This window comes from Vanessa cardui, chromosome 10, assembly GCF_905220365.1.
Source record: "Vanessa cardui chromosome 10, ilVanCard2.1, whole genome shotgun sequence".
NCBI lineage: Eukaryota > Metazoa > Arthropoda > Insecta > Lepidoptera > Nymphalidae > Vanessa > Vanessa cardui.
The window spans coordinates 12,231,228-12,519,585 of record NC_061132.1 but is presented as its reverse complement, the minus strand read 5'-3'; the positions used below and the strand labels follow the sequence as shown (position 1 = coordinate 12,519,585).

The following is a 288,358-nucleotide window of genomic DNA, read 5'->3' as shown; positions in this document are numbered from 1 at the left end:
TTGGAATGTCTGTTTGTAATATTAATAAAGCCCTTTTTTACTCAATGCGTATGTATTTATTACACATACTAAATATATATAACAAAATATTTTTTTTTATAATTCTTGTCTTCTTATATTTACTTGTTCTTGTAATAGGGAGTAACTTAGGCTACATTTTTTTATGTTAAATTCAAACGCGTTCAAGGTCGCGGGCACGGCTAGTTGTAAATAAATATTATATTTAAACTTTGAAGTCTGCACAGACGTATTGTCCGTCCTTGTGTGTCTCTTGGTGATTTCTTGTCTCTATGATAATTAATCTCTATGGTAATTGTCCATTTTGTGTAATCATCTGTCAAATTATGTCTTTTATGAGCTGCTTTAACTGGTCATCGCTAATGACACTTGGAGGGGTCATGTATGCCAGATATTTAAATTGCAGAGATAAAAATATCACATATTTACACGTGTATTTATTCATAAACTTAACACCTGACGGTAACCATCAGGCCTATGAAGCACGACTGTGGTCAGCCAAGTCAATAAAAAAGTTAGAGCATTCGGTTCAATATGTTTGTAAAACATTTCATCGTGTCTCATTTATACATATAATAAAATTGGAGTGTCTGTTTGTAATATTAAAAAAACGGCTTTTTACTAATTGCATTTGCATGCAATCCTCAACAGCGCGATTTCTTAGACATTTTCTGCCTCTGCATAACCAGTTTGTGGAACCAGCTTTCGCCGGCAGTTTTTCCGAACCGATACGACATGGGAACCTTCACGAAAAGGGCGTACTCCTTTCTTAAAGGCCGGCAACGCACCTGCAAGCCCCCTGGTGTTGCAGATGTCCATGGGCGGTGGTAGTCACTTCACATCAGGTGAGCCTCCTGCTCGTTTGCCACCTATGCCATAAAAAAAATGCATGTATACACGGTGTATATACCAAAATTATATTTTTTACAACTTTTTGTATCTATATATCTGTCTGTTTGTTCCGACTAAACTCTGGACTGGCTGGATCGATTTTGACAGGAGTTTCACTGGTAGAAAGTTGATACTATAATGAGGAGGCTACAACAATAACTTTTTTGTTAAATTCAAACGTGCGTGAAGTCGCGGGCACAGCTAGTTATTTAATATGAGCTAAAATCATAAGTTATATAATATGTACTTCTGTAACATATTACGGATTGAATGGTTAATTAGGGTTAGGTACATAACATCATTGGTTGAATGGTTGATGGCCTATTTGAGTTAATTAGTTGCTTATATTCGCTGCGCCAATTTCTATAGAGGACAGTGGCCTGCAATTATGTAGCCCATTCGCCTGACACCGAAACATATTTTTCAGAACTGTTGCATACTCTAAAATATTTCAACAGAGTTAATTTCAGTAACTGCATCGTAAAAACTAATCCCATTTCACGTTCCACCTGGCAAAGTATCAAATGTTGCAACGCGTTGAATACCTGGATGACCAGATAAACTTGACCTCGCTGACGTTCTGAAACATTCAACGATCCCGTTTTACACTCAACGCCAAGAGATCTTGGAATATGGTTACGTTTTCGTATATTCTCTAATAATTACTAAGCTACGTGCGGAGAAATTTGTGTTCGTTTAATATAAGTCTTTAGATTCGGTCGTAAGAGGAAAACTTTGTGAGAAAACCTACATATGGGCCACCTGATGGTTAGTGGTCACCACCGCCCATAGACAATGACGCTGTAAGTCACATTTACCATTCCTTACATCGTCAATGCGCCACCAACCCTGGTCACTAAGATGTTATGTCCCTTGTGCCTGTAGTTACACTGGCTCACTCACTTTTCAAACTGGAACACAACAATACTGAGTACTGTTGTTTGGCGGTAGAATATCTGATGAGTGGGTGGTACTTTCCCAGACGGACTTGTACAAAGCTTTACCACCAAGGGAAGAAGAAAGCCTGAATGTCATCCTTACAGGCTGTTACCAAACTGGTGATTAGTTAGTTATTTCAAAAAACATTAATTTATCTCAATTAATCATCTTAATGACAGTTCATTATAGCACTGTCGCTTGGGAACAGAATTATTATAAAATGATTATAACATATTTTCCTCGATCCTTGGGTTAGATCAAGAATTACATTAAAAGTAGGCTGATTTATTTTATAATAATAATGTAATTATTTAAATCGTTCGTCGGCAATTATTTTTATTTCAGGGTTAGATGAGTAAGGAGGTTTAATATTTAGATTTTATGTGTAATTCTGTTGCAAATGTAGATCAAACTCGTGATCAATCAGGTACACATCGAGTGACCTTATTTATGGTGGTTAGGTGAACAGCCCTGGTCGTAATCTATACATATAATAAAATTGGAGTGTCTGTTTGTAATGTTAAAATAGACCTTTATCATCCAATGCATATGTATGTATACACATTATATATATACCAAAATAACATTTTTTACAATTTGTGTCTGTCTGTCTGTTTGTTTCGGCTGTTCATTGGAAGGGCTGGACCGATTTTGATGGAACTTTCACTGAAAGATAAGTGTTATAATAAGAAGTAACTTAGGCTACAATATTTCTTTTTGTTAAATTCAAACGCGTACAAGGTCGCGGGCACAGCTCGTCTATATTATATAATATTATAAATGTGAAAGTAAGTTTGTCTGTCTATCTGTTTGTCGCTGAAATTTTAAATACAGCAAATTATAACTCCATGTTGCCCATGGGCTATTTTTGCCCAACACATGACAACTAAACCCATAAACGCGAGCGAAGCCGCGGACAACAACTTGTTGGTATATTGGAGCTGGATAACAAAATGAAACATTCCTTAATTAAACGAGTTTAAAATTTTTGAATTTTTGAAAATCGAATGAATACTTAACAATATCCAATTCCAATGAAATTTAAATGGAAATTCGAATACACAAGCTTGGACTACGGGACTTGTGGTATAAAAAAATATTCAAATTAAAAATCAATATTCGAATCAACATTCGAATTTCGAATAAATTTATTTCAGTAGTTCTTTAAAATTTGCATTTATTTAGAAAATTATCAATTTTTATGCTATTTATACAATTAATTAAAATTAGACTTACAACCAAGCCAAACGTGTTTGAAATTTCCTTGTACATATTTCACCTGAATGAAAAACCTCGTTTTTAGATATTTGTCTATAATATTCACACCACGAAGTGATATGGGAAAACCTCTTACGCCCAAGACGATGCAGACATTACTAAATACATTAAATTTGATTTGAATAAATATAATATAAATCTATACTGTCAATAATAAAAAAAAATCGAAATATACTTTATTAAAGGAGGCTTTTTCAAGCCCTTTTAAATCTTCATTTAACAACTATATCAAGTGAAGCTACCACCGGTTTGCAAAGTAGATTCTACCAACAAATGCCGGCAAGAAACTCAGTAGTTACTCAGGTTTACCATTTAAAAATACAGTCATGTCAAATAAATACAGTCATACATAAAATATGTATGTAACATATCTTGCCTAGAAGTCAGCAAGTTTTAATTCCATGCTTTTTTATCGTCTGTAAAATCTTGTATTGAATAATATCCAATTATCCCTCATTACCAATTAATTCTTTACAAATGATTTGAAGACATAAAACGGCAAAGTTAAAAATGTCTGTGGAATTTTATTATAGAAACGCATACTTTGCCCTAAGAAGGAATTATTGACTTTGCGAATTGAAATTAAAGCTTCAAAATAAATAGATGGCCTTTTCAAGCCAAGAACTCGCGCTACCGCACACATGCATACACCATAGTGTAGTAGTATCAGTATCAGTAGCTACGTGCTTCATATCGCCTTAATGCTACTGATGTGTGCGTGATGTTCGAAATTCAAATATGCTAAATATTCGAATTATTCGAATATTTTGTTCACGTTCGGTAATCACTTATGTTATAATTTTACAATAGCTTTTTATCTGCTTTTTTAAGACTAATTGTTAATGATGGTTTTTCTATTCATGCTCAAGGATAATTAATCTTTGTACTTATTGCTATGTACTATACACTAAAACCTTTTTGGAAACATAAAAAGACGTGCTTCTAGTATAAGTTTCAAATAAAAAAAAAAATTATATAGATATATGTCATTGCAATAGTTAACAATATCATTATTACAATTTTTTTATATTACTCTGTAGTTTATAGCCATAAAAAATGCACAAAGAAATTAGTCATTAGACCAACACATGGACTAATGATGCGTCCTTCAGTTAAGTAACGAAATAAGTCAACATTCAAATTAAAAAAAACGAGCATTCGAATGAATTCGATGATATAAAAAAAAAAACAAAAACAAAATATCATTTAATGAAGTAGGCTCACATAAATTATTTTAGAGTATTGGATTTTATGTAAACCTACCGCCGAAAGAAGATTCTTTTGAAAATAATAGGCTTGAAACTCAATAATAACTCTTTTTCAACGTTTTGATACTTTTTTTATTCTTGTGTCATCAACAACAACAACAGCCTGTAAATTCCCACTGCTGGGCTAAAGGCCTCCTCTCCCTTTGAGGAGAAGGTTTGGAACATATTCCACCACGCTGTTCCAATGCGGTTTGGTGGAATACACATGTGGCAGAATTTCTATGAAATTTGTCACATGCAGGTTTCCTCACGATGTTTTCCTTCAACGCTGAGCACGAGGTGAATTATGAAGACAAATTAAGCACATGAACCGGCGGTGCTTGCCTGGGTTTGAACCCGCAATCATCGGTTATGATGCACCTGTTGTTGTCATATTCCTTATTTATTAATGTACACTAAGGATCCCAGTAAACACAAAACACTTCTATAAAAAATTCAAATATCATTATAATCTTAAAAAGCGACATTAACTCGGCATTTTGATACTTATGATTCAAGTAATAAATTCCATAGTTATTAACAGCCGATATCATATAATACATTCTGACATTTCACGTTCGTGATCTGCAATGAGTTTCGACTTACAGAATACCCCTATAGGATCTGCTTTCATTCATGTCCGAAACATATAAACATCTTTACAAACTAACCTCGGTTTAATAATTAAACTACAGTCTGTTTAACGTCTACGCTTTCGAAATAAATATTTCCCGTTTAAACGAACACTAATTATCAAACAACATCAGGCGGCTTATGATGTTGGAAATATCGATAATATTTACAAGATGACTAAGCTCTCGAACTGAATAAGGGGTGTGGAAACGAAAATCAGTTATTGGTTAATTTGTTTTAATTTTTTTTAAAGCTTAGTGCTTAATACGCGTGCATCTAACCCATGATTGCAGATTCAAACCCAGGTAAGCACCACTGAATATTCATGTGTCTAATTTGTGTTGATAGTTCATCTCGTGCTCGGCGGTGAAGGTAAACTGAAAATTCTGCCATAATATGTATTCCACCCACCGCATTGGAACAGCGTTGTGGAACCTGTTCCAATCCTTCTCCTTAATGGGAGAGGGAGGCCTTAGCCCAGCAGCGGGGAATTTACAGGCTGTTACTACTGTACTTACTGTACTGTACCCCCTCCTACGCTTATCACCTGTATTACAAGTGGGTACGCAAATGGTTCATAGGGTCAGAATCGATCCTACGAATTTTACATCGCTAGGCGGCTCGTACACCATTGCGCTATGGACGCGTTACTTGAATTTGGTGAAAATGATATCGTAATTTAAATATTATTAAATGAATTGACTAACATTTGACTGTCGACCAAACAAGTTAAACTAATTTAATTAATATATAAACACAATCGACACACGGAAAACAGGAAGTCTAATACTTAATTTTCCAGTTCGCCGGCGCGGGTAATCTTCTCCGATTGAATTATTTTTTTTGAGTCGCTTTAGACAAATGAAAGGAAGGTTACTTTTTACAGTAACTGTTCCACTTCCCACGCGATTTTTTTAAGGAGTCTTTCATTCAATGCTGCGTGACTAATGGTATATATATTATAATTAGTCTATATATAATAAATTATGTGTTGGATAACCGATTGGAACAAAGTTGCTTTCGATATATACTATATATTGAATAACAGACACACAAAATATAGAATGGTATATATATATATATATATATATATATATATATATATATATATATATATATATATATATTTGTAAGAAAACATAAGTAAGAAAACATAAATAAATGAAGCGAAATTATGTTATTATTAAAAATCCTATGTGAATATATATTTTTCTCATAAGTACGCTACTCTGAGGGCCCGGGTTCGATTACTGGCCGAGTCGATGTAGATTATCATTAGTTTTCTATGTGGTCTTAGGTCTGGGTGTTGTGGTATTTTCCATAACACAAGTGCTTTAGCCACTTACATTGGGATCAGAGTAATGTATGTGATGTTGTCTCATATCTATTATGTTTATTTATAATATTGTTTGATCAGAACAGCAGTTTGAACAGCAGTCTAATTCTGTAAGATTTCACTCACTCCGTATGTCACTTCTAAATTATTGACAACGTACATGTACACTATAAATTTTATACATTGTGTCATTTCACACTCGAGTTCTGAAGTGAGATTCGAGTTTCTTGTTACAGAATAGCCTTATAGGTTCCCTTTCGTTTTTCTTTTTCAAAATGACGTTTGCCCCAATATTTAGTGGTGCAAACTTCATTTTAGTAACGTATCTTTACCAAATTAAGGATTTTGATTAGGATATGTTATTACAACAAATTTCAGATCGATCACCGACCCGAGCGCAACATTAATTCATTATTCTTTTGTTTCATTTCTCTGTTGCACGTATGCACCATTGTTCAATTTTTTGTTTAGTTAACGAAGAAGAAACCGTTTGATCATCACTTCGTCATATCATCTGATGTCATCACGATGACGTCATCATCAATGATTTCAAACATCAAATTCAAAAAAATTATGATTCGGAAATGTAGTCCAATGATTTCAGAGGAACTGGAAAGAACAATGCTTGAATGCAAATGGTATCAGGTCTAGTACCATCCAAGATAGGTGCTCCTTATAGTCGTAGTCTGGGAAATGTCAATAGACAATTGAAAATATTATCATGTCCCGATACTTACATAAGTAAGCAAGAGACTACGATAGGCTAAAGGAAGGGAACTACTACATAGTACTACTACGTAGTAAGAAATAAAATATAATTTGATCGAAGAATAAAATTAAGAAAAATATGTAATCGAAAGTATGTGTGTATAAAATTATAATAAAATTTATATGTGTATTGAAATTTTTCCATTTGACTTTCACCAAAATAAAAGTAAAATATTTAATTTTCATATCCGGCTTAAAATCCGGATATAAAATTTTGCTGAAATTAGACACATTCAGGTTTCCACACAATATTTTCCTTCACAGCCGAACAAGAAATGAAGTGAAGTGATGAAGAATTATAAACACAAATTAAGCACATAAAAATTCAGTGGTGCCTGCCTGGGTTTGAACCCGCATTATGTAAGAGGTTATCTCAGCTCTTATATTAATATTAGAAATAATAGGCTATTTGACAATGCGAAAAATGAATTGTGAATTATTGTAATCAGTGTATATTATGAGTTTAAAAATGGTTATTTACTAACGAAACTCGAAAATAATACTTAATTTATTAAAAAATTAATAAATAAAAAATATTTTTTTCAAACATTTGTCACGTGACACAAAACGCTCGTAATTGGCCGGGCTTATGATGAAGTCACTTTCTTGTAAACCTTGCTTTTCTACTATATGTACCACAGATTAAAATACAGCAAAGTGACGTCATCGACCCCATTGCAGCGCCATATTGTTCAAGTAGCGTTTTCGCGCGTTATTTAAATATGGAATTTTTAATATGATATTTTTCGACAAATATGTACTAGAAATAAAAAAAATCAACTTTTAATGGGTTCCTTAACCTCTACTAAATAATATAAAATTTATTTTAAAAACCAGTCAAATAGCCTATTATATAAATATTATAATAGTTAACCATCAGCATACTGTCTTTATAGGCTGATAATTTTTCATTTTTCCTCATAAGCGCGGTAGTCGAATTATTTGTTACAACAACAAACAACAACAGCCTGTAAATTCCCACTGCTGGGCGAAAGCCTCCTCTCCCTTTGAGGAAAAGGTTTGGAACATATTCCACCACGCTGTTCCAATGCGGGTTGGTTAATACACATGTGGCAGAATTTCTATGAAATTTGTCACATGCAGGTTTCCTCACGATGTTTTCCTTCACCGCTGAGCACGAGATGAATTATAAAGACAAATTAAGCACATGAATCAGCGATGCTCGCCTGGGTTTGAACGCGCAATCATCGGTTAAGATGCACGCGTTCTAACCACTGGGCCATCTTAGCTCATATCTCAGCTCAATTATTTGTTACATTTTAATGATAACGTCAGTAACAGTCTGTAGAACTAATAAGGAAAATCCCTGAACGAGCGGCGTCGGGTGCCGAGTGCATTCAAGGTAGATGTAGCTGCAGCACACCACGCCCCTATTCTGAAACATTCTGAGGAATCATTATCGAAATCACGATATTTTATTCGTAAACTCAATATTAAAACATATTCGTATTGTATGTAAAAGTTTTTTTAAGATTACAATCGAATTTCTATTTACATATATTATTTACTAGATATGCCCGTGACCTTATACGCGGTTGAATTTAACAAAAAAAATATTATTGTAGTCTATATTACTCCTTATTGTATGAGTTTTCTGCCAGTGAAAGTCCCGTCAAAATCGGTCCAGCCGTTCCTGAGATTAGCCGGAACAAAGACAGGATAAAATTGTTAAAAATGTTATTTTGGTATATATACCATGTATTCATACATATGCATTGAGTAAAAAGGACTATCTTAATGTTTCAAACAGACACTCGGGTAAAACACATTGAATACTATTAAATATTACATTTTGTTAACATTATGCGTATATGCAAAATTCCGAGATTAAATTTATAGTTTCTGTCTACGTTATTTATATTTTATATAAGCACAGTACACAAATTATATGTAATGAAAAACTTAACTTCAATTAAATTAACGTTTATTATATACAGATAATAAATCTAAAAAATAAATTATAATTTTCTATAACAGATTTTTTTTTTGTTTCAATAGTGATTTCCAGAATAGTCCTGTGAACAACTTCTGGAGCATCTGGAGCACTCGAGCTCGGACTCGGGGCCGAGATATCATTCGGTAATGGCGCTTTTATCGATCTAGGGATGTCCATCGATATCGATAGATTAGTACAAAATGAAACCAAACATTTAGTTTTAAAACTAAATGAAGACGTAAGTGCGGTAAAAAAATGTCAACATCTTTGCCAAATGTTTTTCACTTTTTTTTTTCTCATGCTAATGAACTATGTCTACTGATTATTCATAATCAATAACTATAGAAATAGAAATAGTTAATAATCAATTAAATTTCCACTAATTAACTAAGTTAGATAAATAAAACTTATATTAAACTAATATTAATTACAATATAAGATTTTAAATTAACATGGTTATTTTTATTATTAAAGTTATTCTCGTGAACAAGACGTTCGTAGATAATGTCGAAATATCGAGCTCCACCGAACAAAAATAAAAAACATGGTAAATATCCCGAAATGAATAACTTTAATAATTAATTACAATGTTAATAATTTATTTTAAACTTTTTATTTTACATAGCTATAAAGTTTAATCCTTTTTTAAACATGCACTGCTTACCATATAAAAAATGTGCAAATATAATTTTTAGCTTCTAGAGTAATTATACTAAATACAGGAAAAGTATTACTTATGGATAATGATAATAAGAAATATTCTATTTATTACTAGTAAAAAGCAAGTCAGTTAACAATTCTTAAAAAAAAACACGATCTTTGAAAATTGAAGAGAAAATATTCATATAATATACATGTCTATTTTCTAAACAGACAGTTAAATTAATATCGATATTAAGGAACATCACTATCGGTAATCCTACAGCACTCAGCCCGAGGTTGGGCGCAAGGCGAACACGAATAGTATTATTTCTTAGTTTCTTTAACATAGTCCTGAGTGTTTACTGAAAACGCACTAATCTTGTTTACAGCGCGCATACCAACTTGTTATATCAGCTGATCGAAACTTATCTGACACTTTAGGATGGAATTCACAGAACAAAGTTATTGAGCATTAAACAAATGTTTTGCCTCTTACAAGTTAAGAGTTAGTTAACCAATGGTGAACTGAGGTTAAAGTACATTTTGTAAATTTACTTGGTAGGTTAGGTCAGGTTAGTTGCTGGTTTTTTTGGTGGGTATTCCGGTGTCCTTGGGCGCTTTTTGCGTCCAAGGCATTGGAGAGTCCCATATACCTCCACGTGGGGGGTATATACTAGAAAAAAAAGGTTAGGTTATTTGGACCCATTTGGAGAGGTACCACCCACTCGTCTACTCACTCACTAGATATCATCATCATTACGTACTATGAAACAAAGTCGCTTACCGCTGTCTGTCCCTATTTATTTACGTTTGTGTGGTAGTCCGGCATTTTTTTAAGATAGAGACATGAAATTTCATTTTTGAAATACTGGTTGAAATAAGTCGATATCTACAGGTACATACATTTTTACTTGCCGATTTGGGCGATATTGTGTGCGTGTGTTGTGTATGTGTGTGTGTAAATAAATATTATTATGTTCGATTTTCATGATGTTTTTATTTTTATTTCAGCGTTTTTGCATATTCTATCCCTAAAGGGGTGAAATAAGAAGAATAAGACTTCTATTCTAACTTTCTACGCTTATTTCAACTCCTTCTCTTTTATTTCCTAGTGTAACGTAAGTCTGCCGATCACTGGCTCTCAGTCTACTCTGTATGCTTAGATCTTTCAAATAACGCGTTATCTTAATAGTTTTTTTTTTTATATACAAAGTGAATCGAACAGATAAATGATTCAAGAGGAAGGTTTCTGTATATGATAAATGGACTATATAGTACAGAAACAAGAAAAATGTGTACTATACTTAGTACCAGGATTAAACCCGTGCGAAGCCGGGGCGTGTCGCGAGTATATACTAAATAAAATATGCCATAATTTTCTTGTCTATGTAATAACGATCTCTGTTACTCGCAGGCTTTGTATTTATCTTATTTTTAATAATTTGCAAATATATTCAACACTCGTATTTCCTGTTCATTCAAACCAATACAATGTTAACAAAAGCGTTAACGATCTTTAATTAAAACGGTAAATCATTCGTCGGGGAATAACAGCCAGTTATTACTTGCAATAAAAAAATAAATAAACAGAATAACATTACATTAACATCCCGTAAATTGCCCACAGCTGGGCTAAAGCTGCCTCTCCCTTTGAGGAGAAGGTTTGATGCATACACATGTGGCAGAATTTTGTTTGAAATTAGACACATGCAAGTTTCCTCGCAATGTTTTCCTTCGCCGCAGAGAACGAGATGAATTATAAACACAAATTAAGCACATGAAAAATTTGTGGTGCTCGCCTGGGTTTGTACCCGCAATCATCGGTTAAGATGCACGCGTTCTAACTACTGGGCCATCTCTGCTCTTACCGAGAAGAACCGACAAGAAACTCAATAGTTTTTCTTCATTAAATATCCATTTGTATAATCATAATAGAAATACAGTTATAATATTACTATTTACAAAAAGGTTGTTGGTAATTTTTCATGTGCTTACATGAAAAATTAGTGGTGCTCGCATGGGTTTGTACCCGCAATCATCGGTTAAGATGCACGCGTTCTAACTACTGGGCCATCTCGACTCTCATAATATATCTATTAAAATTCATAGATTGTAAACTTAAGAGTATTTGAAAAACACACTAATACGCTACCACATGACTATAAACTTGTGAAACTATATTGAAATAATTGAAATTCTTTTTCAATTTAATCAAAGTACAATGACCTCAATTTTCATGATCGACGTAAGTGAAGTTAATATGTATATTTTTAATTCTTCGTTATATATTCATTATTAATACTAAACGAATAATTATGTAGGATGTGACATTAATTAAAAAAATACCAATCAAGTATATTGTATACATTATATATAATCATAGTTCAATGACTTTCTTTAGTGACGTAGGTCGTTAATGAATTTTTTAATTGATAAAATTCTGATAAAGTGTAACAGGCTATTTGACTGGATTTTAAAATCCATTATACATTATTTATTAGAGGTTAAGGAACCCAGTAAAAGTTGTTTTTTTTTTTTATTTCTAGTACATATTTAACGAATATATCAAATTAAAAATTCCATATTTAAATAATGCGAAACCGCTACTTGGACAATATGGCACTGCAATGGACTCGGTGTCGTCACTTGCCTGTATAGTAATATGTGGTACATATAGTAGGTTAACAAGCAAGTAACGTCATCATAAACCCGACCAATCAGGAGCGTTAAAACAATTATCTTTAATTAAAAATAACAATTAATCGACCACAATAGAAAAACATTTAGTGTACAACACAAATAACCATCAATAATCACAATACACCGTAATAATTACATTCGCGATCTCAATGTGTCAGCCACGAATCTCCCGCCTTTTTTTTTAAAGGGAAGTTGTGTGACTTGACGCAGATGTTGCTTGTGTATTCCAACAATACTTATTACAATAATTGACACTTTATTTTTCGCATTGTCAAATGGCCTATTCCGTAGGATACGACCATAATCGAAAATACGAGTCAAATATACTTATATTTTAGTATAGTCGCATTTCATAGCAATATACCTACTATAATTAACTGAGAAATTTAACGATGATTACTTATTTAAATATATATTTATTATAAATATATCGTTATATTTAAAATCCAGTAAAGAATATACCAAGCGACCATTTTTCCCGCCATAACGAGTATCTGTCAACTTTAATGTTGCCAGATTAAAAAATAAATTAATTATAATGTTTAAATTGCAAAAAGATTATTATCAGTAATATAGACTATATTATAGCATTCTAATCGTGTATACATTATAAAACCACAACAACACTCGATTTCGTAAGTATGCATGACTCAAAATGTCTTTAAAAATATACACAATCGTACTAATATTATAAATTCGAAAGTTGGAACGATGTATGTATGTAATAAAATTCCGCAGTAATTTTTAACTTTGCCGTTTCGTAAATACAAATCGTTTGTAAAAAAATACATTGGTAAAAAAAGCATATTATTAGGTACAAGATTTTTATAGATGACAAAAAAGCGTGGAGTTAACCTAGTTAGTTAACCTGTTGACTTTCAAGCAGGATATATTAATTTAAATAATTGTATTAACTAACATGACTTTGTATTTTTTAAATGTTTAAAAAGAGTAACTACTGAGTTACTTGCCCGTTCTTTTCGGTAGAATCTACTTTCCGAACCGGTGGTATATTCACTTAATTGTACAATGACGATTCAAAAGTGCTTGTGAAAGCTTACTTGAATAAAGTTTATTTTAATTTGATTATGTATGCTTGTTAATCTTTCACGAAAAACTACTAAACTAATTCCGATGAAAATTTACAGCAATTTAAATAATCAGAATAACACATAGGCTGCAATTGATAATGATTTTATGTAACTTGGTCATAACATAACAATACATATCAAGTACCCGACCGAAGCCGGGGCGAGTGGCTAGTATTTATATAAAGCTTTGTTTACAGTTGTACGTGACCTTTCCAAATTTAAATATAGCTTTTTTATTGTTGCCATGTACAAGACTTGAACGTTATTGACCCTAAAATTATTCACTAGATATTTGTACAACTATCTTATTTGCATCGATGTATTGCAAAGTCGACCGAAAAATGAATGATTTGAAGGCTGGAACCGATACGGTTTATTTGATAATAATAGAAACAGATCACATCTGAACTGAATGATAAGTTAACACAAAGTATACAGCATTGACATTATTTTACTAATCGCGCAATGTGATTGCCCTCTTCAGTGAGACGAGACTGTTCTGCACGAATGTACTTTATTTTGTTTAATTGGTGGTAGGGCTTTGTGAAAGCCCACCTGGGTAGGTACCACCCACTCATCAGATATTCTACCGCTAAACAACAGTACGCAGTATTTTTGTGTTCCGGTTTGAAGGGTGAGTGAGCCAGTGTGACTACAGGCACAAGGGACATAGCATCTTAGTTCCCAAGGTTGGCGGCACATTGACGATGTAAGGAATAGTTAACATTTCTTACAGCGTCATTGTCTATGGGTGATGGTGACCATTTACCATCAAGTGGCCCATATGCTCATCCGCCAACCTATTCAATAAAAAAAAACTAGCTTTAAAGATCTTTAATAATAAAAAATATTTACAAGAAAATCACATACATGAGAAACATATAAAAAAATGCATAAATTGTTGGGACAAAACAGAAATCACTAAACACTTACTTGATTACATAAAACATTCAGTATTTAAATATTTAAAGGATTCGGAATAATTTAGAAAAAAAAACAATATATATTATAGTTTATAGAATATCTATATTAATATTATAAATGTGTGATTCTGTCTGTATACCGAATTATTCCGGTTTGAGGTGCCAATGTAAAAGCACAATAGACGTAACACTTAGTCCTCAAGATCGGTTGTTGAAGGCCACTCACCACACCGCCTAAACCACCAACAAAAAATTTAAAAAATTCGCCACCAAAAAGTGACATTAAAAAAACGTTACGCTAATTAGATGAAAACACATCACAACTGATTGAGTGATCATTATTTAAGTCATCAACAATGTTCTATTCGTATTCGGATTATGCGTTGTGACTGACTCAAAACTGTCACATAACTTAGTTAGTTAGTCATAAAAACTGTTACACGGTTGTAACACTAGGTGATGCAACCACCGTTACGGTAGCATGCGTAAGCGATCCCGTGGCGTCCGCCGAAAGACGGAGAAGGCACCGCTGGTTTTGTGGGTGTGCTTGGGCGCACTCGGCGTCCAGGGCTCCGGGGAAACCCACACACCCCCCCACTTTCCATCACGTGGGGGAGGCGCGTAATGCGTCTTTCCAGCGAGAAAAAAAAAGGTGATGCAACCACCAAACATCGTCATATGTCATTACAATAGTTTATCTCACAATAAAGTATGACGTTAATTGACATATCACATTACTGACTTCAAAGCGCTAATTGTATTCGAGTTATGAGGAATTTGACTGCCTCGTTAAGTTATTTGTTTCTAATGTTGATCTCAAGATCCAATAAAAACCTATTGACTCTTTGTGTCAACAATTCTTAACAGAAGCACAGACTTAGGAACTCAGTTTCAATAATTTCAATTGGTGCACATGAATTCGTTCCAGCAAACATGAGCCCAACTTTTTTAAATTTTTCATTAATTAGCCGCCTTGGTTTAAGCATTTAAGGCTGTATCAGAAAATTCCTTTCTATCAAATATACATATATACACGAAGGAACTTAATTCAAAATAAACACTTTTTGATAGAATAATAAAAAAGTACACCAAAAATGTTTGTTCATAATGCACTCGATTTAAAGATTGTTGGACTCGACAGTACTTCACCTCTCAGAATATATAAGAGGCCGCGGGTCTCGTGTAAATTCCGAGTGTGAATTACAAAATGACGATCGACACGTGACATAGCATTGTACGGTATAAATTGCTGGTTTAATACGAAGGTCACAGATACGCTACATTTTACAAGCCGTGCATGTACATCGAAATGCGCAATATGTTTGACAATTTTCGGGTAAATTTTCATCGTTCGTGTATTATTTAACAGCAAGCTAAGATTGCTTTCAATTGGTTATTTTCAGTTCAGTTTAAAATGTCATATAAGCTCGTATTCGTTGGTTTTTTTTTTTGTATTTTGATTGGATAATATTTTTTGAAATACATAAAAATTACTTTTCAGCTAAATTTCGTACATAAAATATTCAGTGCTAAATTTTCTTTTCGGCTAAAAATTGTAGGAAAAATAAAATATTTTTATTTTAATACAGTTTTGTAAACATTTTTGTATAACTTTTAATGCTGAGTCACAAATTTATATTTATAAATTTGGATGCTGGCTAGTAATAAATACATGTAGGTACAATAAAAAAATACAGATTAAAGATACACCACAAATACGAATCTATCTATAGAGACATAATCTATGAAGTTAAATGTAATTAAAGTTAATAAAACAAATTCATTTTCTACATCACTACCTACATCTTAATTGTATTATGAAATATTTAAAATCAACGATTGAATGTTATTTTGAAATGTCATAATTATAATAATAAATAATGTCGCATATCACCTTATGACATTGAGTTTCTCCTTTTAGAATATATAAAGTTCGCGTGTTCTATTCATGCCATAAACTTGGTTTAATAAAATAAAAGCTAAGCTGTAGATTCGTAGATAAAATCTCAACGAACTTTTAATGTGAACTCTACGAAACGATAGTAACCTCGTAGTCGTCTCATTCCAAATCCTTAGTAGTTGATATCGATTCAAATTTCATTTTGATTTGTAAACTACACGCTATTCATTTGATGATCTTTGTGGTTGAGTAGTTTGTACACCGGTTTTCATTAGTTCGTCACTCTGAGGTCCCGGGTTAGAGTCCCGACCGAGTCGATGTAGTAAAAGTTCATTAGTTTTCTATGTTGTCTTGGGTCTGTGTGTCTGTGGTATCGTTGTTACCAGTGGCGTAACTATCGTGAGGCGAGGAGGTGCAGTGCACTAGTGCCCCGGAGTTCAGGGGGCCTAGAAAAGAGCAGGGTCGTGCCCTGCCCACAAGATTTCTTATTTGGTATCTATAATTTTAAAGGGTAATTATTATTTACCCTTCAAAATTATAGAGGGATGGGGAAAACGGGACGAGGGCCCGATTCTTTTCTATGCACTGGCGCCCTTCCTCACTTAGCTACGCCACTGGTAGTTACTTCTGATTTTGCACACCAAAAGTGCTTTAGCTACTTACATTGGAATCAGAGTAATGTATGTGGTGTTGTCCTGTATTTATTTATTTAAAATGCACGCAATAAAACTTATTTCACATAATTAACATACAATAAAATAATCAGGACATAAACCAATAAATATAGGGCGTGCGGCTCACACATTGGAACACGTGATTCTCACCTCGTTGATCTTATAGCAAACTTCAACTGATGCAGTCGCGGTCTTGGCTTCAAATTTGTAACCTGTTAATCTCAATACTCGACTAAGTTACACACCTCGAAATGATCGTAAAATCTCGCGTCTAATCTTGTTAAAGTCGAATCGTAAATGCATGACTATGAATAGAAGGAAACTTAAAATACGCCTAAAATAGTTTCATCATGTGCTAGAATTAGTATCATATATACATTGGATTATGACAAATGAAGATATTATTTGTCCAATAAGATAGGTTGGATGGGCAAATGTGCCACTTGATGGTAAGTGGTCACTGCCACCCTTAGATATTGAGATTGCAGCTGTGAGAAATGTGTTAACATTTCTTATTCCTTAGATCTTCAATATACCCTCAACCGTGTAAACTAAGTTGTTATGTTACTTTAGTTTATGTTACACTGGCTCACTCTATAAACCGAAAAATAACAATGCTAAGACTTACTATTTGGCTTGTAAGAATATCTGATGAATATTGTGAAACAAAATGTTGCAAGGCCGCCTGGATGACAAACATTCATCACCACCAAAGGAAATTTACCAACACTACATATATAAAAGAAAAAAGTAAAGTAAAGCAACAGCCCGTAAATTTCCCACTGCTGGGATAAGACCTCCTCCCCCATTGAGGAGAGGGCTTGGAACATATTCCACCACGCTGTTCCATGCGGGTTGGTGGAATGCTCATGTCACACACAGGTTTCCTCACGATGTTTTCCTTCACCGCCGATCCACTTGGCCATCTCAGCTTTACATTTAAATAGCGAACATATCTCGTCGCACTAAACGAAGGATGACTTTAAAGCCTATTTGAAAACACATACAAAGTATGCACACGTACGTACATGTTAAATAAACAAAAGAACTCCGCTTATAACCGAAAACGCATCACCAATTTTCCATACGTGCTCAAAACAATTTCGTGTTCAAGAGAGTCATCTATTTCACTATGTGATATTAATGAGTTATTTCTCATACTAAATATATTTATAGTTTAATGTAAATTGAAAATAAAATTATTCAACATTACATTATCATCTCGGTGCACGTGAGATGGGTAAGGCACGGGCGTCACGCGAATAACTTATCGCAAAGTACCGTATTTGTCTTAATAATGCAGGTTTGACGTATAGCGCGTTCACTTATTCAAACCTCACGTTACATATAAGCGAGCTGGTACAATGCCCTTTTATACATCATTATAAATATTAATTTATATTGTGTTTATTTATAGCTTCGTATTTAATTCAATTCGATGTATAATTTATTCATTTTATCTTAAACCATTGGGAGATTTACATAGAACTTTGTATTGACATTAGTATGAAATTTTTGTAAGTGATTTTTTTTTAAATTAAATGTTACAAGTTATTATTATTATTAAGGTCTTGAGCATGTACTTGGATAGATATAGAGGAAAGGGATGACCAACGAAATAATGCATGGATTGTGTGAAAGATAAGACAAGAATGTTACTTGTAAGACGACAGGCAGAGAAGTATGAAATAAGACATGCTGTGCCAACCGCAAAATAAAATTGGGATAACGGCAGAAGGATGACGAATATTATAATGATGAATATGAAGTTGATGAGTTTGTCGTAAACGTTATCTACTCATGAATAAATACAAAATTAAAAATGCATTTTTATCATATAGACTTTTATAAATCAAAAAGTACTGACAGGCTGTAAAAGTCCCATAATTGGGAATTATAAATACTAATGTTCCATTGAGGGTGAAGTTACATGAAGGATACCTTACGAAATTTTCCTTCAATGCCGAACAAACAAAAACACAAAATACAAATTTGAACCCACGATCTCCGGTCATGATTCATATGTCTCATATGGTTATGATTCTTATCACTGAACCATCTCGTCTCGTCTCAATATGACGTACAAAATAATTATTTATTTTGTAACAAGCAACCCGCCCTTTTATTTTTTTATTTTTCTCACTGGAAAAATGCTTTACGCGCTTCCCTCACGTGATGGAAAGTGGAGGGTGTGTGGGACTCCCCGGTTCCCTGGACGCCGAGGGCGCCCAGGTCCGCCGGGTTTACCCACTAAAAAACCAGCGGTACCCTCTCCGTCTTTCGGCGGACGCCACGGGATCGCTTACGCCTGCTACCGTGACGAAAAACCGTTGTCGTCACATGAATGGGTAAACGATATTAAAAATTACAGACTTCCTCACGATGTTTAAAGCAACCCGCCCTGGATTTTGACGGACGGATTCAATACTCATACTAAATATACTACAGAATTTATTCTTTTACGACATCACATTAGAAACTTCTAAAATTATCAGTAACAGTATACAAAAACTCTCGTAACGACCACAAACCACATCAAAATCCGTTGTTTAATTTTAAAGATCTAAGTATACATATAGCAGTAAGCGACTTTGTTTTATACTATATAGTGATGTCAGTGGACTATTATTATAGTTAACATAGTTAACAATGGACTAGACGAGTCTTAAATTTTCGTCCCCATTTTTGAAATAAACTTTACTTTGATTCAGAGTAAACAGAGTAAACAGGAGCTGTGGTGGATGACTTTAGTGGGGAAGGCCAAATTTATGACAACATAAAAAGTACCAAGTTTTAATAAAATTATAATCAAATCAATGTGTCCGGTCATATTTTACTGGTTTGTTAATTGATTATATATGAGACATCTGATGTTTACTCTGGATATACATGTATATGTTATGCTCGCTATTAACCAAGTTTTTTGTCACCGGAACAAATAGAAGAAATGTAGTTTCAAATTTACGAATATTATAATTCATAAATAATAATAACTTCTTAATCAATTTATTAAATTTTTAGAAGATTAATCAACTTGACGTGACTGATTTTGATGGGTTCATGACCTTATGGCTCGCCCTTTGACCGCGCTTGTAAGGAACTCAGGAACATTATTAATAAAACAAAGCATTAGTTTTGTTTACAATTAAACTGAGTTTCCACGATTGACCTCCTAATAAAACGATGACTCGAGGTAAATGACTCGATTTAATACAATACGTGCTGGGTAGAATTCAAACACAAGTACTTCTTATAATGCTTTCTTACTTTTTTTTTATTAACAAGTTATAACAACAACAAACAACAATAACAGCCTATAAATTCCCACTGCTGGGCCAAAGGCTTCCTCTCCTTAGAGGAGAAGGTTTTGGAACATATTCCAACACGCTGTTCCAATGCGGGTTGGTGAATACACATGTGGCAGAATTTCCATGAAATTTGTCACATGCAGGTTTCCTCACGATGTTTTCCTTCACCACTGAGCACGAGATGAATTATAAAGACAAATTAAGCACATGAATCAGCGGTGCTTGCCTGGGTTTGAAACCCGCAATCATCGATTAAGATGCACGCGTTTTAACCACTGGGCCGTCTCGACTCCATCAACAAGTTATAAATGAGTTGAATAATAAATATTCTGTTCGAATTAACATTATATTATACACAAACTAGTAGCCGCCCACGGCTTCACCCGCGTTTTAAGGTGTTTCAAGGAAAAAAGTAGCCTATGTCTTTTCTTGGAATTCAAGCTTGCTTCACTCCAAATTTATTTAATTGTTTATTTAAAATGCCCCATTGCACAACACATGGAAAAAAAGGGAAAATACAAAACATAAAATAAGTACATGGTGCGCAAAGGCGGTCTTATCGCTTATCGTTATAGGAGCTTAGAACGAAAACAGAGAAGAAAAAGATACAGAAAAATGAAGGAAAAGTATAATACATACATAGAAATATAATATATATCAAAATATTTATACATAAATATAAACTACATATTATTACATACTTGCATGCATTATTTAGATATGGATAGGTAATAGTTTCTCAAACGAGGCTTAAATATTGCCAAGGATTTAGACTGCCGTATATCAGTGGGTAGTGCATTCCAGAGTTTGACGGTTTTCACGGTGAAAGAGTTACTGTAGGTTTGTGTCCGACTGCAGGGTGTGACAAGTTTGTTGTCCTCACTAGAACGCAGGTTGTGCGTCCTATCAAATCCAAGAAATTTGAAGCGTTCTTTAAGGTAAGGTGGTGTATGCTCAACATATAATATAGCATAGAGAAGAGGTAAAGCGTGCAAGTTTCTTCGAAGCCTGATTGGCAGCCACTTTAACTGAGACCGATACTGCGAAATGTCATCATACTTACGCAGCCCTTAAATATGAATTTCAACAAATTCGATTCATTGGTTTGTTCGTGAAAGAACGACAGACAGACAGACAAAATCTTTGATTAGAAATTATGTTGAAGTGAAAATAAATGTTTATTTAAAATCTTGTCTTTTTTTTCAATTTATCTCGTCGAAAGAGAGAAATATTAGGTTCTATATTATGCTAGGTGCTTTATGGCTCTAATCAAATGAGAGATCCTGTTATATAAACTTTGTATAGTTCTTTTTTCTGAAACACAGTAAGAATTAAAACATTTCTCGTTTAAGCAACGCCTTAAAAGGCCCTTATTTGACACAAGAATAGAATCGATGGTCGAGTCGAACTTATTAGTTAAGTATGTTAATAGCTTGCACGTTGCAGTCCCTAGTTGTGTAAAACGGGATTGATTACAAGTAAACTTGCAGCCCAGAGTTTGGGAACACCTTACATAGATTATTGATTTGTCTTTCCAGCAGGATATGATGAAAAGAGAAAGCGTCTGTATTTAGACAAACTTCTACTGTATAATATGTCTTAATTAAATTTACATAATAACCAATCAATCAAAATATACTTTATTCAAGTAGGCTTTTACAAGCACTTTTGAATCGCCATTCAACAAATGAAGTGAAGCTATTAGTGTTGTGAAGCTACCACCGCTTCGGAAAGTAGATTCTACCGAAAAGAACCGAAGATAACTCAGTAGTTACCTTCTTCAACATTTAAAAAAAACAGTCATATGAGTTAATTACAATTACATATGCATTTAATATATCCTGCCTGGAATCCAAAAAGTACTAATTCCACGCTTTTTTTACAACGTGTACATATATACTTTATAAAACGCATAATAATTCAGTTGTTTATAATTTTTCAAATATTATAATATTACCAATATCAGTTCAAACCATTGTAACACTCACAAAGATGGCACTACATATGACAGGCTTAGCTAGTATTAATACATATATTTTAAAGCCTATTAATATTAATGACCGACGTATTTTCATCTCCAAGCGGCCTTCCAAACTGCATGTCTTTGACCCACTTCCCTCATTAGCTTAGATGACATGAACGGGAGCACGTGCTGTAAACACTACAGCGCTGACAACACTAAACATTATTTATTATTACCAAACATACAAGTCTTGAAACTACAATGTAAATCGCTTCAGCGGCTTAGATAAAATAAATAACAGCTCGCATAGATTGTCTTTTGTGTTTTTGTATATGCAATGACATGATATGTCTATACTTATGTGTAAAGCTAAGAAGTTTGTACCGGCAATTATCAGGAACTACAGATAAAAAAAAATCTACACACAAGCACAATAGTTAGTTTTTAAAATTAGTGCCGCATTGATAACATCTAGATTTATATATTTTTGAAATTACTTGATGCTTATTCAAAATCATACAACGAACCGAATTCTAACAACATTATTAAAATAATAGATGAAACCCCTTCGCTTCGCTTCCCCTTCCCTTGGCTTCGCTCGGATAAAATATATAAAACTAAACAAATAGAATTAGTAAAGTAGTAAAGTAAAGCCCGTAACAGCCCGTAAATTTCCCACTGCCGGGATAAGGCCTCCTCTTCCTTTCAGGAGAGAGTGTGGAACATATTCCAATGCGGGTTGGTACAATGCACATGTGGCAGAATTTCAATGAAATTAGACACGTGCAGGTTTCCTCACGATGTTTTCCTTCACCGCGGAGCACGAGATGAATTATAAACACAAATTAAGCACATACACATATATATATATATTGGTGTTTGCCTGGGTTTGAACCCGCAAGCATCGGTTTAGATGCACGCCTTCTAACCACTGGGCCATCTCAGCTCTCAATAAAATAAATAAATAGAGTTAATCGTTTATTAATAATTTATTGTGGATAAGTTTCCATCCACTGAACCGTAACCCTGCACGAAATTATTATTCGAAACAAACTTATTGAACGCACCCGTAAACGCCAAACACGGCGGCCATTTAACTTCATGTCATTGAATTTTATTTATGTCTAATATAAATCATTAGTTTTAACGATCTATAATTGTAGAAAAAGACGACCTCCGTGGTCGAGAGGTGTGTACACCGGTTTTCATACCGCCACTCAGAGATCCCGGGTTCGATTCCCGGCCGAGTCAATGTAGATTATCATTAGTTTTCTATATTGTCTTGGGTCTGGGTGTTTGTGGTACCGTCGTTACTTCTGATTTTCCATAACACAAGTGCTTTAGCTACTTACATTGGGATCAGAGTAATGTATGTGATGTTGTCTCATATTTATTTATTTATTTATTTATTAGATATATTTCGATCAGAATATTAATAATTAACGATTATAATAAAGCTATTAAAGTTATTAATTATATATTTACCATGTTTTTATTTTTGTTCGGTGGAGATCGATATTTTGACATCTACGAATGTCTTGTTCACAAGACTGTTGTTAATAACTTTAATAATAAAAATAACCATGTTAATTTAAAATCTTATAATAAAGATATTCTACATCGTGACTTAGTAAAGATTCATGGTGGATATAGGTATATTCCGAATACATTTCATACCTATAGCGCTACAACTTTTTGTTAAATGCAATGGGGTTATGATCTAGTATTATGATGTGTTTGTGATTATCATTCCTTGAAGCCCATTGACGATTCGCTACGAAATATAAATTAGAGCCTGCACGTTTTTGATCTTCAAATAACTATTATTTAACCTCTTGTAAGTATATTTAAACCCTGTGTATTCTATTATCTGTGAACTATATTTTTCATACTTTTATACTATTTTACTATTTACTTTTTTATACTATTTCTGCATGTTGGTACTAAAAAAACGAATATTAATTACCCTTACTGACTTTTGATCCTCATAATAGTAGCAAAAACGATCATCGTTTAACAAAACACAAGATGGAACCCTGGCTTTGCTTGGCTAAAATAAATTAAACTAAACAAACTTTCTGAACGCACCCGTAAACGTTAAAAATGGACGCCCGTTGCAGTTCAACGGGCGGCCATTTTTAATGTCATTGAATTTAATATCGAAATATCTCGATTATACGAATTTTACGGACATATGTTGGCGTCTATATAATCGTAACTTTTTAACGATATATAATTGTGGATAGATTTCGATCGACTCTGATGTAGACCTCTACAAAACTATTAATATAACACCCATTTCAATCGACATATAAAAACTTTACTCGGCTTTATTGTGCACTACTAAGAGTTTATTACACTACTTATAACAACTTTAATTTCACTTGCATAGTGAATATCACAGATTAATCATGCACAACCAAATCATCGCATCAATTTGCTTTCAAATGTTATTTTATTTGGCTTTTCTCCTGTCACCGTTGGATAAGATTACATACATGTATTTATTACAAAAAACACATATACACATGTACTCTTAAATATATTTAAATGGTATTATTAATGTTGTGTTTATGTCGTTTTGCTTTTGGCACAAATTTATTATTTTTTAATAAAATACCTTAGACTCCAATTATCTAGCTGCAATCCTAGGAATTTTGCAATAATTTGTCTGTATTTGAAGTCTGTTTATTAAGTCTATTGTTCAAATCAGTTCCATAAGACACGTGTCATAATAATTATTAATTTGAATACCGCAAGTCATGCTCGCGTGTTTGAACTTTAATATATAATCGTACTTGACCTTTATAAGGAAAACTTAATTTCCTTATCTTAATTGTGTAATTAATACAATTACATATTAATTTATTTTCGATTATTATGACGTCATACCTAAATCTATATTAATATTATAAATGTGATTGTTACTCTGTCTGTCGTTCTGTCACGATTAAATCGCTGAACCTAATTTCATGAAATTTGGTATTAAGCAAATATGAAGTCCAAGAAAGGACCTAGACTTTTTTTTGCATAATACATAACAACCAACAGCTAAAAACGCGAGTGATGCCGCGGGCGACTACTAGTTAAAATATTCTTGAGGTTTTTGAAACCAATACGGAAATTTGTCAAGTTAGAACTAGCGCGCACTGATAACTTTTGTCACGGTGACTGTTTCGTCACTCTTGTCAAGTCCGTGAATATGTACAGATGCAGACACAAATGTCACGTCGTAACGTGCGCGCACCTCCATACATATTCATGAACGAAACAGTCACCATGATAATAGTTACCAGTACGGGCTAGTTCTTACAGATCACATTCGAATTACATAAACTGCATGTATACCACTCTCAAGGTGCACCAAAGCTTCCGAGTACCGATTCTACTCCCTCCTTTCATTCACCGTCAGACGAAATGAAAACCATAGATAATAAATAAATATTAAAAATAAAAATCATTTCAAAGACTTTTTCACCTAATATAGGTTTTAATGCCGTACATAGTCAGTCTGATAATGTACGTACAATCATATCAGTTTTTGAGTCGAATTAAGATCAGAATATCACACTATGCTCAGTCTCGGCAAACCTCTCCTTGCTGGTTTCTAAAAGAATAAGGTATGAATGCAGTCCATCTGCTTTGGTCAAAAAGAGAATTTATAACATAAGACACCTTTAATCAGACCTAATAATAATTAACTTAATTTAATTCGTTAAGAAAGAGGTTCAAAATTATGTAAACATGATTCGCTAGGATAGGCTATTTGACAATGCAAAAAATAAATTGTGAATTATTGTAATCACTGTATATGAGTTTAAAAATGGTTATTTACTAACAAAACTTGAAAATAATACTTAATTTATTCAAAAATCAATAAATAAAAATGCATTTTTTCAAACGTTTGTCACGTGACACAAAACGCTCCTGATTGGCCGGGCTTATGATGAAGTCACTTTCTTGTAAACATTGCTTTTCTATTTTATGTACCACAGATTAAAATACAGGAAAGTGACGTCACCGAACCCATTGCAGCGCCATATTGTCCAAGTAGCGTTTTTACGCGCTATTTAAATGTAGAATTTTTAATATGATATTTTTCGGCAAATATAAAAAAACAACTTTTACTGGGATCCTTAACCTATACTAAGTAATACAAAATGGATTTTAAAAACCAGTCAAATAGCCAATTGTAGATGACAAGTATATTACCGTGTTTTGTTTTTAAAAATCGGAGGTAAACACATTTTTGCAGTGTCACGTTTAGAATTTGTGACGAGGAAGACTTGTAAGAAGCAAGGTTACCGCGCTTCAGTGACGCCGAGATGAGCCACGACTTAGGAAATATGAAGAACAATTACTGTTCTATTTACCGTCGTTTTTTGTACACAAAAATAATCTACTTAGTCGCTAATAAGGAAATCAATTGGAGCTTAATAAGGTAGTAATCAAACGGAAAAGGGTAAACAAATGTATTAATATATTGTCCCTTATCTTTAAAACTATGAAACGGATTTTGATGCGGTTTTTTTAATAGATGGTGTGATTCAAGAGGAACGTTTTTGTATATAATACATCGACAATATATTAAAGAAACACTAATAATTTTAGAAATTTGTAATGTGATGTCGTAAATAAACAAATTCGGTAGTATATTTAATATCAATAAACCGAGGTGAGTCGCTAGTAACTAATAAGTTTTATTCTTTGGATCAACGAATTCGTTTTAAAAAACGTTAACTAAATTTCCGCTATTGCATCAGTGGCATTTGTCTAAAGTAAAGTAAAGTAACAGCCGTAAATTTCCCACTGCTGGGATAAGGCCTCCTCTTCCATTAAGGAGAGGGTTTGGAACATATCATGGCATTTGTGTTTCTACGTAATTTTGAATAATTTCATTTATGTACATGTAATAAAATAAGTTTGTGTTTTAAGTATTTTAAGTTGTGTTTTATAAATTTGGCGCGGCCAAAGCCACAGGTTCATATATTTCCTCATATGAAAGACAAAACCAAAAAAAGAAATTGCAAAATAACAACGCCACCTTTTCTTATCAAATCTCACAAAATTGACCGTAAAATCAAATGGTTTTGCATTTAGGTTGCATCTTTGAACATCTCTGTAACCTGAATAGCAGTGCAGACGCCATTTGAATAACGATTGCAATAAATATTTTACGATAATAAAAACATTGACCGACATTAATGGATGTTAATTGAAAAAAAATATTAGTAACATATTATTTTAAGAGTGTAGTCAATATTCGTTTCCAACAGTTCATGAATAAATAGTAATGTATTAAATTTACCATAAGTTTTTTTTATGGAATAGGTTGGCGGACGATCATATGGGCCACCTGATGGTAAGTGGTCACCATCACCCATAGACAATGACGTTTGCCACCTACCTTGGGAACTAAGATGCTATGTCCCTTGTGTATGTAGTTTATGTCATTAACATAATAAATATCTCACTGCTGGTCTAAGACCTTTTCACATGGTAAGGTTCTAGCAGATTTCGCCACGCTGTTCCAATGCAGTTTGGATCTTGCATCAGATTTTCGTCCGACTGAATCGCAAAATCAGACGATGTTTTCCTTAAAGTCGAGCAGGATTTCCAAACATTAGTGCTGCTATACCGCAACTGAACTCGCAATCTTCCGTTAAAATAACGACAAAAAGCGGCATTACACCAATACACTTATTGTACCCGGTTAAAAGAGGACGGGTCGGTGTGAAATATACATATGTATACAATCACTTCAGAGAGATTTTAACCTAATTGCAATCATCATAGAGTGCACTTTTGTGCAAGATATGATACTGAATGCGGTAGTAGCATATTGTACTCATCTCTCTGTTACTCATAATATCCTGGTACCTGATGTTATGGTTAAAACGTGACTTCGTTGTTATTGAAGCTGGCGAAATAATACGAAGAGATTTTTTAATTCGTACGTTAATTTAACATAAGAAAGTACTTTTAAACAAATAATACATACAGGGTTATTGGTCAAAAACGCAACTTTAAAAAAATATTTAAAAAGAAGTATCAAAAATTTACTTTTTTTCTTTTGTTAAAAATATATATGTTGCATTTTTAATAAATTTTGAAAAAAAAGCTAAGAGACGTGATAACTCAAAAATGGTTCACTTGCACCATGCATAGGGGGGTTAAGCTGAGATGGCCCAGTGGTTAGAACGCGTGCATCTTAACCGATGATTGCGGGATCAAACGCAGGCAAGCACCACTATATATGTGTGCTTAATTCGTGTTTATAATTCATCTCGTGCTCGACGGTGAAGGAAAACATCGTGAAGAAACCTGCATGTGTCTAATTTCATCGAAATTCTGTCACACATGCATTCCACCAACCTGCATTGGAACAGCGTGGTGGTATATGTTCCAGTTTTTTTGAGATAACTTTAAGTATAAGAAGTCTTATAATTGTTTACGTATGTTATCTAATATCTTCGCCGATTATCATAATCTGTTTTTTAATCGCTGTCATATCCACTAAGAAATAACAGCTAGACCTGAAGGTCTAGGGAAGTCGTGTGGGTTGGTCGTGTTTTTTCAATAAAATGTTTTTATTTCAATACTCTAAATCGTATTATTTCTACAGGAACTTGTGTTAAACTGTCCCTCCTACCATTCAAACTAGAACACAATAAAACTATTGCTATTACTATATGGTAGTAGAATAGATGATTAGTGGTATCAAAATGGGCTTGCACAAAGCCCTACCCAGTGGTGGCGTAAGGCGTGGGCGGTATGGGCCCACGACCACTTTGAAAAAGTACAACATTGGGATCTGTACTGTACACAAAAAAAGGGCCTCGCAAACCATATCTTGCCCACATTCAGATTCGATTACCTTGGAAATTAGCGATAAAAAAAGTAAAGAATACTCTAATTTTCCGCGCTGTTCTAGGGCTTATTTTTAATATACATACAATAAACGTAAATGTATAATCCATACTATATACGTACTTGCCAGCAAAATACATTAATAACGCTCAAGCGAGTAAGAAAGTACGACAGTAGCTGGATATGACAAAAGTATCGGCATATCAAATCGTTTCAGAAGCAGCATCTGAAATATTTATACCCACTTGCGTTTGTCTTTCGGACGGATAGACTACGTCAGTCCCTCCTACGATTATGTCTGCATTGGACGGATTAGGAAATAGTTTTACTCCTATTATGTACATTTATTACTGAATTATGTATATTTACTATTGCTCGAGATGGCTGTGGTTAGTTAGGTTTTGCATCTTAAACGACAATAGGCTATTTGACTGGTTTTTAAAATCCATTTTATATTATTTAGTAGAAGTTAAGGAACCCAGTAAAAGTTGTATTTTTTATTTCTAGTACATTTTTGCCATAAATTATCATATTAAAATTTCCATATTTAAATAGCGCGCAAAAACGCTACTTGGACACTGTAATTTATAGTATTATTAACAAAACAAAATTACTTTTATAACAAATTTATTGCAAGGATATAAAATAATAATCATTAACAACAAAATACTTCAATCAATTTCTGGTTCTCTAATATTATTACAAAAACAGTAAAACAAGGATACGCCTGACCGTATTTCGCGCCACCTCCCGCCAAAAAGAGAAAGAATTTTAAAAGCCATCTGTCAGCTTGACGCGTGGCGTTCGGAAAGTCACACTAATTCTCCTTATAGTATAATAATGTAGTTAAAGAATATTGACCAGATTTAGCAACACTTTTTATTTAGGAGTTTCTATTTTGAAGGGTGAAGGAACCAGTATAACGACACCCAGAAGGGACAGAACATCTTAGCTCCCAGGGTTCGTAACGCATTGGCGATGAAATGGTTAATATTTGTTATCTATTGCCATAGATAGGTAGGCCATTTAACTAACCGTCTTCCTATTTTATACAAAAAAATAGACTAAGTAGTCAAAGTCAGACTTGAATGTTAAAAAAATATATTAAGGAAATAATTAAATCTGATTAGAATCATTATTCTAATTAAAGTATTTAACTTCATTTTCATTAATCATATTTAAATGTTTTCTTTTTTTGTGATATATGTGAGTTTACTCCGCAGCATTAGGTACATACTTTACTTAAATTACCTAAGTAGTATTACCTACTCTGTCTGTCTGTCCCTTTTTCACGAACAAACCGCTGAATCAGAAAAATTGATGAAATTTGGTATGAAGCAAACTTAAACTCCAAAAAAGAAGATAGGCTAGTCCTAGACATAGGCCTTTTGTGCCTAACACGCTCACACTGAGCCATTGAAAGTGTTTACTTACCCGTGGTACTGGTAAAAGAAGACGCGTCGATTGGATGGAATGTATAAAGGATTGCATCAAAGAGGTTTTAACCTCGTTGCGCTTATCTTAGGGTGCATTTTTATTACACGAAAATAGGTGATATATTCAGACTTAATTTAACGTATCTTCGCTGGATTTATGACACCCTAGTACAATGTTTTGGATAAAACGTGACTGCATAACCTGGTAGATTTTTTTCCTTTGGAAGAAGAAACATTGTCCGTTTTAAAAACATTTCCCGCCTACCTGTGAAATAAATGCATTAAATAATTATAGTCGGAGTAAGATTTGTAGTAGACAATTTTAATCGAACATTTTTCTCAAGACAAATTTTACCAAATTTTTCTTCTTTCTGCTTATTTTCTTCTTCTTTTAATTTCTTTATCGTTTTTAACTTTAATATATACTTAATTACTTGGTGGTAGGGCTTTGTGCAAGCCCGTCTGGGTAGGCACCACCCACTCATCAGTTATTCTACCGCCAAATAACAGTACTCAGTATTGTTGTGTTCCGGTTTGAAGGGTGAGTGAGCCAGTGTAACTACAGGCACGAGGGACGTAACATCTTAGTTCCCAAGGTTGGTGGCACATTGACGATGTAAGGAATAGTTAATATTTCTTACAGCGTCATTGTCTATGGGTGATGGTGACCACTTACCATCAGGTGGCCCATATGTTCGTTCGCCAATCTATACCATAAAAAAATAATAATAATTTATTACAGAATATCCGAGTCCAATAGACCGGGAGACAATGACACAAAATATTAGGTCGTTTGTACCAGTATGGCGGTTCTTCAGGAGTATAATTACTTAAAGGCAAAAAGGAAAATGATGGTCATAGCGCTCGCACTGGCAGCCCAATCGCGTGGGCGTTAATCGAACGCGTCGGATAAATAATGAGTGTCGAACACTACTTACAATACTTGTATTTTCAGATAGTCAAAAAAAAAAGATGTAGACGGTAGCGTAATGCCATACTTCTCGGGTGTGACTACAGCCTGCCATACCGACGCGAATACATTAATTTAAATAAAACAATTCGACCATTTGTACCAAGCTAATTTTTTGCATAGCTAATCATCGTCGAGTAGCCATTCACGAAAATCACCTTGACATACCTTTCCGATTGTTCCCAATGTCCGCCATACCACTGCAAAGTAGTAATTTTTTTTTTCGTCAAACGATTTGTACACCTAGAAACTTTTTTTACCAGTTCCCTGTGTGATCATAAATAGAAGTCTGATAATTCCATGCCTGTGGGAGATGGCGAAGGTGAAAAATATTTTTTCCACGTCACTTTTTCCCTCTACAAGTATGGCAAAAATAACAATGGTCACATTGTATGGTATAATTAAAAAATCCGGAATATCCAACCCGGTTGAAAGAGGTCGACTCATGAAAACGTAATTAAGTTTTACCCTCCACAGTGATTTTAACTTCATTGCTTCTAGTATACAGTGCAGTTTACTGCAAAGACAAATACTGCAACTATTCTGTAATCATGATATCCTGGTAACATGTTTTGGTTTAAGTTTGACTGCACAAATTAATTTTGTGAACGATACAAATTAATTATAGTTTTTATTTTCATTTTTGTTTTAAGAAAATAATTCGATCATATTTACAGTATCCACAATCACATCACATCGAGTTCCTTAAACGTTACGGGGTCTTATAAGCCCCGTACCGGTATTATGGTATTAGAAAAATATAAAAATATAATGCCGCAGCTAACGTGTCAAAAAAATTTAGCTAATATGAATGAAAATAAATTTAAATTAATAATCATTTTTAAATATATGCCAAATGTATGTTTCTTGAAAGTTACAGGTATATTCATCAGGAATCAGAAATAAAAACTATTAAGGAATCTAGTTGTAAGACGGTGAGCCGAGTAATATGCATTTTTTTATTAAACAATTATTAATAACAGGTCTATTCACGTAGTAAGGTGTGCACTTCCAAGTTAAATCTTTGTTTAATTTTTTCTACATTGATGTACTATTTTAGCCTTTCTTTAGTTAAAAAAAAAAACGTAACGCGTAAAACGTCTCGCACATAGAGAAGTAAGTACAAAAGCCACTCGTATTAAGCAAGTGGGTAAAATTTAACATAGAGGTGAAGGTTCTTTCAGGAAATAATAACACGCTAGTAATAATGAACGGATTCACAAAAATGCAACAGCGTTTTACTCAACTCTCTCATAGTCCTGGTATCCTGGTACCGATGTTTTGGTTCAAACGTAACTTTGACAAAGGGCATTTTGTACGAAATGAAAAAAAAATGTCTCAGAATTTGAAAAGAATGGATTCAGATGATTCCAACAGTGAAGCTATAATTAATTAATGTAATTATAACACATAAATGATTTCTCGGCAATTAGTAAGTACAATTCATCATGTTTAAAGACAAACATAATTATCTACCTAGTAGTATATGTTCTAAGTAGGTTCTACAGTCGGTAAGGCTGATATCTTAAACCAGCTTGTCTCATTTGCTTATTGAAAAACTTGAGTTGGACTTCCCAAAAAATATTTACCAAAGGAATTTAGAAGAAGTCTGTAAAAGACCAATATTTGTTATTTTATATACAATACGTTTAAAAAGCACATGTTAATTATAACTATGTTTTTTATATAAAAGACAGATAAGTATATCTCATATTTCTATGTTGTCAATTTAATAAGCTATAAACTAAAATAATATAATAATGTCCTTCCTGTAATGTTCACATGGAAGGTCGATTTATATGCTCGCTATGCACAAACATCGTGTTCACCGCGCGCCCATTTTTATATAATTCTTTTCCCGCGCTTTTGCGATGTGTGTCACCTGACAGATGCATAATTACACAGATAATACATATGTACATACAAAATATAATTGTAATATTCACTAATATGTTAGTATTACTTAATATCTGTCTAGAAACACACTTCCAAAATATAATTGTAATATTCATTAATATGTTTAGTATTAATGAATGTGAATAATCTATTTGGAACACGTAAAAATGTTGATAGGTAAAACAGACGTGTTCGTGCAAGCAAATTATCCCCCTACAATTAGTCGACTAAGCGAGACGTGTGCACGAATAATTTCCATCGTAAAATTCAGGGTTGCCAGATTGAGTGAGCTTAAGTTCAATCGTGCAGCAATGTAACTAATACAGTTCAGTCATTTCGTCGTAAAAAGGCAAAGCAATGAAAATGAAATTAACCTTAACCTTAACACCTACAAAAGCTTAACTTGAGGTTTTCGACCAAGAATTCCAGGGCGCTAAAGCCGCCATCTTGAAAAAATCTGTAAAATTTAAACCCGGCAATAACTCAGCTTTCGGCGAGATTCGAAAATTTTAAAACCTTTTAGAACCACTAAGAAATTACTTTCCTCAAAATATTTTTAAGAGCACGAGATGAGTTGTAAACAAAAAGTTTAGTACATAATAATTCCTTGAACCCACCATCTGCTAAGATGTGTGCCGTCCACTGTGTTAACTCGACTGAATACAGAATCACAATACTTTTATTGTATCCGGTTAAAAGAGGTCGCATTGGTGTGTGAAAGGCTATAATAAAAAAGCCATACAGATTTTAACCTAGTTGCACTCATCCTAAAGTGCAGTTTCATGCACAGAAATGGCATACACATTTCAGTAGTACATTTCGCTTATCTCTCTGCTGCTCATGGTATCCTGGTATCTGATGTTTTGGTTTAAACGTGACTTCATTGTAGGCTAGAGTAGGGAAGAGCAATTTCTATGCCTCTCATGTATTTATTAAATAAAATTCGCGAGGGTAAAGCGGCAATTCAGCTAGTTATGTAGGTTTAAGCGGTATGTATATATAATGAAGGTTTTATATAATTCAACACTTCTGAGCTCATTATCAAAAATATCCTCAACATTAAAAATATTTTATCGTCCTCAAAAATAATAATATGTCATCCTCCAAATAGCAGTACGTTTTTGTCTATAAACTTTAAAAAATAAAACAAAGCTCTATTTTTTAGTCATTTGTTTTCTGAAAACGAACGCACATACAGCATTAAAATATAGCTCCCGTCATATGTTTCTCTTTTTTGTAACGTTAACGTACCCTCTGATTTTGAGCTACAATGTGTTTAATCCAAACTCAATATTCAATAAAGAAAGTTTCTATGTAATTTTAGCCCGTTCAATTAGCCTGTTTAGACTTTTAGAAACCCTTTATGCACATCTATGTATAATGGACACGTTGAAATATATCACATATTCATAAATTTGTAAGTTTCTTCTATATTATAACCTAAAGTTATTTTATCAATTAATTATAGAAGGATCATTCTGGATATTAATTAAAAATGTTCTTCTTTATTGAATATAGCAAAAATACAGTAATATTATGACAATGTTCCAGCGTATTCAGCAGAGACTTTAATTTTCCGCCAAAGCTTTCTTTTTTTTCTAATATTGCCCACTTAAAAAATCGTAACGACAATAATAAAATAAGTAGATTTGATAAAACAAAATGCCAAAATCTCAAACACATCTTTTACGTCAGAGCTATCAATAACAGTATCTAATACGTAAGTCTGAAACTTCATAACAATGTTACGAATATGCATTTCCAATTAAGTGACGCCATTGAAACGGATCACGCGAAACTTGCATGTCCCGAATGAATCAATGAATCAATCAATCTCTGTCCACTGACGAAAATATCTCCGAATACTAACTCACAAGAAGTTGCAACGTATGACGCAAATATTCAATATCTGTCAGCCCAAACCGATTGCACATGTGTGAAAACAGCTTGAAATATGTTTTTGAATAGTGTCATAAAAACAATATTGTGCTAGCCAACCTCATCCAGTGTGATTTTATCTTATTTATCTTGTTAACATAGATAGGGACATACTTTATTATATACTTTGTGCAAGCCCGTCTGGGTAGCTGGGTGGTAGCTATGAAGCAAACTTAAACTCCAAAAAAGAAGATAGGCTAGTCCTAGACATAGGCCTTTTGTGCCTAACACGCTCACACTGAGCCATTGAAAGTGTTTACTTACCCGTGGTACTGGTAAAAGAAGACGCGTCGATTGGATGGAATTTATAAAGGATTGCATCAAAGAGGTTTTAACCTCGTTGCGCTTATCTTAGGGTGCATTTTTATTACACGAAAATAGGTGATATATTCAGACTTAATTTAACGTATCTTCGCTGGATTTATGAGACCCTAGTACAATGTTTTGGATAAAACGTGACTGCATAACCTGGTAGATTTTTTTCCTTTGGAAGAAGAAACATTGTCCGTTTTAAAAACATTTCCCGCCTACCTGTGAAATAAATGCATTAAATAATTATAGTCGGAGTAAGATTTGTAGTAGACAATTTTAATCGAACATTTTTCTCAAGACAAATTTTACCAAATTTTTCTTCTTTCTGCTTATTTTCTTCTTCTTTTAATTTCTTTATCGTTTTTAACTTTAATATATACTTAATTACTTGGTGGTAGGGCTTTGTGCAAGCCCGTCTGGGTAGGCACCACCCACTCATCAGTTATTCTACCGCCAAACAACAGTACTCAGTATTGTTGTGTTCCGGTTCGAAGGGTGGATGAGCCAGTGTAAGTACAGGGACATGACATCTTAGTACAAGAGACATAACATCTTAGTTCTCAAGGTTGGTAGCGCATTGACGATGTAAGGAATTGTCTATGGGTGACCACTGGCCTATATGCTCGTCTGTCAACGTATTCCATAAAAAAAAACATTATGTTATATAGAATAATATAACGATTAAAACATGACAAAATAAGATATGAAATGTAGAACCGTGAAGAAACTGCAAAAACCTCAGTACTTTTAGTTATCATTTGATTCCATTTCCAGCTGACTTGACTGTAGGCGAATATTCAAAATTTTAACTATTTATTAAAATTAATTTAATTGCCCATCTCCATCAACGGATCGTGTTCGCGCGAACATCGTTCGGTCGGCCGCCAAAACTATGGCCACAGCTCGGCTTACCGAAAACATTTATTATGCAGTGGCAACATTTGTAAAATTAATTTTTCATTGGAAAGATAAAGCGCACTTCTTATATAAATCGACCAAGCGACAAAGTCACGTTTGAACCAAAACATAAGTACCAGGGTATCAGATATTAAGAGAGTTAAGTAAAAACAGTTGCATATCAGTTTAATGCATTAATAGTTCACTTTATTATGAGTGCAGTAAGGTTAATATTTCATTGAACTTTTCAAAATTAACTTTTAACACCGTTGCGTCCTCTTATAACCGGATTTTTGACCGAGTCGAACATAAACATAACCAGTAAAAAAACGGTTAATAAATCTTGGTTTCATAAAGTTTCTAAAATTTTCTATAAATAAAATAGTAATCTTTATTCGATTAAATTTTTACAAAAACTTATGACCCATAATTTCATAAGATTATATAACTATATTTGGAACCGCATTGGAACAGCGTGGTGGAATATGTTCCAAACCTTCTTCTCGAAAGGAGAGGAGGCCTTAGCCCAGTAGTGGGAAATTTACAGGCTGTTGTTGTTGCACATCACTATATATTGTAAAAAATATACGCAACAGAAAGAGAAAGTGAGAAAGAGAAGGTAGCCAGAAAGACTGGCCCCGTAATTAGTTACGTAACGAAGCGGTTTACCCTCCCATAAGATGTTATCAGTTTAAAAGTCTGCGTATGTCTGTCTCTCAGATAATTGTAAGATATTCATGAGTAACGTTTAGTGTCACACGTGTTAATTCATTAAGATATTGTGTCAATTGACGATTACATGACGATGGATTGCCAATGATATTATCGAAAGCTTTAGGATCAATAAAGTTATTTGCTTTACAATTCATGAACACTTACTTCATTCTTTTTTATAATTTATGTAATATTTTAAATTATAAACCAAGCACGGTTAAAATTATTAAAATAATCTTACGTAAGACTAAGATATAAAGACGAAATAATTTACTTAAAATATGCAATTCAATTCAATTCTTGGTTTAATGGCCTTTAGTTGTGCCGTCAGGGTACAGATTATTTCGCCAATGTCACGTAGGATGAAGAAGACACGAAAGAAATTGATTTTACTTATAATATATTCCAGGTCCCTAGGTGCAGCTGATACGCCCACGTGAAGCCATAGATGGAACTGTCTAATTGTAATAATTGACATTTGTGTTGACATAACTAAAAGCCATGAATAAAATAAAAACAACAGGTCAAAGACATGCCATAAATGAGAAAGAGGTTAATTCATGAAATAACCGATGATACTATTATTAGTGGTTGACCTTATATACAGTCGTGAGGAGCGTAATTCTGAACCTCCATCGCCCTCATCCTCGCCTGGTCGACGACCCAGCGTTCATTATGACAACGGAATTAGCGACTTCAGTGCGACCTTGTTTTTTAAATTGCGCGTAGTTTTTTATATGAGATCACTTTTTATGCCTATTCTATAATATTCTTATACTTCGAATTCAGGGTTTTGTTATATAATACATAACAAAAGTTGGAGAGCTGAGTTGGCCCAGTGATTAGAACACGTACCGTACATCTTAACCGATGATTACGGGTTCAAAATCAAGCACCATTAGATTTTCATTCACTTGGTGGTAGGGATTTGTGCAAGCCCGTCTGGATAGGTACCACCCACTCATCAGTTATTCTACCGCCAAACAAAGTACTCAGTACTGTTCTGTTCCGGTTTGAAGGGTGAGTGAGCGAGTGTAACTACAGGCACAAGGAACACAACATCATAGTCCCGAAGTTTGGTGGCGCATTGACGATGTAAGGAATAGTTAATATTTCTTACAGCGTCATTGTCTATGGGTGATGGTGACCACTTATCATCAGGTGGCCCATATGCTCGTCCGCCAATCAATACCATGAAAATATTCTTAATATGACCAAATCGGTGACGTAGTCTCCTAGTACTAGTAGTTCCTTACGGCCTCAATGTCTACGGGAGATGCTAACCACTTAACATCAAAATGCAATCAAGTGACACATTTTCCCGTCCAACTGCCTGTACCATAAAAAATATTCGACAAGAAAAACACCTGAATCATTTTACATTCTCGAGAATTATGTTTAAGATTTTCAAGTTTGCAATTGTTCATTTAATTCACAGCTGGTATCAGAACACCGTCGAGTAATCTGTCAAACATTCCTCACGGAAAAATAAACGTGACGATATGATTGATAACGGCACAAGCCTCAGGGACAGATCGGAGGTTAATGTATTAAAAGAAAAATAAATATAACGATTAGTCATTAATGGATGAATCTTGCTGACACGTCAGGAGGACCTTTGCTATGGTTATAGGAATGATATATTATTTTGTATAGTATAAATATATTTGAATTAAGAGTTGCTTTTTATATAACAATATAAAGTATTAAACTTTCTCCAGAACGCGTTGCATGTTCAAGTAAAAACTTTGTATATATTGGTTTAGTATTACTTCAGTTAGGCTTTAATAAAAATTAGATAGAAAGATAAGAAACGTTTGTGATTATTTTGAACAAAGCTAAAAAAAGACAATGTCAGACAAGGCACGGAACGTACCAGCTAAATTCTGTCGTCATGAATTCGTGCGTGGTACGATAGATGGATAGATATAGATCTGAGATGGAACTAGATAGATTGGAGCAAATAATAGCTCCATTTTAATAGATTAAAATAATCGAATATAATGTGCTGTTATTGTTATAGTCATGGTGCGGATATTTGGGAAAAGACCTATAAGAACGATGACCAGGGCCGCCCTTAACCTTTTGGAGGCCCTGGGCACATGACTTTTATTTTCATTTCTTTTTATTTGACAGAACACTAATTTGTTAGAATAGATAAATAAAATGTCATTGTTCTTTAATTTGCGAAATAATAATGCTTCATTGAAATATCTAGTTACTGATTTATTACCATCTTGGTAGGTACCAGGTGTTTCGTAAAAGTCAGTATTTTTATTTTTAAAATATGCAGATCTTTTTATAAGATCTGAGGGGGAGAGGTACGATCGTGGGGCCTCGGGAAATTGCCTAATGTATCTACGAAAGAGGGGTCTGATATCATGATCATCATCATCCTCCTGCCCTTATCCCAATTTAATTTGGGGTCGGCACAGAATAGTGGGTCCGACAGAGAAGTATGGAAAGAGAAATTATGTTCTCTTTCCATACTTCTCTGTCGGACGCTATCTCAACGCAAGTAAAATTCTTTCTAACCTGAGAGTTCTGACAATATCTACATTTAAATGTTCTTAACGAAGTAAATTATTTATATTTCTCAGGGAATGTACTAAAGATGCAATATAACATACATCAAAAAGTCTTAGTGTTGCTGAAATAAACGGTGACTCAGGTCGTAAATCCAAAAGGCCGATGTGTTACGAATGTTTCACGCGTGGTCAGTAGAACTAATCTGTAAGGACGAACTCAAAACTGACCGTATAAATCGTAAAATCTCGAAATGTGGAACCTATGTAACATTTAATAATGTTCATGCCGACATTATATAATAAATAATATAATAAATATGAGACAACATCACATACATTACTCTGATCCCAATATAAGTAGCTGAAGCACTTGTGTTATGGAAATCAGAAATAACGACGGTACCACAAACACCCAGACCCAAGACAACATAGAAAACTAATGGTAATCTACATCAACTCGGCCGGGAATCGCACCCGGGACCTCAGAATAGTGTACCCATGAAAACTGGTGTACACACCACTCGACCATGGAGGTCGTCAATATATGGTTACCAATGATTAAAGGGTTTTATTTGTGGTATCAAATCATCTGTTACTCGATGAAGGAAAACATGGTGAAAAAATCAGAATTGAATTAGTGTGGAAGAAACAACTCCAAAACTTCAAAGTTGTATGTTTTTTGGCTTTTTTAACCGACTTCTATAAAGAGGCGGTCATCAATTAGGCATGTGTATGTAACATTGTTAGAATTTAATTATATTTGAGTATGTTATCCATTTATGCATCCAGGCGTGTGCTCAATTTCATAAGTGTATGTTTGTATGAGCTGAGATGGCCCAGTGGTTAGAACGCGTGCAACTTAACCGATGATTGCGGGTTCAAATCCAGGCAAGCACCACTATATATATGTGTTTATAATTCATCTCGTGCTCAGCGGTAAAGGAAAACATCGTGAGAAAACCTGCATGTGTCTAATTTCAACGAAATTCTGCCACATGTGCATTCCACAAACCCGCATTGGAACAGCGTGGTGGAATATGTTCCAAACCCTCTCCTTAATGGAAGAGGAGCCCTTATCCCAGCAGTGGGAAATTTCCATGCTGTTACTTATTTACTTATGTTTGTTTGTTTGTCCACGAATTTCTTTAAAACTAAAAGTCGTATTGAGATGATCGTTTTTAATTTAAGTTAGGTAAAAACTTCAACTTAGGGACTAGTGCCAGTTTCACTAAAATCGATCTTGTAGTTTCATAGATAGATTTTTTTTATTTTCAGTTTACGAGCTGTTTCTATTTTTTAAGTCAGTTTATTTTTTCAGCACAACTGGGTTACTATAACAAGAAACAAAAGCTTCATAACTTCTATAAGTGCTTCTGTGTTGGTACATTTCTGTACAACTGCATTATATCACGAATTTAAAGTGAGTTCTTACAAAGAAGCATTGCTGTGGAGTGAATACTTGTTGATGCTTAAAATGATATATTTACAATTGTGTACATGTGTGATTAATGCATTATATCGATCGATCATAATATTTTGTTATGGCAATAAATTTCATAATGATAAAGATCTTTATAAATATTTCCCTTTAATGTTTATTTTTCAAATAGTAGGAAAATATTATTTATAGGAAAGAGATTTAATCTAAATTCAAACTATTATAATAAGCATTATAGTAGTATTTTATAAACCTTTGTACAAGTTACCAGGGGTCAATAAACCAGTGCATGTATTTTAGGACAAGGACACTGGACATTTTATTTTAGGTAAATGATGTCATAAAGTGGGCCGTTGCAGTTTACAGTAACGAGCGAGCTTTCCGCGACTAGTCCTACTAACGTCTTTTGCATTCGATTTATTGTTCCCAAGACCAGAACAAGCATCTCAGAGAAGATCATTTCACACTGAATCTTTGTTCACATTATATCGTTCATTATTTCCAATAAAGTGATTTTATGATTCTTATTTTCTTAAGCGTATCATTAAAAATCTAATGATGATAACAAGATCACTTTTTGTGACAGAGCAGCTAAATAAACAATAATGACCGACCATGGACAGTCCATAATACTGAAAGGGCACGCCGGTCGTTTAGAAATGTAATTACTTCTTTTGTTTTTTTATGAATAAAGTGCTCTATTGGGAAGAAAATCGTGATGAAATTAAAATATGTGGATATGTTACCAGCAGTGAAATATTTCCGCATTGCTAATTTTCATTTTTTTTTTTATGGAATAGGTGGCAAACGAGCAGGAGGCTCACCTGATGGAAAGTGACTACCACCGCCCATGGACATCTGCAACACCAGGGGGCTTGCAGGTGCGTTGCCGGCCTTTGAGAAAGGAGTAGGCTCTTTTCTTGAAGGTTCCCATGTCGTATCGGTTCGGAAAAACCGCCGGCGAAAGCTGGTTCCACAGAGTGGTTGTGCGAGGCAGAAAATGTCTAAGAAATCGCGCTGTTGTGGATTTTCGGACATCAAGATGGTGCGGGTGAAACTTAGAATTTTGACGAGATGTCCGAAGGTGAAATTCAGCAGCCGGGATTAATCCGAACAATTCCTCGGAACATTCCCCGTGAAAAATTCGGTAGGAGATGCAGAGTGATCCAACATCTCTACGCAAAGCCAAAGGATCAAGGAGATCGGAAAGGGCTTGATCGTCGATAACTCGAGCCGCTCTACGTTGGATGCGGTCAAATGGAAGGAGCTGGTACTGGGGAGCACTCGCCCAGAGGTGAGAGCAGTACTCCATATGAGGCCGAATTTGCGCCTTGTAAAGTTTTAGGCGATGGGCCGACGTGAAATACTGTCTCGCCTTGCTGAGCACACCGAGCTTCTTTGAAGCCAATTTGGCTTTGCCTTCCAATTGACCGCGGAACTGAACGAGGCTCGAAATATCAACGCCAAGTATTCCGATACTACCTGTAGCGGCTATCGGGATGTTCTCAAATCGTGGAGATATGACAAATGGTGTTTTTTTAGCGGTTAACGCGCAAACTTGCGTCTTTTTGGGGTTGAAATGGACTAAATTTAGCCGGCCCCAGTTCGAGACTTCGTTTAACGAAGACTCGATTTCAGACACAAGTTTGTTCCGGTTTTCTTCGACGTTTTCCCGAGAAATATTAGCGCGGCCGGTGTATAAGGTGTCAACGGTACTGTCGTCTGCATAGCAATGAATGTTCCCGATTTGCAACAAATCATTGATACGCAGAAGAAACAGAGTGGGTGATAGAACGCAGCCTTGTGGAACACCAGCATTGACGAATTTTAAGTCAGAGCATGCACCGTCGACAACGACCTTGATGCTCCGATCTGCCAAAAAGCTGGTAATCCAATTGCATAATTTCCCGGGAAGCCCATAGGAAGGAAGCTTCGAAAGAAGCGCTTTGTGCCATACACGATCGAAGGCCTTCGCTATGTCCAAGCTGGCTGCTAATGCCTCCCCCTTGCTCTCAACTGCTTCAGCCCACCTGTGAGTAAGGTAAACTAGAAGATCACCGGCTGAGCGACCCCGACGGAAACCGTACTGGCGGTCACTAATCAGCTGATTCTCCTCTAGGTACCGCAGGAGCTGGCAGTTAATAAGGGACTCCGTTATCTTGGAGAGCAAGGAGGTGATGGCTATAGGCCTATAATTGGACGGATCTGAGCGGTTGCCTTTTTTAGGGATCGGATGCACCAAAGCAGGACAGCAGACTTCCAGGAGTTCGGGACGACGCCTAATGCGTAGGATTGCCGGAAAAGACGCGTTAAGACCGGTGCCAACTCGGGAGCACATGTCCGTAGCACGATTCGAGGGATGCCATCGGGTCCACTCGACTTGTGAATGTCCAAGGAAAGAAGTGCTTTCCGAACTGCACTTTGCCGAAATTTAACCTCCGGCATCGTCGTATCACATCGCGGGATTGATGGTGTTGACTTTCCTTGGTCATCCAGAGTCGAGTTCGACGCGAAGATCGGCCTTCTCCTTCGCGGTATGGGCCAATGACTCACCGTCCCTGTGCAAAGATGGAAAAGAAGGCTGACAGAAATTCCCTAGGACAGCCTTAGCGAGAGACCAGAACGCACGTGTTTCTGATGGGAAGCGCTCCAGTCTCTCGCCAATTCTGCCAATGTACTTCGACTTCGCCTCAGCTATCACGTTTTTGAAGGACCTGGAGGCAGAGTTATATTCCTTTCTGAATGTGCTGGTGTTTGTATCACGAGACGCCGATGCGTTAGCCCAGTCTTGGTAGCGTTCCCATTTTCGGCGTGAAGCCGTCTTACAGAGGCGACCAAACCAGGGCTGGGACTTGCCACCAATGGGCACCGCAGAATATGGAATGAAAAGTTCCATGCCCTGAAGCACCACATCGGCGACAGAGTCAGCAACAACGCTCTGATCATCCATCGAGAAACAAACTCGCCCCCATGGGTAAGATGCAAAGAAGGACCGCATCCCATCCCAATCTGCTGACTTGTAGTGCCACACGCGACGACAGCCCGCGAAACGAGGTCGTGAGTATCGTGTAACTGGCACTGTACTCCGGACGAGACAGTGGTCCGACGAGCCCAGAGGGGGATCGACGACAATCTTATAGCCGTCCGGATGCGAAGTCAGCAGAAGGTCCAACAGGGAAGGTGTATGATCCTCCACGTCCGGTATTCGCGTTGGCGAGGTGACCAGTTGTGTCAAATCATAAGCCAAAGCGAAGTCGAGAACAGATCTACCCGCATGATCAGTGGTGCGTGATCCAAGCCACTCTGTATGATGAGCATTGAAATCGCCCAGAATAATGATCTCTGCGGATGGAGTCTGCTGCAGCACGGAATCCGTAGCCAATTGGACGTGCTCAACCAGTCGGTCGGTTTCGGCATTACCGCTATGGGGCCTATAAAGGCACGCGTAGATTCGCGGATGGTCGTCGCAGTCTACGCGCAGCCAGATAATTGATAGGTCCTGCCCTTCAAGGCTGCCGAGGCGTCGAGAGCAGATATCATCTCTGACGTAAACGCACACCCCAGCTCGTGGCACAAAAGTATGCTCCAATTTGTACCCGGGGTAAGAGAGAAAAGACGTATCGGCAGGAGAAGATATCTGGGTCTCGGTAAGAAAGAGCAAGGCCGGCTTCGCCGTCTCAAGGTGAAAGTGAACGGCATTCAAGTTGGAGTTGAGTCCCCTTATGTTGCAGAAGTCCACAGCGAGTGTGGTAGGGGTTGCCTTATGATGCCTGCTCCGCTTGCCCCGAACAGTGGCGAGCGCAAAATTGCCCCCCCCCCCCCCCCCAGAATTCGGAGGGCAGCCTGGGCATCCCTGCTCAGGCGGTGTACGTCCTGAGCATAGATGCCCAGAGAGGGATTCTCTACCGCAGTCGCTGATGGTACCCTCCTGGGGTAATGTCACCAAATTCTGCACAACCATGTTTTGGGGGAGAGGGATCGGGCCTCCGGAACTCTCACTTACCGGACGAAACGCGGTAGCATAGCTACCACTTCACGCCGATTTTAAGTGAGAGAGTGGTACTTCCCCGGGCGTGCCGGCCCATTCGACTGCAACCGAGAGGTATGCAGTGTGGCACTACCACTTGAAGATATTATACCCACCCTTTCATGAGTTTTAATATATTATAAGTACGTAATCGTATTCGTATACAATAATCATGCTGTCCGCCTCCTTAGAAATTGATGGTGTAAAAAATTATAATTATTCCTTTCAAAGACCTAAGATATTATGTCCTTTGTGTCAGTATTAACACTGGCTCCCTCATCCTCCAAAGAGTAACACAGCAATAGTAACTACTGCTGTTTGGCTTTAGGATATCTGATGAGTGAGTACTTCTAAGATGGGCTTGATGAAGCCCTACCATAAGTATTTCATTTTCGTTTTCATTGTTAAAGTTCTTCAATATTATATTTTTAAACAATAATCACTAATTAGCAGTACTTGTCTGTCGTTTTTTTATTATTTTTTCTAGGTATACAGTCGAAAAAATTGCCTTTAATGGTAAGAGCTCGCCTTCACTCACACTACAATACCACAACACAACGTAATTCACACAATCATATGATTGATATGTGAGAGGGTAGTATTGATTTGGACCCCTACAAGCGACTAACAACCTTTCAGCTTTGGCAATAAAGTACATGTTATGTAACATTGCTATCAACAGGTGGCAGAAGATTTCACACGCTCATCACTTCTGTTTCATGGTTTCCTGGTATCGATGTTTTGGAAAAAACGTGACAGGCTTTTGTGACAGACAACATTCCTCTGTGGCTTTCCATCCTCATCCCAAAAAATTACCCAAAGATTTATTGTAAGTATAGAATTTCTAATAATTGCAATAGATGTAATATAATAATGATGTTGGTTTTTTTTGTGCCCCCTAAAGATACGTAACATAATTTGTTTTTAACGTAAACATTTTTTTACAATATTTAAATCATAAATACAAAGAATTTAAATATACACACCACACACGAAATATATTATTCAAAATAACCAGATCATTGTGAGATGCCTTAACAGATGCGTTATATTTAGGCCAGTGGTTATGGAATTGAAAACCGTAAATCTCGAGGGAGACCTTCTTTTGTTAGCTAAAGACTTGTGCTGTTCATTGAATGATGAACTCATAAATGGTTTACTTTAGCGTTATGCATATGGGGATTAAAATTGTCGCAAATAGTCATCCTTATCACTTCTTAACAGGATTACGTCGAAATACCAAAAAAAGTTGAGTATGGTCCAAAGCTCTTTCAAATAGTATACGGTATCGGCCTCTTTTGTCCGGATAAAAGAGATTCGACAACATCATTTTAACAGCTATACTAACAATACAAGCTCAATTCATTGCAACGATTTTTCCATAACTGTTACGAGCTTATGATATCCTAGTATTGCATGTTTTGACTTAAGCGTATATTGTAATATAAACTCGTTTGGAGCGAGTAAGAAACAAAGTTTGTCCGTCTATCTTCTTTGTGGTAAAACTAACTAAAAGGAAGCTTTCTTTTTACAGGTTTGGGATACAAGTAAACAAACACATAGGAAATAATCAGAAAGATGATAATACCATTTAATTAATCCACATACACCAAAAATTTGGTTCAAAAAAATTTTTTTTCCCTCTTTGCACAAATAAAAAAGAGAAACTAGTAGTTAAAATATGATGCTTACATTTTAATACATCGATACAGTGAAAAAACACTGTAATTTAAATATAACAAAACATAATCACATTCTAATTTCAAATTTAAAATAAACCTTCATTTAACAATTATTACTCGTGGTTTTCGCATATGCCGTTGAGCCGATAACAACAAACTCACCACACCTCTTTCATTAACTCTTTTACCCGGTTGAAAGAGGCCGGAAATAATAATATGGAATATGACCTGCAGAAACAAGTTTTAACCAAACTGCACTAACAATAAAATGCATTTTACAATAAAACGTATGTGCGAACGGCAGCATATTTTAATAAAAGCCTCTATTGCGTTCATAATATCCTGGTACAACGTGTTTTAGTTTAAATGTGATTTTGCTCGTCAAACTTTCTTCGTATGTTGCGTTTAGTATTGAGTTATTTTTTCACTGATTCAGTTTAATCAATATACTGCATCCATTGATGATGATCACATGATCAAGTAGTCCTTGTCAGCCACTTTTACTTGTATCTGCTGACTTAAAAAAACGAATTTTACAGCAGTAAGGACGTTTAACATGACCAACACCTGATCGCGGTAATAATGACCAATTAAATGATATCATCACAGAAAATGGGTTGGAATCTTGCGACAACCAACTGCAGCACCGCGCGCGTTCATTGGTCCAATCAAATAGGGCGCGCTTCCCCAGTTTCCAATTCCAAGCCTTTCCGTAAAAGCACACCACGCTGCACAGATTGCATAAAAGGGTGAGGGAAGAACACATCCTCTCTTATGACCATTTTTGACAGTAACAGTTGTAGTACAAGCTATCTTGAGCTCATTTTTCTGATTGTATAATCATCAAATAAATACCTTAAAATAACACAGTATTTACTATACAATGTACGCTCGTAAGTCATGATCATTAATTATTTACGATTACATCTTAAATGTGTTTATTAATTAAAACGCCATCTATCATGAGCATCGTAAACTATTTGAGGTTTTGGTACCAATTGAAATACATAGTAATTCATCTGTTTCAAACTCTACAATAGCACAAAATAAAGTTCATTTTAAATATACGTTATAAACTGCAAAATACTGCTTTATATTTTCCGCCTTTTATGATGCCCTAATAATGAATGTTATTGAAATAAAAAAACTGTACAACAAACATTCACAATACCCTTAGTACCACCGACCACGCTTTCAGGGGGCGTTCAAGTATTACGTAGCTCAATTTGGGTACGGTGTGTTACAAGGAGAGGAGAGAATATCAGGTAGGTATTTAGGTATAACATATTTTTTTTAAATATTATATACGATTATAAATTAAGTTTTTTTAGTCCTGTCATTCTATAAACATACATATTTATAATAATTCTATACAAAAATTTAGCTCGCGATTTAATTTAAAAAAATCATAAAATGCTTAACGTCTTGTTTTCAAAAAGGAATATTTAAAACTACGAATTTCGAATGGAATAAATGTTTTTTATATTCAACGAGAAATGCTGCTAGCATTATTTGCTACCTCCGTTCCATGCGGTCAGATTCTAGATTTGTACAGTAACTATTTTCAATTAATATTTGTACATTTTTAAAGGTCTTCATTAATTCTTATAGTAATAAACATTCAATATTTTTGTAAATTGTGCATTTTAAGTTACTTTTTTTATGTTACTTACTAAAGTTTGGTGAAAAAACGGAATACCTGTATCTATTTTTTTAAAAGAAACTATTTTTTCAACGTTTAAATGCAATTCACACTAGTCCAGTAGATTACAATGTGATAACGTTGGATAACTTTCTTAGCGGCAAATAGATCAATGGGAACTTTTGGGATTTTGTTAAAAACCACCAAAGGAAGTTTCATCGAAAAATTTCTGTATTTTATTCCATAGTGTCTGCTTTATTCACTGGACTACTGACGTATAGTACGACACAACTTAGATGTCGCATCGGCAAAATTCGTAAAACCGATCACATCCGAATTAAGTACGCTATCCCAAATTATCAATATTTATTTCTCTTCTTTATATTTTATTATTATTTATATTATTTATCTTTGCATTTACGTAATAACTTGTAATATCATATGACCTAATATATTCGTCAATTTGACGCGTCGATTTACATACACTTGTTTTCTCTGACGCGTGAATCTATAGCGACGAATAGCGTCGAATGGCGCGATAGGGAGCTATTTCTATTGGTTGTGTAAATCGGCAATAATCGGTTTTATTTTCATTCCATTGCATTTTTCGATGCTACATCTAATTTGTGTCTTACTATACACAGTCAACAAGTCAGTAAAGCGAATTTAACATAGTACTTACGAGTTCCTGATACCCTGGTAACTTGTGTTATAGTTTCAACGTGACCTTTAGAACTTCAATTGCAATTGAATCAATTATTTATTTATCTTCTGTTGCAATTGGTTGTTAAAGTGACGGAAAGTATTAACCAATATTATTATTATTACACGTCTGAACTACTAAAACGATTATCATGAAATTTCGCATATTGTGTTGTCAGAGGTACATATCCTAAAAAAAATTTTATATTTATTATTTAAACGTATAAAGATTTTTTTAACTGAGCTATTTTAGTTGCTTATCCTTTCTTTTCATCACCCTTCCTTTTATTTCATAATATCGCCTTGTCACATGCACATGAATTTTTTTTTTCGGCGAAACGTCGCGTTAAAATTGTTATGAATAAATAAAAAATACTTAATTTATATAATATTACTTTTTTATTCACATCATTTATATCCGGATGAAATAAAACGTCCGGTTTAAAGAGGTTGGTTGGTATGGGTAGCTCTTAACCAATAATGATATCCTAGTATTATGTTTCGTTTTAAACGTAACTGGCCACCTTGGTAATGCGATAAATAAAACATTCTTATTTTTTAGCCATTAATTAATTATTAATTCAAACTAAAGCAAATTAGCGTTTTGAGTTATATTTATCAGAAAAGTAGATGATTCCTTTTAGTTCTTTTGAAAATAAAACCCATAATTTCGTGTAAATAGGGCATTGAAATAGTTCATTTTGTAATTCAAAATATCCTAGCTCTACAAAACTTCTCAAATGTTTAAGAAATTTAAGTAGGTTTCTTTCTATAAAAACCAAGATATTTCCGACCAAGATGAATGCTATCAAATTCGAGATGAAAACATGCGGATGCTTTATGGCAATCAACACGATTACATCCCATCAGATCCCTCAAAGTCTCCAATCCGTAGCAAAGTCGGCGGTCGCAGTAGTTTTAGTGTGTAAGATATCCCTCATCCCATCCCTTCCGAGTTACCTTTCAGAAGGTGAAAAAAAATCCCGTTACCGCAGAATAAGATCTTTAAAATAAATACTGTTTATTTGTACTTTACAGTTTTAAAGAAGATGATTGAAAATATACTCTGACACGTACATGCTGTCCTAGTACCTCATGTTTTGGATTAAACGTGACTTTCAAAACTATTATTGCGCCCGGCTTTGGACAAAAGTCCAACGTTATTAAACATATCAAACATACAAACAAATTACGTTTATTTCTTTTCTAAACAATATCAATTTTCTCAATTTTATTTATGACACTAAACCATTAAAACCCGGTTGAAAGAGGACGAAACCATGAGATAACAGAATTACTCTAATTCTGACTTACGAAACCTTCAAACAGAAAAAGCTATTTACAATATTAATATTATATTAATTAATTACTATAAAAATACGTAAAGCTATTTGATACGTCAATCTTCTTTATATTTTTTTTTTAACTATTTCCACATAGCCGGATAAAAGAGGCCAAGACAGTATAAAATTTTTTTTGAGAAAAACCTTTATTAGTTCACGGAAATTTCATCTTTAGCACTAATTGTCAGTAAGAATATTTTGCAATATCATAACGATTAGGAAAGCGATCGTTAATATTTCTCTGTCATGTATGAAACCCTAGTAGTTCGTGTTATAGTTTAAACGTGACTAATTTTCGCACGCGTATTCATTAATTGAAGTGACAAACTCCATCTATCGCAGTTTACGTGAACTAACAACAAATCTATTTTAACAGCATATTTTAAATCAAATCAAACCAAATCAATTGTTTAAATAATTATAAGCCTTTAAATTTACTAAAAATTAAAAATCAAGGTTTTTTTGACAATATGTTAGTTTAATTTATAACTTTCGAGCATTACAAGAATTTTGCTTTTACAAATTATTATTAAAAGTTTAGATATATCTAAGTAAATTAAGAAACATTAAAATAAAATAACATTAAATAATAATACGATACCATAGATATACCATATCTTTTTAAGCATTTAGCAGTAATATATTTTTGACCGTGAGTTTGTATTGAGAGAGACTTGAATGAATTTCGGTCATACGCGATACAATCTCAAAACTTTCAGAAATAGTAAAACCAAAGATGTTTGTTGTTATAGTATTCACATACCTGTTGATCGGTCATGGTCTCCTGGTATCTAATGCTATGGTTCAACGTGACTAGTACCTACATATTCACTTTTTAAAAGTGTGTGTGTGTTGTTTTTATTGTATAAAATATAAGTTTCTAAAAATGACCAAATGTGACACATAACGTACTACCTTAATAGGAGTGTGAAAGAGGATGTGATTAGGTTTGTATAAAGAATTATATTTTCAAAGTTCATCATCTGCATCTCCTTAAGGGTCTTAATGGAAGGTGTTTAACTTCATAGGGTAATTCGTTATTTCTAGTGTTAGAAATACTACTAATTAATAGTAGCAGAAATATGTATTTAGGCTAATATGAATTAGTTAGTGACAAATGTTGAAAAAAAAATAAAAAATGTTCGCTAAAAACTATAAAAACGTGTTTGTATAAAAGTTAATCACATTTGAAAATTGGAATTATGTAATCACATAATTCCAAAAATTAGGTGTTTTTTTATTTTTTTACTTATGTGTAAACTAAATTTGTCAATAAAGAAATAAATAAAAACATAATTTAATTGAATAAGAAAATTATTGTTCTTATCTGTTATTTAAATGGTTGAAAAGTGTATCACCAAGGGTAACTGAGTTTCTTGCCGATCCGGTAGTAGGGTTGCAATTATTAATTTCTATGCTTAACACTTAATTCAACACTGCATGACAACCCAAAGGTGATGTTTTGAGCCTACTTAAATGAATAATACCTACATAATAAAATTATTCATGATAAAATAAATACATTTTTTTCTTTTCGTTAAGAATAAACTGCACGCGTATTATAATATATGTAAAAATTATATATTAAATTATTCTTCTAAAGCTATTCATCGTTTATTAGGTGAGTTTTTAATCACAGACCTGAGAAGCCCAAAATAAAACAAATATTTTCATTACCATATATTTGTCCTTGAGTATAAACGTTGTACGTAAACCCTTATCTATGCGTGCAAAACCGGGACAACAACATATTGCGTTTTTGGTAGGATCTATTTACACCGACAATATTTATCCGTATTGACACACCCGGTCGAATGAGGTCGAACCGGTGTAAGCAGCGGTAATATTGATTTTCTTCCGACCGATGAATTTTCAACCATATTTCAGAGAGTATTAAATATATTTTGGTTTACTGACGGATGAGAAAGCAACACCTTCGCATATGTCTTTCAGTTATGATATCCTGGTATTTCATGTTATGGTTTAAACCTTGCTTTGAAGCTTATTTCGAGGGTAAAAAAAGCTTTTTTAATTTTTTTGTGTGCTTTTTTATTTATGAGTAAAAAAATTCAATGATTGAGATATTTTACTTGTTTTGTAAAATACTAACGACCCGCTCAGGCTTTGCACACGTATTACACCATGTACGGTACATTTGTACCTCTATAACTCAGTAATAATGAAATGAATTAAATTTGTTTGTTTGTCCATACAAAATATTAGTGTGGATCATTTGCGTTGTATTGATAGACATCATACTTTTTCTTTACCTTTTTCACATTGATATAATTTAAATATTACCCTTGGCTTTGTATACTTCACAGGTAATCTTCAAAAGTTATAAAGTGTTTAGTTATAAAAATCGTCGAATCCTCAGTAGCATTCCTGTGCTTTAGAAAACAAATAAAAAACCATTTTCAATCGGATTTTAACTTTACAAAGCCAGAAATAAAGTCCAGTTCCTAAAACGAATTCATTCATATATTTAAAAGAGTAAATTTACTTTTATTACTTATATGCAGCCCTGGTACCCTATGTTTTACTTTAAACGTGACGTGGCAATGAAAATTGTCTTGTCTTGTCTTGTGTCTGAGCTTGAACACACAATCATCGGTTAAGATGCGTTCTAACCACTGAGCCATCTCGGTTCTCTTATATATTTATATACTCTTATACCCTTATCAACATTTGGAAATGTTAATAAACTAAGAACCAGATTTTTAAATATATTGTATGAAAAATAAAAACTATAAAAAATTGTCGACCTCCATTTCTTAAAAGTAGGGCTTAAAAGCAGATTTCGTAATAAAGCACGAAAAGACAAAGAAATGAAAAGTTATTAATTTCGGGATATTTACCATGTTTTTTATTTTTGTTCGGTGGAGCTCGATACCGATACTCGATACTATGTCATGTATTGTACAATAGTATTTAGTTGTATTGGACAATAGTAGTGGTGACCGGTGTTTACCTAGCAAACGTACAAGAAAGGAGGTAGTTCGATACCTCTAACATTATCAGCATCTACCCGCACACTTCAGTCTCGTGAACAAGACATTCGTAGACAATGTCGAAATATCGAGCTCCACCGAACAAAAATGAAAAACATGGTAAATATCCCGAAATTATTTAATAATAAAAAATAACCATGTTAATTTAAAATCCGAAAATAAAAGTGTTTCACCGTATAGAGTATGAAACATATTATTTACAAATTATCACGATCATTGTTATGATAATATTATTAAATAATCCAGTGTTTACGTTTTTATCATCTCTTGCTCTTCGCTGAACGAAAACATCGTGAGGACTCCTACCTGTGTCTCAGGAAACCCTGCCACTTTTCTACAAATCACCATTTAAGTGACTGGCGCGCTGGTTATTTAAGCATTTAATATTATTAATTCTTATGTTAATAAAGTTATGTATTTAAGTTAGGTGATGAAATTGATTTTAAAGATTTATTACAGAATGAAAGATATATAACTTACGACGACTTACGCAAGGCGGCAGGCAGGAGCTGGATGCGAGTAGCCCAAGAACGATCTCAGTGGCGTGCAATTGGAGAGGCATACGTCCAGCAGTGGACGGAAATGGGCTGATGGAAGAATTGTAAAATATCTTACATTCTGTCTGTGTATCTTAAAAATAATTTGAGCATTGTAATTTTATGTATATAATTAGGGCTAAAATTACAAATAACCGAAGTCACCATTCCCCTGATTCCGTCTACATACTTTAACTATGATTATCCAGAAATATTTACAAAACAAACTATTATTAATTCAGTAACAATGCTCGAAATGTATTAACGGAAACATTTTGTTAACCAAGAACCAAATGTCAAGGCTACGCCAAACTACTTTTCATGGTTGACTCACGTGGTAAATGCACCATAATCTTATTCTCCAGCTGAAATAGCAAGGAAACGAAATATTCAACAAATTGCGTTTTAAACCACATGCATGCATGGGCTGTACTCCGTGTTGGCGGGACATATTTATACTTCTTGGTAGATCTTTGGGCAATCTCATCTGGGTAGGTTCCACTCATCATATATTCTACATCAATCAGTAATACTTTGTGTATAATGTGTTCCAGCTGTAAGAGTTAATTAGGTAATGTCTACAGGCACATGAGACATAATATCTCAGATCCCAAGGTTGATGGCGCATTGGAAACTGACGACTAAATAGGCGCAAATTAACTTCTCACTTTCATGATGCCTTGGTACTCAAGAAATCTCTCACGGATTTTCGGAAACACAAGATTTTCTGTCAAATATACCTACAATATAACAATATAAATATAACAAGACCTTGGAATTTGGATTGATCTCCACTCACAGTTTGAACCCCTGAATAACTAACATATATGTATTGCGTCGCGTTAGATTTTTTCTGAAGGTCCATATGATTATTTATATATTTGTGTATTTATTTGCAACGCACTATATAAATAGGCTCTGGATATATAACCTAAAAAAACTTAAAAGTTAACAGTATTTTTTCAATTACACTTTTTTCTACTTAAAATTCAACGAAAGCACAAATAAATTTCGCAGAAAGTGTCCCAAAACAACAGGAAAGTTTTTTGTGTTACCGTTTTGATATCAGCGATTTTATATAATGATACAAACATTAGGTACATAAGTTATATACCTAAACCTTCCTTATTTATCCCTCTGTCTATTAGTGAAAACCTCATGAAAATCCGTTCAGTAGTTTTGGATCTTATCGCGAACATAAAGACAGATGCGGCCGGGGAACTTTGTTTTACAATACATATGTAGTGATAAGGAAAATATTCTGATATAATTATTAAAGCGATTGTTTTGTTTCCAGACGTGTATTCAGCTCGTGAGTGAGTCAGGAGCTATAACTAATCGTAAATGTTTACAAATATGGTGCAATTTGTACTTTTAGACTTTTCTCAATTAGATGTTGACTATTCTCAGCGTCGGAGTTTACCATTCTAGCGCACTGGTCTGCTTAACAATATGTGTATGGAAAAATATTAATGATTTTATGAGAAAATCTAATGCTCATAAATTTAATATAAGAAACAAATACAAACTTGTTACTTCTATTACCAAACGTTAAGAGTCAATTTATTTTATACATATACGGTTTCACAACAGAATGCCAGAACGATGCCAAAATGCTTCCTATTGCCAAATTAAAAGAAAAGCTTAGACAATTAGTGATTTTGTGGATAGCACACCTTGGGTTTGAAACGATCGCCTCCTGGATATTTCTTTCCAATGTTGAATACACGTAAACAATCATTCATCAAAAAAAAGCCGCTGAGTTTTTTCAACAGTTTTCTGTAGTGTTTAATTTGACCATCAATAAGTAAGTAAGCTTCTGTATTGACTAAAGCGAAGTCATTAGATTAATATTTTTCTTAATTCTTGAACATACTAGAAGGAGTATACCTAACTTAAAAAGTTGAAATCGTTTATGGGACATTTGGTACCCATTATTTGACAGTTCGCCGAAGGCCAAGAATGAGCATTGAGTAGTGTCTATACCGGTACCGCTTTGGTAATTAATTAGAGCTGAGATAGCCCAGTGGTTAGAACGCGTGCATCTTAACCGATGATTTCGGGTTCAAACCGAGGCGAGCACCACTATATATATGTACTTAATTCTGTTTATAATTCATCTCGTGCTCGGCGGTGAAGGAAAACATCGTGAAGAAACCTGGATGTGTCTAATTTCATAGAAATTCTGCCACATGTGCATTCCACCAACCCGCATTGGAACAGCGCGATGGAATATGTGGTGTGCCCAGCAGTGGGAAATTAACGGGCTATTGCTTACTTTACTTCTAATTTTTATTAGTAATTAATTAACAAGACTGAAATTTAAATAAGTACTCTCAACACTTTTCTCATTTATTTTTATTAAAAGATAAAAGTTAATAAGAGATACATCAACATCTATCTTCGTGTACACGTGGTTTACTTGTATGACGTCATCAATATTTTCTGTAATAAGAGACTGGAATTAATGAAACTAACTTCAATTTAGTTGATATATCTTCTAGAGATAATTTTGCTGTTGAGAAATAATTTATTATAAGACACAATTTTCCAATAATTATATAATACCTTACAAATAAAATTATTTCATTGTATATACTAGTAGTGAAATCAAAACTTTATTCAAGTAGGCTTTTACAAGCAATTTTGAATCGTCATTTTATAATTAAGTGAAGCTACCACCGGTTCGGAAAGTAGATTCTACCGAGAAGAACCGGCAAGAAACTCAGTAGTTACTCTTTTTCAACATTTATAAAACACAAAGTCAAGTTAGTTAAATACAATAATTTAAATTAATATATCCTGCTTGGAAGTCAACAGGTATTAACTGAACGCTTTTTTATCATCTATAAAATCTTGTATCGAATAATATGCCATTTTTACCAATGAATTTTTTTTAAACGCAAAGTTAAAAATTACACACTATTTTACACTATATAAAAAGAGCTTTTACCTTTGCAGGAAAAGGTTTCCCTCCCAACGATATCTCCCCTCCCCCCTTTAAATTTGAAAAATGTTTGTCCGGTTCAATGCCCCTTAATAACTAAAAATCATATAGCAAAGTTGTTATAAGCAGTGGCGGATTTACCAATAGGCTAAATAAGATGGAGCCTAGGGCTGCATATTTAGAGGGGCGGCTAATTTAGCCCAAATTGTCTTTATCTTACAAAGTACTTATAAAAAAATCTTATAATAATATGTATAATCCGAATACTCGTCAATACATATTGGGTTGCAAAAATAATCTAGTCCATCCATCCATCAGCCCATTTCCGTCCACTGCTGGACATAGGCCTCTCCAATTGCACGCCACTGAGATCGTTCTTGGGCTACTCGCATCCAGCTCCTGCCAGCCGTCTTGCGTAAGTCGTCACTCCACCGTGCCCGAGGACGTCCTACACTACGTTTGCCGAGACACGGTCTCCACTTTAGAACACGTTTCCCCCAACGGTTATCGGTTCTGCGGCAAATATGGCCAGCCCACTGCCACTTCAGCTTACTAATCCGGTGGGCTATGTCGATGACTTTGGTTCTCTGGCGGATCGCCTCATTTCTGATGCGATCCCGCAGAGAAACGCCGAGCATATCAAAATAAACGTAGCTAAATACCACAGGCCGATGACGGGCAGCAGCGTCACCGGTGCGAGTAGCTACGTTCTGCGATCGCCAACACGCCTGCCCAGCGTGGCGATTATGGGCAATATCCTCTAAATGCAGCACTCACACAATAATCTAGTAACTGACAGAAATATCACCTAGTTCATAATCATACTAATAACGGAAAAATGTAATGAGGACGATAGAAAACAAATCATAAATTTTCATTTTCAGAACAAATTGTGATTGTGAAATTAACAACAACAACAACAACCTGTAAATTCACCACTGCTGGGCTAAAGGCCTCCTCTCTATTTGAGGAGAAGGTTTGGAACATATTCCAAAACGCTGTTCCAATGCGGGTTAGTGGAATACACATGTGGCAGAATTTCTATGAAATTTGTCACATGCAGGTTTCCTCACGATGTTTTCCTTCACCGCTGAGCACGAGATGAATTATAAAGACAAATTAAGCACATGAATCAGCGGTGTTTGCCTGGGTTTGAACCCGAAATCACCGATTAATATGCACGCGTTCTTATCACTGGGCCATCTCGACTCAAAATGAACTAAACAAACGTATCGAAAAAAGGTTCAAAAAAGGTATCAGTAGGGCTGCAAAAATCAAATAGCCTACTAGCGGCAAATTTGTAAATCCGCCACTGGTTATAAATATTTAGCTATTGATTTAATATGTACTTAATCATTATCATTACATAGTATAAAACAAACTTAGATCTTTAAAATTACGCAACGGATTTTAATGCAGTTTTTAATAGATAGAATGATTCGAGAGGAAGGTTTTTGAGAAGTATCGTAATACATAGACAATATAAAGAAACACTGATCATTTAAAATTTTTAATGTGATCTTGTAAGTAAACAAATTCTGTAGTGTGTTAAGTATTAGTATATTTTATTATAGTCTTATAATAAAATATAAGTGTTAAGTATTAGTATATTTTATTATAAGACGCAACATGTCCACACCTCGCTTTGTCAGCAAAAGGTATGCTAATAAACATATAAAGTACTGAAACTCAATTTAAATATTTTACTTTACATAATTTTTTTATGGAGTACATTGGCGGACATTTAGGCCATCTGATGGTAAGTGGTCACCATCGCCCATAGACAATGACGCTGTAAGAAATATTAATTATTCCTTGCATCGTCAATGCGCCACCAACGTTGGGAACAGAGATACGATATTCCTTGTGCCTGTAGTTACACTAGCTCACTCACCCTCCAAACCGGAACACAACAATACTGCGTACTGTTGTTTAGCGGTAGAATATCTGATAAGATGGTGGTACCTACCCAGGCGGGCTTGCACAAAGCCCTACCACCAATAAATTAGCTATCATCTACCAAAGGCACGTCTTCAGCCTTTGTTAACTTAAGTCTCGTTCAAAATAGTTCTCAAGTTATACAAAATTTAAAAATAGAATATTTAAAAAATTATAAATCCAAGGTGCCCGAATATATAGCACAGCTCTTTTAAATTCCATTTAACGGTTGTACGTAGGCCTAATTATTCAATAGCGGTTCTCCTCTCGGAACGAACGTTCTATTTTTGATATATTTGAATTTCGAATATCCTTCGGTGACCGTTTTTGTGCTAAATATGCAGCGGCCAGCTTCATCCAACTATTGTTTTATGTAAAAGATGATAAATAACATCGGTATAAATATTTTATAAAAGTATGTTAATTATTTTTATTGTACATTTAAATGTTGTATTGATAAATTAGTGAATTTGTATATTTATAAAACATCGCTAACCACTATTTAAATATTTTTTTCGCTAACCGCGATTGTGCTATCTACGCTTGTGAAAGTTTCGACGAAAAAAATTGTTGACAAATAAAACTACTACAAGATATCACAAAATATTTTTGTTAGTTTAATTAGATATATATTATACATTGATATGGTGTATGCTAATATATCAGTTTCCATTTTACATTTGACTTATATTTTAAATCAGATTTTTTGGTACCGTATTAAAGTATATTGATTTAGAAATTTTGAAAATTAGCAATTTTAATGCCGTTTTTTTGTTTTAAACTTTTCAATTTAAATTATCAATACTAAACGACTTATGTTAACAGTAAAAATATGATTTAAATAATAACATAAAATGCTAAGCAAAAATCTTTTTTACTAGAATTCAAAATATACACTCCGTAAAAAAAAATCCATCTACACATGCTTACATACAAAAACTTAAGTTAACCTCCTTTTTTGATCGGTTAATATTTTAATACTGGCATAAAAAATAGAGTCTGTTTTTCAACGTTTAAAAAAAATTAAACATGAACTTCGCACGAAACAACAGAAAGTTTTATGAAAATGTATTCGGGGCAGGACATTTCGAATGCAACTGGAGTTGAAAATATTTCACGGGCCTTTAAAATTAGAATTATGGATCGATGCGCATGACATGTTCTCGTCGAAGTTCGAAATTTGAAATTCTATTGACCGTTACAGATCTATGAGAAAAACATGGTTATTTTATTGCGCAGAGAAAAAAATCTACTAGAACACGGCCCACTGAAGGAAAATCTATATATGTAGGATTCTTACCTGTTATTCTCAGAAAGAAAGGACTAGAGTTTGAGAACCTTAAAAATTTACATAAATATTTCAAACAATCTCTAGAGATTAGAAGCAGCCAGATTTTTAGACGAAGAGACAATTTCCAATCACACAAATCGATAATATTCATAAATGATAAAAAAGGCTCTAAAATTAACTCAATAACGGAAGTTGTTAAATATGCGAATAAAACTTCTAAAAACGCCCAGGACGCTTGCGATTTATTTTCAAATTATTTTAGTTCAGTATTTAGTTCCTCCAATCTAAAAGGCTCACATAATTTTCATGCGATCGATTACAATAATAATACACTAAGTAACTTTTCTATCTCTAAAAATGAAATATGCCAAAAAATCAGGAATCTAGATCAAAATAAGGGTGCAGGCCCTGACGGGATTCCACCTTCTTTCATAAAATTATGTGCTCAAGAACTTAGCACTCCACTGTCTATTCTGTTCAACATGTCCCTGAACAATGGTATCTTTCCTAAATACTGGAAAACTGCCTATATTATACCAATTTATAAATCTGGAGACCGTTCACATTGCGAAAATTACCGTCCTATCAGTATTTTGTCATGTTTCTCCAAAATATTAGAATCTATCGTATACGATAAAATTTATCATCACGTATATCCGGTACTGTGTAACAAACAGCATGGCTTTGTAAAAAATCGTTCCACTACATCAAATTTGTTAGAATATAAGAACTATATTTGCAACACTTTTGCGAAATGTGGACAAACGGACTCGATATATACTGACTTCTCAAAAGCGTTTGACAAGGTAAACCACATTTTGCTCTGTAGCAAACTAAAAGCATACGGAATCCATGGCTCCTTATTAAGATGGGTAGAATCATACTTAGATAGGAGAACACAATTAGTTGCAATCAAAGGGTACACTTCCTCCCCCGCAACAATTACATCTGGGGTACCACAGGGGTCGAACCTTGGACCTTTATTTTTCATAATATTTATTAATGACCTAGCTAAAGAGTTGTCGTGTCAATTTTTACTATACGCCGATGATCTCAAAATGTATTCTTCGATTAATAACGTCAATGATGCTATATCTCTTCAAAAGGACTTAGATACTCTTTCCAGATGGTGCACTAATAATCATATGACGCTAAATATAGAAAAGTGCTTCGTAATAAGCTTTTCACTGAAAAGATCGAAAAAAGTACTTTTTGATTACACTATAAACGAAAACAAACTTTCACGCAAATCCACCGCAAAAGACCTGGGAGTAATATTTGACGAAAAACTCTCTTTTAGGGATCATTACGAGTACATAATTAACAAAAGTAACAGATTGTGTGGATTCATAAGCAGGTGCACTAAAAGTTTTAAAAGGCCTAAAACTACTATACAACTTTACTGTTCCATAGTTCGCAGTATTTTAGAATATAACTCGGTTATATGGTCACCTAACTATGCCACTCACTGTGAAAAGGTAGAAGCCGTACAGAAAAGGTTTTTACGTTTGCTCAGTTCTCGCTATCAGTACGGACGTAAACTCGAATGCTACAATGACAGGCTTAATCATTTTAAATTGCAAACACTAGAAATGCGTCGTAACTGCAATAACTTAGTATATTTGCATAAAATAATACACGGTGTTATTGATTCACCCTTGCTTTTAAGATCCATCAACATAAACACCAACTTTAAATACCGACACCCTAGAATATTTACCCTGGACGTATACAATAACAACATATCATATCATAATCCTATCGGTCGTATGTGTCGCGCATATAACAAAATTTTTCTCGAAAAGGACGCGGATGGGGGTATTGACATTTTCAACAATAACCTAAATCTATTTAGAAAACAATTGGTTTCAATATTTTCAATTAACAAGTAATAATAGTGTTTAAATCTATTTTCTTATTCATTATTTAGTTCCTCATTTCACCATTTCATAATTTCATTTTATTTTTCATTGTCATAACTTGTTCATATTTTTCTGTATAATTTTTTCTTTTCATTTATTGTTTTTTGTAATGTATACAATGTATTCTTAAGTGCTGATGTTATTTGATTTTTATAAGTGAAATATTTCGTCTACAATCTGTGTTCACATAGTTGTTGGGTTATAACTTAGCTTGCTATAATGTTTACTTATATATTAAATGTGTATTTAGTTATAATCTGTTTTGTGGACCATAAATAAATAAATAAATAAATAATTCGATTTTTTTTATATATGAAATGTGTAGGCGGACTGACAGACGGGCCACTTGATGGTAAATGGTCACCACAGTCATAAACATTGGCACCATAATTTTTTTTAATCATTCCTTACATCTCCAAAATGTGTATCTCTAACAATATATTTGTAAATTAACTGTTTGTATTCTAATTTATTTTAATAATATTTAATTATTTAAAAGACATATCAACTCGAGAAAATTATCCCAAAAAATTTTGTTCGAACCACAAAACACAGTTAACTTTTATTTCTCGAATCTAATAAATTACCTGTGAAAAGTTGATAACATAAATAATAATAAATATAATTAACATAAATAGTGATATTTCTTATCTATAGTTTTGAATATATTGTATAAAAAAAATCTTATTCATTTTTAAACTTCGCAAACTCTTTTACTAGAATACACAATAAAGAATCATTCGAGTAATTTCTTTAATCCATCTTACATGAGATTACAATTTGACTGACGTAAAGGCGAAAGTAACATATGCGCAATTCAAGATGGCGATTACCGTTGAATTCCAAATTTAAATTAAACCATTTTTTTTTAATAGTAACTAAATATTCTGTTTACATCTTGTTTTACATTCGTGAACGTTAACTACACACGTGTAAAACTGAAACGTGGAAAAATAATCGTAATACAAACCTCAATTTCAAAAATTGCATCCCCGTGGAGGTAATCTAGCTCGAGCTATGTTTCAATGAAGATAGCTTATATCATGAAGAATCGACCTTGAGACGGTAGAAATTATTCACGTGGAAGCGAGTCATTTAGATTTGTGCCACTCCACACGTGTACGCCTACATACGGCTGAATATACTTATACCTTTACCAATACTGTTTGTCAATATTTATGGAGATCATCAAAAAAAAAACATGCTATATCCGTATATGTGACCTGCTTTTTACGTGTACTGCAAAATTACTTCGATGTATTTGCTGTTTTACTTTAAATGACCACTGGCCTATTATTATTGTAGGCGAACTGCCAGTGTCTGTAAAAATGACCACAACTTTCTCATATGGGTTGTGATATAAATTTAAAATGTCGATAAAAATTGATAATATTGTAAAATGAACTCAATTGTTTAATTGTTCTCATTTTTTAATTGGATACTATGTAGTATCTTTTGACTAAATATGTATTAGCGTCGTTTTTTGTGTAACTGGAAAAACTAATAAACATAAAACTTATACCAGAAAATAAAGTAGATTTCGAAACGTTTGTATTCATATCATATAGTAAACTGCGCTTTGCTGTTTCACTCGCTTTTAACTATTAACTTAGACTATTGTTGTTGTTATGTTCTTGTATATACTATCTTATATAATACGTTTCAGAAATGTACAAATGTCACATACAAATTTTTTCTGTTAAAAATGCCTCAAATGAGTTAAGAAATTTCTAATATTCCTATATACCCCTCCTTTTAAGCTTATCACTTCTGTTCCAGGTCGTGGTCGTAGGGTCGTAAACTCTATGCAAATAATCCATGGGGTCAGGATCGACCTTGCGACCTGTACATGTAAACCATTATTGACACCGTCACTATTCTGTAATTTGTCTTAACTATTTATTCGGTTTATACAATATACGTAATTAGCTAACCTAACCTACATCTTTGGATGGCTGGAAGGGATCGCTATGTAGCGATTTGGTCGCGTATATCTTTTAGTTCGCCTGGATCTAGGTTGTATTTATTTATTTTCTCTGTATGTTGTAAAATAAAGTAAAGTAATTATTATGACAGAGTTTTTTGACAAACACAAGTGTGTGCAAAATCAAAGAACACTCTCTATCCCCTCTTCATCATAATCCGAAGACACAGCAAATCCAATACGACCGGTGACAGCTTAGCCACAGACCAAAGGCTATAAGCGCTAAACGAGGCACAGGAAGACCCCGCTTTCCCATTGGGCACTTTGGGCTACAACCCAGGGCCCCGCGATTGATGGCCTCCTAACAATCCTCAGATCCAATAAATAAGTATAATATATAATGTGATTGTTAATAAAAATAAATATAAAACCTTGTTTATAGACCGCGTCGTGTAAAAAGAACGCTGGAAGAAAGCGGAGGGGGTGTGTTTGCGCATGGGTACTATCGAGCAAGAAAGTACTAGGCATTTTGTTTATTTTTGAAGTAGCCTCGCTCGAGGGTTTGCAAATTAAATATTGATAGGCACACCATAGGCAGGCTTTATTCAGTTCTTTTATTTTTGCCGCTAGTTAGAAAGACAGTAAGAAATTCCGAATCTTTTGAACCTTTTAATATTTAGATTCGGACCATTTTGTGCCAATCTATAAAACGGACCACCATTTTATAGATTGTTATAAATTATTATCAACTGCATTAATATCATCCTCTCTCTTCATAAAACAATTTACGTCATAAATATTATTTCTTTCTTTCCTATATAAAACCATTTCGTAATAATAACTTTTTTGCGTGATGGTATTTTGAGAACAAACGTAACGTGGACACTGCGTGGATAGCAAAGGGCGACTGACGAACCAATAGCGCACCGGCAAGCATGCGGCGCTTGACCCGCCGCACCTCATACCACCAAATAGACCGATAAATAGTCTAGTGCGCAGGTTGACTGCTAGCGTTCTTTTTACATGACGCGAGCTATAACAACTTTTTTATCAATGCTAACAAAGTGTTATGTCAAAGTAATAGAGCATTATCCTAATATGCCCAGAGCCCCCGATAGTTTTAAGACCTCCTTGGGCACAGGACACACTTTCAATTTCCAATCATTGAGCTGTTACTGAAAATTAAAAAAATAGCTGGCCCAATCTGGCGTTTGAATTTCGAACCTCGATCAATGAATATCGTAATTAGTTAATTGAAGCAAAGTCAGCGTTGCGTATAATTAACATCGATACAACGATACTATAGCTTTACTAAAGGAAATCTTTCAAGGTAATTCAAAACAGTTTATTTATTTTGCATGCGTGCAAGACATACAGTACTACCATTTTATTTATATAGATTAAAGTTTTTAGTTTACTTTTTAGTTTAGTAGATACTCGTACCATATGTGTTGTTTATCTGACTCTCTGAAAAATGTTTTAAGTGGCGCTGGTAACCGAGAAGCTATGCTAGAAGCTAACCTAGAACCGGAAACCGGCTGTCTTGGTATGGACATATTATGAGAAAGAACAAAGACCATGTTGTGAGGAAGATCTTGAGCATGGATGTGGATGGATATAGAGGTAGAGGACGACCAAAGAAACGATGGATGGATTGTGTGAAAGAAGATATGGCTAGAAATAATGTTACTTGTATTGTGAGTTGGCGTCTGACGGAGACTTATGGAAGGAGAAGACATGCTGCGCCGACCCCAAATAAAATTGGGATGAGAGCAGAAGGATGATGCTTTAACATATTTAAAAGATCAGTCATACTAGGATATAATAAAAAAAAAAAATCAGCATTAAATAAAAATATTTTTTAGTCTTACTTAACATAAAAATTACAACAAGAATTAACTAATAATGATTACCAAATGGCATTAAATTCCTAATTCCTATAGGTAAAATTAAATTAGATTATATTTACACACATTCAATAATCAATAGGTGATCCGTAGTCTGCATCATCATTATTATTAGTATCTTTGTCATTAATTTCATTATCATCATCATCATCCTCATTATTATGATTCTCTTGGTCATAAGTCGGTTTGCTGTATCCACCCTGCATATATACAGCTGCTTGAGGATAGAATCTTACACCACCAATAATCAGAGGTTTAAAAGCTTCGTATTTACCATAACGATTATCATTTAGACTATATACGTGATTATTACCATTACTGCTCTCATCTTCATCGTAATCATTACTTACATTGTTTTCATTTTCATCGTCACTATTGTCGTCACTATTATCATCACTTTTGGTGTCTTGTACTTCATCTTCTGTATCTTTTATTTCATCATCTGATAAATTTTGAGTGTCATCATCGTCTTCACTAGCTTGTGTGTCAGCTACTACTTTACTGACGTATTCGTATATATTTGAACTAGATTGCATTTTTTGTGCGTTTTTATTTTCACTGTACACAAGTTTCGTTTCACTATCTGATGTATCTTCAGCACTATTATTTGGACTATCGTCGTCTAACTCTTGGTTTGTTCCACTTGAATCCATATTCGATATTTGATCAGAATCATCAATGTTTGGTACAGTTTGTATGGTCACAACCGCATCGTACGTCACTCCCGGGTTACCCATAAATACAAGAACAACGTATTTGTACCCAGGACCGCCTTGGACAATACTCGCTTTGAGATCTGTTCCGAAATCGATACCGCTCACCCTGACGTGTCCAATCGTATCCCCATCACCAGTCGCGGGGTATTTTAAAGCTAATGAACCGCCTGGAATCGTTAATCTTATTTGTTCTGAGTTCGTTTTTTCAATTTCTTCATTGCCAACGTCGAGTAGGAACACGTAGGGATACTTGTGAAACGGATCGGCGAAAGTAGCGACTGCTAGTTCAATAATGAGATATATAAGTAGCATTTCGACTGATCTACTAAACAAGAGTGACGTTTCATGGTACAATAGTCACTTATATAACAAACTGTTTCATGCTTCAAGTGATCCCGTTTTTGTTTGCCCTTGCTTATCACGATCAATGTCGAATAATAATAATAATCTTTGATGTTTTTAATTTGAGATTTATTCAAGATGATTTAAATAAATTTCCTTGTTTTTATTGGAATGCATGAGTTGATTTAACTTCAGTGACGACAACGCGTAACTTTTCTGTTTATAAAACTTCAAATATAATTCGTACCAAAAACCCAATCAAATAAACTTAAAGACTTTTCATCGGGCTACAGAATTAAATTAATTGTAAAGATTTTATTGGAATTATTGCAATAAATGAAAATAACATTTTATTTATTTAATATTTATTCGATTAAACATTTAAATATTCTTTCAAAGATACATATTACAATGCTACGAATAGATCAATCTTCAACATCGAAAAAAATGATTGCTATTATTTATAAAATTTATTATCCGTTCCGAAATGAATGTGGAGGCACAACTCGTTCACGTAACTCGAGATATCTTTTTACAAATTACCTAAGCAAGCAAATATTACTAATTATAATATTTAACATTTTATAACATACGTTACTTACATAATTATATAATAAAATATAATTAATATATTCTTAATAGTAGTAACCAAACAGTTATATACAAGAGCTTTTTTAACGCAAATCAAATATTCCATATATTTTTTTATAACAGCGCATAATGTTACATTAGCAAGACGCGTTCAATAATCATAATATATCATTGCATATAATATTCATGCTGGGGTTGTCATATGCAAAAACATCGTAAATATCAATTATGAATCTATAAATAAATGTTGGTAAAATATCAGTCGCTTGCGTTATAGCATTGCTTAAAGGTTGTAGTCGTCATTAGATAAATAAAAAAAAATGGAATAAGCGATTAAAAAAAATAGTAAAAACTGTATTTAATTTTGCTATAATTTCTCATTCAACTTTGAATATGGAAATACTTTCATTATGGAAAATGATGAACTATTGCGTAATTATTCAAGCAATAATGCATGCGACTAAGAATTGCACTCCATGGCATTTTTAAATGCAATCTATAATCTTAGGATAGAAAAAATAACTTTAACGTAATTCAATAATTTAATTTTAGTATTGCTTTATACTTAAATCAGCAAAAATATAATATAATATATTTTTTTTGTTATAATAAATACATCTGAATGGAAATATCTGTGATTACATAGATTTCTAACAGCTATTAAAAGAGAATTTATTATCTATACATTATGTTTCACCTTATATCGTAAAAAAAGCACCAACGTCACATCACTCAATCCAATTGCAACTATTTGCAATCACTAGCTTTGCTAACAGATACGATCGAATTTAATAAATCGAAATAATGCTATCAAAATTGTTTCTACATAATTTTTTTTGTTGGTCCTATTGTCGTTGTAACAAGTATTTATTATTATGAAATAATAATATATCGTTGACGTAAAACTTCTTTTGGAAAGATGGGACATATATGATTGAGTATAACTTAGTTATTCGTTTTTAATGTGTTATTATTACCGTGTTATTCCAATCGAATTATTAATAACAAAATCCAGATAAACATAAATGGTTATGTATTGATTGCTGCTTCTCAATAAATATCCTACAATAATAATATAACAAATAATTACATCATTATCATCATCATTGATGGACAATATAGTAAAGAAACGCTGACAATTTTAAAAGTTTCTAATGTGATGTCGTAAATAAACAAATTCTGTAGTATATTTAGTATAAAGGACCCATGCAAAGCTGGGGTCGTTATTATATTGTGATTACATGTCTTAAAGAGCACGTATCTATTTTGTAAAAAAATATATAGTTTTAAAAATCGAATAAGACAGACTGTAGCTAAACAAAAACGAATAAGAAAGGTTTGTTTATAGATGACAGCACATCTTGAGAAATTATATCATTGTCTTTGGACGATTTAATAAGTAGTATTAAAAACACATCGATTCTTATGTACACCCCTAGGTCTTGTATTTTATAAATATATTACAATTTATAACTGTTATACAAAGCGTACGCGAAGAATGTTTTAAATATTCGTGTAAAGTAACTGTCGTATGTGTATATGGATTATACATATATATTTCTGTAGTTCGAAAGCACATTTCTTTTTTGTCAGTACATATTTTCGATTTATTACAATTCGCCTATAACATTTAAATTAGCCTAAATAAAATATTCGTCTTAAACTTATTAAGAAAATAATATTATGTATTTAGCAAAATAATGTCAGTAATTTAATTACTTCATTACTTTTCTCTATATATAAACTTTGCCAACGAAATAAATTAATTATTACTGGTAATACCAAGCATATTAAATTGACAATGCACAATTAATTAATTAATATAATTTGGCATACACTGGCGGCATAGACAATAGACCTTGATTTCTTTATCGCAAAAAAGTCCTCATTTGTCGATTCTGACTTTTCAATGAGGATTCTGCCCTCTCAGCCTGTAAAATCAAATTATCCAACTTACTACTCTGTGTAGAAATTTGTTTACTATAGTCAGTCGCTGCCGCTTTACCTAATAAAGAACTATTTTCAACTGCCCCCATAGCTTCCAAATCCGCCAAAGCAGAATTAATGTCGCCTCTATTTTGATCTATTTTTTTCGAATGCGGCGTCATTTCGTTGTCGTCAGGACCAAGGCCTTTATTTATAAAGCCAACATCGGAACCTTTTGGTGGTATATAATCTTTGTCGTAATTAGTCTGCCCAATATAACTCGGTTCGCTTGAATAGGATAAATTGTCTTTTGCAGCTAGTTTAATGCGAAAAAAGTTGGTAACGGTACCGCAAACACCCTGAAATGTAATTTGAACCATTTAATACAAACAGATATTATTCTTCTTATATAAATCCTAACAGATACCTGCGATGTCCTCTGCGTATAACAATGTAGTAACTGTTATATAACATATACGGTAATATTTTTTTACATTTACTTGATTTTTTATTTATAGTATTGTTGTCATGAGATACAGTTGTAAATTTTCACTAAAATTTTAAAAAGCCGGACATAAATCCAGATTTTGCGCAACGCGCAAATAGACACAAAACTATAATTGCAACATTATAAATAATGTTAGTATTTTTTTTACTAAATAAGCCTAAAATGTTTATACCTTTGCCATTGTTTTTAATAAGCCGGGAAAATAAAAATAAAATATATTTTTTATAATATAATTTTAATTAAGCAGAACAAAGAACCATTCAAAATTTTTCCTTACCTTCAGACGATTGAGCTTGGTTTGAGTAGATGTTAGTATCGTGTTCAGTTCCGCGAGACCCCCACTAGCATGATTCAAATCATCATTTAACATAGCCGTATTCTTAAAAATAATATATGTATTTACATATTAATTTATACATTTATAAATAAGATTTTTTTTTTAATCCATTCAATCAAAAGTAGAGAAAACCTTAGCCTATGCCGATGAAGCCACAAGAATAAAGCAATTTAAAAATAGAATATGAATTACTCTACTTAAACAAAACTATATACAATAAGTGCCAAATGGCATAAAATTTATTATACTTTGCAAATAAAAACAATGAGTAGTACAAAATAGCACCCCATTCTTTCATATTGCCCTTGACCTAGTATTACAACTGCAGTATTTTTTTCCGCAGTCATTTCGATATCTAAATAAAATCCCTTGTAAATAGGCTAAATTAATTAGAACAAGCAAAACAGATTTAAAAGATAATTGGATATTGACAAATACATTTACCATTTTTTCTACGTAAATGTTACTTTGATTAGTTTAATGAATTGCATGATGAATTAAAATTTATGGCAGCTTATGCATAAAAAGGAATAGAAGTAAAAATGAAATACCTCTGTAGTCTTTATATCAACTTCTTCAAACTCAACTACATCCAAATGTTTATGTTTTGATAGAAAATCTTCTCGTTCCGGTTTCGGTTGACCGAATAATTCCGCTCTCATACACGCATCTTCGTAAGCTTTTAAAGCCATTTTTAGGGGATTTAAAAATTGAAATTATCAACTAAGTAGTTTACATTTGTAGTAATAATTTTGGGGTGATACCAAGTCTGTTTTGTCTTTATATAAGTCGTCTTAGTCGCCCCTTTAAAGTGTCAGTGTTACCTACTATGCTAGTAAATGTATTGATTTTTATAACTATTTGTGTTACCTCTGCTATTTAGTAACCCATTAAATATTTTATTCATTTACATAATTTGCGAAATATAATTTAATATTGAAATATAGTAAATCAATAACTACGTTGTCGGAAAAATAAATAAAGTCGTAAAAACCAATACGGTAGCAACTCATAATTTGAATTTGCCGCTTTAGAATTAAAATGTTGCCCATAGTATAAATATTATTCGAACATTTGTTTTAAATTTTAATTTCAAATAATATTATTATTAATGTTACGTAAAGTGATTAATGATATAATGCATTATTTGTAGAAAAGTATCAACAATAAATATTTTTACAAACATCTGGACGAGTTCAATGACCGTCAAAGGTCAATGGAAATCGAATGGCTGCTGCTTGTCAGCTGTCTTCTGTCACATAATTTATGAAAAACGTCAGATTCCTTGCAATTTTACTTATCATTCTATATCCGTCTCCCTCGTTCAAACAGTTCGCGTATAAGCTTTACTTCGTTAGTATCTTCAGTCTACAGCAGTATATATAATCGCCGCATTTGCCGGTGAATTATTAATTGTTTATTTTCCTTAAATGATCATCAATTGTATACGATCAACTTTATTAAGAACCCCTCTTTTTATACTTAGAACTTCAACAGTAGCCATGTCTTCAAGTAAGTAAACAATTTAAATTATATACTATTAATAGATGTTATTTTTGTGTATTTTGTCGTATTTTTTTAGTATATTTATCTTTTATTTCTTCTAATAGCATAAAATCTTATTTTTATCATTTAAAATCACTAGATATATGTTATATATGCCTTAGTATGAAATTATGGATATGCCATATTGTCAAGTTTATTATTAATAATTTACTATAACAAAAGGCATTTTAAATTACAGTCGTTATCAATTTTATACATTTTTATTTTAATATTTTTGGAAGACATCATTCAAATTGGGGTGTATAATTTCTGAGTATTTGCTATTCAAACTATTCCTGGTGTATTAAAAAATATGAATAACTATTTAAATCAAACTTCAGAATTAAATAGTGTCAGGAAAGTGCAGTGAACAAAGGCTATATTACTCCATGAATTTTTTTGTTAATTTGTTTTACTGGTTTATGACTGTTGGGCTACCTAATGTAATTCTAACAATAGATATTTATATCAATTTAAGCAAACCATTTCAACTAAAATAATAATGAGTATTAAAAAGTAGTTACAAAATTATATGTAGGTATTTGAAAAATAATTAATTTTCACATCACAACCCATGCAGGGTTTATACTAAAATATACATCATATATATATTAAACAATTAGCAATTAAAAGAGGTAGGACAAAATTTAGTAAAGTGTGCACTTGTTATTAACAAAAAAAAATGTTTAATATCTTGTATGTGACATGACATTTTAACATATTTTCTTGTCATACAGTCAAATATGCTTTATACAAATTTTATAAAAAAAAAAATTTAAAGTAATAGTTCAGACTACCATTAAAAAATAAACTTATTTGAATTCTGCATTCAACGATCTATGTATATTGTATACTGCTCTATTTATATCTTTATTGATTCTAGACTTACTTTACTTGATGTTATTGTATATCTGTTCACAGAACCATTGACCCTTGAAACATTGGATAAATTAAGGAGTAACTACTATGCAAATCCTATAAACGAATTAGCCCAAAATGCCTGCACCCGTTTTGATCCTTTCGAAGTTGCTATTAGCAAACGAAAAACTGACAGATCCCTCCATGTTTACAATATCAAGGTAAGACGGGAATTATTGCTTTAATATAAATATGCCTTCAATAATTTATACAAATTTATTTTATTAACAGGTTGAGTCAGAAGGGAAACCTGTAACCAATCAAGAGAATACAGGCAGATGTTGGCTGTTCGCAGCTCTCAATGTGATGAGGTTACCGTTTATGAAAAAATATGGTATTGAAGAGTTTGAGTTTTCACAAAGGTATATTAATATTTTAACAACAATAACGAGTAAATTTCATTGTGAAATTAAGCCAGAAGTACTATATTATATACATTTATTTTATTTATTTAAATACTTTATTGATCACCACAAAATATATGGTCCAAAAGGCGGTTTTAATGATGAAAGGCATTCTCTGAACAAAGTTTAAGGTTATATTATTTAAATCAAGCACGACAACAATGTCTTCCCAATATTGTACATTGGTTTTGTTAACGACTGCCTCATTCTTAGTGATTAAAAGGTTGCAGAGCTTGAAGTCCTGTATTCAAAATCATAGCTGAGTTAAAAGAAATACTTTAATATTCATAAACATTGTTAAGAAGTATGTTCACTATCTATTAAATAGAGATTTAACTCATTTCACAGTTACCTGTTCTTCTGGGACAAAATTGAACGTTCTCACTTCTGGTTAAACAATATCGTGGAAACTGCCAAACAAGGAGAGAAGCTGGATGGTCGCTTAGTCAGCTTCTTGCTTAAGGTATGTATCATTTTAATAAATTACATATACTAGGATTACTACGTACGCACAAATCTGACTCGTTAAAAGGTTGCTTGGTATTAATACTATAGTATCTTTTTTTTAAACACCATATATAAGTTTACAAGAAGTGCCAATAAGAATGTGTCTAATAAATCTGTATAGATCTGTTCTATCAAAAGAAAGAGTTATCACATTAAATAACATTTACATGATGAGTTAGCCTGTAAGATGTACTGTACATGGTAATATTTTTTAAGATAGGATGTATCTTGTAGACTTAGACACTTTGTATACCACGTTGGCTTCCCAAATAAATAAATAAACTATCGTTCGCTATAGTGAGGGACTTCTGCTTACAATATGTTTGTTTGTGTGAAATGACTTGCATAGTTAGTTTGTTTTATTAAAATTGCTCTTTTTAATCAATACAACTTAACATCATCAAAATATAAATTAGGCTCTTACGAAGCCAAAAGTAAAAGTCTCCACATTCATTGGCCTCAGTTATTTACATCAAAACATATAATAAAATTGGAGTGTCTGTTTGTCATATTAAAATAACAGTTCTTTACTAAATGTATATGTATGTGTAAACGTTACATATACCAAATACGATTTTTTCAACCGACTTCAAAAAGGAGGAACCTCCTCCTTTTTGATCAATTCATCATCAATTCATCTGTATTTTTTTTATGTTTATGCAATTATATAATCGTAAATCGACTTTTAAGTAGTCTAATATTTATCATTCCATTTCACCTAGGAGGACTTTAAAAAATATGTTAGATATGCAATTATTTTTATTATTTTTTTTTGTATTTTTATTTGTTTTAAAATAGTATTTTGTTTTCTTTTTGTTAAAGTTTTATTTATTTAATTTTTGTTTGTCTCTGTAATCTCTAGAACGGCTGGACCGATTTTGACGGGTTTTTTTGTTACTTTCAAACGCGTACGAAATCGCAGATGCAGCTAGTAATAAAATTACATTGTTATATTCATTATTCCTTATCATATATCATATATGTACTTGCATTGATACGACTCAAAGTCACTTTGTATTTAAACCACAAGTTGTAAAACACGCCTGTTAACACATCTGATAACAAATAACAATATGATAGTGATATATCAATATGTATATATGTAAGCAAATAAAATATTTCATAGGTATCTTTGACAACTGTTAAGGCATAAATATGTATATATTATTAAAATTCAAATTTCATTTGTACTTATTGAATGTATTTGTACGTATGAAAAAAACTAGTATTAATTTGTTCTAATGTAATAATATATTGTTTTCGCCCAGCTGAGTAAACTACTAAAACAAACCAGAAGATACAGCACGTTGTGAAAAAGGTTAAAGTCTATAAAACCTTCACGCGCTTTGACTTAATACGAGCGTGAATATGATCTATACATATTATAAAATTGAAGTGTCTGTTTGTAATATTAAAATAGCCCTTTTTTGCTCAATGCATATGTATTTATACACGATACATATACCAAAATAACATTTTTTACAATTTTTGTCGGTGTGTCTGCGTGTCTGTTAATCTCTGGAAAAAGTAATCTCTGGAACGGCTGGACCGATTTTGACGGGACTTTCACTGGTAGATAACTGATATAATAGGGTGTAACTTAGGCTAGAATAATATATTTTTTTGTTCTATTCAAAGGCGTACAAAGTCGCGGGCACCACTAGTGTTCTTATATATGATTTATAATTTTTCAAAATTTCCCAGCTCTGAGCTAAAGCTTCCTCTACCTAGATGATTAAGAACGTTCCACAATGAAATATTCTCATACTTAAGTCATATCATATCAGTCCTAATGAAGTGATCATTTATTACAGACCAGGTCCAATACAACTTAATAAGACCGCTCTAAAAATAACATAGCTCACGACGGAATCTTGACCTCTTATAGCTCACATAGTTTTAGCCTCTATAAAAGAGGCGTACAATTTTGACGACCTTATTATACATAGTGTCTCTTCCATACAACCAACGGTTAGGTTAGGTCATAGAATATGAGGTGGGTGATGCTGTAATCAGTGCCGTAAATAGCCTTTTCTGCGCCCTGTGCGAGCATCTATAACTGCGCCCTATTTAAGCAGATCCTTTGCCTATTTTACTGTCTCACTCATTGAAACTTAACAAATACTTTGCCCATTAACGATAAACACTAAACACAAATACACTCGTGCGCTGCCAAAAAAATTAGTGCGATGTATATTTTTAATGATACTATCATGTAAGTACGTTTGTATTGGAATCGAATACTGGGGGCTCAGCGGAATCTTAACAAGAGCAAAACTAAAAACAAATAATCCTGCCCAGTCTGTTGTCTTAAATTTTCGCGATTATTACACATTTAAATAAAACTAATTATAACGGATGAATCGCGTATATTAATTATTTTTAAACATCCCGACGTTTCGAGCACTTTGCAGTGTTCGTGGTCACGGGTAGACTAAGATGACATTTGTCTATTTGAAGAACAAAGGAAATATTATTAACAACTACCGCCAACGATTTCTCAATTGATATCTTGAGTAACGTTCCGGTTGCACGCAGAAGGCACTAACTGTATCTTTAGGTCTTCATCAAATCCATCAGACTGCAAGACGGAGACGGAGGCACCGCCCTATTTACGCCACTGGCTGTAATAATAAATAAAATAACAGGAATCGATCGATAAATGTAAATATATAATACAAAAATTATATACTAATACACATAGAATTTAAGTATTACTATCGAGTTTTCTGTAATTTTGTTTTTAAAAAAATCCCCTCTGATCTGGTTTCTAAGAGTATATTATTTAAATATACAATAAGTACGAATATATACGATACGGTAAAAAAGCGTAACGAACAGACTCTGTCACTTAAAAAAAACTCCTTGTGAAATATTAATGTTTGAAATAGAAGTCATAAATATTGTTACTGTTCCAGGATCCAATAAACGACGGAGGCCAGTGGGATCTGATAGTGAACTTGATCAACAAGCACGGCTTGATGCCGAAGAAATGCTTCCCGGAGACTTTCAGTTCACGTCGCAGTCTACACATGAACGCACTCATTAAGACTAAGGTAATTACATGAAATGTACTAATTTTTTTATGACATAGGTGGCAAACGAGTAGGGGGCCCACTTGATAGAAAGTGACTATCACCGCCCATGGACATCTGCTACACCAGGGGGGATTGAAGGTGCGCTGCCGTCATTGAACATACATATAGTCCGACACAACTTAAAATGTACCAATGACGACGTCAACACCCAATTTGACGATCTCCATGGTCAAGTAGAGTGTACACCGGATTTCATGGGTACGCCACATCAAAGTCCCGGGTTCGATTCCCGGCCGAGTCTAGAAAAAGTTCATTAGTTTTCTATGTTGTCTCGGGTCTGGGTGTTTGTGGTACCGTCGTTACTTCTGATTATCCATAACACAAGTGCTTTAGCTACTTACATTAGGATCAAAGTTATATATGTTGTCCAATACTTATTTATTTATTTCCAATCAAAGGAAGTGTGAAGCTATATCTTAGATTTATATATGTATATCATTTAGCTATATCGTGCGCTACAAACAGTGCAAGCGACCTCAGGAGACCCAGCTATTATGTCCTTAATGCCTGTAGTTACATTAGCACACTCACCCTTGATATCGAAACTGAACAACACTTAGTATTACTTGGCTATAGTAGTGGTAGTAATATATGGGTGGTGGTACCGGGTTTGCACGAAGCCCTACCAAGATGATGAAGACTTTCCTCAAATTCAGCAAGTAAAATTATGGGTCATTACTTTATTTACATTAATAATTGCAGTTGCGTGAATATGCCAAAGAGCTGAGAGGTTTAGTGGCGGCGCAGGCGTCGGACGAGGAGATACAATCAGCCATAGACAAGCAGATAGCTGTCATCTACAACATTGTTGCTACGTGTCTCGGTGTGTATTTAAATCATATCACTTTGAAAAAAATTACCCACAACCAGTGTTGGGCAAATTTTAATTGCAGGAACAAGTAAAGATTAACAATTAATTAATTGTTAATTGTTACCACTACATTTAACAATTAATCAATTCTAATTGTGGAAAATCACAACTAACAATTATTTAATTGTTAACTGTATTAGTAACAATTAAAAATTAATTAATTTTTAATTATTTTGTTAATTTTAATTAAAAATAACAATTAAAAACACTGCTGTATAATATAAAGACTTGAACTAAGACAACGACTTGAAATGTTTTTGTTTTACACCTATGCTGCAGAAATATTTATCAATGCAACTTTATATTATATAATATAAAAATAAACACTTTCTTTCTGTGGAAAATGAGATTTAGAAATAATAAGCTTAATACTTAGAGCCTTTGACCACATTTGTAATCGTCTGAAGTCTAATACTTATAGCGTTATTTTCCTAAATCTTTACTAATTTCATTTTGATATATAAAGTTAAATGTTTTATAAAACAACTAAAAAAGTTAATTGCAATTATTTTAATTGTAAGCTGCAATTGACATACATTAATCAAATTAATTTAATTGCAGGGTGCAATTAAAAGTGTAATTGCGATTAATTTAATTGTAATTAATTTAATTGTAATTACTTTTTTAGTCAATTAATAAAATAATTGACAATTGCTTGATTAATGCCCAGCACTGCCCACAACTGACATTGTTTCATTTTTGTTCTATGTAAATAATTATCCTTCAATATTTTTCGAATATATCATATTTATTTTTGGTATGTAATTAATCTCCTTCGTCTCCCCGTCTTAAGACCATGAAACGATGGATGGATTGTTTAAAAGATGATATGGCTGTGAAAGGATGTTACTTGTGAGATGACGTCAGATAGGGAAGTATGGAAGGAGAAGACATGCTGCGACGAACTCAAGTAAAAGTTTGACGATCTCCGTGGTCGAGTGGTGTTTATACCTGTTTTCATGCGTATGCCACTCTGAGGTCCCGGGTTCGATTCCAGGCCGGGTTGATGTAGAAGGTTTAGTTTCCTATGTCGTCTTGGGTTTGGGCGTTGGTGGTACCGTCGTTACTTCTGATTTTCCATAACACAAGTGATTTAGCTACTTACATTGGGATCAAAGTAATGTATGTGATGTTGTCAAAATAAAAAAAATGTTAAATAAGAAATATATAGATAAATAAATTGAGATAAGGGCAGGAAGTTGAGGATGGTCAGGATAAGAAGAATTCCAATGAGGAAATCAGCACTTGCAATGAAATATCACTTGTATAATATGCTCTATGAAAACACTCCAAACTTTCTTCGTAAGAGAGAGACTTTAGCACAGCAGTGTATCATATACAGCCCATGTTTCCCTCCTTTTCTAATCACTTATGTTAGCATATTTATTTTAATATGATCATTATTTATTGTTTTAATGTATTAAAGTATTATCAGCATAAATAATTCGATTTAAATAGATGTTACAATTTACGTTGATTGTCAACATCCGGTTTTGACTAAACTTAATTGTTTTTTTAAATAAATCAAAACCGGATTTTGCTACAGTCGGAGGAGGGGTGTGTAAACATTAAATACTAGGAGTAAGTCTAGAAATCGGCATTCTTACTTTAATCGTCGAATTGGAAGGATAGTGAACCACTTCAGGAAAGATAAAGTATTGATTGTGAGGAGAGTTTTTGTATTATTCCAACACTTAATATTTCAATTAAATCAGGTACGCCACCAGACAAGTTTACATACGAGTTCTACAACAAGGAGAAAGCGTACAACACATTCGGGCCCCTGAGTCCGCAGGAGTTCTACAATAAGCACGTGCGGCCCGTGTTCAATGTTGATGATAAGGTAACTGAACAATTACATGCAATTAAGGGTTGAGGCCTAGCACTTGAATGGCAGTAACGATAATAAAAATTATCTTTCTTCCAAAATATAGTAATTTAGTTTTAATTTATTTTTTATGGTATAGATTGGCGGACGAGCATATGGGCCACCTAATGGTAAGTGGTCACCATCACCCATAGACAATGACACTGTAAGAAATATTAACTATTCCTTATATCGTCAATGCGTCAATGCCACCAACCTTGGGAACAAAGATGTTATGTCCCTTGTGCCTGTAGTTACACTGGCTCACTCACCCTTCAAATCGGAACACAACAATACTAAGTATTGTTATTTGGCGGTAGAATAACTGATGAGTGGGTGGTACCTACCCAGATGGGCTTGCACAAAGCCCTACCTACCTAATGTTGAAGTTTTAATTAATTAATGTTTGTAATTCAATTGGTGGAAAATGTTAACTATTATTATTATTGGTTGAAAATAAATTCGAATGTGGATGTACTTTTTAATTTCATTTTGTGAAATGATTTAAAGGGCATGAGATTTCTTGAATAAAATAATTTCTGATTTATTATGGCACTGACATTCTACAATAAAAGCTGTAATTGGTGGTTTTAATTTTTTTTGGAGTACGAGATTTTATTGAAGTTAAAATTCTCAAATTAAGAGGTTCATAGAATGGAACATTTTTAAACAACTTACGTAATGTTATTTTTTTCAATAGACTGCATTGAAAATTAAAATGGAATGACATAAGTTTCACGATTTTTATAAAAAATTAAAAATAAAAGCATTTCATTTTTCGTAGGTTTGATTAAAAATTCTCATTTCCAGGTTTGTTTAGTAAGCGATCCTCGTGAATCGAACCCGTTCGGTCGGCTTTACACCCTCCAGTGTCTGGGCAACGTGGTCGGAGGCAGGCAGACTGCATACAACAACCAACCTATCGAAATTCTTATCAAGTAAATAAAACATTACTATTATTTATTCCTACTAATTCGCGCTGCGTTTTTCATTACTAAACAGTTGTTATTAGCTTTTTATTATTGTAATACCTTTAGTTATATTAAACGTTATTAATAAGGTTATTTTTTAGTAATAACGTTATTTTATAACATGAATAACGCTATATGTTACTTGACTTGATGACGACCTCCGTGGTCGAGTGGTGTGTACACCGGTTTTCAAGGGTACACCACTCCGAGGTCCGGGGTTCGATTCCCGGCCGAGTCAATATATATTACCATTAGTTTTCTATGTTGTCTTGGGTCTGGGTGTTTGTGGTACCTTCGTTACTTCTGATTTTCCATAACACAAGTGCTTTAGCTACTTACATTGGGATCAGAGTAATGTATGTGATGTTGTCTTATATTTATTATTACTTATAACGGGATTTGTATCGTTTCAGAGCGGTGAAAGACTGTATTCAGGGCGGAGAAGCGGTTTGGTTCGGCTGCGAGGTGTCCAAACGATTTGAAAGGAAGAACGGCCTTGAAGATTTAGACGCGTGAGTTAAATATACTGTTGGCATAAACAAGCAACATCAACGTCAAGTCACACAACCTCCGTTTAAAAAAAAAAAGGCGGGAGATTCGTAGTTGACACATTGAGAATTGCAATTATAATTATTACGGTGTAATGTGATTATTGATGGTTATTTGTTTTGTAGACTAAATGTTTTTCTTTTGTGGTAGATTGATTGTTATTATAAATTAAAGATAATTGTTTTAGAGGTTAACTTATTCCTACTTCTGGTTCTAAAAATACATATTAAAGGCGTCAATGTATATAAAATAGTATAAAACAATGTCACTTTTCGTTGTCTGTCCCTATGTATGCTTAGAACTTTCAAACTACACAACGGATTTTGATACAGTTTTGATTAATAGATAGAGAGATTCGAGAGGGAGATTTTGTATATAATACATGGTCAATATAGTAACGAAAGAAGAAAAAAAATGCGGTATATTTAGTATCAACATTGCGCCTGCGCTAGTTTAACATTTACACCTTTAATATTTTTTAACGCCACAGCACCACCAACCCTGGGATCTGAGATGTTATACAGTATCCCCCTTGTTCCACAACCAACCTTGTTACACTGGCTCACTGACATGTTGTCATTAAGGATACTTCTAGATCAAATCAAATCAAAATTAACTTCATTCAAGTAGGCTTTTACAAGCACTTTTGAATCGTCGTTTAACAATTATGTGAAACTACCACCGGTTCAGAAAGTAGATTCAACCGAGATAAACCGGGAAGAAACTCAATAGTTACTCTTTTCAACATTAAAAAAATAGTCATTTGTCATCATTAGGTCCTTTCTAAATAAAATAAATCTTTCTATCAACAGGCAAGATTACCGACTGGTGTTCAACACAGAAGTTCAGATCGGACTCAACAAGGCTGAGAGGCTTCTGTACGGAGATTCCTGCATGACACACGCTATGGCCTTCACGGCTGTTGGCACAGATGTAAGTGCTCATACTAACCAGTTTAATAAAGACACGTTCAATTGAGATGTACAGAGTATAACTACCGACTACCTCTTATACTTCATTTTCTTATGATATTTTTTTTATAAAAAAATTAAAAAAAAATTGTACCTAAGATAACAGTTCCTTGATCATAAAAAAAGCATTTTTTTTCGAAAATTATAATGAATTACAAATGTTTTGTCATATGTAAACATTAAATTTGTAAACATGACGGTAAATAGGTCTCTTCTAATCTTTTTTTATGGTATAGTTTGGCGGACGATCAAATGGGCCACCTGATGGTAAGTGGTCACTATCACCCATAGACAATGACGCTGTAAGAAATATTAACTATTCCTTACACCGTCAATATGCCACCAACCTTGGGAACTAAGATGTTATGTCCCTTGTACCTGTAGTTACGCTGGCTCACTCACCCTTCAAACCGGAATACAACAAAACTGAGTACCGTTGTTTCACAGTAGAATAACTGATGAGTGGGTGGTACATTGCCAGACGGGCTTGCACAAATCTCTACCACCAAGTCAATGTTTTTTGTTTTAAATTCTCAAGGAATAGTTTATCACTTATCGTAATCCCTTTTTTTTTCAATCATAGTTTATTATGGTAAAGCTCTCAATAATATCGCGTCAATTTTATGTGATGTGTGTTTTCTTGTTTTTTGTCTTACTGTGCTTAGAATATATACAGTCCACTACAGAGGTTATTTATTTTGTTGGCAGGAACAAGGTAACCCAACCAAGTTCCGTGTGGAGAACTCGTACGGTGACAAAGAATACGACAAGGGATACTTACTGCTCACAGTGCCGTGGTTTAAAGAGTTTGTATTTGAGGTAAGATGAATTCTATTATACTAACCGCTTTGCAAATCACCCCACATAGAGTACTACTACTCTAACCCCAGGGGCTCTAGTTCTTCATATCGATAGTCCACAATCGATATACTATTGATTGTTAAGGTTGTACCAATAGTATCGATAGTCTTTCGATAGTTTTGTCACGTGTCAATACTATCGATAGCTGCCCGTCAGCAATAATACTATTGATGGTTTTGCAAAAACCATCACTTTTAACCTTAACTATCAATAGTATCGATAGTTTTGTACTATCGATACTATTGATAGTTCTATCGCAGTTATTTTTCGATTATTACTATACTATACTATTTTTATTAGCTAGTTACTTCCTTAAGATAGTTACTTGGTACTACTAAGTAACTATCTTAACTAAGTTGTAGGCGAGGTAACTTACTATATTTAAATATAGTTGATATACTGAATATTATTCAAGGTCAACTATCGATAGTTGAAACACAGGGCTCTAATTCAATTTTCTCTGTCAGTGAGATGTCAAAGAAATATCTCTGTTTTTTCTCTCTAGTTAATACTTATCTAAGCGTGTTTAAGTGAACTCTTCAGCTTATCATATAAATGTACATGATACTTTTAATGATACCGTTTTTTATGTATACTATCACTAAATGTAATTAATTTGACAGCACAGAAATATTGTTATCTCTTTCTCACATATGAGTTTTAATAGGTTAGTTCATGATTCAGTTTTATTTAACTTGGTATTTAATAATTGTTCTTTCAGGTTGTCGTCGATAAAAAATATGTACCAGAGGATGTGCTAGAAGTGTTTAAACAGAAACCAACTGTCCTGCCCGCCTGGGACCCGATGGGGACACTGGCTTGTCCACTTTGCTCAAACGAATAACAGTAACGATGGCTCACGTTATATTATATAACTTAATTTGTTGCATAGATTAGGGTAACAATCAATGAGTTATTTATTGAATAATTTTGTATTTGAGATATAACCATGGATTTATATTTGAATAATTTCATCGCTAGAACTTTAATTTTGTTTGAGAAATGAAGGAAGATACATGTTAGTAATAAAATGTAAGGATTAATTAACAATGATTTGAGTTAGACTAGATACTACAAACCATCCCATCAAGCATATGAAGACTTATGTCAGGGCCACACAATGGCCGTACACTTTTTGTATTATAATGTTGAATCTCGAATAATCAAATAATTTTTGATTGGCATAACATCACCGTACGTCAGTCAATGCTTTGTTTTTTAACTTAGTATAAATAACATTATAACCCGGTTGGTGAAGGCCAGAGTATGTAATATAGTTATTGTTATTTGTTAATGGTGCTAAATATCCAAGTAACATTTTAATAATTATGTTTTGTATTTTATTAGTCACATACTAAGTTGTCTAGTCTAGACTAGGAAAACTGTAGCCACTTTAATGTAAAATGTTAAATCGTGACTTTATTTACCATATATTTTTAATTAGTCGACTCTAAATGTAATAGGTCTAACATAACTGGTCAACATATCCGATGATTTTTTCTCAAATTCAAAATTAGCCAATTTACGTAACAATACTATTCATGTAATTAAAAAAAAAGAAGAATTAAAAAATAAATTAATTGAATAAGGATTTTTAAATTTCTAATGAGTAATCGTTTTGTTGCATTTAAACAGCATGGTGCTACTAGACGTAAAATGTCATTATCAGTTTATACATTTAGTGAGAACCAAAAAACTTTAACGTTTAAGATTAAATGTGTGTAAATTCAATTATAAAAATATATGAGTTCCTTTGTAATAAGCTAGGTTGTAATCAATCGATATTTCATTCAGATTGATTCACAAAAAACTTGCAATATATTTTGTTGATGTTACCATTTTAAAAAAAGTATGCCAGTGCTGCTATTATCACGGCGCCACACAATCGAACACGAACTGTAGTCACAATTACCATTTTAAAATATCTGTTACATTTAAAACTGTTTTAAAAATACTGTTAACACTTTATCGAATAGACATATCGAAGTAATCACGTAACCAGAAAATTGTATGTAAGAGTGTGCCTTATATTTGTAACTGTGTAGCACTGGCTTGAGACTGTCGAGAAGATGTAACTGACTGTGAAATCAGAAGCTGTATTACATTGGATTAATTTTAAACTTACTAATAACAATTAAAATTGTAATGGAAAAAAGATCTTATTTTGGCATTCGTTTTTTATCTATTTTTTTTGTTTAATGATTTGAGAATGATAGTGAGCTTTTTTTCTTAATTGAAAACCTATAACAAATAATTCGGTTTAGCTTAAGATTACTAATTTTAAAATTTTAATAGTTTTTTGTACCTACATTGTAACGGAATGTGTTCATATGCAATAACCAGTTACCGCCATGTTACCTTGTTAAGACAATAAAATATATTAAAACGATTTATTTATTTTTTTTTAAAACGCTCACCGACAAATATGATTTACGTAGAAGTTGACATTCGCTTGTCTTTATGCCATTTTTTTTAAAAATATTTATATTGTTCTTCTTTCGCTGAGTATTGTGTTCATTCGTCGTAATTAATTGAATATAATAGTTTGACGAGTTTCAATTCCTTTACACTAGATTTTTTTAATATTGAGAAACATGCGTGCGAACGGCTTGGCGTTTTATTTACTATGTAGTTTGATGTTATATGTTAATTGTTATGTTACATTATATTATTGTCGGGTCACAACATCCGGCTTTATATTTACTAGCTACTTGTATCAGCTTCACATGTACTTCACAGTAAAGTTACAAGACCGAGGAACGAACATAAAAATATATGTCCTTCCCCTGTTATATGCATGTTTTATAAGTTTCTCTTGATTCGCTCTGTTTATTGATAAAAACCACATTTAAAGGCAACAGCGGAAAGCGACTTCTCTTTTTCATTATGTAGCGATAGAGTAAACACCATAAAGGAAAAGAAAACCCCTTAAGAACCGAAGGAGCTGACTATTCCAATTTGAGGGAACTGCACGAGAGATAAGAGAGTATTAAACACAAATTACCTTTTCTGTTCTGTATCTCCACTAATTGAGCGAATCGATTGATTTAAAATAATTCCATATTTTAAATAAGTGTGCTCATATTGTATGAATCAGTTGCTTATGTCGACATACTGTTTGTATACATTTATTTTACATCAACCAATTACGATGTTATGCGAGCTATAAATTGAACAATGCTGCCTTCTTTCCGATATAAAAACAACCAGTTGTATTGGTGTTGAACATCTGCTAAATTACAGTTAATTTTTACTGTTTTTGCTTTTGATTTTAGCAAGATCAAAAAAAGCGTGGGTAAGTCATTGTTTTGTGTAGCCAGAACAACAGAATTACACAATTGAACAGCATAAAGGGACACACCATCAGTAAATACTAAATTTCAAGTGATCATTTAATCAAAAATCCTTCCAACACACTCAAAACAAAAATTAAGAAATATGAACTTATTTTTAATGTGATTAAAACACTATCAATTGACTTTTTGATATATATCTCTTAAGCAATGTACATCTTATAGTACAAATGTGTATAATCAAAAATAGTTATAAAGCTTATCTTAATTTTATACCAATTTGCCAAAATGACAAACAAAAAGTGATGAAATACAAAACAATTTTCTACTAAATAATATAAGCGAGGGCAGAATAAATTTGAAAAGTGACATATATTGATACATGATATCACAAGTATTATTGTATTAATTGTTGCATGTCAATTGAAATGAGTTTTTAATAGTTTTAATGATCGAAAATTTTCATAATAGCACTTCTGGTTCAAGCTTTATGCAGATATTTGTACAACTACCAATAAGGAAAATATTTATAAATGGTGATCATCAATAAAATCAAAGAAACTAACATTTGAAATTCTATTATTTCCGATTAATATAAATTAAAAAAACCTTTGTACAAAAATTTGTATAATTTTAAATTAATATTCATTTCTAACCTCATTATCATTATGTGGCAACATAGGTGGGAAATAGTGTCACTACTGAGGGCATTTGTAAATTCTTTCTTTATTGGTAATAGTTATATCAATCTAAATACTATCTTCTTATTCAATATATGAAGCGTTTTAGTTTTTGGTCACATGTTGTAAATGGATATATATCATATACTTTAAATGGTATAAGGATATCGCTGCACTAATTACTTTGTATATGCAATTATAAACATTTGTGAGAGATATTTATTTTTACTTAAAACAATTTTACAAACATTTAACAAGAATTATAACATTTTTTTATTTCAAACAACTTTCATAAGATCATTTAAAAACCTCACTCGGAATTAATGTTTTCAGTTTTAACACTATTGCTTTTTTCTATACACTGTCTTTCTCGTAGGTACCTTAGCTTTACCCACACACCTTGACACATTCTATTTAGACGATTATCATGTGTTTCTCTGGCAAATGCTGCTATATTTCTAACTAAATACCTAGCTACTTTTAGTTTACCCTTTTGAGCGAAAGCTATTGCAGAATATAACCTACTCCGAGCAGCTAGAGCCTCATCACCCAGCATTTTAGACAATGCATATTGGCGCATTGAAATTTTACCTGCTTCTTCAGCCTGTCAACAAAATTTCTTACTTAATAATGTATTTTAATTTTCAATGGTAGGTATTATAAAAAAGGTTAGTATATTTAAGGTTATTATCATTTAATGTACTTTATATTTAGAGAATACTAAAATAAACATATTTCTTATATTAATTTAAATATTGAACCTAAGTCAAATAATCATAAAAATTCACTAGGTATATGGTATGCAGAAAAAGCATTAATAAAAACACATGGGGAATTATTGTGTTTTCTTTTAAGTTTGTTACACTACTAATTGGGGAAAGAAAAGCAAATAACTTTTCACAATTTAATTTTACATTCCTCCAATGTTCCTTAATCAAATTATTAATCTGCTGTGTTATGTTGATGTAAAAAAAGAGTATAATTTATTGACACAATACAAAAATATTTGTACTTACACAATGTTCAAAATAGTCTCCTAATGCTGAATAAGCACCACCAAGTGTTGATAACCAAGAAAACGCATTTTCCACTTCAACCCTTGTCCAAATCAGTTGCAACATTCTTTCGTTCCTAAAATCATAGCACTCATTCTTAAATCGATCATTGATAATCAATCACCAAAACATTGTTAAAATAAAGTAAAAAAATTACCATGCGTAATCAATTACTTCTCTATCCGGTGGTTCTAAAATTAATTTTAAAAACAACGTCCCACTATTCGGATGTCCACTTAATTCATTCAAATTCCTTAAAACGTTTATTCTATACACATCTGAGTTTAAACACTCTTTAAGGAAAGGTTGTAAAAATAAAGCAGACGTACTAATTTTTAAATTTTTCTTATTTAAGTCTAGTATGTTTTCGTTTTGATCACCAATGTTCAAGTCATTGTTATCATTTTTAACACCGATAGATTTGTAACTATGTTCGTCGGGCAAAGTTAAGCGGTCTTCGGAAATATAACATATTGTGTAAGGACTACGATAAAGGTGCACTTTAGTAACCAGTTGCATTTTTCAAACATTTACAAACTATTATAGTTTTAGACTTCACACAGATTGACATTTTAGAATCCGCCAAATAATGTCAATGTCAAATTTACAATTATTTTTATTCTGTTCTTAAGAAGTTTTATATACAGCCTAAAAATATTAAATATAAAGATATTATTTAAACAAAAATGAGTGTTTTCCAATTTGCTTTTGAACTTTAATTGATTATAAGATAATCGATTAAAAAATTAAAGCTTTCTTAATCTTGAAACATTTATAATATGTGAGAATTGAAATTAGTCATTGAGAGTTTGTTTAGAAGTTTATTATTTTTTATTTTTCATACTAGGTCTACTTGAAAATTTCACCGAAATCGGTCCTACATTTAAGAAGGAGTTCAGTTAGATAATGTTACAGCAATTAGTTAAATATTTGGTAAGTTAAAACCTCAGAAGACCAATCAAATCAAATTTCTGGAGCTATTTATTTCAAGTTTATAAAATAAAAAGGAATTTAAATGAGTGAATAATTTATTACCATTGAGTATTTTAATAAAGAAAGTTTAGATCATAAATAATGAACTACATTTGTATATTTGTTCATAAAGTGAATGAAAGTTTTTCTTCAATTTGAATAGTATTCTCGGTCATCTTCCTCTGTTAATCTTATAATATGCTGTTGAATCAATCTTTTCAATTCTTTCTTATTTTTCTCATAATGCATTGCTCTTAATTCATTTGCCACATAATTACCAAATATTTGAAATTCATCATCATCAACTTGAAAACTTGGGTCTGACTGGTCGTTGCTGCTATCTGTTGATGAATGAGACCTTTTTCGTTTCTGACTTACAATTAGAATTTGTGGTTCGTTGTCGTCTTCTGAGTCACTATTGGAATCCTTATTGACTTTTGCGCTTGAATCTTCAAATATATCTTGATGATAATCCTATAAAGTAATATTTTTAATTAAAGAACATGTTCTTCAAAAATAATTGAACTTATTAATATATACATCAAAGATAGAATTTAAGTTTTTTTATATATATTTTAAACACAAAAACTTTGCACACCAGAAGACTTACCATGAGATCAGAACCTTCCACCATATCTTCCCTCGATACAAGAATGAATTGTAAAGGTTCATAGTACTTCCACTTAGTTACGTATGCACTCTGTGATGAAGATCCGTACTCATCATCATCGTTATACATTTTTTTGTATTCATAAAAAAATTGACTTCGTAAAATGCGGATCTTCCTACCTATTTCAGCAATTGTGGTTTTAAATTCAGCAGCTAATTTACTATGTGCATTTCTCCTTTTAAGAGTATTCCTATACTCTATAGATTTAGTATCCCATAGTTCTCTATAATGTTTGTATCGGGCGATAAATTTAAATACTTCATTTTTCGACCAAACTTTTTTGCCTTCCATTGTATTCATGAAATAACAAGGATCCAAATAAATTTTTATTTCGCCTTTTGATTCCTTAACATTTTAACATGTTTTGATTGAAAAAAACCGATGGAAATTACTCTTATTGTGCTCAATATATTATTTCAAATAGTAGTATCAATTGATTAATAAAAAAAACACTGAAGTGTATTCAACAAATAAATAAATCAATCCCCTTCAATCTCGTTTAAAAAAAATTGCAAATACGCTAAGTAGTAAGCAGTGTTTGACTGTGTAAAGCAGTCTGCTCAGTGCTCACTGTTGTCGTTGTTGACGTACGTTGTCACTTATCAATTATCACTGCCAGTTACTGCCAGCTCCGCAGTGTCAGTGTGCCAATTGGTACCACTATTTTATTTGATTTATATAAATTTGTGTATTATATGATATATTGTTATTATTATTTTAAACTGTCAATTTAACAAGAGATAAATAATACAAAAAGTGTATAATTTAATATACGAATTGGTGTCTCAATTTTATAGAATGCTCTATACGATTTTTACTACATAACATTCATTTTTGGCAGCAGTTTTACTATATAACATTCATAACTCATTACAATAACACCGGCTAACCAGAGTAACTTCAGTAACTGATATTTAGTACTAGTTTGGTGATAGAGTATGTATTCTGTAATGACTCGATGGTACCAACTCAAATAGGCTTGTACAAATACTTAAAAGTATATTTCGTCTTGGTTTAAAATTAGTATTACGAAACCTGTAACTTATAAAGATTTTAAATGTTATTATTTTATAGACTTATTTTTATAATAACGAGATTTTTTTTGTAGGTAACATTAATTCCATAATGTTGCATTTAGATTTATATATTATATATAATCTGCTGCAAAAGCAAGGTGGCGCCGGTAGAAGAGGCCATTTTGATTTACTGTCGATTGACAGTATAGTGGTGAAAGAAGAATAATTAATTTTATTCTTCTAAGATTTGAGACCGACCGGAAAATAAAGTTTTCATGAATGAATAGGTCATCGTATAATATGGCCCGGTACGGCCAGCGTCCGGAAAATGCCCTTAAGCGGGCAAACGGTATGTTAATATCCGTCCTTATCATCATACCACGTTGCACAAATTTAGACCTTTCGTAATCACTATGCTATATCCTCGTTTCTACTTGAGACAATAAAGTGTTCACGGAGTCTTTAATATAACTTAATGTTACATTATAAACGTTTTTTATGAGTTTTTATGATCTTATATTTAGAAACACATCATCAAATATAACCTATCTATAAAATTAATAATATGGGTGTTTCTCAGAGTTCATGGATTTGGACAAGCCTGCAAGGGCACTGGACACCTTGCAAGAGGTGTTCCGGAACAAGAAATGGGCATACAACTGGTCGGAGTCCGTTTTGGAGCCGATTATGTTTAAATACCTTGAATTGTGTGTGGATTTGCGTAAGTCCCATATTGCGAAGGAAGGATTGTTTCAATATAGGAACATGTTTCAATCGGTGAATGTTGGATCTTTGGAACAAGTAATAAGGTAAGTAATATCAAAATAGAGGCGCAATATAAAAAACAATAAACATACATTAAGATCTTATAATCACTAATGTTCTTTAACTTTAAATAAATACTTTTTACAATATTTTATTTACATTTTACAATTTTTTTTTCTTTATTTCTTACTTATTTATTTATCAAAGTATTGTATAATGCAAAGAAATGATAACCAATACAAACAAAAAACAAAATAATAATTTTGACAGTAAATACTTTTACAATTTTCCAATTCAATCATCCTGATGGGAAGATGAGAATAATAGTAATCTAGTTGAATTTTAGCAAAAAACATTTGGATTAAGTCAATCTTCTGAACTCAATATGCCAGTAAGGTGTAAAGTATACTGGTAGTAATAAATGAAACTTTCTTCAGAGGGTATCTACGCATGGCAGAAGAGCGTACAGAAGCTGCACGAGAACAATCCACTCAAGCTGTCATTGAAACAGATGACCTTGACAATCTTGCTACACCAGAAAGCATTTTGCTCAGTGCAGTGTCAGGAGAAGATGCACAGGATCGATCTGATAGGACCATTCTTACACCATGGGTATATAATCATTTGCTCAATTATTTAAATTTATTCTCAATTATTATAATTAATAACTATTTATGTGATTTTTCTACCTCAAGGTTAAATTCCTGTGGGAGTCCTACTGCCAGTGCCTGGAGCTGCTTCGTACGAACACCCATGTAGAGACTTTGTACCATGACATTGCACGCATGGCATTCCAATTCTGCCTCAAATACTCTCGTAAGACAGAGTTTAGGAAGCTCTGTGATAAGCTGAGAAAACATCTGGAAGATATTTGGAAATCTAATGTAAGTTAGAAAAGGATCTTTGCTTGAATTCAATACAAAAATTTATAAACGAAAATTATAAATGCTTTTTTTCATCAGGCTCAGCCAGGTAGTGTCAGTATGACAAAACCGGAAACCCAACAGTTGAACTTGGAAACCAGGCTGTTTCAACTGGATAGTGCGATCCAAATGGAATTATGGCAGGTAGGAATACTCTTTATACGAAAATAAGTTAACATATGTTTGAATTTTGTTTCAAAAATTTTATCAACACAACTCTAACTCATATTTATTCAACTGATTAAACAACTCAGTTGAATAAATATGAGTTAGACTGGTGTTATAAATATTATTGTAGTTTTGTATGGTAATGTAGTTTGTAGTATTGATCAATGAAAAAGTAGTTTTAATATCAATGCCTCCAAATTAAATCCCATTTCTGACTTTACAATAGACATGAAGTGGTAGGCCTTGGAGGGAAATCATGTTGTTGGTATGATGTGACAGTCAAATAAAATGTTGCCTGTTTTCATTATGATCTGCACAAAATATTATATTAGGCCATATATGAAACTATTCTAGAAAACAATTGATTTTTTTTTTATTATAAGCAAAAATTGTCCTGTTATTGTCTTAAAAGCATAATTGTTTAATTGAATTGTAAGACTTTATATGTTTTATGACGATAATTGATAAATTTATCCCTTGTCATTAATATATAACAACAATTTAAATTGGGATAGTTATCAGGCTATAGATAAAGATGTTGTTTAGCCAATGTTTAGGTACACTGACTTGTCTCTTTCATCATTGATTTGATAACTTATATTAACCCTATTTACCATTTCCTAGGAAGCCTACAAAGCCATAGAGGACATACACAACCTAATGAACATGTCCAAAAAGACTCCAGTGGCTAAAACAATGGCTAATTATTACGGCAAGTTGGCACTTGTCTTTTGGAAGGCCGGTCATTGCCTCTTCCACGCTGCTGCTTTGCTAAAACTCTTCCAGCTGTCTAGAGAGATGAAAAAGAATATCACTCAAGAGGAATTACAAAAGTAAGCATATACTTAGTTTTTTTTTAAATAGTATTAATCATTGAACTTATTTATTATTAGTAAAACTAGTTTTTTTGAGATTTTTTGTATTGAACTCTATTTTTTATTTTCACAAACTCTATAAATCTTAAAAATATTGACGATATTGCTATATTCTTAATAATAAATAAATTTAATAATTTGTTTCATTCAATTTTGTTATGAATAAGTATAACTCTTAATTCTTAATCTTCACTTAGGACACACCCAATAACTAATAACAATTCAATGCAAATTCAAAACAATTCCTCTGAAATAAATCCCATTTCAAATTGTTATATAATTTGAACGTGGTAGGCCTCAGAGGTACATAATACAGGGAGCTTGACGCGACATTCAGCGTACCACAAGCGCTGTCTGTGTTAATTGAAGTGCCCACACTGTTAAAATGTAAATAAACCTATTGTAAATAGAAATATAATATATTATATGATAATTTTTACCAGTTCAATAAGGTAGTAATTTGTTGGAATAGAGAATCTATTATAAAAAAATATATTGAATTAATTAATCCATTTATTTATTTTTTTATAAATACAAATTGAATTTATGAGTGTTTCAAAGTTCATTTTGCTTTATTAATTATATTTTTGTATCAATAAGGGCTGGGAGACTAAAAATAACCAAACCTTAGAATTATACATGTTTCAAATTTTAAAACTAACTTACCATACTTTGTTTTATCTAGAATGGCATGCCGAGTATTGGTGGCTGTTCTCTCCGTGCCTCTACCATCGCTGCATCCAGAGTTTGACCGCTTTGTCGAGACAGACAAGAGCCCTGTCGAGAAAGCTCAGAGATTGGCTGTTCTACTTGGCCTTGCTCAACCACCAACCAGAGCCAATTTGTTGAAAGGTAATTAAAGTTACTATTATTCATTCATATTAAAAAATTAAATATTATTTTGGCAAGTTCCTTTTAGGCTTTTGTGATCAAAATTTTACAAAAAATTAAATTAATTTGGTAAATCTGATCAAACTAATGGACATACTATGACACATATTACTGTGTATGTCAATTAATTGTTTAGTAACTTGTTTAAGGATGATGATGACAATTTTTCATATTATTGATATTCTAATACATTCTAGGTAATTTTTGTTTTTTTGGATACATTATTAGATGCCTTGTCACAAACATGGTGTGTCTACTAAAAAACTACTATTTATCAGATATTTTACCATCAAACATCAATACTTAGTATGTATTCTGGTTTAAAGAGTGAGCGAGCTAATGTTACTACAGGCACAAGAAACATAACATCTAAGATCTACATATAACTTACCTGTCAAGGAGTGAAATTAGTCACATATATATACATCAACATCTCAGTACTTGTAATAAGTCAAGAGTGCTTATTATAAATCTGTTTATTTAATTTTTTCAGATGTGGTACGTCTGAATGTGGTGGCGCTGGCGTCGCCTCAGCTGCAGCAGCTTTACAACTGGCTTGAGGTTGAATTTGATCCGTTAACAATCTGCCACAATGTGCACACTGTCATCAAGTCTCTACAGGAAGACCCTAGTACGTAATGTTTAACTAATTTGTCTAAACTCATCTACAAATTTATTATATTCTTTTTCATTTAATCACAGCACTTAAGCTTTCAATATTTATTTATTGTTTGAAATGTTTACAGATTCATCCCTCGCTCAATACACGACGGCGCTAACGGACGTGGCGCTCGTTCGTCTGATTCGTCAAGTGGCGCAGTGCTATGCTTGCATTCAGTTCTCTCGCCTGCTGGAGCTGGCCGGCACTGATGACTTATTCCACATCGAACGTCTCCTGGTCGACTGCGTGAGGCACAACGACATGCAAATACGTGTTGACCACGCCAACAAGTAAGTAATAAAGATATGTTATATCAAAAATAACTCTCTTTTTCAATTATCTAAAAAAAAATGTTGTAATTAAATAGGGTTTATTTTAATGGTGAATTATTATTGTCGCATAGGAGTGTCCACTTCGGTGTAGAGGCCGGTGGCGGCGAGTGGTGTTCCGCGGCCGACGAAGCTTGCGGTGGGGCCATACTACAGGCGACTCCCGCCGAACAGGTAACGACGTTATCCATATACAACTATAGTACGACACAACTTAGATGTCGCATCGGCAAAATTCGTAAAACCGATCACATCCGAATTCAATACGTTATCCCAAATTGTCAAAATTTATTTCTCATGCGAATATGATCTTTACACAAAAGTAATAACTTGTAATATCATATGACCTAATGTATTCGTCAATTTGACGCGTCGATTTACATGAACTTGCTTTCTCTGAATTTCTTCGTGAATCTATAGCGACGGATAGCGTCGAATGGCGCGATAGGGAGCTATTTCTATTGGTTGTGTAAATCGTCGATGCTACATCTAATTTGTGTCGTACTATACGTATAGTATGATATATAGATGTAGCATCGGAATATGCAATGGAAATAGCTCCCTATCGCGCCATTCGACGCTATTCGTCGGTATAGATTCACGCGTCAGAGAAAACAGGTGCGTGTAAATCGACGCGTCAAATTGACGAATACATTAGGTCATATGATATTACAAGTTATTACGTTTGTACAAAGATCATATTCGCATGAGAAATAAATATTGATAATTTGGGATAGCCTACTCAATTCGGATGTGATCGGTTTTACGAATTTTGCCGATGCTACATCTAAGTCGTGTCGTACTATACCCATGTTACGCATGGAACAATTGACGAGAGGAGCGCGTCCGGTGCAGGTGCGCGAGCAGCTGGTGCGCGCGGCGGAGGTGCTGTCGCGCGCGGCGCAGGAGCTGGTGCCGGCGCGGCGGCGCGCCGAGCGGGAGCGCGCGCGCCTCACGATGGTGCAGCACTACCACGAGAACAAGCACGCGGAGCACCACCGCGTGCTGCAGCGACACAAGATCATCGAGGAGCGCAAGGAGTACATCGAGCGCCTCAACACCGTGCGCGAGGAGGAGGAGCTCCGGTACGTAACCACTATAATCATTATCAAATATAGAATCTTTGGGAATTTAGATGTAAAACTAGCTATAACGGATTTGAATCGCGTATATTGATTATTTTTAACATTAACGTTCGTGGTCACGGGTAGACTAAAGTGACATTTGTCTATATGAAGAAACGCCTGTTCTGTGTAAACGCTGTAAAGTGCTCGAAACGTCGGGATGTTAAAAATAATCTATATACGCGATTCAAATCCGTTATAGCTAGTTTTATTTCAATGTGTAATCGCGAAAATTTAAGACAACATTAATTGAGATGTAGTTAGTTTTCTCTTGAGTAGGGATAAACAGTATTATGACTGATAATATATAATTGATATATATTATCAGTCATATCCATTATATGGCATGCCATATATGGCATTTCTCATACGCTCATTGAGTGCAATACAGTTGTTATACTTGAAGAAGAATGAGTAAGGCTTCGTCAAATTTTATAAACAACTTTAAAAAGTGATTTTCCGCATTGTAGATACATTTAACACGTACAGCTTTTTTACAATAATATTGTTGCACTGTAGTCGTCAAGAGGAGCAACTCAGGGCGGCGGCGGCGGCCGAGGCGCGCCGGCTGGAGCAGGAGCGCGAGGAGCGCGAGAAGAAGCGCCACGCGTCCGAGATGGCCGCCATGCGCGAGCGGAACCTGCGCGAGCGCCTCGCGCACATCTCGCAGACCATGCACGGGAAGAAGGTGCTGCAGAAGTTGGACGAGGAGGTGAGTGGGGACTGGTACAACAACAACAACAAACAACAATAACAGCCTGTGAATTCCCACTGCTGGAATAAAGGCCTCCTCTCCCTTTGAGGAGAAGGTTTGGAACATATTTCACCGCACTGTTCCAATGCGGGTTGGTGGAATACACATGTGGCAGAATTTCTATAAAATTTGTCACATGTAGGTTTCCTCACGATGTTTTCCTTCACCGCTAAACACGAGATTAATTATAAAGACAAATTAAGCACATGAATCAGCGGTGCTTGCCTGGGTTCGAACCTGCAATCATCGGTTAAGATGCACGCGTTCTAACCACTGGGCCATCTCAGCTTTCACTTGTACAACGGAATCGAAATACTCGACTGTTGAAAAATACCTTAAGTTACATTGAAATTTATTGGGTAATTAATATTAGGCACTAAAATAAAATTTATTTTATGCAACAGGATTTGAAAAAAATGGACGCAGAAGCAATTGCCCAACGCGAAGCTGAAGAATTGATGAAGGAACGACGCGAATTACAAGCTCGCCTCAAGTCTCAGGAGAAAAAGGTAAATGACTGTAATAATTTAAGTGAAATCAGTAATTTGCTAAAAGTTGTAATAATAAGCTATCATTTATTTAATGAGGCAAATCGATTTTATGTGTAAAAAATATCGAAAATCCGAGTATAATGTTAGCTTCCTAAATATTTTACTATTACTATATATAATATAACTTTGTTTTATTAGGTGGACTATTTCGAGCGCGCTAAGCGAATTGAGGAGATTCCACTTCTCCAGAAGAGCTTGGAGGAGAAGCAAGTACAAGACAAAGCATTCTGGGAGCAGCAGGAGAAAGAACGCATTGAACAGCTCATTGGTTAGATATTATTAATTAAAGCTCCATATTAAATATTATTACTATTAAATCTAGAAACGCGGTAGCGTGTCAGCCAAGTTCAGGTAACATTGAATACACTGTAACACAATATATTACGCAACCAAACCGTATTTCTACTCGCGTTAGTGTAGCGCAAATACGCTCATAATGAACACGTAAAAGAATTTCAGTTTCAATCTTCGTTGAGCACTTGACAGTTTTCAATAATACTCCCCCCCCCCCCCCCGCAGAGACGCGCGCGCGCGACGTGGCGACGGCCGGGCGGCTGGCGCGCATGGCGGTGCACCGCGACCAGTTCATGGCTCGCCTGCGCTCCGAGCGTGGAGCCCTGCACACGCAGCGCCTGGCCGCCTTCCAGGCCAAGCTGGCCGCCGAGCGGGAGGCGCGCCTCGCGCAGCGCCAGCAGCAGCGCGTCGAGACCCGACGCCAGGAGGTGAAACATATTTATATATGTCGGATAGACAGCGACATCAGTACGATCGTCAGACATCATAGGGGCGTATTACTAGGGTGATCGAGCAAAGAGGAAACCGCGAATACAGGAACACGTTTATTCTACGTTTAAAGTACTTAAGACACTTATTCAGTAAAACACTTTATCACACTTGGCAACGAAGCGAATGACAGTTCCTAGGATGGAGGTACTGATCTTCACGAGAGCGGAATCGTAAGTGAGTCGTATCTGAGCGCCTCCACCGGGTAGGCGCCGTCGTAGCACGAAGTTAGTCGCGTCGTGACGTCACGACAGTGCTGCCGCCTCGCGGGATTCGTGCCGCGCTTCGTTACGCTAAGGAATTCATGACCGTCTCCGACATATATATTCATTGATTACTGTAGAGTCGAGATGGCCCAGTGGTTAGAACGCGTGCATCTTAACCGATGATTGCGGGTTCAAACCCAGGCAAGCACCACTGTTTCATGTGCTTAATTTGTATTTATAATTCATCTCGTGCTCGGCGGTGAAGGAAAACATCGTGAGGAAACCTGCATGTGTCTAATTTCATCGAAATTCTGCCACGTGTGTATTCCACCAACCCGCATTGGAACAGCGTGGTGGAATATGTTCCAAACCCTCTCCTTAATGGCAGAGGAGGCCTTATCCCAGCAGTGGGAAATTTACAGGCTGTTACTTTACTTTACTTTACATTGATTACTGTTATTAAAGTTTTTTTTATATTAGGTAATCTACTTTTTGACTTAATGAAGCAGTGATATAAATAGAAAGGATACCAGTTCCTCTTGGACATTGTTCTATTTTTTATTTTGACAAGTTTGCTAACACGTTAAAAATAAAACCCGCTGAGTTTCTTTCGCCGGTTCTTCTCAGGTCAGGGTATTTTCTTTCCGAACCGGTGGTAGTGTTTCAATTGACCATCAATAAGAAAGTGTAATGCTTCTATATTGAATAAAGATATTTGAGTTTGAGTTTGAATATTTTTTATTCCAGTGGCTAGCTGAAAAGCGTCGCATGGAGGAACGTGCGGCCGAGGAGGCGCGACGCATCGCGGAGGAACAAGAGAAGAAGGAGAAAGAGGAGCGGGAGCGCAAACACCAAGAGGAGCTCGCTGCGCTTAAAGAGAGGAAGGAGAGGTGAGCGGACACAGGATATTACTCGCTGATAAGTTCTGCCCGTGTGAACCTCAACATTCATACATGATACAATAATTTTGACGACCTCCATGGTCGAGTGGTGCGTACACCGGTTTTCATGGGTACACCACTTTGAGGTCCCGGGTTCGATTCCCGGCCGAGTCGATGTAGATTACCATTAGTTTTCTATGTTGTCTTGGGTCTGGGTGTTTGTGGTACCGTCGTTACTGATTTCCATAACACAAGTGCTCCAGCTACTTACATTGAGATCAGAGTAATGTATGTAATGTATGTGATGTTGTCTCATATTTATTATATTTATATTTATTAATAATTGTATGACGCAGTGCCTGTTAGAATAATTGTAGTATGAGTAGGATACAATAGGTTTTTGGTAACGCCTTTTATTACAGTGATGAGTGAAACGAGAGAGGGTGCAACATGGCAGATACTTGTGTTAGCGACGTAAGGAATGGCTAATTCTTCTTACAACATTTATGTAAGAGGAGTTAGCCATTCCTTACATTGACGACACAAATTAACAGCACATCAGAAGGCAACAACGATTTCTTGTTTTGAATATTATTTTCTTTGTTATATTTGCCTTAAACTGTATGCTGTAGACTAGACTGTAGATTGCTGCTTTACAACTTACTTCACTAAAGGCTTTTAAAATAGCATAACTTTACGTTTAGACTTATTTAAAGAGAAAAATCGAAACAATAGTAATGTCTTAAAAATCAGACATTGATAGTATACTTTTTCTATATTTTAAACTTATTGTTTCAAATAATATTGTATTAATATCATATAACAATTTGTCTTGGATGTTGCTAATATTTTATACAAAAAAATAAATTAAACTTTTCCAACTAAAAATCTTCGTAATAAGGGATCTCTTTTAGCCAACACTTGAGGTACCGAACGGACAATTGATCAAGTAAGGTTGTTTAGAACTTCTTACTTTCTTCTACAAATTATTAAAACACGTGAAATTATAAAGAAAAGGCTCATGATATATAACATAGCATCATACATTTTTTAAATAAATTAAGTGACCTGTAATTCTACGATAAATAAGTATAGTCTAATAGAACTGCTTTAAAGTTTAATTAAAGTATAGTATGACACAAATTAGATGTAGCATCGGAAAATGCAATGAAATGAAAATAAAACCGATTACTGCCGATTTACACAACCAATAGAAATAGCTCCCGCCATTCGACGCTATTCGTCGCTATAGATTCACGCGTCCGAGAAAGCAAGTGCATGTAAATCGACGCGTCAAATTGACGAATATATTAGGTCATGTGACATTACAAGTTATTACGTTTGTGCAATGATCATATTCGCATGAGAAATAAATATTGATAATTTACTATAGCGTACTCAATTCGGGTGTGATCGGTTTTACGAATTTTGCCGATGCGACATCTAAATTGTGTCGTACTATATATGATGTTTATAATTAGAGGCTTATGGATTTATGTATTGAAAGATATATTAAAATTGAAATATTAACAAATCAATTATTACCCAGGGAACACCAAGAGATGCTCGCCCGCGTCGAAGCGAAGGCGCGCGCTGCGGACGCCGAGATCGCTCGTAAGTTGGACTCGCAGAAGCCCGCCTCCACCGGCAGCTGGAGGCAGGGGAAGGACGTCGACAGGAAGGAGCCCGACAAGAAGGAGCCCTGGAGATCAAGTAAGCAATGTCATAACCATAAACATACATATATGTGCTATTTGCGTGCAGCTTGCAACAACAACAGCCTGTAAATTTCCCACTGCTGAGTTAAGGCCTCCTCTCCCTTTTGGAAGAAGGCTTAGAACATATTCCGCAACGCTAATACACATGTGGCTGATTTTCTATGAAATTAGATACATGCAAGTTTCCTCACGATTTTTTCCTTCACCGCCGAGCACGAGATGAATTATAAACACAAATTAAGCACATGAATATTCTTAAACCCATAATCATCGGTTAAAATGCACGCGTTCTAACCACTGGGTCATCTCGGCTCGCAGTTTGCACATAATTTTTTTTTCATCCATTTGTTTGTTTTCGTTTACTTACTTCTTTCTTGTTCTTTTTTCATGTCGATCTGCTTCTTGCCTTATTGACATTAATTCATACTTAATACCTCAAACTCAAATAACTTTATTCAATATAGAAGCATTACATTTTATTATTGATGGTCAATTGAAACACTACCACCAGTTCGGAAAAGAAAATACCCTGATCTGGGAAGAACCGGCGAAACTCAGCGTATTTTTTTTTGTTTGTTTCATATATTCTTAATATACCGTTCTTAATATGTGCAATACATCTCTCGACATTGCAATGTCCATACAATGATAATTAGATAATTTTCCACCATGTTGTTGTATGTTCTATATGTTAAAACTCGTTCCGCAGGCCGCATCCGCGAGCCGGTGCGCGACGACCGGCCGCGGTCTCCGGGACGCGCTCCGCTGCGGGATGACAGGTAATGACTGCTTGAGGTTGTACGACATCATGGATATTTTTCCATGTGACAACACTGCACTTTTATACTGATCACACTATTCAATGGATGAATTAAACTACCATGTTCTTGAAAACTCACTTTACTGACTCAAGTATAATATTAATTTGTAAATCATTCGTATGAAACATCACAATTGTATGAGAAATAAAATTAATTGACATTAATGACATAAAATATTTTAGACACCATGAATTTTCAAAATGAAAATAAACTTCATTCAAGTGGGCTTTTACAAGCACTTTTGAATCGTCATTTAACAATTAAGTGAAGCAACCACCGGTTCGGAAAGTAGATTCTACCGAGAAGAACCGGCAAGAAATTCAGTAGTTACTCTTTTTCAACATTTAAAAAATACATTCATGTTAGTTATATAATTATTTAAATGAATATGTCCTGCCTGGAATTTTTTTTTATTATAATCTTCATTCTTGTTTATAGGCCATCTCGTGATGAACGCGGTCCACGAGACGATCGTGGCCTCAGAGAGGACAGGCCCCGAGAAGACAGGTCCCGAGAGGATAGACGAGATGACAGGCCGAGAGATGACAGACCCAGGGATGAAGGCGGATGGAGATCTGCTAACCGCGAGCCCGATAGAGATCGGGACAGAGAGAGGTACCTAAGAAAGCAAACACATCTGAACCTATACTAAGTGTGATCGCAGCTATATAGATATATTGATTGAAATTTTTATATTTTACTTTATAAGAAGACATCATATTCCGTACTAAATTGTTAAATTAGTTAGTCTTGTGTTACTATACTAAACCATCTACTTTTTATTGACCATACTCTTGATACAATTACTCCTACAGCGGAGATAACATAAATAGATTATATGTCATATAGCCGAGAGTACTTTCATACAAATATTATTGCCTAAAGTTAGATAATGATTGATATTTGATATTTATTTAATCCAGTTTCCCCTATTGTGTGACTCAAAGATCACATCTTGGTCGATAAAGTCTCCATGTCTTGTTATAATGGTGCGTAACTAATGTGCTCGTGTTGTACAGGCCGCGCTACGTGGGCCGCACCAGCGGGCCGGACACCAGTACCAGTTGGAGGCGAGGCCCGGCAGACCCGCCACCGGCGCCCACTGTACGTATACCTTATAATTCTTCGACTTTCGCTACATAATATTTATACAAATATAATTCTTGGTGGTAGGGCTTTGTGCAAGCCCGTCTGTGTAGGTACCACCCACTCATCAGTTATTCTACCGCCAAATAACAGTAGTCAGTATTTTTGTGTTCCGGTTTGAAGGGTGAGTGAGCCAGTGTAACTACAGGCACAAGGGACATAACATCTTAGTTCCCAAGGTTGGTGGCACATTGACGATGTAAGGTAATATATCTTACAGTGTCATTGTCTACGGGTGATGGTGACCACTTTCCATCAGGTGGCCCATATGCTCGTCCGTCAACCTATAACATAAAAAAAAATACATGGATCCAAAAAATCAGCTGACAACTCATTCCATATCATTTAAATCGATGACCTCCGTGGCCGAGTAGTATGTATGAATGAGTGATTCCCGGCCGAGTCGATATAGAAAAAGTTAATTAGTTTTCTTTGTTGTCTTGGGTCTGGGTGTTTGTGATACCGTCGTTACTTCTGATTTTCTACAACACAAGTGCTTTAGCTACTTACATTGGGATCAGAGTAACGTATGTTGTTCAAAATCCGCTCAGTTGTTAAAGTCTGATAAGGTTACACATAAATTTTTTCATAATAATCTATTCACAACTCATTGGTCTACAAAATGAAATCTACATCTCCATTTTAATTTAATTGAGGTTGTAAATTTAATTTCGAATATACCTAATAATGAAAGCTACTATGTATATTATGTATTAATTGTCATATCTTTTAACGTGTTTAGGAGCGCTCGTCGGCATGGCGTTCCAAGGACGGGCCCCCTCGTGACGATCGGCGCGGCGAAATACGTCGGGATGATCGCCGGGACGATCGCTTCCGCGACCCGCCTCGCGACCGCGAGCGCGGCGACCGGGACGGATTCCGGGACCGGGATCGCTTCCCGCCAAGAAGGGATGACCGGTGAGAATCAGGAAATTAATAACTATAAAATTGTTATACGTATTATACAGATACTAGTATAGAAAAAATAAGAAGTAAACAGTGACGATATTAAGCAGGAGCCATAACGATACTAGTATAGTACGACACAACTTAGATGTAGCATCGGCAAAATTTGTAAAACCGATCACATCCCAATTGAGTACGCTATCCCAAGTTATCAATATTAATTTCTCATGCGAATATGATATTTGCACAAACGTAATAACTTGTAATGTCACATGACCTAATATATTCGTTAATTTGACGCGTGGATGCACTTGCTTTCTCTGACGCGTGAATCTATAGCGACGAATGGCGTCGAATGGCGCGATAGGGAGCTATTTCTATTGGTTGTGTAAATCGGTCGTAATCGGTTTTAATTTCATTCCATTGCATTTTCCTATGCTACATCTAATTTGTGTCGTACTATACTACCTTAAAGTCCATTCCATGAAACGAGTTCACAAATGATATATAATGCTTTTGTACGTTTATTGGTTTGTCATCATCTACAATGGGCAAATCATTGCATTGCAATCGCATTAAACACGTAATTATTTTAATGACGACAGTGACGGCCCACGTCGCGACGACCGTGATGGTCCACGTCGTGACGACCGTGATGGCCCGCGGCGTGATGATCGTGATGACCGTGATGGCCCCCGTCGTGATGATCGCGACCGCCGCCCGCCGCCTCGCCGGGAAGACAAGCGTGAGTGATGATATTTAAAATAATCTTTCTAGAAGTTGTTTGCCAGCACTTTAGAAGGAAGAATATTTTTCCTGTTAGTATACAGCGTCTAAATAGGCGATTTAATTGGTTTTTAAAATCCACTGTATATTATTTAGTAGAACTTAAGGAACCTAGTAGAAGTTATTTTTCTTTTTATTTCACGTACATATTTGCCGAAAAATATCATATTAAAAATTCCATATTTAAATAACGCGCGAAAACGATACTTGGACAATATGGCGCTGTAATGGGGTCGGTGACGTCACTGTGCTGTATTTTAATCTGTGGCACATATAGTAGAAAAGCAAAGTTTACAAGAAAGTGACTTCATCATAAGCCCGGTCAATCAGGAGCGTTTTGTGTCACGTGACAAACGTTTGAAAAAGTGCATTTTTATTTATTCATTTTTGAATAAATTAAGTATTATTTTCAAATTTAATTAGTAAATAACCATTTTTAAACTCATAATATACACTGATTACAATAATTCACGATTTATTTTTCGCATTGTCAAATAGCCTATTATCTTTCTAGAAGTTGTTTGCCAGCATTTTAGAAGGAAGAATAATTTTCCTGTTAGTATACAGCATCTAAATAGGCGATTTGACTGGTTTTTAAAATCCACTTTATATTATTTAGTAGAACTTAAGGAACCTAGTAAAAGTTGTTTTTCTTTTAATTTCTCGTACATATTTGCCGAAAAATATATTAAAAATTCCGTATTTAAATAACGCGCGAAAACGCTACTCGGACAATATGGCGCTGCAATTTCGGTGACGTCACTTGCCTTTTTTTAAATCTTTGGTACATATAATAGGCAAGCAAGTGATTTCATCATAACCCCGGCCAATCAAGAGCGTTTTGTGTCACGTGACAAAGATTTAAAAAAATACATTTATATTTATGGATTTTTGAATAGATTAATTAATATTTTCAACTTTCGTTAATAAATAAGAATTTTTAAACTCATAATATATAATTGACACTATTTTTCGCATTGTCAAATAGCCTTTTCCATTCTGAACGAATAATAATCGTTGTAAAAGATTAAGTTAATTATTACCTTTCATGTTTCAGCCCGTGACCCAGATGAGTGGCAGCAGGCTACTAAACGCTGAGAGATCGACTAGCATACTTGTAAAGGGTTCAGCGGATATTCAACAATTTACAATTTCTCGTACTTTAAAATTAGTTAGAAATTTAAATGTTTGAAACAACTTTTTTATGTAGCTAGGCTTTTTAAGCTATGTTTTCTTTATACATTTTGTAAAGCTTTATAACCTCTTAATACTAACATTCAGATAATTCAGTCGTAAAAGCAGTTATTTAGTTTCCGCACATATATTATGAGATAATAAATTCTTATTTAAAATATGGCTTTTATTATAATCTAGCTGTTCTAAAAACTAAATGGTTATAGTCATTATTGTTCTTAGTTAAAAAATTGTTTTAAGTGAAACGGCACAATTGTCACATAAAGGATTATGTTATTTGCAATTATTAATCACGTTGCTTCCCGCTGGGCCCTATTTTTCTCATTTGTACGCCATTATTATTTAGTCATGTGCATTATTCTACACTTCGAAGGTCTACATGTAATCTTACGATACAAAAGTATTTACAATATAAATGGTTCATTTTAAATGTATTCTCTTTTATTTCTCTTTGGTTGGGGACAATTAAATTTTAAATCACAATTTCAGTTTTATTTCATTTGTGATATGATTATCACCACCATTAAAAGTATTTTCAAGAATGCTTTTTAAAAATAAAATAATTTACATTTGTTTTTAAAAAATTCCTTTGTGCCTCTAATTTTTGACCAGCTGACTTACATGACCTATGCCGTCATTGGCACCAATTAGACGTGCTGACCGAAAGTCGATCTTTGACTGACGTCGAAGGTTTAATAAATAACCTTACTGGATTCGGTTCAAGATTGACAAAATGACAATTGAACGATTTAATGAAATCAACTAGCAAGATGACAAATTTTACGACACTGGAATAATAATATTTATTTTCTTAATATTTTTTTAACAATCATAATAATTACATTTCTATAAAACAAAAGTAATTAGAATTCTACCAAAGACAAGTTTTATCGATAACGATCCAGCCAAAACTTCATTTCATATTGACCAAAGACGCATGTTCCGTCGGCATCTAAATATATCGGATATTATATGAGAGAGTACTTATTGTTAGTTCATGTTGTTTATTAAGTTGACTGAAGCTTGCAAAAGGAATGTGTAAAAAAATCCAATTAAATCAAATACGATGAAATGTAGCCTAATTGATAGAGTTGAAATCTCGCACACACTTGATTTGATGAAGTTTATAATAGTATAGCAATATAATAGTCTTAGTACATAAAAAACTATTAGTATGATAGCTTCTCAATAATTTATTTTTTGAGATTATTCGCCATTTTAACATTTGATACAGGTAATGCCAATTTTGAACCTTGATGACAAGATGACAAGATATTATAGTGTGATTGACGCGTAGCCTAAATTTAACATATTACATTTAATAACCTACCGACAAATATCGATAAAAAAGGCCCTGCCCAAGATATAAATATAGTAGACTCCAACATATTATGTATCTTTTGATACATAATAAAAATATAAAAGTGCAATTAATTTATGAGCATAGTAACTACGTTGACTTTTGAGTGAACGTTTTGACAACAAGGCGTTTGATTTGCCTTCGGCGATTACAACTTTGACGATACAGACGTGCCATCAATCGGGCCTGTGTCGATAATGAAGGATTTCACTTTTCCGTTTTAGGCAAAATGCACCTGTAACGTCCGAAGTAATGTAACACTTGGTACAACACTAGACATGTACTTTTTATATAACGTTGGATGGCGAAGTACATATCATCGTTCTATTTGATTACCACATTTTTTTTCTACTGGTAAAACATGTGTTCAAAAGCCCAGCGCATTGCAACTCAAATACGGGAAAAGCACCGTAAAAAAATGTAAACAGTACAAAAATTTAAAAAATATGTTTATTTGATATCATAGTCCTTTTGGAAATAAAATATAGTAATGACTACTCATTTAAAACTATTATGGCGTTTAATGTCCCTTTTCAGTAATATATATAATTTCCTTATACCAGATATATTGCAAGTTGAAAAAAAACTTAATTTCTTAATTTTGGAACTCAATTATCTGTCTTAATATAAAAATAAAAAGATTGTTTCAATTTTTTTTGGAATAAAATAAGAATGCCTTGGACTTGAATATAATCATAATATAAAAAGTAAAATATCCAGATAGACTTAAATGAGTCACAAACTTCTATGAACGCTATCTAGTCTACGTGTGTAATTCATTAATATCGTACTAGGTTACAAAGTTGACAAAGACGCTCATTTGCGGGTCACTCACTGGTAAATTCAAGGACAGCGAGTTAGGACCCTTTGTATTTGTGGGGGCCTTGAAAGTTTTATTAAATACTGGTTCTCATAGTTTATAATGTTGTTGGAATATAAAATCTATTTTTGTTATATTATAACTAAACATTAAAATGTTATTTACATTGTAGGATATATGAGTTACACTAAAAAATTAATTTATACTCATTATTATAAAAGCGAAAGTATAAGCTGATTTATATGGCTGTTACGACTTTAGTTTCACAACCCTGGGGAAGGACAGACTTTCTTTAACTAACCCTTCTAGATAATTAATTTGGGAATTCTTTGTCGTAGTAATAGTTGTGTGCAAGTTCTTCGTTTTCAAAGTTGAAACTGTACAAATGAAAAAATATAATACTAAGTTACCTAATAGCCAAAACTTTTCAAAAGCTATGTCAATGAACTAATAATTCCAAGGTGGTAAAATTGCGGTTTCCAGCTATATAGTAATATTTAAATTCAAATATGAATACCTAATATTGTCGATTACGTAGCTCTAATAGGACATAATATATTTCCTTGTTGCATCCTTAATGTCGCTTGCATTACAATTCGTAATGGTCGTTAATTAAATAAGCAATGGATAGGTATTGGAGTTCAGTTACCATGGATACATTGGTAAATACCAACATGGTCAGTAGAGCAAATAAATATATATTTCTTATGCCTACGTGCTTACCACACTGTTTTTGTAACTTTCTATTAAAATTAAAAAACTAACTTCATTCATAATTTAAGCTGAAAAGTGTAGTATAGTTTTTTTACTATTTCATAGATTTATTTTTCTTTTGATTGGTACGTAGTCTAAAACAAAAATTTCGAGCCGAAATATTAAATTTGCACTTTACTTTTATAGAGCTTTTTAAATTTAATGATTAATACATAAACCAACATAACATTATTCATTCATGTTAAATTCCGATATCATTAAGCTTATTTATCTATTTCGAATAAAGATTTTTGAATTTGTCTTTGATTCGTAGATAAAGTAAGAACAAAGCATAATCACTTTGTTGTAGAGCTCGGTGTAAGCCCGTCTGGATAGACACCCGCTCATATGATATTGTTTTGTTCCGGTTTGAAGGCTCAGTGAGTACAGGCATAAGGGACAGCATTTTATTACATTTTGCATTATATTTTGCCAAGGTTGGTTGCGCATTGGCGATCTAAGGAATTTAATTTTCGGCGGCTAATTGGTTCATATTATTTTACAAACGTATTAAAACTCACAATTCATACATCCTGTAAAATCAATTATTATTGTATCGTCCATGTTATCAGAAGTCATTACCCCGATACAATTTGCAAAGGCCCTATTGTCGCAAAGTGTTGATTGCGGCCGCAGGCTGACGAGAAAGTTTGCATTTTTTAACCGATCCATTAGTCGACCGCTAGGCACCGCGGCAAAAGAACGTGTACTAAATCATAAGTAACCGGTTCCGTGCTTTATATTTGTGTTCGAAATTCTTAAGGAGAAACTTTGTGTATTTGTGACGTTTATTGTTTATCTATCAACGAGCGCCATACAGACATCAAAATATGAACGTAAGTTGATTATTTAGTGTAATATTTTACTTCAGGGTCCTTTACAGTTGAAAGAAAAAGTTGACTTTACTTGTACAGTTTACTTGGTTTGTATCGTTGCTCTTATAAAAATAAAAGCTTGTAAGTGCTGGTAAGAAAATTTAATGCTTCATATTTTCGACAATTGTGTAAATTAATTTTCAAAATAAACGTACTTACGTGGTTATAAAATTGTTTTTAATTTAAATTGGCATGCAATCAAACACTGGTAGAGCGAATCAATTTAACGTGTTGTTTATTATTTATTTTTGATGTGATACGCATAAAATCCTACTTATGTATAACGTTAACCCGCATTAGCGATAAGAAAAAAACTTACCATAAATTTGATTTTTTTTTTCAAAGACAAATGAAATGCAGTAATTTTACAACAGTAACTTAATTGTTAAACTAAACAAAGAATTTAACATTTCATCCAATGCAGAGCTAAAAGTCATACTTAAATACAACAGAAACGAAATCGTGAGTAATCTTTTTTATGAGAATTTTCAACTAAACAACTTACTCAGTGTTGCCATAACGCATTTTATTCAAAAATAATATTTGAAAGATTCATTAGCGGAAAATAAAAGTGTTATTAAATATTATTAAATGTTATTTACGTTCATGATATAACAAATTAACAATAATTAAAATGTTCAGCCCATCTTACGTAAAAATAATTAAATTTGAGGAAATGATTACATTGATATGATTGATTTATCATTCACTGAAATAGCTATTTTTATGTAAAAGAAGTTGTTTAATTATGTAATTAAACATTAAAATTATATATAATACCAATTACACTTAACGGAAGTTTAAAAGGAACTAATCAAACTTTGATGTGATTCATTGATTTTGATACAATTTATGTAAAGATCCTTTAATTCATCTTAAACTATATGAACAGCACTATCATTATCATTTTCTGGCTATAATAATTTCAATTCAACGCAGTTTTGTTTTTACCTTTCATCTATTACGTATTCTTAAAAATAAGGCAATTAACTTCTAGACAATTATTTCTCACACAAAAGCTAAGACTGACGTATATTAATACATATTTTTGGGGCTGAAAACATAATCGAAAAAGTAAATATCATAACCAAGCTTTTTATATAAGACTTTTGCCTATTAACTTTTTAAATTGTATATATTTTTTTTTTATAATAAAGTTTTTATGAGGGTTTTACGTTTGCCGTTAGGTATATTATAACGAAGTGCCCAAATTCGATGTTCATCAAATCTCGGAAAAAATTTGTCAATAGATAGATCTATGGACAAACATTACGTTTTTTGAGTCAATATTACTACCAAAAAATTTTACTGATATATACTGCAGTCTGTCAAATTGATACTGATAAAAACATGATTTATTAAAGTTTATTTATTGACAATAATAATTAAAGAGGAAGATCTTGTCAAGATTTTTTTTTTTATTCTTTATTGAGGAACAAGTTGTGAAATATTCATTTATTAGTGTCGATTCAGCTCAATATTTATGGGGAAGACACGATTAAGATCGACATCTCAATTTTGTAATATATACTGACAGATGACGGTTCTCAGTATATTATACTAAAACAAAACAATATCCTTATGTTGTAAGCGAGTATAAAATGTTATGAATACTACGGAACGATTATAATCTTAAACTTTAATGTGTGAACTGTCTTAACAAAAGGTAGTTTTTGCTCGTTTACGAAAACAGTGATACCCGTAACTACGAGCATTTCAATAAAGTTTTATAATACTATTTCAAAATCATTAAAACATATAAATTCATATTTAGAACAATTTTAACGCCTTCAGTTTATCTATAAACATATATTTGGTATTAATTATTTTAAGTAAACTTAACTAACCTTTAAACTACAGATCAGTGACATTAACTTAATATTCTCATTAAAAAAAAATACAAAGATTAGTCAGTGGAGATGAAGTCATAAATGTTTTAAAAACAAAAATGAATCTAAGCCTTTCATTGAAGCAACTCTAATACTACCTTGTTTGTATTATGTTGATGAAAATTCACATACATTTACATACAATCGGCAGGATCGTTAAAAGGAGTAATTATTTAATTTAAACGTTATCAATGCAAGATTTGACCCGTCGCCGTTGATTTAAACTTTCCTTTTCTTTCAAATTAAATAACCTGTTTCCTTTCACTAAAGAGAGTTCGTATTTTACATTTCGTAATTTTTAACTGTCGTATATTCGAAAAGTCTTTACAAAATAAAATAGTTATGCAGATTCAACAAAAAGCAATTTTTTTTTAAAGTTTTAGTTTAAAATATTTGTGTATATGGCTTGTGGTGAGAATTTTTCAGCCAACAATAATTTTCGTCAAAAATGAACTCTTTTATTAATTTTTAACGTTTGTATATTTTTAATTATATTAATTAATATGTTAAATTATGTGTACGATACAACATATTATTACTTTAAAAAATGTTATGCTTTATAGTGCGTATTTTTTTCCAATAAGGAAGTTCCGGTGCTGGACTTACTATTGGTTCCGGAGCAGTCAAAGGCACGCACTAGTTGGTTAGATCATAATATAAACTCACAAGATCATTTTATGAATCATAGACTGAGTCAAGTTTCTTGGTTGAATGGTTGAGTGTGTTGAACTTTGATTCAAAAATTCTAAATATTTAAAGCCTTGTAATATTAAGTTAAATAGAGATTTCAATTTTTCCAACGTACCATCAATGTAGGTTATATTTTGTTTGTCTTTGCTGTTTCCGATTACACTCAAAAGCTAATTTTTAATTCTCGGTCTATCGCCTTTCAATTGCAGCCAAAATCCTAAGATATAATTAATAAATTTATTATTTTTAAGATTAAAAAGGAAAAAAAACTTTAATTAAGTTTAATTTATTATGTTATTTTTGTGACACAATTCAAAATTCCTCAATTTTAATAATTGGTGGTATCACTGATTTTAAAAGTCTTGAATTATCGTAGATGACATTGCGATAGGCGGCCGATTACAAATGTATGACGGTATATCGTCCATATTTTATGGGGTGGCAATGAATCGGTTAAGCAAGAGTTTTTAAAGTAAGCAAGTAAGCTAGGGTTGACAATGTTCCATTATATGATAACCATATTCTTTAGCTAATCGGATTGAGTGTATATATTCAAAATGTTTTAAAATCATACATTCACAAATACATTAATTTTTCATGAACTATATTTTATTTTTCATTCAATGTTACCAGTAAGATAATTAGCTAATTGTATAAGAAATAAAAGTAAACATTAAATCAGATTACGTAATAGTTTGCGAATTATAAATGAACCGAAGCGTATTTAATTTTAACGTTACATAATGTTTACTGTCATTGTAATCAGATAACGTATAACAACCATTAAATAAATCAATTTTAACGCCACCCCGATTTCCGTTTTTCCAAATAGGGTATTACTATGCTTGTTTTCTCAACAAAAGCAACGAAAAATATATTAACCTCTATTCTTGTTATAATACTAAATTAAATTTTAAACCTTTTATTCCCGCAAAAACGCTGTCAGTCACATTGATGACGTCATATTGATAAAAACAACAGCATATGTACGACTGGCACTCATTTAACGTTAAAAACTCTAAATACTTGTTGTTTTTTGGGAAATAATGAATTACAATCACTATTATTGTAGTGTATTAATACTAGCATTAAAACTCCAGAAAAATTGTTTATCAAAGTGACAGATGATATTGAAGTGACAGACTAAAAATTACAACTTTTAATTTAATAAAAGATAGAGCCCTTTTATGAATTAAAATCAAAATATTTCTGCATATATTCTAATTGTCATATTAAATTATTTATTTTTATCTACCGAAAGAACCATATCTGTTTTAAATAATATTTAAGTCATGGCCGATTCATTGTGTTCGAAAACTTGATATTTATTCGTGGTTACGATAACGCGTTGTGCATTACAAATTCTATATATGAATCATAAAACGAAATTGAAAATATGTCAATGATCTATGACACACATGACATGGGTATTTCGCTTTCACTGTATGTGATTCTCTTTTTTTTGGTAAGTGGTCACCATCACCCATAGACAATGACGCTGTAAGAAATATTAACTATTCCTTACATCGTCAATGTGCCACCAACCTTGGGAACCAAGATGTTACATACCTCGTGCCTGTAGTTACACTGGCTCACTCACCCTTCAAACCGGAACACAACAATACTGAGTACTGTTATTTGGCGGTAGAATAACTGATGAGTGGGTGGTATAACCTACCCAGACAGGCTTGCACAAATCCCTACCACCAAGTAAAATATTTCGACGACCTCCGTGGTCGAGTGGCGTGTATACCGGTTTTCATGGGTACCCCGCTCCGAGGTCCCGGGTTCGATTCCCGGCCGAGTCGATGTAGATTATCATTAATTTTCTATGTTATCTTGGGTCTGGGTGTTTGTGGTACCGTCGTTACTTCTGATTTCCCATAACACAAGTGCTTTGGCTACTAACATTGGGATCAGAGTAATGTATGTGATTTTGTCTCATATATATTTTATTATTTATTTATAATATATATATATTATAATACCCATGTACCAATTTATAAATAAGAAAATATTAAACGAGTATTAGGTTATAATTTACACTTTCATTGTTACATATAGTGTCCCTTGGGCCCCAGTTTCATTGTTACATTAGGTCTAGCCTAACGAAGTCTTCTGGCACAGTCCAATCTATATTAATATTATAAATGTGAAAGTAATTTTGTCTGTTCGTTTGTTTATCAGTCTTTCCAAACCGCCGAACCGAATTTAATGAAATTTAGTACGAAGGAAACTTGAGCTATTTGCCTGACACATCACAACCAAATCCCCTAAGAGGCGAGCGAAGCCGCGGGCGTCTACTAGTATGATATAAACTCTTCTATCCAAATTTAAAAATTACAAAATTATATCGAGTTAAAGAGTTTAAAAAAAAAAGATTTGTATTAGATACCAGGTGCGGGCTTGCTGGGCGTTTGGGTACCCTTTGTACTTTTCTGTTTCTCAGACGTTCATATAAATAGTCGTTATAATCTGTTGCTTATTTACGTCGTAAACAAAAAAGTAATTTTGTCAAATTGACAATTAAAATATTGAGACCCACAAGTGCATTCGGAAATACCATAAAGGAAAATATATTCTTCGTAATTATAATTTTAGTAAATTTTTATAGTTATTTAAAATGTTCGTAATAATATGTTACAAACATATTTCCCTGTTACATATGTTCATAATGAAAAACTGTGAACTACATTTGAAACTGCATGAAACTATAGGATCATTGATTCTTGATCGGCATAACATTGCATGTCTTGTTTAACTAATTATTACGCATTGAATGCCTACCGAGAATACCACTGTTTTCACGAAGGTGATATCAGATTCGTTTTTTTTTATTCACAACGCAATAAACACACGGGCAATGATAGTTAGTGGTACTGCCGAGTGACGTAAGCAATTTAAAAAAATAAATCATGAAATTAATGTGAAATCATTTTTTTCAGAATATTTTATAATAATAATTTTCACTCTACATAAACGCAAATAATGAATACCAAATATTAATGACTAATAAATTAATACAATATACTAATTATTTTCACTTTTTTATTGAATTAATTTTGTTTTGGGTTATAAACGTGATGAATTATATTACTATACTTCGTAATTATAATAATTATTACTTTATATTTGAAATGAAATGTAGTTAATCTCTATTATTTTAATATTATAAATTTCATTTTAGTAATAAAATATACTTAAGTATTGTACCTAAGAATGCATATTGTGACCGTCTTAAAGAGTCGCACACTTTATTAGTTAATATTAATATGTTTTTATGTATAACACGTGTAAGTGTAGTGACTGTTGATGGTCCTTAATAAATAAATAAATAAAATATAACATCGCCTTATCTCCTCCACTCCTCCTCCACAGGAGGGCTGGTTCGTTTTTTGCCCAGAGGATCGGAAATGCGATTCAACGGGAAATGCTGCTAGCATTCTTGCCACCATTCCACGCGGTCAAGATTTGTACAGTAACTAATTTTAATTCATATATGTATATATTTAAGAACTTAATGTTAAACATTTTTATGTAAATACATTTTAATGTGTCTAAAGACGCTTGCATTCTACCATTATAATAGCATCAATAAAAATAATTAATTTCGTTATAATTGATAATTTTCAAATAAATATATGTAAAATAATCGACCCGAACTATAACTAACTAATTTACTGTAATTTTTATATAATATTTCAAAATCATTATACATGTGTACAATTTCAGCAATCATATTCTTAAATATTTTCTATCATTGAATTTAATTCGTCCGGATTTAAGCACCTGTATCACGTTGAGGGACATTTGCAGTGTGAGGTTATTTCCGTTTAAATTATTTCGTGATGTGAATTTTATTTACGAGATAAGTGATTAAAAATAACGTTATGATTGATTGGTGTTGTTTTACAATTATAATAGTACCTTGGCGAATGACTGATAAAAAACAATAACACGTATTAAAAGAGAATATTTAAAACGTTCAATATGGTTAGTAGAGAAATATTTTAAAACCGGTATCTGTTTTGACATTACTAGATCCAGTTTTATTATCTGTGTGAGGGCGTTTGGTGAACGGCAAATCCTAGTATAAAGTCCTTTTAGGTGGGTTAACCTGGCCTTATCGATATGAATAAATTATGTTTACATAAGTAATTAATAGATTATAAGGCCAATTGTACATTTCATAGAGAGAGAGAATGAAAGCTTGAAGTACTCTTGTTAATTTAATGATATATATGGTATCGCTCATCACTAAAACAAATGAACTAACTGTATTGTCTTGGTGTGTGTGTCGCCAATAATAACACTACTTTGTTTGTGTAAGTGTACTTTGTGGCCAATTGTTAGCAACTTTTTATTTCGACTCATTTTCAATTCTGTTAGTCTATCTAGACATATTAATAATCAAAGGTTCTATGTACTGAAGCTGTTATATGGATTAGGTCCTTCCAATTTTACAATTCATTATATGTTATTATCATTTGCGCGGTCTCATCCCATTAACGACAATCGGCACCGTTTAGTTTAGTTTGTTTTAAAACACTCCAACAAAACAAAGATGACTTACTTTTCCTTTGGTATATTTTAGCGTTAGGCTTAGTTTCCTGTCATCTATACTGGTGATTGAAGCTTCAAAAAGTGATGTTATTGGTGGATACGATTATAATATTATAGTTTTTTTGCTAATGAACTCGTCAACGCGAATAAAATATTACAGTCAATATGTTGAATCAAAATATAAAACAATTAATACAAGTTAACTATCAATCCGCATTTTCATCAAATAACAGTTACTGTTATGATATCTTAGACAACATGAGTAAAAAACTTAATAATTAATTTCCCGTCGAAGCGTATAAGCAATAATTAATGATGTGTGTTATTTTGCACGTATTACAATAAAGTGTAGCAAACAATTCGTATTCTAGACACAATTTCTAATTTGACAGAATTGAAAATATCCATATTTTTTTAAAATATGTAGTGTTACCAGGTGTGATATTGAAATATGAACACGGAAGTGACACTAACAGGAATGGTAGAAGAAAGTCGAAAATATCTAAAGAAAATGGCTGTCAGAAATAATGAACAATCAAAACATTCATTAAGCATAAATATTGACTATCTTTCAAGTTACTGGGGAGAATTTACTAAAACATAAAAGTTAATCACTCTCCAAGTTAAGCAATTAATAGACGAGGCTGCTTAATTTGTTTCAACACTCGGGAACGCTGTGTGATAAAAAAGGGTAGCTATAGTTTTAGGAGTCCAGGCTTAGGTACTTATCAATTATTATTTATGGCCTTTATTGTTGTAACAACTGAACACATTTTATTTTGATAATTTCACGAGCAAGCGTTTCAATTATAAGGCTTATTAAACTTATAATACTTTATATAACAATAGAATGGACACCACATTGTCACGACATAAGTATTACCGCAACAAATTAAACCTCAACCTAAAGATACGACGTTACAACGTAAGCCTTTCCAAAGCCTGTTAGTCTGATATGCATTAATTATTATTATATCAATAGCAATAGAGTGCATATTAGTAAATCAATTACAAATACCGCAAATGTTATAACAAGTGAGAGTATATCAGGAAATGAACAACACTGCATTCCAAATGCTTGCTGTCACTTCAGTCTTTATTGCTATGAATATAAGATCGATAATACTCTGTACGAATTTGTTAGTAGTTAGGTTATTCTTTCGACCATGCATTTCGCGTTACAGTAGGTATCTTTCTTTTTTTTTTAATTCGCCAAGTAAGTCAAGAGCGTGTCAATGGCAATGATTCAACTAAGTATATTTATTTGTTGATGTAAACATTATTGGAATTAGATTGTTGCGCTTGACAATATAATGACGTTTATTTTCTTGTACAATTTAAGAGTCACGTAATTAATTGAAATATGTCAAATTGGTTACTGATTGTATAATCGTCTATGTGAAAATATTATTGTCTATGATTAGCTATCTGATGGTAAGTGGACATCACCGGTCATAGATAGTGACGCGGGAAGGGTTAATACAATTCCTGGTATTACCAATGCAATGCAAACCTTGGGAACTATGATTGTCACAACTCACACTGAATCATAAACCCTTCAACCCGAAATACAACAATACTAAGTACCTATTGGTGTTGGTCAGTAGAGTATGTGAAGTTTGGGTAATACCCACCTAGATACACAAAGCCCTACCAATTAAAACAATCTTATCACAGTAAGTCTAGTCTCTTTGACGCAATATAAATGCAGAAAAACTAAGACTTAACTAACTAAGAATCGTATCCGGTAAAGACCCAAAAGGGTCTTTATCTAGACTTTCTGTCATACTGTCAAATTACATCTGTCAAAGTTTAAACGATACCATAGACAATTAATACTTTTTAACTCGTTTCTAGGAGTAAATATTACCTCAATATTAAGTTTACATTGTGACGTAACGTTTCTTAGGTAATAAAAAGAGGAGACTTTAAACGACAATTGATGCAATTACTGTAACTTTTTTATTTAAACTACGTCACTACAGAGTATAAAACAAAGTCTCTTACCGCTGTTTGTCCCTAACTTTAAAATTACGCAACGGATTTTGATGCCGATAATTTTAATAGATGAGTGATTCGAGAGGAAAGTTTTTGTGTATTAATACATGGACAGTATAGTAAAGAAACACTGACAATTTTAGAAGTTTCTAATGTGATGTCGTAAATAAACAAATTCTTTCTCATTTAGTACCAGTATTGCACCCGTGTGAAGCCGGCGCCGGTCGCTAGTAATATAAAAATATCATGCAACTGTGGCTTGCAACAAAGAGTATATTTTTAGATTTAAATAACTTATTTCCTTATCAACTAAAATCCATTCTAAGTGCCTATTAATTTAAGAATTAAATAAGAACCTCTGCACATCAATTTAGTTAAAGGCCTTTTTTTAATTTAAATCTTAACCATTTTAATTTAAAGTAGTTGTTATATAAAATGTTCTCAAGCGATTATTAATGAAAATTCCGATTACATAAATAAACAAAGTTCCCAGGAAAAGAGATGTTATGAACTCAATTATTTTTAGATTACTATGAAAACGGAACTTGCGACGTCTTTCTCACGCGCTTTTAAGTATTAAAAAATTGTTTTAGCTTTCTAAAAATAATAAACTTAAAATGGTATTATAATTTTAAAAATAGAAGTAGAACTTATTACATAGTACTACTTTAACTTTCAAAAATAAAAGTACCTACCATATTAATGGAATGAGCTCGTATTTTAAAGATAGAAGGTCTTTGCCCAACTGGTGGTCATTTACCTACCATTATGGCTGAAGTACCTATGAGCTGTTTATGTTATATATTGACGCTATATTGAAAAGAAGGTTAAGAGAATATTGTTTTGTAATGTTTCTTACGAAGTCAGTATTTACCAAAGACAATGAAAAAAGTTTCAGTGTTGAAATAATGTATATACTGGTTCATATGTACATATACTGGTTCATATGTACATATAATGGTTCTGTAGTTATATAATGCTATCTTCTTCTTCTTTTAAATGTCATATTACTAATGACAGATAGAAAACAGCTTTTATCTATATGCTTCTTCACTCTATATGCTTTCAAAAAAAAAGGAACCAGTATGCTATGGAAAATAAGAAATTTGTTTTAGATTTAAATAATTAAGCTTTAATATATACATTGCATTGCAAAATAGTAGAAATGAAATAAAGATATTTGTTAGAAATTTTAGTTTTTTATAATTAACATTTTACTTTAAAACAAAATATAAATCTTACATTACATATATAAAAATAATATATTGGGCACATTAAGTGATCGCTGTTATACAACCTAATCACACTTTTGGCCAAAACGTTTTTTTTTTTTAATTTCAGCAACGTCGCACTCAGATGCTACGTTGTTTAACCGTTACGATGATACCGGTTTCACTTCGTTATAAAATATTTATAAATTTAAGTGCTTTATAAATTGCAATATTAATAAATATTTATACGTGGCAAATAAAAATCACAATATTCATAATTATTGAGAGAGAGAGAGCTACAACTATTGTTTTCGACCGAATTTGGTGCGAATAATTTTATTACACGGTTGTTTTCGCAAGTAGAACAGTCAAATTTCCGACGCAGATTTGTTTAACCTTAACCTATATTTAATTTAAAAAAATTAGCCTAATCTTTTAAATTCTAAAATTACGTTAGATTCTCTAACTATTTTATATAACTAGTATTTTTTGTTTATTCAATGATCATCTTTACTTTAATTATTATAATGTTGTTATTTAACTTATTATGTTTAATAAAATAGCTAGTTAGTTTTCCATTTATGCAGAGCTAATTATTAAGAATTAATTTAACCTTTGCAACATTTGTAAATAAAAAATAAACAAATGCAACTAAATCTAAGTGACAGTTCAAACAAATGACATTTAAAGTCACTTACAATCGCCGTTGAATATTAAGAATAAAAAATGCTTTTTTATTGACATGCCAGTAAAAACGGAAAAGTTTTTCCCCAAACAAAACACTGTCGATAAAATTTCGCGACTAGAAACACTTGAACAAGTATACTTTATAATTTAATTCCAATGTTTAAAGTGAAACTTACAGTGTGTATAAATAACATAAATCTACATTCAATGGCGAATGATTTTCTCTGTAATTGCTATTATTCCTTCACCATTCGCAGTTCTTTGACTATCATTCTCATGGTGAAATTCTATATACCTCGTTGTCTCTGTTTTTTTTTTAATTATAACTTTTTTAACGCAAGGAGGTAAATAGAAATCATTATAAAAATCTTTCATCTGTTTAAAAGTCGAATTTTATGATTAACGTTTGTATAATTACCTAATGTTTTTTTAAGATTGTGTTCCAATCGCAAGTTGCATTAATTTAACTTTTTGTTTTTTAATTTCGTTCGGATACTTTCTACAAAACCTTATTTATGATGTTTAACAAAACATAATAAAAATGTAGAAATCTTAGATATCTGACCAATTAACCGTTTAACCACTTTCACCCAAAACTTTCCACGTTTCGAGACTTGTTTAGATGTTTAAAAAAAATTCGATCACGACAGTCTCGTAACAAAAATATTTTTTACTGTTATCTGTGAAATGTAACATAAATTTTATTCACATTAATAACAAAAAATGTCGATAGGATTATATACGTATAGTCCAAACTTTAGATTAACGTATGCAATTCGCTAATAACTAAGCTATATTTTGCGTTATTCATGAATATATCTTGATATATAATACAACACCATTCCACTTTACCACTTATATCGACTCTAATTTAATTTCCAAAGTTTGGATACCATTTTTGACGATTTTATATTATTGAAAATCATTAAGGTACTCATAAACAATCGATCTAAATGAACTTAATAACAATAAATTTTGTACATGTTTCAGACGGTTTTGAATAATTTCAAAGACACGACTATAAGGCACATTTGTGTACAATAAGCAATCTTTGAAATTGTTGTAGTAGTTTTATCGATATTGCAAAATTCAAACAGCATTTGGGCAGCGGACACTAAGTGAAAGGTACCAGGGTTTTATTTGAATGTTTTCAGTTTCGTAACTTGAATAACAATACAATTTGAGATAACACTATTTTGCATAGATACGCAACATATGTAATGGTATGCATTCAACGCTTCATTTGTTATGTCATACAGATTAACCTCGAGAGGATTAAACAAACGAACAAACAAAAGCTGTTTGTTTTTTTTGTTTGTATCATCAAGAGATTACATTCTTAAGAAACGATCCATTGCGATTTTAGTAAATACTCCTTTCTTTTCCACTTTTTTTTTTAATTTATCAACAGCGTCACATCTACTTCTTACGATTCGTATTTCCATACTTATCACGATATCATCATATAGGTATATGTATGTTTTTTTTACGAATATGTGGTCGTTTTTTACGTGTTTTGAGAAAATCTGTAGAATATGAATATTTATTAATAGGAAATAACGTCTAGTAAAGTTTAATAAACAATCTGGTAGCTGTGCCATATTGAACCTTATCACCGCCACTGAACACTGTAGAAAATGCCGACCCTGTATCGAATATTTTTATAAAGTTTTTATAAACAATATTATAATTTTTATAACTAAATAAGATAACTGTAACTATTTTTTTCCTCCCTTGACACTAGCCCTAAATAAACCCCCCTAAATTTACCCCCTCTAGTGTAAATTCAGCGCTGAACCTACCAGGAACTCATAACATCAAACAAATATCAGACTAATGTGTAAAACCGTATATTATTACCTATTATTCTACTAATATATAAATACATCTTTATGTGTAACATTCTTATTTTTAAATATCAATTCCGTATTATTTTTTTTAAATGTTAAAACGAAATATAGATCGAAGACGTCAACATCCTGTTCAGCCAGTATTGATTCATCTAAATGTTACGTTTAATATTCGGACAAATAAAGTAATTCATTAACTTACCAACCCAACCAGTTATGATGTTCCAATTAACATGTTCCAAATGTTAATGACATGCAAAATTCCAGAATCAGTAGTATTTGCGTTTTGTATAATTATATTATGCTCATATAAAAACTTTGTAGGCGTTCGAGACTTTTATAGAAGCTCGAGCCCAAATGTTTTTAATTAATATTATTATTCACATAATTACCTACTACCCGTCCCAGATTAACACGGGTTGGTGGCAGGGCCTTGTGCAAGCCCGTCTGGGTAGGTACCACCCACGCATCAGTTATTCTACCGTCAAACAACAGTACTCAGTATTGTTGTGTTCCGGTTTGAAGGGTGAGTGAACCAGAGTAACTACAGGCACAAGGAACATAACATCTTAGTTCCCAAGGTTGGTGGCACATTAACGATGAAAGGAATAGTTAATATTTCTTACAGCGTCATTGTCGATGGGTCATGGTGACTACTTACCATCAGGTGGCCCATATGCTCGTCCGCCAACCTATTCTATAAAAAAAAAAACATATTAACTTACGCGGTTTACGAGACGTACGCCAGTAAAACTCTTCCTAGAAGGAATATTTTTTTATCGATATCTTGAATATCATCTTCAAATTTTAACCAATTACAAAAAAAATAATATATTTTACGAATGAAATTTATTCAATATAGAAACATTATCCTTACTTATTGATTATCAAATTAAACTCTCCCGCCGATGTGGAAAAGAAAATAGCTGAGAAATTGGTGAGAGAAGCTCAAAGAGTTTTGTCATTTTCACTATTTACGCATATTCAATGAGAGAGAGCCGAGATGGCCGCCCAGTGGTTAGAACGCGTGCATCTTAACCGATGATTGCGGGTTCAAACCCAGGCAAGCACCGCTGATTCATGTGCTTAATTTGTCTTTTTAATTCATCTCGTTCTCAGCGGTGAAGGAAAACATCGTGAAGAAACCTGCATGTGTCAAATTTCATAGAAATTCTGCCACATGTGTATTCCACCAACCCGCATTGGAACAGCGTGGTGGAATATGTTCCAAACCTTCTTCTCAAAGGGAGAGGAGGCCTTAAGCCCAGCAGTGGGAATTTACAGGCTGTTGATGATGTTGACACATATTCAATATCTAAAGAAAAAGCCAGGAATCTTTTAATTTCCAAGACGTTTCAACCACGTTTCTCTTTGTTAAACAACGACTGTTTAATGTTATTGTTGATCAAAGTCATTCCTCGGGAATCACTCAATTGACATAAGTAGGAGATGCGACGGAGCGTTCTCTTACATTTATGATGTTGTGATAATAGTATATATTATTAGTATAATCCTAGTCTGGCAATATTCATTTTTTATTCATTTGAACGGAAAAAGTTGCAACACTTACCCATGTAAATGTGACTTTTTCCTATAATACATATTGTAGTTTTCAAATACAAAAGCCACATAACAACAATAATTGTTGTCAAAAATCATATCGGTATATTGATGTCGGAATGATACGTTTTTTTATTTATTACAGAAGAGCTTAAATATTCTATGATATTTATTATGATTACGTAAAAATGGCGTTTTGAATTTTGATAAAGTTATCGGGACTTTAGAAGAAAAATTTAAGTGTGTATAAAGTGTTGTATTATAAATAAAGATACATTAATCAAAAATGATTAGAAGTGCACAATATAGCTGCGCTATAAACAAATTTCATGGAATATGTAAATACAATATATTTTTCTATTTATTCTACATGCTATTGGAACAGGCTATATATAGTCGTAACTAGCTTAGCTTGGCTATCAATTTATCAGCCAAGATTATAAAAACTACCCATATTGTGCGCATAATAAGTCTAACGTAGAATATATAGTTAGTCTTATAAAAGCTGTTTTATATTTCGGTGACCATAAAAATTACCTACTTAATATTTTGTTTGTATCGTTTGAAATCCTTACCATAGTATAGAACAACGTTATTTTGGCGTCTGTACATACCTACACTTTGATATTCTCAAACTATCCAACGAGTTTTAATTCGGTTTTCATCAATAAACAGAGTGATTTAGGAAGGTTACATGCATATTATAGAAAAGAAATGCCGAGAATTTCAACTTTATAACAAAAAAAACCTTATGTTCTTCAATCTAAAGTTTAGTTTTAGTTTTAAAGTTGTATAAAATAATATATACTATATTCTAACTCAAAGATTAGTAATTTGAGTAAATTTCTTATAGCAAACATTTTCTTTATAGAACAGATAGGCAACGTTGGTTTGCATCGTACACAAACATTTGTATTTATATATGTTGATAGATGTAGCCTCCAACCACCCTTGTGAAGCAGATACTAGCTAATTAAAGTACAATAATTAGAAAGGATACTTTGACGCGGATTGAGAACCACTGACTTAGAGTTGCTTATAAGAATGACTTTGGTGTTTAATATAATTTTACAGTAAGTACTAAGTAGCGTATAGAATTATAAAATTTCTTTCCCTTAGGTTCCGAAAAAAAAAAAAACTTTGATTTTACTCGTACAAACATATGGCTCAAGTCAAACTCGTTTTCATAACCTCATTACAGATTAGTTAGTCAATTTTTTGACGTTAATTATACATTGCAGTTCGAAAGATTTGTGTCAAGAATTAGACTCAATTATGTGCACGTATTATGTGTACTCATTTCGTTAAAATTGTATCGTTCAATCAACTGTTAAACTTTTATTAAACAGATTAAATTATTGAGAAAATCTTGACGTATTAAACATTCAACCTTGTATTGTATGTATTTAAAAATATTCTTAGTAAAGAATGTTGTAGTTACTGTTTTTGAAGTGGGCAACATTATTAAAAAAGAAAACATTGGCGGGAAATTGAACTCTCTTGGGTTATACGCTGGAACCGGGAATATTGTTATGACTTTCATCTTCATTACTTTTTCATTTTCTATATCCATTGCTTAACTTTAATAAAGAAGAACGTTATTAATGACTATCGAGAGTGATCCTACAATTATAACAAAATTATTTTAGCTTACAAGAATATATACGTAATCAATAAAACGAATAGTAGACGATATAACTGACAGTATCGTAAGTAAATTGTCTGAGGTGAAGTTTCACTTTCTTTATGATTCCCACCACGAAGCGGTACCTTAACACGCGCATACTAATTGTTACAAACCGACGATTTGTTCGTCATAGATATAAAATAAAGTAACTTTTTCCTTTTTAATTTTACATAGTAAACGCTAAAAAGGTTTTAATAGCAGATAACGAATTAATGTTACCAACTAATTACCAGATAAATTAATTATTTTTTATTCAATTGCTAGTATGTCACATATAATTGACTTCATAAGTACGTTGTGATTCAACGATTTCATAATTAAAGTATAATTAATCATTGTTATGTGCTCATTAAAATATTTTTTTTTGCCATTATAGTTTTATACCTTCGTCATAGTACGGTTACAAACATTTTTTTTAACTGTCAATAAAAATTAAAGAATATATTTTTATTCTGCTACATTATACACGTGTAACGCAAGCATTTTAATAACTATTTGTAAACAGATCACCCTGAAAGTATTGCCAAATATTTTTTCTCCAATATCAAGTCATAAACAAGCTTCACACGTATTACACTGACCCTCAGTTGCACAACTAGCAATTGTTCCAAAGTGTAGCAACATCGTGGTAACTGAAAACGAAATTACGACTACTTTCAACTAACTCACAAATACTATGTGTAAAGATAAAAAGAGGTTATATTCTTTAAATAAAACTATTTATAACGGATGAATCGCGTATATTAATTATTTTTAAACATCCCGACGTTTCGAGCACTTTGCAGTGTTCGTGGTCACGTCTGCCCGTGACCACGAACACTGCAAAGTGCTCGAAACGTCGGGATGTTTAAAAATAATTAATATACGCGATTCATCCGTTATAAATAGTTTTATTTAAATGTGTAATCATCGCGAAAATTTAAGACAACATTAGGTTATATTCTCTCTTTATTTTCAACTAGCAACCCTCACCGGCTGATGAGGCATGCTGATTACTAAATGTACTTCAGAATTTATTTATATACGACATCACATTAGAAACTCCAAAATTATCAGTGTTTCTTTACTATATTGTCCATGTATAGAAAAACGTTCCTCTCGAATCACTCTATCTATTAAAAAATCTGCATCAAAATCCGTTGTGTAGTTTTAAAGATTTAAGCATACAAAGGGGTAAAGGGACAGAGAAAGCGACTTTGTTTTATACAATGTAGTGATAGTGAAGTGACTATTTACCTGTGTGTCAATCTGTTGCGACATATATTTGCGTCTTAAAATAATAATCACAGATTCTGGAACGGCCTTGTAAATCTATGTGTCACAGGCTGGATATGCGTTCGATGCCCTTATATTCGAGCATGGTCAGTAGAAAGGTAAAATGTCACCTAGATGGATGATCTTTTATTTATAAGTTGAGAACGTAAGTGCAGTATGATCGAGGGCTTCCTAACGATATGTGTAGGGTATTTACAGTATGCAAGGCAGAAGGCTGTAAGACTCCAGACCCGGACGCATTACTAACTCCGGCGCTACATGGATTTTAAAAACCAATACCAAAACGATACGATACAAGGTGTATCTTTACATATTATAACAAAGTCGCTTACTGCTGTCTGTCTCTATGTACGCTTAGATCTTTAAAATTTTTAATTTTTTAATAGATAGAGTGATTCGAGAGGAAGGTTTTTGTATAATACTTGGACTATAGAATATAGTAAAGAAACGCTGTCAATTTTAGAAGTTTCTAATGTGATGTCTTAAATAAACAAATTTAGTAGTATATTTAGTATATTTAGTTTTAGTATCAGTAATACAACCGTGCGACGCCGGGGCACTGGTTGTTACATAAACGCACTACTGGTCTATGACTAAATAAATGTATATTTCTGTGTGACAGGAATTGTTTATTACAACGCCTTTGTCTATGGGCAGATAATAATGCTGACCAGTAAATTTAAATAGTGTAATTCTGTTATAAAACTAAGGTTAGTATTTATGTGTATTGAAACCGATTCGACGTAACACTTCACTATTTAATATGTAGAGCGTGCGGTTCCGACGCACCTTGAACAGAGATTTCCTACTTCCCTTGTATTGATTACAGAAATTTTATATTCTGCTGTGAAAAAAATATTGCAATTTGCAAATGACTTAAGTACAAACTTTATATCAAACATTTTTAACCTTTGTATTCTACGTAGCGAAATACAGCATAATGCGCATCTGTATTGTCAGAATGAATTTGACAATTAAAATAAATTTTTTTTTTCTTAAATTATGTACTCGACGATGCTCAATTGTTTTTTTTTTTGTTTTTTTTTTTTGTAAATCTTAACCAAAGAGTTCGCGTTCTAATCCATGAAAGCACCATTGAGATATATTCATCTCTTGCTGAAAATCTGCCACATTTGTATCCAGCAGCATTTGAACACAAACATTATAGTAGCGTGGTTGAGCAGATTATCAAATCAGTGAGAATTCGAAATTTAAAAAATGAATTTTTCAAAAACAATTATGTTTACAAAAGCACAGACTAAAATGCAACGATAGAGTCTTCATCAAATCAAAATTACTACTCCTTACCAACGGAACAATGTGATAAGAAAATTATCATTACACGTTATTAAATTCAGAAATGATTGTGGCCTAAAAAGTACGCCATACGCCATACAATATTGTCTGATCGTATAAATTCTCACGCTGAGATTAAACTTAGTTATCTGTGCTAAATTTAAAATATGCAAATCTATTCACGTGCAATCCATCGAACTTAACTTATGCAATCTGCAAAGTTTATTTAAAAAAAAAAACATTAGATTTCTATCCTGTTTTTAATTATACAGCTTGAATATTATATTTAGTCAATATTTTTTAAGTAATTTAATTGCTCAATTAATGTTTCTTTCATTTTAAATAAGAATTGGTATAAAGCGGTGATTATGAAGTTTGACTATTCCGACAATCGATTACGTTTTTTTCTTCGATCGCTTATAACTGTCCATTACTGTACTGTATAAATTTAGATGATGATGAGATGATGATCACACGATGATGAGGAGCTGAGATGGCCCAGTGATTGATTGATGACTGCGGATTGAAACCCAGGCAAGCACTTCTGAATATTCTTGTGCGTAATCTGGGTTGGAATTCATCTCGAGATAGGCGGTGAAGGAATAAATCGTCAGGAAACCTTGTGCATGTGTTAAATTGTACCATATGTGAATCCATCAGCTCGCATTGGAACAGCGTAGTGGAATATGTTCCAAAACCCTTTCCTTGTTGTTGTTGTTGAGGAGAGACAATAATAAAACTACCCATAAAACCAATGTTCTTCGGTTCTTATATTTACTGGTTGGGTTGGAATTCACGATAGCTTGAGAATGCGATCCCGTGATCCCGAAAAGACAGAGAGGATACTGCTAATTTTTCAGCGGACATTCCGATGTAAGTAGGGCTCACTAGACACATTATTCATTTAAGGGAAACACTCCAGGCGTTTTTCCAATAGGTCAATAAATTGTGCATAAAACACTCAAAAAGTAACTTTATGAATATTTGAAAATTCCCTGTGATACGCAAATGGATCACCGTTGGTAAGTTCATCGGTCATAGACATTAAGTTGGAAACATTAATCATTAATCAAATCAACAATGTTTTGCCGATGCTGGGAACTAAGATTGTGTCTGTACATTGGAATACAACAATACTTTGTGGCAGGGCTTTGTGCAAGCCCGTCTGGGTAGGTACCACCCACTCACCAGTTATTCTGCCGCCAAATAACAGTACTCAATATTGTTGTATTCTGGTTTGAAGGGTGAGTGAGCCAGTGTTACTACAGGCACAAGGGACGTAACATCTTGGTTTCCAAGATTGGTGGCACATTGACGATGTAAGGAATAGTTAATATTTCTTACAGCTCCCTTGTCTATGGGTGATGGTGACCACTTACAGTCAGGTGGCCCATATGCCAACCTATACCATAAAAAAATCAGTATTTAATTTTTGGCACATATGACAGTAGATGATGACTGGGTACGTACTCAGCGGGCTTTTGCAAATCCTAACCAAGGTTTGGTGGAGCCGTACTGAATATAAATAGGCTAATTATCACAGACAATAAATAATAGTAACATTCAATTCGACAATTAGTTAAATTTAAGTGTTCTATATTCAAATAGCTCTATCAAATCGTAATGTGAAGTATATAAAGTAACTACACTGGGTCACTGAGAAATAAAATTTACTAAATAATAAACAAACATTTAATATTCAATGTTTCAATAATAGTATCCTGTTGTGTTTAAAAAAACACTTGAATTTGACTGACCCAAATATTTACAATGTAACGATATAGATATAAGTATAATATATTTTTTGCTGAATGAGTCTAAGGTAATTGTGATGATGATCTGCGCGATTGGGACCTTGACGGCCAATCTAAAGGTAGACTAGACCACGCAGCACATATAGTGCACAAATATGTGCAAACATAAGTGTTCTTTGTGTCGAGATGGCCCAGTGGTTAGAACGCGTGCATCTTAACCGATGATTGCGGGTTCAAACCCAGGCAAGCACCGCTGATTCATGTGCTTAATTTGTCTTTATAATTCATCTCGTGGTCGACGGTGAAGGAAAACATCGTGAGGAAACCTGCATGTGACAAATTTCATAGAAGTTCTGCCACATGTGTATTCCACCAACCCGCATTGGAACAGCGTGGTGGAATATGTTCCAAACCTTCTCCTCAAAGGAAGAGGAGGTCTTTATCCCAGCAGTGGGAATTTACAGGCTGTTGTTGTTGTTGTAAGTGTTCTCTATTCTCTAACTCTAATCCAATTGTATTACAAATCACAAACAGTTTCATTTGCTTTAAATCATTATCATCCTCCTGCCCTTATCCCAATTTCACTTGGGGTCGTCGCAGCGTGTCTTCTTCCATACTTCTTGTCTGACGTTATCTCACAATTAACATTATTTCCAGCCATATCGTCTTCCACAAGTTATGTTAGTTAATTACATATGTATATAATCCTGGAAGTCCGCAAGTATGAGCTGTTTTTTTATCACTGTACTAATATAATGAAATAAATCACATTACTTGATTCCATCTAAAGGATCCAATGATCTGCCCAGCTTTGGAAAATGTGCCAAAGCTGGGCGCTTTGGGACATTCTCAAAGCGAAAGAGATTATTGGAAAGAAGTTTGTTACTCAGCTTTATATTAATGTGATATAAAAAAATTGTGCTCATTCCACCACACTGCTCAAATGAGTGATGGTAAATATAAATGTAATAGGATTTCATCTAATATTTGCAGTTGCAAGTTATGACGATGCTTATGAAAGACAATAAAAAACAAACAAAGCACATAAAAACTCATCTGTTCGTACTGGAATCTGACCCTCTTTTCGTTAAAGGTCAATATGTACTGCCTACAGACATATATCTACCTAAGATATCTTTGCAGGTAAAGGACGAGGATCTCAGACGGACGATCTTTCATTTTTTTAGTTACATTCAATCAAGCGTCCACGAAAACGCTTAAATATGAGATAAAAATAAAAAAACCATAGCCACACTCTACTTTCTATGAACAGTGAACTACATTTTATACTAACATCCGCATACTGGCCTAAAATAAAAACAAGAGACCAAATAAAATATATAATTACATTAAGCTAATCTAAAGAGATTTTTATGGAAAAAAAAAACGAAAAATTCAAAACGTCGATTACGAATATAAAATATATTAGAAAAATCTTCTATAATAGTAACAAGAAAAACGTGCTTGTCCATAAACGTTAACCGCCAACGAGAACACGGAAAAGTGTCATTGAACTAACACACGCATATTAACTATTCCACGACTTCACACGTGTCAATGTCTTATTAACATCATAATTGCACAAACATTTCAAACGAAAGCTTCGAAATTTGAAAGATAATACGCGCTAAAATCCTGCTTGACGTATGTAAGGCATTTGAAAATAGAAAACGAACTAATGACCCGCTAGCGCCGCTTGAGAAAAGGAAGTTACTGTAGGTCGCGTGTACATATTATGTTTTATTTATTATGAATAACACGTGTTAGTTTCTTATAAAACAGATCAGTCTGTTATATTTTGCATATACATTTATTGTCTACTTTTATTGCAACTTTATCCTAAGTCTGACGTTTCTTTTGAAATAAAAAAGTCTTCAGTAATATTAGATATTATAAAATTAAATTTACCTAATCTATATGCCTACATAATATTAACAATCAATAACATAAAGATATTTTTTAATGAAAGTTAATTTCACTATTATTACTTAAAAAAAATTGTAATAAATTGTCAGGTATAATTTACAGCGTAAACTATTAAAGTTTTCTTGATTGTTTTTTTAAACTTTTGAATGTACATTCAGAACGTGATTGCTTGAAATAAGTCTTTGATATAACACCAGTATAAAAGACGGTGAAAGTGTTTACTTTTAAATTAAGATCTGTGGCGTAATTTTGCGTAATAAATAAATACCGTAATATTATTATGCTTTAAGTTTATGAAGTGGAACGAACTAGATGACTTGTTCTACTTTTGTCATTTAATATTTCACAGATAATATCAGATTAAGATACGAAAGATTTTTTTTTCTTTATCTATTAGGATGCTAAAGGTATTGCAAAATAAATCTTTACTGCTGGTAATTCTTGAAAAAATATATTATTACCTAAATAATACGCTAAGCGCTAACAAATCAGAAAATGTTACACGTTGCCAAGGTTAACTGAATTCGCTCGTAAATATTTACGCTTACGAAAGTCTCTCGCTGTGAATGTTCTAAGTAAAAAATCTTATTTAGCAAACTGCGGTTCTCGTTAATAAATAACTTTTAAATTTATACTAATAGAGAATTTTTCCCTTCTTTCAGATAATATGGTACGGCGTAGCGATCCTGGTTTTACTGGAAAAAGGCGTAAATGGACATGGAAGGCTAATTGAACCTCCGTCGCGGGCATCGGCCTGGCGTTATGGATTCGACACACCACACAACTATAATGACCACGAGTTGTATTGTGGAGGATTTACCAGACAGTGGAATAAAAATGGAGGCAAATGTGGTGTCTGCGGGGACGCCTGGGACGCGCCTAAGCCTCGCCCCCACGAGCTAGGAGGCAGATTTGGAAAGGGTGTTATCGTCCGACGTTATGCTCCAAAAGACACGATAGTTATAAAAGTAGAATTAACGGCCAATCACAATGGATTCTTTGAATTTAGAGTGTGTGATGATCCGAAAGCTACAGATCAGGATTGCATGGATAAATCAATTCTTCATTTGGAAGGAAGGACTGAAACAAAATACTATCCTCGCGAGGGTAACAGAATTTACGAGATGAAATATCAACTGCCTGATAACTTGGAATGCACTCATTGTGTCATGCAATGGAGATACATCGCTGGTAACAATTGGGGAACGTGCGACAATGGGACGGGTGCGGTTGGTTGCGGGCCTCAAGAGGAATTTAGGGCTTGTGCGGACATAGCTATAGGAGACCGCTTCACAACTACGACGAGAAGACCAAGACCAACATACGTTCCAACCAGCAAGAGGCCTCCAGTGCCAATTCCAGAAGAATCTACCGGAAGTGCATGGTACGGCATCCTCATTGCCCTGCTCACTCTGTGCGTCGCCATTGCCGCGATGGCAGGCATATACCTGTACTACTACAGAGGTGGTATAAATATAAAGAACCTCTTGAAATCCAAAGTGCCCAAGCCTGCTCCAGTTCCTCCTCCAAGACACAAAAGAGCGTCTCTCTCCAGAGAAACTCCCCCAGAAATATCCGCACCAAAAATTATATCAGACTCCGGCTTCGAAACAGTAGATCTAAGATCGAAATAATTTAAGTGAGGCTGATTTGAAACTGCCACTGCCGATTTTAGTCATAGATAGATTTACGATAGATGTAGAATAAAAAAAAATCTCAATGCGTGATTGACTGTGCTGTGTATTGGATCAGATATTTTTGAACCACAAAAAAAATATTTATTGATATTACGAAATTTAAGTTATAACAATTTATTACAATCTATTCATATTTAAGAGTAAAATGGATAGATTGAAACTAATAAAACCAGGAGTTCACAGTAAGTAGTGGTTTGAAAATGTATCAAAAACGATGTAAGAAAATGCAGAATGGAGCTGGATGTATTTATGTTAAATTAAATTTAATAAAAATAATGATTCTTTTATTTTAAATCCCAGAACATAACGAAAATAATAAAGTGTGTAAGGTGTTAAAACATAGTATTTTATTTGTATTGAGAATTTAACTGACGCGGGATGCTATAGAATAATCTTACATTTTGTCCTTAATCTATTTAAATAAATTTATAATGTAGAGCTTATCCCATCACAAGAGGAGGTCAAACAACACTTGAAATCGACTTGACGCGATTTTGACCGAAGCTTTAATCTATGAATCATTATAGATTAATGAAAATAGCATATCGGATTTCGACGAAGTTGTGATTTGAGAATGAAGTATTTATGTAAAATTAAAGTATGTAAATAATAATTAGTATGCCCGAGGTATGAGTAAATCACATGAAGGACGTAAATCTAAGAATTGCTATGTTGCAAGGGCTGCTCACCTTACATTATATTTATTCTGCTTTTTTCTCATATTTCTCATAACTTTTATCGTATAATATATTAATAATAATATAATGCAGACTTTCACAGATCGTTACAGTTATAGAATAAATTATTATTTACATAATAAAATACATTCGTTTAAGTACCATTGAAAAGGTTAATATGTTATTGTGATAAGTTTTCGGAGTAGTCTACGCTGTTCATATAGTAACTACTAGTTGGTTGTATAACAATTAATTGCTTATAGATAGAACCACTAAAATATTTTGGCGGACGATTGCGATCGGTAGAAAATTTTATTCAAGGATATTTATATGTTTTTATTAAAGTTAAGCACAACATATTCATACCGATATTTTATTTAAAAATAATAATTAATAAATAATCACAAGAGCGACTAGAATAAAAGATACTAATAATTTATGGCAACATATTGACATAAATGTCACCGTCAATCAGCGATCATAGACAATCTCAAAACAAACGTGCTGCTAAAACTATAAAAAGACTCGAACGAGCTTTTATTTCGTGAAAAAGTCTTTTATAAATGAAAAATGGCAGTACGGCCGCAGCACATGCATGATGGTGGCATTGTGGAACGTAGATTACGTCCAATTTATGGTAAAAGTTACTTGTAACCTGCGTGAATATTTTGTTTTCTAACTAGAAAAATCATATAACTGAATTGGTTTTCAGACTGGTTAGATAATGGAAACAATAAAAAGGCCTTGCAGGAGGCGGAGAAAGTGTTAAAGAAAAGTCCTTCCTTACAAGCCGCCAAGGCTCTCAAAGCGCTTGCTTTATATAGGTTAGGAAAGGGACCGGAGGCCCACGCTTTGCTGGATGCCCTTGCTGAAGAGAAACCTAGCGATGATTCTACGCTACAGGCAATGACAATATCCTATAGGGAATCTCAGCAGTGTAAGTAAATACCAAGAACAATCTAAAAATTAACCCAGTATCCGTCTAAACTCTGTCTAGACTAAGTAACTTGTACGATTAAAAGACGAAATAGACTAGACTAGACTTAAGAAACATCTCCCGCAACTAGTCAAAAATTAGATATTAGCATTGTATTAAGAGTTTTTGACATATTAATATTGTAAACTAACAGCCAGTCATTGTTTCACGAATATATCTCTTTTGTCGAAAATTTGGATATAATCACACCAAGTTGCTCAGATGCAGTTTCGTGGTAATACAATTAGAATTTTAGTGAAATTAGATACACCATTTACCCTGGAGAAGGAAAACTTATGAGGAAACTTTTCTTTAATTATGAACTAAAATAAAAGAGGTTCACTGGTTCTAGTCCAGTTTAAACCGGTTCTCTTAAAATGAGTCACATTCAAGCCACTGAGCTATTTTGACACATTATTTATATACATATAATTTAAAATATATTTTTAAATTAAATAATTTCTAAATTAAATCTATTATAATATAATTTGACAGTTCACAAGGTATGTGCATTGTATGAAGCAGCCGTGAAATCAGAGCCAACAAATGAGGAACTATATTCACATCTATTCATGTCATATGTGAGGGTTGGAGATTACCGATCACAACAGCGGTCTGCGATGGCGTTGTACAAGTTTGCACCTAAAAATCCTTACTACTTTTGGGCCGTGATGAGCATTGTCTTACAAGTATGTTATAACTTACTTTTAACATATATAATGATATGGATTTCATTCAATCTTTATTAGAAAATTTTGTTAAAATAAAGAATGTATTACAAAATGTTTGTTCCTAGATTCTAAACCTAATATCTTGATTCTATTATCTGAAACACATCCATTGTTCTTTGATAAGATGGTAATAACTAACAAACACTATAATGATAATAATAACATTGTATAATCTTGATTATAAATTAGTAAAGAGATAAGTGAAAATGTTAAAAGAATATTTTCAGGCTAAAAGTACCGATGATGTTACAAAGAAAGGCATTCTTTTGTCGTTAGCTCAGAGAATGGTGGACAATTTTATAGCAGAAAACAAAATGGAGGCTGAACAAGAAGCCCGGTTGTACATCATGATATTGGAGCTGCAAGAGAAATGGAACGACATACTTAACTTTATCGAAGGACCTCTGTACTCTCAACTGGTTCCACGGTCCACAGCCCAAGCTAGTATACCGTACATGAAGAAGCTTGGACATTGGAGGCGACTAAATTTACTCTGTAAAGATTTGTTATGGGACAATCAGGATCGTTGGGATTATTACCTACCATATTTTGATTCTGTCTTCCAACTGATGAACAATACAGAAGCTGATTCGGAAAGCGGTGCTGATGATACAGCTGAGAAATGTCACGAATTTATCTGTCAACTTGTCGAAAGCATGTCTTCTGGTCGGACTTTGAGAGGCCCGTATTTAGCTAGATTAGAATTATGGAAGAGGTTGTCTGTTGATGGTGATCCCACAGCTTTACTCGGTAGTGGTGTAGCTTTATGTATTCAGTATTTAAGAGTGTTCGCAAGTAAACCTTGTGCAGTGCCCGACTTGAAACCATATTTAGCGATGATACCTCAGAAGGAGAGGGAGGATCGTTGCAGGGACTTCTTAACATGTTTAGGCTATGATGAGAACAGTGAACCTGAATCGGTAAGTTTGATTAAAAAATTTATTCAATAATAATATTTCAACAAGACTATAATGAATATTATATTCAATGAGGTTTTACAAATACTTGTAGACTAATATTCAATTTCAAATTTTATTCAAGATCATAAATACATACTTAGCTTACTATAAAAGTGTCAATTTATTTTATGAAATACAATGTATTTTCACATTTGTAATTGTTTGGAATATGTCAAAACAATAAAAATTAGAAAATTGTCTATGGTAAAAAACTTAAAATAGTAATACATTGATATATCACTTTTTACGTCAATTTATTAATTGTCATAATTTCTCTTCCAGCAAGACGATATCCAGCGCCACATATCCTGTCTGTCCGCGTGGCGGCTCACGTCGCCCATGTGTACTGCGGACGAGTACCTGGATGTGGCTGCGACGCTACGTCGACAGTATCTGCGCTGCGTCAGTCGGAGACTAGTGACGGCCACGACTACGGAGTTCTGTGCAGCCGATGGTTACGGGATTCTAGCTGCACATCACTATTTCTATGCTGGTAAACTAATTTATACTTATATTGGGTTGAGGTATATTTTGATCATACTGTTGAAAAATAATATAGTTGGTTCCTCAATGACGATTTACTCGTTATAAAAGTTTTGATACTGGCGCAAAAATAATATTCTAAATTTATAGAATATTTATTCGTAATATAAAAACGTCAGATTACAAACATTTGATGACAAATATAATTAAAACATTGATTCACTTGCAAGATCATCTAATAGAACAGGTAAATAAATGTTTAAGAACAGTCTATAGTTATTCTTAAAAAAATATAAAAAAAAGATATATTACCTATATAACAAAAACCTGTATTCAAAGCTTGCATTTCCACCTTTGGAAGTCATGGATTTAAATCCCAATTCCCATATACATTCAAATATGAATACAATAAAAAATAGATATATGTCAAGATCATGACAGTATTGCAATTTACCTTTTCCATAGTTAGTAAGTTCTAAGAATAGACTAGCCTAAATAAGTACAGAAAAAATCGAAAAATAAATAATGGATGTTATATTTTATTTACAGCTGTGCAACAGCAGAATGCCTCGCCTATAGTAGAAGCATTATGTTTACTAGAGCTAGTCTTGCATAAATCACCTGCTAATTTCCACGCTAAGGTGCTACTTATCGCTCTTTACCATTTACTGGGTGAGTATTTATACAAAGAATTTTGTAAAATATCGATTTCATGGAAATTATTTATTTCTAATGAATAACAACAACAGCCTGTAAATTCCCACTGCTGAGCTAAAGACCTCCTCTCCCTTTGAACTTGTTTTTGAAAGGTTTGGAACATATTCCACCACGCTGTTCCAATGCGGGTTGGTAGAATACACATGTGGCAGAATTTCTATGAAATTTGTCACATGCAGGTTTCCTCACGATGTTTTCCTCCACCGCTGAGCACGAGATGAATTATAAAGACAAGCACATGAATCAGCGGTGCTTGTGGGTTTGAACCCGCAATCATCGGTTAAGATGCACGCGTTCTAACCACTGGGCCACACTCTTATTTCTAATGAATTAAAATGAAATAGTAATGAAGCATGATCTTCAATGTGTGCGTTTCTGAATTAAAATGAAATAGTAATGAAGCATGATCTTCTATGTGTGCGTTTCTGAATTAAAATGAAATAGTAATGAAGCATGATCTTCTATGTGTGCGTTTCTGAATTAAAATGAAATAGTAATGAAGCATGATCTTCTATGTGTGCGTTTCTGAATTAAAATGAAATAGTAATGAAGCATGATCTTCTATGTGTGCGTTTCTGAATTAAAATGAAATAGTAATGAAGCATGATCTTCTATGTGTGCGTTTCTGAATTAAAATGAAATAGTAATGAAGCATGATCTTCTATGTGTGCGTTTCTGAATTAAAATGAAATAGTAATGAAGAATGATCTTCTATGTGTGCGTTTCTGAATTAAAATGAAATAGTAATGAAGCATGATCTATGTGTGCGTGTCCAGGCAACGCCGTGGCGGCGGAGTCGGTGTACCGGCGTCTGGAGGCCAAGCATGTGCAACTGGTGTCGCTGGGCTGGCTGCACGCGGCGCGCCTGGCGGCCGCGCTGGCGCCCGCGCGCGCGCTGCCGCTGCTGGCCGACACGCACGCCTTCCACCGCCACCACGCCAAGGACGTGAGTACCGCGACACACCAACCAACTTACGTTGCAAGTGTGTTTTTTTTCAACCGACTTCCAAAAGGAGGAGGTTATCAATTCGTCTGTATTTTTTTTTTTTTTTTTTTTTTTTTTTTTTTATGTTTGTTACCTCATAACTTTTCACTGGGTGGACCGATTTTGATAATTTTTTTTTTGTTTGAAAGGTAGTGCTTCCCGTGGGGTCCCATTTTTTTATTTTTTTTTCCGATGATGGTATCCATGTGAAAAAGACATAAGTCTTAAATTTGCATTATGTATATGCGCGACAAATAGGTGAATAACTGAAAATCACGTTAACCAATTTTGATAATTCTTTTTTTATTATAAAATATATACTTCAAGGGTAATTTTGTGAAAGTTTGGTAAGGTTCTGAGCACAGGATCCATGACAAAGTGACGGAACGGAAGGGAACGGAACAATTCTGAGGAGCACGTTAGCGATACTCGGTCGAATCTTTTATTTATAGGTTATTTGGATATTTGAGTCACCTTCCGTAATGTGGTTATGTTTATTTAATTATCATAGTCGAATATTATAATCAACTAGCTACCCATCCCGGCTTCGCACGGGTGCAATACTGATACTAAATATACTACAGAATTTGTTTATATACGACATCACATCGCAAACTTCTAAAATTATCAGTGTTTCTTTACTATATTGTTCATGTATTATATACACAAACCTTCCCCTTGAATCACACTATCTTTTAAAAAAAACCGCATCAAAATCCGTTGCGTAGATTTAAAGATATAGGGACAGAGAAAGCGACTTTGTTTTATACTATGTAGTGATGGAACTCCTATACGGCTCGCAGTTAGGGTGCGATATGGGGCAGAATTTCTTACTATCTTTAATCAAATTTTGTGTATGTGATGTGATGTCATATGATGTACGAAATATAGTTGGCTTTTCAAAGTTTTTTTGCTGAGTTCGATTACAGCTCTTTCGAGGGATCCTTGTAGTTCACGCCGCGTGACGTATTAAATCCGCATTTTCGAAAGTCTATTTTTGCTTTATTCGCAAGTTTCCTTTGAAATTGTCCTCGAAGTAGTTTCTGACTCATATAAACGGAACGCTTAATCTATCCATATTAAAAAAAATTAGTTAGTCAACATCAGCTTCACTTAAAATCAAAAAATAAATAAAATTTTAACAAAAAGAAAAACCGACTTCAAACAAAACACTATTTTAAAACAAATGAATATGCACGAAAAAGTAATAAAAATAATTGCGTATTCAACATATTTTTTAGAGTCTTCCTAAGTTAAATGAAATGAAAAATATTAGACTACTTAAAAGTCGATTAACGATTATATCATGTAATTATAATTATTGTTATATTTGGAGTCGGTGTCAGCCAATAAACCCTGCAGTATATCTATCAAAAAACAATACGAGAATACTTTAACAAATATGTTTTTTACAAATTACCTTTTACACAATAATATACTGGATCAATCAAGGGGCTCGTATCGCTTCTTTCTTTTGATTGTTGGGGCAAGGGCACCGTGGCTGACACCGGCTCCAAATATACCAATAACTATAACTACATGATATAATCGTTAATCGACTTTTCAGTGGTCTAATATTTTTCAATTCATTTAACTTAGGAAGACTCTAAAAAATATGTTGAATACGCAATTATTTTTATTACTTTTTCGTGCATATTCATTTGTTTTAAAATAGTGTTTTGTTTGAAGTCGGTTTTTCTTTTTGTTAAAATTTTATTTATTTTTTTTAGTATTCCATATTAATGTTTAACTACTACATTTTTTTTCTTGCTCTGCTCGCGACCTTATACGCGTTTCAATTTAACAAAAAAAAATATTGTAGCCTAAGCTTAAAAAATAAATATAATATTCCTTATTATATATTGCGGAAGTCCCATCAAAATCGGTCCAGCCGTTCTAGAGATTAGTCGGAACAAACAGACAGACAGACAAAAATTGTAAAAAAAATTAATTTGTTATATGTACCGTGTATACAGTGAATACGTAGGCATTGAGTAAAAATGCCTAGTTTAATGTTACAAATAGATATTCCAACTTTATTATACGTATAGATGATATATGTATAGTGTACAATACATTGTACATATATCATCTAGATAACATTTAGATTTTAATATTAGTTGTTTTATTATGTTCTACTCGCTTTTGTTAATGTATATCTTGTTGGTGTTAATAAATAAATAAAAAAAAAAAAAAAAATACGTCTTGGTATAAAACAGTACTAAGTGTTCGATGTACCCGTGGCAGAGCATGGAGCACCTGACGTACGCGTACAAGTACGGCACGTTCGAGAAGCTGGTGGAGCTGGGCGCGTGGGGCGCGCGGCTGGAGGCGTGCGCGTGGTGCGCGCTGGCCGCCCGCGAGCGCGCGCTGCTGGCGCTGCTGGCCGGCCCGCGCGCGCCGCTGCACGCGCCGCCGCGCCTGCCCGCCGCGCCCGCGTGAGTGTTGCCAACTTTGGAGATTTTCACATTTTTTAGGGGAAACAATTAAAAATATTGTATGAATTGTTTAAGCAAAAAAGTATGCAAATAATAATAATAATACCTTAAACTTAACAAATGCTAAATTTGAGGTATGAAAGATTGAGAAATAAATTACAAGTTTAATTTAAAAAAATTTACACTATTATTTTAAATTTTCTCTGAAACAGAGACACACTAGAGTGTACACTGAAAAGTTACTGGTTATTAAATCGAAAATATATATGAATAAAATTGGTAAACATTATTTCTATATTTAAAATACAATTTAATGTTACTAAAATTTTAACCATTTACTACATAATTTTTTCATTGTTTTTATTTATCTTCTTTGGGTCAATGTCGATATGTACTGCCGCGGATTATACCACAAAAAACAAACTTTGTATATAAGATATGTGTATTGCTCATTGTAAAGTGAACTGTAAGGTTCTTTATGGGTAAAAAAGTTCTTTAACCTGAAATCGATAATTAGCTCTATTTTAGCATTGCTCTTAGGGAGCATCCTAGGGAGCAACCTGTTCGACTTGACAACACTGCTGTGCCTACTAGTTACTTTGGTTAAGTTTATTTAATATATATATTCAGTGACAATCGCGATCTTAACGCCATCGTGAGCTGGGAACCGCCGCAATGCATCGATCCTGAACTTAAATCGCGCACTTTCGAGCAAGACGTAGCGTATTTGCGCCTCAAGGACGCCCTGGTTTCCGCTATCGGTGAGATAGTAATTACAGATAATGTTTGAAAATATTTATTATAGAATCGACGACGTAAATTTAAATAAAAAATATAAATATTTCCATGATTTTAGCACTGTGTATAGAATGCTCAGACAACCGTAGCGCAGAGGAAAAGGGTCCACAGTTGGAGGAGCTGCAGGCCTGCATCGACGCGTTCGGAGGCGCTATGGACAAGTGTCGCGAGAAGTACGGCGGCAAGCAGCGCCTCAGTGTGTCCGCGCCGCTGCCCTCCAGGATCATTGGTGATTATCCCCAGAAGCGTCTTATAATTTAGTACTCGATTTAGTAGCAGTCTTGAATATATAACCCATGATATGTATCTCTATGGCCTGTTTCTATGACACGAGTAGTAAAAATAAATAAACAACTTAGACCTTGTTTTAACACAAAATCTTATTTATTATGAAAAAACGATGCTTCGAATGTCGACGTTTTACGACGCATTTTGAATTGATAGTGTTGTATTAAAAATTTAGACATATTTATCTAGAATGGTTTGCCATCATATAGCAATGCTACTATGAACTGATAATCATAGCCCATTGACTGGAGCGCCACTAAAGTGTCATCTTTCAGCTTTCGTGAGCTCGTCGGTGCCGTACCGGGAGCTGTACGCGTGCGCGCTGCGCATGACGGGCGCGCTGTGCGGCGCGCGGGCGGCGCGCGGGCGCGAGCACGGCGCCGAGCTGCGCGCGCAGCTGGCCGCGTCCGCGCGCGCGCTGCCCCCGCCGCCCGCGCCCCCCGCGCCCTGGCCCCTGCGCGACACGCTGGAGGCCTACGCCAACTATCTGGAGGTGACTAGACTAGACTAGACTAATCTTTGGGCCAACATAAATTCAGAGCAAGTGAAACTAAGGGGTTGTCCATTAATCACGTGAGGCTTGAAAGGGGGGGGAGGGGTTTGATAAAAATCACGAAAATAACACAAGGGGGAGGGGGGGTGTAGTAAGATATCTCGTGTATTTATTTTTTCGTCTAATTCGCGATTTTTAAACAAATATGGTCCTTAATTTCAGAATAAAATAAGATTATAGTTTATACCTGTATGTAAATTAAGATAATATTCAGAAAATTTTAAGATTCATTGTACGTACTAAAAATACACGTGATGTTGAGAAGGGGGAGGGGGGGTGGTCTTAAACCTCACTACGTACCACCAATGGGGGAGGGGGGTTAAAAATGCTAAAAAAAGATCACGTGATTAATGGACAACCCCTAATTATAACGGTTACAACTTTGAAAGTGCTCGAAACGTCGGGATGTTTAAAAATAATTAATATACGCGATTCATCCCTTATAATTAGTTTTATTTAAATGTGTAATAATCGCGAAAATTTAAGACAACATTTCAGAGCAAGTGACTGATTTATTACATGTATGCTACGAATAGAAATTAATTTGATTTGCTCAGTGCCCAAACTAAAAATCTAAACTAAATTAAAAATGTGTTTAGTAATAGCTTGTGTCTTATATTTTGTTCAAATAAATGGTTGTGTTTTCAGTTTATCGGTGTCGTGACCTTCCTGCTGGGCGTGTGTAACGAGTTGACAGCTCCGGCGAATACGAAGAAGACGAAAAAGAAGGCGAACCAGTCCCCGGACCAGATCCTCACGTCGGAGCTGCTGAGCCAACTGAACGACGACGTGCAGGATGTCATAGCCTACCTTGAAGATGTCTTTGAGAAGTGGCCGACGTACGACTACAGCGTCTCGAAACTAGAAGATGAACTGGCGAAACTAGACATTAACGACAAATATCAGTGCCCGGTGGAACAAAAACTTAAAAACGGACTCGAAGAAGTTCTTACGGATGTTAAGAATATTTTAAAAAAGAAATCGAAGTATTTAAAATCTTTACAATAAAGTGGCCTTGCGTAGCATGTATATGCATAATGAGTTATAGTTTTTTTCTACATACATATCTTGTAAATAAGCCTCGAGTGACTTCGCGTCTGGTTCCGACCCCGTAGGCGCTAGAAAGACATACAATTACATACGCTTTATAAACAACTAGGCTATGTTGATATTTATATCATCATCGAAATATTAATAAGCCATAAGTTTGCATTTGGTTTGAATAAACTTATTTATGTACATTTATAAATAGTTTGATAAATATAGGTACTTATACAAAGGAAATAAATGCGAAAAGTTTACATTTAAATGTACTATTATTTGCTTCATGAATACCTCAGTATTTACTCAAAGCTATATTCCAATCGCAAAAAGAGTTAAACAAATAAACCAGCATTGATTCACATATTCCATGCGATTTGCTAAGGCCTTCGAACATGTCTATGCAGGCCTTTTCTTCCAGCTGTAGACCCTTATCCTCTGATATATTATTCACAACAATCAATTTTTGATTAATATGATACCTTTATTTATAATATTATAATACTAATCTGTGTAACTTCTTATATTCACTTCAATTTTATTTCCTAATTTACGATAAATACTTTATAAATACCAATATTAATGATCATGACCAATGATGTCACGTCGATTAAATATTAAAGTTCATTGTTATTTACTCCCGTGATGGGAAGAATCTATATCATACTATCTAATAATACATACAAGGTAAAGAATGATAGTCACTTAGAACTTGAATCATTTATTTATTTACATCACGAATATTGCGTTATAATTAAACCAGCATAGTACAAAAATACGGTCAAGAATAACTTCGTCAACCAGATTTAAATTACATAAAAAAACAGTCTGAAAATACGGAATGTGGGTAGAATCTGGAATATAGTGCACTTGTTTTTGGTCATTCATACATACTACCGTAAAACACTAAGAACAAAAATTACATCGATACACAGACCCTACAAGCTAGATCAGCAAACAACTATTAAGACTTTTTTTTTTAATATTAACAAAAAGTTTCATGGCATTATTAAAATCGGATAGTCTGTTGCAAAGTGTTATACGGCATATTATAAACAGGCGGGAAAAACAGATTATAGAAAAATCTTCGACTGTATAAAATCTTTCAAACAACTTATTTTTTACATCAGTGACACATAGTGGGTTCTATAGATTCATATTGGAAAATAACAATCTTCTTGGGGATATATGGCGCAAATTGTTTCATTAAAACATCATAAAGCCATTTATCACCAATACGTAATAAACACTACAGCAAGTACACAACATTAAATAAAAATCCCTTCAGAACAAAACACACAACACTCAAAATACAATAAAATCTCTTATTATTTTATTCTAAATGAAACCTCAATGTGTTTTGTAACAATAAAATTATTAAGATACTATTTAAAAAAAGTATCGTATTTTATTCGTTGTCAATTTTATGATCCAGTTTTCGCGCCAAAACATTTCAAATGTCAAAAAATTAAAGAAAACGACATTTAGTTTTTCGTGATACAGTTACAAAACACTTTAATGTTTCGTAAAATAAACAAAACATTAAATAATATAATAATGAGGAAAAACATTATGCACCAAGATAGAACGCTAATGCGTGAACTTAAAATTATATCATAGCCTAAATTCGAAATGTGCACAAAATTATTCGTTTAATAAAAAGGGCTGACTATTATTCACAAACCCACCTGAAATGATTAGCCTCAGATCTATAGAATATTTAAATTGGAAATGTGAGTTATAATAAAAAGGTATTGTAATTGTTTATATAAGACAATTTTTTTTTTTAAACAATATATTAAAATTGCAGGATATAGTTTTTTGTGAGCGTATTATGCCTTTACGCAGCTGTCATTATAAATACACACAAAAAGTACTAGTGTTTTTCAGGCGTTAGCAAATATTCAGGACATATAAACTTCATTTCAAATATATACAAATGATAACTGATAAGCTACTGATACTTTTTACATTTTTTACTTTTTAACAAATTTTTCATCATGAATGAAAATCAAAATGAAGTAATGACACTTCATTTTGAAATCTATTTAATAATAATAATAATCAACCCATTGCATAATTATATTCAAGCTAGGCATCTAATAAAACTTCATAACACTTTAAAAATAAGTTACGCAGACATCAAACATTAAAGAAAAATAGTAAATGTTTATGCAACTTAAAATCCAAGTCGATAAACATTTATATATTGTTGTTGTTCAGATAAATAAAATATATAAAACTACTGATAATAATACTCTGTGGTTATTTTAGTCGCTAAAGTCTTAACAGACTCGACCTTACACATAGACTTATATAACAGTGTTAAATTAAATTGAATAAATATTTTATGATTTCCTTCGAAAGATAAATTTGAATAAATATTTTTTTTCTTCAAACTGGATTTAGTCTCCTTGTATTATGGCCAGCATCAATCATTGTACATTGCCACCTCACCCTTGTCAAATAATATTTCATTGCTATGAAAATAATCATAATGTGTTTAACTTTATTTGATTACTAGTTATAGGCAACAGAAGAGTTTTCACACTAAGTTGATGTAATAATGAATAATTCATATAAACTTCAAATTATATAATGCAGTGTTCTTTTTTACTATTTTATGTATTTGGTGTCAAGTGGCGACCGGTACAAAATTTAATGATTCGATATTTCTGGGCAAATAAGTTACAGAGTACCTTCTCAAATTCCTCAGCCATAAAAGTGTACATAATGTCTGCGTTCATATTTTCAATAATTATGTGGGAATGTTCTACTAATAGTATTTTCCTTCCACAATAAGAGATATTTAACAACTAAGTCATTACTTAGAATAGATTCTATTTATAAAATCCATACTAAATTTAACAATCCTTATTGTTAAATGTCTCTGAGTGTGGCAACAGAATTAATTAAATTTAATCTGTATTTAATTTGACATTTATAAACAGTTGATTATTTCAAAGCATTTATGATAAAAGAAATATATGCAGTGCTCACTCAAGATATTTCTTTCAATGTAGGAAAATAAATTATTTATCTACAACTAATATTTGCTTCACTTTCAAATTTAAAATCCATACTACTATTGTTTTTATATCTTTACTCACGTTGTTAAAACCTTACCTATGAATGAAGATTTTAATTTAACTGATAGATTTAGAATTAAATAGTTAGCGAAAAACTATATAGTTTTGGTGTCAAGAATCCTACATAAATAAACTCCGAAAGAGTCAAAAATACTGAAAATATTACACATATTAACATTCCTATACTAATTGTACTTTCCACATACAAAAGGATCTATACATATTTTTTTGTATTCATTTATATATTACATTTTCCCGAGATATGTTATCACTAAACTTACTATCGCTTATCACAATGCATTATTGAAATTTAATTTTTTACATATATCAATAAATTATGAGGCTAGATTTCGAAAAGATTATAAAACAAAAAATAAAACCTAAGTCTAATTACCTTTGCTTCTTACACAAGCTATTAAAAAAAGAAACTATAAAAAATACTGTAAAATACTTCCCAATCACTTTATTTTAATCTGTTATTAAAGTGTTACCTGTATTTTTTATTTTTATTATGATATATATTGCACAGAACAATAAAAAAAAATATACATATAAAATTTTCTTTCAATGTAAGAAACAAAATAATAAAATAAATAAAATGATTAGGAATTACATTCGAGAAATTAAGTAGCATTAAAAACCAATATGCATGTTTTACATGACATGCATATTAATTACATTATTGATCATATTTATAAATACTCCAGTTTTAAATGTTAACAAACCCTTTTATTTGGTCAGGAGCATATGTATGATAGCAGTTAAATCCAGAGTAATGTATAAATATTACAGAAACACCACAAAGTATGTGCAACATTGTAGTTTATATTATGATTTAAGTCATTTCACAGATTGTGTTTCAATATGCTTTAATTCACTTTTGAACTAGTATCATTTACAATATAAGCCTATATAAATAATATAAAGATAATTAATATTCTAACAGTATTGCTATTAATACAAAACAAAAAATATATTACATCTCAATGTAAATATAATAACAAAAGGAATTACCGTTGATTAAAAAATAAATATCGCATAGATTATTATGCACATAAGAACAGTTTTATTTTTAAACTGTCTATCAATTTTATACAGTTTTTAATGTTCTGATTACTTTATTTCGTTTGTTAGCCAAACTTGATAAAACAATCTTTAATAATATAATCCCACCTTGCGAATAATAAAAAAGGGTGTAATTCTCTAATTGTATCTATTGTAATGTAAATATTTTATTCCTTATCTCTATAAGGAGACCTGACACCCAGAAACAATTTTTTTTAAGAGAGCTCTCCCTTAAGACCATTACTCCAAGACAGGACTAGCCCCAGTGCAGTGATACCCCACCCTCTTTGCATGCAATGCCTCTTGCATTAAATCAGGCCTGAATAATATTTATATGTATATATTTACTTAGTTTTAGTTCATGAATTGATTCCTGATGAAAAGTAATCTTTTGGGTACAATATTGCTGCAAGGTGGTCCCAACTATCTTTCATAGATATTGGATATTATTAAGTTTGATTGGAAGCAAACACTTTTTGGTAAAAAAAAAATATTTTTTTCATAATGTTATGATAATATTTTTTTCATCATAGCCCAATGATGTTCTAGTAAACAGATATGTAATTAACGCGTAAAAAGTGAAGACTAGAAAACGTCCTAATTGGGACGTTTGCCTTTAGTCATTTTCATAATAATTGTGCCAGTAATACATTATAATACATCATAATTACGTAGTAATACGTTTTGCATAATTAAAACATCTAGTTATCCGTTTTACTTATTGTTTTTTTTATCAAGCTATCTTTTTTACTTGTAACGAAATGTAAAATAAACGGTCCCCGGCGCGGCACACTTTTTTCTGTTGTTTAGTATGGGTATAACATATCTGATTATTAGAATGTCATTGTCATAGCCGGTGAGATTAAATGTGCATATGATAGTCACAAGTCTATTTAAACTTCAGAGCACCTGTTTATAGACTAGATGCAAACCTAAACATCAAAATGATAATGTCATTTAGAGGATATTTTATCAAGAGTTGCAAAGATATACCTATTTTGTATCAATCATTTGTTTTGCCTTCGACCGAATACTTATAATATGAAATTAAATTTCTATAATTGATTAATTTTTTTCTAACAGTCAAACAAGACAAAAAAAGTATTGTTATAAGATAAACATTCTAAGAATTAACCAAACGCAGGAGGTATTTCCAATTTTGACTATTTATGCCAAATGTTACAGCTAATTGCCTTGTGGCATTTGATGTTTAGTATTCACTAGCGACCCGCCCCGGATTCGAACATATGCAATGCCGATATTAAATATTCTACAAATGTGTTTTTTACATCACTTTAAAAACCTCTAAAATCATGAGTATTCCTCTATCATATTGTACATGTATTACACATACAAACCTTCCTCTTGAATCAATTTATCTAATCAAAAAAACCGCATCAAATTCCATTGCATAATTTTAAAGATCTAAGCATACATAGGAAGGCACTTAACACATAACGGAAGGCGACTTTGTTTTATACTATGTAATGATTCAATTATAATTAAAAATATATTGATTGCAACTCTGACAATACCTTTCATAAATAACATTACATTATGACATTGATATTATATTATAAGACATACATACATACATATATATTTAATTGTAAGATAAATTTTATTTTATAGTTCCCAATGCAACTGACTTATACCAGACTATCTGCTTATTAAGACTAAAAAATGATTACCCAATGGTAGTTTCTCTCCCACGCTATATATTTCCGCTAGCTGACAATCTATTACAGCTTATATTTGTAAAATACACGGTAATATAAACTCTCAGGAATTGTAATAAGAGTCAAATTGCTTCAAAATACAAGGATACACAAAAAAACATTTTTACAACTCGATTGCAATTAATTTAAACATTTCATTTCTAATAAATCATAATATTGCAATCATACAAATCACATGACTTACCAATATATTGTGCATCGTTTCATTGGCAGTTTTCACTTCACTTCACTTCACTTCATTATAAAACAAGTCGTTTTCGTAGTTCGTTATACACGCAATGTATTATCGTCAATATCACACACGTTTTAAGGTTTATTTTAACTTGGCAGTTTATATGACACTCGTTTACAGAGTGTGGAAGATGTCCCGCGCGTTATTCTTTGAATAACGCTTAAAGGAACACTCGCTGAATCAGCTACCACTGGAAACATTCAATATTTAATTAAGATTTTATGATAGAATCCAATCTCTTTTAATATATAGTACGACACAACTTAGATGTCGCATCGGCAAAATTCGTAAAACCGATCACATCCGAATTGAGTACGCTATCCCAAATTATCAATATTTATTTCTCATGCGAATATGATCTTTGCACATACGTAATAACTTGTCATATCATATGACCTAATGTATTCGTCAATTTGACGCGTCGATTTAGATGCACTTGCTTTCTCTGACGCGTCAATCTATAGCGACGAATAGCGTCGAATGGCGCGATAGGGAGCTATTTCTATTGGTTGTGTAAATCGGCAGTAATCGTTTTTAATTTCATTCCATTGCATTTTCCGATGCTACATCTAATTTGTGTCCTACTATAGATATATCTTAATAAATTCAAAATGTCATTTAAAAATATAGGTATGTTATATATAAAAAACTGTTAACCGAGAAGTTATGTTGAAGGCAATATCATAGTATGAGCACGTTATGAGGAGGAATGAGGAACATATTGTGAGGAAGGCCTTGAGAATGGACGTGGATGGATATAGAGGTAGAGGACGACCAAGGAAACGATGGATGGATTGTGTGAAAGACGATATGGTTAGAAAGAATGTTACTTGTGAGATGACGTCTGACAGAGAAGTATGGAAGGAGAAGACATGCTGCGCCGACCACAAGTGGAATTGAGAAAAGGGCAGGAAAATGATCACTTAGGTAATTTGTCCACACCCCACACATAAATAAAAAAATTCCAAAAGCAATTTTTTGGTGTTCTTTAATTATTTTATTAATTGCTGATATTAAAGTAACGCGGTTGTGTGCACACAATTACCAATTGTGGCACCAACTATCAGTTCCACTGACAAAATCGCAATATTACGTTCAATATATTAGCTAACGGCATGCAAAGCCATTATTTAATAATTCGATACACCTCCGCTATTTTAAGTGGATGTATTCCAACAACATTAACTTAAATATCACCAACATCTGTCAATGTGTTGCCAACACAGAATTACATTTGTACAAGTATATATTCTACTTGGTTTCCTAGTACCTTCTATTGGCCATGGCGCGTCGTTTGGCGGTCTGCCGCTGGTGCTCAAACTCGAAGTCTTCCTCGGTGAGGTTGAGGCGCTGCATGTGGTACATGAGGTAGTCCTCCCCGAGGATTCCCTCGGGCGGGTGGCGGAGCACCTCCAGCGTCTCGCAGAGCCCGGCCGCCCGCTTGCGAACCTTGGCCGGGCCGAGCGCCCCCGCCAGGATCACCAGAGCCGCTTTGAATAACACCTGGAATATTATAAATTTACTTACCAACGACTTTTTTATTTACTTATTTACAAGATACGTAAGAGTTATGTTTTTTTTAACGTCAATAAATTCTTCTTGCGCTCCGGTGGAAAGATTGATGACCTCCGTGGTCGAGTAGTGTATACACCAATTTTCATGGCTACGCCACTCCGAGGTATCGGGTTCGATTCCCGGCCGAGTCAATGTTGAAAAACTCATTAGTTTTCTATGTTGTCTCGGGTCTGGGTGTTTGTGATACGTACGTTATTATAACACAAGCGATTCACTTTGGAATCAGAGTAATACGTGTGATGTCGTCCAATAATTAAATTATTTATATTTAAACGTATTCGTCCCGCTTCTGTACTCTTTCAGGTCGAATCGCCGTTCCAAATCCAAGAAATAACGCTACGTACACTTTGTACGTAACATTGCCTCTGCTGATTGGCTGGTAATGGCTACTGCCACTGCTGATTGGCTGATTATGCTGGTTATGGCTACTGGTTACCTTGACGCCCTCGCAGAGGAAGCAGTCCCAGACGCGCAGCAGGCTGTCCCAGGGCAGCGTGCGGGTGAGCGCGCACAGGAACCACTCGGTCGCGTACAGCACGGGCTCCACGCGGTGCTTGCCGAGGTGGCGGTGCACGGCGGGCGCGGTGCGGCGCAGCAGCGCGTGCAGGATGTCGCCGTCGCGCTGCAGCACCTGTCACGTCACCACAAATACACATCGCATTAAGACTTTGTGACGTCACCACCATTACACATCGCATTAAGACCTTAAACATTCGAAACCAGACTTCTGGAATCAAAGTCAAAATCTTTATTCAATACTAGCTGTGAACGCGACCGCATTAAGACTTCGAAACCAGACTTCTGGAATCAAAGTCAAAACCTTTATTCAATACTAACTGTGCCCTTGTACATTTGAATTGAACAAAAAGAAATGTTATTGTAGCCAAGTTACTCCTTATCATATCAGTTAGCTGCCAGTGAAAGTGCCGTCAAAATCGGTCCAGCCGTTCCAGAGATTAGCCGGAACAAACAGACAGACAGACATAAATTGTAAAAAATGTTATTTTGGTATATGTACCTTGTATATATACATATGCATTGAGTAAAATAGGACTATCTTAATATTACAAACAGACACTCCAATTTTATTATATGTATAGATAGAAGTGTTTATTTTATTATATGTATTGATAGTCAAAAATCTACCACCGGTACAGAATTTAGCATCTCGGACCTGAGAATCAGCGAAAGATTCAGCGGGATTTTTTTTTTCTTCATTTCATGTCATGAACATTTATGTATATTATTTGAAAATAGAACTTCATTTCATGTCATGAACAATAATAAACATATTTATATAATTTGAAAATAGAATTAAATGAATGTTAAGAAATAACCTCCAATCCGGGATTGTAGTATCCGCTGAGGTATTTGTCGCTGATGCTGACGAGGCACCAGAAGGCCTGCACAGCCGGCATGTGCATCAGCAGGAACGCAGCGACCGGCGCTTGCGCTTGGAAGTAACCCACCTTCGGATTCAGCACTGAGTATGCTTTTAAAACGCAGAATAATTCTTGTTGCCTGAAAATAATATGACGTTTATTTAAAAAACAAAAAGATTCAAATAAATTTCAATTTCATCTAATCTTATTTAGGATCTGTTGACAGGGATGTAATGATCGAATGTTTAGTAGATTACGATTCGACGATCGTCGATTTTCTAGCGAATCTATTGTATAAAATATCGATTACATCATAATAATATTTATGAACAATATTATATATTATTGCCATGTTTACCGTATTCGAATAAATAATATTTTGATTTTGATTGCGGAAAGAAACAGATAGACAATACTATTCATTTGTTTACACAAATATTTTGAAAAATATTAAAATGCTTGTGTATGATAATTTTACACCACTAAGAAATTATTGTAACTGATGGAAAATTAGGTAAAGGATTAATCACTAAAACAATTAATGTAATAAATTAATGTTTTTCTGCAGATAATTTTTTACTCCGAGGATAATTTATTAAATGGATGGGTCTGGTGCCATGTATCATATGTAATACAAGTTATCACCAGCGAATTTGCTCGCGTTTTAAGGTTTTGAAAAATAGTCTGTCTTTTCTTGGAATTTAAGGCTACTTCATACCAAACAAGAGTCGAGGTGGCCCAGTCGTTAGAACGCGTGTATCTTAACCGATGATTACGAGTTCAAACCCAGGTGAGCACCGCTGATTCATGTGCTTAATTTGTCTTTATAATTCATCTCGTGCTCAGCGGTGAAGGAAAACATCGTGAGGAAACCTGCATGTGACAAATTTCATAGAAATTTTCCCACATGTGTATTCCACCAACACGCATTGGAACAGCGCGGTGGAATATGTTCCAAACATTCTCCTCAAAGGGAGAGGAGGCCTTAGCCCAGCAATGGGAATTTACAGGCTGTTGTTGTTGTTGATGTCATACCAAATTTCATCAAATTCGATTCAGTTATTTATATTCCTACAATAACAGTAACAAAGCCAAATAAACAAAATTTGACAACAAACTGACACGATATCATTGTCCGAGAGCTTGCTTTATCTATGGATTTGGGAAAAAAGTTCGGCAAATCTGTTATCGGAATTTTGGACTGAAATCAAAATTAAAGTAGAAATAATAACTTAGATGTTAGTGTTGTATTACAAATAAAGATACCTATAAAAAGTAAAAAAGTAAAGTAACAGCCAGTAAATTTCCCACTGCTGAGAGAGAGGAGTTTGGAACATATTCCACCACGTTCGAATGCGGGTTGGTGGAATGCACATGTGGCAAAATTTCGATGGAATTAGACACATGCAGGTTTCACGGTGTTTTCCTTCACCGCCGAGTACGAGATGAATTATAAACACAAATCAAGCACATATATAGCGGTGTTTGCCTGGGTTTGAACCCGCAATCATCGGTTAAGATGCACGCGTTCTAACCACTGGGCCATCTCATCATAAACTCTTAGCTATAAGCAATTCGCATGGAATACAAAAATGTAAGGCTGTAATTTATAAAAAATATTGTAAACTCCAAAAAGCGAGCGGAGTCGAGTGCGAAAACTAGTAACAGTTACATTTGCATTGCAGTGTTACGGGTTACGAAACGAACAATGAACGCTACACTGACTCGATTAACGAAATCGTTTAAAAATTAATCTCACTCGAGAAAATGTCGTAAGCCGAATGTATAATAATAACTTGATGTGCTATTTTGATGCGTGTATCCTTTACATGTCATAGTTATTATATTCAATATCGCTTATCACCTTGTGTCATTTCAAGATCGTTTTCTGCGGTGAGTTTCAAGTATATACTTACGATAGCTTTACTAAATGCGTGTTTTTTTTTATTTACAGATTATCTATTACATAACGCCATTCAATGAAAGAAACGAGTTCTTCAGATTTAATCAGCTGATGCGACTTTTGTTTTGATTTACTATCGAGTGTTTAATTTTCTGTCTGTATGTTTTGATTTGTATTGTACGTGTACGAGAATAGAGTGATTATGATAGTAATTACGTGTAATTTCTTTTATTTGATGAATATACGTGTATTCGATGAGATCTACCATCAGTATCAATTCAATGATTATTAATTACGCGTTAAGGACTTTTCTCCACTAAGACACGAATTTTCAAAAACCTTGACAATTCTGTATTTTATTAATTTACAAACAAAACAATTCTAGCTTCTCAATTGACTTCGAAATTCAACTTGACAACCTACTTAATATTCTAAATAGAAAGATTTGTAAAATACATTCCTTTGTATTCTATGTTATGAGAAAATCATCATTTATGTCAGGTACCATCTGGGTAGGTACCACCCACTCATCAGTTATTCTACCGCCAAATAACAGTACTCAGTATTGTTGTGTTCCGGTTTGAAGGGTGAGTGAGCCAGTGTAACTACAGGCACAAGGGACATAACATCTTAGTTCCCAAGGTTGGTGACGATGTAAGGAATAGTTAATATTTCTTACAGCGTCATTGTCTATGGGTGATGGTGACCACTTACCATCAGGTGGCCCATATGCTCGTCCACCACCTTATACCATAAAAAAAAAACTTATCTACGCTAAATTGAACTTGAAGGTTTCATTTCAATTAAAACTTCACGCCACTAGATAGATTGGATTAAGCTACGACCATACTAGTCGATTTTTTGTTATATTAAGACGAATATGTTAACAACAATATTATGTATTAGTATATATTAAAAATAGTAAGGTTGAAACTAATAACACCTTGTTTCCGACTTCGCAAAGTTTACACATCCTTCCTGGGACACGGTTTTCCTTTCTACTTGCAGTGTTTATGCTTTTTTTTTTGTATATAGGTAGGTATTCGCTTTAAATTCAATTCAACAGTGTAAAATTACATTTATTGGTACCAGTGGCGTAAATAGGGCAGTGCCATCGGTGCCCAGGCACAGGGCGTAGACTCTCGGGGGCGCAAGAATAGACAGACTAGGTAGGACTATTGTCTTTTCGTTTTGCTCTTGTTAAGATTCCGTTGAGCCCCTAGTACTCGATTCCAATACAAACTTACTTACATGCTAGTATCTTTAAAAACATACATCGCGCTCATTTTTTCAGGCAGCACATGAGCGTATTTGTGTTTAGTGTTTATCGTTAATGGACAACGCATTGGCAATAATGAACCTGCGGTTAAGTTTTGGTGAGTGAGACAGTAAAATAGGCAAAGGGTCTTAAATAGAGCGCAGTTATAGAAGCTCGCACAGGGCGCAGAAAAGGCTATTTACGGCACTGATTTGTACTCGAATAAAGAATATTTTAATTTGTTTCGATTTGGAGATTTTAAACCTTTAACGGCTCAGTTCTAAATTTAAATTTAAGAAACGAATTCCAAAACATATACTAACAACGAACAACAAAAGCCTGCCAGTAGTCGAATAAAAGGAGATCGCAAGTGTAACCGCTCGACCGCATTCGATTAAAATTCCTGACGCGGCGTTAATTTCACGCTTCGTACTTGTTTAAAGTTTACGTCAGCGGTTCCTAAACTCTGAAATTAATCTCTTTCTAGCACGAAACCTTACGGCGAATGTTGGTAAATAAAATTCTCTGCATTTCTAAACGAACGTAAGAAACTTTGATTGTAGGTTTGAAACAGTGATCGTCGTGAAATTCGCAGAACCATACTGTGCTTCCGATGGAACCCACATTAAGAATCATTGCTTTATATTATTTTAGGAATGTACTAATCTGTATAATTACATTTTTTTCAAACTGACAAGCTTTTCAGTAGAGATTTTTTACAAACATAAAAACAAAAAAACATCTTTTTAACAAAATACAGTACGAATCAATTTGATTCTCTACAAAAGTGTATATACATATATTTTATCTACATCAATTTAATGATTTAAGCGAAACAGACGTAGTTACATTCACATTCAAAATTGTAGTATGTATGTATCATGTATTAAAAATAATAATCCCTAATTTTTTTTGTAAATAACTGTTACTTCTCATAGCATATATAACCTCGGTCTGGAATTATTCGGTTAATGGGGAAAACCTCGATGCATGTACTCACCCAGACTGACTAGGACTATCAGGGGAGCCCCCCTAATATTAACGTCTTATGCATAAAATTACATTATTCAGACTATTTTACATTTTCGATAAAATCAGGCAACGCTTGTTTTCATTTCTTCATTACCACGAAAAGCATAACAATCGCAAACAAATGTAAAAAACTGCTATTACTTATCTATATTTAAGTTATAAATTAAAAGTGATAGTCACTCTGTCTGTCTGTCTGTCTGCTCTTTCAAGACCAAAAAGCTGAACTGAAATTTAATGAAATTTGGTATGGAGCAAATTTGAACTCCACAAAAGTACATAGGCTATTTTTTTTAATTAAGCGAAGTGAAGCTGCGTGCACTACTTGTTATAAATAATTTTCATTAATAAAATGTATGTAATCTCTTTAAATTAACAACAACAGTAGTCAGTATCTCTCCGTACTATTCAACATTTCATTAAACCTTTTGAAATGACGAGCCTACTAGAAACTGTTGTTGTAAAATGGGAACGCATAAATTTTAATTGGACGAACAGAGTTCATTATTAAATAAGAAAAGAATTGCGATTTGTATGAATCATTCATTACGTGTCGGACATCGGGCCATACGGTACGAAAAAGAATATTGAAAGTCATGAGTCATACAACAACTTTAACTAACACTTACCACTGACCTTTATAAACCATACAACAACAGACCCATGCTCTATTCCAATCATAAGAGAAAAGAAGAAATTTGACAGCAAATTGACGCGATGTCATTGGTCGAGAGCTTGTTCTCTATGTCTATGATATTCTCTATGGATGTTTCAGAGCACGAGATGAATTATCAAAACAAATTAAAACATAAAAATGTTTTGGTGCTCACAACGGTTATGACGTATGTGTTCTAACCACTGAGCCATCTTGGTCCAAAATGTGAGCACATATATGCAATAAGCAACGACCGTGATGCAGAACTACACAGAAGAGAACTGTTATTATTTAGTTATCTTAACGTATTTTGTGTATGTGGAAGCTTTTGACTGTTTTTTTTTTAAATATAGCCTCCATTTGATTTTTATATGTGAGAGGGGAGTCCCCCCCCTTTCCCTAAGTTAAAACTTTTTGCAACTAAATTTCACATACCCGATGTACTTATAACTATTAATTACTCATTAATTTAGTAATAAAATTTACTCAAACCCGTTTATATATTATACATATCGATTAAATTAATAAATTGTCTAAACTCTTCAAATTTAATACGATAATTCAATTAAAAAATACATAAAGTCTATTGAATATTTTTCCCATTTAACTTATAAAAATAAAGACGCAAGGTTCGTTAAGTTTTGCATCAAAGCATCAATCAATCTCTGAAGCTATCCATCGGATTTGATAGTTTAATTGTCGACGAAGGTTGTAAGCTACTTTACATCACGCTATGGCCTATGGGGGCGGAGCACGAATGTTTAATGCGGATGAAATCACGCAAAACATCTGCTAGTTTCATATATTAGTAACTCACCCAAGTCCTTCTTCTCTTATAAACATTTCGTGGTATGGAAACTGCCTATGGAGATCCTTTCTGATATCTTCCATGCATTTCGGATCACCTGGTGCTTGTAAAAGTTCCTCGTATTCTTCAGGATGTTTCTCTAGTAACAGCTGTCCCCCGCAAAGATAAAGCCAGGCTTTCGGTCTTACTGAGGCAGGAATGCCTAAAATTAAATGATAAATTGTAATATTTGTTTCAAACAAAAGACCTTCTTAACGATACTTATAGTTGTTTTTTTTTTAAATGATCATAAAACTAACCTTTTCGGCATCTCTCGCGTACTTTTTTATAATTTTTGCTCATAAACGCTTCCCAGTTATTCAACATGCGCAGCCATTTTTGTTCTCGCTTAAGTATAGTGCTCGGGGATACAGTCCTTTTTCTGTAAAAAAGGAGAGAAAAATTGATCACATAAACATTATTTTTAAAACAGAGTTTCAATCTTTTATTTTCGTTAATGGCAAACTCTCGCCATAGGTCACAATACACCTTTTTTTGTAACCAATAATTTGATAAAACTAGCGCACCATATTTTGTGGATGATACAATACAAAATACCTTTACGCAAGAAACAACAACAATTATAGTCCTAGACGAACGTACGCATAAACTATGAATAAAAATAAGCATATCTGTATTTATTACATAAGAAGCTAGTTATAGATCCAAAGTTTTAAAATAAATGAAAAGTTTTTAGTTTATCTATTATTGTGAAAGTGGAGCACCAAAGCTAAGAATTAGCGCCAAAGCAAATAACCTTCAAATCAACAGTCCCATGTCGGGCGCCAATATTAATAATCCTCTGGGTTAGAGCCAAGGCAAATTATACCGATGAATTATACCGATGAAATATTACTTAATACCTTTTAGAAAATATAATGGCACTATAATACGAAAGTAATGGTAGCTTCTTAATAAATATAATAAAAAGAGAATATTGTAACTATGAATTTACATCACATACATCGTTTTCTTTCTTTTTATCTGCTGGGTTACGTATCTTTAAGTGTATATTTGAACCTTTTATCTTACGTCACAATAGCATTGATTTCATAAAATCTTACATCACTCAAGAAGTAATAGACATTATTGTTTAATAAGATTTTTTTGTCTTTTGTCAACAATTGTTCCCACCGTAAATTAAGTTCTATTATATAATACCTAACTCGTTAGAACCTTTCTGTTACACACTTTATCTTGACAACGCAAGACTATATACGATCACATTGTAAGACATAATAAAAAAAAATGATCACAGAGGACAAAAATGATCGCATCTTAACCTTTCTGATGATTTTTATTTACAAACGTAAACATTTTAATTTGTGTGGAAGATATAGTTCTCTTCGGAGTAATATCGTATATATCATATACCACACTTTTTTAATCGGTAGATGGGCCAGATGATAGCAAGTGGGTCATTAGCCCGTAGGCATTAGCGATGTGAGAAAGAACAAAGTAGATCTTTTATCAGTATATTTTTGAAGCACCGTTGCACAAATAAGAGAGTAAGTTTAACGTGTCTGAGTATGATATCGAAGCTTTCAAACGTCTGAACCGTTGTTGATTTAAATTTTCTTTCTTTTGGAAGGTTACTTGATCGAAAATTTCGAATGGAAAATTTTTGTTCAGCTGTTTGGAGAACAGGAATTGTTTCAAATTTTATTTCTCATTTATTTCTGTTTATTTTAATAAAAAATAAAGTACATATTGTAAGATGCAAAATCAAAATATACTTTATTCAAATAAGCTTTTACAAGCACTTTAGAATCGTCACTTAATACTTATATCAAGTGAAGTTACCACCGATTCGGAAAGTAGATTCTATCGAGAAGAACCGACAAGAAAGTTAGATATTACTCTTTTTCAACATTTAAAAATACAGTTATATTAATTAAATACAATTATATATCCTGCCTGGATCAATTATATTTATCAAGAGATACCCAAATCAGACCATAAATAATAAAAAAATCGTCATAAACAACGGCAGTAAATTTAATCAATACATTGTATAAACAAAGTCGTTTTCTCTGTACCTATGTCCTTTTTTTATGCTTAAATCTTTAAAACCAACGGATTTTAATGCGGTTTTTTAATAGATAGAGTGATACGAGAGAAAGGTTTTTGTATATAAAACATGGACAATTTAGTAAAGAAACACTGATAATTTTAGAAGTTTCTAATGTTATGTCGTAAATAAACAAATTCTGTAGTATATTTAGTATCAATATTGTACCCATGCAAAGTCGCTAGTAAATAGTATTACAATTTCATGATGACATTTTCATTCTTATTCAAAACTAATAAACACATTTGCCCTACATTTAGGACTTAACATACATACGATTATCTTTAACAGTAAAGAACAGATAACGGTATGGTTTGATTTATATATATAATTAGGTTACTGAGTCACCTTATACATTGCACCCTAATAACCGTTACCAAAAACATGCAATATGCATGATATTTTCGTGTAAACGTACACAGGTATAGTCTATTCCAACCGAAGACGGAATAAAGTTAAATAAACCTTAGATTTACGTATTTCATGCGATTTGCTGTACATTCAACTATTGTTGCATATGTACATATATTAACATATATATATATGTACTTTCTTGGAGTTCATGTTTGCTTCATACTTTAATCAAATTCAGTCCAGCGGTTTGGTCGTCATAGAGCTACATTATACCCTCTTTAATTTTAATTCCAGATGGTCCGATATCGAAGTTTTTGAACTTAAAAAAAGAACGAAAACGATTTCTGACGACATTCTTTTTTAAAAAAAAAACAAAAGAGAAACCATAGATTATTAAAGTTCTCGACCAATCATATCGCGTCAATTTGATGACTTTTACAATTGTTATTCTGTGTTTGGAATAGATTATAGAAACATGTATTAGGGGGGGGGGGGCGTCCTTGGAGATCAAATTTGCTGCACATCAAATTTTATGAAATTCGGTTCAACGGTTTAGCCGTGAAAAAGCGACAGAAAGACAGACAGAGACAAAAAAAATAACTTCTTATTGGATAGACACGAGTTCGAAACCAAGACATCAGGATCTGCGGTCTTAGCGAGCGGCGTATTTTAAAAGCCTCGTATATAAAACGAAATGTGTGTCAAGTTTGTTGTGTTACAAACATTACAGTGTCACATCACGTCACGTCAGGTCCGAGAGAGCGAACATAAACTCAACATTTATGGCTTGTACTTAGATAGTTGACACTAAATGCCTATATAGAGTAAATGTGGCATTCGATACATATAACGATAACGACATTGGTTCCATAAAATCATTTACAATTACTGACCTTTTTAATCGTCGGATTCCGGAAAAATCTTGCCATTCTACACAGTGCTAAAAGGACCAATATAAAAAATCCATAATTTGGTAATCAGAATAGAAACAATGAAAATGTATTGTTAAATTAATATATATCTCGTAATACTTATGGCATAAGGAACTTTTTTCATTGGAGTTGGATGTACTTTACTAGCGACTCATCCCGGCTTCGTATGTATTTTTTAATGTTTTTACCTTTTATTTTTATTATATCTCAAACGGATTAGACGGTGTTTTCGATGTAAAATCCCTAGTGGCTTGATTTTTCCGACATGTTTAACAATTGCCTTTATATTTCAGTCATTTACACAAAACTTTAATAAATTATGACCTAAGCCTTCCTAATGAATCCCTTGTCTATTGGTGAAAACCGCATGAAAATCCCTTCCGTAGTTTTGGAGTTTATAGCGAACATACAGACAGACAGACGCAGCCCGGAGGGTATGTATATATAATATGTAGTGATAGTGATAAACGATTTGGTTAAAATTATTATAAGTAAATGTTAAAAATTTCTAAATTGTTTTAATAAAAACGAAAAAGTCCAAATTGAAAGTTGAATAATGCATGTTTTGGTCAGATTTATGCGAGAAAGTTTAATAAGAATTAAAAAGTAAAGCGATATTAGCCAATTAAAATTTAAAGCATTATTAAAAAATACACTTAACTAAAATTTCAAAGACAAACTGCAGTAAATAGAAGACTTTGTTTTATACGAAGTAACGATTCCTTATATCGCGGAACTAACCGTAGGAAATAATAAAGTAGTTACACTGGCTCACTCACCTATCAATTTCATAATATATGAGCTTGTAACTATCACCAAATAAGATATACCATGACCGAGGTAAAACATGTTTACCAAAATCTAATATTACAAAAAAAAATCTTGGATTTCTCAATGAATTTTTCCGATGGAATACCCTATCGGGTATTCAGCTAGTACATAAATAAAATCATTTATAACATCCATGGAAGTCGAGATATCCGCTGAAGTATAAACTGGCAAAATTTGGGAAACAGGCTAACTCAAAAAAAAAATTAAAATTTGTTTTGTTAGCCTATTTTACTTAGCATATTTAGTTTCTAGCTATTGAATTATATTAAATCATATATAAATACTCCTTGGTTTGACGTTTTTAGAAAAAAGATATCTTTGAATTTAAAATTGGATTGAATGTCTTGAAATTCCTGTTGAAAGAAGTAAAAAATATAAACATTGTAAACTGGTCTTGTTGATAATTATTTATGCTTCCGTGTACTTGAAATTGTGTTTTCATTTACTAAAAACTGATATTAGTGTAGTGTACACAGATCTGTAATAATATTATAATTATTATTGGACTTATATTGTATATGGGTATATATATTATCTGTGTATTTATGTATCTGTCCCCTCGAGTGACACACATCGCGGAAAGCGCGGCAATATAAAATATATGATTTGGGCGCGGGTGAAGACGGTGTCTGTGCACGGCGAGTGGATATTTAAATATTATATATATTTATATGTAACTTGTAAATCGATCTTTCAATCATGTGGACTACAATTAGTGTAGAGATTACTAGGGTTGATATTTTTCAACTTATACTATAAGTAGTAAAACTAATAAGAGTACATAAATTTGTATAATTTCGTTCAGAAATACAACAAACGGTATATGATGGCACTCGTTTCTGCTTAAATGTAATATGGATGATATATCGCTGTTATCGCGGTCTCGAGTTCTAATCGATAATAATTGACGCGCTTATGATTCATAATTCGAATATTTATACGCCGTACGTTATTCGAGGAATTTCGACCAGTCAGAATAAAAAAAAAACACTAACATTCTAAAAGTAACGACGCGCATTCGGGTATTTCCGATTCTTGGCTGTTTGTAGACTTGCGTTTAAAATACTCGATTTTTTTTTAAACATTGTTCGTTTCAAATTCGAAATTTGAATAGGACGTTAATAAATAATGTCGCCAAAATTCTTCGATTTGTAATCGAGTGTACGAGACAGTCAATCGTAGTAAAAACACAAAATAAAAACGTTTACGATTATTTATGTCTGCATTGAACATAATTTAGATAGCAAGGACACCCAAAAAAAATTTTTTTTTTTTATTGAAAACCGACTATTTGCTAAATGATATATTTTTTTTTAACCGAACACCGACTATAATTCAAGTGGTAATAAATATGTTTTTCCGGCCAAATTTTTACAGCAGACACATTCCCTTCAATCGTAATAATTAAGTTATTGTGCAGGATGTACATATGTGTACCAACACAGTTACAACCTACCTCGTCACTCTGTTATTCTAATGCTAAGTCTATTCTACTCGAATAAAGAAAGATCAGGGTTTAGGAAGCTTTATTCCCTTATTATATATTCCAAACTAGTCAATAGCACCGCTGTAAGAGCTGGTATCCACCACATAAGAATTCTAGGCAGAAAACCCGTATCCACTTTAGACCCGACCAACAGCTTTAAGAGTGACACGACAATTTTATAAGCGCTTCTTTTTACTCCAGGGTAACTAAGGATTGAAAGGACAAGACATCCTTGCATCGTCTAAATATTACTCAAAAACCACATCAATTAATAAACTTTCCACATCGTGATCAGACGCTGTACTATCACACCATAGTATGAAACAAAGACAGTCCGCATCTGTCTGTATGTTTTCGATATATTCCAAAACTACTGAACGAATTTTCATGAGATTTTCACTAACAGACAAAAGGGTTTATAAGGAAGGTTTAGGTATATAATTTAATAAGTTGAAATATAACGACAATTGTTAAACATGTCAGAAAAAAAGCAACAAAATTACCTAAATAAAAGGTAAAAATATATTTAAAAAACCTTCCAACTCACTAGAGCAAAGCCAGGACCGCTAGTATAGTCTCAAAACATCCAGACTCAATACTGCACCTAATTCTATATACATACATCTACAATTTCACTTTATCAAACTCTTGATGTTTTTATATTTTTTTGCAGCGCTCCACAAAACCGTTGAGATAATTAATCTTATCTTATATTGTATTTATATAGTACATAAATTAGCAATCTGAAAGCAAACTATCACGATAACGTGGAAAGTTCAGTCAATGGAATCAGAAATTTTTCGTGTGAACGATCCAATCTAACTAATTTATATGATACTCGCTGCACGCCCCGATTTCGATTACGACTAAAATTCGTTATATTTCACTGATGAAATTAAAAATTACAAAAACCATTTTTCAGCAGATGCTTCATTATCATAACCTAGTATAAAACAAAGTCGCTTACTGCTGTCTGTTCCTATGTATGCTTAGATCTCTAAAATTACGCAACGGATTTTGATGCGATTTTTTTTAGAAGATATAGTGATTCGAGAGGAAGGTTTTTGTATATAATACATGGACAATTAGTAAAGAAACACTGATAATTTTCGAAGCTTCTTATGTGAAGTCCTAAATATACAAATTCTGTATTATATTTAGTATAATTATTGCATCCGTGCGAAGCCGGGACGGGTCACAACCAAGATTTCATTAGTAGTTTCGGCTGTGAGTTATAAACTTAAGTCAGTACAAACACTTTAATATTTATCTAGTAAAAGACCAAAGACAATTTATTTTAAAAATGGAACTATATATTTAAACTGAACAATTCGAGAACATTTCGTTTTGCAATCTTGCAACATTCCACAAAATTCCTTAGCATTCGTTATAATTGCATTTTGACATGACATAATTTGATATGCTATCAACGATCAGTATGTAGTTTGTGTATCAAAGTTATATATTCATAACGAACAACGCTATTTATTATACTTTATTACTAGCTAATTATAATCACTACTTTTTAAATTTGACAATAATTATGACAAAATCCTATCCTATTCTTTCGAGTGGTAAGCACATTTGAAGCGTCATTTAATACGACTCTAGATTAGTTCCGAATATAGAATCCACTGAAAGAACTTGCAAAATCTCTGTACTCTATACTATTCTCAAATACAAAATCGTCTATACGAGTATATGCACAGTTAAATACATATATTATGTCCTGTATGTGTACAGGGTGACATTAGATTTGTTGTATTAATAATCAAAATCAAAATGTTCTTTATTCAAATATGCTAATAAAAGCATTTGATACAATATTGAGTTAAATGTAAAGCGTCGTAAACTGCCTTAAAGAAAACTCAGTAGTTACTCTTTTCTTTGTATAAACAATAAACTAGTGCATTGCCAACTACCGTGCACAGGTGGGAATCTCTCCCTTTTGATTTGGCGCTAAATTTAACTCGCAATACATTTGGTCTACATTGACATAAGAGTCTAGTGACATAAGGATTTTTTCTTATTCGATTTTTAAAAATGTTTTTTTTTTTTTTAAATTGGCTGTACCGATTTTTCTCTCTTAATACAATACATATGTTAGGTCCGTGTAAAATCCAAGCAACCATTAACTAAGACAATGTAACAAGGTTAATGAAATCATTAATTAATTTTATGTTCCGGTAAAAATGTTGAAAGTTTGAATGTTATGAATGGGAAGTTGTGAAATAGACGCGTTTTAGGGTTCCGCGTAATATTAATATATAACTTTGGACTGGCGTAAAATTAAGTCTTACCGAGTAAAGTTCTGTTACTTGTGTCAATTTTTATAAATTTTCATTAATCTGTAATACAATAGTTGCGTTAAGGGATTTATACGTCTTGATAAAAAAATGAATTACACTTTGCATTAAACAGCAGATAGAACTGGAAGGCTTGGGAGAAGAATTTTATGGAAAAATATTTTGCTTCAGAATGGCCATCAATATTTCATGATGAGAAAATAATGACGAAGCGAATTTTCCCATCCTGATTATAGAGACAAAATGACTTGAGAACCTCAAGGCTGTCTAATCTGTTAGGCTAATATAATGCCAATATCTAAAGGTATGAATAGTCTTTTCGATCTTCTACAAAGGTTTATAACCTACCTATCAATTAATACTCCGTGTTACTTATGACCCTTTGACTCGCGTTTTTCGGAGGTCGTTTGTCATGTGTTAGATAAAAAACAAAGCTATTCCTCCTTGGACTTCAAATTTCCGTCATAGCAAATTTCATCAAATTCGTTTCGAGGTTTAAAAGCGACAGACAGACCGAGTTACTTTCACATTTATAAGATTAGTATCATTTGCAATGTTTATTACAGTTGACAGAATCGCGTCGTAGCATCGTTCGTTGTGCCTAGAGGGTATATATTATTTCGCCAATGTCACGTACGATGGATGCATAAGCCAAAATTAAATAATACAGTTGACACACCTGAACAGCTGATCGGTTCTAAGGGATATTCGCTTAGTTCAGGCTACAGTCTAAAACAGCATAGCTTAATTTTATCCATAACACCTGCACCATCCCTCAGTTTCGAACGCGGAATAAAATATTAGTAGCGGAGTTACCAGTGGATAAATGATAAATCAAATGTCAACAAGTGCTTTGATATATAATAAGCTAAATAAAAATTAATAACAATGCTATATGTTTATCTAATTATTTATATATTATTGTATTGTGTTAGGTTGTGGGTTAACAGAGAGTCTACTACTGTTGTGCCCTTAAAATTAATTTAAGCCTGCAATCTCGACTGCACCGTTCAATCTCCATCGTGTTTTCTTCATCGCACGTAACATTGGCGAAATAATTTGTGCCCTCTTGGCACAAACAAAAGCCATTAAAAAAATAAACATTATATTCGATTGGTTCACAAACAAAATACATATATCAATTTAGCTTTCTAATCGAACATAATAAACAGGTGGTCGTTATGCAAATAATCATCCGTTTCAATTGTATGTACATATTTATAAATCCACCTGTGTACATATATCACTCATAATATATCCGACTATGAAGCAGCAATACAATTGTTATGTTTTTGAGTTTGAAGGTGAGTGAGCCAGTGTAACTACAAGTAACATTGGTGATATGAGAAATTATATATATGTCGTACCAATGTCTGTCGATGTGGCAACCATTTAGCATAAAGTGCCTATTTGACTACCAATAAGGCATAAGAAAATACATCTTATTTTGCTTTCGACATTTCTTTTTACTGCATGAGCTGAATAAAAACATTTAAGGAAGAGAAAACACTGTAATGCTTATATTGATACCTGTACCTAAGTTAGTACACATTCTATCTACTGGGTCATATATATTTCTTGTAATACATATGTTTACCATAAAATAAATATACAGAACCTTAAAGCATGTATTATAACATGTACATTGCCTATTGAATTAATGGGTGAATAAAACAATAATGGCATTTTCACTACATATATGTAATCACAACTACGTATACAATTGCATTTCAGAAAGTTGTTTATATAAGCAGGATGATGGGTGGATACTCGGTACACATTACATGTTTTATTAACACAGTTAATTCCCCTACAGGAACTCACACATGAATGGATTTGTGTATGATTTTAGTATCAGTGTTAATATTATTACTTGCTATTTATCAATTTTATCAGTACTCTTGATGACCTATAACAATGATATTATATATCTACTAAGATTTCAATAAAGTTAACATTTGTTTGTACTTATTTAGGGGTTATCATTACCTCATTGGTAAAATTAAAAAAAAGAGAGCTAAATTTTTTCTGAGTGCTATACAGTATAAAATATATTTATATAATTTCTTTAAAGTCGCTATTAATAGACATACATATTTGAGACTTTTAAATAACTCCTCTATCTGTTCTTGAATGTGTTTATAGATACTGCTGTTACTAAATGCTTTAGCATTTAATTGTAAATATCTATATATAAACATGATTGAAAAACTTTATATGTCATTAAGACATATTTAAGTATGAAATATATAATGTATAATTAGGTTACAGTAAATTGATCATTGTTGTTCATTTGATGTTGCAATAACTTTGTTTACAAATTGTAGTCATCAAAGAATAAATCAATATGAATTAGATTGAATCATTGATAACATTGTGAAGAGGGAAATAATTTGTAGGAGTGTACAGAACATTCATTCATAAGATAACATAACTTTCATGATTCTTTCAGTATTCTTGAAACACTTACATTTTTTGTTTATTAAGCATTGACTGTACATATATTCAACGAAATCTGACTGGCATACCAACAAAATTACAAAGTGTTACGATTAACTTTTATTAGTTAATCGTAATAGTTTAATAACTAATATTACTTTATCTCTATTTTACTTTTAAATTATGTATTTTTTATATATGACATATCATTTACTAAAAAAAAAAGAAAAATTAATCCTTTTTTACTGGTATTAATTAAAACTTAGCAAATAAAGTTTTTGATATAAATATAAGAACAATAATATTATATACAGGTTGTTTAATTATATACCTTCAAAATTGATTGAATAAGCCCACAGTAAATTAAAGTAGGTATGTCTGAGACTGAGTAAAATAACCTTCAAATTACACACACATAATTAGTGTACGAAAGGCTATAATTGTTCACTTCTTGCATTCTAATTGAGCTTGCAGTGGCCATATTTCTCACCATTAGATTTTTATTCAACACATTAACATTTTTTTGAATGTGTATGTGAATATAACAGTAATTGACTTGCGTGAAAGTTCTGTTGTTAAATTAATGCTAGATTTTTTATGAATTACTATTACATTTCAAATAATAACAAATATATATATTAGATTTTAAATGAATATGGTTATTTTTATTACTACTATTTTTTGTTGGAGCTTGATATTGCCACATTATCTATGAATGTCTTTTGAACAAGACACTGAATTAAAATAAAAAAACATGGTATATATCCCATTTTGAACACATTTAGTAATATTTTCTATGTTCATAATAAATCAAAGTTGTGTATAGTAAGTAATTAAAGAATATTATTTATAATACAAGTTTTGTTTTGAACAAGATAATTATGTATTTGCTAATTTAAATTTAAGCAACAAGTATAATGAGTGTTTGTTGATAAAAAACATATAAGAACTTGCAACATATCAGGTTTTGGTAACAACCTAATAAGCATAGCACTTTGTAATCTCGAAATATCTATCAACCAAACGCCAAACCAGGGCTGATGATCAAAGTAATACATTTATTATTACACCAACTATTTATTATATGTTGTTTTAATAAAATGATAAAATTTAATCAAACTTACGGTTCTGGACTATACTGAGCTCCACCAAAAAATCCATGTCTATCAGGCTGCGTAGTTACTGATGAACATATAGATGTATTATCCTGGTCAGTTCTCTCCCCTCCTGCGCTTTTAACACTTTTTTGGAGTGACATTTTGATTACAGCCGAGCTGAGTTATCACTTACACTATGCAATACACCATTGCAATAAACAACACACCAGATGGAATGAGTGGGCGTACGAAATAATTACAAAACAAGCAACTCTTCCGGATGTTGACGCCCGTCGAAACACATCAAAAGTCACAAAAAAGTTCGCGGACTAAATCCAATTTCGGTTGATTAAACCAAAAGTCGAAAAATATCAGTGTACATACTTAAACGTAATAAACACGGCAACAAAACGTGCTACGAACGAATACTATTTATCAATCGTAGGCAGCAGAACTAAAACATTGCGTGTGGTTCGGAGCACAGAGTGCTAAACTCAGATTTTTAGCGATTATTGAAACGAATATGCACAGCATACGTCACTTTGTATCAGAATACAGATAGATTATGATAAGTGATAACCATTCGTGATTCGTTAGATATTTTTTAAGGACAAAATATCCTTACAATATCCTTAAATATCTGGAACCAGAGAAAAAAACCTATTCCATATTTTTACTGTAAGCACTACATAAAATGTAATAATACTTAATAATTTTTAAATTAATTCGAAATATATAGACTTAAGCTGAAGTTAATTTAATTCTACTTATAATTAAAAAGAAATAACTTGGTCCTTGTTTGTAATAAATAAATAAAACTACAATAACTTAATAATATAGATGATTTTACATTTACGACTAGTTTGTTAGTGATTTATTTTTGTAAGTAGATTCGATACAAATTATTTGCGAAAATAAAATACCGTTTTACATTAAAAAAACAACTGATCTTATATAAGAAATTGTAGATTTGTAGATTAATATAAGAAAATAATACAATTAAAAACAATTTTCAACAAAAAATATAATATCTGTTCTTTTGTTGTCAAAATTTTCTTATCATTTCATAGTCTGTGCTCAACTTTTTTATCGGAATATAAAAATAATATTAACCTACAAATTAATCGAAAATATAAAAAATATGCTGATCTAATTTATAAAAACATTGTAATTTATTTGATGCCAATCTAAACGATTTAAACAATTTTGATCAAAATATTTTCCTGTATATTTTTCTTAGTCTTTAAATAGAAGATATGTTTTCAACCAAAAATGTTTTTCCCATTGCAAATTTGGCAAGATATAACTCAACAGCAACTACATTTGTAAATAGAAATCCTAGAAACTTGGAGCGAATGAGAATAGCTCGTAAACCTGATGGCTATCATTTGGAAAGACCTGGAAGAGTGTTTTGGCACAAGTGAGGACTTTATAAGTAATAATACATATTAAATTAGATAAAACTTTTTAATTCGTTAATTAGTTAAACGACTACAATATGATAGACACGAATTATAAATAAGATAATATTTGGTCAATATATATTAAATTATTTTATCAACAATGCATGTGACAAATGTATGTTACAGATACCATTTCAACAACTTGAAAAATTAAACTTAATATTTTAAATTATTATGTAATTAATTTAAAATATTAAGGTTTTAATAGTAAATTGAATGTTGCCTTTAAAGTTTCAATCCAGTAGTAATGATTAGGAAAATAATTTCAATATTAAGTATTTCAATTATTGTCATAAAATTATAAATTCTCTAAACATCATAATTTGCACAGGTTTATCATTTTATAATTGGTTGTGGTTGCCAATTCGGCAACCTTTTGATTTGGTTTGATTCCTAGCCTGAAAAAGAATCTTTTTTTTTCTCTTCTATTTAATCGTGGATTTGTCACACACTCTCTCTTTGATAAATTAATCATGTATGTCACTTACATTGCACAACAGAATTGAATAATAAGTGTGTGACAAATTCTTCATCGGTTTTAAGATAATATATAAAAAATATTTGTATTCAATTAATACTTATGGACATTTATTTCAGACTGATAATAACACCAACAAACAGAACAGTAAAGGCTGAAGTCATACATTTTGTTAATGGTTCCGTCATTGAGGCAAAAACGTCGGAATTGGCCCTCCGCAATCAATTATATAGCATGACGGATACATGTGCTTATATTAACCTTGGTAGAGTATTCGCTCAAAGATGTCTGGAGTGTGGGATAACGGAAATGGCTTGTGATATAGAATCAAAGAAAGGCAGCAAAATTGACAAATTTTTGAATGAGGTTCAAAAAGGAGGTATTAAATTGGTTGAGGAGCCTGTATACAAAAAACCAGAGCCATGGGATTGGATAAGAACTGAAAAACCATGGGAAGTTACAGAAGAATGAAATCTTTGTAATAAATAATAAAGTTCAGTTGTTAATAATAAAATATATAATAGTTATTAGTTTTTTTTATGTACCTTTTATTTCATATTTTAGCATAATTAATATTTTGTTTTTCCTTGTATAAAAGTTACTGCAAACTTAAAATGTTATTACTCATTAAATTTTTTAAGTTTCAGACACACTTAATCTGTTTAATTTATATATAGAATTGTTCATATAATTTACTTATTTATTATAAGTTTAAATTGTATGTCTCTTTCTTGTTTCATCCTCCAAGGACCAAGGATAAATAATGTTTTAAAATCAAGATTCAATATAAATGGCACCATTTAAATTTTTTTCCAATTAACAAGTTGGCACCGCTGAATAAGTTACATTTTAGTGTTTTACATTAAAATAAAACTTGATCCCCCCCGTCCACTATTGTCACTATCAAATTATGCAAAAATATATCTTGAACGCTACATTTGAGTGACCGTATTAATTAAGTTTAATAAATGCGATATTTTTTTGTATTAATCATTTAAACCATAATAATATAAATTTAAAAAAACCTTTTATATTTTCATTTAATTGTACAAATTAAATGTTTAGATAAAGATTGAGTTTTAATAAAGAGTATTTTTTTGATAGCCAAGCAAAAATGGCGGAAAGCATGATGGCGTCGTTTTCTTTTCTAATTAGTATGAGGCTAACGATGATACATTTTTCTCTTTCTCGCACGTAGCTTTATCCATAACAAAGTAGGCACGCGTAAAGAATCAATATGTCCACGTGACCTGTCGTCACCGTCAGTCGAGCTTCATTCGCAGGTCGCGTAATTGCAAATGCAAAATGTGGAAACGTTTGTGTAGTTTTAAAGTAGTATTATTTAGTAGTTAAATTTATATTATGGTGTTAAAATGCCTGCATCAATTGGTGTTAATTTACGTGTTACTGGCCATTGTAGCCAAGGTGGTAGAAAGTATATGGAAGATTTGTTTTCCGTTGCGTATCAACAAACGGAAGATGAGAGGGATTTGGAGTATGCTTATTTCGGAATATACGACGGTCATGGTGGTGGCGAAGCAGCAGCTTTTGCCAAGGAGCATTTGATGGATTCGATAGTGAAACAGCGACAATTTTGGTCTGATAATGATGAGGATGTGCTCAAAGCAATTCGAAATGGTTACATGTTGACCCACTTGAACATGTGGAAAGAAGTAGGTAAATGTCAAATTCCAGGATCAGTACTTTATTTTTTATTATAACATCATTGTATAGGAGGCCTGGGGTGGTAAGAAGTCGGAGCGAGTGATTGTACGAAATGTTTCGTTTGACCTTGTTGTCGTTCATTATTTTTTCTAGAGTGCTTTGACATTGAGTCAACAAAAGAATTTCTAATGGTCGATGTTTTGTTTTTGTAACTTCGTTAGATAACATCTGTGGTTACATTCACATAATTTAACATTACACAAGTTTTGGAAACCTCCCACAAAGCTAAAGTTTGCTAAAGTGAAAGCTGTTTTACCAGTTTCAATTTTTTATATAGATTCAAGTTGCCTCTTACCAAAAACTGTTCAATATAAAGGTCAAGCACTATAACATATACTTTAGAACTTTTGCAACTAAAATATATGATGCATAGTTTATGCTACCCATAAAGTTACCTTTAAAAGTCATATATTTTTTTTCTATTTACAGAGAAATGGCCCAAAACAGTAACTGGGCTTCCAAGCACAGCAGGAACTACTGCCAGTGTAGCATTTATTCGTCGTGGAAAAATATACATTGGTCATGTTGGTGACTCTGCTATTGTGCTTGGCTACCAAAAGGATGGTATGTGTAATTACAAACATAAGAACTAACATGTCGACTAACATGCCGACTAACATATGTCGTATGTTATATAATTCTACATTTGTTTTATCTCGATATGTAGAATATTAGCAATACTTTAATTATTTTGCCTATGAGGAGAACTGAGTGTATATAAGTAGAATTAATTTAATATTTACTTTTTATAAGGGGGGGTAGTTTTTTAGATAATGTCCATAATATACATCCCTTTATTTTGAAATAAATTTACAAGTCCCATATATAAATTTTTATTGTATTAATTGTGTGATGCCATATTAAATATTTCATGATAAAATTGTCATGTACATTGTTGACACTAGAATTTGTTAAGGAAAATAATATGAGCTTAATTCCCATAACTCCACTGTAGCTAATTATGATAAATTAATAATGTGTTGAACTCATTGCTAATAAAGCATCAGGGGGATTTTTGTATTTTATGTATGTGGTGTAGTATGAAATATATATAAATAAATATTTATTTACAAAATTGATCCCCATTGATCATAATAACTAACAAAATAGAAGAACATATTTTGTAAAACAACAGTTTTCAGTTTGATTTAACATATATGAAAATGTTAATATTCTGAACAAGTCTGTTCACTTTAGTTAATATGCACAAATTATGTGTTTTCCATTATAATTTAAAAGTATGAAAAATTAGGCAAGTGGAAGAAACATCCATCTTTTTATTTTTGTTTATTACATCACTTGGTAAAAATGATAAAAGTAGAAACCAAAGCAGTTTTAAACATTAGAGAATATTATAAAACTATTGTATTGATTTTAGGTTGTGAAGAATGGGCTGCCAAGCCATTGACATCAGACCACAAACCAGAGTCTACAGCAGAAATAGAACGCATTCAGAGATGTGGTGGAAAAGTTATATCAAAAGCAGGTGTCCCAAGAGTGGTGTGGAATCGACCTCGTCTAGGACACAAGGGACCAATCAAAAAGAATACCCCAATGGATGAAATACCTTTTCTTGCTGTTGCACGTTCACTTGGTGATCTTTGGAGTTATAATACACAAAATGATGAATTTATTGTGAGCCCCGATCCAGATGTTGGAGTGCTAACCATAGATCCCACGAAATTTAGGTGAAGTAATGTTTTATTTATATTAATTAATAACTCAGCGGACACGAGCCTGGCTGGCATACTGTGTTACTATTAAACATTTTTAATAAAAATAAAAAATAAATTACTGATTATAATTTATTTAAGACAAAAAAAATAACTATATAATGGACGTACATACATCATATATAAATGACACAAGTTATGTGATATTTGTGATCAACAGACTTAAAATATAATCATTTCATTAGATTATATATGGCCTCACTTATAAACAACATATCAATTTGACACTAATTTTTCATCACCTCATAAACAATATTTATAGTTGAAGTAGATGAAGTTTAGGTACTGGAGGAGAGATAATAATTTGGTATATTTGTTTACATATTAAATCAATAATTATAGATAAATTTATTTTTACATGCCTGTGTAAAATTATTAAAATGTAATATATTTTCAGATGCCTTATTTTTGGTACTGATGGATTATGGAATATGATATCGCCAGAAGGTGCTGTAAGATTAGTTCAGGCTACAGAAAAACATAATGAGGCTGCTCTGGTGGGAGGTGGCAGCAATCAACCAAGGGACTGGCTAAATCCATCTAAAAGCTTAGTGGATCATGCTCTAGAAAGGTATGATATGTCAGTATAGTTAAGCTTTGTATACAGTGTAATCATTTGATGAAATTTTAATTATTTGTAATATTTTGCAGGTGGTCCAATACACGAATGAGAGCTGATAATACATCAGTAGTGACATTAATGTTAGATCCTCCAGGACCACCAAGAGCTACAGTGTTACTTTCGAGGACTTCAGCTCAAAAGCCACAATCGTCATTGCCATCAACAGTGCCTGTGCCAAATGTTGGCGTTCCTCCTCTACCTTCTAAAGCTGAAGAGCATAAATCAGATGTGGCAGTAGAAAATGACACACGGCAAGTGCCTCAGAATGGACTAACTATAATGACAAGATACTCAGATGTGGATAAAACAGTTCCTCCAACAGAGGATTCTGAGCGGACTCCTTTACCTCCATGTGCGACACTCGATGGTCGGTTCTCTGTAGGACATAGGGAGGAGACTTCACGTGAGAATGATGATAGAGAAGACACAGAAGCCATCACTAATTATGGAAATCCAACAGAGTCTTACTTCATGGCTCGTTTACTTAGTCGAACCCGTGTAATTAACACACTTTCTGAAGTTTACGATGAAATTGTTCATGGTCATTTGTCTAGAGACGAGTCCGAGATACGGGAACCTTCACCGCCCTCTGCAACCGAATTGCCTGAACTTGGTGGTGGCGACACCGGCAATTCTCGTGTTACGCCAGCGGCTACCAACGAAACACCACCTGAAACCGAAGAAGAAGGGGATGAAACCAATGGCGATGTCGATGACGTCAGCATCCAGATTAATGAGGTATCATCTAGTTCGCCTACCGAAGGTCCACCAAGATCTCGAGGTCGTCGATTCAGAGGTGAAGCAAGGAGAGAAGCTCCTCCAGCTGCGCCAAATGACAGAGTTTTGCGTTCCCACCACGAAATCGAACCGCCGCACCGTCCTCGAACTCGTCTTACGACAACGCGCTCGCGGCTTCCACCCGAGCCAGCGCCTCTCGATCGCGTCGTCATTCTCACACGACGTGGACCTCCAACGACACCATCCGTGGCTCGTGCGGAGCGAACGCAACCAGCTGAAACCCGTCCACCACCGCGTCGCCCCGCACCGGACCCTCTGCCCGGAGAAGGCGGCGGTGGTGGAGATGAGGTTCGTCGAGCTACCCGCTCGCAGAATGCGACCGCAGCAGTCGCGGCGAGAGTTCCGCGCGAGACGAGAGGCGCGGGAAACTCGCTGCGCGCCCCGGGGCCGGTGCGGCGGGCCCCGGTGGCGCGGCGGGAGGCGGCGGCACGAGGCCGCTCCAAGGAGAACCTCGGCGTCGCTCGCCGCCGCGTGCGCGCTTGCGCCGCGCCCGCCTCGCCCTCGCCGCCTTCGCGCCCGCCGCCGCGCACTCGTCGCGCAGATAGCGCGTCCGGGGAGCCCGAGGTGCATTCCACCACCGGCGAGGCATGCGGAGTGGCCGCGGGGCCCGAGCGAGCTCTCCGTTCGCGTAACGAGGCGGTGGCGCCCCCACGTGCTGCCTGCAAGCGTGCCCGCGCCGAGGAGCTGCCGAGTGGCGGCAAGGCGGCGCGCCTGTCGGCGGAGCGGTGCGCGCGGGCGATCGGCAAACGCGCTTCGGGTCCGTGGGCGCCGGCGCTTGCGCTTCGGAATCGTTTGAGAAGGAGACTCGTTAAGTAGCATCCTATTTAGTATGTTCGGTGTTCGGTTATGGTTACCTGTGAGAGTGCGGGATTGCAACGGTGCCTTCAGTACTGCCAAAGTACTTTGACTTTTATAATATAAAATGTCGGGGCCGGCGGTCTCGATCGCCGGTTTCGAGATTCAGAGAGATCCAAAGATGACTGCGTCGTATACGGTTAGATTTCTGTTGTTATTTTTTTATTTTATTGCTAGACCCATTTCAGATTTAGTGCTACAGAGACATGAATTCGTCATTCTTTCGCTTTTACTGTTCATGGTTAATATACTTTTTTATTGTTTGTAGAGAGGGGTGAGATAAAACACGAATGTAAGTCAAGTGTGACTGTAATCAATAGTACAAAAAGTAAATTGCTTAGTTAACTAGTAAAATGAAAGTGTGGACCAGATGGACGAAATAAGCCCAAATAAATATTTATTATGTCTATATTTATAGCACCTGTGTTGCATTTAATTGTAAGCAATATGAAAATTTGATTTTCATAACGATCATGTCAAATCAGAGGCTACATAGAAACATTCAGCTTAATATTGTTATTGACAAGTGCATAAATTATCACAGAAATTATTATTATTGAATAAATTTATTAAGTAAAGTATAATTAATACTATTTAAAAATCATTGATATACCAAGAGTGCTTTCTCAAAAATATTATAAGTAAAATTAGTAATATAGAAAATATATATTGATATATGCAGAATATTTTTTGTACAGTTGACACCAAATCCAAATTGTAAATTATTCATAAAGATATTTTTTCTATGCAATTGTAATATTAAGAAACAGAAGTTATTCTTTTAAGAAAGGAATTATTTATGTACTTCCTAATAGAAGCTTTATTAAGTTTGGTAGTTCCGTACTGACTTTTACATGAATTGAAAATTACATTGAATTTAAGTTTCACTTTTAATTTTGTTTTCTTCACATATATTGACATCTGTCTTGTGTTTTGCTACAGTAATAGTAAGTCTTGGTGCTTTATATAACTCTTATAAATTTTTGAACATCTTTCTCTGTTATTTTATCTGTGACATTACCATCTTTATTCTAGATTTTATCAAATAATATATTGTGATCACGGAACCATTGATTTTATAATGAAGACCAAAAACGGTTTTGTGTACTGCAATCTTGTTGAGTAATTAATTTTAATATAAAGAAGAGCTGTTATTGAACATTGTATCATTATGTAGTAGCGAGAATGAATATATCTCGCTAAAACGATAGCATGAAGTCCAAGCCTGTACATACGAAATGTACCTATATAGGGAAGTAAATAATATGTAATATAATGTGCCTCATTTGTTACCGATTAAACGAGAAAAAACATAGGTAAAAGTGTTCTTTGATAAAATGAGATATTATGTATTTTTTATTGAGAATAAATTTTATGAAGTGTAATTAGCTGTAAAAGATGATATAATATAATTTGTTAAGATATGCATTAAGGTTTTTAGTAAATTACATATTTAACACTCAAAGAAGTATGGGAGTCAATTGTTCAAGACGAGTGTTGCACGAGGCAACCTATATTGGGGTATTGATTTTTTACTTTTATTAACAATTTATAAAATATGTTATATTGGGAAAGTTTTTTATTATAGCAAAATTAATATATATATTTTACTTAACATATCATACCCTTTGTGTAAATTTTAACACTGTGTTCAGTAACTAAAGTCTAATTGAAAAAAATTGTATTTGATATATCTAAGATTCCCATACATATAGTTAATGATTGATTGTGTTTGTTTCTTCAGCTAAAGATTTACACTTAATTGGATGTTAAGTTTATAGTTTTCAACAGAACGCTAGCATTTGTACTTGTTGAGGGTAAGTTGGCCTTGTTATGAGAAATTGTAAGTAGCCGGCTAACTAAGGAGATGGGTAAAGCTGAAACAAATTTATTATTATACATATTAATACCTATTGAAGTAAAGAATTATTGTAGACTTTATTTTTTGATTTAAATAAAGTTTGTATGAAATAATTGTTCTATTTTTTTGCTCTTCAATTCACTATGGTATTCGAACGCGGAAGCTGAGTTACGATACGCTCCCCTAGTACGGACATGAATGGGTTCTACCCCGCCCCGCTTTTATTTACATCTGTCTCTCGCGTTCGGCTCCCTATCGCCCTGCTATTTCAACTCGCTAGGTTATAGTTTGGGCGAGCGCTCTAGCGTCCTGTCGTTTCCCACCCGGCCGGCCGGTAGTCAGTTACGCCACGAACGTACCAACTGTCGCGTCTGTTTTACACTATGTGACTTAATTAACGCGTATTTGTAGCGTAAAGTGAATGTTATAGTTTGTGAAGTAAAATAAAGGTAACTTCGAGTTTTGTGACAAATGCACAAGTAAAATGGTTAATAGTGGTTATTTTGACATCAAAAAACGCGGGAAACTAGTTTTTTTTTTCATACGTGCGTTTAGTTATCGATCGACTCGCGCTACTGCATTGCACCGGTGCAAGATGATAATTTGTGGTGTTTTGTTTACGTCTTTTCAATGATTTTGTAACTATCGATATCGCGTTTTATAAATAATTAGAGGACAATCATTAATAAAAAATGGTTTTGGAAATAATAGTCAAAAACGTGTTATCAAAATTTAAATAATAGAACGACAGTCTTCCACTAGAACCCGGATCAAGAGACTATTTTAATTTTTATTATTACAATAAATGACGAGCACGCATTCTCTACTCCAACTGGATTTACCAGTTTTTTTCAGAATACAGCATATTCGGCAAATTATTACCCGTTCACTGTTTATGCCTATACCGATTATACTTTTTGATGTCGACATAGGGCAAACATATAATACTTTAATCAAATCAAAGTATTTAGAATATACTTTATTGCACAAAATAAGAATTGTTTTAAATATAATTTGCTATAGCTCCATACATATATTTAAACAATATCGTAAGACGAATATTTGTGGTACTTAATACGTAATTAGTCTTTGTGTGTTTTATTGTATAATTATCTAATAAAAATGTTTCTTTACAATGTTTTATGTCTGCATTAAGGAAGCCGGGACGTATTTAATAAGATTTAGGACGTGGAGACTAACTATAATAGATACAGAGTTACCTATACATGATGTGTGTTATGTAACACATGCTTCGTACTCTAATAAAAAAAAAATCTAGATTCTAGTCTTTATAATCTATTTTCTTAAAATTCTATAAAATATGCAAAGGTATTAGAATAATGATTACATTTGCATAATTAACTATTTTTCCGAATAGATCGATTAATATTTGATTTTTTAAGCTTAGTTGAAATGATAACTTTGGATGTAAGTAGGTATACATTTTTACTCCTCAAAATAACTTTGCTGTTTTATGTAGGTATAACCGAAATATTTTTATTTAAGACTTTTTTAATTTGTCGTATTATAGATGTAAATTTACATGTGTATAAATCATCATCATCATCAATTGGAATAATCAATACTGGTGCTATCTATATAGTAGCTATATAACATGTTCACGACTTAAATAAAACTAGAATGACGCAAAGGAAACCTTACACGGGATGTATTATTGTGGACAAAAGATTTACCTTATAATAGACGCAATTATTTAAAGAGCGAGCATGACATTTAGTTCATTTCAATAGTTTATATATTACATAATAAGAGCTGTGGATTCTATGCGCGGAATATAACTTTGTAAGACATTTGGGGTACCCTTTAACCAAATGTACCGATGATTCAGATCTTATCACGGTACCAACCGTTTAATTACCGTTACGATTAATTAACATGTTATGGTGTTTTTTCAATAATTTGTTTTTAATCTGTATCGGTCTATAATATTTTTAGACTTGTCTAAAAACGTTATTAATTCACGGGATTTAATAATTATAAGTAGGTTAATGTGATGAATTTGTCATTCGGATAACTTACATCTTTATTGAAGTAAGGAGATTTTTAAAGTAACTTTGTAATTCATTTTTATAAATATAGTTGTTTTTAGTCTTTTTTTTCCTGGAACACTAAGCAAAATAATATTGCACACTTATTTAGAACATAAAGATATTCTTATAGCTTGGCTTTGTTTTTATTAATATCAATTGCATACTCTTAATGTTCATAATAAATATAATTATTGTTCAACCTATGTTAGAAATGTCGTTTGACAAATCGAAAACAAATGTAGATTACTGTTCAAATTCTGATATGGATTATCCGTGAAATTTTCTTGTTATGAAATACGTAACCTTCGTGCCTTTGAAAATATCTGCAACAGATAATAATCGACGATAACAGCTCTCTTCGAAGTAAGGTTTTTTTAGGTTTCTCTAGATATTGTCGGTATACTAAAATCATATATATCAAAAATAAATAAAATTGTAAAAGGAGTAGGGTGGGTACTGGGTATATATATACAGCCGTAATTAGTAAATCTTATTGCAAGCCCCCACCTCCATGCTTTATATAAATTTAAATAAAGATATACTTTAACAATCGGGTACTTTAAGAAAGTGTTTCTTCACAGTCGCTTGACATTGTCAATTATAACAATTGCAAACCGCGACATTCCGTGAAAGTTTTATTATGTAATAGCTTTTGTTTTTTCGATACGATTTTAGTCTGTTTATTTCTATTGTTTTTGTGATCACAGATCACGGTTTTTACGAAATATATTATTTAACTTAAAATTCTTGTAAAGTTATTGTAGTCTTTGATATTTAAAATTTAGGTACGAAGTAAGTATTGTAACAAAGATAAAAGCAGTTTCAATTTATAATTAACAGTATATGGTTAAATTGACCCGTTTGTTTTGGAATTAATGTGTATTTTATTCATATCAGATGTATGTAGATAAAAAATTACGTTCAACTTAAAATCAGTTTTTAGCGGCAGAGGCTTACTTTTATTCTTCCAAATATATTACTTGTATTTAGTCTATTATTCCGTTACTTTTACCCGACTTCGAAAAGAAGAGAACGGTTTAAAATGTTTGTGGCATATAATTTGGTGCAAAAACCTAAAGTACGATGTTTAATATAAAATCTATAAAGAAAATATTTTTTTCTAATTTTAACATTTTCGATAGGCAGTTTCAATTTACAAAGTACTATGTTCCTGCTGTGCTTGTCCTCTAGAACCTCTAAGAATTCTCATCGATTTTGACTGGTGAATAAGCTTTTCGTTATAAGTATGACGTCATCATCTGATAGACAATCTAGGTAGGTTTTTAAAGCCATTTTGTCTATGTAACTAATGAAAAGTTACTTCTTATATTACGATATATACAGATAGAAAATATCCTTCTATCTACCACCCACATATCAGTATATGCATAAAGAAATAAATGACAGCCCATTGGCAATTAAATATGTATAGTGCTTCTCAATACATCAATCTGAGAATACGTAGCTGTGAGACAGGGTGGCTCTTACGTCTTTTTGCTTTAATGATAAAAATTAAATTAATATTTTGCGATATTTAATCTGTTTTAGAAAAAAATAGTTTAAGTGAAGTGATAATCATCCAAAGGTTTTAACTGTTTACTGTGATATTTTAAGTGATTAAAACTATTTGTGAACTGACTTTAATTTGATATATTCAAGACAAGCGGATGGAATATTTTAAAAATGGGTAAGTTTAATTTAATTTTTCCTGACATCATGATTTCTAAAAAAATACGGATTTTCTTACGAATTATCTTGTAATTAATTTGTACCACAAAATCTGATATTTAAACTAGGATAAGTTTTTCCTGTTGTGTTTTTTCATACGATATTTGTTTTGGTTAAAGATTCCAAAGCTATTATCAACTAGGCCTATTAAAAGGTACATGTCAAACTACATTGATGTATAAGGCATATTACTCCGTACAATATTAATATATTTGTTTGGTTTGATGATAACACTATTATAATAATTAGCATGAAAGTAACATTGCCTGTCTTTTTGTTACTTCATCCCGATTATACTACAGAACAGAAAGGATTTAAATTTGAAATAGTGCCCTTGGACCCAATTAATGTTAAGGACATATAATTCACATAAAAGCTTAGTTAAGCTAGCTAAGTTACACTTAGGTTACAGCTAGTTAATTATTATTTATAAGTTGACGATATAGGCGTATAGCGAGTTATTTCATATAAAAATACAGTCGGTTTTGAATCTCTTGTACAATGATGTTGTAATAAACAAATATGTTATTAATGCGCAAAAAGTGAAGACTAGAAAACGTCCCAATTGGGACGTTTGCCTTTAAGTCGTTTTACGTAGTAATACATAATAATACATCATAATTACGTAGTAATACGTGTTGCGTAATTAAAACATCTAGTTATCCCTTTTACTTATTGTTTTTATCAAGCTATCCTTTTTACTTTTAACGAAATGTTAAAATAAATTAAAATAAACGGTCCCCGGCGCGGCACACTTTTTTCTGTTGTTTAATACGGATATGACATATCTGTTTATTAGAATATCATTGCTCTTGTACAATATTGTTTTAAGCACGTTTAGTTTCCGCGCCAAAGCTCTCCTGATAAGTCGGATTTCCCTCTTGTCATATGAGAGATGGAGCCACGGATGCACGTGTGAGTGTACTGTACTATCTGTGAGGCAGGGCTGGGTTTATAAAAGGGTAGCTTAGTGCACAGCGACAAAACAGGATAAGAAAAAAATAATATCGTATTATCGTATTATAGAATAAAAATTATGTAAAATCTTTCAATTTAAAATCGAATCCGGCTCTGGCTATAATCATATGATCCTAATTTATATTATAAATTCTAAAGTAATGAGTTTGTTCATTATGATAATTTGCATATACGCTATCAGATACACATAAAGGAAAAGTTCCTTGTACTTACCGAACCCGTCACATGCGGACGAGGCCACGGGCTACTAGAATAGAATATAATGTAAAATTGTTAAAAAAATAAATTTTATAACTATTAGTAGAATTGTCTAAAACCCATTGTATCTGATTTTAGTAGAGACTATGGTGGAGTAGACTCTATAATAATTTATTTATTTATTTTAAAAGTTACACGATGTTGTTACTAAACACTTCAAATTAATATTTGATGTAGGTAACATTCGAAGTGATACATCTTTAAAGATGTAAACAACATTGATAATCCGTTTATAATGTACATTAATAGAAATAGGTTAAGAACTCAATAGTCATAATTATATAAAATAACATCCTAGATGCCATATGACGTGTTTGGCAAGCGTATCAGCGGGATATATAAAATTTCTTTCAATTTCAGCATCTATGGCTTAAGATTTATTATCACACTAGAAGTCGCTCGTTTAAGGGTGTTAGTTGACATGTGCAAGGCAAAAAAAGTAGCCAATCACCTTTCTTGGAATTCAAGTTTGCTTCATACCATATTTCATCAAATTTGGTTCAGCGGTTTGGTCGTGAAAGAGCGCTGACAGACATAGTTACTTTCACATATATAATATTAATATATAGGTACATGAATAATTTGTTCAATACAGAGGGCTCAGACTAGTTCTCATGGTCGGCGTAAGGAATCGTTCATATTCATATACCAACAGTGTTTATGCCATGGTGATCACTTAAAATCACGTGGCCCATTAAACCGTCTGGCTTTCAGCTATGAATAAAAACAAAACTGCGTTCAATATTAGGGGAAGATGAGTGAATAATTTATTTGTTTTATAATTTAGTCTAATAGCTTTTGAACTATGTCGTTTGAGAATATTTTGTTTAATATATTGTAGAACATTTATGGAGGAATGAAGAAAATATTGTGAGGGTCTTGAGTGATGATGGATATAGAGGAAGGGGACGACCGATGAAACGATGGATGGATTGTGTGGATATGATATGGCTGGAAAGAATGATTCTTGTAAGATGACGTCAGATAGGGAAGTATGGAAGAAGACATGCTGTTCCGACTCCAAGTCAATTGGGATAAGGGCAGGAGGATGATGATCTTGTAAAGAATTTGTTTTTCTCTTTTGAATATGAACTAAGATAGATAGGTATTTAGATATTCAGATTACGCATTATGAATTGTCAGCTTCGGCATAAGTACATATTATGTTTGCATATAAAATTTGAGTACGCACGTATAGTACGACACAACTTAGATGTCGCATCGGCAAAATTCGTAAAACCGATCACATCCGAATTGAATACGTTATCCCAAATTATCAATGTTTATTTCTCACGCGAATATGATCTTTGCAAAAACATAATAACTTGTAATATCATATGACCTAATATATTCGTCAATTTGACGCGTCGATTTACAAGCACTTGTTTTCTCTGACGCGTGATTCTATAGCGACGAATAGCGTCGAATGGCGCGATAGGGAGCTATTTCTATTGGTTGTGTAAATCGGCAGTAATCGGTTTTAATTTCATTCCATTGCATTTTCCGATGCTACATCTAATTTGTGTCCTACTATACTCAAATCACTAAAATACATAATTATGTTAATCCTAAGTTCTGTCACAGAAAAAATTCTACGTTTCCTTTGTATGTAGGTTTCGCCACGTACAATTTTATATTTAACAGATAAATAATTTATTAACGAATATTTTGTTTCTAATAAACTACTCAATTTGACTCTTTAGTCCACTGGGCTGTAACGAGCTTAATTATAGGATAATTTATGAATGGTTTATTTATTATTATGATTGAATTACATTGCTAACCGGTGTAGCCCACGTGAGTGACCCGAATGCGCCGACGCACGCGCGTGCGCATAGCACCTTGTCAGGGATCCGGTACATGCAATTATCAACAAGATCGATTGATATTTTATTGATGAGTCGATTTAGCAATTACTGTACATTATGTCACTAAAATTGATGAATGTTAAAATGGACTGCAATTACTGTCTGCGTTTTAAGGTATTTATACGCGCGATACGACTTAGAAATCTTAAATAAAACAGCCTCATCTCTTAAAGGCCGGCAACGCACTTGCAAGCTCTCCGGTGTTGCAGATATCCATGGGCAGTGGTACTGACTTTCCGTGTGGTGCTCGTTTACTGTCTACTTCATAAAAAAGCGGCCAGTTGCGAGTCAGATTCGCCTACGAAGGGTTCCGTAGCAGCGAGTAACATAATAAAAAAGTTCTTGTGTTTAAAAATAGTCTATTTTAGGAATTAAAGGTAAATTATAATTAACTACTTACTAGATTTCGTTCTAACCAATTTTCGGTAAAGGTTTGCGTGGTAACATACATCTTTTTTTTTTGTCGGACCGAAAGACAGCCATGTCGAATTCATAAGGGTTCCGTATTTTGCCATTTCACTAAGGATCTCTAAAAAGAATGTCATCCATTATAATGTCTGTGTATAATTTTCTGCACACCTGTGACGAAAACAACTTTGTATATTATAATAAATCACAGCTTACATACCTTATATACTTTTAATTATGGTTGATTGATCTATTAACTGACTCGTTGGTCTCGTGGCTAGCTTATAAGGCTGTGTAACACGAGGTCGTGTATTAAATATAATTGAGGATGAAGTTACTGGGATTTGCTGCAAAGAAACGCTCAGTTTTATGCAGCGGTAGGACTCTGTGAAAGCTTGTCGTAGGTGTGACCCATTCATCACAACAACCGTCAAATAAGCAATCCTTCCTATTGTTGTGTTCCGGTTTGAAGGGCGAGTGAGCAAGTGTTAATACAGGCACAAGGAATATAACATATCAGAAGTCTAGGTTGGTGGCACTTTGACCTTGTAAGGGTTGGTTAGTATACATGATAGATCAGGATAGTAATGATAGCTGATGATTGAGTTGAAACAGAGTATTATATATTACCGTTAAGTAATAACAGAGTATTATTGTCACTAATTTTCAGTCATATTCATACGGTCAATATACACCCACGTTTGAAAACGTATCTCTCCGTGCTCAAGTAGTGTGCACAACGGTTTTCAATCACGGTTTCAATTCAATTTCAATTCAACGGGTCCGCCAATCCGGAATGGATTCGAGTCCCGGTCGTGTTGATGTAGAAAAAATTGTTTAGTTTTCTGTTGTCTTGGGTCTGGGTGTTTGTGGTACCGTCGTTACTTCTGATTTTCCACTAACACAAGTGCTTTAGCCACTTACATTGGGATCAGAGTAATGTGTGTGACGTTGTCTAATATTTAAAAAAAAAGTTTATCATCATAAAAGTATGAACAACTACAAGATTTAAACTTATTTGTAGATTTTACTATGATTACATTACATTTCTCAGTTATTGCTATTTTTTACCAATAAAACACATATTATGTATTTAGACGCAATTGCCCAAGGTTAACCAGGTACCGTATGGCATAATATTGTAATCAGGACACATTTTGCATTCGTGCAAGATGTTTTCCGTCGCCCACGTCCGTTCAAAGCTTAAATGTATGGAAACAACACAATATCGTAAGAATTTAACCTTATAAATTAATTCCATTTTAATTTGATTAAGCTGATTGTAGAAATCTTTTAATAATCCATTCTTAAATGCTATAGTTTTGCAGATTTTCATGGACATTGGTAGTGCCTTTCCGTAAAAAATGACAAAATTGGGTCCTTCTATATATTTTTTTTTCATGGTATAGGTTGGCGGACGAACACATGGGCCACCTGATGGTAAATGGTCACCATCACCCATAGACAATGACGCTGTAAGAAATATTAACTATTCCTTACATCGTCAATGTGCTACCAATCTTGGGAACTAAGATGTTATGTCCCTTGTGCCTGTAGTTACTCCGGTTCACTCACCCTTCAAACCGGAACACAACAGTACTGAGTACTGTTATTTGGCGGTAGAATATACTGATGAGTGGATGGTACCTACCCAGACGGGCTTGCACAAAGCCCTACCACCAAGTAAAGTCCTTCTACATGAATATACAAATATAATATACACCAATATTAATTATTAATGTGGCAGTAACTCCATCTGTCACATTGAGGGCTAAATCAATGTTATGACGCAAGTTTACTTCAAGAAAAGACTTTTTTAATGCCAATCCTTAAAACGCGAAGGAAGTAGCGCAGGACAACTGATCAAACAGATTTCGATTTGAGAGATTCTGTAAAAAGTGTTGTCATCAAAGCCCATAATCTTTTATGTGTTTATAATATAGTAACACAGAATTAAATAAACAGAGGATGTTGATTAAAAGCAATTAAATGACACGAGAATTTTGTATGTACCTACACAACTTAACTGTAGCATCGGCCAAAATCGTAAAACCGATCCTATCTGAATAGTGTATATGCTCTTTACATTAACGTAATAGCTTGTAATATCATATGACCTAATATATTCGTCGATTTACATGCAGTTGCTTTCTTAGGTTGAACTGAAGCGAGAATCTATAGCGACGAACAGCGTCGAATGGCGCCATATCGAGCTATTTCTATTCTGTTGTGTAAATCGGCAGTAATCGGTTTTATTGAATTTACCGATGCTACATCTAAGTTGTGTCGTACTGTAAGTATATTACGTGGTAGCCGTAATTACATTTTGTACTTAATTATATTATTGTGCTGGTTTAAATATATAACAAGTCAACAAAGAAAGGCTTCCGGCGAAACTACGCTTTTAGTAAAAAAAATTAAGGAATTTTGATTGAAAAAGATTCACATTTGCCGCCAAGTGTTGAAACCCTTTTTAAATGATTTTTTTGTGATTATGAAATGTCGATAAGTTCATTTAGAATTGTAGTTTGTCGACTACAATTTACTTTCAATTTGTTTACGTTTTTTTTGTTACACAGCCTTAGTACTGCTCTCTAACCGGCCAGTAGCTTTTTTCGCTAGGTAATAGGTAACGTTAATTCTTTGTAATTTAATAAATTGCTATCAAGAACCCCTTTTTTTCTGCACATCTACGGATCTTAAAAAGGATTATGTAACCGATTTTTTATGTGTAGCTATCATCCCATAATCAGTGTCGAAAAAATTTATATCTAAAAAATTGGAATAGCAAGATGGTTTAAGCTTCAGATGTAAGATATGACCATATATCATAAATACTAATATATAATAGATAAATTATATGTGAAGTTTTAAAGATCGTCATTTAGTCATAGATTGTAACCTATAAAATGAAGACAGTTTTCATATCTCAACCAGTGACGTAGCTATCGTAGGGCCAGGAGCTGCAGTGCACCAGGTCCCCGGAGTTCAGGGGTAGTGTTGCCCAAATGCAAGACCAAGACGAGACTTAGCCAGTCTTGGTCTTGGTCTCGCGCCAATACACCTGGTCTTGGTCTTGGTATTGGTCTTGCGCTCCCAGTCTTGGTCTTGGTCTTGGTCTTGCAGCAAGAGTCTTGCAAGTCTTGCAATTACCTATTAGTCTATTACTATTTATTAAAGTTTATTTTAAATCTTAGAAAAACGTATTAGAATTGGAACATTGTGAGCTTGATATGTTAATTCATATAATATAGTAAAGATCAAGCAGATTAATAAATTACTGAAGATTTGATAAGAAATTTGAAAAATCAACTGACCTATATGTCGTTTTTCATGGAAGTAACTGTTTCTTTATAATAATATTTTATAATTAAGATACAGTTACTTCCACATTCCAATTTGTTTTTTACATGTCTTAGCAAATAAGCTTACATTTGCTAAAATTTGTAATAAACAAATTAACTTGACTGTATTTTAAAGAACAATATCTGTCTAGAAAGATTGAGCCCTCAACTTATATGAAATTTAATCAAAGAATTTTACGATCTATCATTTATTTCAATAAAAAATAAAATACAACACAAATCAAACATAACAGTACACAACAGATTTATCATTAGGTTATGTTACTTTATTTCAATTTTCTTGTTCAGAGTCGAGACGTGAATAAAATATATGAAAAGAATTAGTGCCAATCACTATTCTTCACATATAAGTGAATGTTTTGGCGTACATCTATACTAATATTATAAAGCTGAAGAGTTTGTTTGTATGTTTGATGACAGAAGTTTTAAAATAAATAAATCCTGAACGTAACTATACCTCCAAAGTTACTATTCCTCGTGGACGAAGTCGCGGGCACTGCTAGTAAATACTTACTCTCATCATCTCTCTCAGAGATATTCGGGCTGGTAAGCAATACAAAACTCTTATTGCAGGCTTTTTGTTTTATTAGTAGGTAAGTATCTACGCTTTTTATATTATTTTATTAGTATTGTAGGATTGTTTTACACGTTTCAGGTATATTTAAAAGTGGCTACAATATTTATCAAACGGGTGATATTTGAACACTTTTTTGCTATTTTGTCTTGTAAAAACTTAAGAAATATAATGACTGAATGTACAAAAATAGTAAACCTTAGTAATTAGTTTAAAACCATATAATCAATATTATAATATATACTTACTAGAATAAATTATTATGACATGTACTACCTATTCTTACCATTTTATCGTAATCATAATACTACTTGCGTGATCATTATAATGTATTCATTTTCATTCTAAGCTCTCTGAAACTTATTTATTCTTTGGAACACCTGTAGGTACTCTTAAAATTCGAAATTATTTTGCATGTATATATACCTACGCCCTGTGGCGGGCATAAAATAGTTGTTATGTTGTGATTTCGGCGCGGCGGCAACGATTGTTGTATATGATTTCAAAAGAAGCGCCGGCGCGTGTATCATAGCCATGTACTTCCGAAAAACGGCAAATTTCTTTGAGAAGTAAGTACAAAACCTTTGATGCCGCATTATCAAAATTCTGATGATTAAAACATAACTATGCATGCACTCAGTTCGATTTTAATGGATATTTTTTTATTCGCTATGTAGGTATGTTTATGGTATTAGTCGTAATGCGCATAGGTCCAGTTTTTCATATTCTTTAATACAGTTTTTTGCGTCTCATAGAATTACTAAGCGTACCTATACACCGAAATGTTACAACTAACTACTCCGTGAAATAGCGCTAAGTCCTAGCTGCAAGACGCAAGAGTCTTGCAGGCTATGTCTTGTTCTTGCTCAAGTCTTGCACGGTCAGTCTTGGTCTTGGTCTTGCTAAAAAATACGCGGTCTTGTTCTTGGTCTTGGTCTTGCAAAAACGCAAGAACAAGACCAAGACTGCAAGACCAAGACTGTATTTGGGCAACACTATTCAGGGGGCCCTCTCAACTAAACCTTAAGCGTCTGTAGCTAGAAAATCATGACTCTGTGCACAAGATTTCTTATTTAGTACCTATCTATAATTTTAAAGAGTAATTATTAGTTAAAGAGGGATTGGGAAAGAGGGAGTGAGGGCCCGATTCTTTTTCTATACATCGGGGCCCTTCCTCACTTAGGCCACTGATGTCAACCCAACTCTCAAGTGGAATTTAGCATATTTTGCATGTTAAAATTGTTCGAGGTTTAGAAAAGGTAGCATACATCAATCATCATTTGACTATTCCCCCCCACAAGCGGGCGAATTCACAGGTGGAATTAGTAGGTATCAATAAAATTATCAATCTTTGCACTGACACATTAAATTAGCGTCGTTTGTCCTTGAACTTTTTTATATTAAATCGATATCACACACCGCCCACGCTGCTTTTGGTGACAAATGAATGAAATAAGTTGCTATAATTAGATGTTCATATTTCTTATTAAAAACAGTAGCGGTAAACAAAAAATCACTCGTGTTCTACTGATATTGTTCGCTATTTTGTGTTTGCAATTATTCTTCTTATTTCAAACTTTATCAAAAAAAAACATTTTTCACGAAATAAAAAAAAATTTACTTTCATTTTTATGTTAATAAATAATTTATTCTTAATAAAAAATAAAACTTATTAACAGAATTATCCTAACTTAGATAATAATAACATACAGACCTAAATAATTGTAAATAAATGACCTAAGTAAATGTTGAGCACGGCAGCTTCGAACTATCGAATTTACAGTCCCGATTTTTTCACCAAAGAGTACCTTGTAATCCGACGAATTACATACCCAATGATAAGATTATTTATGTAATACTCTGAACTAACAATATAACTCCGCCATCACATATAGTCAAATTTAATCTAAGTAATCAGAATAAAAAAAACGCGTCATGCACGGTGGATATTCGGATATGATTCGGGAAAATTCAAGAGCGTACCCATTCTTGAAAGGCTGGTAACCCACTTGCAAACCCCTCGGTGTTGCCGATGGTAATCACTTTCCATTGGGTGAGAATATGTATGTATAGTATACAGATTAGATGTAGCATCGAAAAATGCAATGGAATGAAAATTAAATCGATTACTGCCGATTTACACAACCAATAGCTCGCTATCGCGTCACTCGACGCTATTCACGCGTCAGAGAAAGCAAGTGCATGTAAATCGACGCGTCAAATTTACGAATATATTAGGTCATATGATATTACAAGTTATTACGTTTGTGCAAAGATCATATGAGAGCATGAGAAATAAATATTGATAATTTGGGATAGCGTACTCAATTCGGATGCGACATCTAAGTTGTGTCGTACTTATATGTAGGTATGTTGGCGTCAGTGAATCTCTTCATTTTGATAGGGCTTGCAGAGTAGATGGTACGGTAGACCTCACTAATGGCGTATGCGACATCCAGGGGGTTTCGGTGCACACAGGATAACTCACGGGTGATGTTTGTCAGGCTTGGTCGGCAGTACCTCATTTCGAACAGACTTTTTCTGACGATATAAGGCAACTGGTTGATATCTTCGATAAGGACCACCTCACTAGCTCCAGACAGCTGTACCGCTATTACTATGGCTCCTGCTCGTTTGCCATTTATAACATTGAAAAAATGCACAATAGTCGTGGCGCGTACAAGTTGTAACCTGCCGACATCGCTCGGGTGCAATCTATTAGTACTGAATATAATATGATATCAATATAATCTGTGTCCCATAAGAGTCAGGAATAACAAAGCCTTCGAGGAGTGTTTTTATAAATTCGATAATTACTTATTGTAATACCTAGAATCACTACATAGTATAAAACAAAGTCGCTTTCTCTGTCCCTATGTCCCTTTGTATGCTTAAAACTTTAAAACTACGAAATAGATTTTGATGCGGTTTTTTTTCAACAGATAGAGTGATTCGAGAGGAAGGTTTTTGTATATAATACATGAGCAATATACTAAAGAAACACTGATAATTTTAGGAGTATCTAATGTGATATCGTAATTAAACAAATTCTGTAGGATATTTAGTATCAGTATTGTACACGTGCGAAGCCGCGGCGGGTCGCTAGTTATATAATGAATGCAAACTTTTACCTGTATTATTTTATAGATTTCACCTTAAAGTGTAAATAAAAATGGCAATTATTAGCTATAATAAAAAATTACAACCGATAAAACTGTCCAAATAGATACGTAACGCACCACGATCAGTACCTCCGAACATAAAGTCTAGACTTACGTTATGTAATGTTATTTAACGGTAAAGAAGAAAGTCCTAACAGTTATTACGTAATCATTGACTTTTTAAACGTATGATGTTGCATTTTGTAGTTCATTAAAATTGTCTATTACGCCCTTGTCTATTATTATTTTAATTCGATTGAAAGTCATGGTTACTCTCAATTTTGTCTTACAAATGAAATGTTGTTTAATTTTTATGTTTCTGGGGGAGTAGTCCCCAAAGTGACAACAATAGATTATTCAAGATCTTCTAATTAGTATTTCTTCATTCAAATTTTAATTTGTTTATTAATCTTTGGTTGGAATTGTGTTCTTTTTATGGCACTTTTGTGAGTTGCCATATTGAAAAAAACTATGTTAAAAGTATATTTAAATTATAGAGTAAAGTAGACAAAAATACACCTAACCACTATCTCCCAGAGGTAGATATTTTGTTTCTGTTTTATTAATGCAAACTGTTAAAAGAGTATTTATATAAATGAATAAATGCATGTTATCAACTTGTCAACGAATAAAACCTTCCCACGCTTATTATTAATTCAATAACACGTGAGATAAGTTATATAGTAATGAGTTCAATGATTTTAACAAGTATTTTTCTTATCTGTGCTTAATAAGGCGATTAAAAAAAAGTAATTTTACTTTGGAACTTCATTCGAAATTCGAAATACCAAATTTTTTCCTCGAAAATTTAATAAAACTGCTCTTACGAATATTAAATAATATTTTTATTATTATGCATGTCGTGCAATTTACTGATAGCCTTCGTGCTTTTATTAAAACAATTTAAAAAGTAACAATTAATTTAGTTAGATATAATATAAGGTAAATTGAGACGCTACTTTTAAAATTATAAATGTTTGTTTCTTGAAATGAACTAATTATGGTATTCAAATTAAAAAGTTTTAAGCGCCGAAAAAAAAAACAAATGAAATTTTTCAAAGGCGAGTTTGATTTGATGAAACATATTTGTGATATTTTTTATTATTTTTTTTTTATACGTAGCACAGATAATAAAGATTGAAAAGAATACGGGATCTGTATTCGTGTTAGGGTCGCCAGCCAGTACTGCCAGTTTCTCAAGGCAATTTGCAGTAATGAATGGAGTAGCACAGAGGTGCCAAGGTGGCTGTGGGCGGATGTTGTAACTCATATTGTTATCCTTTCAGCTTGCAGATTGCGCAAAATTGTACATTAATACCGACACAGATAAAGACAATATTTTCAAATAATTGTAATAACCTACAACTTGTCGTAGGTACTTTATTTCTATTGCTTTAGGTAAACATTAGTTGCAAATAGTTCTATCTCAATCTTTCGTTATTCCTGGAGTTAATCCGTATCTTACTACATATAGTAGTAAAAAACAATATAGTTTTATTAGCGACCCGAAACCAGCTTCGCACGCAGAGTCGGATTTAAAGGTCTGGAGGCCCCCGGGCCACAAAGCAGTGGGGCCCCTAGACAAACAGAAGCGTGAACAACCTAATAATTATATTATCATGAATTAATTACTTTTTTATTTCAATCAGTAAGCTATGATTTATAACTTGTATAGTTAAATTTAAAATATTAAATAATAACATTATTATAATTCGACTATATCTCGGTATTTGTTAAGTCGCTGACAACTGTGGCCCCCACTAAATACGGCCCTGATCGACGGACACTAAACGTACTACAGAATTTGTTTATTTACGACATCACAATACATGTAATCATGTTCATGTATTATATACAAAAACCTTCCTCTCGAATCACTCTATCTATCAAAAAAAAACCGCATCAAAATCCGTTGCGTAGTTTTAAAGATTTAAGCATACAAAGGTACATAGGGCCAGAGAAAGTGACTTTGTTTTATACTATGTAGTGATTATGTAGTATTTTATTAAAATACAGATAACAGATAAACTTTGATTTATTTAATATCTGTATAATATTTGATTTCAAGTAATTTCGACCGTTACTACAATAATCCGCTGTGTAATAAAAAGTGATCGCGTTACATTATCACGCAGAGTAAAAATATATCTATGTAAGATAAAACAAAGTCACTTCCCGCTGTCTGTTCGCTTACATATTTTAGACTACGGGACGGATTTTAATGTGGTTTTCACCAATACATACACTATAATTCATCTCATGCTCGGCGGTGAAGGACCACATCGTGAGGAAACCTGCATGTGTCTAATTTCATCGAAATTCTGCCAGAAGTGCATTCCACCAACCCGCATTGGAACAGCGTGGTGGAATATGTTCCAAACCATAATGGGGGAAGAGGCCTTAGCCCAGCAGTGGGAAATTTACAGGCCTTTACTTTACTTTACTTGCTTTTTTTTCACCAATAGAGTAAATCAAGAAGAAGAGTTATATGTATAATATGTGTATGTTATATTAGAGAAAAATCGAGTTTTTTATATTTGTTTTTCAATGTTTAGTAAAAGTTGTATATAGGCATTAGTTGATATCCGGGCACTGGGAGTTAGTAATCATTTATATTACAATACTAGCTATGCCCGCGCTTTGTGCGCGTTTGAATTAAAAAAATAAAATATATAATTCCAAAATAAAAGTAGCCTTATCATATCCGCTATCTATAATATAGGCCTTGAAAATCCCGTCGAAATCAGTCCAGCCGTTCCAGACATGTACCGTGTAAACATACATATGCATTTAGTATATAAAAAGCGGAAATTTAATATTACAAACAGACAATCCAATTTTATTATATGTATAGAAGTATATACATTAGTCATTTGAAATTCTCAAACATAGGTAAATTAATATTTCTTATATTCTGTTTTTCATTACATTGTACCCAAAAATAACATCAGTATAAATACATACCCTTTTATGTAATGAAATATAGTATACGAATGGATTTGTGCGTGGGTTACTTTATATTATGGATACAGATTATAAATAAAATGTCATTTGCAGGATATGAGGTCAATATGATTATAAATTAAACGTTTTACACAACAGAATGTGTTTACGTCACTAAAAGGAAATTAGTCTTTAATGCCAAACTAAAAAACGACAATGATTAGTGAACGAAACCTCGAAACGCAAGGTGAGGAAAAAGGGAAATAATACTTCCTGTAAAAGTCAATAATCCATTTATTTGTTTGTCCTTGATCGTTAAATATACGATGGTAAATAAAATCGGTTGAGTTAAAAAAATATATGCAACTTTCTTTACTAAATTATTATCGTTTACGTCAATAATGTTTTAGTAAACAGATATGTTATTAACGCGCAAAAAGTGAAGACTAGAAAACGTCCCAATTGGGACGTTTGCCTTTAGTCGTTTTACGTAGTAATACGTTATAGTACATCATAATTACGTAGTAATAAATTTTGCGTAATTAAAACATCTAGATATCCCTTTTACTTATTGTTTTTATCAAGCTATCCTCTTTACTTGTAACGAAATGTGAAATAAACGGTCCCCGGCACGGCACATTTTTTTCTGTTGTTTAGTATGGATTTAACATATCTGTTTATTAGAATATCATTGGTTTACGTACCTACAGTTTTGTGTTAAGATTATTAAATGTAAAGTAATAACAAAATGAATTAATTACTAAGATTTTACGATTTTACGTTTCAAATCATTATGGAAGTTGGTATACACGTTAGGGTTACAGAATCGGACATAGGAACCTAACACCTACCCACACGGATGAGCGGAAACTAGTCAAATATTATGTAAAATATTATCAATACTAGTGTTATCAATGAGTAAGTAAATTTGTCTAAGTGTGTAATATGTACCTACACTTAATAACGCATCTTAACCGATGATTGCGGATTCAAACCCAGGCAAACACAACTATATATATATGTGCTTAATTTGTGTTTCTAATTAATCTCGTGCTCGGCGGTGAAGGAAAACATTGTGAGGAAAACTGCATGTGTTTTAATTTCATCGCAATTCTGCTACATGTGCATTCCACCAACTCGCTTTGGAACAGCATGGTGGAATATGTTCCAAACCCTCTCCTGCAAGAGGAGGCATTATTCCAGCAGTGAGAAATTTACAGGCTGTTACTTTTACTACTTTTACACTTTATAATATATTATTAATATAATTGTTTTTGTTTGTATTACAAATGCTAAAGTAACATGACAATATCATAGTAATATGGCGAAAACACTTAACCGAATTTGATAAAATCTATACATATTATATATATTAATATTACAAATGTCATAGTAACTTTGTCTGTCTGTCGCTTTTTCACTACCAAACCACTGAACCGAATTGGTACCGATTGGTACCAATGAAATTTGGTGTTAAGCAACACCAAGGAAGGACATAGGCTACATTTGTGCTTAACACATGACAACTAAATCTCTAAAACTCGAGTGAAGCCGCGAGCGACAACTGGTTTACCATAAAATGGTTTACCATAAAATGGTTTACCATAAAATGGTTTACCATAAAATGGTTTACCATAAAATGGTTTACCATAAAATAATAAATAGTTAATAAAAGTAAGAAATTGTAAGCTAACATGATGACGATTAAGTATTAACTCATGTATTAGGTATATTAAATAGGAAGTACGATGGGATAACATTTGTTATTTTCATAGCAATTATATAACAAGTCTGGCTCAAATGTTATTAGTTTGTAAATTCAAACACGGTTACAAAATACTTAGTACGAAATTTATTCGCGAAATTATATGCTTATCACACCCACTTCACCGGCTACGTTGACGCAAGATTCGTTTCCCGCCAGTGAGCAGTGACAGCATGAGCGCGCGAAACGCATGCGACAGACTAAAAAATATTATATTACGGGATTAAAAAAAAAAAAAAACAAATTGCGTTCGCATTACGTAGACATTTTTATCATCAAATCTCAAGTGTCTCTGCGATAAGAACAGGCGCAGTGTACATTTTACTAGTGTTTAGTACATCGAATTCCAGTGCGGTGCGTGTGATTTAATGAGCCATTAGTGTAACAGTTCTAATATTCGTTTATGTGATATATGATTAGTGGAATACAATTGAACGATTTACTGCTTTAATTTAAAAAAGGTTGGTGTTCTTATTGTTTTTCTTAACATACTTTCATTAGTTCAGAATATGTTAAATAATCTAAATATGGAGGTGTTTATTTGGAGGAATTCTAAGTTTAAATCCTCTTTAATTTATCGTATTAATTACCTATTTAAGGAAAACGACGCTTCTTTGCGAATATTTAATTTAATACGTTAGTGCTATATTGAAAGTTTAGATGTACGGTGACTTTCAAGCCTAGTTAGCTATATTCTATCTCCAAAGAGGTCGTGATAGCTGACTTAATCGCCAACAGAATGTATAATTTTTAGATTACTAGGCATCATGTAAGAACTCACTGTTTTCGTTCCAAGTTGAGTAGAACAATATATAGGTGAAAACGTTTACTCTTTAAAAATATCACCACTAAAATCGCTTGTACATACATTTTCTTAAATTTTTTTTTTTTATAGTTATCTTTGAACACAGACGTTGATTTTTTATAATAGGTGATGTGTGTACGGAATACGAGAGGAATATATAATACTAGTTATTTTGCTCGTTTTTTCGGGGCTTTTGTCATGTGTTAAAAGTGTTTGGTCGTAAAAGAGCGTCAGACAGATAGACAGATAACTTACTTTCACATTTATAATATTTTTTAAAGTATAGATTAATAAAAAACTTTATCCAATTGCAATGAAATTTATATATTTTAATCCTTATTATGATTAAACTAATTCGTTATGGATTTGCGGAAGGAGAAAATATATATGTATACTTAATTTGTCATTGCGTTTCGTTTATATATATGAAAGTATTTATATCTTTTGGTGCATTCAAAATCAAAATAAACTTTATTCAAGTGGGCTTTTACAAGCACTTTTGAATCGTCATTTTACAATTAAGTGAAGCTACTACCGGTTCGGAAAGGAGATTCTACCGAGAAGAACCGGCAAGAAACTCAGTAGTTACTATTTTTCAACATTTAAAAAATACAATCATATTACATACAATTATATATGTATGTAATGTATCCTGTATGGAAGTCAACAGGTATTAATTAAAAAACATAAGAAAGAAAGAAACAAAGATTTGATTAAATGATGGAGAGTGACTACAACGTGCTATTTATCAAAATTGGCAAATTTCTTAGCGCTTCCATTTTCTAAGAGAAAGGTCACACATAAATTTAACGTCAGTGTTTTATAGCTTAGTCAACAAAACTTACCTTTCATATATTTGTATAGATTAACATAATATGGAAAGCAAATTTGTATATAAACCCCTGTAAACCTATTCCAATTAAAGTAGGAAAGACAAACTTTTTAGCTTATTGGAATGGCGGTAGGAAAAAAGTTAAAGAAACCTTATATTTATGTATTTTATGTGATTTGCTAATAACTCGGCTATTATTGTGCGCTACTAAGAGTTTATGATTAATACAGATCCGTTTATAGTACAACACAATTGCATCTAAACTTATTTCCTCTTTAATTTTACTTCCAAAATTCCGATAACAGTTTCGACGGCATTCAAAACGCCATTTTTGCAAAGTCCATAATGAATATCATAGATGAACAATCAATCTATCGACCAATGATATCGCGTCACATTGCTTTCATATGTTATGTATATTTGGCTTTTTCCTGTCATGGTTGGAATAGAGTACAGATTCATATATTTCATGCGATTTGCTAATAACTTAGCTATGTTGTGCACTCAGAGATTAATATATATGTATTTATAATACCATACAGTGGATGACTATTCATATCATCATCACATAAATTTTACTTCCAAAATTTCATATAGTTATGCATCTAATATGTATATACAGTACAACCTGGTTTAAAATGAAATATCGATAAAATGTTTGTTAGTAATTAGCATATTGTTTCGTTACTTTAACTTAACACTCTTGGGCCAGGAAGTTGTCTTTAAAGCATGGTTAGGATATATTTGTTGGACACACTTGCAGGATGTCTTGAGATTTTCGTACACTAGTGCATTTCTTCTTGTATTTATATACAATGTAGCTTTCTTGCAATATTTAACGCTGCGTTCGACGTAATGCTCGCTTACAGTGACTGGTACCCTTTCTTTCTATTTCGTTTTACGTTCTTTTGTTTCTAAAATCTATATATATATAGTCTATTACGTGAAGCGATGATTCATTATAGATATATTATTTACATTAAAAATATTATTTAATTAATACTTCATATATCGTATGTTATATACTCGTAGTTTTATACTCAAATAGCGACAAATAGCTCTTTGCTTTTCTGATTTGTTGATGCCATGATCAAGCGATTTTATATGTCATTGTGTTTTTAAAAAATCTAGAAGGTTTAAATTACTATTACTTCAGTTCCTAGAAGTGTAACATATAATATTGAAGTATTTATAAATACTATCCAGTTAAAATAAATATCAGTATTTTTTTCACTAAATTGTCAATAAATAATTTATGATGTACGATTATAGTACAGTATATCGGAAAATGTTATTTAATTATCGTAATTCTCAAAAAGAGATATTTTTTTAATGAAATAACGTCGCAAAGTACCTAAATTTAATATAAAAATACTTTTCGTTTAAAAAATGTTTTATTTGGCAAAATAAGAAAGGATAATTGTCTTTAATAGACTAGTTCTTGCCCGCGGTGTTGCTCGCGTGTAAGGAGTTGTACATCAGGTGTTAGCTATAATAAAGTAACCTATATCCCTTGGAGTCTAGCTTGCTTTATACCAAGATTCATCAAATTCGATTTATTTGTTTATGAAAGAATAACAGATATACAAACATACTTACTTTTGCATTTATACTATTAGCATAGATATTACTTAATTTTCAGTGCATCTACAACATTCATCATATGAAAAAAAAAACCGAATTCAAACAGTCTAAGCACCGTTCAAATCTTTTAACTCGACAACAAAGTACAAGTTACTATTCAACTATGAGCTAATGATTTATGGACAAAAGAAAGTTACATAGAATATAAATGGTTTAATATAACTAATACAGTTTTCGCCACATTAGAGGTTGATCAAGTTACTCTTATGCAAGTGGGCGGCTGTTGCAAGGCGTTCCAGATAATCTCAGGGTTGCCAGACTACAAATAATACTATAATGTATTAATTAACTTTTTGTTTTTGTTTTCATCTCGAAGTCTTCTAAATTTGAACAAATGCTATTGATATATTTTGATTATTATTACAGTATTGTTGTTAGGAGGAAAAACGTAGTCTAATTTGGCGGCAATTTTGAATAAAGAACAATTTTGAATGACTGATTGTTTTGACATCGGCAAAGGTGTGCAAAATGTCTTCTCAATCGTTTGAGTAAAATTGAATGAAAATTAAGCCGTACGGTTTAAACCAAATAACAGGTGACAAGACAATAAACATTTCTAATAATCTATAAAGAAATAAAATGTTATTTAACCTTACTTTCAAATAAGGCTAAGTTAAGTAGAAGAGTTTTTATTTTGTATTAAACTTTACTGACAGACTAAGGACTAAATAGCAGTCCGCTTAACTATTCAATAAAAAAAAAATTTAATATAAAATATATTATTCTATCATACTTGAGCCTTCTATGAAAAAAATGATAACCTTTTTTCCCGCAACGCTATTAATAAGTAAAGTATTTTTAATATTTCACTGTATAAGTAAGGCATCATGTACATTAAAAAGGTTTCACGTAAACCTTTTTATCCGCTAGATTATATTGTACTTATTGTAAACGCATCGACATTGTTCTTCATATAAAAATAATTGCCAGAAGGAAATATATATTTAATTCGCTGTGTTGTTTTCAACAAAATGGCGAGTGAAGCTTTACTTTAAGATAGAATGTTTTTGTAACTTTAGCGTGACTCACGTGTGTGAGCAGATACAAAAATATAGTATCCAGCAAGAAGTTACTTACAGTTTCAATGGCGCATACTAGAACTACTTGCAAACTGCCTTTTTCAAGACGATAATTTTGATTTAAATTTATGGATCCTTAGGCATTTAAATTAAAAAAAATTGAGATTTTTTTTTGTTGAATGACATTACTATTTGTTACCTTAATATTAAATATTTTAGTAGCTTTAACGTGACTGAAGTGTTTCACAGTTACTTTTTTTAAGGTATAGGTTGGAGGACGAGCATATAGGCCACCTGATGGTAAGTGGTCACCATCACCCATCGACAATGACGCTGTAAGAAATAATAACTATTCCTTACATCGACAATGTGCCACCAACCATGGGAACTAAGATGTTTTGTCCCTTGTGCCTGTAGTTACACTGGCTCATTCACCCTTCAAACCGGAACAACAATACTGAGTACTGTTATTTGACGGTAGAATAACTGATGAGTGGGTGGTACATACCCAGACGAGCTAGCACAAAGCCCTACCACCAAGAGCCCTACCACCATACAAAAACATAATGTCCAGCAAGAAGTTACTTATTGTTTCAATTGAAAGGTGACTAGCAATATTTGCAGAAACGCCTCTTCAAGACGATAATATCGATTTAAATTTATGGAGTATCATCTTAGGCACTTTAATTTAAAAAAAAAAATGTTGAATGACATTGCTAGGTATAATACGTGATATTTTTCTTGGATGACATGTCAGGCGAAGGACAAATGCGTAAATGTTTATGTGTGCATAACATACACATTGATCTTTTATCCATCAACACACCTTCCATATGGGAGAAATATAATCCAATGACTTCCAACGTCTCACTGTCCCAGTGTAGCTCCTCACTGTGTCTCTTTTTCGCAAGCTACACATACAAAACTATACAGTTTTTATAAGTTTATTCAAAACACTCCATAAAGATACCATTAACATCTCGTTTTTCCAGCCCGACAGCCCTAAATGGTCATCGATTGTCTTTCGCCTCGGAGATAAAATCGTAACTTGTTCATCTGATAAAGTTTATAGAAACTGTTTTTTCGTGATGTAATTACGTTTCCAACTTTTTAAATAGAATGGAGACTATTTGTTCTGTTACCAGCGCGTAACCTTGGAAACACGAAACAATCCTCAGAAAAATAAGGTAATTAATTATGCTTGGAACTCGCTAAATAGATTTATTTCAAAAAAAAAAATTGATCACACTAACCTAACCAAACCGTTGAAGAATGAATATGTGTTATACTATTAACAAAACAAAATTGCATATAATAAATTTATTACAAGAAAATAAAATATTTTTAATTTTAATTAAATTTCTGATTTTCTAATATAATTACAAAAACAGTTTAACAATTATGATACATCTGGCCGTATTTCGCGCTGCTTCCCGCCAAAAAGTCAATTCATTTAAAAGCCACCTGACAGCTTGATGTATGGCGTTCGGAAAGTCACACTAATTCTCCTTATAAATTCTATATTTATGTAAAAATAACTCAAAAAGAAATTACTAGCAATACTAGTATTTTTTTTTTTATTTTTACTGTAGTAGTTAGGTATAGAACTACTTATGCTTTAAAAATTTCTTACAATTGGTTAATTTTCGTGAGTCATAACTAAAGATTCTAACTCTTAGGAGTAAAATGATAAAGGCTGAAAATTCAATTTTAAAAATAACCAAAACACGATCTATACCAAAATTATATTAATTTTAACTAATTCCAAAGTGAATTCTACATTTAAAAAAAGACAACAACAAACTGAAATTTGGTATTAGGGATCTATTATACAGATAAATTAAAAGAATATGAAGATTAATATGAATGGTTGATTAGGCATAATATAATGCTTAAGAGTTATTGAAGGCATATTATCTCCGCATTGTCTCCAAACGAAGACGCAAGTATATTAACATGCAACAATGTAATGAACTCATTACTAATGCACATAACTATTGACATATAATTTTATCAGAACGTAATGTTTGGAAACGGAAACGAGGCCAGCGGGTTTCATTCATTCGTTTGCGAAAATAACTACTTGAGTATGAAACGAATTCATTCATAGATAAAGTCAATGTGAAATATATTAATTATTAAACGAAACATTACTAAATAATCAAGTATGTAATTAAGTCATACTAGCTGTTGATCGCGGTTCTGCTTGCATTTTATGGCCGTCAAAGAGAAACATAACTATCGTAATCGAAACTATCCGAAACGATATAATAGTATCCGTGTCCGTATCCGAACATATATTTATCTATCCGAATCCAAATCTAGATGCGAAATAACTTATCTATAACATTCCTAGAATTTACTACGTTATTGTAGCCGCTAAGTGCCGAAATAAGCAGGTTAAGATTTTTGCAATTGATTAATAAGTGTTATATTGATTGATTTTTAATGCAGTTGATTATTATTCATATCCAATAATTCTTTATCATTTTTTTTTTATTTGACATGACAATTGACTTTACTAGAAAAATAGTCTAAATATACTCTTAAATAACATACGTCTGAATAAAATTCGTGGTGGTTTATAGGAATTAGAAAATACTATGTCTAAGGCGGACTTGATAACATACGAAAACACGCCTTATCTCGTCACAATGTTACAGATTAGATAACAGATCAAGGACACTTGTTACTTTCGGTTATTTGATGGTAAATATATTTAAATCATATTTTTTACTCATTAAATTATATAATATTTGAAAATAATATTATTGAATTATATATCATTAGTTCTTCTTCTAATTGTGTCTTCGGAAAATGAGTTATTTAATAAAGGTTTATTCTTTTTAATTTGCGAAATTTAATTAATTTTGAAAGTGACATGTATCTAGTACTGTGAGGTTATAAAGTATGTCAAATAATTTACGTGAATACATTTTACGTTAAAAAAATACAGGGCAGAAATTGGGCACAAGGTGATAAGGTCAATCGGTCGAGATTTATGCCGAACTGAGAATTAGAACATTGATATCTAAAGTCCAGATAATTAATGAACGACAGGTATTGAGATGCAAATAAATAAATTTGTAAATAAAATATCAGCTATTAATTATCGTGGAAATCATTACAACCCTCGCCGACGCAATTAATTAAGGTACTTAATTAATATAGCATTGTTCTTATTTTGAAAAATATTTTATATTCGTTAATGTAATGTAATGTTGTATATGCATCCTTATAAAAAACAGGATTGATAAGTATTTCATACGTGAATAAGAACTGCTTTTTTACTGAATGTACCTTTTCTAATTTTATGTTTGTCGAACTTATTTAAGTCAAAATTATTTGCAATAATTTATGGTTATTTTCCTGAAGAAAATATGGTTAAGTGTTTAAGCATATAAATGATTTATAGAAAATTAAGCCGACTTAAAAATATGAAACACCTAGACCGATTTTAATGAAACTTACACTGTTCCCTTAGTTGAAGTGTACCGAACTTAGATTGGAACTGATAATCTCAATACGAATTTTATTTTTCGACAAATCGTGAACAAACATACAAACATACACTTACAAAATTAAGCACACGTACTTGGAAGCCTAAATGGATGATAATACTCAAATATAATTAAATTCTAATAATGTTACATAATATGTTACATATTAATATATGCAATTAAATTAATGAAATTATATAATGAAATGGATAATTAATAAAATGGAAATAATTTAATATAAGTGAAATATTGTGAGCATGTTTTCTGGTAGAATAAAGGCTATTTTTATTTTTTATTTTTATTTTATTTTATTTTATAATGTTACATACACACATGTCGAACTGATAACTACCTTTTTTAGAAGTCGGTTAAAAAAAGCATCGGCAATACCAATATTGTTGGCAATGTCACATTCCCGTGCCCTTGAGAGTCCTGCACCTATCTCATCTTGTGTGGGATCTCCATCACTCATTAACTGAATGAGAATCGAATGCAAGTGTGTTGCGCGCTCATTTATGCGACATGACATGCAAAATGTAGTCTGAGGAACAGTCAACAAAGTCGTGTAATCTGTATAACACCGTCGACCTCTTATCAAAATTTCCTTCAAGGGAAGTTGGTTCTATCAGTATACATCAGTACATATATATATATCAGTGCATACCAGTAAACACTGATCAAAAGCGTCTTGTATAACAATGTTTTTATATTAATTATGTACACGGATCGTTGTAAGGTTCGTTTGTAATAAATCTTGATTTTAAACAGTGAAAACATAATGAATGCTACATCTTGTTTTAAATATAACGAAACAATGAAAGTTAAATAATTACACCCTATATATAATCAACAAAACTTTACATTTGTGAAAATATCCGTTGAGTATATTTTTTTTCACCTGTTAATGTCTGGGATAAGTTCCTGCGGGCTTACGCGTAACAACTAGCCGAATATTTATCACAATCGGTTGAATCGTTTATAAATACATAAGGGAAACAATCAAATATTCATTTTTATTTAAACTAACGGCCCTTACAAACGGTGTTATATACAGGTTACATTACGGATTCCGGCCAAGATATACCAATAGCTGGAAACTCTAGAAAGTGACATTCGATTTGAATACGGATCACACTCCGCATTATGAATAAAACAAAATCATTTTGAATACTATTAAGATTAGCCTCTTTCGTGAAATAAAAAAAAAAAACATATTTTCTTCCAAATATTCAATGTGTTCTGATAGTCGTACTAGCATTTTTACCACCATTCTCCAAGGTCATGATTGAACGTCATAAATTAATAAACTATAAATGACTTATTGCTTTCTCAGTTTGAGAGAAGGTTTAAAAGCTTTTTTCCTCTATGCTCCAATTGTAGTTGATATTCATCAAACAGGTCTCAGGATGACTCTTCTGGTTCTTACACCGTCGAACAAGTAATTAAAAATACAAATTAAAGTACTGCTTGATATTATTCTGCCATAAAATAACTTTTGCCTTTTTGAATTAACGTCTATTTATGGTTTAATTTCGAATATAAACTTCAACCCTTCGATTTTTTTGACAATAAATCGTGTAAGTATCGTGTATAAGATACTAGTTATCGCCCGCGGCTTCACTGTCGTTTGAGAGGTTGGTTGTGTCATGTATTATTCAAAAAAAGTAACCTATATCCTTTCTTGGAGCTCAACTTTGCTTCATACCAAATTTCTTCAAATTCGTTTTAGTGGTTTGGTTGTGAAAGAGAGATGGATAGACAGACAGACAGGCAGGCAGAGTTACTTTCACATTTTTAATATTAATATAGATTAAGACCAGACAGTGAGTCAAACAAGCACAGTGGTTAAAATTCACGTGTCTAATTATTATACCAACTGCTTCTATAATAATATATCTTAATTAAATAATATTAATACGTCGAATTAAAAAAAATTAAGATCCCTTTAAAAGATTCGCATGAACATATTGTTAATTTTTATACCACGAATACATTAATATGGAAATTGAATGATATCATGGGGTGGGTTCAATGGCTCTACGTTTGTTCGAATTAAGGGTGTGGGTGGAGTGTGTGAGGCATAAGAGATAGCGTTTAGCGATTTAGGTGATTAAAAATTATAATTAAAGTAAAAGTAAAGTAACAGCCTGTAAATTTCGCACTGCTGGGCTAAGGCATTACAAAGTATAAAACCAAGTCGCTTACCGCTGTCTGTTTCTATGTATGCATAAATCATTAAAATTACGCAACAGATTTTGATGCGGTTTTTTTAAATAGATAGAGTGATTTGCGAGAAGGTTTTTGTATATAATAATATGGACAATATGGTAGAGAAACTGATGAAGAAATTTCTAATGCGGTGTCGTATATAAACAAATTCTGTAGTATATTTAGTATAAGTATTGTACGAAACCGGGTCGGTCCTTAGTAAGCTACAATCTTATTTGTATATAGATTAGCTGTTTTATTAATTTAAATAAATAAATATCACAAAATATCAATAACAATAATATCGAGATTAATTAAAATAATGCTCACATTTTATTTATTTACAAAAAAAAAATATTAATTATTTGTGTCTCATCTATAAAAGTAGAAAATATAATGTCGTGTTCTTTTTATTTTTAGTTTAAGTATATTTAAAGTATTTGCATTACGCCCTAATACTGCTTAAACCATATGTTTTTAGCATATGAAAGATTCACATATATAAATCGCAAAGACCTTGGATTAATCTGGTTAAACACTCAACCTTCCCTTTATATTATTGAATGCCGCCCGCGTGTTAGGTAGTCATAAAAAGTGAAAAATTGTATGAATTCGTTTTCGAGTTTGGCTGTGACAACGGACAGACAGAGTTAAAGTCGCACTTATAATATTAGTTTAGATTAATATAATTTCCATTTTTTTATTTATAATTTTCTGTTCTTGAGATAAATTGTAATTATTGGATTTTTTTAAACTTTGCGCCAAACGAACCTTATCAGAGAAACAAAACGGCGATTTTAATTACTTCATTGACCTTTTGGTGCTTTACTAACAATTTTGGTGTTTTAGCAACTTCGAACGCAAGATATAAATTCTAAAAGGTGATATTTAGTCTTTGATCGTATCAAGAGTTAGGTAGACAACAAAATAAATTTTGACTATAAATGTGTCTTAGAAGTGTATAGAGAATGGGAATTTATTTATATCAGGTATGTTTTTATTATTTACCGCCTATGTCTAAATCCTATTAACTTGGACTTAATTATGGGGCTGGTCAAAATCTATGACAAAATTTCGTCACGATAAGTTTAGTCACACAATTTTAATTTTGATTTTTTTGAATATTAGTCTCTATCAATATCGATCTTCGTCAAAACAAATATCAAACATAAATAAAAAAAGAAAGCGTACAGATAAATACAAAGAGTCCGATGGACATATGTTTTTTTATCATTAAAACTTTTTACATCTTTTATTACTAAGTCATTAAAACCATGTCGTATTAAAAAAATTGGTGCTTATTTAAGTATATGTCACTTTCAGTATTTTTTTATAATCGGTATCAATTATAATAGTTAATGTTTACATTTTGTATCCTTAGCATAAATATATAAAAAAAAAATTATAAAGTCAAAGTGTTAGAATTGTTGAACACGAATAATTTCGGTAAAATATAAGTGTAACGATCCTATCGTACTTAAGATAATCATGTGGACCAGAGTCAGAAGGACAAGAGAATATAATTTTATCGTGGTAAATATAAACAATTAAGTAATCAATAACGATAATAATTTGCGATAACCAACAGTGGGTAAAATAGAATTATTGTGCAATTTTACAGTGCATCGTTTCTATGAAAAAAATCGTGTAAAAATTTTATGTCATGAGCTCTGAAAATGTGTGTGGTTTATGTATGCTGCAGATTATCCCTGCAGATAAATAAAGTACACCAATTGGATTAGTAGTTAATAGCATTTCTTTTTTTTTTTATAGATCGAGGAGGTTATGCAGCAGAAGGTGCCAAAGGTGCCTAGTAACATCAAAGTCCAGTAAGTAATGATTATTAATAAACAATTATTATCTACTTTGTACTAATAACATTTATATATCAGACGATAATTTCTGATCTAATTACAAATATTGTTACAATGTTTTATTACATTTGTTAATTGGTAGCGCCATCTATTTCAAAATGAAGTAAACTCCGTTTGACTCCTTCATTATAGGTGGCGCTGTTCATGAATTTTATAACTCCGCCATTCCATAGAAAAATGTTTGTTGAAATTACCATCACTGGTTCGAAACTTCTGCAGTTATACTTTTTTTTTTGTAGGCAACCGCAAAGTTCTTCATTCATCCGTAAAGGCATAGCGGCAAATTTTTTTAAGACAACCTTCAGCTCTCGAAGCAAGGCGGTTCCAACCGCCACTTCCTTCTCGGTTCAAGAAACAAACAAAATAGGTAGTGCGGAGACTAAGCCTGTTACAAGAAATAGACCAAGAACCGGTAAATATGTCATACTTTTTAGTATTACAATTTATTTTTATATAATTATTGATAGACTCAGAGTCGGATTTAAAGGTGTGGAGGCCCCGAGGCCACAAAGCAGTGAGGGCCCTAGACAAACAGAAGCGTGAACACCCTAATAATTATATTATTATGAATTAATTGGTTTTTTTTTTATTTCAATCAGTAAAGTATGAATTTTTTCGTATTTGTATCGGTAACTTTTAAAATATTAAATGGTAACATTATTATAATTTGACTATATCTCAGTATTTGTTAACTTGCTGAAAACTGTGGCCCCCTCTCATGTGGAGGCCCCAGGGCAGTTGCCCCGGTTGCCCTCCCCTAAATACGGCCCTGGATAGACTATATGATATATGGAATATGTTATGTATCGAACAAGGAGTCCAAGGTTACCATATACGTAATGTAGGCAAATAATCATGAGACCGGTGGAGTTGGAGGAATCAGTGGCCCGATTAAAAAAAAAACTTGTCCTGTCTAGTCCCAGTTTTTAATTAGAAATATTCTTATCTGTGTTTTTTTAGCTTGATGTTGAGCCATAAAATTTGTCTCCACGAAGAATTTACTCGTGTGCCTAAACCCAGTAATAAGTAGCATACAATATCTTAGTAAAAATAGTTTCTTTGTAAATTTTAATTAACATTTATTGATATTAGGTATACCATATTTATAGTAGGTACATACCTAGTCACTTTAGGATATTATAAATTTATGAATAGGTATATATTTATTAGTACAGAAAAAAAAATATTTTTAATGTACTTTATTTTATTTTTTATAAGTACCTCAAACTGAACCGAAGATCAGAAGACGAAATAGCGAAAGAAATCTAAACCTTCGAATTGATAAAAACTTGGAATCTCCCAGACCTTTGAGCAACACGCCCACCACTCCAGACTATGGGGGTAGTAGAACGGTTAAAAACGACCTAGGCTCCAATGTTTTGAAGATATTAAAAAAAGCACCGGCTCCGCCAAAACCGGCGCCGAAAACACCAGATTCCTTACTGCCGCCATCTTTGAAGCCGAAAGTTCCAGAGAAAGTTAAATTAAAACGTGAAAAATATGTAAACAACAATACTGTTTGGACAAACGCTAATGTGAAGAGTGAGAAAAAAGTACCATTCATTAATATTCGGTAAGTATTATCATTTTTCCATTCTAGTTTTGTTTGAAATCTCTTGAATTAATTTGTTTTGAAGTACCTATAAGGATATCTAATAAATAATAATCTCAAAGTCAAATTTGCTTAACTAATATAATCAGGCGATTGTATTTCGTTTTATCAACTTAAGTTTTCCCGCCATTGTCACAAACAAAAGATAAGTCATGTTAAATTATTGCTAGCCATTGTAATTTGACCTTTAAACTATAGTAATAGAGTAACAGATATACTTGGCACAATAACCGTAACTATACGAAGTCACACGTGACGAAAAATGTTTGTCTGTGCCTTGTATACCTGCCACTTAACTATACGGCTATCTCTTTCGCACTCACATCACCATGTAGACACTACGTGTGTTGTCTCTCTTTGCGGCGGGGAATGTTTTACTCGTACTATAATACGACTTTTACGATGCGCTATCGTAACGTAAGTTAAATCGAATCACTTGAGTCTATTTAAATTTGTCGTATTATATAAGAAATGCGAGACCAGACTTTTGAGTTTTGAGCGACCGTACAGCAAGTTTGTTTGCCACGGTTGGCCGCGGACGTGTCCTGTTGGCCGGCGCTTTATTATTTCGAACTTTAAAAAAAAACCGAAACGAACTTTTAATAATGGTGCGTTTATAACTAGTGTCTACTGGTGTTGTGCGATCGAATTTAATAAGTGTAGTGTGTTCGAAGTGTTATTGTCACTAGTGTTTAGCGTCTATACACAGATGTAACAAAATTTTTACTTAGTGTTTCGTTACTTGCTTTCTCGTGTTAACATACCACTACAGCGTGTTAGTCGAAAGTAGATTTATTGTGTTTCATTCATCCTTTATATTTAGATTGAATAAAAAAATTCAAACGTCGATTTTAACTGAAATCGTCATTTTTATACAGCAATTATTGCTAATGTTTTCTTACGAAATCATAATAGTCGATAACTTCATTTAACATTACGGTATTGAAAATGTCGTGTTAACTAGACGATTAAAATATTTGTATGAAATTTTAGCAAAATAAAGATAAGCAAGGGCTTGTAATGAATAGTGACATTTCAAGGACACTCTCATACGAGTTGCTTCTGAATACGGAATCAAAGCGATTAATCTACATTAATAGATAAAATATTATACTTGGATGTTATCCGTATATTTGGCATAGATAATAAATAATTAAAAACTTTCAATCATGACATAAAAAAAGAAAAAAAAAGCAAAAATTAAAGTCTTGTCAAGTATGTTGCTACAAGTAATGTATTGAATAACAGAAAACATAGTTTTAAAATGTTTTTATTTTTTTTTTATTTGTGACAGTTATTATTTTTAAAATTATAGTATAATGTAAATTTAATAGAGAGTAAAACGTAAGGTTTTTTGCGTCAATGTTCATCCAATGTGCAGATTTAAAACGATTACAATTAAACAATGAGAATGAATCAACTCGTTATTTGCTTGTGACGTAACTGTCGTTACTATTAAGGCCACACATGGGGATCAAAATGTCACCAATTGAAATAGCAATTAATCATTTTAATTTGGTTACAAGTACGAATATTACAGATTACTCTAAAATAATACATCGTAAAAACCCATTAAAAAAACAAGCTATAATAGGATAATAAATTTCATATATATCTTGTTGTATATTGAGTTCCTTCGACTGGAATTAATCCAGCTGTAGAACCAAGTCAAACATTATAAAAAGTCAGCGTCATTGGACCAAAGTGCTTAATTCGATTGGAAGATTTAACCTAAACAAACCAACAAATAAATAAAAAAGAGTAACAGCCTGTAAATTTCCCACTGCTGGGCTAATGGCCTCCTCTCTCATTAAGGAGAGGGCTTGGAACATATTCCACCACGCTATTCCAACGCAGAGTGGTCTGCACATGTGGCAGAATTTCATCGAAATCAGACACATGCAGGTTTCTTCACGATGTTTCCTTCACCGACGAGCACGAGATGAATTATAAACACAATTAAGCACTTATATATAGCGGTTCTCGCCTGGGTTTGAGCTCGAAATCATCGGTTAAGATGCACGTGTTCTAACCACTGTGCCATCTCGGCTCAAATAAATATTGCAATTAAAATAAAAGCTTATAATTATAAAAGTAATTACGCTATTCAAAGATGAACAAACTATATTTATCATTAATTGAACATGCTTCTTTATCCGAGATTAAAACTACCATTTTATCTTAATAAAGCATTCCTCGAGACTTAACTATCTCCATACCAAAATTGTATCTAAAACAGTTCAGTAGTTTAGCTCGTAGATACCTGCAAACACACACAGATGCTCTCTTGTTTCCAAGATAAAGCATTGGTTAGATTCAGTAAAACTGCTGCATAATAAACACTCTCTCCCCCTCCCCCCCCTCTCTCTCTCTCTCGCTAAAAACCTGTCGAATATGAATTGTCCCTCCAATTTAAATCGCAATTTCCGACATTCTTCTATCACTGACTCAGTGCCAAACAAGTGATTATAAGTCGACCAAAATATTCCTTATAGGTAATATACTAAATCCACTTTATAAATATACAAACTATACGTATTTACGTGAAAATAAATATGCCAGAAACCGTATTTATTAAGAAGTATCGAGTTAATAATTTTGTACAATTTTTTCCTTCGGCTTAGAACGAGTGACTAGTTCTAAAATTTTATTTCGTCGTTAAAGCGATGTTAGTCAATTTCAATTAACACATTTCACACTATCTAAGCTTTAATAGATTTAATGCTTACGAAATCTTTTGGTATAAATGTTGCATCTTTGAACTATTGAATTTATTTCCAAGTAATAGATAGATTAAACTAGATTACTGATTGGTCAAACGTCAAAACGAAGATCTGCATCCTTTTAGCTTAATTAGTGAACTTTCTTTTGTTTTTTTCTTTGTACTTTGTAATCTGAGTTTAGCTGAAATCATTTGTAAACAGTGTATATACTATTTGTATCTATAATGATATAAATTGTATGTGTAATTGTATCATTAATAACACTAAAGGTTTTGTAAAAATTATAGCCAAGATTCTTTCTTTATAAGTACCCCCCGATTTAGATGATAAAAGAATATTTAAAATATTTGGTAATTTTGATGCTGGGTTCAGAGAATTAATTGCAAATAACTATTATCACATAATTTTAATTACTATAAAGTGTAAAACTAAGTAAATTGGAAATTTCTTGCCGTATTTTCTCGGTAGAATTCAATATCCGGAGTAACGTGTGAATTGAAGCTTTTCACTCGTAAACAGTCTTGTAAAAGTCGACTTAAAACAGGACGCTTAACTGATATTTATGTTGTGTGTGTTTATTTGTAATGGCAACTAAAGCGAGTTGGAAAATAATTATCACTAGCAATCGATAAATTGTTCGAGATAGGCATCGAAGTTGCGATTTTTTTTATAAAGCAAATGTTCTTCCATTTGATATTAATACTTGTAGTGCACTAACATAGCCCAAAAAGGCTCTAAAGTTATTTGCAAAGTTTTCTCAATTAAAAATGCTTATTGAAAAAACATTAGTTGAGTACTTAATTATTTGCCCAATCAGTAAATAAAATACTAGATTCAGACAATGTTGTGTAATTTTTTTCTTTCAAATAGTCAGTGAATCTATTTCTGTAAGATAAAAAAGAAATCGCCTTATTCATATCAATGTATACAAGAGTTAAACAGACTGAACATGTTCTGAGCATTGCCCCATTAAGGAGCGTGCGAACAGAGAGTACCAAACCTTATTGATCCAAAAGATGCATCTGATACTATTTTCGTACATAGCAAGTTTTATTTTCACGTACCAGATTATTGGCCGCGTATGAATAAAACGGATCCATAAATCTTGTAATATGTTTGAATATTCAAAGAATAACATTTTATTTATACATTTCTGTAATGATTGTTATTACCATACATAATCGATTTATTATTTTTAATTTTAAGGTTGATGCTTATTTATTTTAAGTTTTTAGAATCGTGTTAATATCTAGAATCTCCTATAACGGCTTTATTGATTTAAAGCTTCCGTATAAGGCTGCAGTTCCTAAGGTTCTAGATTAGATACGTCAGATCTTGCCAAGTGTCGATGTTTTTAACCCCATGCTTTACAAAAACAAGTTTAGCGTTGATCTGTGTCTGAATTTTCTCAGAATTTATCCGATTCACTGTCGTGGCCAATCGATCAGGCGAATGATTATCAATATCAGGAGCTATTAATTCGCCTTCTATCTGTTTGATATAAAGCTCCACTATTCCCGACAAATAGCTCTAGCAATTGAATTTGAGGAATTGTTAATCTTCAGAAACACGTGCTACCTCAATCTCATACGGTCTTGTTTACGTCACATTAAGTAGCAGATGCTTTTGATTTTCCTCTCAGATATGAGATCTGAGTACACTATGTGTGATAATTAGTTACTCTGACGTTGAATGAATATAAAACACGTTGGCATCGTAGACACACAGAATCATTAATATTCTTTACCACAAAGAATCCTTTAATGATGCCATTGCGACGTCCGACGGACGCTCCAAACGTTAAAATAAAATGAATCGTTTGTGTCTTTGTAAAGAAATTTTATGCCAAGGTTCCCAAGTTAAGGACCTCACAAAAAAGTATCTGGTTCTGAATTTATCAGTACCAGAAAAAATGATTAAAACTTTATTTTATCATACAACTCCATTGTAGTTTGTTTTTTAAGCATTATCAAAATTATCACTTGATTGATTTACATGGAATGCTACCACACCGAGGTATAGTCAATCTATTTGTAATGCCAAGCAAATTAGGCATATGCGAACATCAATTTGAGCAGGTCGTAAAGACCTTAGGTTAGGGTTCATTGATGATCCATCTACTAAGCTATTTTGCTGTGAAACTACCATTGATAATTAAATTAATTGGCAAAAAATGTAATGAAAGATACAACATATAACCGAGCAAAGTCATATGTGCAGAAGAATTAGCATTTCACGCTAGCAACTCTTTAAAATGCAAATTATTATTTCTAAAAATATATCTAGTTAAGTGCAAAAACTTCTCATCGAAATAATGCAGTCTCGCAACGCAGATCCAGTTAAACAACTAGTCAAATGTTTGAAAAGTATTCTTGAACTTGAAGAAACGAGAAAAAGGAAACCGTCGTTTCACAACCAGTTGAGAACGTCGTGAATCGTGACACTGTTTTTTTGAGATGAGTTTTATTTATAAAATAAAGAATGATTATAAACGTATTTTACGATGTTTCGTTACTAATATAATGCGTATGATATGATATTGATATATTAATGGACTATGAGCTTAAACATTCAATCAACTATGCTATGTACAGACCATTTTCTGTTTACTTTTTTATTTATTTTTTAAATATTTGATATCATACATATATTGCTCTCATCCCAATGTAAGTAGCTAAAGCATTTGTGTTATGGAAAATAAGAAGTAACGATGGCACCACAAACAAACAGACTCAAGACAACATAGAAAAGTGATGAACTTTTGTCTAAATCGGCCGGAAATCGAACCTGGGACCTCGGAGTGGCGTACCCATGAAAACCGGTGTACACGACTTGACCATGAAGGTTGTTCATTAGTGTCTACGTTTGTCGAAATAAATTTTTATGGAAATAAATGCATGAAACCTATAGGAGAATATATTTATGTCGTTTTATAAACCTGAAGAGTATTTGACTGATAAACATTGTAATATCGAGAAATATATCAAATGACCATTGGCAGATTTATAAATTTGTCACAAGTAGGCTATTCAATTTTTTCCGCCCCTACTGATTTTTTTTAAAATTCAATACGTTCGTTCCAATCATATTAATTACATTTATTCTGAAATTGCAACTTTATGATCTGTGTTCTATCGTCCTCATTACATTGGCCTTTTCCCGTTATTATAGTTACTAGATATTTTTTGCAACCCGTTATATAGTGACGAGTATATGGATTACGGACGTTATGTGTATTGCATATAATTATTTCTGTAAGATGAAAAAAAATTAGGGCTAAATTTGCCGCCCTTCTAAATCTACCGACCTAGGCTCCAGCCTACTTAGCATATTGGTAAGTCCGCTACTGTCTAGGACATATAACATTGCACTACAACCCAATGCTCAGTAATATTTAATCCGACTGAGCATACCAATCTTTATAAATAATCCTGAAATAATTCTAAGGATGCGTGTCGTTGTAGTCTCTGACAGTGACTAATAAGACACGTAAACAGATTTAGTAATACCAAGTCTTCATATAACGAAGTAGCTAAACGAGTGACTTTTAAGTGTAACCGTATAATAATGTTATTGTAAACCGAACAAAACCTATCCTTGAATCACACTTGGACAAATAACTGTTATCAAATATCGCGTATTGGTTAACGGTGACGCATTTAAATATATAATAAGTATTTAAACTAAAGATGTGTTAAATAATTAGAGATATAACTTATCCTGTTTAATAATTTGATGCCTGGTTGAATTGATGTTAGGTATTGTTACATTAGCATTAAGGAATAGAATACTATTTCTTTATGTACATAATTCCTTTTTTTTAAATTTATGTTCCATTAGGGTTTTGTTGACAAATGTCAAATAAAACCTCATTTATAATATTAAATAATTTTTAAATATTTCGAACTGTGTAGGTACATATGTGATACTCAAATATTTCTCTATATAAACATTTCTCTAGTATCGATAATGTTCTCACATGACGTAAATTATGAATTATTAAGTTGTTTTAAAAGAAAATGTTGTTGCAACTTGCAATTGTTAACGCGTATGAGCATCTCGATAAAGTAATGACCTTCGACAACGTGTGAAAAATTTAAGTTGGTTTACACTAAGTGCTGACGATTAATTACTGTCGTGGCAGTAATAATATATTACTGATTATGTTGTGGTCTTATACATTTAGGAAAAAGGAAATCGACCATTCTCTCGCATGATGTTCAAATTAAACGTGGTTTGCTAGGAAAGAGATCTATATCTAGCTATGATGTATAAAAATGGATGATGGTGATAAGTTTTAATGCTGTATTGCTGAAAATCGTTTTGAAAATAAGCCATTATTTCTCTAATTCTCAAAATTGTTTATTTACGACATCACTTCAGAAAACTCTTAAATTATCACTGTTTCTCCACTATATTGTGCATATATTATACATATGTATAAACGTTCCTCTTGAATCAATCATTCTATTTTAATAAAACGCATAAAATCCGTTGCGTAAATTTAAAGATCTATGCATACATAGTGATAGACACTGGTAAGCCTAATTATTATTATTAATGAATAAATATTGTCTAGGTAATATTCAGGCAACACTTATGTATAACCTTACGATAAAATGTCTTCACGATCTCATGTGAACTATCTCGTGTATGCAAGATCCTGTAGTCGGTATCTGAATAAAATACACGAAGTTAATTAGAAAACAATGGTGGATTCTCTCCCACGACGTGTTAAACTAATGAATGCCTCGTTGAGGAACAAGAAATTGTGTAGCATTGTCAAACATAGCGTCAATGTTTATAGTACCTATTTATAGTTGTGTTCTGTTAATGAAATGTATTATTTGATAATGCCTAGAGAAATTTAAAAAAGTAAAAATTGAGTTATAGCATATCGTAAAGTCGTTTTGGTATTGTTTCTTTTAACAAACCTTTTCTCTAAAAAGTAGTGTTATGTATAATTTTTAATTTGATTTTTTTATATGTAGCCTAAAACTAAATCGGGTACCAGTATGTTTAAATAAGTTTACAAAATTATGTATCGTTAGGTAATTTTCATATCTACTATGTTTTTTACAAGTGTATATGTGCACTATCATCATCATTAGCTAGAAAAAGTCATTGTAATCATATACAAATGTTTTTTAAATAATTTACTGATAGACTCAATTTAAAGTCGAAATTATATCGAAAGAAAAAGGCTAATTTTAAATTAGGAAAACAAAGTCCCTTTCTCTGTCCCTATATGCCTATGTATGCTTAAATCTTTAATATTACGCAACGGGATTTGATACGATTTTCTTTAATAGATGGAGTGATTCGAGAAGCTTGTAATGTGATGTCGTAAATAAACAAATTGTGTATTATATTTTGTATCATTATTGCATCCGTGCGAAGCCGGAGCGGGTCGCTAGTTGTATATATATATTTATATACTGAAGCTCTTCTAAAAAACCGATAATATTTAACGATAGTTATGTATATAGTATAAACGATATATTCTAACGATAGTTTTGATACCGTGAATAAAAATAATCTGTACTCAAATTACTATTGATTATAAATCGTCACAATAAAATGCTCAGTTATCCAGAAAATGATTAAACTTGGTAATTGTCTCTTATAATGAGCGCTTGCTTCTTTCTTTCTGTTCGTAATTATAATTAAATAGAATATTATATAACATATAATACATTATACAATGTTAATTATACAAGAGTTTCTATACCAATTATATACCCTCAGTGGAGTCGATCATACAAATAATCTACTTTCACTCAACATGCGGGCGTTTGAACAAGACAATATGTATGTACGTGATTGACTGATGAGGTTTCATTATATAAACGTGCTTTTAGTAGACGTTACTATTTATTTTTGTTGTTATCATATGATAACGTTTTTTCGCTTCTGTGACATATACAATACTAGTAGGTCGCGTTTTAGCGGTTGGTTATCATGTGCTAGGCAAAAAAGTAGCCTATGAACTCCAAGAAAGGATTCTTGGAGTTCAACTTTGCTTCATACCAAATTTCCGTTTCGAAGTCCGTTGATGTATGCACTTGATCCGGATACATTTATAATCCGTGCGATTTTTTATGAACCATCCAATAAAGCGTTTTAACCGTTTCGTATCGGGATACCATGCGGTTAAAGCATCCGCAAAAATGGACGGCGAAATCAATTTGCTTGCACAAAATCCACTCGTGTCGACCTAAAATAAATTGGATTAGGTCAAGCGTCTGATCATAGTATAACGGAATTAGAATTGGATTTTTGTTTAAAAGTCTGCAAGTTAGACATAGGTATTGTTTGAGTTGACACTGTACGTTAAGGGCGCACAACAACAACAATAGACTGTAAATTTCCCACTGCTAAGACCTCTCAATTTCGAGGAGAAGATTTGGAACATATTCCACCAAGCTGTTCCAATGGGGATTGGTCGTTATACACATGTGGCAGAATTTATATGATATAAGAGACATTCAGGTTTCCTTATTTTGTTTTCCCTTACTGCTCAGCACGAGATGAATTATAAACACAAATTAAGAGATGCTTACCTGGGTTTGAACGCAATCATTGGTTAAGATGCACGCGTTCTAACCAATGGGTTATCTAGGCTTAGAGTTACCAATATTACGTAAAATTATAATTAATTTGAATTCTTTGAACGAATTGAACGAAGGACCGAGAATCCGTAACCACATCTAATTTTATTAAAACGTATTTACCTTTAGTAATTTTTGCGTTGGTACTACCCAATAAAACATAACTTAACTGTGTATTTCTTAATTTCTAATGTAACTGAACGTGTTTATAAGTGTTTTTTCTGTATCGGTCGTGCATATTGCGTCGGTCTAGATGGACTATAAAATAAATTATACGTTGCAATTGTAAATGTCATTTATACTAATAATATAAATGTGAAGGTAACCCTGTCTGTCTGTCTTGCTTTAACGCCAAAACTACAGGATTGATTTAAATGACAGTTGGTACACAAATAATCTAGACCTTGAGAAAGGACATAGGATAATAAAAGAGTACCGTTTTGTATACCAATCATCAACGTAATATTAATTTGTAAATACATTCATACCTAAGCGAGCAAATTCGCAAATAATAGCTAGTTCATAATATATTGTACACGGCGGAGCTAACCACAAAGTTGTGGTAAAATAACAACTGTTTCTCCAAGTAAGGATAATGTCAATCGTTACAACTAAATGCTAGAAATGCCACCATCTACCATCGAACGTAATTCTAACAACTCTTCTGGGTAACAATCACTCACTAACCGGTTATTTTGGATTAGCAGACTATTTAAGCATTTGATATAACCTGATTTAGAGGTTGCGGAAATTTGCTTAAAGTACGAATTTGGTGCTATTTATGAAACCCAGTTCCACACTGTTTGGTCTTTCTATAAATTTTTGTGTTTATTTTAATTAAAAATGCATTGAAGATATTGCATGTCAATAAATCGTTTTTCCTTTTGCTTTCTCTGTGATTTTCTGTATAGCTTTGCACTGTTACTGTTTTTATTTTTTCACAATGAGTACATTAACCAGCAAATAGTCCACCTGATGGCAATCACAGGCTATAGACATTGGCACTTGTATATTAACCAACCCTTATTTATTTATTTTATTTGCAGTTTCATGCTCACACATACAATTAAACTTTAGTTTACATGAAATAAACCCTGCTAGGGCGTAGCAAATGTTAAAGAGACGGACGTTATATCACAATTTTATCTGTCAGATATTCCTCGAGTGTGTAATAGCATTTTTTTTAAAGAATTTCTTTTAACTTATTTGGGTAGCTTGGTTCATTTATATTTTGCTTAAATACGTCCGGCAATTTATTGAAAACTTTTATGCACATAGCATGCTTACAACGTCATAGTAAGACTAACCCTGGAAACTAAGATGTCCCTTGTTTCTATAGTTACCCTGATTCAGTAAATCTTGAAACTGGAATACTGCAAGTAAGCATTGTTGTTTGACAGTAAAATAATTTCAGTTTTAACTTTTAAACTGCAATACATCTAATAAGGAGATGCATTAGCTTCTTTGTCATTAAGTTAGTAATGTAGGTTATTTTCCATAGATATCCCATAACAATACAGTCATGCTAATTATTATGCAATATTTCATCAATTGTCATCGTGACGTATTAACACATTAACATTCATGATGCACACACAAGAAGCGTTTTGCCGATAGCCATATAAAGATTGATATATCCGAAGATCCGTCGTGAACTAGATAAATGTTCATTATGAATATATCTCAATAATATGTACGGTATTTAATTGCTGAAATCTTTTCTAAAGGTGGTCATCTAAAACTATCGTAATGGCGCGATAAGACAGCTTTCGGAGACCGTATATCGTGTGAAGATCCATTAGAACGTCTGCCTTTATAAAAAATCTCTTAATTGATTTTATAACTCAAACATAATTGGATTAGCAAACGTAGTATAAAATCTGATTGACGCTTCATCGTGCTATGTGTATATATCGCCCGCGGCTTTATTTGCTTTTTAGGAGTTCGTCGTCAGATGTTAGGTATAAAAAGTATTTCCTATCTTCTATTTTTGTAATATTTTGTTATGAAATTACTACTATTATATTCACCGTGTTTCATAGGTTTTTCGTTAATCATCATCATATATTATCAATCAAGTATAACGTAGCTATGTTTAGTCAATTAGCTGGACTTCTAGTTAACCATATATTAAAAGTTACAACCCTTGGGCTTGGAAGAGAGTTTATCAATGTGGTTGAAACTAAATGCAGCAGATTTGTTTAATTTAATTCACTTCAAATAATTATTGTAAAATTCCCTGTAAATTAGGTCATGTTATAATATATACTGTGTAATACAAACAATATAATATATCTGGTTAATATTATACCAATAATGACTATGGCGCCGATAAGTCGTATAATCTGCAGTGCCCTGGCCCTTCCCGTCTCGGGTTACTCTGCATCGGTCTAGAATATATCGTATCGTGTCATTCGTGGTTCAATTGCCTTGTAAAATTTAATTATATTACAACTCATGTACTAGATAGACCATATGAATAAAGCATATTGTTATAGCTTTACTTTGAACTAATCTTAGAATTAATTTGTTCAAGACTCTAATATCCTAAAATGGTCATACTAAATATTCGATAACGATGCTGCCTTTTGATAAAAACATGCAGAAAATTTATTTGCCGTTAGCTCTAAAATAACGATTGTTGTCTTATAAAAAAAACGAAACATGTGTCTTCAATATGGTGGTGGAATTATTTGATTCAAATTAGGTTTTGTATACTCAGCGATAGACATAAATTATCGTGTTGGGCTTGAAATTTCAATCATATGCCTAATTTTGTACTATGTGTCCTACGAAATAAGGTCCAGGATTTTTTTTAATTTGTAATTTCCAGTTGCTTACCCGATATTTCTTTTGACATGTCAGATACTAAGGAGTGGGGGTTTTGGAAGATGATACGTTAAAAATTCGAATTGCAAAATTCTTGGGTACTGGATATCTGATTATTAAAATTTGTTATCAGCTAAGACATAAGTCATTTATTCTTTAGAGTGAAATCTAAACATATTGTAAATGTGAAAAGTGAGTCTGTTTGTTTGATACGCTTTCGAAAATTCTTTCTTTCTCAAATTCTCATTATTATGACATTTTTTATTTACCTTTTCACTCACATATGTCGAAAAAGACAAGGACGTAACACCTGCGATACAAAGAGAACAGCATTGAATAAGTATATTAGTTATTTCTAGACGAAACTCGAGCGCAATAATGGGTCATTACTTATTAAAAAATATTTAATTTAATACATATTATTATAGCCTTTATTTTCAGCGCATTAAGAACTATATTAGACACTTATATAACGGTTGTACGCTTAGAAATCGAGGTCCCAATTCATAGGTTAGATTTGAAGGTCAGTAATGGCGCCAATCAAAGTAAGTGTACGGGTTTTAAATGATGTTTTTGTGTCAAATATTTTTTTAACGGCTGGTAGAGAGGTTTTTTATCGAATAGTGATTAAATGCGAATAATTTATACAAATCGATTTTTGATTTGTATCGAGATACGTTTAAGTCTCACGGTTGCTAATGTAAGTTGCCAGGTTGCCGGGTAATCAAAATAGTTGAAGTGAATCATTTTATAATGATTAGGATGGGAGGCCTTTGTGCAAGAGCATAGGTTAGGGACCTCACTACCGCCAAATAGTACTACTTTTTATTTATTTGAGTCTGATTAAGGCTGTACAAATTTTGGCACAAAAGACGTCTTGATTTCCAAGGTTTGTGGTTCCAAACTTTATCATAAAAAATATATATTGGCATAGTTAATAGATGGGAGACTATACGTAAAAATAACCATAGGTTAGCAACACGGTTTTATCACTAAAAAGTAACCAAAGTTAAAATATTCTTTACTCAAGTAAAGCTCAAATGTTAGATTGTACTATCAACACCAAAATTTGGTGCAAATTTTGGCTCCGGTTGTTTGCAACTGGTTTAAAATTTGCAAGATTTGGTGGAAACATTCCAAACGACACATTAGCTTGTGTTATTACACTTTAAAATACTAACTGATTAAATATCATTAGTAGTTTTTAACTATACTAAACATACTACGGAATTTATTTATTTACGACATCACATTACAAGCCTCTATAATTATCAGTATTTTATTACTATATTGTCCATGTGTTATATACAAAAACCTTTCTCTCGAATCACTCTATCTATTAAAACAAAACCGCATCAATATTCGTGGCATATTTTTAAAGATTTAATCATACAAAGGGACATAGGGACAGAGAAAGCGACTTTGTTTTATACTATGTAGTGATAATTATGGCGACCCATTGATCTAGTCTTAAAAGCGATATACCCATCGCCGTGAGCGATAAAAATAATACAAGAGTGCAATACGAACTTCCATATTGGATGTGGCGCGGAGCTACGCGGCCAGGGCTGGTCATTCACCCATTCCTAGCTGAGGGGTGACCACGTGATGGAAACTAGACAGACCTCGATACATGATCACATGTCCATTGGAGTGGATTGTGGTTGAATTCATGATGAGTTTGTCACATTTAATATTGTTTTGATTGTGTCTTCGTAAAATGTTTTATAGAATCAATTGTAAAATTTCCTTTTTGACATCTGTTCTGATATTAAAGTTGAGTAACGTGGGATAAGATCGGCAAATTATGAGGATATCAATGTTACTTTATTTTTTACTAGCGACCCGCCCCGACTTCGCACGGGTGTACTGGTAATACTATATAGTATACTACAGAATATGTTTAAATGACATCTGAAATTTTATCAGTGTTTCTTGACTATATTTTCCATGTATACAAAAATACCTTCCCCTCGAATCACTGTCTGTTCAAAGTAACCGCATCAAAATCTTAATCTCTAATCAAACTTAAATTTAATATTAAAAAAAAAGTTAAAATATAATTAAAATTTTGAAGATTAACGGTATTATTATTAATGGTCACCCTACACGATACCACAAATCGAGGTATGCCATTCAATAGTAACGTAAACTTATTAATTCTTTGCGAGATTTATAGTTATATGGCACGATTGGATTATACATACATCAATACATATTAATATTTACAATGACAACACTGATCATAATTCATATCGTGCTCATGAATGGAATTCTGACACATGCATATCTATTATCCACTAACACGCATTGGATGCCTTGCTATGATCCACCAAAACGATGACCTCAATAGAAGTTTGAAGAAATTCCAGCAGTATTAAAGTTATTGATTTCGGGATATTTACCATGTTTTTTATTTTTGTTCTAACTCATTATCTACGAATGTCTTGTTCACGAGACTGAAGTTTGCGGGTAGATGTTGATAATGTTAGAAGTGTCCGTATCGGACTACCTCCTTTCTCGTACGTTTGCTGCGTAAACACGGGTTACCACTACTCTTGGCACTTTCACCCCTACCATTGTCACTAGTTATATTTATTTTATGTACACTCGGCACTCGATCCCGTGTTTTGCAGACAAAACTCAACGTATCGATTCGCGAATTTTTTATTTTATTTTTATTTAAATATATTTTATAAAATTATGCAAACCCTCGTAAAATAAAAAAAAAAACATGGTAAATATCCCGTAATTAATAACTTTAATAAAAATAACCACGTTAATTTAAAATATTATATTTCCAGTAGTCATTTACGACTCGATAAAGCTGTGAACCCTAAAAAGTGATTATTCGATGTAAATTGTCACGATTTATTTTATGTACCGATCGTTGGTATCGTATCGTGAGTTTCGAGATTTGCGCGTTAAAATTTTGCGCTTTATGAAATTTAGTCATAATAGAACGACACAAATCAAGTACCCATGCGAAGCCGGGATAGGTCGCTAGTTTAGACTATTATTATAAATGCGAAAGTTTCTTGACGCTTAAATAGCTTAACTGATGAAGTTTGCGAATGGAGTTCCGTGGAAGGACATGTTATTTTTTTTAATTCACCCTTCGAGGGGTTTATTAATCGCACGGGTAAAGCCACAGCTTCACCTATTTCTTCACAATACTATTCTTCTCCTATACGTCCATCATAGCCGTCCATTTTTGTTATTAATCAAAACCTATCGCTATACAATAACAACTATAGTTGTACTTGAATTAATAGTACTCGAAAGTACTATTGATTCAAGTCATCTCGTTTATGCACTTATGAATCAATAAGTAACAAGATAATGTTATTACTTATCATTAGTTATCAATATATATAAAACTGTTCCGTTACTGAGTGACTGAGTGACTGACAGACAACGCACAGCCTAAACCACTGGACCTAGAGACTTGAAATTTGGCACACGTATGCCTTGAGTCTCCTAGAGGTGCACTAAGAAGGGATTTTTCAAAATTTCCACGGGATAGGGAATAAATTGTATTTATATTTTCGAACCAAAGTAGCTCTATTTCCGTAACTATAATTATAAATATAAGGTTATTATAATATAAATAACTATTTATTATAAATCTATAATCTAACCGATAGCTAAATTGAACGTTTATCATTTATAATGTTTTGTACGAAATTTAGTTGAGTATGGTCTCAATAAAAACCGTTGGTGGCAGAGGTCAAAATGGTATCGATACGCTGTTATCGTAACGGTAACTCTAATGACTGTTATATATTTACTGGAGGAAAAAAACACTATTAATGCAATGTATATAGATAAAAGTAATGATATTGATAAAATAAATTAACTTATAGGAAAAAACTCGGATTAAAAAACTGTCTGCGCCGTGCAGTTTTACCCGCTGGTAAACTGGCCTTTGAAAATAAACTATATTTTTTTCTAAGGGACAATGTATATGAATTAAATTACTAATTCTATATCTAAAACACAAATTTATTATGGTTATAATTAAAAATACCTGTATGTTATTTTTAATTTTACATTATTTTTTCCTTTTTTGTATTATTTTTTTTATTTTAAACGTCAAAGCTCCACCGTGTAGCGTGCTGTTTAATGTTTAATTTTTTTACCTTTATTATTTTAACCTCTTCAATAAACGAGATTTTTATCGCTAACATATTTTGCAAATCGGTCTGGTAGATCTTGCGATAGCGCTGTCAAACATACAAAATCTTTAGCCTTATGATATTTGTTATTCATTTTATTATAACTTTCTTGGTAGGGTTTCTTTTATGAAATATATATGAGGCATCAAAAAACCTGTTTAAAAGCAAGTGTTATACAAGAGATGTCTCAAATATAATCAACGGTTTCAATATTCATATGACACCGATTTGTTTTATAATATTATTCATGCAATTCATTCAATTTTGTTCGGCTTTACTTCTTTACTTTACTTTATTCAATTTTGTTCTGCAATAAATTTTAATTAATAAAAATGGCCTCTCCAAACATTTTGGTAGCGAACAGTCTTGCTATGTTATGACAGGTTAGTGTTGCTATCCCTCTTTTAATTTGTCTCCATTATTAACTCCTTTTGCGATATAATATAAATAAATGTCTGAGCCCAAATGTATATCAATTATCATAACGATCTGAAAATGTTATCCACACGAAAATACACAAAGGTGAAATGTCGAAGTATCAAAATCTATTGTTACCAAACAAATATACCCACATCAATCGTAACATTATATATTAACAAAATTGATTAATTCATAAATCATACTTCTTACTAATATTATGAATAATATGACTATGAATGGGTGTGTTTGTTACCCAATCAGTACAAAAGAACTGAATGGATTTGAATGAAAATTGGCATTGGCAGTGATAGATAGTTTTACTTTTGCACTTTTAACGCTTGCAAAGCCTCAAGCGCCATGAAATTAGTAGATAAAAGTCCTCTTTGTATGTCATAAATTGCCCGATAAATATAAATAACGGTAAAATCCGAGGGAAGCAGGGTGTGGTGGCAGGTCATTCCCCTATATGCTAATTGCATACGAGTCGAGGGACAGTGCATGTACTTTATGAGGGGTCTTAGATTTGCTTCGATTTGATAAATTGTATTGGTAATTGTAGCTGGATACGTTACTGGTTATACTTCATTTATGATGCTAATAAATTAATTGTTTTGATGCTAATGATTATTGTCTTTTTGACTAAAAGAGAGAATTTTACATAAGTTAAAATAATAAACAGATTTTTGCTCTGCCACAGACGTTATAAGCCAAACCATTGTCGGGGCACGAGCCCACACTAGACTACCCTGTATTAAGTATCCTAAGGGGCGGGTCATTCTAGGATATTAGTTAGAAAATGTTTTATTTTTAAATTAGTAAAAAAAATCCTGAGCGAAATGCAATGTATACTATCTGCTAATAAAAGAGCACTACGACACAAAACCGCTCCGCGTGGGATGAGTTGTGACCGAATTAAATGATAATTTTTCTTGAATGAATTACACATATTACACATGCATTACAGCATACAGAAAATATTCCTCTATGTTATCGTGAATCAATAGCACGTGTGACGCGACGGTACCGACGATCGTATTGTCGAGCTGTTATCTGTTATCTGATACGGTGCGATAGGAAGCTATTTTCGTTAAGTAAATAAACGACTGACGTCCTTTCAAAGACGTCTGGGTTACTCGGTATATTGATTTTGTTAGTTCGAACGTCTCGTAGGTAAACTTACCCATTCAACTCTGTATGCAATTACCGATAGCGAATTTATGTAACGATACTAAAGTCAGTATGGAAGACGTGTAATCTCCCGCGGTTTTGCTCGCGTTTAAGAGTGTTATGTTATGTCAGGCAAAAAGTAGCCTATGTCCTTTCTTGGAGTTTAAGTTTGCTTCATACCAAATTTTATTAAATTCGGTTCAGCGGTTTGATCTTGAAAGAGGGACAGACAGACAGAGTTACTTCCACATTTATATTATTAATATAGATAATATAGATTAGTTGTAATCGCGGATTATTTTAGGCTCTTGGACTCTCAGAATTTGGGGTTCTCTTAAACAGCCGAAAATTAAGCAGTCACTAGTGGTCTGTGTAGATAAATTGTTTCTTGGAATGTCTTGGAATCCTGAGTCGTTAGTAATAAATGATTCAGTAGCTCGAAATTTCAACCATGCCATGTTTAGACACGGCCTCTTTAAACCTTTTATATGTTAATGCAAAAAGGTCCGATGTTTCCGATAGACGCTAAACAATAGTGATAATAATTCCGATCACACAACAGCCGACGCAGTGACCGTTACGTTATGCAAATAGAAACGAAAAGTGAAACGATAACGAATATGATATAAAATAATCAAGATGATGAAGTTCAAATCCTTGTTCCGTAGAGGACCAAGTCAGGGAAAGCAGGAGGCGACCTTGAAAGGCGCCCCGTCGGTGTCCAGCCTCGACTCGAAGCACCACAAAGTAGCCCCGGCTAGAGAGAAAACACATAAAATATTCGGTTCCAAAGAGAAATTACACAAAGCCCATAAAAAGAAGGATCTAGGTAATAACAATGCCGTACTAGAGGATCCTGAATTGAGGGAGGGCTTAGAGTTCGAAGATGGGCAGGATAGGGATCATGATTACGGCAGCGCGGAGGAGCTGGGGGTGGGTTCCGTAGATGAACGCGGTTCCCAGGAGTGTATCAGCCTGCCGGTGACGCTGAACGCCGACCACATGCCGGGCTTCCAAGAGGTCGAGCTCAGGCCGAGAGTACCATCTGAGGTAAGTCAACAACATTTACTATTGTCTAAATATTATTTGACGAGTTCATTGTTGCGATGTTAACAATAGTTACTTTATCACACGTACTTTTACCTAAAACGGTCGGAGAAAGTTGAATTTTGTAATAAGTATGGAAAAAAATAATGTGAGCATTGTTATTATAATGTTGTTTTCAGGTATCGCTCACATCAGGAGTTCGTGAATTAGAATCGCTAAGGAGGGAGCTGGAAGCGAGTGCGATGGAGCGGGCTCAACTACAAGCTCGCGTGGACGAGCTGCTGGAGCGAGCCAATGAGGCCGATAGATTGCGGGCTGAACTTGAACGACTCAAGGTAATTGGCTCATAACCGATGCAATAGACATCAAACATTGATTAATTATCATATAATAATAGATGTCTTGAAGTCATATTATAATATAATTTAAGCGTACTTCCATTTTTGAAAACGCTGATCGAAGTCAACTTAACTAATCTCATGTCAATCTGAATTCATTGGTCGATGGTAGACGTTGGCGTTATAGCTAATATTCATTGGACGATGGTTGCTGATGACGTATTAGCTGACCAATAAACGTTCAAAGTAAAGTTAATCTGATTTTGATCAACGTTTCCAACGTTTGAGAGTCGAGATGGCCCAGTGGTAAGAACGCGTGCATCTTAACCGATGATTGCGGGTTCAAACCCAGGCAAGCACCGCTGATTCATGTGCTTAATTTGTCTTTATAATTCATCTCGTGCTCAGCGGTGAAGGAAAACATCGTGATGAAACCTGCATGTGACAAATTTTATAGAAATTCTGCCACATGTGTATTCCACCAACCCGCATTGGAACAGCGTGGTGGAATATGTTCCAAACCTTCGCCTCAAAAGAGAGAGGAGGCCTTTAGCCCAGCAGTGGGAATTTACAGGCTGTTGTTGTTGTTGTTGTGTTGTTGTTCCAACGTTTGTAATATAACTTTTTTGTCATGTACAATTTTGCAATTGAAGTTATTTTACGATAGTCCGATAGTTTCATGTTCCGAATAATGTAAATTTGTATTATCGAGAGCAATTAACGTTTTATTTAAATCATGTGGTGTTATCGTCTGCATAGAATCACGAGTCAGAACGCGAAGCGGCGCTCGAGCGGCTCGCCGACGAGAACGGCGCGCTGCGGGCGCGTCTGCGCGGTGTGGCGCACTCGCCGCTGTCGGACAGCGAGAAGCGCCAGCTGCTGCTCGCGCCGGCGCCGCGCCGCATGCACTCCTCCGCGCCCGCCTCCATCGCGCTGGCGCACAACGTACGTACACCACTCACTACTGTTATCATGCGCACTCCTCCGCGCCCGCCTCCATCGCGCTGGCGCACAACGTACGTACACCACTCACTACTGTTATCATGCGCACTCCTCCGCGCCCGCCTCCATCGCGCTGGCGCACAACGTACGTACACCACTCACTACTGTTATCATGCGTACGTACACCACTCACTACTGTTATCATGCGTACGTACACCACTCACTACTGTTATCATGCCTCGCTAGTTCCATGAAGTGTCCTCTTTTGTCTTGCTGGAAATCGCGCGTTTATTTCGTAAGACTATTTTGGTCTGCTTGTGACCCATTTTTTTGATCTTACGTAAGAACTATCGAAACTCCTTCCCACCTCCTTGTAAGAAAATATAAAATATGGTCGATGTCCCCTCTAAATCTTTTTACGTAATACATGGATAACCCCGTTCCCTCATGTTAAGTCAGGGTATGTGTCTCGCTGATGACCTAAACGGTGATTACTTTTACCCTAGTACGCCGGAATATCCAGTAAAATACCAATGGTACCTTCGCCGTCTCTTCGTCTAACATGGCTTTACATGCTATTGTGCTGTGTGAGTTAGCTACTCATAGGGCCAGCCAATGAAAATTTCCGGTTAAAAAATCTTGGTACCGTGGAAAACTCAAACTCAAACTCAAATTGCTTTATTCAATATAGAAGTATTACACTTTCTTATTGATGGTCAATTGAAACAGTACCACACACGTGAAGCAGTGTTGGATTTGTGCTCCTATCTCATAAGACATGTTGACTGGGGGACATCATCAATGATCTCTTGATATTCACGATGAATTCCACAATATGACTGAAGGCTGAAGAAATCAGAATACTAAACAACATTAGAAACATTCCAAAGCTTATTATCGTAGGTATGTAGTTGATTGCAGTCGCCAAAAAAAACGTAATTACCTTGCACAGATAAGCGAAACACGTTTGACAGTATTTATGTAAAAAGGCGAACAGGTTTTTTTATGCGCTACCTCGCGTTACTGATTTTGAATGATTACTTTGTGACAAATAATTTCAATAAATTGAGTTTATATCAATGATTCTAATAAACAGATATGTTATATCCATACTAAACAACAGAAAAAAGTGTGCCGCGCCGGGGACCGTTTATTTCACATTTCGTTACAAGTAAGGAGGATAGCTTGATAAAAACAATAAGTAAAAGGGATAACTAGATGTTTTAATTACGCAAAACGTATTACTACGTAATTATGATGTGTTATAACGTATTACTACGTAAAACGACTAAAGTCAAACGTCCCAATTAGGGCGTTTTCTAGTCTTCACTTTTTGCGCGTTAATGACATATCTGTTTACTACAACATCATTAATTTAATGATATCCGTTTAATATTAAAGGGCGAGGGAGACAGCGGCGAAGCAAGCACCCCAGAATGGGACAAGCACTCGTCGTCTTCCCTCAGCGAAGTATCCGTCGCTTGTCTGCAGGATCGCATCCTGCAAATGGAAGAACACCATTACAGGTACGATATTTTTTTTTAAGATGGCATATGTCAAACGCAGTCAGACAATGAGTCGAGATGGCCCAGTGGTTAGAACGCGTGCATCAAACCCAGGCAAGCACCGCTGATTCATGTGCTTAATTTGTCTTTATAATTCATCTCGTGCTCAGCGGTGAAGGAAAACATCGTGAGGAAACCTTCATGTGACAAATTTCATAGAAACTCTGCCACATGTGTATTCCACCAACCCGCATTGGAACAGCGCGGTGGAATATGTTCCAGACCTTCTCCTCAAAGGGAGAGGAGGCCTTTAGCCCAGCAGTGGGAAATTACAGGCGTTTGTTGTTGTATATGTCAAACGAATTGCATATCAGTTTATAGACTGTCAAGTATAAGTTGGCGTTCCTATGGCAGCACCTGCTACACCTTTGTTTTGCCACTTTTTTGTTTATTTTACCAATATCTCTCTAGAAAATAATTCTCTACGTCTCATTTTTAAAAGATTTTGGGTAAGTTTTCTTAATAAGGGTAAATAAAACAAATAAGATATTAAATGAACAAAAAAAAATTAGTACATGTTTTTGCCACACGCCAACTTACACTGTTACTGTAAAAACTTTTTACATAGTCATTATGCAGCCAAAAATATCTCAAAGATGATAAATCTTTTGTGCTTATAATTGTATTATAGAGTATCCTTCTTTGTTTGAAAATGTATTCCAAACGTTGGCTTACCTAATATTAAGGCACAAAATAATATATTTCTGCAAAATACACACGTTGTCTTGCCATAAAATAAAATAAAAATTTAAACCTTTTTATTCCCGCAAAAACGCGGTCTGTCATTTTGGTGACGTCATATTGATAAAAACAACAGTTGTGTATGTGTGAATGGCGCTTATACAACGTTAAATATTAGCTTTAAATATTGAATATTTTTTGGGAAAATAATGAATTACAATCGCTAGATTAAAAGTGCAATTACTAGCATTAAATCCTTAGAAAAGTAGTTTATCAAAGTGCCAGATGACATTTAAATGACAGTTTATGCCTGACGTCACACCATGGCGGCTCGTTGTTTAGGTCACGTGATATACAGACTATAAATTGCAACTTTTAATTTTAATATAATAACATAATTGTGTTCTTGTATAACTTAAAAGCAAAATATAAAAAAAAATCATAATTTATCATACACTACCGAAAGTATTATCATCGTTTCTTTGAAAGGAGATTTAGTATTGACTAACTCTTCCTCTAAACTGCAAATGCCTTGCTATAGACCAAAAAGAAGCATAATTATCGCTAAAAAAGTGTTTAAGGTAAAATATAAAAAAATGTCTATGCCTTTTATAGTACGAGTGAAGAACTTCAAGCAACACTGGCCGAACTTGCCGATTTGCAATCTCAGCTGGCCGACGCACACGCCGACAACGAAAGGTTAGCCGACGAGAAGCAAGTATTATTGGAATCTCTGTGTCGGCAAACTGAGAAATTAGAAGATAGTCGAACGAAGGTTACTATATAAATTATTTTTTTATATTATAACTAGCATAACCCGTGACTTTGCTCGCGTGATATATGAATATATTTACAGATTAACTTGAAATATTACGTTAATTTTAGATATCTATTTATACCATATTGGTGTGTATATCATATCATGTTTTTTTCTTAAAAAAGTTACGGACTTCAATACAAACTTTCAAATCTTATTTCACCCTCTTAGAAGTAGTACTTCCCAGGAACGCTTAACGTATTTAAGCGTGTATATCTATTTCATTTTTAATCAGTATCCCAAAAATAAAGATTAATTTAAAAATTGATTTCATACAAACTGTTAACCCCAATTTAAACCCTTAGGGGTAGAATTTTCAAAATTCCTTCCATACTAAGTGTTCACTCAATAAAACGATCCTCACTACATTTCATGTCCCCAACTTTATATAGATTGTTATTTATCGTTTTTTTTTTAATCTATAATTGTTTATGGTAGGTTAAAACTGATTTTGTCTATTGTCAGGTCGATACGCTCCAAGAACTGTTGATGAGGGAAGGCGTCGAGCCAGAAACAGTTGTGTCAGGCGATGTCGACCAACAACTGTTCGCTGTTTTGAAGGTGAGATCTTTAAACATATATACGTAAAGTAGAACTGTAACAGCCAGTAATTACCCACTGCTGGGCTAAAGCCCCCTCTTCCATTTAGGAGAGGGTTTGGAACATATCCCACCACGCTGTTCCAATGCGGGTTGGTGGAATGCACATGTGGTGGAATGCACAACTAAAAAAGTTTTGACATTGTAAAAATAATTTGTGACCCTTGATTCATATCAAATGTGAATGTGTTTGTTATTTTGTTTCTCGATCTTTCATTCACGCAGGAATAGAAAAACGGATTAGCGTAATTTTTGCTACATGTTGCTTTTGGCATAGGAATTTTAATATGTGTATTAAACTATTGGTCACCCGTGAGTTGGCTTGCTTTATATCAGAGTTCAGCAGTTTAGTCGTAAAATATCAAAAGACACACAGATTTTCTCATTCGTAATGATAAACTTGAAGTCCAAAAAAGGTCATAGGCTACTTTTTTGCCTGCCTCTAAAACACGAGCCAAGTCTCGAGCGACTATTAATATTAGTATATATTCTTGAAAATAATCTAGTAAAGAAATACTTTTCTATATTTCAAAGGTGTCTCAAGAGGAGCGAAGACTCCTACTGAGCAAACAGGAACAGCTCGAAGCTGATCTGAAGCAAACGAAAACCGCGTTAGAGGAGAAAACCAAAGAAAATGAATCACTGACTGAAAGAATTAGGTGAGTGCAGAATCATTGAGATACCGTCCTATAGAAATGCTACTGTGCTGTGAAAGCTTTGCGTATATACATGTCTGTTCCTGTCTCTTTCTGTCATCTTTGATTTGCCATTCAAAAGAAGAAGACAGCCTTTTTTCGTTAAACGATTTATTAAGATAATAAGTCTTTAAAGAACTTTTCTTTGTAAATGTAAGTCGGACGGGAAAGTGGTTTGCGAAAAATATTTTTTTACATCATCATCCTTGGCAGCTAAGATTTGCCTTGTTACTGTAGTTTAGCTGGGTCACTCACCCATCAACTTAGGGCGATAATATTAAGTATTGCTTTTTGGGTATACAAAATTTGATGAGTTGTTGGTACCTACCCAGATGTCAGAAATCGATAGGTAGAAATAATATTATGTTAATTTTGAAATTTAAAGTACATTTCGACGACTAATTCAAAAGTGCCAAAGCGATAGATTTTATCTTCCATTAGTATTATGATCGAATCGTGTCCGTTTTCCTCACTGTTCTTGTTTGTTCTGTTATTCGTGCGCAGGTCCCTGGAGCTGAGCGTGGAGCGCGCGGAGGCGGAGCGCTGCCAGTGGGAGCAGGAGGCGGGCGCGGCGCGCGAGGCGGGCGCGGCGCGGCAGCAGCAGATCACGACGCTGGGCGAGCTGCTGGCGGCCGCGCAGGCGCAGCTGGCGGGCGCGGCCGAGGGCGCGGCGGCGGCGGAGGCGGCGGCCACGGCGGCGGCGCGGCGCGAGGCCGACGCGCGCGCGCACGCGCTCGCCGAGCGCCTCGCGCACGCGCAGCGCCAGCTCGACCGCGCGCACTCCGACGCGCGCAAGCTGCACGACGACGCGCTCGTGAGTGCTCCGCCCTCTCTCACTGTGTCGGAAACTATTCAGTTTCGGTTCGATTGTGATATGCTGCCAATTTATTATTAGAATACTACCGGATCTGCACTAAGTGTGAGTTTGAAATTTTGATTGTATTGTCACAGGTATCGAGGAATACCGCGAAATCCACAATATCGGAGTTGGAGTTTCAGCTCGAACAGTTGCGTCAAGAGAAGTCGGCTCTTCAGGGGGAGCTGCAGACCTTGCAGGAGAATTCATCGGAGTTGCAGATACAAGTAAGTTCTTCAAAACTATATTCTTAGCTTACAAATGTCGTAGCTTAAGGATTTATCCTCTAAAAAAAAAAGTAAAGTAACAGCCTGTAAATTCCCACTGCTGGGCTAAAGGCCTCCTCTCCCTTTGAGGAGAAGGTTTGAAACATATACCACCACGCTGTTCCAATGCGGGTTGGTGGAATACACATGTGGCAGAATTTCAATGAAATTTGTCACATGCAGGTTTCCTCACGATGTTTTCCTTCACCGCTGAGCACGAGATGAATTATAAAGACAAATTAAGCACATGAATCAGCTGTGCTTGCCTGGGTTTGAACCCGCAATCATCGGTTAAGATGCACGTGTTCTAACCACTGGGCCATCTCGACTCTTTATCCTCTAAAACGTAAATATGATTAGGTGCAAGTAGCGACGGACGAAAAGCTAGCACTGATGAGCCGCGCGGGGGAGGCGCTCGCGCGGGCGGCCGACCTCGAGCGGCAGCTGCAGGACGCGCGCGCGCGCCTCGCGCAGGTCACGCGCGACCGCGAGAGAGACGTGAGTAACGCGAGAGGGACGGCGATACAGATACAACACGTGTGAGAGCGAGACGGATATATGTTGCAAAAAGATTTGTAGCTGAGTAGCGAGCTGCAGTGCGATTTGCGATCTAAATTCACTTGGTCGCGCCTCGCGCAGGTCACGCGCGACCGCGAGAGAGACGTGAGTACCGCGAGAGGGACGGCGATACAGATACAACACGTGTGAGAGCGAGACGGATATATGTTGCAAAAAGATTTGTAGCTGAGTAGCGAGCTGCAGTGCGATTTGCGATCTAAATTCACTTGGTCGCGCCTCGCGCAGGTCACGCGCGACCGCGAGAGAGACGTGAGTAACGCGAGAGGGACGGCGATACAGATACAACACGTGTGAGAGCGAGACGGATATATGTTGCAAAAAGATTTGTAGCTGAGTAGCGAGCTGCAGTGCGATTTGCGATCTAAATTCACTTGGTCGCGCCTCGCGCAGGTCACGCGCGACCGCGAGAGAGACGTGAGTACCGCGAGAGGGACGGCGATACAGATACAACACGTGTGAGAGCGAGACGGATATATGTTGCAAAAAGATTTGTAGCTGAGTAGCGAGCTGCAGTGCGATTTGCGATCTAAATTCACTTGGTCGCGCCTCGCGCAGGTCACGCGCGACCGCGAGAGAGACGTGAGTAACGCGAGAGGGACGGCGATACAGATACAACACGTGTGAGAGCGAGACGGATATATGTTGCAAAAAGATTTGTAGCTGAGTAGCGAGCTGCAGTGCGATTTGCGATCTAAATTCACTTGGTCGCGCCTCGCGCAGGTCACGCGCGACCGCGAGAGAGACGTGAGTACCGCGAGACGGCGATACAGTTACAGCACGCGTGAGAGCGAGACGGATATATGTTGCAAAAAGATTTGTAGCTGAGTAGCGTGCTGCAGTGCGATTCTGAATTCACCTAATATCTCACTCGTAGAATATTTAACCGACATAAAAATATGACTTTTTGATTGGTATATCCTATGAATTCCATTCTGACATTTCATTATTGTGTTCGAGGATGAGTGTCAAGTTTCTCCTCTTATACTCCAGCCACATTTGATCTGGAATTTTAGTAAACAAACCATGTGTCATCATAATTAGGGTTGATACACTCTTAATAAAAAATAATTATTATTATAATTACAACTATATTCATTATAACACAATTTCCTGTTTAAACACAAAAATTTTAATTTAATACAGAATCCAAAAATTTTATTTAGCCGGTCAATACATAATTTATATAAAAATTAGCTTAAAATAAAAGTTTAAATTTTTTTAATTACCACTATAATATTACTACAAAACTAACAACCCTATATTTTAATACTGACGTAAAGAAATCGCAGGTTTGTAACATTTGGAGTGTTTTTTAAGCAATTGGCAGATTTAGGAAGGTATATAATAGCGATACAGGCTCTTCGTAATTGGTGGTGTATGTTTTTAGTCGTATTATAATGGTAGTATAACCACAATAGGTTAAGAATGTTAACATTACACACAACGTTTCATTACACATAGATTAAAAAAAAGACATCTTGTTTTAGCTAGCATAAATATAGCACTAAAATCACTGTTTCAAATTAATCTTAATGAGTCCTGTCGTTTGGGAGGCGATAGATAAAGTTAATAAAGCGAATTATATAACTACGATGTAATTTCTGATATCATTTTAAAATTTGAGGTATTATTTTTGAGATCTACATTATTTCAGATGATCATAAGTATTATAATTATAAACAAGAATGCGCTTAGTCCTTTGTCTTAAATATTTTATTATTAATCATCAAATTTAATTTTTGTTAACATCAAAAATAATTGTTGTACATATTTCTAAAAATGTTTTGAGCATCTGCCTGACGTTGGTTGCTAAGCAACGCTTTGTTATTAAACATTCCACATCGAATTTGGCTGGAGTATAGAGTAGCTGCGTATAGTTTAACTCAACAAATATAAAATTAAATATAAGAGTGAGTGAGATGACAACTATTCGTATAAAATAAAGAGTGAGTGAGATGGATGTAATTGTTGTGAAAATTAGTGAGAAATAGAATGAGAGAGAATTTATTGCGTTAGTAATTACAATTATTAATAGTAGTGGTTAGTGTCTGTTGAATGTTTGCTTTATATAATGGTTTGGTCACATCGATTCCCCTACTTTACGTCTAGGAGGCGGAATGGAAACAATTCCAGAGCGACTTGTTGATGACGGTTCGCGTCGCAAACGACTTCAAGACTGAAGCCCAAAGGGAACTGGAGAGACTCGTCTCAGAGAACAAGGTGGCGAGAGATCGCATCCGACTGCTCGAAGACCAAATGCACTCTCTCAAAGGTAAGTGAGCGAGAGGGACTGTGTTAGAGGGAGACAGCATGACCATTACATTTTGGTGGTAAATGTAATCATGATTAGAATATTTAAATTCTGCATGTGGTTTTTAAAGGTAGACGTAGAAAATGAATTCGATATTATGAAGAACGATTAGTAAGCTGTTGTATGTAGATCGGTTACAGAATATAGAGTTTGTATTCTAAATGTGTTCTTTTCATACTTTCTATTGGTTATATTTTTATAAAAAAAAATAAAGTCTCAGATGTGTGTGGGTTTCGTACTTAGGCGGGTTGGTTCGATTCGTCAGTATTCGTTGAACAACAAAGTCGACTCCAGATAATTACAAAACATGGTTCGCCTGGAATGGCGCTCCCAACGGCATGCTTTCCTTAAATTGACATGTTCGCATCTACTTGACAATTTGGCTTTTGTTTTTAAGCAATGTTGGTCAATCGACATTAAATTGTACCGCCCGGCTTGGCTCAACCAAATAACTCCTCGTAATAATGCTGACCCGCCAATGTGAGCAGCACGCTTGAGAGAAACTTATAAAAATAACTTCCTCTGATATAACTACTCGAATTCAAAATGTATTCAAACATTTACTTAATTCTAAAACCCTTGAAAAGAACCCATTTGAATTACAACCTATAGTCATTTGACAATATTTAAAAAATTTTGATTAGTAGTAGTAAGATTGCATGTGTAATGAATAGAATTGAAATGAAACAAATACGATAGCAAAATTAACAACATTATCACGCACTAATTGATTCTATGTAAGGCTTACAAATGTAGTCGCAGCCATAGAACTAACAGAATATTGTCGTCTAAAATATTTAAAATGTACATACGACATAATTTTAATATAATTAATCTGTTTAATTAAAATTTCATGTATCGAAACAGGTGTTGACAGTCAAGAATCTATGGATAGTACACAAAATAGTTCCGATGGAAAGAGCTTGTCGAAAGATTCCGAAAGCTTTGATTCTAACAGTGAATATTCTTCGGTAGACGTTTTTAAAAATATTAGATCGCGATATTTATCAAGAGTTCACAGCGTCAATGAACTGCCTAAGGTCGAACGTTTGGTAGATCAGGCTTTCTTTAAATCACATAGTAATTTATCTCAAAGTGATTCAGAGGAGTGTTCTTCTAAAGAACTTAAACTTGAAATTGATAACGTGACGACGGATGAAACTAATGACGATGACAGTTCCAAATCGAGTTTCGACAATAGAGATGAATACCAGAGTCAGGTTATAGCAGAGGCTGTTTTACCTCCCATTGCGCCAAAAGGACTGAAGCGACAAAATGCACTCGACCATTTTGCAAAGAAAATAAATCGTCAGGATGCTTTAGATGATCTCTTCGATCCAATCGATGACAACGATAACTATAATACTAGGTCTGAATCAAATGGTATTGAAAACATGGGACAAAATACTATTTTCAAAAAGAATCTCTCAAATTTATTTAATGGTAAACTAAAGTCTTACAGTACAGATAATCTTAGTAAAAATACAGAGTTTAAAAATGCACTTACAGAGGCAACTAGCATAGAATTTTTCGACAACACTTACAGTCTTAGTAAATCGTCTTTGTTAAGCGATGGATCGGACAGCGTTTTCTTTTCGCCGTTAGAGAAAAACAATAATGTTATTAATATAAATAATAATAATTATATTAAAGATATTAACAAAACAGAAAGTGCGAATGATGTTTCTTCTGTAACTATCGAAGCAGGAGCATTGAATTTACCCGTAGTAAAGGCCGAATCGATTCTTCCATTTCCATATCCAGAAGACATAAGTTGTAAAAGGAAATCTGACGCCGCTTGTGATATATATCATCAGACATCAGAAAGTGATACAGACTTAAATAAAACAATTGAAAACGATTTTAAAAAAGTAAATGAGGAACTGAAAGTTAACTTTAAGGCAGCCTTGGATAGAATAAGCGGTAATGATAATCTAAATACAACGTCAAATAAATTACTAAGTATGTCTGATACAACTGTAGATTCAACTATACTTGAAATAGATAATAACTCAGATATTGTAAATAATTTTGTGCCAGTAAAACGTCTATCTACTTTTAAAGGAGAAGAAAATATTGTTCAACAAAACGATTCAAATGACAGGGGAAAGGAAAAATATATCATTGATTTCTTTGAAGATAATGTTACTCAAGAATTTCAGAGTAATGAACCTTCGCAAACAACAAATAATGATAATAATCAACAGTCTGTCTCTGGTTTTAATAATGAGAAGCTTAGTGAGGAAAATGTAACACCAGAAAAAGAAGGAACAAATCTTGAAAATATGAACAGTGTAAATTCTAAAGAGCTAAATAACTCGAACGATCCGAAAACGACACAAGCACCACTCGACGATAACGTCAGTTATCATTTGAAAATAAATACTGTCAATGATTTCGATCCTCCAAACGTATCTTATGCTGCCGAGATACGCGATAATAAACCTAATGATGTCGACAATAATGTCAAAACTCTTTTAACGCCAATAAATCTAGTAAATTCCAATGGAGATCGTTCACCGACTTCGATAATACTTAGTCCTGTTTTAATTCAGCCAATATTTTTCCAACCTAACAATGCGCTTTTAGAGTTTAATTTAACGAATGATACCAAAAAAGGAACTGTTTATTATGACGATATCGATCAAGTGATTACCAAGGACAGTTCTGCGAAGGATTCTGATAGTAAGCGGAAAGGTATTTATCAGAAAAATACAAAAACAAAACAACTTCCGTTCCTTTCTTTGAAGAAATTTGGTTCGAATGAAAATGTGATGGAATCAAAATCGTCTTCACCGAACAAAAGCCCAACGAAAACAGTGGTCAGATTATCCAAAACACCAGGATGGCTAATGGACAATCAGTACTATCAACCCATGCAAAACGTACCTTTTGTTATAAACACAGCTCAGACATTTGTCAAAGACCCCTTACCAAAACCGGAGCTCCCGACAAAACCAATAAATTCGAACCCATTTACACACATTGATCGATCAAAGCAAGTGCAGGAACAAGAAAATTATTACGAAGAAATCGGAGAGCCGATAGCGTTAACTCAAACGATTAACGTCGCAGACGACGAGAAGATATCAAACAAAACGTCGACAGCTGAAGATTTTAAAAACGTAACTCGGGAGGAACTCCTTAAAGTACCGAGGAAACCAAAGAGGACAAAAAAACATGAAACCACAGTACCTAGCAAATCTAAAGGTGACAAAAGTGAAGAGAAGGGATTGAATCCCATGACCAAATCCGTTATATCCTTATCGCGAACTCCAAGCGCGACCGATAATGTTAAAAAATCGGGATCTATTTCGGATATCGTTCAAACTTTGGTCAAAAATCAGGTCGATTCCACACCTGAAGTACCGTTGAGAAAGCTTTCCCTCCAGACTCCGAAACCGAATACAGAAGTGGATACGGGTTCGCTTCCCCGCTTACGAAAGACTTACCACTGGAAGACGTTGGAACACAAACGACTCTCACACCCTATAAGGTCATTAAACGACACCTCGACTTCAAGACCTCTACGTAAGTTAGGCTTTGTGCCCCGAAACGTACCGTGTGATATCTGTGAATGTAAATAACAGTGTAAGATTTGTTTCCATGTGTAATTGTGTGTCGTTTTAGTGTATCATTCGGTGGAGGTGTTGGTCGTTGGTCACTGTAAGCAAGCTTATATATAGTTTACATGATATATGTGTGTGAAAATATCACAATTCGACATGTTTATATCCGGTTAATATATTTAAGAAATGATTTAATCGCTTACTTATAGTAAAATTGTTTTAGAACTTGTCTAGTCTTAAAGCTCACTAGGTAAATTTATGAAGATGACTGCAGTGATTCTGTAAGAAGTCACTTCGTATCTCACTTGTAAAACGCTTGGAATATGCGGTGAGTTTCAGAGTTACTTTCTTACAGATTATTCCTACCGATATAAGTGTTTTGGGAATTATACTAGTCGCATCAAAAAAATCTAAACGAATCGTTTCTTGAATATAGTAATCAAGACTTAAAAGATATTTCAAATCATAAAACATTATTACCAAGCTAGATATACATACTCTGTATAAATTTGGAACTTCTCGTCAACAAATAAGCTTAACCTATATTGCACACTATTTAAACAAATTTCAATAAAGGAATACGTTACTGTATGGTAAGAGGTTTTATATATATTTAAAATATTAGTATTGATCAAATTAATTAATTAAATATATTAATAGTGAACAATTATTTCTATTTTATAATCTGCGACGCTTTACAAATATATTGGTGTTGGTTTAATTATAATTGGTCGGTTTTGGGTTAAATATTTCAGTCATGAGATCAAAAGTTAGATATTAGGCGACCACTATGCCTTAGAAAGCTATACTATATGTTAGAAATAAGATCATAGAATTCATCTAATTTTCCGAAAGTATCTCTTATTATATAGTCATTAAATCTATCTAAATGTAACTATATGTAGTTTAGTATCTCGAGATACTTCAAATTATTAAAAGTTAACATATCAGCCTAAGTTCATTTTGGATTGTTTCTGTTAGCTCATATCCTCTCCAAAAAAAGAAAACATTTGGTAAATTTGAATTCTGAATACGTGCAGTAATATTAAGCTTGAAAATCTTCTTAAAATCTCAGCGTAATTTCATTTTGGATGGTTTCTGTTGGCTCATATCCTCTCCAAAAAAAGAAAACATTTGGTAAATTTGAATTCTGAATACGTGCATTAATATTAAGCTTGAAAATCTTCTTCTTAACGGTTTTTAAACAAATTATCGTAAATAGTCCAAATAGTTTCGTGACAAGACGTATACATACAGTCAGACCATAGAGTACTAAATCTGGTCGTACTTCTCATACCAGCTATACCCCCACGAACAGAAGAGACGCCGCCGCCTCCTCCGTTGCTGTCCAGCGCTTCCCTCCAGGACATCATGGCAACCGCTGCATCGCATAGACGGACCAAAGGTAACAACTGACGCTCTTTAATATAGAATTTTCTTCTTAATAAGTATTCTATACCAATTACCAAAAAAACGATGGATGGATTGATGATAGTGAAATAATGGCTGGAAAGAATGTAAGTTGTGAGATGACGTCAGACAGATTAGTATGCAAAAAGAAATGCTGCGCCCCCAAATAAAATTCGGAGAAGGACAGGAGAATGATGATGATTAAATAATCTATATTTATAATTAGAACAGTGGTTAGAACGTATGCATCTTAACCGATGATTGTAAGTTCAAACCCAGGCAAGCACCACTGAATATTGATGTGCTTAATTTGTGTTTATAATTCATGTCGTGCTCGGTGGTGAAGGAGAACATCGTGAGGAAACCTGCATGTGTCTGCCACAGGTGTATTCCACCAAACCGCATTGGAACAGCATGGTGAAATATGTTCCAAACCTTTTCCTTAAAGGGAGAAGGCCTTAACCCAGCGGTGGGAAATTTAGAGGCTGTTGTTATACATGACTTTACGATTTTTGTGTGTTTGTAACGACGTTATATAATTAATTACAGGTGTCAGTAGACAAGATTCGCGTCTATCGGTGAAGTCCCTCATAGAGAGCATAGAGAATGCAGCGAAGGCGGCCAAACAGTCGCCAGCCACAACTCCGGTTACTGAGTGGCCACAGGTACTGCCTAATCATTGTTTAATTACTTTTTGTTTTATATATTTTTTGATAAATATATCTTATATATTAGTAGCGTAAGTCAATCGCTGCACGTAAAAAAATCTTTGATGGTCTCATTTTGAAGAGCTCCACTGGTAGATGAGCAGAAAATTAAAGACGATTTAACAAATAATTAATTTTACATAGATAAAAAGTTACATAGTAGACAGCAGAGCTATGTATATAAATATAAAAATAACATTCGAACAAGCATCGTAAGTTTACAACTAAATTAAATCAAAATAAAGCCTTTCATAGGTTGCCAATTACTAAAAATTTGTCAAATAAACGCGAAGCTTCGCGTGCGACATTAGTAAGAGGGAACAAAAAGAGATATAATGTATATGTTTCAACTCTTTAGTGATAGGTTTAATCTCATCTCTTTGAGATATCCAATACCTTATATAATATCCAATGCTTGAAGGGTTATATATCTTCTATTTCATCATTCTCCTGCCCTTATCCCAATTTTATTTGGGGTCGGCGCAGCATGTCTTCTCCTTCCATACTTCTCTGTCAGACGTCATCTCACAAGTAACATTATTTCTAGCCATATCGTCTTTCACACAATCCATCCATCGTTTCCTTGGTCGTCCTTTACCTCTCTATCCATCCACATCCATGCTCAAGGCCTTCCTCACAATGTGTTCCTCATCGGTTATATATCTTCTATGTATGCATAATATATAGTTTCGACAACATATCTAATGATTTGTTATGTGTATAAATATTATCCAACAGGTCCAAACAACAGTAACGAACACATCGACCAACATAAAGAACGGTATGTCGGAACCAACGCCCGCCACCAACGGCACCGCCAACTACTCCGCCAAGCCGCCCGCGCCCCGGAACAACCGACCCTCACCCATCACCACAGGTGCGTTATATTTGACATTTATTATTGTCTGAATATACTTATGTATGTCATATTTTAACTATGTCAATGAAATCACGACACACCCTCAAGCAGACGTATACATAGTAAGTTGTTGGATGGCCAAATGGGCCAACTCATGATATGATCACCATCGCCCATGCACATAAGCGCTGTAAGAAATATTAACCAATCTGCACATGGCCAATGCGTTACCAACTTTGGGAGCTAAGATGTTATGTTTTTTGCATCCGTTGCTAAACTAGCTCATTAAATACTAGGCATTGATGCGTGGCGTTAGAATAAATGTGTAAGATCTTCCCTCTCGCTCTCCATCAATATGTGGAAAGGGACGGAAGTGTGTAACAAGGATTCGGTAACGCGCGCTATTTAAATTGACCAATTAGCGCACGGTGCTGGAGCTGTATTGATTGGACTAATTAGCGCGCTGCATGTTAAAGTTGGCCGTGAGTTGGATCCAACCTTTCCGAGAGGATATAATGTCCCTGTTGCTTATGATGTGTCAGATGATACACTCTATTTCCGATTAATGTGAAGCTTATCCGTTGATTTTCTATAATTTTGAAGCAGATATCAATAAAATCAGGGAAGCGAGTCAGCATGTATATAATACACAATATAATATCCTTAACAAAATGTAGATAATATGAAGTTGATATTTCTCAGTTTTAATGCACGTTATACATAAAATTGATGTAATTAGTACAGTTTTTCACACAGAAGTAACTTTGAAGCGCTCATTCATTTAATATATATTTATATATGACCGTAAAATTAATACATCACGTTAATACCGTTAGATTATAATCTATCTCGTGATATTATGAAAGGTTCGAAGATTTTGAACGTTTATTCAATTTACAATAACACATAAACAATTTCGATAGTCCATAATGTTTTGTTTAGGCTTCGATAGATTATAATCTAACGGTATTTACGTTTACATATGTATATACACAGTAATTCTTATTTATGTTTATATTATATTTACATCGTACATACATTAATGATAATTTTATTTGATATATTTTTAGAATGAATTTATTAATAATAGTAAGTTCATTATCATAAAAAAATAGATTTTATTTTTTAAATTGTTTTCGTATAAAGTGTCACAGCAAGATGTAACTAATTCATCATTTAAATAATAAACGAACGCATGTATGTGTTTGCTTATTTTCTTACAGCATGGCGGCATGAGAGAGGAGCATAGCTCTCGCCTTATCTATCTCCTAACTAATCTGTTTGTCTGTCCATCTGTCGAACCTGCCATAACTAATATAAATTATTTCTCATCATTCTTCTTACATTATCTAATGTAGTGTTTGATTTGTAACTAACAAATTGTTTTGTATCTTGTGTTGTTATGTTTTATTTGAAAAATGCTTGCCATTAAATATTTATTTAACATGTTAAATATTTTCATCGTATTATTGAAAACTCTTTTAAATACAAACCATTATAATTTGCATTTAAAATTGTTTTAAGAAGTGTTTCGGGCATTCAGTGTTGCTACAAAACGCTTTATTTTTTTTTCTAATACCAACATCATAAATTGCATCATTAGTGATGTTCCCTGGTGTATTAAAACATTTTGGTGGATTGCATCTAAGCTCCATAACACCTAGCGATCACTCTCGCCCCCTTTCACGGCTTTGTTTCAGTTATATTATAAATACAATACATTATATTATGCATAGTATTCTTTTAATAATGCATTAGTTGTTTTATATTTGACTTAAATAATAAAACTGAGACAAAGCGTGGTGTATACGGCTTGTTGATGTGTCTAACGCGCGGGGCAGAGTCTGCGGCCAGCGGCGCCAACATGGCCAACATGGCCAATATGAGCAGCATGGCCAACATGCCGGACGAGCAGCGCGCACTGGCCTCGCTGCAACAGAAAGCCATGGAGTCGTTCGTAAGGAGAAACAGCTACGGAGATATATGTGAGTGACTAATGATTATTTGAATTTTGTTATGCTTGTGTCTATGTTTTTCGCTTCTACTAATCATAGTATATGCCTGGGCCAAGTGTAACGATACACTAAATGTGTTTAGGCGTACATATGAAAAATGACCTCATTTATTTATCGTATTGAAGTTGATTTAAGAGTACAAATTTCCAACTTTCGAGCTAAAAACATTGTGAATACACATGTGACAGATCAACACATACAGGTTTCCCTACGATGTTTTTCATTCAACGCTGACTACGAAATTAATTACAAACAGAATAAAATCAGTCAGATTAATGTGTTATGGGATTCGGCTATCTTTAGAGTATGGCAATGTTATTTACTTGCTGCAATACTACACTGAAATTATTTTCAATTTTTATTTTTAGAATCCGAATTATTTATTAATTCAATGCGATCGGCTGATACAATTGTGTCTGAATGTCATTGAAATTAAACACATGCAGGTTACCTTACAATGTTTATCTTTACCGCCAAGCACGAGATGCATCAAAAACACAAGCTGAGCGCTCGAAAATTCATTCTTTGAAACCACGGGGCTATTTGATTTATATATATATATTTATTATTTTATCAATAACATGTCCTAAATTATGAGCAGGTGAGAGAAAGGATCCATTGAACGCGCTGCAAATAAAGAACGGCGGCTCCAAGCGCAACGCGCTGCTCAAGTGGTGTCAGCAGAAGACGGCGGGCTACAGCAACATCGACATCACGAATTTTAGGTGAATACAATTACTTTAAACTTTCACAGACCTGGCGCTGGTAAATTGAAACCTTATTTGTTAAACTTTGTCTCAAAGATTATTAGGATTAAATTCGTTTATAATAGTTTTATTAGCTATTCATTTTAGATGTCAGCCGTCAGCTGCTAGGTATAAAAAAGCTTTAGCTCTTCTTTAGAGTTCAAGCTTGCTTCAAATCAAATTTCATCAAATTGGATACAGGGGAAGGTTGTTAAACAATGAAAGCTAGAGTTACTTTAATTTATAATATTTGTATTGATTTGATAACTGCCTCGTTGGCATAGTGAATAGATTCTGAGGACTTGGGTTCAAATCCCAGGTTGGGCCGTTGAAAAGATTCATTTAAGTATCAGTCTGGAGTCTCGGTGCTCCAGCGCCTGTATTCCTGAGGGAATAGAGAGTGGTCTCGTGCGCTCGCGTGTAGTGTAGAGTAGTTATTTAAGTGTCAGCCTGGAGTCTCGGTGCTCCAGCGCCTGTGTTCCTGAGGGAATAGAGAGTGGTCTCGTGCGCTCGCGTGTAGTGTAGAGTAGTTATTTAAGTGTCAGCCTGGAGTCTCGGTGCTCCAGCGCCTGTGTTCCTGAGGGAATAGAGAGTGGTCTCGTGCGCTCGCGTGTAGTGTAGAGTAGTTATTTAAGTGTCAGCCTGGAGTCTCGGTGCTCCAGCGCCTGTGTTCCTGAGGGAATAGAGAGTGGTCTCGTGCGCTCGCGTGTAGTGTAGAGTAGTTATTTAAGTGTCAGCCTGGAGTCTCGGTGCTCCAGCGCCTGTGTTCCTGAGGGAATAGAGAGTGCTCTCGTGCACTAGCGTGTAGTGTAGAGTAGTTATTTAAGTATCAGCCTGGAGTCTCGGTGCTCCAGCGCCTGTGTTCCTGAGGGAATAGAGAGTGGTCTCGTGCGCTCGCGTGTAGTGTAGAGTAGTTATTTAAGTGTCAGCCTGGAGTCTCGGTGCTCCAGCGCCTGTGTTCCTGAGGGAATAGAGAGTGGTCTCGTGCGCTCGCGTGTAGTGTAGAGTAGTTATTTAAGTGTCAGCCTGGAGTCTCGGTGCTCCAGCGCCTGTGTTCCTGAGGGAATAGAGAGTGCTCTCGTGCACTAGCGTGTAGTGTAGAGTAGTTATTTAAGTGTCAGCCTGGAGTCTCGGTGCTCCAGCGCCTGTGTTCCTGAGGGAATAGAGAGTGGTCTCGTGCGCTCGCGTGTAGTGTAGAGTAGTTATTTAAGTGTCAGCCTGGAGTCTCGGTGCTCCAGCGCCTGTGTTCCTGAGGGAATAGAGAGTGGTCTCGTGCGCTCGCGTGTAGTGTAGAGTAGTTATTTAAGTGTCAGCCTGGAGTCTCGGTGCTCCAGCGCCTGTGTTCCTGAGGGAATAGAGAGTGGTCTCGTGCGCTCGCGTGTAGTGTAGAGTAGTTATTTAAGTGTCAGCCTGGAGTCTCGGTGCTCCAGCGCCTGTGTTCCTGAGGGAATAGAGAGTGCTCTCGTGCACTAGCGTGTAGTGTAGAGTAGTTATTTAAGTATCAGCCTGGAGTCTCGGTGCTCCAGCGCCTGTGTTCCTGAGGGAATAGAGAGTGGTCTCGTGCGCTCGCGTGTAGTGTAGAGTAGTTATTTAAGTGTCAGCCTGGAGTCTCGGTGCTCCAGCGCCTGTGTTCCTGAGGGAATAGAGAGTGGTCTCGTGCGCTCGCGTGTAGTGTAGAGTAGTTATTTAAGTGTCAGCCTGGAGTCTCGGTGCTCCAGCGCCTGTGTTCCTGAGGGAATAGAGAGTGGTCTCGTGCGCTCGCGTGTAGTGTAGAGTAGTTATTTAAGTGTCAGCCTGGAGTCTCGGTGCTCCAGCGCCTGTGTTCCTGAGGGAATAGAGAGTGGTCTCGTGCGCTCGCGTGTAGTGTAGAGTAGTTATTTAAGTGTCAGCCTGGAGTCTCGGTGCTCCAGCGCCTGTGTTCCTGAGGGAATAGAGAGTGGTCTCGTGCGCTCGCGTGTAGTGTAGAGTAGTTATTTAAGTGTCAGCCTGGAGTCTCGGTGCTCCAGCGCCTGTGTTCCTGAGGGAATAGAGAGTGGTCTCGTGCGCTCGCGTGTAGTGTAGAGTAGTTATTTAAGTGTCAGCCTGGAGTCTCGGTGCTCCAGCGCCTGTGTTCCTGAGGGAATAGAGAGTGGTCTCGTGCGCTCGCGTGTAGTGTAGAGTAGTTATTTAAGTGTCAGCCTGGAGTCTCGGTGCTCCAGCGCCTGTGTTCCTGAGGGAATAGAGAGTGGTCTCGTGCGCTCGCGTGTAGTGTAGAGTAGTTATTTAAGTGTCAGCCTGGAGTCTCGGTGCTCCAGCGCCTGTGTTCCTGAGGGAATAGAGAGTGGTCTCGTGCGCTCGCGTGTAGTGTAGAGTAGTTATTTAAGTGTCAGCCTGGAGTCTCGGTGCTCCAGCGCCTGTGTTCCTGAGGGAATAGAGAGTGGTCTCGTGCGCTCGCGTGTAGTGTAGAGTAGTTATTTAAGTGTCAGCCTGGAGTCTCGGTGCTCCAGCGCCTGTGTTCCTGAGGGAATAGAGAGTGGTCTCGTGCGCTCGCGTGTAGTGTAGAGTAGTTATTTAAGTGTCAGCCTGGAGTCTCGGTGCTCCAGCGCCTGTGTTCCTGAGGGAATAGAGAGTGCTCTCGTGCACTAGCGTGTAGTGTAGAGTAGTTATTTAAGTGTCAGCCTGGAGTCTCGGTGCTCCAGCGCCTGTATTCCTGAGGGAATAGAGAGTGGTCTCGTGCGCTCGCGTGTAGTGTAGAGTAGTTATTTAAGTGTCAGCCTGGAGTCTCGGTGCTCCAGCGCCTGTGTTCCTGAGGGAATAGAGAGTGCTCTCGTGCACTAGCGTGTAGTGTAGAGTAGTTATTTAAGTATCAGCCTGGAGTCTCGGTGCTCCAGCGCCTGTGTTCCTGAGGGAATAGAGAGTGGTCTCGTGCGCTCGCGTGTAGTGTAGAGTAGTTATTTAAGTGTCAGCCTGGAGTCTCGGTGCTCCAGCGCCTGTGTTCCTGAGGGAATAGAGAGTGGTCTCGTGCGCTCGCGTGTAGTGTAGAGTAGTTATTTAAGTGTCAGCCTGGAGTCTCGGTGCTCCAGCGCCTGTGTTCCTGAGGGAATAGAGAGTGGTCTCGTGCGCTCGCGTGTAGTGTAGAGTAGTTATTTAAGTGTCAGCCTGGAGTCTCGGTGCTCCAGCGCCTGTGTTCCTGAGGGAATAGAGAGTGGTCTCGTGCGCTCGCGTGTAGTGTAGAGTAGTTATTTAAGTGTCAGCCTGGAGTCTCGGTGCTCCAGCGCCTGTGTTCCTGAGGGAATAGAGAGTGGTCTCGTGCGCTCGCGTGTAGTGTAGAGTAGTTATTTAAGTGTCAGCCTGGAGTCTCGGTGCTCCAGCGCCTGTGTTCCTGAGGGAATAGAGAGTGGTCTCGTGCGCTCGCGTGTAGTGTAGAGTAGTTATTTAAGTGTCAGCCTGGAGTCTCGGTGCTCCAGCGGCTGTGTTCCTGAGGGAATAGAGAGTGGTCTCGTGCGCTCGCGTGTAGTGTAGAGTAGTTATTTAAGTGTCAGCCTGGAGTCTCGGTGCTCCAGCGCCTGTGTTCCTGAGGGAATAGAGAGTGGTCTCGTGCGCTCGCGTGTAGTGTAGAGTAGTTATTTAAGTGTCAGCCTGGAGTCTCGGTGCTCCAGCGCCTGTGTTCCTGAGGGAATAGAGAGTGCTCTCGTGCACTAGCGTGTAGTGTAGAGTAGTTATTTAAGTGTCAGCCTGGAGTCTCGGTGCTCCAGCGCCTGTATTCCTGAGGGAATAGAGAGTGGTCTCGTGCGCTCGCGTGTAGTGTAGAGTAGTTATTTAAGTGTCAGCCTGGAGTCTCGGTGCTCCAGCGCCTGTGTTCCTGAGGGAATAGAGAGTGCTCTCGTGCACTAGCGTGTAGTGTAGAGTAGTTATTTAAGTATCAGCCTGGAGTCTCGGTGCTCCAGCGCCTGTGTTCCTGAGGGAATAGAGAGTGGTCTCGTGCGCTCGCGTGTAGTGTAGAGTAGTTATTTAAGTGTCAGCCTGGAGTCTCGGTGCTCCAGCGCCTGTGTTCCTGAGGGAATAGAGAGTGCTCTCGTGCACTAGCGTGTAGTGTAGAGTAGTTATTTAAGTATCAGCCTGGAGTCTCGGTGCTCCAGCGCCTATATTCCTGAGGGAATAGAGAGTGCGTGTAGTGTAGAGTAGCGTGAGTAACACGCGTGGGGCGTCTCACAGCTCGTCGTGGAACGACGGCCTGGCGGTGTGCGCGCTGCTGCACTCGTACCTGGGCGAGGCGCGCGTGGCGTACGCGGCGCTGTCGCCGCACGACAAGCGCACCAACTTCGCCGTCGCCTTCGCCGCCGCGGAGTCCGTCGGCATCCCCACCACGCTCGTGAGTCGCGCTCGTCGCTTGCTTATTTTCACGTTTTAATACATTATTACTTACTTACTACTGATTACTTTGCATAAAAAGAACTTTACTGTTTTTGTTTGGTCTAAAAATGTTGATATTCACTTTGAATAATTTAATAAAAATATTGTTCTTTAAAACGAATCCCCTTTTTTATATTTATGTCACCGAAGATTACAAAATTCGTTAGATTGACTTGAGGTTAGATTACAATATAGCGAGAAATAATGCGTTAACAACAACAACAAAAGCCTGTAAATTCCCACTGCTGGGCTAAAGACCTCCTCTCCCTTTGAGGAGAAGATTTTTGGAACATATTCCACCACGCTGTTCCAATGCGGGGTGGTGGAATACAAACGTGGTAGAATTTCTATTAAATTTGTCACATGCAGGTTTCTTCACGATGTTTTCCTTCACCGCTGAGCATGAGGTTAATTATAAAGACAAACTAAGCACATGAATCAGCGGTGCTTGCCTGGGTTTGAACCGGCAATCATCGGTTAAGATGCTAATTCTAACCTTTGGGCCATCTCGACTATTACAATGCGTTAAATTGCAATAATATTTAATTGTTCATAATATTTAGACAGTTTACAATCTGACGAGACAGATTGTAATCTAACGAATTTTGTAATCTTACGGTGACACATATAACTCATTGTTATAATCGATTTTTATTCACAGAATATTCAAGACATGATACAACAGGAGAGGCCGGACTGGCAGCAAGTGATGGCGTACGTTACAAGCATTTACAAACACTTCGAAACGTAGACCGTATTTATACCTCCATAAAGACTAAATTCGATTGATCATATGAATCATTAGATTAGTGGCACAAACCGCTCTTCATATAGCGTATACTATATTTCTATGGCAGAAATAGTAAAGATTTTAAGCCTTAGATGATAATACAAGCCTTAGATATCCCATGAAATTTCTTATAGTTCAGCTTTACTATGCACTATTCCATTTAAATACTTTAATGCTTTGATATTACTTCAAAACTTTCAATAGCAACTTTATCAATGATCAAAACTACTTATTAAAGCTACTTTTTTCGAATCCGTAACAAATATCAAAGACTATATAGACATATAATATTTCAAGGTCAAAATTGTTTACTAATAATACTGCCGTTTGAATGGACTATAGTATAATTTGTTCTTCCAAAACGTTCTTAAAGCAAACTCTTTGGTATTGAATTTAAAAAAAAATCTTAAGATAAGGATAAATGTTTAGTAAACATAATATTTATGAAACGGGACGTAAAGGATCTAGAAACTTCGATATTGAAAGCCAAAAAGGCAATTTGATAGGTTGTAAAGTAACATTCCTGTAAGGATAGTTTAGGATTATGAACCAATCGCAATAGTTGAAACAGTGAATATTATTATTAATAAACACAAATTAAAATAGTTTCTTCATAATTGAAACAAATTTGGTTGAGAGGTTTGGACGTTATATAGTAACAAACAGATAGAGTTAAAACTGAAACAAAATTAAAAAAAAAAATTCCCATTTCAGCGGGTGCATACTGATACTAAATATACTACAGAATTTGTTTATTTACGACATCACATTAAAAACTTCTAAAATTATCAATGTTTCTTTACTATGTTGTCCATGTATTATATACAAAAACATTCCTCTGGAATCACTCTATCTACTAAAAAAACCGCATCAAAATCCGTTGAGTAATTTTAAACATCTAAGCATAGTTACGGACAGACAGCGGTGAACGACTTTGTTTTATATTATGTAAGGATTGTATGTGTCACCGTTAGATTACAAAATCCGTTAGATTACAATCTGTCCAGATAGATTGTAATCTAACGAAATATTGTGAATGGTGAAATATGTTTGCAGTTTAACGCATTAATTTTTGCTATATGTAATTTATTTAAGTATTGCGATTGGTTCACTGCGTGTGATAGTTTAAACCATGTCCGCCATTTTGTGAGATTTCGCCTTGGAGCTGTGTGAGGAATTGATAGCCGTCTTTCCATATAAAGACTGATATGATATGATAGGTTAGTTGGGTCACGATCTTTTTGCGTTACTCTATAGTTTGACAAACGCCAGGGGTTGATAACATTTTATTCCAAACGTGATACTAGTAACTGTATTTCGAAGTTTTTATTCATTTCTATATTTATAAAATTCGAGGTTGTTAACCTCTGGCGTTTGTAAGGGTGTGTACACATATCTATAAACGAAGTTGGCATTAAAGAACAATATGTAACACACATGTGTATACACCTTAAAAATAAAAGAAAATTAGAGTAAGATAATATAATGAAACGCCTTAGCATAGAACGGCCTTGGTATTGTATGTGAGAGTATATTTTGTGGTACTGAGAATAAGGTCTATAATTGTATGAGACGTCTGATCGTTTGTCCCCTTCTTACTATAAAGGGGTGACGATATGTAACACGTTAACAGTTTGTATGCCACTATAAATTATTATAAAATAGCCTCGTATTATTGAATATTAATCAGCCTTCGGTGTCTGTATCCAGTTTTACGCCTTGTTACTATAACTATATAAACTTTATATACAATCAACTCGAAAGTGAGAAGCTGCACTAATTATAATGAGACTTTATCGACATAGAATTGCTTGCAATAATTGTACTTTCAAATTTTGCATCATTATATTGTTTATCGAGAACATATGCATATTAATAACTTATAAAACAGTTTTACTTATAAATGTTGTCTATGGTTTGATAAGTTAAACGTTTCTATCTCCCTCTTTCTAATATCAAATCAGTGATGAAAGAAAGAGATAAAACTATGTTTAACTACACATCCCCCATTTTGGTCGTTTAGAATAATTTATAATTCAAAATCATTTATGTAAGTGTTCTAAGATTCTACAAGTTGCCTAAGTAAGACATAAAAATTAATAAAATAAAAATTGTCTCTGGTCTACACTATTTTAACAGATTATCCATCTAACTATATCGATCTATTAAACAAATAATACTGTACCCATAGTTTAACTTTAGAACAATTTTACATAATTAAAATTAATAATATTTCATATGGTAACACCTTCTGATTAAAATAGTGAAACTATACTTGGTAGTTGTCTATGGCCTTATTTACATTATTGTATGTGTTTTTTTCGATATGTTATGATTGGTGACAGTTTTTGTGATACTGTTGAAGATATAGTACGACACAACTTAGTTGTAGCATCGGCAAAATTCGTAAAGCCGATCACATCCGAATTGAGTACGCTATCCCAAATTATCAATATTTATTTCTCATGCGAATATAATCTTTGCACAAACGCAATAACTTGTAATATCATATGGACTAATACATTCGTCAATTTGACAAGACGATTCACATTCACACTGACGCGAGAATCTATAGCGACGAATAGCGTCGAATGGCGCGATAGGGAGCTATTTCTTTTGGTTGTGTAAATCGGCAGTAATCGGTTTTATTGAATTTGCCGACTCTACATCTAAGTTATGTCGTACTTATACGATGATAATGATACACGGAATTTTTAAATTATTATATTGTGAATAAATATCTTCCCGTAACTATATACATGTAGTATTTATGTTCGAAATTACCGACAAGATCTCTATATGGGGGAAAAAGACAACATGCTTTTAATTATATACGCATCTTTATCCCCAATAGTGCTATCTCTGTCTCGAGACTGATTCCGTACAGTCTACATTGCTTGACATTTATAGATGAAGTATTTTTCAAATGATGCTTTATGCGTAACGAAATAGAGATCATTTTTGCATTTGATTAATGTATTAGCTATAAATGTTCGTCGTGTATTACGAATAAGCCTTGTTTCGCATTGTGACTGCTGTTTGTTGAAGCTATATAAATTAATTATCTATTTTCAGATACATGTATTATTGTAAATATAGCTAAAATAAAGTTCCTGGTTTATTTTATTATGTGTTTTATTTATTTTAAATTACATATAAATTATTCTTAACTTATTTGTATATCTTATACATAGTACTAAGTACAGCGCTTATATAAAAATATAATCTTATGTATTTTCGCTTATGACTTACTGTTGACTTTATATACTTGTATTATGTATTATATATAATATATTTAGAGTACTTATTTTATAAACAGTGTTTAAATATAAATATTTAGTTTTTAGTTTTAATCAAATTCCGAAGTCACTTGTAGTATTCACTTATTATACAATTCACCACTGGAGTGTTCCTGGGATGTATTTTTCAATGAGATTCTCGTAGTACGGCCACAGAGCTTCGATATCCGGTATGGCTGCGCTCTTCGTGTATAAATCGTATTGGCTATAAAAAAAAACACATAATATGGATACATACATATTAACGATTTAAGTAGTGTTAAGGGAGTCGAGATGGCTAGTGGAATGCGTGAGTCTTACGATGATTGCGGATTCAAACCCAGGCAAGCACCACTGAATATTCATGTGCTTAATTTATGTTTATAATTCATCGGTCTGTATTGTATTAACTGACACTACTGTATTTTTTTAAATGTTGAAAAAGAGTAACTACTGAGTTTGTTGCCGGTTCTTCTCGGTAGAATCTACTTTCCGAACCGGTGGTAGCTTCACTTAATTATTAAATGACGATGCAAAAATGCTTGTGAAAGCCCACTTGAATAAAGTATATTTTGATTTTGATTTCTCGTGCTCGGCGGTAAAGGGAAACATCGTGAGGAAACCTACTTCTGTCTAATTTCATTGAAATCTTGCCACATGTGTATTTCACTAACACTGGAACAGCATGGTGGAATATGTTCCAAACCTTCTCCTCAAAGAGAGGAAATTTATTGGTTGTTAATGTAATGTAAGTAATCATGTTTTTAAGCTAACATTACGACTGGCATGTTGTTTTAAGTTAGCTAAGTTTCGTAAGCAGTTCTAAGTCAGTACGCAAATTTAATTGGTCCTTAAAACTTTCATTTGAAACTTATATAATGTAACGTAATAATGGGATTATGTTGCTAAAAATGTTTGATGTCGAATTAATTTTACGTCAATGAACACGTGGTATAGACATCCTATCCATAATGTTAGGGTCTCTCTTGCTCGCGTATCCTGTGTTGGTATGTGTGTATTTCAAGATGATACTCACTTAAACTTGAGAACTGCCGCTTTTATTTTTTCGTCCCTTTCTGTTGCGAATTGTTCGTAGTCTCCGCCGGCGTGCCACGGGTAGAACGAATGATATCTGAAATATAAATGATTATTATATAAAGACCTTTATTTATACCAAAACTAAAACCTTGTATTATAATTATTTATTAAATTATATTCAATAAATGTTTACATTAAACACAAAAACAAATCGGGAGTGTCTGTTGTAATATTAAAATAAACGCTTTTTACTTAATATGAATACGCGGTACGTATTGTAAAATAACATTTCTTTTTTCAATTTTTGTATGTTTGTTTGTTCCGGCTAATCTCCGGAACGGCTGAACTAATTTAGATAGGACTTTCATTGGCAGATAGCTGGTGTAATAAGAAATAACTTAGGCTACAGCACTAATTTTATTTTAAACTCAAACGCTCACGAAATCGCTGTCAAAGGAAGTAATTAAAGTAGCAGTTGGAAATGTTAATTGTAATTAACGAGTTAAAAATATAAATCACTGAAAATGTAGCAAAATTGTCTGTCTGACGAGCTCCATTTCATTTAACAGTATGCCGGGTGACTATGTAAGTGTCCCATACCAAATAAATAATGAAATAGTATATAATTTTAAATTGTGAAATAACCAATGATGTTGTAGTTAACAGATATGTTATTAACGCGCAAAAAGTTAAGACTAGAAAACGTCCTAATTGGGACGTTTGCCTTTAGTTGTTTTACGTAGTAATACGTTATAATACATCATAATTACGTAGTAATACGTTTTTCGTAATTAAAACATCTATTAATCCCTTTTACTTATTGTTTTTATCAAGCTATCCTTTTTACTTATAACGAAATTTAAAAATAAACTAAAATAAACGGTCCCCGGCGCGGCACACTTTTTCTGTTGTTTAGTATGGATGTAACATATCTGTTTATGTATTCTGGAAATAACATAGTTTAACATTTTAAATAGTTAATAAGTGTCCAATTAAATATATATTATGAGAAAATTCGCACGTGCCAGATACATTTACGACACGTGAGTGTTAGTGGAAGAAACTCCATAACAACTGATCAAGGAGAGGAACTGTTGTTAGCGGTAGAAATGTCTTCAAAGCTATTTATCCCCAAAATGTTCAAATCATCTCCGAGATAAATATACCATTTTCTAACGCAGCTATCGAGCCTGTCAGGAACATACCTGATCATCCATAAGCCTTCTTCCGGGAACTTCGCGTTGTTGTGTTTCAGAACTCGGTACAGATATTCGTCGTGGCCCCAGGACATCATCAAGTTTTCAATACCGCATTTTGGCTTGTACATCCCATACGGGGTACTGGAAACATTACCATTGATGAAAAAATGGTCTTTTAAAGAGAAATAATGGTGATCCTATGTCGCTGGTTGTATCTTAAGTGTCTATGAAAAATCTGGCCTTTTAATATATTATTGTCAGAACTGACGAGCAATTTACATCTCTGGTGGAAGTAGATTAAGATGTATACACATAATATACCCCTAATTACACTGGAAATTATTTACCTTAAATTAAGAAAAGGGTTATTTAATGGTAATAAAATGACTTGTAGTAATGCTATGAGTTAGCATAAGTAGACGCCTCTATACGTTTTGAATATTAAATGTTTATTATACTTTTAAAAAGGAGATAATTACTTAATTGCTTGAAGTATAAAATTAATCAGGGCATTTATTAAAATACCTAAATAATATGAGTAATGAAAGTTAAATTCTTCCAAATGATAATTCAAAATACAATCTTAAAATATGCATTAGTACTAGTTGCATATTTTTATTAAATGTATATAAATAAAATAATAATTACTTGTAATCTTCATTGTATGTGTCTGGATTGGCCTTGAAGCTGTCATCTCCGTAAACAATGCTCTTTCCCCATTTACATCCCACAGGGAAGGTGTCACCCACAACGCACCACTGAGGCTCGCCATAGAACGCCATTACCTGTGTACATTAAACAATATTTATATTATATGTGAGGTAACTTTAGTTTTAATTTAATCTTGTAAAACGATATGTTTGTCAAATAAATTTTGATTTTTAATTACTTGAGAGTAAAACAAATGCATCGATGCTATTTGTTTTTTAATTGGATAATGGATTAATTTGCAGTTTTCAATGGGTAATTTAAATTAAATGCCCTGTATTTGTATAATCTGCCCTGACTAAGTAGTTAATCTTTCCAAAATGGCCGATATGGCTAAAGTGATCAGGAGAATTTTATATTCGGACTGGGCGGTCTTTGACATTAGAAATCTTGGACGACCTTTCCGAATTTTTACAATATGAGTAGGTCTGTATTGAAGGTATGTACGGGAGGCAGGAAACTAAGACCTTAGCGAACTTTGGCGTAAGGAACGGCCCAGGGCTTTATTGTATAAGATAGATTGTATTATTCTTACTATAATAGATAGTGTGATTTACCTTTCCAAGATCATGTATCAGTCCGATGAGTTGGAACCAGTCGTCGTCAGGGTAGTCCTGTCTGATGCGCTCAGCTGTCTGGAAGGCGTGCACGATGTTGGGGAGGTCGGTGTCGGGGTCTGATTCATCCACTAGCTCGTTCAGCTTGATGAGGGCATCCTTTACCGTCGATTTGAAATGGTTGAATTTCAACCACTTTTCCATTTTGCCTGAATAAAGTAATGTACATTTAGATAAATTTCGTTTCCATAAGCTGAATTAGTGCTAATTATTAATAGCTGCGAACTTTGCGACAGACTTAAACTTAAGAGAGCGTCATATACGGGTAAATATCATTAAGCTTTTTCGATCTCTTTCTTGATTAAATTAAATTCTGCCATATGAATATGCGTCAACTCACAATGTAATCAATGGAATAATCTTAAGTAGGTAGTATCTTTAAGAAAAGGAGGTATATTCAATTCGTCATGGCTATTCTCTAAGAAAACAGAAAAGAATAGCAAATAAGCAAATAATTTCTGCCACATTCGTCTATCCGCACTAGAACTGTGTGTTGGACTTAGCTCAAATATTAAATTTAATATAAAACCAAAGGAGGTCGTGGCCTAACACGTGGGATGTTCACAAGGTGTTACTTTATTTTTTGAGAACAGGACAGTACTTATAGAAAAAAATAATTAATCAACACACTAATCAGGCCATAAAATGTTACAATATCGTCTATTTACCTATATTATTAATATCAACTATGATTTAAACATTATGTAAGGAACATATAAAATTAGTAAAATAAAAAAATTGAACGTTTAAATGTCTTGAATAATTTAGTACTTCTTTTATATTTGTCAGTACGCCAGGGGGTAAGTATGCCGTATACCTCCGTCATAATAATAACGTATATAAATAATACGAAAACAAATTAAAAAAGTAACCGATACAATCGGATAATGTTTTAGTTGTAAACCCTTTTTCACCTGATTTCGGAATTAAATTTATTTTCCCTTTTTTTATTGTAGAAAAAAATTGTAATAATTGATATTACTACAAATATATATTGATTATTTTTTACACTTTATTTCCATACTATAAAATGCCTCCCACTGTTTGTCCTTATGTATGCTTTGATCTTAAAAATTACGAAACGGATTTTTATGCGGCTTTTTAATAGATAGAGTGATTCGAGAGGAAGGTTTTTGTATACAATACATGGGCAATATAGTTAAGAAACACTGATAATTAGAAGTTTCTAATGTGATGTCGTAAATAAACAAATCTTGTAGAATATTCAATACCGGGTCGCTAGTTTTGAAATATACCTTTTACGAAGTCGACTGTCATGTTAGTGTGCATGTCGTAGTAGGTTTTGCAGACGCGCTCCTTGATTGGATCCTTGTCATCAACGGAGTAGTCGCGGAAGGCTTCCAAGGGCTTTCCATCGTAGACCTTCTCCGGCCGAAGCAGCAGAGAGGGGTCCAGCATAGAGATCGTATTGTCCTGTTAAAATAAAATTGTATTTAGAATGCCATAGTATTTTATAAAAAATCAACAATACAAAGGCCTAAATGGTCTAAAACTGGCTGGTAAGAAGTGGTGGCTTAAGGCGTGGGCGGTACAAAGGGCCTCGCGCCAGAAATTCGAAAAAGTACAACATAGCATTGAGATAAGAGTACTGTAAAAAAAAAGAAAAACAAGGGCCTCGCAAACAGTATCTTGCCCACATTAAGATTCGATCTTGCACCGCCACTGCTGATAAGGCTGATATTACGGCACTTTAAACTTGGATTGAGTTATTAGGAAAAGTCGTCAGGTTTTCTGTTACTAAGTAAATTACCAGTGTAACGCGTGGCTTCGGAAAATATTTAAGTATTTTACTTGATCCGGTCGTGTCTAACAGCCGTCCCTAAGAGTTATAACATCGCCATATACTATAGAGGTGATGTCCACCTGACCAATTTTGGTAACAAGTGTGTTAAAATGCAGAAGCATTGTTTATTCTCTTACCCAAAATCTCATAGGACGGGAAATACAATAGCAAGGGTCAGTCAAAGGAAAAACGGCTTTACTTGCTTTCTAAGGCTTGGGATTGTACTTATATGTAATTTCTCAAAAGTCGACAGAAATTCCAATAACATTTTGTATGATTGAACTGGGGATCTCAAGATCTGCGGATCTGTTTGCAAACTTAGGTACATACTATAATATTTAGTGCACAAAAGTGAAGTTACCTATGTTAATAATTCATTGACATTGTATCGTAAATAATAATAAATCTGATTATTTCTGAATTATAAAAATATTATTAATAATTCAGAAAGAATCAGATAAATCTGAAGCTTTGGTGGACAAACTATATGTTTTCTTAAAAAAAAAATTATTGAATATTTATTATTAATACAGATTTCAATTTCATAACAAAATTTTGGCACATCGCGCGCAAAAATTTAAAAAGCCGAAGCTCTAGGCTTTAAAACCTATCGGTATTTTAAAAGCGTATAGTGTCAGCGTTTACAAAACACCAATTACAGGCAGAGTCGGATTTAAAATTTAAATATCTGGAGGCCCTGGGGCCACAAAGCAGTGGAGGCCCCAGACCAACAGGAGCGTAGATATCCAAATAATTATATCATGGATTAATGGATTAGCTTAAGCTTTTATTAATTTGAATCAGTAAGTATTTCTTGACTGGTATCGGTAACTTTTAAAATATTAAGTAGTAAGATATATTATAATTTGACTATATCTCGGTATTTGTTAACTCACTGAAAACTTTTGTGGCCCCCGCTTATGTGGAGGGCCTAGGGCAGTTGCCCCGGCTGCCCTTCCCTAAATCCGGCCCTGATTATAGGGCTATGCTATTTATTAATATCACAATAATTGACTTTAGCAGAACAATATTCAGCCAAAATTAAAAAAATAGGAGCGTAAATTTTCAATAACACAACAAAAAAAAATTGGTAATTTTTCGAAAACAAAAAAACAGCATTGACGTTTTACAATTTTTTAAAGTGAAACTTACAGGATTTTTAATCTTCATTTTGCACTTGTTCTGTTTCTGATGACGGAACCAAAAAGACTAACCGTGTTGGACAAGGTTCGGATCTTAAATGACAGCTGAGCGATTTGATTTATCAGGGGTCAAGTGTGTGTTATCAGGCCCCTATCTCAATATACGAGCAAATTTCAATATCGCATTTAGCTAATTGTTCGTTAATTTATTAGGATCTAATTAATTTCCTCTAATTAATCGATTTAATTAATTATGTGCTATCAATTAGTATATGAATCTTACGATAATTATATTTCGGATAGACTTTAAAATATATATTAAAGATATTTATAGACCATAAATTAGTAAATGCCCTTTAAATTTTAGTAAATACTTTAGCTATACAATATATAGATATCGTGAAAAAAATAATTTGAATCAGGTGTTAAAATATTATTTTACTATTATTATATACTTATCTTTAATTACATAAGTAATTGGTATGTGTGTTTGTAACAGAATTCCTAAAAAATTAGGCAGATTTCTGTGATTTTTTGTGTGTTTTTTTGTCTCTCAGTAGGTTTCTTTGCTATAGGGCAATAAAAAAAATATTTCAGTAGGAGTAGATCTCGTCTTTATGTATTATTGTAGATACCTATTAAATGATCTTAACACACATATTATTACTATTATTATAATATATTGAGTAGGTCATAGGACTTCGCCATTACATAGCGTAATAATAATTGTTGACTACAATCGTTACTATTTTCTATAATGAAAAGTAAGTAGTGGCCATATGTAATATAGTGTATTTTCATGTACTTTATTTTGTTGAAAACACCGGGAGAAAAGGTATATGAGACCAGCTCACTACACAGGACATATTACAATGCATGTACTTCCATGCAGTGACGGATTTACAAATTTGCCGTTAGTAGGCTAGTAGGCTATTCAATTTTTGCCTCCCCTACTTTTTTTTGCAACATTTATGATTTGTGTTCTATCGTCCTCATTACATCGGGTTTTTTCAAGTTTTTAGTATGATTATATACTAGGTGATATTTCAGTCAGTTACTAGATTAATTTTCCAACCCGCTATGCAGTGATGAGTATAAGGATTACGGACGTAATGTGTATACTATAATTATAAGTTTTTTTTTTAATTTCTGTAAGTTAATAACGAATTTGCGCTAAATTTGCCGCCCTTCTAAATCTGCCGCCCTAGGCTCCAGTCTACTTAGCCTATTGGTAAATCCGCCACTGCCTCCATGCAAGTCTGAAACGACCTGAAAGAATGAGACAGCAATAGTATGTCAACAAATTGTCTAAGTTTTGACAGAGATAGCAATATTGACGTGCTACAATTTAATTATGAAAGTATTTATTTTTTAAATTACCATATAAAATAAACATATTTTATTCCCGTGTGTAACACACGTGTCATATATTCGTACACATTGTTAAAGTGCTCGTATTTTATTAACGCTTATAAAGGATAGTGCACACTGCAACTTTGTTATTAGCAATGTCGAAATAATATACTCTGATTCAATGAAAAACGTTTTCATTTAAAAAAGGTAGAATGAGAGACTTATGAGTGAAAGATAGAAAGAAAAATTTTAATAAAATAATAAGTTAAGGTTGTTGCTTTGTGTTTAAATACTTTTTATTATGATGGTCTCCGTTGGAGGATGGGCGAATGGACGGAACGTAGTCACCACTTGTATTGACCATTCCTTGCAACGATAAATGTTTTGTAACCTTAGGAATCACAGTATTTAAATTGGAACAAAATAATACTTAGCATTGGTTGCTAAGAGATAAAATATATGGTGAGTAGGTACCTAAGATGAGTGAGTACCTAATTGCAAAATCAAAATAAACTTTATTCAGGTAGGCTTTTACAAGCACTTTTGAATTGCAATTAAGTGAAGCTACCATCGGTTCGGAAAGTAGATTCTACCGAGAAGAACCGGCAAGAAACTCAGTAGTTATTCTTTTTTAACATTTAAAACCTTATAAGAAAAGTAAATATTATTTATCTATAATTTATGTATGCGAGATATTTATATCACGAGATTTCTAACAGATATGTCAAATTGACTTGAAAATTAGCATACTTGTTACTTTTGAGATGTAACCACTTATTAAAAAAGAATTTTAGATATTTCAACGTTAAGTTCGAGGTAATTTTTAAGTGAATTTCACTTGTACGATTTCAGTAAGGACAAACAGTACGTAATATTTGTTTATAATACTTAATCAATTCTGGTTATAACTTGTTAGATAGGTACGTATAAGCAAAAATAAAATTATAATTACTAAAAAAAAACAAGTCGATAAAATTAAAAATTATATTTAGGTAATTAAATAACACCGTCTGAATGTAAAGTTAATCAATTATTTATAACTTAATATGTAAGTACATCTTAGTTTAAAGTAGGACTTTTTACATGCCCGGTAGATATGACAAAGTTTATATGTTCTAATTTATACCGCAAATACTTATTATTTTTGTATTCTGGTTCAAATGTCGCTGTGTAACTATTGGGTACAAGGGACATAACATCTTAGTTCTCAATGCTGGTAGAGAATTATCGATGTAAGAAATGCTTTATGTTTATTATTATTATGGTCGGTGGTGACCACTTATTATTAAGTGACCAAATACAAACCTTTATATATGTGTTTATATGCATATAAATCGTTTGAGTAACTTCCATTAATAGTTTGTTAACAGCAATTTATTTTCATTCACGTTCGTTCAATTTAAATCTATTTTTAACACGCGAGACAATTTATACATCGCAGTACGAATGAAACAGACCGAACCGCGTGATGGAAGCTATATTAAAATGTCACGGCCAAGTGTACTGCGCATATAAATTAGCAAAACAGATGATAAAAATTTATTACATTTTTATTATAAACACAATGACAGTAAACTTTTTTGTTTGTTTTTGTTTTATTCCTTAGATATTTTATTAAAATAAGTCTACAGCGGCTAACGAATGTGACGTCAGTAGATAAGAGTTAATTAACTTTGTACAGATACAAATAAAAACAAAATTCCGTTCAATTAGGATCGTAAAAATGTGAAAACTAACAGAAGCTAAAGCTTTCATAGCATTATATCGATTAGCCATTTTGATTAACGTGTGGTTTTACGCGCGAGAAAATGCTTGAACTTTACATGCAGCACACAAACCTTCAGGTCGCATTTTACCCCTTCGAGGGACATAAAAATTAAAAAATAGCCATATCCTTCCTCTATACCTCGTTCATACGAAGACGTAATAGAGTTAAATAAGCATTAATAGCTAATATTAAATATATAAAAAACCATTATCAATACAGCCCAAAGCAAAGGAATATTATAATAACTATTTACTAATGAGTTATTATACCTATAATTAAATACTAATTCAGGCTATAAAGCTCTGGAACAACCATCCTTTAAATATTCGGGAGGCCAAATCCATTGATATTGTTAAAAGATTCGTAAGAAATCACTTTTTGTCTCAAAAGCCAATGATTTCTTTTACTTTTCTTCTCGTGTTTTTTCCTTTTTTGAATTTTGTAAGTATGATTTTGTATTGTTGAAAAAATAAATATTACTTTTTATTTCTCATTATGTTTGAAGACATCGTTATGTATTCTTACTAATTGTATATAGATTTATTTGTATATTTAGATTATATACTTTTATTTATTTTATATAGATTGGGTATTTTATATATACATTTATTACATAGTTTAAATAATAAACTCATGTTATTTTATTTATTATTACAGCACCACCCACCTCGTATTCTATGAGCTATTCTACACCGTTGGTTGCCTAGAAGAGATCGCTATGTAGCGATAAGATCGAACAAAATTGTACGCCTGTTCTATTAAGCCCAAATCTACGTAACATTTATTTTTACTTTACTGTGTGGTGTACAACAAAAAATAGAAATAAACAAACAATTCCACTATATACTGACTGTTACCACAGAGTATTCCCAACCCTTTTTACGGACTGACATTTTTTTTATTTTTATTGCGAAATCGGCCATCTTGGATCTTATATGAGAATATATAAAAAATAAATGATACACAAATTATTTAATGCGAATTATATTTATTTTGTACTATAAAAAACAACCTTTAAACATTCTATAGTTGGTGTGATAAAAATAATACGTTCAAAATAAATAATCATAACTAATATAATACTCGGAAATAATACATGGTTTATACATTTAGCAGGATTAAATTCGGTCGTAATCACCACTCGCAAACGCCTGGAATATATTTCTCGATGAGGCTTTCGTAGTAAGGCCACAGAGCTTCGATGTCGGGCATCTTTTCACTTTTAGTGTAGAGGTCATATTTACTGAAAAAAATGTCAACTATTTAGGAATATCAAGCCTATTTTCCGATAATTTTTCAAGTGGAACTCTCTTATTATACAATTCGACAGGAAATTTATGATCAAAATGGCAAAGAATTCGTATAATTAATACATATTTACGGACAGACAATAATATTTGTACCATATTGTGTTAAGTCGCTCAAAAAAGTGATTAAAGCTAAATTCTTGGAATATATAAACCAAATCAATTATTGACAGCAAGTATCTGTTAAGTAAAAGTTTTGGATTAATGTCGCTGTTCTAATACGGGAATAATACTCGTAAATAAGTCAGAATGTCTTCACCACTGGATGCTCGTTGCAAACACAAAATAACTTGAACATATACACAATAAAACATCCAAACTTTGGTGATGGGATTTGTTTATGTATTTTTGGGTATTATAACTAGTGACCCGACCCGGCTTAGGACACAATACTGATGCTAAATATGCTACATAATTTTTTATCACTTCACATTAAAAACTTCTAAATTTATCTGTGTTGCTTTACAATATTTTCCTTGTATTATATACAAAAACTTGTCTTTGGAATTACTTTATCTATTAAAAAACACCGCATCAAAATCCGTTGCGTAATTTTAAAGATCTATGCATACATAGGAAAGAGAGCGGTAAGCGACTTTGTTTTATACTATGTTATGATGCTGATGATGATGGTGATGATGTAACACCTACTTGAACTCTAGAACCCATTGTAATATCTGCTCATCTTTCTCGTTGGTGAGGTGGCGGTAATCGCCACCAGCGTGCCACGGGTACAACGAGTGGTACCTAAAGAATTTAGATTACTTCATTAGAATTTTGAACCAACATGCCAAACTGCTTCGGATATCCTGCTAGTGGATCATGATGATAAAAATGTTCCATTATTTTAAACTCTCAATGAATATTGTAAATAGTAAATAATATAGAAATTTAATATCTGTCTTCCATAAGGTTTAATTTTATTTCATACCGAAAATCATTAAATTCGGTTCAAAGTTTTGGTCCTTAAATCGTTGCAGAAAAAGCTACTACTTTTTTATAAAGTGTAAGTTATTTAATACCAAATCTATGTACCTACAAAATTAGTCATTATTTCAAGAGATTGAGAATACCACAAAATGTGTTCATATTTCTTTAGAATATAAATTGATCATGACCTGATCATGTAAAGCGCCTTCTCCGGTAGCTTGGACTTGTTGTGCAGCAGGAACTGGTACAAGTACTCGTCGTGGCTCCAGGATATTAGGAGATTGTCGAGACCGCAATGGGGCTCGTACATGCCATACTTTGTACTGCAAAAAACATAATAACCAAAAACCGTAACAAAATAGGAACAACCGTATTTTTATGGTATAGGTCGTCGGACGAGCAAATGGGCCACTTGATGGTATGATCACCGCCGCCCATAGATTTTGCTGTTAGCAATATTAACCATTCCTTACATCGCCTTGGGAATTAAGATGTTATATCCATAATGCCTGTAGTTACACTGGCTAACTCGCTTCTCAAACCAGAACACAACTATACTGAGTATTACTGTTTGGCAATAGAATATCTGATGAGTGCATTAGTGGATCATTAATTTCATTTGAAGCAATTAAACTCCGTTCTATTAATACTTACTTATATTTTGGGTTGTAGGTATCAGGGTTGTCTTTGAAACTATCCTGGCCGTAGACGATGGAGTCGGCCCACTTGCATCCCACGGGGAAAGTGTCACCCACGACGCACCATTGAGGCTCGCCGTAGAAGGCCATCACCTGGCCAGGAGATTGGTTATGCATTCATAAAATTGCAAAGGAACTACACAAAGAGTCGCATTGAAAGGAAGGCTTAACACATACAATGCAGAGTGAGGTCTAATGTGCCTCGTATGTGTCTCCCTTGTGGCGCGGCTGAGAAAAACATAGATGTCTCTGTCGCGCGGAGGCAGAAACATCTATTTGATATATAATAGGAAAGTGATAAATGTATTTATACGATGCCTATAGATAACCGAATGCTATAGTGTACCTAATTTAATTCGTGGTCCATTTTACAACGTACCGCACTGAAGAAATAAAATTTGATCACATCACATCTAGTCATAGTTTTTTAAACGATACAGGGTCTACTAAGAACCGTACTGGTATTGTTATAGTTTTCATAAGAGGTCTTAAATGCCCCGAACCGCAGGAATGAAAAAAAAATACGACAGCCATGTTAATCCAAATCGAATAGTGCCTTGTTTAGTTCGAATACTACTAATGAGTTTTCATATCAGTAATTCTTCTTTATAGAAGATTTATGTCGTGCGGTTCAGCGTTAAAAGAAAACCTCAATGTTAAATATGTATCTCACATGAGACAACAGGAAGTTCCGAATCGTCTCCTTAGAAGCAAAAGTCTTGACTCAGCTTTAGGACATTTATTATTATTTTATTTAGTTTATTTTAGGCGGCTAGTTGACGGTTAAACACCTATCTAGATTAACCTACACATTTAAAATGTTATTCATTATTTTAAATTGTTATTCAAATTCAAAAATATACACGTCATTTTATAAATCTATAATATATATTATAAATGTGAAAGTAACTCTGTCAGTCTGTCGCTCTTTCACTACCAAACCAAGGAACCGAATTTGATGATTTTTTTACGGCATAAACTCCAAGGAAGGATATGGGCTACTTTTTTGCCTCAAAACACAACCAACCCCTAAAACGCAAGCGAACCCTCGGGCAACAACTAGTTAGTAGAATTGTAATTTATGTGAATGCGTATATACTAAAATAGTAGTATTAGACCTGGAGATGATAATGACAAAATATTTGGTCATTTGACTATCTAAAAATACAAGCACAAATCAAAATCAAAATCAAAGTATACTTTATTCAAGTGGGCTTTTACAAGCATTTTTGAATCGTCATTTAAAAATTAAGTGAAGTTACCACCGGTTCGGAAAGTAGATTCTACCGAGAAGAACCGGCAAGAAACTCAGTAGTTACTCTTTTTCAACATTTAAAAAAATACAGTCATGTTAGTTAATTTTTAAGTTAATCGTTCGACACTCGTTATTTTTCCGACGCGTTCGATTAACGCCCACACGATTGGGCCGCCGGTGCGAGCGCTATGACCATCATTTTTCTTTTTGCCTTTACGTAATTAGACCCCTGAAGAACCGCCATACTGGTACAAATGATCAAATATTTTGTGTTCAAAATTATCTATATCAGTTCTGCGGTTGAAATGTGAAGAGGTGGCCGACATTGCTACTTGCGTTTATAGTATTAGTAGGGATTACGCTATCTTAGATAAAATATTTCACTGAAACTTTACCCCCGTGAGATATACCAAGATGCGATAATACCGGAACCCTTTGGTATTTCTTATCTCTTAATTGTATATGTATTGATATATTGTATATCTTGATATGAAATGGAAGATGAAGATATAAGTCGTCACCGTCTTTGAAGTTCCCTTGAATTATATGACGAGCGTTTTTTATCTTAAGTTCAAATATTGTGTACGTCGTGTGTCACTCGCTTCGATAATATATATTTTTCAATATATTTAAAGTTAATATATTGAGCTGATATGGCCCAGTGGTTAGAACGCGTGCATCTTAACCGATGATTTCGGGTTCAAGCCCAAGCAAGCACCACTATATATATGTGCTTAATTTGTGGTTACAATTCGTCTCGTGCTCGGCGTTGATGGAAGACATCGTGAGGAAACCTGCCTGTAATATCATGAAAATTCTGCCTCATGTGCATTACACCAACCCGCATTGGAACAGCGTGGTGGAATATGTTCCAAACCCTCTCCTTATTAGGAGAGGAGGATTAGCCCAGCAGTGGAAAATTTACTTTACTTTACTTACTTTTTAAATCAGTCAAAACTGACTTAGAAAGTATGATTTCAATTTTTTCTTAATGTTACAAGGAGTAATAGGGTCCTGTACATCAGTGGGTAGTTCATCATAAAACTAACTACCTTTCCGTCTCGTACTGTAACATTACATTTTTTTTTAATTTTTTTGTAAAAGAAGAATGTCTTATTCGCCATCTTATCATGATAGTATGAATTGTTTTGAAATGCACCTACGGCAAAAATGTAAACTTCGATTTTCAATTATTAAATAAATCATTATTAAAGTATAATTATAGAATTCATAAGTTGAAAAAACTATGTTGAATACATATCTATTTAATTGATGTAATTATACGTAATAAAAGTAAAACATAGGAGAAAACCCATCAAAAACATGACGAAAGGTCATCAAGAGGTTATCGTCTTAACATAAACGTATTTTATCAAACGAACGGACTATTTGTAATTAATCCATTATGTCAAGCTTAAATCTTATGTTATACTCAGAAAAACGTACCTAATGGCCCATACATACAATTTATATTAAAGAGGATTATTTTGAGAATATAAGTAGTAAAAAAAAAGTAAAGTAACAGCCTGTTAGTTACCCACTGCTGGGCTAAGGCCTCCTCTTCAATTAAGGAGAGGGTTTGGAACATATTCCACCACGCTATTCCAATGCGGGTTAGAGCAATGCACATGTGGCAGAATTTCGATGAAATTAGACACATGCAGGTTTCCTCACGATGTTTTCCTTCACCGCCGAACAAGAGATGAATTGTATACACAAATTAAGCACATAAATATATATTTATATATATAGCGGTGCTTGCCTGAGTTTGAACCCGAAATCATCGGTTAAAATGCACGCGTTCTAACCACTGGGCCATCTCAGCTCCATAAGTAGCGTAGACTGAATTTAGAAACCTCGGCTAAACTGATAAAGAGACTTCTTACCTCTCACTCTTTAGAGGGAGAAGTAGAAATAAGAGTGAGTAAGACACATTCCTTCAATATTCCTCGCAACGAGTAGTTACTTACTAGCATCTACCCGCAGCTTTACTCGCGTGTAATTTGAATATATTAAATATATTTACAGGTTAACTAAAATATTACGATAATTACTTCTTTGTATATCATATTTGTGTGTATTTCACATCTAAGAGTAAATATCCAGAAACGTAAATACGTATCTACTCATATTTGGTCAGTAGCCCAAAAATAAAAATTCATGTTTCTAACTTAATAAATGTCTAACTTACATAAAAACCTTCAATCCTTATTTACCCCCTTAGGGGTGGAATTTACAAAACCTCTTCCTGTTGGTTTCCTACTCACAAAATTTCATGGCAACAACTTAGTTATAATAGTTTACGCTCAACATGATAAATCAGTAAGTCAGGACATGTTATTTTATGAGTACCTAAATAATACATAAATTAGTGTATTATTATTATTAATTTTTGTACATTACACTCTTTACTTAACTTTGTTTTTCAATTGATTTTTTAAGAATCTTGATCAAGGATTGTTTGCTATTTTTAGTACACATTAATCTTTAAATACCACTTGAATCAAATATTGTTAATAAAATAAATGACCCTGAATAAATAACACGTACCTTGCCCAAATCGTGTATGAGTCCAGTAAGATGGAACCAGTCATCATCAGGGTGGTCCTGTCTGATCCTCTCGGCGGTTTGGAAGGCGTGGACTATGTTGGGCAAATCGGTGTCAGGGTCAGATTCATCCACCAGCTCGTTCAACTTGATGAGAGCATCCTTTATCGTTGATTTGAAGTGATTGAATTTGAGCCACTTTTCACGTTTTTCTGTGCAAAATAAAGCAGTATTTATTAAATTTCCAATACATTATATACTGTTAATTTGCACACATTCAAACTGGGTCAAGTTAACTCAATTCCTTGCCAAAGGAATATCTTCAAAACTTGTAGAAATAAAAGTAATTAGAAAATAAAATATTTAAAAGTATTGCTCATAAATTGCAAAAAATAAATAAATATTATATTATCACTAGTAATGTTCCGGCGCTTCGCTTACGTCTTAGTCTATTGGCTGTCATGTGTCAGTTGTGCTTCACACCAAATTTCATCAAATTCGGTTCAGCGGTTTGGTCGTGAAATATCGACATACAGACAGAGTTTCTTTCAAATTTATAATATTAATATAGATTACGGGTGCTCACGTTTAACGAGGTCCACCGTGACGTTAGTGTGCATGGTATAGTACGTCCTGCGCACGCGCTCCTTAATGGGGTCGTTGTCGTCGATGCTGTAGTCACGGAACGCTTCGAGCGGCTTGTCGTTGAAACTCGGTTCCGGACGTAGCAACTGCGAGGGGTCTATCATAGACACCGGAGTCTTCTATAAACATTCATCAAAATTTATACAACACTAGCTGTGCCCGCAACCTTGTATGCGTTTGAATTTAACAAAAAATAACATTATTATAGTCTAAGTTACTCCTTATTATATCAGTTATCTGCCAGTGAAAGTCTCATCACAATCGGTCCAGCCGTTCCAGATATGAACAGGAACAAACAAACAGACATACAAAATTGTAAAAATAAATATTTTGGTATATGTACCGTGTATACACGTGCATTGAGTAAAAAAAGGCCTATTTTAATATTACAAACAGACACTCCACAATTTTATTATATGTAAAGATCAAAATATATATGTACATCAAGTTTTTCACATAAGTATTATTAACATGAAGTTCTCAAATATATAAATATGCTGTTGAAACACTTGGACCTTGCAGTAGTGGTACAAAAAGCTTCATCAAAAGTATAACACCTCGCCTCATTGCCTCCACTGGTGACAGGAGGGCATGTTCGTTTGCCCAGAGGATCGAAATTGCGATTCAACGGGGAAATGCGTTAGCATTCTTGCTATCACTCCACGCGGTCAAGATTTATACAGTAACTAGTTTTAATTCTAAATATTAATTTTAATCTTTCATTATAGAAGATATAAAAGTAACTCATAACTTTCGTAAAAGTTTAAAGAATAATTGTAACCAATATGTCGTATAATGAACGGAATATTACGTATGTTTTTGAGTTTTTGTTTATGTGTGAAATAATTCTAAATCTATTATTGTTATTTTGATAAAGCAAACAATTATTGGAGGTTTCATTTAGTATTTACACACCAAATCTCCGAAAAAGGGATAAAAAAAAAGAAAAAACCCCGACTTACAACTTTAGCCGCCATCTTGGATTTCCGTTGCAGTCCCAACTAAACAATATTTATCAATAAATTACAGCTGTCATCTCAATTCTTATATAGGCGCCACACGACGAGGTATCAAGTGTGTGTATCTATTGATAAAATGAGCTTAATTTTACTATTAGATAATAATCAAGGTGTAAAGACATTGGCACAGTGAGTTGAAACGTTCTGTAAGTTATAAGGCTCGTTGACCACAAAGCCATTTCTTAAGTTTTTTATTTAATTTAACCATCTTGCTTAAAGGGTTATGGTAAATATATTTAAAAAAAAATCTTTACATACATACTCTGGAATTAAAGTGTTGGAAATGTGTAATGAGTTTCTTGCCGGTTATTCTCGGTAGAATCTACTTTCTGAACTGGTTGTTATTTTACATTTAATTCGACACAGTAACATCACGAAAAAAAATGCTTTTATGAGCCCACTTGAATAAATAATATTTTTATTTATATTTTATATTGAATAATTAAATAACACTTGTTGACGCCCCGAGTTATGCATAATATTGGTTTCGCTGAGACTTTAGTATTTTTTATGGTATAGGTTGGCGGACGAGCATATGGGCCATACCTGATGGTAAGTGGTCACCATCACCCATAGTCAATGACACTATAAGAAATACTAACTATTCCTTATATCATCAATGTGCCACCAACCCTGGGAATTAAGATGTTATGTCCCTTGTGCCTGTAGTTACACTAGCTCTCTCACCCTTCAAACCGGAAGACAACAATACTGAGTACTGTTATTTGGCGGTAGAATAACTGATGAGTGGGTGCTACCTACTTAGACGGGCTCACACAAAGCCCTACCACCAAGTAACTAAGTAAAGTTATAAATAACTAGGTATCGCCCATGACTTCGATCGCGTTGAAAATGTTGCTCTTCTGACTTATGCCTAAAAACAGCCTCTTACGTAGAGTTCTTGCTTGCTTTATACCAAATTTCATCAAACTCGGATCGCTTTAGTTTTGAAAGAGCAACAAAAAGACAAAATTACTTTCGCATATAAGTATTGATAGAATAACACAAAACAGTCAGAAACAGTCAAGACTTATATTTTCATTTCACTCGTTAGATAATATTTGCAATTTAGATTTTTAATTTAAATCATCATCATCATCATCAGCCATTTGCTATCTACTGTTGAACATAGGCCTCCCCCAGAGCGCGCCACGCTGCTCGGTCCTCTGCCTCCCTCATCCAGCCTCCACCGGCGATCCTGCGAATGCCGTCGGACCAGCGGGTCGGATGACGTTGGCACTATAATAATAATTTAAATAACTGCATAGAATTTGAACCAATAAGATATTTTATTAATGCCTATCGGAATGCCAGTCGTTGCAAAAAATTACTTAATGAAATACTATATTGAACCCTTAAAGACTACAAACCTGGGCCATCTTTGACGTATTAGTGGCCTCGAGCATATTAGGATAACGGGGCCCCATATGACTAGAAAGTAGTAGTAGTAAGTAGTTAATCAAGGTTATAAATTTATCTATTTAATCTGAGGGAAACCCTATCGATCGCGGGGTTATGGGCTCTTGCTTAATGGGAAAGAGGAGCCTGCTACCAACGTTAAGAAAGATTAAAACAAGTCGGTTGTAGCATGGAGCTAATACTTGTGGACTTTCAGGCAGGATACATTATTGGTAATTCTATTTACCTTAGATAACTTTGTACTTCAAATGTTGAAAAAGTATAACTACTGAGTTTCATGACGGTTCTTCTCAGTAGAATCTACATTCGAAACCGGTGGTAGGTTTACGTTTAATTTTGAATATTTACTATTTCGTAAAAGTCTAATGAATAAAGTATGTTTTAATTTTGATCATTGACACTAAGAATAGTATGTCATTTAATATACCTAACACCGTTTACACCGTCACGAACTTATGAATTACTAACCTTATATTTTAGTACAGTATTTCTGACAAGGATTTAATGAAATAAACTTCATTCAAAAACTTTACAGGGAAAAGAAATAGAATGATAAATTAGGTATTAATAATTTTTATGGTACTCGCATAATTTGTCCTTCCAGTAAATTGGACACGAATACAAATCCAATCATATTCTAATATTATAAATGGGGAAAGTAACTCAATATTTTTACTCATTTCACTAAAATCGCTGAACCGATTTAGATTTAACTAGCTGTACCCGCGAACTAGTACGCGTTAGTTACTCCTTATTGTTGGCATATAAGAACGTATACATATAGATACGTTATATAGAAGTTGACATATATGTGTTCTTAGTTTAAATATAATTTGAACTGACATGTAAGCTTGTATAAATTTTATCCTTTTAATATATATAAATATTATAATCCTTATAATATAAATAATATGTAATCGTTTTTTATTTATTTCCATTTCCAAAAAATCAACAATTATTATATCAGGTATCTGCCAGTGAAAGTCCCGTCAAAATTGGTCCAGTTGTTCCAGAGATAAGCTGGAACAAACAGACGGACAAAAATTGTAATAAATGTTATTTTGGTATATGTACCGTGTCTGCATACATATGCATTGAGTAAAAAAGGGCTATTTTAATATAACAAACAGACACTCCAAATTGATTATATGTACAGATTAAGTACGGAGATAGTTTGAGTCTCAGGTAAGGACATTTTCTTTTCAACCGAACTGACCCCTTGATGGCGACAGTAGATGGCGCCAATCACAAATGATTTGAATTAAGAAAAATATACATAGAGAGAATGCATATTATTCAATACAAGTTTATATGCTATAAAAAAGCCCGTTGTTAATACACGCTGACTTCCAAGCTGAACATATTACATACATATATATGTGTATTTAACAAACATGACTTTGTATTTTTAAATGTTGGAAAAGAGCAAATACATTCGAACCGGCGCTAATTTTACTGTTAATACAATTGTCTAATAGCTATTAGCTTCACTTAATAAAAAGCCTACTTTAATTTTGATTTGATTTATCATGGGTGAAGTCGCAAGTTCGGCGTTCCATACAAATAAACAATTATCTTTAAAAAAATCATATGTTTTGTGAGACGTGTAGCTATTAACAATAAATATTATGTTAGTTATATATAAAGCGATACGCGTGTCATCTTAAACCATAATGCAATGGAACAATAACATTGCTTTAGTTGTTTGTCTGAGCGATTAACAGATAATATTAATCCAGATTACAGTCGTTTTAATTATGTGACTATAAATGAACATTGTAATTAATCAACATAATATTAAGTAAGTATAAACTAATATACAACTAATTATATATTAAGATATATCTATTATCTATTTTAAATCAGTCTAATCTTTCATTGTTTCGAGTTATTTTTTTTTCCAAAAGCTCAACGGACGTATATTCAAATTCAAATTCAAATTCAAATAACTTTATTCAATATGGAAGCATTACACTTTCTTATTGATGGTCAATTGAAACACTACCACCGGTTCGGAAAAGAAAATACCCTGACCTGAGAAGAACCGGCGAAAGAAACTCAGCGGGTTTTTTTTTTTTTTTTTGTCTCATATTATTTAAACAATTTAATATAAGATGAAATAGCCAGGAGGCGATCGTTTCATTCCCAAGGTGTGCTATCGATCATAAACTCATTAATTGTATAGTAACCTTTTGCACACAAGCGTTCCTTAATAATTTTCTTAAATTTGGCAACAGAGGCATTTTGAACGCTTTCTGGGATCCTGTTGTAAAACCGTATACATTGCCCCACAAAGGAGTTACTGACTCTATGTAGTCGAGTAACAGGAGTAACAAGTTTGTGTTTGTTCCTTGTACCAATGCTATGAGTATCACATTTTCTCATGAAATCATTAATATTTTTTCGTACATACATAACATTGCAGAATATATATTGAGAAGCAACAGTCAATATCTTGATTTCTCTAAATTTATTCCTTAACGATTCTTTAGCTCCTAAGTTATAGATTGCGCGAATAGCCCTCTTCTGTAGCACAAATATAGTATGGATATCGGCTGCGTTGCCCCACAGCATAATACCGTATGAAATTATACTGTGAAAGTAATTGAAATATACTAAGCGAGCCGTATCAACATCGGTACATAATCTAATCTTTTTGACCGCGAATGCCGCAGAACTCAGTCTACTCGCCAATCCGCTAATATGGGGGCCCCATTGCAATTTGGCATCAACAGTAAGGCCAAGAAACTCAGCAGAATCAATTGGATCCATAGATTCCCCGTTAATGAGTACATCGGCTTTTACATTATGTACATTTGGTGTACTAAATTTCACAATTTTTGTTTTATTATTATTAAGCCTAAGATTGTTTACGCTAAACCAATGTACTATATCAGCTATAGCATTGTTTACGTCGTCGTACTGTACCTGTTTTCTATTAATTTTAAAAACTAAGGAGGTATCATCAGCAAACAATACTATATCATGTTTGTTCCCAACAAGAGAGGGCAAGTCATTTATATATGTGAGAAACAGAAAAGGTCCAAGAATTGATCCCTGAGGAACCCCCATACCAACTGAGACCCCAGGAGACCTATTTCCTTTAACGTCAACCCTCTGAATTCTATTGTTAAGATAAGAAGTCAGAAGGTCAAGCGCACATTCTCCAATTCCATAGTGATAAAGTTTCCTGACCAGAGTCTCATGTTGAACACAATCAAAGGCTTTGGATAAGTCACAGAAAACCCCTAAGGCATCCCGTGACTCCTCCCAGGCTTCATAGATATTCTTAATAAGCTCGATACCAGCGTCTGTTGTCGAGCGACCCCTCGTGAATCCAAATTGTTTACTATGAAGCAGATTATGTTTGTTAAAATGTTCTAATAATTGATTCAGAATTATTTTCTCAAATATTTTGCTCAGGGTAGGTAGAATCGAAATTGGCCTATAGTTATTGGGGTCTGAAGAACTACCAGATTTAAATATTGGAATAACTTTACTATGTTTCATCAGGTCAGGAAATATACCACGTTGGACACAACTATTAAATATTAAAGCAAGAAAAGGTGCAATTACATCAATAATCGAATTTATCACCTTTAGAGAAATACCCCATAAATCAGCCGTTTTCTTGATGTCTAGTGACTTAAAGGCGCGTATTATGTCGTTGGGGTTTACAGTATTGTCGGGAAATAGTGACAAATATTAGTCAGATGAATAAATTTATTTATTTATTTTTCGATAAATATCTAGTGAAATTGACGATTTTAACATGCCACACTGGCTTGATATTTAGAATACATTAAATTTTACTTTATTCATACAACTTGCTAGAACAAATAAAAAACAAAAAAAGCGCGCGAAACTGAATTTAACCGCCATTAATTTTTGCTTTTGGGCGCGAACTGTAATGTCGACATAAACGCGACTAGTTTGTTAAAAGCGTTATTTGTGATTTGAAAGCTCATCGGAGTAATTTACTTGAATATGTGTGATATGGTCATTTATTTATGTTAAAATAAATTCGAAGTTAGATCTATATTCAGTTTGTTAGTAAATTATTTAAAGTAATTTATTCGTATATTCTTGTTTTTTTTTTAATCTATTACATTAAGATATATAGAAACTCTTTCGATTGCCTCATCGATAGGAAGGCATTCGAACAAAACATGCTTTTACCCAACCAAGATTATGTATCACTCTTCCTAATATTTTGGAATTTGAACTCCGTACCTCGAGAATTCTAGTCGTATAATCCAGCCACGAAAACAACGAGATATATATTTTATAAACAATAGATAAATTATCTCACAGCGCGGCTGATCTGTACCTACAAAGCGAGGGATTATAGGCTTTATTGTTATCACAATCTATTGCATGATTGACAGTCTATTTGCCTTCGAGTACTACAAAGTTTTAAAGTTTATTATTGTTTATTATACGCGAAATTTGAACCTATAAACTCTTCCCTTAAAACGGAATGATTTTCTGTATTATCAGAAAGTATACAATGTATTCATTGTTAATTATTTTTGCTGAAGGTTTAGAGAAAGAAACTGTGGTTAATTAGGTTTGTGATAAGCCAGGTCAACGAAACCAAAAAGTGATACGTAACCACGACAACTCCCAATATTACTATCCCAAGTATTTTATTCAAATATATAAGTTACTTAATAAATAAATAAATTATTTGGTAAGAATTTCAAACAAGTATACTTTTTCGTTTCATATTATTCGAAAGTAATACTTTCTTTATTGGCGTTTTTTAACTATTTCTTTATTAATTTATGTTAGATCTGTGATATGTCAATTCGCTGATATAGCTGTATAGCTTACCCAGGGTACAAAAGTAAGGATTATTGATAAGCATAAAATATATATATATATATGTATATGTAATTACAAAATTCAACGCATGATATAGATTAGTAATCAATAGCATTATTAATTATTTATCTTTTAATAATGTTTACATTACATGACCTACAACATAACTACTAAAGATTTTATTTGTTCACAATTAAGTTACTGATTATTATCATAATAATAAATAATCTAACACAGTAAATTACGATTTCCGTTTGTAAACAATTAGACATTACAATGTTAAGACATATGTCCTTATAAAATAGCTGAGCTGAGATAACCTAACAGACCGGAACCGTATGAACATACTAATGCTAATACTAACGAAAAATAAGTAAACATGTTAATTAAAAAAAAAAAAAAACAATAACAAAAGTCCTTATTTTTTTAGACTGGCAACTTTGAAAATGCAATGAAATGGCGCCGAATAATTCAGCGTAAAAAGTCACGTTGGTACCAAAACATTGGGTACCAGGTTAGCATGAAAATCAAGAGATACACCTATTTATGAATGCATATGAGGCTGTTGATGCAAATTCAGCCTAATGTTTTTGGCTCAAGGTTAAAATCTGTTTGGGCGTAGAAGATATTACTAATAGGTAAAATTCAATGAAATAAACGCATTAAAAAAACAAGAGAAATAAACAATTTTATTGTATTTTTAACGGATAACGGAAGATTTTTACAATTTTTTTATTGGCATCATACCTATAAATTAAGTAAGTTTATTCATCGATGTTCTTTATAAGAAAATAACAATTAAACATATTATAAATTCAAATTAATTAAATAAATATATATAACAGTATATGTGTGTATAATTGACGTTTTATCATTTTTGTACAAAAAAAATGGTCTGTGGTACGTAAAATAGGCACAATATATTTTCTAATGTAAAATAAACTCTCAATAGAAGCCCGGAGCTTCAAACGAGTTTTTATTTCAACAATAACTTGAAGTTTGAAGTCACGTTTTTTCCAAAACATGAATACTAGGAAATTATGAAGCCGTAGAAATGTTCAAAAACCAATGGAAGCTTGAAAACGCGCTTTATTTGCAACGTTCAAAGCTTGTAATTCCTTTGTATGGGCAAAAATCGATACTACCCTCCAACAGGTGGTGTAGATACTCTTACAGCGACCAATGGCACAGGAGATAGCATTAAACAATGCCCTCCCTACACATGTCAACTCTTTCTCTCACTACTATGAAGAAGCTTTTGACGTCAATTTTATTCCTGTGCAATATATTTTAAGTAAGCTGAGGTCATGACGCTTTAAAATATGGTTGAAGCTTCTAAAGCAGCTTGCCTAGTAAACTTTTAAAATCTCTTGCATACCTTACATTGGTTCGAAATGTTCTTTCACCCAGAAGAGCCGAGAAACTTGGGTACTGACTCTTTTCTTAATCTATTAAATACAATACTTAAATTATTATACTCAATACTCTTATATTTTTATCATCCACATAATCCTTTAAAGTTTTATTTATTATGTTGATAAAATGTAATGGAGAAGCCAAAAAACCTAATTGTAAATTGTAAAAATGTCAATTAAAAAATCAATAAATAAACTTTTTATTAATAATAGATTTTAAAATTTTGGAATTTTTATTAATACCTACAAATGTAAAACGAATGTTGTTTGTTATTCAAATAATTTTCATTTATTTTTTTATCTATCTTAGAATATTCAGTAATACCAATAAAGTAAATCAAGTTTAAGTTTAACTAAATTATGTGTTTAAGGAATTAGGGGATTAAAGAAACGGTACAATTACATAAATAACAGTAACAAAACATAAAACGGATAAAACAAACTACAAAAAAGTATAGGAGTTAATTGCAATCGAGCCAAAATGCAAAGTCACGTTTTTTCCAAAACATAGGTACCGAGGAATCATGAAAACGGAAGAGATGTTTCGAACATCACCAAACGAAAACCAACTTTATTTCATGTGATATACGGTTATGATTTCTTTGTGTAGACGAAAATCAATACTATCGTAATATTCGACCACAAACGGTGATGGTTGCCACAAGTGGCTTCCGATAGTCTAATGTGTTCCTCTAAATTCAAATGAACCAATCAAAAAGGGACGAACAACACATGTCCTAAAGACAGCACTATTTTCCTGTCAGAATATCCAAACATATAACTTTCTCTTTCACACTAAAGCTTTTTCATAATAAACAGAAAAAAGAATAGTGTTGTTAGTTACTGTTTCACATTAGCTTGGAATTGGAGTTAGAGGCGTTACTATAATTGATAATGCATCTTAACTAAATCAAGACCAAAATAAAAAATTCTAATCTTTATCTCCCAGTGACGGACCTTAATCAATCAATCAATTAAAATACCTATGCTTTATTCAAGTAGGCTTATAGAAGCACTTTTGAAAAGTAATTTAACAACTATATTGAGTGAAGCTAAAATTATTTTAATCTAGATATGGATCTCAAACATAGCAGAATATCAACGCACATATTTTGTAGCTTTCCTCTCTCCTCATCATTCTACCCCTCCGTTTAATTTCTATCCCTCAAATCACAATTCACAAAATCCAAAAAGCTTTCAACCCTATTTATTTTTCGGTCAACACCGTGTTAACAACAACCAAAAGATTGATAAGTTTAACGGCAGACGTGAAAAGACCTCGGATATATTTTAAGGTATCGATAATTATAACCTCAAAGTATATCTATTTGGTAAATTTATTAACAGTTTCTTGGGCAGTCGTTTTGGTGAATTTTGTTTTAATTTATAACATTTTGGTTTAGCTTAACTACAGAATATAAAAACTTTAATTAATTGTCGTATTAGTATTTAATCATCTAATAAGACCGCCAAATAACAGTTCTCGGTATTGTTGTGTTCCGGTTTGAAAGGTGAGTGAGCCAGTGTAACTACAGGCACAAGGGACATAACATCTTAGTTCCCAAGGTTGGTGGCACATTGACGATGTAAGAACTAGTTAATATTTCTTACAGCTTCATTGTCTATGGGTTATGGTGACCACTTACCATCAGGTGGCCTGTATGCTCGTCCGTAAAATATAATAATAAAATAACAATAATAAGATGGATTCAATTTTATTTAATAGGTGGCAAACGAGCAGGAGGCTCACCTGATGGAAAGTGATTACCACCGCCCATGGACAGAAGTCCATGGGCGAGCCCCCTGGGTGTTGCAGATGCAACACCCAGGGGGCTTGCAGGTGTTTTTATTTTGACAAGCTAATGTGATAATCAATTCTTTGTACACGAGTGCAATTTTAGTTAACGCTTTTAAAATTAACGTGACCAAATAAAACAAAAATAGTGTAAAAATTACTTTATTTTCTACAAATGTATAATTTTATTGAAACAAAAAATCCTTCATCGACTTAGCCTATTGATATTTGAAGTATTACCATAAGTGTACCAAAGAGTATCTAAAAATTTATAAGTTACATTATGCTATTAACTGGTGTTTTTAGTCATAAATAAATATGAAGAGATATACATTATTGACGAAAATTTATCTCCTTAAAACATCATATATAATTATGACGTCAAAATTTACATACAACATACATCACGCATGCAATATCTGATCCATTTCATATTGTTTTAATTCATTCGAATAGCATATGACTTTAAAATTAAGTATAAAGAATTAATAACATACATTATTTATTATTTGTACTGTGTTCTATGTATAAAATTCGAATATATAAATAGGTTTTATAAAAAAAATGGTATATTTATTACATCAGACTATAGGGTAGTAGGGCTCTGTTGTATCTACAGACCGTTCTTTTAGCTCTGAACAGATATAATAATTCTATTAAAAGGTTGAATGACGAACGCCTTTAAGATTTAACTCTTGAAATAGAAACAATAAGTTAAATCGACAATAACAGACGGCTTATTTTTATTTAATCAAATTTCCTGTATAACGTGATATCATAACTATCATTTTATCTCATTTCAGTTAATTACAATGGAACTCGCAAAAGTACCACACAGAAAATATAATTTGAAAAGAGTTAAAATATTAAAATAAAAAAAAATCTCATATAAACAATTGCTCAAACTGCTTACCTACTGTATATATGCATTTATATGTGTGTGTGAGTTCGACTTTTGTGTATGTATTTATTTTAAGTGTTAAAAAAATGTCCAAAAAGTCCAAAATAAATTCATATCTTCTCGGTGGTAGTAATTATTTAAGTCAATTCTATTCCTACGTGTTTCATTATTTTTATATGTGTGTGTGTGTTCCGTTTTAACTCATAAACACCATTCAATGCGTACATATTTACAATTTTACATCATGCAGTTTGATAGCTAGATCTTTCATACGAACAAATATATAACTATGATGATCTTAAATATCTCTATTGCCATCCTAACATAGTAAATGTAT

At 33.6% G+C, this 288,358-nt stretch overlaps 13 protein-coding genes across 25 annotated transcripts; 7 read left to right on the top strand and 6 right to left on the bottom strand.

Moving 5' to 3' along the window:
• Positions 1-67,594: 67,594 nt before the first annotated feature.
• LOC124533015 lies at positions 67,595-71,370 on the bottom strand. Of its 2 annotated transcripts, XM_047108176.1 has the most exons (4): positions 71,111-71,370; positions 70,500-70,601; positions 69,794-70,073; positions 67,595-69,719 (listed from the first exon to the last, which is right to left on the bottom strand). In XM_047108176.1, the coding sequence occupies exons 1-4, from the start codon at positions 71,249-71,251 to the stop codon at positions 69,715-69,717; spliced, it is 528 nt and encodes a 175-aa protein (XP_046964132.1). In that variant the 5' UTR covers positions 71,252-71,370; the 3' UTR covers positions 67,595-69,714. The 2 variants fall into 2 exon arrangements, with proteins under 2 accessions (XP_046964132.1, XP_046964131.1); XM_047108175.1 differs by having other exon boundaries at positions 67,595-70,073.
• A 485-nt stretch (positions 71,371-71,855) lies between these two features.
• Positions 71,856-85,510, top strand: LOC124532906 (bleomycin hydrolase). The gene is made up of 12 exons (XM_047108022.1): positions 71,856-72,071; positions 73,026-73,183; positions 73,254-73,384; positions 73,775-73,889; positions 76,852-76,989; positions 77,734-77,854; positions 79,618-79,745; positions 80,580-80,707; positions 81,154-81,252; positions 82,102-82,222; positions 82,969-83,079; positions 83,843-85,510. The coding sequence occupies exons 1-12, from the start codon at positions 71,990-71,992 to the stop codon at positions 83,963-83,965; spliced, it is 1,455 nt and encodes a 484-aa protein (XP_046963978.1). The 5' UTR covers positions 71,856-71,989; the 3' UTR covers positions 83,966-85,510.
• Positions 85,511-86,488: 978 nt separating this feature from the next.
• On the bottom strand, positions 86,489-88,735 carry LOC124533159. The gene is made up of 3 exons (XM_047108325.1): positions 88,307-88,735; positions 88,111-88,225; positions 86,489-87,698 (listed from the first exon to the last, which is right to left on the bottom strand). The coding sequence occupies exons 1-3, from the start codon at positions 88,666-88,668 to the stop codon at positions 87,405-87,407; spliced, it is 771 nt and encodes a 256-aa protein (XP_046964281.1). The 5' UTR covers positions 88,669-88,735; the 3' UTR covers positions 86,489-87,404.
• A 456-nt stretch (positions 88,736-89,191) lies between these two features.
• LOC124532874 lies at positions 89,192-90,364 on the bottom strand. Its single transcript, XM_047107988.1, has 2 exons — positions 89,732-90,364; positions 89,192-89,595 (listed from the first exon to the last, which is right to left on the bottom strand). The coding sequence occupies exons 1-2, from the start codon at positions 90,089-90,091 to the stop codon at positions 89,272-89,274; spliced, it is 684 nt and encodes a 227-aa protein (XP_046963944.1). The 5' UTR covers positions 90,092-90,364; the 3' UTR covers positions 89,192-89,271.
• Positions 90,365-90,935: 571 nt separating this feature from the next.
• LOC124532699 (eukaryotic translation initiation factor 3 subunit A) lies at positions 90,936-106,777 on the top strand. Its single transcript, XM_047107725.1, has 23 exons — positions 90,936-91,156; positions 91,388-91,616; positions 92,010-92,184; positions 92,268-92,456; positions 92,535-92,639; positions 93,288-93,496; positions 94,224-94,390; positions 94,923-95,060; positions 95,176-95,380; positions 95,494-95,593; positions 96,275-96,504; positions 97,063-97,255; positions 97,702-97,806; positions 97,987-98,116; positions 98,368-98,570; positions 99,585-99,727; positions 101,268-101,431; positions 102,146-102,215; positions 102,696-102,872; positions 103,277-103,361; positions 104,146-104,321; positions 104,915-105,054; positions 106,153-106,777. The coding sequence occupies exons 1-23, from the start codon at positions 91,087-91,089 to the stop codon at positions 106,191-106,193; spliced, it is 3,444 nt and encodes a 1,147-aa protein (XP_046963681.1). The 5' UTR covers positions 90,936-91,086; the 3' UTR covers positions 106,194-106,777.
• A 3,095-nt stretch (positions 106,778-109,872) lies between these two features.
• Positions 109,873-134,456, top strand: LOC124532700. The gene is made up of 2 exons (XM_047107726.1): positions 109,873-110,058; positions 133,146-134,456. Exons 1-2 carry the CDS (start codon positions 110,053-110,055, stop codon positions 134,115-134,117), a joined length of 978 nt encoding a protein of 325 aa, XP_046963682.1. The 5' UTR covers positions 109,873-110,052; the 3' UTR covers positions 134,118-134,456.
• An 860-nt stretch (positions 134,457-135,316) lies between these two features.
• On the top strand, positions 135,317-145,094 carry LOC124532693 (phagocyte signaling-impaired protein). The gene is made up of 12 exons (XM_047107720.1): positions 135,317-135,494; positions 135,570-135,794; positions 136,329-136,522; positions 136,792-137,484; positions 137,806-138,016; positions 138,556-138,678; positions 139,500-139,669; positions 141,956-142,146; positions 142,777-142,907; positions 143,003-143,173; positions 143,508-143,725; positions 144,434-145,094. The coding sequence occupies exons 1-12, from the start codon at positions 135,428-135,430 to the stop codon at positions 144,791-144,793; spliced, it is 2,754 nt and encodes a 917-aa protein (XP_046963676.1). The 5' UTR covers positions 135,317-135,427; the 3' UTR covers positions 144,794-145,094.
• A 5,456-nt stretch (positions 145,095-150,550) lies between these two features.
• On the bottom strand, positions 150,551-171,670 carry LOC124533137 (TBC1 domain family member whacked). The gene is made up of 7 exons (XM_047108300.1): positions 171,144-171,670; positions 159,861-159,982; positions 159,571-159,763; positions 153,864-154,047; positions 152,963-153,157; positions 152,222-152,454; positions 150,551-151,141 (listed from the first exon to the last, which is right to left on the bottom strand). The coding sequence occupies exons 1-7, from the start codon at positions 171,275-171,277 to the stop codon at positions 151,132-151,134; spliced, it is 1,071 nt and encodes a 356-aa protein (XP_046964256.1). The 5' UTR covers positions 171,278-171,670; the 3' UTR covers positions 150,551-151,131.
• Positions 171,671-172,208: 538 nt separating this feature from the next.
• On the top strand, positions 172,209-173,584 carry LOC124532868 (39S ribosomal protein L18, mitochondrial). The gene is made up of 2 exons (XM_047107980.1): positions 172,209-172,536; positions 173,177-173,584. The coding sequence occupies exons 1-2, from the start codon at positions 172,373-172,375 to the stop codon at positions 173,526-173,528; spliced, it is 516 nt and encodes a 171-aa protein (XP_046963936.1). The 5' UTR covers positions 172,209-172,372; the 3' UTR covers positions 173,529-173,584.
• A 708-nt stretch (positions 173,585-174,292) lies between these two features.
• LOC124532728 (splicing factor, arginine/serine-rich 19) lies at positions 174,293-180,764 on the top strand. The gene is made up of 5 exons (XM_047107771.1): positions 174,293-174,734; positions 175,212-175,346; positions 176,161-176,470; positions 176,913-177,086; positions 177,167-180,764. Exons 1-5 carry the CDS (start codon positions 174,431-174,433, stop codon positions 178,749-178,751), a joined length of 2,508 nt encoding a protein of 835 aa, XP_046963727.1. The 5' UTR covers positions 174,293-174,430; the 3' UTR covers positions 178,752-180,764.
• A 190-nt stretch (positions 180,765-180,954) lies between these two features.
• LOC124533216 lies at positions 180,955-256,355 on the top strand. 11 transcript variants are annotated; one of them, XM_047108411.1, is made up of 24 exons: positions 180,955-181,100; positions 184,251-184,389; positions 211,532-211,587; positions 211,872-212,044; positions 212,851-213,205; positions 231,841-232,222; positions 232,399-232,554; positions 233,317-233,502; positions 234,901-235,025; positions 236,361-236,520; positions 237,028-237,123; positions 237,696-237,820; positions 238,361-238,670; positions 238,808-238,939; positions 239,339-239,476; positions 241,667-241,829; positions 242,736-245,399; positions 246,738-246,842; positions 247,397-247,512; positions 248,293-248,431; positions 250,255-250,398; positions 251,030-251,153; positions 255,369-255,525; positions 256,228-256,355. In XM_047108411.1, exons 3-24 carry the CDS (start codon positions 211,544-211,546, stop codon positions 256,315-256,317), a joined length of 6,084 nt encoding a protein of 2,027 aa, XP_046964367.1. In that variant the 5' UTR covers positions 180,955-181,100; positions 184,251-184,389; positions 211,532-211,543; the 3' UTR covers positions 256,318-256,355. The 11 variants fall into 11 exon arrangements, 10 of the variants coding, with proteins under 10 accessions (XP_046964367.1, XP_046964366.1, XP_046964365.1 ...); XM_047108410.1 differs by lacking the exons at positions 180,955-181,100; positions 184,251-184,389 and adding an exon at positions 199,982-200,208 and having other exon boundaries at positions 211,530-211,587; XM_047108409.1 differs by lacking the exons at positions 180,955-181,100; positions 184,251-184,389 and adding an exon at positions 211,350-211,436 and having other exon boundaries at positions 246,756-246,842.
• Positions 256,356-259,469: 3,114 nt separating this feature from the next.
• On the bottom strand, positions 259,470-266,287 carry LOC124533169 (inositol oxygenase-like). Its single transcript, XM_047108336.1, has 7 exons — positions 266,153-266,287; positions 264,453-264,630; positions 263,137-263,345; positions 262,520-262,656; positions 261,878-262,012; positions 260,671-260,766; positions 259,470-259,860 (listed from the first exon to the last, which is right to left on the bottom strand). The coding sequence occupies exons 1-7, from the start codon at positions 266,168-266,170 to the stop codon at positions 259,752-259,754; spliced, it is 882 nt and encodes a 293-aa protein (XP_046964292.1). The 5' UTR covers positions 266,171-266,287; the 3' UTR covers positions 259,470-259,751.
• A 3,943-nt stretch (positions 266,288-270,230) lies between these two features.
• Positions 270,231-278,014, bottom strand: LOC124532904 (inositol oxygenase-like). 2 transcript variants are annotated; one of them, XM_047108020.1, is made up of 8 exons: positions 277,927-278,014; positions 277,608-277,729; positions 276,587-276,764; positions 276,004-276,212; positions 272,155-272,291; positions 271,689-271,823; positions 271,222-271,317; positions 270,231-270,506 (listed from the first exon to the last, which is right to left on the bottom strand). In XM_047108020.1, the coding sequence occupies exons 2-8, from the start codon at positions 277,620-277,622 to the stop codon at positions 270,398-270,400; spliced, it is 879 nt and encodes a 292-aa protein (XP_046963976.1). In that variant the 5' UTR covers positions 277,623-277,729; positions 277,927-278,014; the 3' UTR covers positions 270,231-270,397. The 2 variants fall into 2 exon arrangements, with proteins under 2 accessions (XP_046963976.1, XP_046963977.1); XM_047108021.1 differs by having other exon boundaries at positions 277,923-277,997.
• Positions 278,015-288,358: the final 10,344 nt, after the last annotated feature.

Bases quoted from the DNA above. Each gene is read 5' to 3' on its own strand.
- LOC124533015 (XM_047108175.1), bottom strand. From the start codon at position 71,251: ATGGCTTTAAAAGCTTACGAAGATGCGTGTATGAGAGCGGAATTATTC. The intron at 70,602-71,110 runs GTATTTCATTTT...ATTATTTTTAAG, and splicing joins TTGATATAAAGACTACAGAG to AATACGGCTATGTTAAATGA. The intron at 70,074-70,499 runs GTAAGGAAAAAT...ATTACATTTCAG, and splicing joins CCAAGCTCAATCGTCTGAAG to GGTGTTTGCGGTACCGTTAC.
- LOC124532906 (XM_047108022.1), top strand. From the start codon at position 71,990: ATGATCATCAATTGTATACGATCAACTTTATTAAGAACCCCTCTTTTT. The intron at 73,184-73,253 runs GTAAGACGGGAA...TTTTATTAACAG, and splicing joins TCCATGTTTACAATATCAAG to GTTGAGTCAGAAGGGAAACC. The intron at 82,223-82,968 runs GTAAGTGCTCAT...TTTTGTTGGCAG, and splicing joins TCACGGCTGTTGGCACAGAT to GAACAAGGTAACCCAACCAA.
- LOC124533159 (XM_047108325.1), bottom strand. From the start codon at position 88,668: ATGCAACTGGTTACTAAAGTGCACCTTTATCGTAGTCCTTACACAATA. The intron at 88,226-88,306 runs GTAATTTTTTTA...CTATGATTTTAG, and splicing joins GAAGTAATTGATTACGCATG to GAACGAAAGAATGTTGCAAC. The intron at 87,699-88,110 runs GTAAGTACAAAT...TTTTGTTGACAG, and splicing joins GAGACTATTTTGAACATTGT to GCTGAAGAAGCAGGTAAAAT.
- LOC124532874 (XM_047107988.1), bottom strand. From the start codon at position 90,091: ATGAATACAATGGAAGGCAAAAAAGTTTGGTCGAAAAATGAAGTATTT. The intron at 89,596-89,731 runs GTAAGTCTTCTG...ATTACTTTATAG, and splicing joins TGGAAGGTTCTGATCTCATG to GATTATCATCAAGATATATT.
- LOC124532699 (XM_047107725.1), top strand. From the start codon at position 91,087: ATGAATAGGTCATCGTATAATATGGCCCGGTACGGCCAGCGTCCGGAA. The intron at 102,216-102,695 runs GTAATGACTGCT...TCTTGTTTATAG, and splicing joins GCTCCGCTGCGGGATGACAG to GCCATCTCGTGATGAACGCG. The intron at 104,322-104,914 runs GTGAGAATCAGG...TAATGACGACAG, and splicing joins CCGCCAAGAAGGGATGACCG to TGACGGCCCACGTCGCGACG.
- LOC124532693 (XM_047107720.1), top strand. From the start codon at position 135,428: ATGGCAGTACGGCCGCAGCACATGCATGATGGTGGCATTGTGGAACGT. The intron at 137,485-137,805 runs GTAAGTTTGATT...TTTCTCTTCCAG, and splicing joins AGAACAGTGAACCTGAATCG to CAAGACGATATCCAGCGCCA. The intron at 138,679-139,499 runs GTGAGTATTTAT...GTGCGTGTCCAG, and splicing joins CGCTCTTTACCATTTACTGG to GCAACGCCGTGGCGGCGGAG.
- LOC124533137 (XM_047108300.1), bottom strand. From the start codon at position 171,277: ATGTCACTCCAAAAAAGTGTTAAAAGCGCAGGAGGGGAGAGAACTGAC. The intron at 159,764-159,860 runs GTTAGTTTTATG...ATTTAATTTTAG, and splicing joins ACGCGAGAGATGCCGAAAAG to GCATTCCTGCCTCAGTAAGA. The intron at 153,158-153,863 runs GTTATTTCTTAA...GTGACGTGACAG, and splicing joins ACTACAATCCCGGATTGGAG to GTGCTGCAGCGCGACGGCGA.
- LOC124532868 (XM_047107980.1), top strand. From the start codon at position 172,373: ATGTTTTCAACCAAAAATGTTTTTCCCATTGCAAATTTGGCAAGATAT. The intron at 172,537-173,176 runs GTGAGGACTTTA...CATTTATTTCAG, and splicing joins GGAAGAGTGTTTTGGCACAA to ACTGATAATAACACCAACAA.
- LOC124532728 (XM_047107771.1), top strand. From the start codon at position 174,431: ATGCCTGCATCAATTGGTGTTAATTTACGTGTTACTGGCCATTGTAGC. The intron at 174,735-175,211 runs GTAAATGTCAAA...TTCTATTTACAG, and splicing joins GAACATGTGGAAAGAAGTAG to AGAAATGGCCCAAAACAGTA. The intron at 175,347-176,160 runs GTATGTGTAATT...TATTGATTTTAG, and splicing joins GCTTGGCTACCAAAAGGATG to GTTGTGAAGAATGGGCTGCC.
- LOC124533216 (XM_047108408.1), top strand. The intron at 232,223-232,398 runs GTAAGTCAACAA...TGTTGTTTTCAG, and splicing joins GGCCGAGAGTACCATCTGAG to GTATCGCTCACATCAGGAGT. The intron at 233,503-234,900 runs GTACGTACACCA...TTAATATTAAAG, and splicing joins CCATCGCGCTGGCGCACAAC to GGCGAGGGAGACAGCGGCGA.
- LOC124533169 (XM_047108336.1), bottom strand. The intron at 263,346-264,452 runs GTATATTTCAAA...TACTTTATTCAG, and splicing joins GACAGTCGACTTCGTAAAAG to GCAAAATGGAAAAGTGGTTG. The intron at 260,767-261,877 runs GTATGTTCCTGA...TTTATATTTCAG, and splicing joins GAAGGCTTATGGATGATCAG to ATATCATTCGTTCTACCCGT.
- LOC124532904 (XM_047108020.1), bottom strand. The intron at 272,292-276,003 runs GTACGTGTTATT...TCTCCTGGCCAG, and splicing joins TCATACACGATTTGGGCAAG to GTGATGGCCTTCTACGGCGA. The intron at 271,824-272,154 runs GTAAGTATTAAT...TGTTTTTTGCAG, and splicing joins ACCTACAACCCAAAATATAA to TACAAAGTATGGCATGTACG.